Source organism: Eleutherodactylus coqui, chromosome 4, assembly GCF_035609145.1.
Source record: "Eleutherodactylus coqui strain aEleCoq1 chromosome 4, aEleCoq1.hap1, whole genome shotgun sequence".
NCBI classification, from domain to species: domain Eukaryota; kingdom Metazoa; phylum Chordata; class Amphibia; order Anura; family Eleutherodactylidae; genus Eleutherodactylus; species Eleutherodactylus coqui.
Genome location: NC_089840.1, coordinates 87,560,272 through 87,848,629, shown reverse-complemented (window position 1 = coordinate 87,848,629; position 288,358 = coordinate 87,560,272). Strand labels below are relative to the sequence as shown.

The following is a 288,358-nucleotide window of genomic DNA, read 5'->3' as shown; positions in this document are numbered from 1 at the left end:
TGAAACAGGCTGAACTAGATGGACATTGTCTTCATTCAGCCTAACATACCATACAATAAGCGTTACTATATTTGCATACCTAACGCTATGGTGTAATTTCTGCCTCAAGCTTCTCTCAGTGGCTTCTCTGCAACTTTATGAAATATGAGCTCATTGGAGATTACGGCTGGCTTCCTGATCTATCTTGTCTTCTTGAGAGAAATTATAATATGTTTGTGTCCAGGATTTAGGCCGCCTGCAGACGAGCGGAAATCCCGCGTCTCAAAGCCTGCATAGGATTGCGTTAACAAACGCAATCCTATGCAGATGGCCGCGGTTTGGCCGCGAAATGTCGCGCGGCAAACAAACTGAGGCAACGTCACTCACGCAGCCGGCGGCTCCGCTCTGCGCATGCGCCAGCTGCCCGGCAGCCGGCACATGAAAGAGCCGGGGCCGCCGGGCGCGGGTGAGTACGCGCTCATCCCTGCAGGCTCTCGGGTCGGGTCCCGCGGCGAGAATTCTCGCCGCCGGATCCGACCCGCTCGTCTGCAGGTGGCCTTAAGGAGAGTTCGTCTGGACCAAAGAATGTTGGGTTTTCAATAAAGATGAGCGAGCACCCAAATGCTCGGGTCCGCGTTATTCGAGTCGAGCTTTTCATAAAATTCGAGAGCTCTACTCGAGTAACGAACACCATTGACTACAATGGGAGACTCAAGCATTTTTGTATGTGGGACACCGGGTGCCAAGCTTTTTTTTTTTCTTTTCTTGGCAGAGTATGTTCGCTCAACTCTAGTTTTCAACCATTATGAAGTTGATTAATTGAGATAACACACCATGTGTATACTTTCATCAAAAGAATCATCTGTAGACATAGATTTCTGTCTTCCGGCACTTGCAGTGAACAGCGGGTGTAGTTTGGAGACGTGATTGATGAACACTCCTGGCTCATAGATGAGCCAACTGATATTTATTTACTCTTTTATGAGCATGTGGAATAATTCTATTACCTCTGTAGCTCCATTCCTAATCTATTCAACTCCCAACTGTGAAGGTATTACTTGATTCATTTGGATGTTCATTGAGGCTTTGAACTGTTTATGTGATAACTCTTGAGTGTGTTTGCATAAGTCTGAGAAATGCTGAAAAAGCCCAAGGTACGTAACACAGATGGGAACACTGTGATATATCTAAACTGAAGTGTGTGCTGACCCATGATAAGTAGCTAAGTTTCACGTCAAGAGTAATCAACTGGGTTTTATTAAATGTAATTGATGAAATAGCAGGTGACAGAAGTTGTAACCACCTCTGTGATATATACAAAGACAACCATTTACACCATGTTTCACACATTAGTATGGTAGGATACTGATTTGGTTTTTCGGCTGTGTAACAGATTCGGGTTAGTAATCAGCAATGCAAGCAGCTTTCATAGTAGAATCAGTCAATGAATTTCACTTTTCAGAAGTCATCAGCTTAGTTACTGCAAAAACTATGCACAAAAATGTATCTGTTATGTCTAAAGTGCTGATATGTGTTGGCCTTTTTCAGCAATTTGATATTTTTGGATGTACACTGCTATTTTAAAGTGTAAATATAGGATTAAGTAAAGAAACTTTTACAATGATATGATGGTTTGTAAATCCATCTGGATTGACTCACTATAGCTGCATTCACAATTCTGCTAGCTTCTAAGTAAGGGCGGCTTCAGAAAACTAAATGCAGAAATATGCTCCCCTCACTGTGACGTATTTGTGCATGAACGAGTCATTTTCGCATGCCTATTGGCATACAAACCACCCCCACCATGATTTAAAATACTATTTGGCCTAATGAGGTCCAAATGTGTTCTTTTCCCCATGGTTTTGCACAGAGTATTGCTCATTTGTGCTGGTATTGAGTGCATATTTGCACACATCCCATAGATTTCTATGGGGTACTGGTGCGCAACTACTCATGAAAATAGAACAGATCCAATTTTTTTTACGCGCAGGGAATGCACGGGCAAAAAGCGTTCATGGGAACGAACAAACCCATTTAAATCAATAGGTTCTATTCTCTTTTTTGCGTGTGTATATTTTACGCATGCCAAAACATGTGCAAATGCGGTCCTCAGAAGAAGCCCTTAATATCTCCCACTTTTTGTATGTTAGTACAATGACAGAGCTGACATACTGTAGGAAAATTAACTCTCAGAATACGGTTTATCAGAGAGTATCATTTTTTAGGAGCTCAGTAAAGCTGTTAGGCTAGTTTTACACGGACGAGCGTGATGTCGGGCCGTGAAACTCAGCTCTTTATCGCACTCGTCAACGTGCAATTTACCTGTAGATACAAGATGTTTTTCTTTGGAAACGCCTCCCATCACTTTAGGTTAAGTAACAATTGCCAAGTGTTTGCCATTGTTTTCAATGAGAAACCTCGCATCACACTCATGTGCACATTGCACGCTGCGTAATTTGTTTTCCGGCCTCTTTGGAAACAATGGGTGAGGCGTTCCAAGGGAATGCCGAAAGATAGGACATGCTGCGATTTGTTTCCAGTACCGTGATGCGATTCGGGGAAAAAATTGCAGATTGCTAAGGCAGCAGAATGCAGTCCTATGCTCTCACTCACAACCTGAAGGTTGCGATTTCAATCCCCGCGTGGTTCAGGTAGCCGACTCAAGTTTGACTCAGCCTTCCATCCTTGCGAGGTCGGTAAAATGAGTACCCAGCTTGGTGGGAGGTAATAAATAAAAAAATTACTTGAAAATTGGCGCTATACAAATAATAAGTTAACCCCTCACCCCTACTAGTGATAATACAATAGTATTTCATTCCACTGTAGGCAGAAAATTTTTTTTATTTTTTGGTACAGTGAGCAGTTTTTCTTGTCTGACTACTAAATGTCAGCTACTATTTTAGCAATTTAATGTAAGCACATTTTCAAATAACTTGCCTTATTCTTACTATATTAATCCTGAATTATACCACCAGCCCATAGTGTTTTTACATCCTAGCAAAGTGGGCTTTAATCCCCGAGGACATAAAAATGTGTCCTGCATGGATTAAAGCCACGTGAGCTATGGACGTGATAGCTTCATGCTGTTGGTGCCCGCAGGTAACTGACAGCATGGAGCTGTCATCCAGGACTGCGGGCAGTCCACCCAGCAATGTGATCGGCGCTATCCAGCAGATAGCGATGATCGCATTAAAATGCAAAAAAGTTTTTAAAAAGTTAAAAAGATTCAGCTGCCCTAATGGATAGGATCCATAGGGCAGCTGAGAATACTCACCCCCATCCTCCGGGCTGTCCCTCGCTGATCTGGTCCTTCAGAACCAGATCACCAGCCTTCTGCGCATGCGCGCCAGACGGATGATGTCACGGTTATGCGCAGAGGGCTGGGAGCCCTGGCAAATTTTAAATCTTCTGGCTCCCAACTCCTGAAGGTAGTTGGGAACCTGGAAATGTCAATGGGGACCGCGGTGACCGTTCACCAGGCCCGTGATCGCTGCTATCCAATGAATAGCGGCGATCACGAAAAAGTTTAAAAAGTTAAAAAAAAAGTTCAAGTTTCACTTCCCTTCATGGATCAGATCCATGGGGAAGGTGAGAATACTCACCCTCGGTCCCATCGATGTCCCGGTCTTCCGGGACCTGCAGCCCCTTTCTGCGCATGAGCGCCCGATGTCATTCATCGGGCACATGCACAGAGCGGCTCGTGCCCCGGGAAATTCAAAATCCCTCTGCTTCTGGCTACTATGTAGCAACACACAGAGAATAGATCCCATTGATTTTAAGGGATTCATTCACATCTCTATATTTTGCGCTGGCATTGCATTCACATAAAAAAACACAGCATTTGCACACTAAAGGTCCCCCTATAAGTCATTGCCCACAATACACAAGGAGATGTGTGATATGCTACCTAAGGCGGCCTGCACATGACCGTAATCCGGGGCTGGCGTCCGTCGCTGGAATCCCAGCAAATAGCTTCCATTTACATGATATGCAAAGGCACATTTTCCTGCCCACGAGCAGAAAATCGCAGCATTTTCTATTTTAGTGTGGGCTGAGCAAGGATGGCTTCCATAGAAGTCAATGGAAGCAGTCTGTCCCGAGGCTCTTCTGCAATGACCATTGCAGAAGGGTTAAGGGATTTGCGTCATGCCTAGCGACAACACGGGAGGACCTGTACTGCGCATGTCCAACGGCTCGCCGTCCGAAACATTCACGGGATAGAAGGCCGTCTGCACTGACAGCTACATGGGGTCACTGGCCAGGCACAGGGATAAATCGGGGACAATACCCCTCTAAGCTCAACAAGCTTAACCTAGATAGTAGCATTGGCTTCAGGATAATCTTGAGACGACTTAATTGCTTGTACATCTAGTCTCAACAGGCTGTGGTTCTTGTGGGGGACAGCACCCCTCAAGATTGCAAAGACAGAAATGTATCGGGGACAATACCCCTCTAAGCTCAACTATCTATAGTTCTTGTGGGGGACAGTACCCCTCTAAGCTTCACTAGTCTAAGAGATGAATAAGGAACAAGGCATGGCCGTCAGCCCTGATGGTGGAGTGGCGGCCCCACAAGAACTATAGCTAGTTGAGCTTAGAGGAGTATTGTCCCTGATCTATCTAGCGTCCTAAAGAGTTGGAGGTCCAACTTAAATGTATCTAACCTTTTTCGTATGTAAACCTACAATTCTTACTTTGACCACATCCTGGCGGGATTCTTCCCTAAGGTGTGATCCATAACCAGATATCTATCTAGGATCTTTCATCAAGCTATTTTCCTCAGTTATTGCTTGTTTAAAGCAGTACTGAAATCCATTGACTAGTCTAGATGGGTCTTCGATTGAGAGGATAAGCCATTGAGATATCCACTATTTTAGCGGTCGGGCAAAATGGGACTAGGGGTACTTATTGGTTTATCCCAGAATAACCTATCAAGAGTAGATATTCGTACATTAGTGACTGACTGCCGTGATGTCCAGTATCATGAGTTATGACCACACGGTTTTACACCCACATATTTAGTAAACTGGATGGGCAAGCGGGTATCCTAGTTATCGAGTTTGCCTTGTACTCACAACAACAGGCATATCCTATTAGAATTTATTGGGCTCCTGAGTGAAATACATGTGGATACAATTGTTGTGTTTCATCTGTCTGAGTGTTTTAATTGTTTGTGGCCCAGAATTTTTAAATAATATTTAATAAAAACTGATTTTAGGGCACTTTACTATTACTACTGGGGCCCACTGTGGGATGTCACTATTACTACTGGGGCCTGCTGTGGGATGTCACTATTACTACTGGGGCCCGCTGTGGGATGACACTATTACTACTGGGGCCACTGTAGGATGTCACTATTACTACTGGGGCCCGCTGTGGGATGTCACTATTACTACTGGGGCCCGCTGTGGGATGTCACTATTACTACTGGGGCCCGCTGTGGGATGTCACTATTACTACTGGGGCCCACTGTGGGATGTCACTATTACTACTGTGGCCCGCTGTGGGATGTCACTATTACTACTGTGGCCCGCTGTGGGATGTCACTAATACTACTGGGGCCCACTGTGGGATGTCACTATTACTGCTGGGGGTCGCTGTGGGATGTCACTATTACTATTGGGGCCGCTGTGGGATGTCACTATTACTACTGGGGCCCGCTGTGGGATGTCACTATTACTACTGGGGCCCGCTGTGGGATGTCACTATTACTACTGGGGCCCGCTGTGGGATGTCACTATTACTGCTGGGGGTCGCTGTGGGATGTCACTATTACTATTGGGGCCTGCTGTGGGATGTCACTATTACTACTGGGGCCCACTGTGGGATGTCACTATTACTGCTGGGGGTCGCTGTGGGATGTCACTATTACTATTGGGGCCTGCTGTGGGATGTCACTATTACTACTGGGGCCCGCTGTGGGATGTCACTATTACTACTGGGGCCCGCTGTGGGATGTCACTATTACTACTGCTGTACTATTGTGTCTCGGATTTTCATTGGAATCAGTGATGGAGGCTCCGGATGGAACTTCAGACGCTGATGGGAGTTATGACATCACAAGAGTGTGTGAGATACTAGAAATTTAGATAGCAAAAGGTTTATTACAAAAGGAAACATTTAAAAGTCATGGACACCCATGCAGGGGCAATTATTTCACTTACATTAATGTACTTTCAGCCAATAGTCATTTTTGCAATAGGGCTTAACACCTTAGGCCCAATGTCCATGGGCGGATTTGATTCGTGTGGCACCCACGCGGATGATCCGCAGTTCAAGACGCCCATGGGGAAGCATGGGAGTCCGCATCTCAATTAACAGATGTGGATTTGTTCTCCGGATTCGGCATGCAGAAAACAAATCACAGCACGCTCCATTGTAGCGCGGATTCCATGCGGATGGCTTCCTTTAAAGTCAACAGAAGCCGTCCAATCTGTGGCCCGCCTGCAGTTGACACTGCGGACAGGCCGTGGATTACGTGGTAAGAGCAGGACCATCCACAGTACAGAAAAAGAAAGAAGATGTGAGGTACATGCAGACACCGCTGCTGGCAGGGTTAGAATCCTCTGCCGCCTCCTGCATGCGACATCCGACTCGCCCGTGGACATGAGGCCTTAAGGACACAACCTTTTTTGGCCATAGGGACGCAAAGAGTTTTTAATTTTCTGTCGACATGGCCGTATAAGGGCTTGTCTTTTGCGCGTCAAACTGCAGGTTAATAAGGGAGATGGAATAAATCCTCCACAGTGCCACCTATTTAAAGGCAGCATTCCTTCAAGCCAAAGTCAGACTTTTTATACAAGCATTGTTACAATGGCCCGGAATTAAAAAAGCAAAGCCAGACTCCATGTACACACAGCTGTTTCAGGGTTTTTGCCCTTCATCAGTGTACAGTAGGAGTCTGGCTTTGCTAGTGAGAGGCCTGGGACGGGGATCAGAAACGCTATCTTCTCTCCTTAGGGAGAGCAACTATAAACTAAGTGAGGAGACTCAAATGGCCACGCATGCTTCTCTGGGTAATATGCAAATAAGGAAGATGGAATCAGGTTGTAATGGTACCATTGTTGGGTACATATAATGTATAGTAAACTTTTATACATTTTTTTTTGGACAGCAGGAAGAAAAAACCTCAAGTCTGATTTTTTTTCTTTACTGTATTAATTATACAGTATAAATGACATAATACATTTGTCTCTACATGCCGGTATGATAAAGATACCACATTTTTTATTGTTTTCTTCCACTTTTGCACAATAAAACCTCTTTTTTTAAATTATTATTTTTTTTACATCATTGCATTCAAAGTACCATAACCTTCTTATTTTTCTATGGACAGAGCTTTGTGAGGGCTTACATTTTGAGGTGAATACAGATTTAATTGTGGTTTTTAGGAGGTAAAATGAACAAAATAAGCATAGTGCTTCAGTTTTTTTCTAATGAATTTTGCTGTGCAGGATAAATAGTGTATTCAATTTATTGAACAGGTCTTTACTGATACAAAGATACCAAATATGTGGGTATATTATAATTACCATATTTTTCGCTTTATAAGACGCAGCTGATGATAAGACGCACCTAGGTTTTAGAGGAGGAAAATAGGAAAAAAATATTTGGAACTCCCCCAGACCAGGCAGTTAGTCAGGTAATACATGAGGAATAAAGAGCAGTAGTACCAACTCAGAATGAAGTATATAAAACTTGTCAACCTGCCATTCAGAATCCAGGAAAGCTGAGTGTAAATGTAATGGTGATCTTATTACTTATGACTCAGCTTTCCAGGAGCCCTGAATGTCATGTTTGACTAGTTACAGCAATGCATGTTGTATACATGCTTGCATAACTCTGCAGTTGGCATTCAGGATTCTGAAAGAGCTGAGTGACCATGTAATGATGATTCCATTAGTTGTCACTCAACTTTCCAGGATCCTGCATGGCATTTCTCATTATGGCTATGTATGGTGTATAAATGTGTGCGTAACTAGGCACAAATATATACACCATACATGCAGCTCTCTCCCACCACTGCTATGTAGCCAACAGATAAGTGTTGTCCATTTGCTCAAATGTCATGGTGTCCAGCAGCAGCAATGACCTCGGCTACAGGCTACAGGTCCTCTGATCTCTGCTTTATGTCCTTCCCAACCTCACCAGAGAGCTCAGGAAAATACCAGTCTAAGGGGTGCAACCATGGACCGAAATGGCATGATCCCCCTACAGCTGACTGATGAGGGGGAGCAGAAGTTCCCTCTCATTAATCAGCTGTTTCTACCAGCATCGGGCGCTGCTACAGATCGTACCTGCAATGTTTATTAGACTGTCAGCTCCATAGCAGGAGCCGTCTGCCCGTACAACAGCTCCCTGCTCTTTCCCCGCCCCCTGCAATCAGCTGTTGTCGGCCACTCTGCTCTCCTGCTGCCTGCTGTTTCCCCGCCCCCAGCAATCAGCTGTTGTCGGCCGCTCTGCTCTCCTGCTGCCTGCTGTTTCCCTGCCCCCAGCAATGAGCTGTTGTCGGCTGCTCTGCTCTCCTGCTGTTTCCCCAGCAATCAGCTGTTGTCGGCTGCTCTGCTCTCCTGCTGTTTCCCCTGCCCCCAGCAATCAGCTGTTGTCGGCCGCTCTGCTCTCCTGCTGCCTGCTGTTTCCCCGCCCCCAGCAATGAGCTGTTGTCGGCTGCTCTGCTCTCCTGCTGTTACCCCGCCCCCAGCAATCAGCTGTTGTTGGCCTCTCTGCTCTCCTGCTGCCTGCTGTTTCCCTGTCCCCAGCAATCAGCTGTTGTCGGCCTCTCTGCTCACCTGTTTGTATACCAAGGGCTGGCAGCTCAGTGAGAAGGATTTACGATCTGTTTCAGCTGCCGGTCAGGTCAGATCTCAGCATGTTCGCTCTATAGGACGCACTGACTTTTTCCACCCACTGTGGAAGGAAAAAAAGTACGTCTTATAGAGCGAAAAATACGGTATGTATTATAATACATTGCAGTACTTTTGTAGTGCACTGCAGTATCGCTCACAATAGCAATCATAAGCCACAGCAAGGACAGATACGGTTGGCTGGTATTCGTTTGCCATGGCAACCCATCAGCCCTTCACATGCCGCAATGTACATTGATCGTGGCATATAAAAGGTTAATTGTCACTTAACCAGGATGTAAGAATATGTCGGGCGGTGTTAAGGGGTTAATTAAAAATTATGCACAGTTGCCTTCTGCAGCTTCTACTTATCAGTGTATATACACATTTCCTATGTCTCAATAGGAAATCTGCTAGTGAGGCTGGACTGATGGCTTAGGGTGCTCTTACAAGGGAAGATAGTCGCCCGAGCAATTGCACAAAATAGCAATTATAGGCGACGGTCATCCCATATAAACATGGGACTGGACAGGATGAGTGACACAGAGTTTTTCAGCTGTCAGCATGGCTTGGCTTTTAGCTCACCTAAAAACCAAGTGACTATCGGTCCATGTGAACAGGCAGTTGTTCATCTATGAAGGACTTCCTGTTTATTCGGAGTGAAGGTAGGTGGCCGGAAGAGATCTCTGAATGACTGTCTCTCCTCGTGAAAGCATAGGAGCGAATCATTGGGATGGCTGCGTGTCCGAAAGTCATCTTGCTTAGAAATACCCTTAGTTTCTCTCTGTTCTCTCTTCCCTTCCCGTTCTTATCAGCTGAGTTATGACTGCAACAAAGTTTTAAAAGTGCAGAAGAGAAGAGATAAGGGCTGAAAACGAATGGCCCTTTTACACGGGACGATTATTGTCCAGAATCATTCAGATCACTGCGCTCCTGAGGAATCTGATTGATATCGTTCTGTATAAATTCATGCAGCGACTGAACCAGAGTTGGTCAGTTGTTCAGTTTCTGCATGCAGAAAACTGAACAACGTGCGGTTCACTGTAAACCACAGTCCTTCACATCTGCTTACAGTGAATGGAGGCAGGTGAGGAAAGAACGCTCCCTGGCTGCATATATCTATTTTAAACCCCAGTTCGGCACGAACAACCAATCAGGTTGAATCAGGGAACCCAAACAACCAATGAGGTTGAATCACACAAGCCAAACAACCAATGACATTGCTGGAATTGTAAATCAGAACCAAAGAGGTTGCTGGAATTGCTGCATACTGGCAAACTGGGGTTTAATATAGATATATGCTCACTGGCCCACTTTGCCTCCATGCCGGCAGCGTTCTAAGCGATATCAGCCATACTCCTATGTACCAGCACAGCAGCGAGCATCACTGGGACAAGTGTTAGGCATAGTCTGCCCGTCCACTCCTCTCGTGTAAAAAGACCACTAGCCATTAGTTCAACCTCACTGACGGATTTCTTACTGAGTGAAATCGTGCGAAATTCTAAATAAAAACCCGAGTACTGAAAACATGATTATCAGTCCACAGTACATGCATTGAAGGGAAGAAAAAAATCTTTCTTCCCAGAGGGGGTCATAGTTTTGAAAGTCCTATCTGAAGGTTCTCTTCATGCCTAATGTACTGTAACAGTTTGAATAATGACATTTGAATCTTGCAGTTTTTGTCACCTGCGCAGATGTATGCCTTAATGGTGTCAGGCTCCTAGAATTCTGATTTGTAAAACTCAATAGCCAACTTGACTGAAACAGAGTTCCCCCTCAGACCTGCAGCGTTCCCCCTCAGACCTGCAGCGCTCCCCCGTCAGACCTGCAGCGCTCCCCCGTCAGACCTGCAGCGCTCCCCCGTCAGACCTGCAGCGCTCCCCCGTCAGACCTGCAGCGCTCCCCCGTCAGACCTGCAGCGCTCCCCCGTCAGACCTGCAGCGCTCCCCCGTCAGACCTGCAGCGCTCCCCCGTCAGACCTGCAGCGCTCCCCCGTCAGACCTGCAGCGCTCCCCCGTCAGACCTGCAGCGCTCCCCCGTCAGACCTGCAGCGCTCCCCCTCAGACCTGCAGCGTTCCCCCTCAGACCTGCAGCGCTCCCCCTCAGACCTGCAGCGTTCCCCCTCAGACCTGCAGCGTTCCCCCTCAGACCTGCAGCGTTCCCCCTCAGACCTGCGTATTGTTAATGAAATGGGCCTTTACAAGAAGGGCTGTCCTTGTCATCAACCCTCCAGAATGAAAAGCTGGACTTAAAGAAGTTATTAGATCTTGAATATGTTACTAAATTTTCACAAATATACACATACAGCATTAGCTTAGCATTTAACATGTCGGACTAGAAAGCTGTAAATCAAATTAACATGACGGTATGGTGTGGCTTATCATAACATATCATTTTAACTCCGATATTCTGGGCCCCCGGAAGTTTATAGTGAGCACCGGGTGTACAGTGAGGGAGGCACAAAGACTGCGGAGGTGAAAAGGGGTGTGGTATCCTGTGAACTGACCTGTGGAAGCACAGCTAATTTTGAGTCAAAATCCACACTGGTGGTGCATATTTTGACTCTGTGTCTTTGGTGGAAATGCTGGAAATTTTGCAGCAGAATTTTCCGCTGTGGAATATCCGCAGCATTTGCACTGCGTTTAAACATACTCTAAGGCTGGGGCCACATGAGGCTGATGTGCTACAAATGTCTGCTGTAGCAGATCAGCAGCAGAAGGTCAGCTTCAAAACCTGTATCCTTTTCCTGCAAGTTTTATTGTGCATTTTTGTGAGCAATTCACCCCTCATTAAGAAGATATGAATTCAACAACAGAAATGGCAATAAAATTGACCTTCTGTGGAATTAAATTTTCCACTGCATGTCGAGTTCCGCAGCAGCTTTTTGCGGATTTCTTCTCCAGTTTCCAAATTAGTTCATAAAAATCTCATCCACATTGTTGTTCTTGCAAAAGCTATGGAATTTCCGTACAGAGCGTCTGCAAGGAACTTCTGCAGTAAAGCCGCGCTGTGTGGACCAAGCCTAAAAGAGTTTTCCAAATAGCGCCCGACTAGGATAGATAAGGGGTGGAGCGCAAGCATTGGTTCAACCCCTATGTAGTGTCCAGCGCTCATAATTGCAGGCGCAGCTCACATTGCAGTAAAATTACTTTAACAACAAGTATGCACCCCGTTTGGACATGCACACACAGTGTTAAAAAAGATTCCGGTGCACCTCCAACCCCTTTCGCCGGCCTATCCCTCTCCAGAATTGATTGATGTACTTGTCACACCAACATCACCTATTAACTAGGTTAAAAAATTGCACATTTTCTGATGGTCCAGAAAGTTTGACAGTCCAGTCAGCCAGTGTCACAACCTACTTTATTAAATAAAACTCACTAACATAAATACAGTTCGCCCATGAGATTCTATCGCACATCAAAGCCTCCCTTCCTTCTGATGGAAAGGGGAACTCAACACTCGACCTCTGGAGGGGAGTGGAATTGAAGGAGTGGAGACCAACGCGCATCAGCATCACAAGGGAGCCCATTCTAATGGAGACAATGTCCTCCGCCCGATCCCAAAACATTGAGGGGCCGCTCAAAGGAAAGGGACAGTCGAACCGCAGCTACCGACGGTCGTCTCCATCCTGTATTTAGTTTAACTCCTCATCCTAACTTTCATGCCTACCCTACTTATACTAATAAAAAGAAAAACCTAGGACACCGCATTATCCAACTTACAAGAATATCTACCTAACAGTTTTTGGGGTGTAGTTTGCTAACTTAAACTTATTAAGAAAATACAATTCACCTGTGAGATGCTAAAGCACAGAGTCCACTCCTGTTCAGGAACATCGCTATAGCTCTAGGGATTTAAAGGGGTTGTCCCGCGGCAGCAAGTGGGTCTATACACTTCTGTATGGCCATATTAATGCACTTTGTAATGTACATTGTGCATTAATTATGAGCCATACAGAAGTTATAAAAAGTTTTATACTTACCTGCTCCGTTGCTGGCGTCCTCGTTCCCATGGAGCCGACTAATTTTTCGCCCTCCGATGGCCAAATTAGCCGCGCTTGCGCAGTCTGGGTCTTCTTCTTTTCTGAATGGGGCTCCGTGTAGCTCCGCCCCGTCACGTGCCGATTCCAGCCAATCAGGAGGCTGGAATCGGCAATGGACCGCACAGAAGCCCTGCGGTCCATGGAGACAGAGGATCCCGGCGGCCATCTTCAGCAGGTGATTATGAAGACGCCGGACCGCCGGGATTCAGGTAAGCGCTGTGCGGGTTGTTTTTTTAACCCCTGCATCGGGGTTGTCTCGCGCCGAACGGGGGGGGGGGGGGGGTTTAAAAAAAAAAAAAAAACCCGTTTCGGCGCGGGACAACCCCTTTAAGGAGTAGAGTCAAAACTGCCTCAACATCTCAAGGGCCCCCGTTTTGAGGGAGACAAGCCTGTCAATTTTCTAGACCACCAAAAAGAGAAAAAATAATTTAACAACAAGTATGCAGTCCGTCAGGACATGCACACATGGTGTTAAAAACACAAACGGCGCACCTTCAACCCCTTTCGCCGGCCTATCCATCTCCAGAATTGATTGATGTACTTGTCACACCAACATCACCTATTAACTAGGTTAAAAAATTGCAAATTTTCTGATGGTCCAGAAAGGTTGACAGTCCAGTCTGCCAGTGTCACAACCTACTTTACTAAATAAAACTCACTAACATAAATACAGTTCGCCCATGAGATTCTATCGCACATCAAAGCTTCCCTTCCTTCTGATGGAAAGGGGAACTCAACACTCGACCTCCGGAAAGGAGTTGAACTCGACCTCTGGAGGGGAGTGGAATTGAAGGAGTGGAGACCAACGCGCATCAGCATCACAAGGGAGCCCATTCTAATGGAGACAATGTCCTCCGCCCGATCCCAAAACATTGAGGGGCCGCTCAAAGGAAAGGGACAGTCGAACCGCAGCTACCGACGGTCGTCTCCATCCTGTATTTAGTTTAACTCCTCATCCTAACTTTCATGCCTACCCTACTTATACTAATAAAAAGAAAAACCTAGGACACCGCATTATCCAACTTACAAGAATATCTACCTAACAGTTTTTGGGGTATAGTTTGCTAACTTAAACTTATTAAGAAAATACAATTCACCTGTGAGATGCTAAAGCACAGAGTCCACTCCTGTTCAGGAACATCGCTATGGCTCTAGGGATTTAAGGAGTAGAGTCAAAACTGCCTCAACATCTCAAGGGCCCCCGTTTTGAGGGAGACAAGCCTGTCAATTTTCTAGACCACCAAAAAGAGAAAAATTAATTTAACAACAAGTATGCAGTCCGTCAGGACATGCACACATGGTGTTAAAAACACAAACGGCGCACCTCCAACCCCTTTCGCCGGCCTATCCATCTCCAGAATTGATTGATGTACTTGTCACACCAACATCACCTAATAACTAGGTTAAAAATTGCAAATTTTCTGATGGTCCAGAAAGGTTGACAGTCCAGTCTGCCAGTGTCACAACCTACTTTACTAAATAAAACTCACTAACATAAATACAGTTCGCCCATGAGATTCTATCGCACATCAAAGCCTCCCTTCCTTCTGATGGAAAGGGGAACTCAACACTCGACCTCTGGAAAGGAGTTGAACTCGACCTCTGGAGGGGAGTGGAATTGAAGGAGTGGAGACCAACGCGCATCAGCATCACAAGGGAGTCCATTCTAATGGAGACAATGTCCTCCGCCCGATCCCAAAACATTGAGGGGCCGCTCAAAGGAAAGGGACAGTCGAACCGCAGCTACCGACGGTCGTCTCCATCCTGTATTTAGTTTAACTCCTCATCCTAACTTTCATGCCTACCCTACTTATACTAATAAAAAGAAAAACCTAGGACACCGCATTATCCAACTTACAAGAATATCTACCTAACAGTTTTTGGGGTATAGTTTGCTAACTTAAACTTATTAAGAAAATACAATTCACCTGTGAGATGCTAAAGCACAGAGTCCACTCCTGTTCAGGAACATCGCTATGGCTCTAGGGATTTAAGGAGTAGAGTCAAAACTGCCTCAACATCTCAAGGGCCCCCGTTTTGAGGGAGACAAGCCTGTCAATTTTCTAGACCACCAAAAAGAGAAAAATTAATTCAACAACAAGTATGCAGTCCGTCAGGACATGCACACATGGTGTTAAAAACACAAACGGCGCACCTCCAACCCCTTTCGCCGGCCTATCCATCTCCAGAATTGATTGATGTACTTGTCACACCAACATCACCTATTAACTAGGTTAAAAAATTGCAAATTTTCTGATGGTCCAGAAAGGTTGACAGTCCAGTCTGCCAGTGTCACAACCTACTTTACTAAATAAAACTCACTAACATAAATACAGTTCGCCCATGAGATTCTATCGCACATCAAAGCCTCCCTTCCTTCTGATGGAAAGGGGAACTCAACACTCGACCTCTGGAAAGGAGTTGAACTCGACCTCTGGAGGGGAGTGGAATTGAAGGAGTGGAGACCAACGCGCATCAGCATCACAAGGGAGCCCATTCTAATGGAGACAATGTCCTCCGCCCGATCCCAAAACATTGAGGGGCCGCTCAAAGGAAAGGGACAGTCGAACCGCAGCTACCGACGGTCGTCTCCATCCTGTATTTAGTTTAACTCCTCATCCTAACTTTCATGCCTACCCTACTTATACCAATAAAAAGAAAAACCTAGGACACCGCATTATCCAACTTACAAGAATATCTACCTAACAGTTTTTGGGGTATAGTTTGCTAACTTAAACTTATTAAGAAAATACAATTCACCTGTGAGATGCTAAAGCACAGAGTCCACTCCTGTTCAGGAACATCGCTATGGCTCTAGGGATTTAAAGGGGTTGTCCCGCGGCAGCAAGTGGGTCTATACACTTCTGTATGGCCATATTAATGCACTTTGTAATGTACATTGTGCATTAATTATAAGCCATACAGAAGTTATAAAAAGTTTTATACTTACCTGCTCCGTTGCTGGCGTCCTCGTTCCCATGGAGCCGATTAATTTTCGCCCTCCGATGGCCAAATTAGCCGAGCTTGCGCAGTCCGGGTCTTCTTCTTTTCTGAATGGGGCTCCGTGTAGCTCCGCCCCGTCACGTGCCGATTCCAGCCAATCAGGAGGCTGGAATCGGCAATGGACCGCACAGAAGCCCTGCGGTCCATGGAGACAGAGGATCCCGGCGGCCATCTTCAGCAGGTGATTATGAAGACGCCGGACCGCCGGGATTCAGGTAAGCGTTGTGCGGGTTGTTTTTTTAACCCCTGCATCGGGGTTGTCTCGCGCCGAACGGGGGGGGGGGGGGGTTAAAAAAAAAAAAACCCGTTTCGGCGCGGGACAACCCCTTTAAGGAGTAGAGTCAAAACTGCCTCAACATCTCAAGGGCCCCCGTTTTGAGGGAGACAAGCCTGTCAATTTTCTAGACCACCAAAAAGAGAAAAAATAATTTAACAACAAGTATGCAGTCCGTCAGGACATGCACACATGGTGTTAAAAACACAAACGGCGCACCTCCAACCCCTTTCGCCGGCCTATCCATCTCCAGAATTGATTGATGTACTTGTCACACCAACATCACCTATTAACTAGGTTAAAAAATTGCAAATTTTCTGATGGTCCAGAAAGGTTGACAGTCCAGTCTGCCAGTGTCACAACCTACTTTACTAAATAAAACTCACTAACACAAATACAGTTCGCCCATGAGATTCTATCGCACATCAAAGCCTCCCTTCCTTCTGATGGAAAGGGGAACTCAACACTCGACCTCTGGAAAGGAGTTGAACTCGACCTCTGGAGGGGAGTGGAATTGAAGGAGTGGAGACCAACGCGCATCAGCATCACAAGGGAGCCCATTCTAATGGAGACAATGTCCTCCGCCCGATCCCAAAACATTGAGGGGCCGCTCAAAGGAAAGGGACAGTCGAACCGCAGCTACCGACGGTCGTCTCCATCCTGTATTTAGTTTAACTCCTCATCCTAACTTTCATGCCTACCCTACTTATACTAATAAAAAGAAAAACCTAGGACACCGCATTATCCAACTTACAAGAATATCTACCTAACAGTTTTTGGGGTATAGTTTGCTAACTTAAACTTATTAAGAAAATACAATTCACCTGTGAGATGCTAAAGCACAGAGTCCACTCCTGTTCTGGAACATCGCTATGGCTCTAGGGATTTAAGGAGTAGAGTCAAAACTGCCTCAACATCTCAAGGGCCCCCGTTTTGAGGGAGACAAGCCTGTCAATTTTCTAGACCACCAAAAAGAGAAAAATTAATTTAACAACAAGTATGCAGTCCGTCAGGACATGCACACATGGTGTTAAAAACACAAACGGCGCACCTCCAACCCCTTTCGCCGGCCTATCCATCTCCAGAATTGATTGATGTACTTGTCACACCAACATCACCTATTAACTAGGTTAAAAAATTGCAAATTTTCTGATGGTCCAGAAAGGTTGACAGTCCAGTCTGCCAGTGTCACAACCTACTTTACTAAATAAAACTCACTAACATAAATACAGTTCGCCCATGAGATTCTATCGCACATCAAAGCCTCCCTTCCTTCTGATGGAAAGGGGAACTCAACACTCGACCTCTGGAAAGGCGTTGAACTCGACCTCTGGAGGGGAGTGGAATTGAAGGAGTGGAGACCAACGCGCATCAGCATCACAAGGGAGCCCATTCTAATGGAGACAATGTCCTCCGCCCGATCCCAAAACATTGAGGGGCCGCTCAAAGGAAAGGGACAGTCGAACTGCAGCTACCGACGGTCGTCTCCATCCTGTATTTAGTTTAACTCATCATCCTAACTTTCATACCTACCCTACTTATACTAATAAAAAGAAAAACCTAGGACACCGCATTATCCAACTTACAAGAATATCTACCTAACAGTTTTTGGGGTATAGTTTGCTAACTTAAACTTATTAAGAAAATACAATTCACCTGTAAGATGCTAAAGCACAGAGTCCACTCCTGTTCAGGAACATCGCTATGGCTCTAGGGATTTAAGGAGTAGAGTCAAAAGTGCCTCAACATCTCAAGGGCCCCCATTTTGAGGGAGACAAGCCTGTCAATTTTCTAGACCACCAAAAAGAGAAAAATTAATTTAACAACAAGTATGCAGTCCGTCAGGACATGCACACATGGTGTTAAAAACACAAACGGCGCACCTCCAACCCCTTTCGCCGGCCTATCCATCTCCAGAATTGATTGATGTACTTGTCACACCAACATCACCTATTAACTAGGTTAAAAAATTGCAAATTTTCTGATGGTCCAGAAAGGTTGACAGTCCAGTCTGCCAGTGTCACAACCTACTTTACTAAATAAAACTCACTAACATAAATACAGTTCGCCCATGAGATTCTATCGCACATCAAAGCCTCCCTTCCTTCTGATGGAAAGGGGAACTCAACACTCGACCTCTGGAAAGGAGTTGAACTCGACCTCTGGAGGGGAGTGGAATTGAAGGAGTGGAGACCAACGTGCATCAGCATCACAAGGGAGCCCATTCTAATGGAGACAATGTCCTCCGCCCGATCCCAAAACATTGAGGGGCCGCTCAAAGGAAAGGGACAGTCGAACCGCAGCTACCGACGGTCTTCTCCATCCTGTATTTAGTTTAACTCCTCATTCTAACTTTCATGCCTACCCTACTTATACTAATAAAAAGAAAAACCTAGGACACCGCATTATCCAACTTACAAGAATATCTACCTAACAGTTTTTGGGGTATAGTTTGCTAACTTAAACTTATTAAGAAAATACAATTCACCTGTGAGATGCTAAAGCACAGAGTCCACTCCTGTTCAGGAACATCGCTATGGCTCTAGGGATTTAAGGAGTAGAGTCAAAACTGCCTCAACATCTCAAGGGCCCCCATTTTGAGGGAGACAAGCCTGTCAATTTTCTAGACCACCAAAAAGAGAAAAATTAATTTAACAACAAGTATGCAGTCCGTCAGGACATGCACACATGGTGTTAAAAACACAAACGGCGCACCTCCAACCCCTTTCGCCGGCCTATCCATCTCCAGAATTGATTGATGTACTTGTCACACCAACATCACCTATTAACTAGGTTAAAAAATTGCAAATTTTCTGATGGTCCAGAAAGGTTGACAGTCCAGTCTGCCAGTGTCACAACCTACTTTACTAAATAAAACTCACTAACATAAATACAGTTCGCCCATGAGATTCTATCGCACATCAAAGCCTCCCTTCCTTCTGATGGAAAGGGGAACTCAACACTCGACCTCTGGAAAGGAGTTGAACTCGACCTCTGGAGGGGAGTGGAATTGAAGGAGTGGAGACCAACGCGCATCAGCATCACAAGGGAGCCCATTCTAATGGAGACAATGTCCTCCGCCCGATCCCAAAACATTGAGGGGCCGCTCAAAGGAAAGGGACAGTCGAACCGCAGCTACCGACGGTCGTCTCCATCCTGTATTTAGTTTAACTCCTCATCCTAACTTTCATGCCTACCCTACTTATACTAATAAAAAGAAAAACCTAGGACACCGCATTATCCAACTTACAAGAATATCTACCTAACAGTTTTTGGGGTATAGTTTGCTAACTTAAACTTATTAAGAAAATACAATTCACCTGTGAGATGCTAAAGCACAGAGTCCACTCCTGTTCAGGAACATCGCTATGGCTCTAGGGATTTAAGGAGTAGAGTCAAAAGGGCCTCAACATCTCAAGGGCCCCCGTTTTGAGGGAGACAAGCCTGTCAATTTTCTAGACCACCAAAAAGAGAAAAATTAATTTAACAACAAGTATGCAGTCCGTCAGGACATGCACACATGGTGTTAAAAACACAAACGGCGCACCTCCAACCCCTTTCGCCGGCCTATCCATCTCCAGAATTGATTGATGTACTTGTCACACCAACATCACCTATTAACTAGGTTAAAAAATTGCAAATTTTCTGATGGTCCAGAAAGGTTGACAGTCCAGTCTGCCAGTGTCACAACCTACTTTACTAAATAAAACTCACTAACATAAATACAGTTCGCCCATGAGATTCTATCGCACATCAAAGCCTCCCTTCCTTCTGATGGAAAGGGGAACTCAACACTCGACCTCTGGAAAGGAGTTGAACTCGACCTCTGGAGGGGAGTGGAATTGAAGGAGTGGAGACCAACGCGCATCAGCATCACAAGGGAGCCCATTCTAATGGAGACAATGTCCTCCGCCCGATCCCAAAACATTGAGGGGCCGCTCAAAGAAAGGGACAGTCGAACCGCAGCTACCGACGGTCGTCTCCATCCTGTATTTAGTTTAACTCCTCATCCTAACTTTCATGCCTACCCTACTTATACTAATAAAAAGAAAAACCTAGGACACCGCATTATCCAACTTACAAGAATATCTACCTAACAGTTTTTGGGGTATAGTTTGCTAACTTAAACTTATTAAGAAAATACAATTCACCTGTGAGATGCTAAAGCACAGAGTCCACTCCTGTTCAGGAACATCGCTATGGCTCTAGGGATTTAAGGAGTAGAGTCAAAAGTGCCTCAACATCTCAAGGGCCCCCGTTTTGAGGGAGACAAGCCTGTCAATTTTCTAGACCACCAAAAAGAGAAAAATTAATTTAACAACAAGTATGCAGTCCGTCAGGACATGCACACATGGTGTTAAAAACACAAACGGCGCACCTCCAACCCCTTTCGCCGGCCTATCCATCTCCAGAATTGATTGATGTACTTGTCACACCAACATCACCTATTAACTAGGTTAAAAAATTGCAAATTTTCTGATGGTCCAGAAAGGTTGACAGTCCAGTCTGCCAGTGTCACAACCTACTTTACTAAATAAAACTCACTAACATAAATACAGTTCGCCCATGAGATTCTATCGCACATCAAAGCCTCCCTTCCTTCTGATGGAAAGGGGAACTCAACACTCGACCTCTGGAAAGGAGTTGAACTCGACCTCTGGAGGGGAGTGGAATTGAAGGAGTGGAGACCAACGTGCATCAGCATCACAAGGGAGCCCATTCTAATGGAGACAATGTCCTCCGCCCGATCCCAAAACATTGAGGGGCCGCTCAAAGGAAGGGGACAGTCGAACCGCAGCTACCGACGGTCTTCTCCATCCTGTATTTAGTTTAACTCCTCATCCTAACTTTCATGCCTACCCTACTTATACTAATAAAAAGAAAAACCTAGGACACCGCATTATCCAACTTACAAGAATATCTACCTAACAGTTTTTGGGGTATAGTTTGCTAACTTAAACTTATTAAGAAAATACAATTCACCTGTGAGATGCTAAAGCACAGAGTCCACTCCTGTTCAGGAACATCGCTATGGCTCTAGGGATTTAAGGAGTAGAGTCAAAAGTGCCTCAACATCTCAAGGGCCCCCGTTTTGAGGGAGACAAGCCTGTCAATTTTCTAGACCACCAAAAAGAGAAAAATTAATTTAACAACAAGTATGCAGTCCGTCAGGACATGCACACATGGTGTTAAAAACACAAACGGCGCACCTCCAACCCCTTTCGCCGGCCTATCCATCTCCAGAATTGATTGATGTACTTGTCACACCAACATCACCTATTAACTAGGTTAAAAAATTGCAAATTTTCTGATGGTCCAGAAAGGTTGACAGTCCAGTCTGCCAGTGTCACAACCTACTTTACTAAATAAAACTCACTAACATAAATACAGTTCGCCCATGAGATTCTATCGCACATCAAAGCCTCCCTTCCTTCTGATGGAAAGGGGAACTCAACACTCGACCTCTGGAAAGGAGTTGAACTCGACCTCTGGAGGGGAGTGGAATTGAAGGAGTGGAGACCAACGCACATCAGCATCACAAGGGAGCCCATTCTAATGGAGACAATGTCCTCCGCCCGATCCCAAAACATTGAGGGTCCGCTCAAAGGAAAGGGACAGTCGAACCGCAGCTACCGACGGTCGTCTCCATCCTGTATTTAGTTTAACTCCTCATCCTAACTTTCATGCCTACCCTACTTATACTAATAAAAAGAAAAACCTAGGATACCGCATTATCCAACTTACAAGAATATCTACCTAACAGTTTTTGGGGTATAGTTTGCTAACTTAAACTTATTAAGAAAATACAATTCACCTGTGAGATGCTAAAGCACAGAGTCCACTCCTGTTCAGGAACATCGCTATGGCTCTAGGGATTTAAGGAGTAGAGTCAAAACTGCCTCAACATCTCAAGGGCCCCCGTTTTGAGGGAGACAAGCCTGTCAATTTTCTAGACCACCAAAAAGAGAAAAAATAATTTAACAACAAGTATGCAGTCCGTCAGGACATGCACACATGGTGTTAAAAACACAAACGGCGCACCTCCAACCCCTTTCGCCGGCCTATCTATCTCCAGAATTGATTGATGTACTTGTCACACCAACATCACCTATTAACTAGGTTAAAAAATTGCAAATTTTCTGATGGTCCAGAAAGGTTGACAGTCCTGTCTGCCAGTGTCACAACCTACTTTACTAAATAAAACTCACTAACATAAATACAGTTCGCCCATGAGATTCTATCGCACATCAAAGCCTCCCTTCCTTCTGATGGAAAGGGGAACTCAACACTCGACCTCTGGAAAGGAGTTGAACTCGACCTCTGGAGGGGAGTGGAATTGAAGGAGTGGAGACCAACGCGCATCAGCATCACAAGGGAGCCCATTCTAATGGAGACAATGTCCTCCGCCCGATCCCAAAACATTGAGGGGCCGTTCAAAGGAAAGGGACAGTCGAACCGCAGCTACTGACGGTCGTCTCCATCCTGTATTTAGTTTAACTCCTCATCCTAACTTTCATGCCTACCCTACTTATACTAATAAAAAGAAAAACCTAGGACACCGCATTATCCAACTTACAAGAATATCTACCTAACAGTTTTTGGGGTATAGTTTGCTAACTTAAACTTATTAAGAAAATACAATTCACCTGTGAGATGCTAAAGCACAGAGTCCACTCCTGTTCAGGAACATCGCTATGGCTCTAGGGATTTAAGGAGTAGAGTCAAAAGTGCCTCAACATCTCAAGGGCCCCCGTTTTGAGGGAGACAAGCCTGTCAATTTTCTAGACCACCAAAAAGAGAAAAATTAATTTAACAACAAGTATGCAGTCCGTCAGGACATGCACACATGGTGTTAAAAACACAAACGGCGCACCTCCAACCCCTTTCGCCGGCCTATCCATCTCCAGAATTGATTGATGTACTTGTCACACCAACATCACCTATTAACTAGGTTAAAAAATGGCAAATTTTCTGATGGTCCACAAAGGTTGACAGTCCAGTCTGCCAGTGTCACAACCTACTTTACTAAATAAAACTCACTAACATAAATACAGTTCGCCCATGAGATTCTATCGCACATCAAAGCCTCCCTTCCTTCTGATGGAAAGGGGAACTCAACACTCGACCTCTGGAAAGGAGTTGAACTCGACCTCTGGAGGGGAGTGGAATTGAAGGAGTGGAGACCAACGCGCATCAGCATCACAAGGGAGCCCATTCTAATGGAGACAATGTCCTCCGCCCGATCCCAAAACATTGAGGGGCCGCTCAAAGGAAAGGGACAGTCGAACCGCAGCTACCGATGGTCGTCTCCATCCTGTATTTAGTTTAACTCCTCATCCTAACTTTCATGCCTACCCTACTTATACTAATAAAAAGAAAAACCTAGGACACCGCATTATCCAACTTACAAGAATATCTACCTAACAGTTTTTGGGGTATAGTTTGCTAACTTAAACTTATTAAGAAAATACAATTCACCTGTGAGATGCTAAAGCACAGAGTCCACTCCTGTTCAGGAACATCGCTATGGCTCTAGGGATTTAAGGAGTAGAGTCAAAAGTGCCTCAACATCTCAAGGGCCCCCGTTTTGAGGGAGACAAGCCTGTCAATTTTCTAGACCACCAAAAAGAGAAAAATTAATTTAACAACAAGTATGCAGTCCGTCAGGACATGCACACATGGTGTTAAAAACACAAACGGCGCACCTCCAACCCCTTTCGCCGGCCTATCCATCTCCAGAATTGATTGATGTACTTGTCACACCAACATCACCTATTAACTAGGTTAAAAAATTGCAAATTTTCTGATGGTCCAGAAAGGTTGACAGTCCAGTCTGCCAGTGTCACAACCTACTTTACTAAATAAAACTCACTAACATAAATACAGTTCGCCCATGAGATTCTATCGCACATCAAAGCCTCCCTTCCTTCTGATGGAAAGGGGAACTCAACACTCGACCTCTGGAAAGGAGTTGAACTCGACCTCTGGAGGGGAGTGGAATTGAAGGAGTGGAGACCAACGCGCATCAGCATCACAAGGGAGCCCATTCTAATGGAGACAATGTCCTCCGCCCGATCCCAAAACATTGAGGGGCCGTTCAAAGGAAAGGGACAGTCGAACCGCAGCTACCGACGGTCGTCTCCATCCTGTATTTAGTTTAACTCCTCATCCTAACTTTCATGCCTACCCTACTTATACTAATAAAAAGAAAAACCTAGGACACCGCATTATCCAACTTACAAGAATATCTACCTAACAGTTTTTGGGGTATAGTTTGCTAACTTAAACTTATTAAGAAAATACAATTCACCTGTGAGATGCTAAAGCACAGAGTCCACTCCTGTTCAGGAACATCGCTATGGCTCTAGGGATTTAAGGAGTAGAGTCAAAAGTGCCTCAACATCTCAAGGGCCCCCGTTTTGAGGGAGACAAGCCTGTCAATTTTCTAGACCACCAAAAAGAGAAAAATTAATTTAACAACAAGTATGCAGTCCGTCAGGACATGCACACATGGTGTTAAAAACACAAACGGCGCACCTCCAACCCCTTTCGCCGGCCTATCCATCTCCAGAATTGATTGATGTACTTGTCACACCAACATCACCTATTAACTAGGTTAAAAAATGGCAAATTTTCTGATGGTCCAGAAAGGTTGACAGTCCAGTCTGCCAGTGTCACAACCTACTTTACTAAATAAAACTCACTAACATAAATACAGTTCGCCCATGAGATTCTATCGCACATCAAAGCCTCCCTTCCTTCTGATGGAAAGGGGAACTCAACACTCGACCTCTGGAAAGGAGTTGAACTCGACCTCTGGAGGGGAGTGGAATTGAAGGAGTGGAGACCAACGCGCATCAGCATCACAAGGGAGCCCATTCTAATGGAGACAATGTCCTCCGCCCGATCCCAAAACATTGAGGGGCCGCTCAAAGGAAAGGGACAGTCGAACCGCAGCTACCGACGGTCGTCTCCATCCTGTATTTAGTTTAACTCCTCATCCTAACTTTCATGCCTACCCTACTTATACTAATAAAAAGAAAAACCTAGGACACCGCATTATCCAACTTACAAGAATATCTACCTAACAGTTTTTGGGGTATAGTTTGCTAACTTAAACTTATTAAGAAAATACAATTCACCTGTGAGATGCTAAAGCACAGAGTCCACTCCTGTTCAGGAACATCGCTATGGCTCTAGGGATTTAAGGAGTAGAGTCAAAAGTGCCTCAACATCTCAAGGGCCCCTGTTTTGAGGGAGACAAGCCTGTCAATTTTCTAGACCACCAAAAAGAGAAAAATTAATTTAACAACAAGTATGCAGTCCGTCAGGACATGCACACATGGTGTTAAAAACACAAACGGCGCACCTCCAACCCCTTTTGCCGGCCTATCCATCTCCAGAATTGATTGATGTACTTGTCACACCAACATCACCTATTAACTAGGTTAAAAAATTGCAAATTTTCTGATGGTCCAGAAAGGTTGACAGTCCAGTCTGCCAGTGTCACAACCTACTTTACTAAATAAAACTCACTAACATAAATACAGTTCGCCCATGAGATTCTATCGCACATCAAAGCCTCCCTTCCTTCTGATGGAAAGGGGAACTCAACACTCGACCTCTGGAAAGGAGTTGAACTCGACCTCTGGAGGGGAGTGGAATTGAAGGAGTGGAGACCAACGCGCATCAGCATCACAAGGGAGCCCATTCTAATGGAGACAATGTCCTCCGCCCGATCCCAAAACATTGAGGGGCCGCTCAAAGGAAAGGGACAGTTGAACCGCAGCTACCGACGGTCGTCTCCATCCTGTATTTAGTTTAACTCCTCATCCTAACTTTCATGCCTACCCTACTTATACTAATAAAAAGAAAAACCTAGGACACCGCATTATCCAACTTACAAGAATATCTACCTAACAGTTTTTGGGGTATAGTTTGCTAACTTAAACTTATTAAGAAAATACAATTCACCTGTGAGATGCTAAAGCACAGAGTCCACTCCTGTTCAGGAACATCGCTATGGCTCTAGGGATTTAAGGAGTAGAGTCAAAACTGCCTCAACATCTCAAGGGCCCCCGTTTTGAGGGAGACAAGCCTGTCAATTTTCTAGACCACCAAAAAGAGAAAAATTAATTTAACAACAAGTATGCAGTCCGTCAGGACATGCACACATGGTGTTAAAAACACAAACGGCGCACCTCCAACCCCTTTCGCCGGCCTATCCATCTCCAGAATTGATTGATGTACTTGTCACACCAACATCACCTATTAACTAGGTTAAAAAATTGCTAATTTTCTGATGGTCCAGAAAGGTTGACAGTCCAGTCTGCCAGTGTCACAACCTACTTTACTAAATAAAACTCACTAACACAAATACAGTTCGCCCATGAGATTCTATCGCACATCAAAGCCTCCCTTCCTTCTGATGGAAAGGGGAACTCAACACTCGACCTCTGGAAAGGCGTTGAACTCAACCTCTGGAGGGGAGTGGAATTGAAGGAGTGGAGACCAACGCGCATCAGCATCACAAGGGAGCCCATTCTAATGGAGACAATGTCCTCCGCCCGATCCCAAAACATTGAGGGGCCGCTCAAAGGAAAGGGACAGTCGAACCGCAGCTACCGACGGTCGTCTCCATCCTGTATTTAGTTTAACTCCTCATCCTAACTTTCATGCCTACCCTACTTATACTAATAAAAAGAAAAACCTAGGACACCGCATTATCCAACTTACAAGAATATCTACCTAACAGTTTTTGGGGTATAGTTTGCTAACTTAAACTTATTAAGAAAATACAATTCACCTGTGAGATGCTAAAGCACAGAGTCCACTCCTGTTCAGGAACATCGCTATGGCTCTAGGGATTTAAGGAGTAGAGTCAAAACTGCCTCAACATCTCAAGGGCCCCCATTTTGAGGGAGACAAGCCTGTCAATTTTCTAGACCACCAAAAAGAGAAAAATTAATTTAACAACAAGTATGCAGTCCGTCAGGACATGCACACATGGTGTTAAAAACACAAACGGCGCACCTCCAACCCCTTTCGCCGGCCTATCCATCTCCAGAATTGATTGATGTACTTGTCACACCAACATCACCTATTAACTAGGTTAAAAAATTGCTAATTTTCTGATGGTCCAGAAAGGTTGACAGTCCAGTCTGCCAGTGTCACAACCTACTTTACTAAATAAAACTCACTAACACAAATACAGTTCGCCCATGAGATTCTATCGCACATCAAAGCCTCCCTTCCTTCTGATGGAAAGGGGAACTCAACACTCGACCTCTGGAAAGGAGTTGAACTCGACCTCTGGAGGGGAGTGGAATTGAAGGAGTGGAGACCAACGCGCATCAGCATCACAAGGGAGCCCATTCTAATGGAGACAATGTCCTCCGCCCGATCCCAAAACATTGAGGGGCCGCTCAAAGGAAAGGGACAGTCGAACCGCAGCTACCGACGGTCGTCTCCATCCTGTATTTAGTTTAACTCCTCATCCTAACTTTCATGCCTACCCTACTTATACTAATAAAAAGAAAAACCTAGGACACCGCATTATCCAACTTACAAGAATATCTACCTAACAGTTTTTGGGGTATAGTTTGCTAACTTAAACTTTTTAAGAAAATACAATTCACCTGTGAGATGCTAAAGCACAGAGTCCACTCCTGTTCAGGAACATCGCTATGGCTCTAGGGATTTAAGGAGTAGAGTCAAAACTGCCTCAACATCTCAAGGGCCCCCGTTTTGAGGGAGACAAGTCTGTCAATTTTCTAGACCACCAAAAAGAGAAAAATTAATTTAACAACAAGTATGCAGTCCGTCAGGACATGCACACATGGTGTTAAAAACACAAACGGCGCACCTCCAACCCCTTTCGCCGGCCTATCCATCTCCAGAATTGATTGATGTACTTGTCACACCAACATCACCTATTAACTAGGTTAAAAAATTGCAAATTTTCTGATGGTCCAGAAAGGTTGACAGTCCAGTCTGCCAGTGTCACAACCTACTTTACTAAATAAAACTCACTAACACAAATACAGTTCGCCCATGAGATTCTATCGCACATCAAAGCCTCCCTTCCTTCTGATGGAAAGGGGAACTCAACACTCGACCTCTGGAAAGGAGTTGAACTCGACCTCTGGAGGGGAGTGGAATTGAAGGAGTGGAGACCAACGCGCATCAGCATCACAAGGGAGCCCATTCTAATGGAGACAATGTCCTCCGCCCGATCCCAAAACATTGAGGGGCCGCTCAAAGGAAAGGGACAGTCGAACCGCAGCTACCGACGGTCGTCTCCATCCTGTATTTAGTTTAACTCATCAGTCTAACTTTCATACCTACCCTACTTATACTAATAAAAAGAAAAACCTAGGACACCCCATTATCCAACTTACAAGAATATCTACCTAACAGTTTTTGGGGTATAGTTTGCTAACTTAAACTTATTAAGAAAATACAATTCACCTGTGAGATGCTAAAGCACAGAGTCCACTCCTGTTCAGGAACATCGCTATGGCTCTAGGGATTTAAGGAGTAGAGTCAAAACTGCCTCAACATCTCAAGGGCCCCCATTTTGAGGGAGACAAGCCTGTCAATTTTCTAGACCACCAAAAAGAGAAAAATTAATTTAACAACAAGTATGCAGTCCGTCAGGACATGCACACATGGTGTTAAAAACACAAACGGCGCACCTCCAACCCCTTTCGCCGGCCTATCCATCTCCAGAATTGATTGATGTACTTGTCACACCAACATCACCTATTAACTAGGTTAAAAAATTGCAAATTTTCTGATGGTCCAGAAAGGTTGACAGTCCAGTCTGCCAGTGTCACAACCTACTTTACTAAATAAAACTCACTAACATAAATACAGTTCGCCCATGAGATTCTATCGCACATCAAAGCCTCCCTTCCTTCTGATGGAAAGGGGAACTCAACACTCGACCTCTGGAAAGGAGTTGAACTCGACCTCTGGAGGGGAGTGGAATTGAAGGAGTGGAGACCAACGCGCATCAGCATCACAAGGGAGCCCATTCTAATGGAGACAATGTCCTCCGCCCGATCCCAAAACATTGAGGGGCCGCTCAAAGGAAAGGGACAGTCGAACCGCAGCTACCGACGGTCGTCTCCATCCTGTATTTAGTTTAACTCCTCATCCTAACTTTCATGCCTACCCTACTTATACTAATAAAAAGAAAAACCTAGGACACCGCATTATCCAACTTACAAGAATATCTACCTAACAGTTTTTGGGGTATAGTTTGCTAACTTAAACTTATTAAGAAAATACAATTCACCTGTGAGATGCTAAAGCACAGAGTCCACTCCTGTTCAGGAACATCGCTATGGCTCTAGGGATTTAAGGAGTAGAGTCAAAACTGCCTCAACATCTCAAGGGCCCCCGTTTTGAGGGAGACAAGCCTGTCAATTTTCTAGACCACCAAAAAGAGAAAAATTAATTTAACAACAAGTATGCAGTCCGTCAGGACATGCACACATGGTGTTAAAAACACAAACGGCGCACCTCCAACCCCTTTCGCCGGCCTATCCATCTCCAGAATTGATTGATGTACTTGTCACACCAACATCACCTATTAACTAGGTTAAAAAATTGCAAATTTTCTGATGGTCCAGAAAGGTTGACAGTCCAGTCTGCCAGTGTCACAACCTACTTTACTAAATAAAACTCACTAACACAAATACAGTTCGCCCATGAGATTCTATCGCACATCAAAGCCTCCCTTCCTTCTGATGGAAAGGGGAACTCAACACTCGACCTCTGGAAAGGAGTTGAACTCGACCTCTGGAGGGGAGTGGAATTGAAGGAGTGGAGACCAACGCGCATCAGCATCACAAGGGAGCCCATTCTAATGGAGACAATGTCCTCCGCCCGATCCCAAAACATTGAGGGGCCGCTCAAAGGAAAGGGACAGTCGAACCGCAGCTACCGACGGTCGTCTCCATCCTGTATTTAGTTTAACTCATCAGTCTAACTTTCATACCTACCCTACTTATACTAATAAAAAGAAAAACCTAGGACACCGCATTATCCAACTTACAAGAATATCTACCTAACAGTTTTTGGGGTATAGTTTGCTAACTTAAACTTTTTAAGAAAATACAATTCACCTGTGAGATGCTAAAGCACAGAGTCCACTCCTGTTCAGGAACATCGCTATGGCTCTAGGGATTTAAGGAGTAGAGTCAAAACTGCCTCAACATCTCAAGGGCCCCCGTTTTGAGGGAGACAAGCCTGTCAATTTTCTAGACCACCAAAAAGAGAAAAATTAATTTAACAACAAGTATGCAGTCTGTCAGGACATGCACACATGGTGTTAAAAACACAAACGGCGCACCTCCAACCCCTTTCGCCGGCCTATCCATCTCCAGAATTGATTGATGTACTTGTCACACCAACATCACCTATTAACTAGGTTAAAAAATTGCAAATTTTCTGATGGTCCAGAAAGGTTGACAGTCCAGTCTGCCAGTGTCACAACCTACTTTACTAAATAAAACTCACTAACATAAATACAGTTCGCCCATGAGATTCTATCGCACATCAAAGCCTCCCTTCCTTCTGATGGAAAGGGGAACTCAACACTCGACCTCTGGAAAGGAGTTGAACTCGACCTCTGGAGGGGAGTGGAATTGAAGGAGTGGAGACCAACGCGCATCAGCATCACAAGGGAGCCCATTCTAATGGAGACAATGTCCTCCGCCCGATCCCAAAACATTGAGGGGCCGCTCAAAGGAAAGGGACAGTCGAACCGCAGCTACCGACGGTCGTCTCCATCCTGTATTTAGTTTAACTCCTCATCCTAACTTTCATGCCTACCCTACTTATACTAATAAAAAGAAAAACTTAGGACACCGCATTATCCAACTTACAAGAATATCTACCTAACAGTTTTTGGGGTATAGTTTGCTAACTTAAACTTATTAAGAAAATACAATTCACCTGTGAGATGCTAAAGCACAGAGTCCACTCCTGTTCAGGAACATCGCTATGGCTCTAGGGATTTAAGGAGTAGAGTCAAAACTGCCTCAACATCTCAAGGGCCCCCATTTTGAGGGAGACAAGCCTGTCAATTTTCTAGACCACCAGAAAGAGAAAAATTAATTTAACAACAAGTATGCAGTCTGTCAGGACATGCACACATGGTGTTAAAAACACAAACGGCGCACCTCCAACCCCTTTCGCCGGCCTATCCATCTCCAGAATTGATTGATGTACTTGTCACACCAACATCACCTATTAACTAGGTTAAAAAATTGCAAATTTTCTGATGGTCCAGAAAGGTTGACAGTCCAGTCTGCCAGTGTCACAACCTACTTTACTAAATAAAACTCACTAACACAAATACAGTTCGCCCATGAGATTCTATCGCACATCAAAGCCTCCCTTCCTTCTGATGGAAAGGGGAACTCAACACTCGACCTCTGGAAAGGAGTTGAACTCGACCTCTGGAGGGGAGTGGAATTGAAGGAGTGGAGACCAACGCGCATCAGCATCACAAGGGAGCCCATTCTAATGGAGACAATGTCCTCCGCCCGATCCCAAAACATTGAGGGGCCGCTCAAAGGAAAGGGACAGTCGAACCGCAGCTACCGACGGTCGTCTCCATCCTGTATTTAGTTTAACTCATCAGTCTAACTTTCATACCTACCCTACTTATACTAATAAAAAGAAAAACCTAGGACACCGCATTATCCAACTTACAAGAATATCTACCTAACAGTTTTTGGGGTATAGTTTGCTAACTTAAACTTATTAAGAAAATACAATTCACCTGTGAGATGCTAAAGCACAGAGTCCACTCCTGTTCAGGAACATCGCTATGGCTCTAGGGATTTAAGGAGTAGAGTCAAAACTGCCTCAACATCTCAAGGGCCCCCGTTTTGAGGGAGACAAGCCTGTCAATTTTCTAGACCACCAAAAAGAGAAAAATTAATTTAACAACAAGTATGCAGTCCGTCAGGACATGCACACATGGTGTTAAAAACACAAACGGCGCACCTCCAACCCCTTTCGCCGGCCTATCCATCTCCAGAATTGATTGATGTACTTGTCACACCAACATCACCTATTAACTAGGTTAAAAAATTGCAAATTTTCTGATGGTCCAGAAAGGTTGACAGTCCAGTCTGCCAGTGTCACAACCTACTTTACTAAATAAAACTCACTAACACAAATACAGTTCGCCCATGAGATTCTATCGCACATCAAAGCCTCCCTTCCTTCTGATGGAAAGGGGAACTCAACACTCGACCTCTGGAAAGGCGTTGAACTCGACCTCTGGAGGGGAGTGGAATTGAAGGAGTGGAGACCAACGTGCATCAGCATCACAAGGGAGCCCATTCTAATGGAGACAATGTCCTCCGCCCGATCCCAAAACATTGAGGGGCCGCTCAAAGGAAAGGGACAGTCGAACCGCAGCTACCGACGGTCTTCTCCATCCTGTATTTAGTTTAACTCCTCATTCTAACTTTCATGCCTACCCTACTTATACTAATAAAAAGAAAAACCTAGGACACCGCATTATCCAACTTACAAGAATATCTACCTAACAGTTTTTGGGGTATAGTTTGCTAACTTAAACTTATTAAGAAAATACAATTCACCTGTGAGATGCTAAAGCACAGAGTCCACTCCTGTTCAGGAACATCGCTATGGCTCTAGGGATTTAAGGAGTAGAGTCAAAACTGCCTCAACATCTCAAGGGCCCCCATTTTGAGGGAGACAAGCCTGTCAATTTTCTAGACCACCAAAAAGAGAAAAATTAATTTAACAACAAGCATGCAGTCCGTCAGGACATGCACACATGGTGTTAAAAACACAAACGGCGCACCTCCAACCCCTTTCGCCGGCCTATCCATCTCCAGAATTGATTGATGTACTTGTCACACCAACATCACCTATTAACTAGGTTAAAAAATTGCAAATTTTCTGATGGTCCAGAAAGGTTGACAGTCCAGTCTGCCAGTGTCACAACCTACTTTACTAAATAAAACTCACTAACATAAATACAGTTCGCCCATGAGATTCTATCGCACATCAAAGCCTCCCTTCCTTCTGATGGAAAGGGGAACTCAACACTCGACCTCTGGAAAGGAGTTGAACTCGACCTCTGGAGGGGAGTGGAATTGAAGGAGTGGAGACCAACGCGCATCAGCATCACAAGGGAGCCCATTCTAATGGAGACAATGTCCTTCGCCCGATCCCAAAACATTGAGGGGCCGCTCAAAGGAAAGGGACAGTCGAACTGCAGCTACCGACGGTCGTCTCCATCCTGTATTTAGTTTAACTCCTCATCCTAACTTTCATGCCTACCCTACTTATACTAATAAAAAGAAAAACCTAGGACACCGCATTATCCAACTTACAAGAATATCTACCTAACAGTTTTTGGGGTATAGTTTGCTAACTTAAACTTATTAAGAAAATACAATTCACCTGTGAGATGCTAAAGCACAGAGTCCACTCCTGTTCAGGAACATCGCTATGGCTCTAGGGATTTAAGGAGTAGAGTCAAAACTGCCTCAACATCTCAAGGGCCCCCGTTTTGAGGGAGACAAGCCTGTCAATTTTCTAGACCACCAAAAAGAGAAAAATTAATTTAACAACAAGTATGCAGTCCGTCAGGACATGCACACATGGTGTTAAAAACACAAACGGCGCACCTCCAACCCCTTTCGCCGGCCTATCCATCTCCAGAATTGATTGATGTACTTGTCACACCAACATCACCTATTAACTAGGTTAAAAAATTGCAAATTTTCTGATGGTCCAGAAAGGTTGACAGTCCAGTCTGCCAGTGTCACAACCTACTTTACTAAATAAAACTCACTAACATAAATACAGTTCGCCCATGAGATTCTATCGCACATCAAAGCCTCCCTTCCTTCTGATGGAAAGGGGAACTCAACACTCGACCTCTGGAAAGGAGTTGAACTCGACCTCTGGAGGGGAGTGGAATTGAAGGAGTGGAGACCAACGCGCATCAGCATCACAAGGGAGCCCATTCTAATGGAGACAATGTCCTCCGCCCGATCCCAAAACATTGAGGGGCCGCTCAAAGGAAAGGGACAGTCGAACCGCAGCTACCGACGGTCTTCTCCATCCTGTATTTAGTTTAACTCCTCATTCTAACTTTCATGCCTACCCTACTTATACTAATAAAAAGAAAAACCTAGGACACCGCATTATCCAACTTACAAGAATATCTACCTAACAGTTTTTGGGGTATAGTTTGCTAACTTAAACTTATTAAGAAAATACAATTCACCTGTGAGATGCTAAAGCACAGAGTCCGCTCCTGTTCTGGAACATCGCTATGGCTCTAGGGATTTAAGGAGTAGAGTCAAAAGTGCCTCAACATCTCAAGGGCCCCCGTTTTGAGGGAGACAAGCCTGTCAATTTTCTAGACCACCAAAAAGAGAAAAATTAATTTAACAACAAGTATGCAGTCCGTCAGGACATGCACACATGGTGTTAATAACACAAACGGCGCACCTCCAACCCCTTTCGCCGGCCTATCCATCTCCAGAATTGATTGATGTACTTGTCACACCAACATCACCTATTAACTAGGTTAAAAAATTACAAATTTTCTGATGGTCCAGAAAGGTTGACAGTCCAGTCTGCCAGTGTCACAACCTACTTTACTAAATAAAACTCACTACCATAAATACAGTTCGCCCATGAGATTCTATCGCACATCAAAGCCTCCCTTCCTTCTGATGGAAAAGGGGAACTCAACACTCGACCTCTGGAAAGGAGTTGAACTCGACCTCTGGAGGGGAGTGGAATTGAAGGAGTGGAGACCAACGCGCATCAGCATCACAAGGGAGCCCATTCTAATGGAGACAATGTCCTCCGCCCGATCCCAAAACATTGAGGGGCCGCTCAAAGGAAAGGGACAGTCGAACCGCAGCTACCGACGGTCGTCTCCATCCTGTATTTAGTTTAACTCCTCATCCTAACTTTCATGCCTACCCTACTTATACTAATAAAAAGAAAAACCTAGGACACCGCATTATCCAACTTACAAGAATATCTACCTAACAGTTTTTGGGGTATAGTTTGCTAACTTAAACTTATTAAGAAAATACAATTCACCTGTGAGATGCTAAAGCACAGAGTCCACTCCTGTTCAGGAACATCGCTATGGCTCTAGGGATTTAAGGAGTAGAGTCAAAACTGCCTCAACATCTCAAGGGCCCCCGTTTTGAGGGAGACAAGCCTGTCAATTTTCTAGACCACCAAAAAGAGAAAAATTAATTTAACAACAAGTATGCAGTCCGTCAGGACATGCACACATGGTGTTAAAAACACAAACGGCGCACCTCCAACCCCTTTCGCCGGCCTATCCATCTCCAGAATTGATTGATGTACTTGTCACACCAACATCACCTATTAACTAGGTTAAAAAATTGCAAATTTTCTGATGGTCCAGAAAGGTTGACAGTCCAGTCTGCCAGTGTCACAACCTACTTTACTAAATAAAACTCACTAACACAAATACAGTTCGCCCATGAGATTCTATCGCACATCAAAGCCTCCCTTCCTTCTGATGGAAAGGGGAACTCAACACTCGACCTCTGGAAAGGAGTTGAACTCGACCTCTGGAGGGGAGTGGAATTGAAGGAGTGGAGACCAACGCGCATCAGCATCACAAGGGAGCCCATTCTAATGGAGACAATGTCCTCCGCCCGATCCCAAAACATTGAGGGGCCGCTCAAAGGAAAGGGACAGTCGAACCGCAGCTACCGACGGTCTTCTCCATCCTGTATTTAGTTTAACTCCTCATTCTAACTTTCATGCCTACCCTACTTATACTAATAAAAAGAAAAACCTAGGACACCGCATTATCCAACTTACAAGAATATCTACCTAACAGTTTTTGGGGTATAGTTTGCTAACTTAAACTTATTAAGAAAATACAATTCACCTGTGAGATGCTAAAGCACAGAGTCCACTCCTGTTCAGGAACATCGCTATGGCTCTAGGGATTTAAGGAGTAGAGTCAAAAGTGCCTCAACATCTCAAGGGCCCCCGTTTTGAGGGAGACAAGCCTGTCAATTTTCTAGACCACCAAAAAGAGAAAAATTAATTTAACAACAAGTATGCAGTCCGTCAGGACATGCACACATGGTGTTAAAAACACAAACGGCGCACCTCCAACCCCTTTCGCCGGCCTATCCATCTCCAGAATTGATTGATGTACTTGTCACACCAACATCACCTATTAACTAGGTTAAAAAATGGCAAATTTTCTGATGGTCCAGAAAGGTTGACAGTCCAGTCTGCCAGTGTCACAACCTACTTTACTAAATAAAACTCACTAACATAAATACAGTTCGCCCATGAGATTCTATCGCACATCAAAGCCTCCCTTCCTTCTGATGGAAAGGGGAACTCAACACTCGACCTCTGGAAAGGAGTTGAACTCGACCTCTGGAGGGGAGTGGAATTGAAGGAGTGGAGACCAACGCGCATCAGCATCACAAGGGAGCCCATTCTAATGGAGACAATGTCCTCCGCCCGATCCCAAAACATTGAGGGGCCGCTCAAAGGAAAGGGACAGTCGAACCGCAGCTACCGACGGTCGTCTCCATCCTGTATTTAGTTTAACTCCTCATCCTAACTTTCATGCCTACCCTACTTATACTAATAAAAAGAAAAACCTAGGACACCGCATTATCCAACTTACAAGAATATCTACCTAACAGTTTTTGGGGTATAGTTTGCTAACTTAAACTTATTAAGAAAATACAATTCACCTGTGAGATGCTAAAGCACAGAGTCCACTCCTGTTCAGGAACATCGCTATGGCTCTAGGGATTTAAGGAGTAGAGTCAAAAGTGCCTCAACATCTCAAGGGCCCCTGTTTTGAGGGAGACAAGCCTGTCAATTTTCTAGACCACCAAAAAGAGAAAAATTAATTTAACAACAAGTATGCAGTCCGTCAGGACATGCACACATGGTGTTAAAAACACAAACGGCGCACCTCCAACCCCTTTTGCCGGCCTATCCATCTCCAGAATTGATTGATGTACTTGTCACACCAACATCACCTATTAACTAGGTTAAAAAATTGCAAATTTTCTGATGGTCCAGAAAGGTTGACAGTCCAGTCTGCCAGTGTCACAACCTACTTTACTAAATAAAACTCACTAACATAAATACAGTTCGCCCATGAGATTCTATCGCACATCAAAGCCTCCCTTCCTTCTGATGGAAAGGGGAACTCAACACTCGACCTCTGGAAAGGAGTTGAACTCGACCTCTGGAGGGGAGTGGAATTGAAGGAGTGGAGACCAACGCGCATCAGCATCACAAGGGAGCCCATTCTAATGGAGACAATGTCCTCCGCCCGATCCCAAAACATTGAGGGGCCGCTCAAAGGAAAGGGACAGTTGAACCGCAGCTACCGACGGTCGTCTCCATCCTGTATTTAGTTTAACTCCTCATCCTAACTTTCATGCCTACCCTACTTATACTAATAAAAAGAAAAACCTAGGACACCGCATTATCCAACTTACAAGAATATCTACCTAACAGTTTTTGGGGTATAGTTTGCTAACTTAAACTTATTAAGAAAATACAATTCACCTGTGAGATGCTAAAGCACAGAGTCCACTCCTGTTCAGGAACATCGCTATGGCTCTAGGGATTTAAGGAGTAGAGTCAAAACTGCCTCAACATCTCAAGGGCCCCCGTTTTGAGGGAGACAAGCCTGTCAATTTTCTAGACCACCAAAAAGAGAAAAATTAATTTAACAACAAGTATGCAGTCCGTCAGGACATGCACACATGGTGTTAAAAACACAAACGGCGCACCTCCAACCCCTTTCGCCGGCCTATCCATCTCCAGAATTGATTGATGTACTTGTCACACCAACATCACCTATTAACTAGGTTAAAAAATTGCTAATTTTCTGATGGTCCAGAAAGGTTGACAGTCCAGTCTGCCAGTGTCACAACCTACTTTACTAAATAAAACTCACTAACACAAATACAGTTCGCCCATGAGATTCTATCGCACATCAAAGCCTCCCTTCCTTCTGATGGAAAGGGGAACTCAACACTCGACCTCTGGAAAGGCGTTGAACTCAACCTCTGGAGGGGAGTGGAATTGAAGGAGTGGAGACCAACGCGCATCAGCATCACAAGGGAGCCCATTCTAATGGAGACAATGTCCTCCGCCCGATCCCAAAACATTGAGGGGCCGCTCAAAGGAAAGGGACAGTCGAACCGCAGCTACCGACGGTCGTCTCCATCCTGTATTTAGTTTAACTCCTCATCCTAACTTTCATGCCTACCCTACTTATACTAATAAAAAGAAAAACCTAGGACACCGCATTATCCAACTTACAAGAATATCTACCTAACAGTTTTTGGGGTATAGTTTGCTAACTTAAACTTATTAAGAAAATACAATTCACCTGTGAGATGCTAAAGCACAGAGTCCACTCCTGTTCAGGAACATCGCTATGGCTCTAGGGATTTAAGGAGTAGAGTCAAAACTGCCTCAACATCTCAAGGGCCCCCATTTTGAGGGAGACAAGCCTGTCAATTTTCTAGACCACCAAAAAGAGAAAAATTAATTTAACAACAAGTATGCAGTCCGTCAGGACATGCACACATGGTGTTAAAAACACAAACGGCGCACCTCCAACCCCTTTCGCCGGCCTATCCATCTCCAGAATTGATTGATGTACTTGTCACACCAACATCACCTATTAACTAGGTTAAAAAATTGCTAATTTTCTGATGGTCCAGAAAGGTTGACAGTCCAGTCTGCCAGTGTCACAACCTACTTTACTAAATAAAACTCACTAACACAAATACAGTTCGCCCATGAGATTCTATCGCACATCAAAGCCTCCCTTCCTTCTGATGGAAAGGGGAACTCAACACTCGACCTCTGGAAAGGAGTTGAACTCGACCTCTGGAGGGGAGTGGAATTGAAGGAGTGGAGACCAACGCGCATCAGCATCACAAGGGAGCCCATTCTAATGGAGACAATGTCCTCCGCCCGATCCCAAAACATTGAGGGGCCGCTCAAAGGAAAGGGACAGTCGAACCGCAGCTACCGACGGTCGTCTCCATCCTGTATTTAGTTTAACTCCTCATCCTAACTTTCATGCCTACCCTACTTATACTAATAAAAAGAAAAACCTAGGACACCGCATTATCCAACTTACAAGAATATCTACCTAACAGTTTTTGGGGTATAGTTTGCTAACTTAAACTTTTTAAGAAAATACAATTCACCTGTGAGATGCTAAAGCACAGAGTCCACTCCTGTTCAGGAACATCGCTATGGCTCTAGGGATTTAAGGAGTAGAGTCAAAACTGCCTCAACATCTCAAGGGCCCCCGTTTTGAGGGAGACAAGTCTGTCAATTTTCTAGACCACCAAAAAGAGAAAAATTAATTTAACAACAAGTATGCAGTCCGTCAGGACATGCACACATGGTGTTAAAAACACAAACGGCGCACCTCCAACCCCTTTCGCCGGCCTATCCATCTCCAGAATTGATTGATGTACTTGTCACACCAACATCACCTATTAACTAGGTTAAAAAATTGCAAATTTTCTGATGGTCCAGAAAGGTTGACAGTCCAGTCTGCCAGTGTCACAACCTACTTTACTAAATAAAACTCACTAACACAAATACAGTTCGCCCATGAGATTCTATCGCACATCAAAGCCTCCCTTCCTTCTGATGGAAAGGGGAACTCAACACTCGACCTCTGGAAAGGAGTTGAACTCGACCTCTGGAGGGGAGTGGAATTGAAGGAGTGGAGACCAACGCGCATCAGCATCACAAGGGAGCCCATTCTAATGGAGACAATGTCCTCCGCCCGATCCCAAAACATTGAGGGGCCGCTCAAAGGAAAGGGACAGTCGAACCGCAGCTACCGACGGTCGTCTCCATCCTGTATTTAGTTTAACTCATCAGTCTAACTTTCATACCTACCCTACTTATACTAATAAAAAGAAAAACCTAGGACACCCCATTATCCAACTTACAAGAATATCTACCTAACAGTTTTTGGGGTATAGTTTGCTAACTTAAACTTATTAAGAAAATACAATTCACCTGTGAGATGCTAAAGCACAGAGTCCACTCCTGTTCAGGAACATCGCTATGGCTCTAGGGATTTAAGGAGTAGAGTCAAAACTGCCTCAACATCTCAAGGGCCCCCATTTTGAGGGAGACAAGCCTGTCAATTTTCTAGACCACCAAAAAGAGAAAAATTAATTTAACAACAAGTATGCAGTCCGTCAGGACATGCACACATGGTGTTAAAAACACAAACGGCGCACCTCCAACCCCTTTCGCCGGCCTATCCATCTCCAGAATTGATTGATGTACTTGTCACACCAACATCACCTATTAACTAGGTTAAAAAATTGCAAATTTTCTGATGGTCCAGAAAGGTTGACAGTCCAGTCTGCCAGTGTCACAACCTACTTTACTAAATAAAACTCACTAACATAAATACAGTTCGCCCATGAGATTCTATCGCACATCAAAGCCTCCCTTCCTTCTGATGGAAAGGGGAACTCAACACTCGACCTCTGGAAAGGAGTTGAACTCGACCTCTGGAGGGGAGTGGAATTGAAGGAGTGGAGACCAACGCGCATCAGCATCACAAGGGAGCCCATTCTAATGGAGACAATGTCCTCCGCCCGATCCCAAAACATTGAGGGGCCGCTCAAAGGAAAGGGACAGTCGAACCGCAGCTACCGACGGTCGTCTCCATCCTGTATTTAGTTTAACTCCTCATCCTAACTTTCATGCCTACCCTACTTATACTAATAAAAAGAAAAACCTAGGACACCGCATTATCCAACTTACAAGAATATCTACCTAACAGTTTTTGGGGTATAGTTTGCTAACTTAAACTTATTAAGAAAATACAATTCACCTGTGAGATGCTAAAGCACAGAGTCCACTCCTGTTCAGGAACATCGCTATGGCTCTAGGGATTTAAGGAGTAGAGTCAAAACTGCCTCAACATCTCAAGGGCCCCCGTTTTGAGGGAGACAAGCCTGTCAATTTTCTAGACCACCAAAAAGAGAAAAATTAATTTAACAACAAGTATGCAGTCCGTCAGGACATGCACACATGGTGTTAAAAACACAAACGGCGCACCTCCAACCCCTTTCGCCGGCCTATCCATCTCCAGAATTGATTGATGTACTTGTCACACCAACATCACCTATTAACTAGGTTAAAAAATTGCAAATTTTCTGATGGTCCAGAAAGGTTGACAGTCCAGTCTGCCAGTGTCACAACCTACTTTACTAAATAAAACTCACTAACACAAATACAGTTCGCCCATGAGATTCTATCGCACATCAAAGCCTCCCTTCCTTCTGATGGAAAGGGGAACTCAACACTCGACCTCTGGAAAGGAGTTGAACTCGACCTCTGGAGGGGAGTGGAATTGAAGGAGTGGAGACCAACGCGCATCAGCATCACAAGGGAGCCCATTCTAATGGAGACAATGTCCTCCGCCCGATCCCAAAACATTGAGGGGCCGCTCAAAGGAAAGGGACAGTCGAACCGCAGCTACCGACGGTCGTCTCCATCCTGTATTTAGTTTAACTCATCAGTCTAACTTTCATACCTACCCTACTTATACTAATAAAAAGAAAAACCTAGGACACCGCATTATCCAACTTACAAGAATATCTACCTAACAGTTTTTGGGGTATAGTTTGCTAACTTAAACTTTTTAAGAAAATACAATTCACCTGTGAGATGCTAAAGCACAGAGTCCACTCCTGTTCAGGAACATCGCTATGGCTCTAGGGATTTAAGGAGTAGAGTCAAAACTGCCTCAACATCTCAAGGGCCCCCGTTTTGAGGGAGACAAGCCTGTCAATTTTCTAGACCACCAAAAAGAGAAAAATTAATTTAACAACAAGTATGCAGTCTGTCAGGACATGCACACATGGTGTTAAAAACACAAACGGCGCACCTCCAACCCCTTTCGCCGGCCTATCCATCTCCAGAATTGATTGATGTACTTGTCACACCAACATCACCTATTAACTAGGTTAAAAAATTGCAAATTTTCTGATGGTCCAGAAAGGTTGACAGTCCAGTCTGCCAGTGTCACAACCTACTTTACTAAATAAAACTCACTAACATAAATACAGTTCGCCCATGAGATTCTATCGCACATCAAAGCCTCCCTTCCTTCTGATGGAAAGGGGAACTCAACACTCGACCTCTGGAAAGGAGTTGAACTCGACCTCTGGAGGGGAGTGGAATTGAAGGAGTGGAGACCAACGCGCATCAGCATCACAAGGGAGCCCATTCTAATGGAGACAATGTCCTCCGCCCGATCCCAAAACATTGAGGGGCCGCTCAAAGGAAAGGGACAGTCGAACCGCAGCTACCGACGGTCGTCTCCATCCTGTATTTAGTTTAACTCCTCATCCTAACTTTCATGCCTACCCTACTTATACTAATAAAAAGAAAAACTTAGGACACCGCATTATCCAACTTACAAGAATATCTACCTAACAGTTTTTGGGGTATAGTTTGCTAACTTAAACTTATTAAGAAAATACAATTCACCTGTGAGATGCTAAAGCACAGAGTCCACTCCTGTTCAGGAACATCGCTATGGCTCTAGGGATTTAAGGAGTAGAGTCAAAACTGCCTCAACATCTCAAGGGCCCCCATTTTGAGGGAGACAAGCCTGTCAATTTTCTAGACCACCAGAAAGAGAAAAATTAATTTAACAACAAGTATGCAGTCTGTCAGGACATGCACACATGGTGTTAAAAACACAAACGGCGCACCTCCAACCCCTTTCGCCGGCCTATCCATCTCCAGAATTGATTGATGTACTTGTCACACCAACATCACCTATTAACTAGGTTAAAAAATTGCAAATTTTCTGATGGTCCAGAAAGGTTGACAGTCCAGTCTGCCAGTGTCACAACCTACTTTACTAAATAAAACTCACTAACACAAATACAGTTCGCCCATGAGATTCTATCGCACATCAAAGCCTCCCTTCCTTCTGATGGAAAGGGGAACTCAACACTCGACCTCTGGAAAGGAGTTGAACTCGACCTCTGGAGGGGAGTGGAATTGAAGGAGTGGAGACCAACGCGCATCAGCATCACAAGGGAGCCCATTCTAATGGAGACAATGTCCTCCGCCCGATCCCAAAACATTGAGGGGCCGCTCAAAGGAAAGGGACAGTCGAACCGCAGCTACCGACGGTCGTCTCCATCCTGTATTTAGTTTAACTCATCAGTCTAACTTTCATACCTACCCTACTTATACTAATAAAAAGAAAAACCTAGGACACCGCATTATCCAACTTACAAGAATATCTACCTAACAGTTTTTGGGGTATAGTTTGCTAACTTAAACTTATTAAGAAAATACAATTCACCTGTGAGATGCTAAAGCACAGAGTCCACTCCTGTTCAGGAACATCGCTATGGCTCTAGGGATTTAAGGAGTAGAGTCAAAACTGCCTCAACATCTCAAGGGCCCCCGTTTTGAGGGAGACAAGCCTGTCAATTTTCTAGACCACCAAAAAGAGAAAAATTAATTTAACAACAAGTATGCAGTCCGTCAGGACATGCACACATGGTGTTAAAAACACAAACGGCGCACCTCCAACCCCTTTCGCCGGCCTATCCATCTCCAGAATTGATTGATGTACTTGTCACACCAACATCACCTATTAACTAGGTTAAAAAATTGCAAATTTTCTGATGGTCCAGAAAGGTTGACAGTCCAGTCTGCCAGTGTCACAACCTACTTTACTAAATAAAACTCACTAACACAAATACAGTTCGCCCATGAGATTCTATCGCACATCAAAGCCTCCCTTCCTTCTGATGGAAAGGGGAACTCAACACTCGACCTCTGGAAAGGCGTTGAACTCGACCTCTGGAGGGGAGTGGAATTGAAGGAGTGGAGACCAACGTGCATCAGCATCACAAGGGAGCCCATTCTAATGGAGACAATGTCCTCCGCCCGATCCCAAAACATTGAGGGGCCGCTCAAAGGAAAGGGACAGTCGAACCGCAGCTACCGACGGTCTTCTCCATCCTGTATTTAGTTTAACTCCTCATTCTAACTTTCATGCCTACCCTACTTATACTAATAAAAAGAAAAACCTAGGACACCGCATTATCCAACTTACAAGAATATCTACCTAACAGTTTTTGGGGTATAGTTTGCTAACTTAAACTTATTAAGAAAATACAATTCACCTGTGAGATGCTAAAGCACAGAGTCCACTCCTGTTCAGGAACATCGCTATGGCTCTAGGGATTTAAGGAGTAGAGTCAAAACTGCCTCAACATCTCAAGGGCCCCCATTTTGAGGGAGACAAGCCTGTCAATTTTCTAGACCACCAAAAAGAGAAAAATTAATTTAACAACAAGCATGCAGTCCGTCAGGACATGCACACATGGTGTTAAAAACACAAACGGCGCACCTCCAACCCCTTTCGCCGGCCTATCCATCTCCAGAATTGATTGATGTACTTGTCACACCAACATCACCTATTAACTAGGTTAAAAAATTGCAAATTTTCTGATGGTCCAGAAAGGTTGACAGTCCAGTCTGCCAGTGTCACAACCTACTTTACTAAATAAAACTCACTAACATAAATACAGTTCGCCCATGAGATTCTATCGCACATCAAAGCCTCCCTTCCTTCTGATGGAAAGGGGAACTCAACACTCGACCTCTGGAAAGGAGTTGAACTCGACCTCTGGAGGGGAGTGGAATTGAAGGAGTGGAGACCAACGCGCATCAGCATCACAAGGGAGCCCATTCTAATGGAGACAATGTCCTTCGCCCGATCCCAAAACATTGAGGGGCCGCTCAAAGGAAAGGGACAGTCGAACTGCAGCTACCGACGGTCGTCTCCATCCTGTATTTAGTTTAACTCCTCATCCTAACTTTCATGCCTACCCTACTTATACTAATAAAAAGAAAAACCTAGGACACCGCATTATCCAACTTACAAGAATATCTACCTAACAGTTTTTGGGGTATAGTTTGCTAACTTAAACTTATTAAGAAAATACAATTCACCTGTGAGATGCTAAAGCACAGAGTCCACTCCTGTTCAGGAACATCGCTATGGCTCTAGGGATTTAAGGAGTAGAGTCAAAACTGCCTCAACATCTCAAGGGCCCCCGTTTTGAGGGAGACAAGCCTGTCAATTTTCTAGACCACCAAAAAGAGAAAAATTAATTTAACAACAAGTATGCAGTCCGTCAGGACATGCACACATGGTGTTAAAAACACAAACGGCGCACCTCCAACCCCTTTCGCCGGCCTATCCATCTCCAGAATTGATTGATGTACTTGTCACACCAACATCACCTATTAACTAGGTTAAAAAATTGCAAATTTTCTGATGGTCCAGAAAGGTTGACAGTCCAGTCTGCCAGTGTCACAACCTACTTTACTAAATAAAACTCACTAACATAAATACAGTTCGCCCATGAGATTCTATCGCACATCAAAGCCTCCCTTCCTTCTGATGGAAAGGGGAACTCAACACTCGACCTCTGGAAAGGAGTTGAACTCGACCTCTGGAGGGGAGTGGAATTGAAGGAGTGGAGACCAACGCGCATCAGCATCACAAGGGAGCCCATTCTAATGGAGACAATGTCCTCCGCCCGATCCCAAAACATTGAGGGGCCGCTCAAAGGAAAGGGACAGTCGAACCGCAGCTACCGACGGTCTTCTCCATCCTGTATTTAGTTTAACTCCTCATTCTAACTTTCATGCCTACCCTACTTATACTAATAAAAAGAAAAACCTAGGACACCGCATTATCCAACTTACAAGAATATCTACCTAACAGTTTTTGGGGTATAGTTTGCTAACTTAAACTTATTAAGAAAATACAATTCACCTGTGAGATGCTAAAGCACAGAGTCCGCTCCTGTTCTGGAACATCGCTATGGCTCTAGGGATTTAAGGAGTAGAGTCAAAAGTGCCTCAACATCTCAAGGGCCCCCGTTTTGAGGGAGACAAGCCTGTCAATTTTCTAGACCACCAAAAAGAGAAAAATTAATTTAACAACAAGTATGCAGTCCGTCAGGACATGCACACATGGTGTTAATAACACAAACGGCGCACCTCCAACCCCTTTCGCCGGCCTATCCATCTCCAGAATTGATTGATGTACTTGTCACACCAACATCACCTATTAACTAGGTTAAAAAATTACAAATTTTCTGATGGTCCAGAAAGGTTGACAGTCCAGTCTGCCAGTGTCACAACCTACTTTACTAAATAAAACTCACTACCATAAATACAGTTCGCCCATGAGATTCTATCGCACATCAAAGCCTCCCTTCCTTCTGATGGAAAAGGGGAACTCAACACTCGACCTCTGGAAAGGAGTTGAACTCGACCTCTGGAGGGGAGTGGAATTGAAGGAGTGGAGACCAACGCGCATCAGCATCACAAGGGAGCCCATTCTAATGGAGACAATGTCCTCCGCCCGATCCCAAAACATTGAGGGGCCGCTCAAAGGAAAGGGACAGTCGAACCGCAGCTACCGACGGTCGTCTCCATCCTGTATTTAGTTTAACTCCTCATCCTAACTTTCATGCCTACCCTACTTATACTAATAAAAAGAAAAACCTAGGACACCGCATTATCCAACTTACAAGAATATCTACCTAACAGTTTTTGGGGTATAGTTTGCTAACTTAAACTTATTAAGAAAATACAATTCACCTGTGAGATGCTAAAGCACAGAGTCCACTCCTGTTCAGGAACATCGCTATGGCTCTAGGGATTTAAGGAGTAGAGTCAAAACTGCCTCAACATCTCAAGGGCCCCCGTTTTGAGGGAGACAAGCCTGTCAATTTTCTAGACCACCAAAAAGAGAAAAATTAATTTAACAACAAGTATGCAGTCCGTCAGGACATGCACACATGGTGTTAAAAACACAAACGGCGCACCTCCAACCCCTTTCGCCGGCCTATCCATCTCCAGAATTGATTGATGTACTTGTCACACCAACATCACCTATTAACTAGGTTAAAAAATTGCAAATTTTCTGATGGTCCAGAAAGGTTGACAGTCCAGTCTGCCAGTGTCACAACCTACTTTACTAAATAAAACTCACTAACACAAATACAGTTCGCCCATGAGATTCTATCGCACATCAAAGCCTCCCTTCCTTCTGATGGAAAGGGGAACTCAACACTCGACCTCTGGAAAGGAGTTGAACTCGACCTCTGGAGGGGAGTGGAATTGAAGGAGTGGAGACCAACGCGCATCAGCATCACAAGGGAGCCCATTCTAATGGAGACAATGTCCTCCGCCCGATCCCAAAACATTGAGGGGCCGCTCAAAGGAAAGGGACAGTCGAACCGCAGCTACCGACGGTCTTCTCCATCCTGTATTTAGTTTAACTCCTCATTCTAACTTTCATGCCTACCCTACTTATACTAATAAAAAGAAAAACCTAGGACACCGCATTATCCAACTTACAAGAATATCTACCTAACAGTTTTTGGGGTATAGTTTGCTAACTTAAACTTATTAAGAAAATACAATTCACCTGTGAGATGCTAAAGCACAGAGTCCACTCCTGTTCAGGAACATCGCTATGGCTCTAGGGATTTAAGGAGTAGAGTCAAAACTGCCTCAACATCTCAAGGGCCCCCGTTTTGAGGGAGACAAGCCTGTCAATTTTCTAGACCACCAAAAAGAGAAAAATTAATTTAACAAGTATGCAGTCTGTCAGGACATGCACACATGGTGTTAAAAACACAAACGGCGCACCTCCAACCCCTTTCGCCGGCCTATCCATCTCCAGAATTGATTGATGTACTTGTCACACCAACATCACCTATTAACTAGGTTAAAAAATTGCAAATTTTCTGATGGTCCAGAAAGGTTGACAGTCCAGTCTGCCAGTGTCACAACCTACTTTACTAAATAAAACTCACTAACATAAATAGAGTTCGCCCATGAGATTCTATCGCACATCAAAGCCTCCCTTCCTTCTGATGGAAAGGGGAACTCAACACTCGACCTCTGGAAAGGCGTTGAACTCGACCTCTGGAGGGGAGTGGAATTGAAGGAGTGGAGACCAACGCGCATCAGCATCACAAGGGAGCCCATTCTAATGGAGACAATGTCCTCCGCCCGATCCCAAAACATTGAGGGGCCGCTCAAAGGAAAGGGACAGTCGAACCGCAGCTACCGACGGTCGTCTCCATCCTGTATTTAGTTTAACTCCTCATCCTAACTTTCATGCCTACCCTACTTATACTAATAAAAAGAAAAACCTAGGACACCGCATTATCCAACTTACAAGAATATCTACCTAACTGTTTTTGGGGTATAGTTTGCTAACTTAAACATTTGAAGAAAATACAATTCACCTGTGAGATGCTAAAGCACAGAGTCCACTCCTGTTCAGGAACATCGCTATGGCTCTAGGGATTTAAGGAGTAGAGTCAAAACTGCCTCAACATCTCAAGGGCCCCCATTTTGAGGGAGACAAGCCTGTCAATTTTCTAGACCACCAGAAAGAGAAAAATTAATTTAACAACAAGTATGCAGTCTGTCAGGACATGCACACATGGTGTTAAAAACACAAACGGCGCACCTCCAACCCCTTTCGCCGGCCTATCCATCTCCAGAATTGATTGATGTACTTGTCACACCAACATCACCTATTAACTAGGTTAAAAAATTGCAAATTTTCTGATGGTCCAGAAAGGTTGACAGTCCAGTCTGCCAGTGTCACAACCTACTTTACTAAATAAAACTCACTACCATAAATACAGTTCGCCCATGAGATTCTATCGCACATCAAAGCCTCCCTTCCTTCTGATGGAAAGGGGAACTCAACACTCGACCTCTGGAAAGGAGTTGAACTCGACCTCTGGAGGGGAGTGGAATTGAAGGAGTGGAGACCAACGCGCATCAGCATCACAAGGGAGCCCATTCTAATGGAGACAATGTCCTCCGCCCGATCCCAAAACATTGAGGGGCCGCTCAAAGGAAAGGGACAGTCGAACCGCAGCTACCGACGGTCGTCTCCATCCTGTATTTAGTTTAACTCCTCATCCTAACTTTCATGCCTACCCTACTTATACTAATAAAAAGAAAAACCTAGGACACCGCATTATCCAACTTACAAGAATATCTACCTAACAGTTTTTGGGGTATAGTTTGCTAACTTAAACTTATTAAGAAAATACAATTCACCTGTGAGATGCTAAAGCACAGAGTCCACTCCTGTTCAGGAACATCGCTATGGCTCTAGGGATTTAAGGAGTAGAGTCAAAAGTGCCTCAACATCTCAAGGGCCCCCGTTTTGAGGGAGACAAGCCTGTCAATTTTCTAGACCACCAAAAAGAGAAAAATTAATTTAACAACAAGTATGCAGTCCGTCAGGACATGCACACATGGTGTTAAAAACACAAACGGCGCACCTCCAACCCCTTTCGCCGGCCTATCCATCTCCAGAATTGATTGATGTACTTGTCACACCAACATCACCTATTAACTAGGTTAAAAAATTGCAAATTTTCTGATGGTCCAGAAAGGTTGACAGTCCAGTCTGCCAGTGTCACAACCTACTTTACTAAATAAAACTCACTAACACAAATACAGTTCGCCCATGAGATTCTATCGCACATCAAAGCCTCCCTTCCTTCTGATGGAAAGGGGAACTCAACACTCGACCTCTGGAAAGGAGTTGAACTCGACCTCTGGAGGGGAGTGGAATTGAAGGAGTGGAGACCAACGCGCATCAGCATCACAAGGGAGCCCATTCTAATGGAGACAATGTCCTCCGCCCGATCCCAAAACATTGAGGGGCCGCTCAAAGGAAAGGGACAGTCGAACCGCAGCTACCGACGGTCGTCTCCATCCTGTATTTAGTTTAACTCCTCATCCTAACTTTCATGCCTACCCTACTTATACTAATAAAAAGAAAAACCTAGGACACCGCATTATCCAACTTACAAGAATATCTACCTAACAGTTTTTGGGGTATAGTTTGCTAACTTAAACTTATTAAGAAAATACAATTCACCTGTGAGATGCTAAAGCACAGAGTCCACTCCTGTTCAGGAACATCGCTATGGCTCTAGGGATTTAAGGAGTAGAGTCAAAAGTGCCTCAACATCTCAAGGGCCCCCGTTTTGAGGGAGACAAGCCTGTCAATTTTCTAGACCACTAAAAAGAGAAAAATTAATTTAACAACAAGTATGCAGTCCGTCAGGACATGCACACATGGTGTTAAAAACACAAACGGCGCACCTCCAACCCCTTTCGCCGGCCTATCCATCTCCAGAATTGATTGATGTACTTGTCACACCAACATCACCTATTAACTAGGTTAAAAAATTGCAAATTTTCTGATGGTCCAGAAAGGTTGACAGTCCAGTCTGCCAGTGTCACAACCTACTTTACTAAATAAAACTCACTAACACAAATACAGTTCGCCCATGAGATTCTATCGCACATCAAAGCCTCCCTTCCTTCTGATGGAAAGGGGAACTCAACACTCGACCTCTGGAAAGGAGTTGAACTCGACCTCTGGAGGGGAGTGGAATTGAAGGAGTGGAGACCAACGCGCATCAGCATCACAAGGGAGCCCATTCTAATGGAGACAATGTCCTCCGCCCGATCCCAAAACATTGAGGGGCCGCTCAAAGGAAAGGGACAGTCGAACCGCAGCTACCGACGGTCGTCTCCATCCTGTATTTAGTTTAACTCATCAGTCTAACTTTCATACCTACCCTACTTATACTAATAAAAAGAAAAACCTAGGACACCGCATTATCCAACTTACAAGAATATCTACCTAACAGTTTTTGGGGTATAGTTTGCTAACTTAAACTTATTAAGAAAATACAATTCACCTGTGAGATGCTAAAGCACAGAGTCCACTCCTGTTCAGGAACATCGCTATGGCTCTAGGGATTTAAGGAGTAGAGTCAAAACTGCCTCAACATCTCAAGGGCCCCCGTTTTGAGGGAGACAAGCCTGTCAATTTTCTAGACCACCAAAAAGAGAAAAATTAATTTAACAACAAGTATGCAGTCCGTCAGGACATGCACACATGGTGTTAAAAACACAAACGGCGCACCTCCAACCCCTTTCGCCGGCCTATCCATCTCCAGAATTGATTGATGTACTTGTCACACCAACATCACCTATTAACTAGGTTAAAAAATTGCAAATTTTCTGATGGTCCAGAAAGGTTGACAGTCCAGTCTGCCAGTGTCACAACCTACTTTACTAAATAAAACTCACTAACACAAATACAGTTCGCCCATGAGATTCTATCGCACATCAAAGCCTCCCTTCCTTCTGATGGAAAGGGGAACTCAACACTCGACCTCTGGAAAGGAGTTGAACTCGACCTCTGGAGGGGAGTGGAATTGAAGGAGTGGAGACCAACGCGCATCAGCATCACAAGGGAGCCCATTCTAATGGAGACAATGTCCTCCGCCCGATCCCAAAACATTGAGGGGCCGCTCAAAGGAAAGGGACAGTCGAACCGCAGCTACCGACGGTCGTCTCCATCCTGTATTTAGTTTAACTCCTCATCCTAACTTTCATGCCTACCCTACTTATACTAATAAAAAGAAAAACCTAGGACACCGCATTATCCAACTTACAAGAATATCTACCTAACAGTTTTTGGGGTATAGTTTGCTAACTTAAACTTATTAAGAAAATACAATTCACCTGTGAGATGCTAAAGCACAGAGTCCACTCCTGTTCAGGAACATCGCTATGGCTCTAGGGATTTAAGGAGTAGAGTCAAAAGTGCCTCAACATCTCAAGGGCCCCCGTTTTGAGGGAGACAAGCCTGTCAATTTTCTAGACCACCAAAAAGAGAAAAATTAATTTAACAACAAGTATGCAGTCCGTCAGGACATGCACACATGGTGTTAAAAACACAAACGGCGCACCTCCAACCCCTTTCGCCGGCCTATCCATCTCCAGAATTGATTGATGTACTTGTCACACCAACATCACCTATTAACTAGGTTAAAAAATTGCAAATTTTCTGATGGTCCAGAAAGGTTGACAGTCCAGTCTGCCAGTGTCACAACCTACTTTACTAAATAAAACTCACTAACACAAATACAGTTCGCCCATGAGATTCTATCGCACATCAAAGCCTCCCTTCCTTCTGATGGAAAGGGGAACTCAACACTCGACCTCTGGAAAGGAGTTGAACTCGACCTCTGGAGGGGAGTGGAATTGAAGGAGTGGAGACCAACGCGCATCAGCATCACAAGGGAGCCCATTCTAATGGAGACAATGTCCTCCGCCCGATCCCAAAACATTGAGGGGCCGCTCAAAGGAAAGGGACAGTCGAACCGCAGCTACCGACGGTCGTCTCCATCCTGTATTTAGTTTAACTCATCAGTCTAACTTTCATACCTACCCTACTTATACTAATAAAAAGAAAAACCTAGGACACCGCATTATCCAACTTACAAGAATATCTACCTAACAGTTTTTGGGGTATAGTTTGCTAACTTAAACTTTTTAAGAAAATACAATTCACCTGTGAGATGCTAAAGCACAGAGTCCACTCCTGTTCAGGAACATCGCTATGGCTCTAGGGATTTAAGGAGTAGAGTCAAAACTGCCTCCACATCTCAAGGGCCCCCGTTTTGAGGGAGACAAGCCTGTCAATTTTCTAGACCACCAAAAAGAGAAAAATTAATTTAACAACAAGTATGCAGTCTGTCAGGACATGCACACATGGTGTTAAAAACACAAACGGCGCACCTCCAACCCCTTTCGCCGGCCTATCCATCTCCAGAATTGATTGATGTACTTGTCACACCAACATCACCTATTAACTAGGTTAAAAAATTGCAAATTTTCTGATGGTCCAGAAAGGTTGACAGTCCAGTCTGCCAGTGTCACAACCTACTTTACTAAATAAAACTCACTAACATAAATACAGTTCGCCCATGAGATTCTATCGCACATCAAAGCCTCCCTTCCTTCTGATGGAAAGGGGAACTCAACACTCGACCTCTGGAAAGGAGTTGAACTCGACCTCTGGAGGGGAGTGGAATTGAAGGAGTGGAGACCAACGCGCATCAGCATCACAAGGGAGCCCATTCTAATGGAGACAATGTCCTCCGCCCGATCCCAAAACATTGAGGGGCCGCTCAAAGGAAAGGGACAGTCGAACCGCAGCTACCGACGGTCGTCTCCATCCTGTATTTAGTTTAACTCCTCATCCTAACTTTCATGCCTACCCTACTTATACTAATAAAAAGAAAAACTTAGGACACCGCATTATCCAACTTACAAGAATATCTACCTAACAGTTTTTGGGGTATAGTTTGCTAACTTAAACTTATTAAGAAAATACAATTCACCTGTGAGATGCTAAAGCACAGAGTCCACTCCTGTTCAGGAACATCGCTATGGCTCTAGGGATTTAAGGAGTAGAGTCAAAACTGCCTCAACATCTCAAGGGCCCCCATTTTGAGGGAGACAAGCCTGTCAATTTTCTAGACCACCAAAAAGAGAAAAATTAATTTAACAACAAGTATGCAGTCCGTCAGGACATGCACACATGGTGTTAAAAACACAAACGGCGCACCTCCAACCCCTTTCGCCGGCCTATCCATCTCCAGAATTGATTGATGTACTTGTCACACCAACATCACCTATTAACTAGGTTAAAAAATTGCAAATTTTCTGATGGTCCAGAAAGGTTGACAGTCCAGTCTGCCAGTGTCACAACCTACTTTACTAAATAAAACTCACTAACACAAATACAGTTCGCCCATGAGATTCTATCGCACATCAAAGCCTCCCTTCCTTCTGATGGAAAGGGGAACTCAACACTCGACCTCTGGAAAGGCGTTGAACTCGACCTCTGGAGGGGAGTGGAATTGAAGGAGTGGAGACCAACGTGCATCAGCATCACAAGGGAGCCCATTCTAATGGAGACAATGTCCTCCGCCCGATCCCAAAACATTGAGGGGCCGCTCAAAGGAAAGGGACAGTCGAACCGCAGCTACCGACGGTCTTCTCCATCCTGTATTTAGTTTAACTCCTCATTCTAACTTTCATGCCTACCCTACTTATACTAATAAAAAGAAAAACCTAGGACACCGCATTATCCAACTTACAAGAATATCTACCTAACAGTTTTTGGGGTATAGTTTGCTAACTTAAACTTATTAAGAAAATACAATTCACCTGTGAGATGCTAAAGCACAGAGTCCACTCCTGTTCAGGAACATCGCTATGGCTCTAGGGATTTAAGGAGTAGAGTCAAAACTGCCTCAACATCTCAAGGGCCCCCATTTTGAGGGAGACAAGCCTGTCAATTTTCTAGACCACCAAAAAGAGAAAAATTAATTTAACAACAAGTATGCAGTCCGTCAGGACATGCACACATGGTGTTAAAAACACAAACGGCGCACCTCCAACCCCTTTCGCCGGCCTATCCATCTCCAGAATTGATTGATGTACTTGTCACACCAACATCACCTATTAACTAGGTTAAAAAATTGCAAATTTTCTGATGGTCCAGAAAGGTTGACAGTCCAGTCTGCCAGTGTCACAACCTACTTTACTAAATAAAACTCACTAACATAAATACAGTTCGCCCATGAGATTCTATCGCACATCAAAGCCTCCCTTCCTTCTGATGGAAAGGGGAACTCAACACTCGACCTCTGGAAAGGAGTTGAACTCGACCTCTGGAGGGGAGTGGAATTGAAGGAGTGGAGACCAACGCGCATCAGCATCACAAGGGAGCCCATTCTAATGGAGACAATGCCCTCCGCCCGATCCCAAAACATTGAGGGGCCGCTCAAAGGAAAGGGACAGTCGAACCGCAGCTACCGACGGTCGTCTCCATCCTGTATTTAGTTTAACTCCTCATCCTAACTTTCATGCCTACCCTACTTATACTAATAAAAAGAAAAACCTAGGACACCGCATTATCCAACTTACAAGAATATCTACCTAACAGTTTTTGGGGTATAGTTTGCTAACTTAAACTTATTAAGAAAATACAATTCACCTGTGAGATGCTAAAGCACAGAGTCCACTCCTGTTCAGGAACATCGCTATGGCTCTAGGGATTTAAGGAGTAGAGTCAAAACTGCCTCAACATCTCAAGGGCCCCCGTTTTGAGGGAGACAAGCCTGTCAATTTTCTAGACCACCAAAAAGAGAAAAATTAATTTAACAACAAGTATGCAGTCCGTCAGGACATGCACACATGGTGTTAAAAACACAAACGGCGCACCTCCAACCCCTTTCGCCGGCCTATCCATCTCCAGAATTGATTGATGTACTTGTCACACCAACATCACCTATTAACTAGGTTAAAAAATTGCAAATTTTCTGATGGTCCAGAAAGGTTGACAGTCCAGTCTGCCAGTGTCACAACCTACTTTACTAAATAAAACTCACTAACATAAATACAGTTCGCCCATGAGATTCTATCGCACATCAAAGCCTCCCTTCCTTCTGATGGAAAGGGGAACTCAACACTCGACCTCTGGAAAGGAGTTGAACTCGACCTCTGGAGGGGAGTGGAATTGAAGGAGTGGAGACCAACGCGCATCAGCATCACAAGGGAGCCCATTCTAATGGAGACAATGTCCTCCGCCCGATCCCAAAACATTGAGGGGCCGCTCAAAGGAAAGGGACAGTCGAACCGCAGCTACCGACGGTCGTCTCCATCCTGTATTTAGTTTAACTCCTCATCCTAACTTTCATGCCTACCCTACTTATACTAATAAAAAGAAAAACCTAGGACACCGCATTATCCAACTTACAAGAATATCTACCTAACTGTTTTTGGGGTATAGTTTGCTAACTTAAACATTTGAAGAAAATACAATTCACCTGTGAGATGCTAAAGCACAGAGTCCACTCCTGTTCAGGAACATCGCTATGGCTCTAGGGATTTAAGGAGTAGAGTCAAAACTGCCTCAACATCTCAAGGGCCCCCATTTTGAGGGAGACAAGCCTGTCAATTTTCTAGACCACCAGAAAGAGAAAAATTAATTTAACAACAAGTATGCAGTCTGTCAGGACATGCACACATGGTGTTAAAAACACAAACGGCGCACCTCCAACCCCTTTCGCCGGCCTATCCATCTCCAGAATTGATTGATGTACTTGTCACACCAACATCACCTATTAACTAGGTTAAAAAATTGCAAATTTTCTGATGGTCCAGAAAGGTTGACAGTCCAGTCTGCCAGTGTCACAACCTACTTTACTAAATAAAACTCACTAACATAAATACAGTTCGCCCATGAGATTCTATCGCACATCAAAGCCTCCCTTCCTTCTGATGGAAAGGGGAACTCAACACTCGACCTCTGGAAAGGAGTTGAACTCGACCTCTGGAGGGGAGTGGAATTGAAGGAGTGGAGACCAACGCGCATCAGCATCACAAGGGAGCCCATTCTAATGGAGACAATGTCCTCCGCCCGATCCCAAAACATTGAGGGACCGCTCAAAGGAAAGGGACAGTCGAACCGCAGCTACCGACGGTCGTCTCCATCCTGTATTTAGTTTAACTCCTCATCCTAACTTTCATGCCTACCCTACTTATACTAATAAAAAGAAAAACCTAGGACACCGCATTATCCAACTTACAAGAATATCTACCTAACAGTTTTTGGGGTATAGTTTGCTAACTTAAACTTTTTAAGAAAATACAATTCACCTGTGAGATGCTAAAGCACAGAGTCCACTCCTGTTCAGGAACATCGCTATGGCTCTAGGGATTTAAGGAGTAGAGTCAAAACTGCCTCAACATCTCAAGGGCCCCCGTTTTGAGGGAGACAAGCCTGTCAATTTTCTAGACCACCAAAAAGAGAAAAATTAATTTAACAACAAGTATGCAGTCCGTCAGGACATGCACACATGGTGTTAAAAACACAAACGGCGCACCTCCAACCCCTTTCGCCGGCCTATCCATCTCCAGAATTGATTGATGTACTTGTCACACCAACATCACCTATTAACTAGGTTAAAAAATTGCAAATTTTCTGATGGTCCAGAAAGGTTGACAGTCCAGTCTGCCAGTGTCACAACCTACTTTACTAAATAAAACTCACTAACATAAATACAGTTCGCCCATGAGATTCTATCGCACATCAAAGCCTCCCTTCCTTCTGATGGAAAGGGGAACTCAACACTCGACCTCTGGAAAGGAGTTGAACTCGACCTCTGGAGGGGAGTGGAATTGAAGGAGTGGAGACCAACGCGCATCAGCATCACAAGGGAGCCCATTCTAATGGAGACAATGTCCTCCGCCCGATCCCAAAACATTGAGGGGCCGCTAAAAGGAAAGGGACAGTCAAACCTCAGCTACCGACGGTCGTCTCCATCCTGTATTTAGTTTAACTCCTCATCCTAACTTTCATGCCTACCCTACTTATACTAATAAAAAGAAAAACCTAGGACACCGCATTATCCAACTTACAAGAATATCTACCTAACAGTTTTTGGGGTATAGTTTGCTAACTTAAACTTATTAAGAAAATACAATTCACCTGTGAGATGCTAAAGCACAGAGTCCACTCCTGTTCAGGAACATCGCTATGGCTCTAGGGATTTAAGGAGTAGAGTCAAAACTGCCTCAACATCTCAAGGGCCCCCGTTTTGAGGGAGACAAGCCTGTCAATTTTCTAGACCACCAAAAAGAGAAAAATTAATTTAACAACAAGTATGCAGTCCGTCAGGACATGCACACATGGTGTTAAAAACACAAACGGCGCACCTCCAACCCCTTTCGCCGGCCTATCCATCTCCAGAATTGATTGATGTACTTGTCACACCAACATCACCTATTAACTAGGTTAAAAAATTGCAAATTTTCTGATGGTCCAGAAAGGTTGACAGTCCAGTCTGCCAGTGTCACAACCTACTTTACTAAATAAAACTCACTAACATAAATACAGTTCGCCCATGAGATTCTATCGCACATCAAAGCCTCCCTTCCTTCTGATGGAAAGGGGAACTCAACACTCGACCTCTGGAAAGGAGTTGAACTCGACCTCTGGAGGGGAGTGGAATTGAAGGAGTGGAGACCAACGCGCATCAGCATCACAAGGGAGCCCATTCTAATGGAGACAATGTCCTCCGCCCGATCCCAAAACATTGAGGGGCCGCTCAAAGGAAAGGGACAGTCGAACCGCAGCTACCGACGGTCGTCTCCATCCTGTATTTAGTTTAACTCATCATCCTAACTTTCATGCCTACCCTACTTATACTAATAAAAAGAAAAACCTAGGACACCGCATTATCCAACTTACAAGAATATCTACCTAACAGTTTTTGGGGTATAGTTTGCTAACTTAAACTTATTAAGAAAATACAATTCACCTGTGAGATGCTAAAGCACAGAGTCCGCTCCTGTTCTGGAACATCGCTATGGCTCTAGGGATTTAAGGAGTAGAGTCAAAAGTGCCTCAACATCTCAAGGGCCCCCGTTCTGAGGGAGACAAGCCTGTCAATTTTCTAGACCACCAAAAAGAGAAAAATTAATTCAACAACAAGTATGCAGTCCGTCAGGACATGCACACATGGTGTTAAAAACACAAACGGCGCACCTCCAACCCCTTTCGCCGGCCTATCCATCTCCAGAATTGATTGATGTACTTGTCACACCAACATCACCTATTAACTAGGTTAAAAAATTGCAAATTTTCTGATGGTCCAGAAAGGTTGACAGTCCAGTCTGCCAGTGTCACAACCTACTTTACTAAATAAAACTCACTAACATAAATACAGTTCGCCCATGAGATTCTATCGCACATCAAAGCCTCCCTTCCTTCTGATGGAAAGGGGAACTCAACACTCGACCTCTGGAAAGGAGTTGAACTCGACCTCTGGAGGGGAGTGGAATTGAAGGAGTGGAGACCAACGCGCATCAGCATCACAAGGGAGCCCATTCTAATGGAGACAATGTCCTCCGCCCGATCCCAAAACATTGAGGGGCCGCTCAAAGGAAAGGGACAGTCGAACCGCAGCTACCGACGGTCGTCTCCATCCTGTATTTAGTTTAACTCCTCATCCTAACTTTCATGCCTACCCTACTTATACTAATAAAAAGAAAAACCTAGGACACCGCATTATCCAACTTACAAGAATATCTACCTAACAGTTTTTGGGGTATAGTTTGCTAACTTAAACTTTTTAAGAAAATACAATTCACCTGTGAGATGCTAAAGCACAGAGTCCACTCCTGTTCAGGAACATCGCTATGGCTCTAGGGATTTAAGGAGTAGAGTCAAAACTGCCTCAACATCTCAAGGGCCCCCGTTTTGAGGGAGACAAGCCTGTCAATTTTCTAGACCACCAAAAAGAGAAAAATTAATTTAACAAGTATGCAGTCTGTCAGGACATGCACACATGGTGTTAAAAACACAAACGGCGCACCTCCAACCCCTTTCGCCGGCCTATCCATCTCCAGAATTGATTGATGTACTTGTCACACCAACATCACCTATTAACTAGGTTAAAAAATTGCAAATTTTCTGATGGTCCAGAAAGGTTGACAGTCCAGTCTGCCAGTGTCACAACCTACTTTACTAAATAAAACTCACTAACATAAATACAGTTCGCCCATGAGATTCTATCGCACATCAAAGCCTCCCTTCCTTCTGATGGAAAGGGGAACTCAACACTCGACCTCTGGAAAGGAGTTGAACTCGACCTCTGGAGGGGAGTGGAATTGAAGGAGTGGAGACCAACGCGCATCAGCATCACAAGGGAGCCCATTCTAATGGAGACAATGTCCTCCGCCCGATCCCAAAACATTGAGGGACCGCTCAAAGGAAAGGGACAGTCGAACCGCAGCTACCGACGGTCGTCTCCATCCTGTATTTAGTTTAACTCCTCATCCTAACTTTCATGCCTACCCTACTTATACTAATAAAAAGAAAAACCTAGGACACCGCATTATCCAACTTACAAGAATATCTACCTAACAGTTTTTGGGGTATAGTTTGCTAACTTAAACTTTTTAAGAAAATACAATTCACCTGTGAGATGCTAAAGCACAGAGTCCACTCCTGTTCAGGAACATCGCTATGGCTCTAGGGATTTAAGGAGTAGAGTCAAAACTGCCTCAACATCTCAAGGGCCCCCGTTTTGAGGGAGACAAGCCTGTCAATCTTCTAGACCACCAAAAAGAGAAAAATTAATTTAACAAGTATGCAGTCTGTCAGGACATGCACACATGGTGTTAAAAACACAAACGGCGCACCTCCAACCCCTTTCGCCGGCCTATCCATCTCCAGAATTGATTGATGTACTTGTCACACCAACATCACCTATTAACTAGGTTAAAAAATTGCAAATTTTCTGATGGTCCAGAAAGGTTGACAGTCCAGTCTGCCAGTGTCACAACCTACTTTACTAAATAAAACTCACTAACATAAATACAGTTCGCCCATGAGATTCTATCGCACATCAAAGCCTCCCTTCCTTCTGATGGAAAGGGGAACTCAACACTCGACCTCTGGAAAGGAGTTGAACTCGACCTCTGGAGGGGAGTGGAATTGAAGGAGTGGAGACCAACGCGCATCAGCATCACAAGGGAGCCCATTCTAATGGAGACAATGTCCTCCGCCCGATCCCAAAACATTGAGGGACCGCTCAAAGGAAAGGGACAGTCGAACCGCAGCTACCGACGGTCGTCTCCATCCTGTATTTAGTTTAACTCCTCATCCTAACTTTCATGCCTACCCTACTTATACTAATAAAAAGAAAAACCTAGGACACCGCATTATCCAACTTACAAGAATATCTACCTAACAGTTTTTGGGGTATAGTTTGCTAACTTAAACTTTTTAAGAAAATACAATTCACCTGTGAGATGCTAAAGCACAGAGTCCACTCCTGTTCAGGAACATCGCTATGGCTCTAGGGATTTAAGGAGTAGAGTCAAAACTGCCTCAACATCTCAAGGGCCCCCGTTTTGAGGGAGACAAGCCTGTCAATCTTCTAGACCACCAAAAAGAGAAAAATTAATTTAACAAGTATGCAGTCTGTCAGGACATGCACACATGGTGTTAAAAACACAAACGGCGCACCTCCAACCCCTTTCGCCGGCCTATCCATCTCCAGAATTGATTGATGTACTTGTCACACCAACATCACCTATTAACTAGGTTAAAAAATTGCAAATTTTCTGATGGTCCAGAAAGGTTGACAGTCCAGTCTGCCAGTGTCACAACCTACTTTACTAAATAAAACTCACTAACATAAATACAGTTCGCCCATGAGATTCTATCGCACATCAAAGCCTCCCTTCCTTCTGATGGAAAGGGGAACTCAACACTCGACCTCTGGAAAGGAGTTGAACTCGACCTCTGGAGGGGAGTGGAATTGAAGGAGTGGAGACCAACGCGCATCAGCATCACAAGGGAGCCCATTCTAATGGAGACAATGTCCTCCGCCCGATCCCAAAACATTGAGGGACCGCTCAAAGGAAAGGGACAGTCGAACCGCAGCTACCGACGGTCGTCTCCATCCTGTATTTAGTTTAACTCCTCATCCTAACTTTCATGCCTACCCTACTTATACTAATAAAAAGAAAAACCTAGGACACCGCATTATCCAACTTACAAGAATATCTACCTAACAGTTTTTGGGGTATAGTTTGCTAACTTAAACTTTTTAAGAAAATACAATTCACCTGTGAGATGCTAAAGCACAGAGTCCACTCCTGTTCAGGAACATCGCTATGGCTCTAGGGATTTAAGGAGTAGAGTCAAAAGTGCCTCAACATCTCAAGGGCCCCCGTTTTGAGGGAGACAAGCCTGTCAATTTTCTAGACCACCAAAAAGAGAAAAATTAATTTAACAACAAGTATGCAGTCCGTCAGGACATGCACACATGGTGTTAAAAACACAAACGGCGCACCTCCAACCCCTTTCGCCGGCCTATCCATCTCCAGAATTGATTGATGTACTTGTCACACCAACATCACCTATTAACTAGGTTAAAAAATTGCAAATTTTCTGATGGTCCAGAAAGGTTGACAGTCCAGTCTGCCAGTGTCACAACCTACTTTACTAAATAAAACTCACTAACATAAATACAGTTCGCCCATGAGATTCTATCGCACATCAAAGCCTCCCTTCCTTCTGATGGAAAGGGGAACTCAACACTCGACCTCTGGAAAGGAGTTGAACTCGACCTCTGGAGGGGAGTGGAATTGAAGGAGTGGAGACCAACGCGCATCAGCATCACAAGGGAGCCCATTCTAATGGAGACAATGTCCTCCGCCCGATCCCAAAACATTGAGGGGCCGCTCAAAGGAAAGGGACAGTCGAACCGCAGCTACCGACGGTCGTCTCCATCCTGTATTTAGTTTAACTCCTCATCCTAACTTTCATGCCTACCCTACTTATACTAATAAAAAGAAAAACCTAGGACACCGCATTATCCAACTTACAAGAATATCTACCTAACAGTTTTTGGGGTATAGTTTGCTAACTTAAACATTTGAAGAAAATACAATTCACCTGTGAGATGCTAAAGCACAGAGTCCACTCCTGTTCAGGAACATCGCTATGGCTCTAGGGATTTAAGGAGTAGAGTCAAAACTGCCTCAACATCTCAAGGGCCCCCGTTTTGAGGGAGACAAGCCTGTCAATTTTCTAGACCACCAAAAAGAGAAAAATTAATTTAACAAGTATGCAGTCTGTCAGGACATGCACACATGGTGTTAAAAACACAAACGGCGTACCTCCAACCCCTTTCGCCGGCCTATCCATCTCCAGAATTGATTGATGTACTTGTCACACCAACATCACCTATTAACTAGGTTAAAAAATTGCAAATTTTCTGATGGTCCAGAAAGGTTGACAGTCCAGTCTGCCAGTGTCACAACCTACTTTACTAAATAAAACTCACTAACATAAATACAGTTCGCCCATGAGATTCTATCGCACATCAAAGCCTCCCTTCCTTCTGATGGAAAGGGGAACTCAACACTCGACCTCTGGAAAGGAGTTGAACTCGACCTCTGGAGGGGAGTGGAATTGAAGGAGTGGAGACCAACGCGCATCAGCATCACAAGGGAGCCCATTCTAATGGAGACAATGTCCTCCGCCCGATCCCAAAACATTGAGGGGCCGCTCAAAGGAAAGGGACAGTCGAACCGCAGCTACCGACGGTCGTCTCCATCCTGTATTTAGTTTAACTCCTCATCCTAACTTTCATGCCTACCCTACTTATACTAATAAAAAGAAAAACCTAGGACACCGCATTATCCAACTTACAAGAATATCTACCTAACAGTTTTTGGGGTATAGTTTGCTAACTTAAACTTATTAAGAAAATACAATTCACCTGTGAGATGCTAAAGCACAGAGTCCACTCCTGTTCAGGAACATCGCTATGGCTCTAGGGATTTAAGGAGTAGAGTCAAAACTGCCTCAACATCTCAAGGGCCCCCGTTTTGAGGGAGACAAGCCTGTCAATTTTCTAGACCACCAAAAAGAGAAAAATTAATTTAACAACAAGTATGCAGTCCGTCAGGACATGCACACATGGTGTTAAAAACACAAACGGCGCACCTCCAACCCCTTTCGCCGGCCTATCCATCTCCAGAATTGATTGATGTACTTGTCACACCAACATCACCTATCAACTACGTTAAAAAATTGCAAATTTTCTGATGGTCCAGAAAGGTTGACAGTCCAGTCTGCCAGTGTCACAACCTACTTTACTAAATAAAACTCACTAACATAAATACAGTTCGCCCATGAGATTCTATCGCACATCAAAGCCTCCCTTCCTTCTGATGGAAAGGGGAACTCAACACTCGACCTCTGGAAAGGAGTTGAACTCGACCTCTGGAGGGGAGTGGAATTGAAGGAGTGGAGACCAACGCGCATCAGCATCACAAGGGAGCCCATTCTAATGGAGACAATGTCCTCCGCCCGATCCCAAAACATTGAGGGGCCGCTCAAAGGAAAGGGACAGTCGAACCGCAGCTACCGACGGTCGTCTCCATCCTGTATTTAGTTTAACTCCTCATCCTAACTTTCATGCCTACCCTACTTATACTAATAAAAAGAAAAACCTAGGACACCGCATTATCCAACTTACAAGAATATCTACCTAACAGTTTTTGGGGTATAGTTTGCTAACTTAAACTTATTAAGAAAATACAATTCACCTGTGAGATGCTAAAGCACAGAGTCCACTCCTGTTCAGGAACATCGCTATGGCTCTAGGGATTTAAGGAGTAGAGTCAAAACTGCCTCAACATCTCAAGAGCCCCCGTTTTGAGGGAGACAAGCCTGTCAATTTTCTAGACCACCAAAAAGAGAAAAATTAATTTAACAACAAGTATGCAGTCTGTCAGGACATGCACACATGGTGTTAAAAACACAAACGGCGCACCTCCAACCCCTTTCGCCGGCCTATCCATCTCCAGAATTGATTGATGTACTTGTCACACCAACATCACCTATTAACTAGGTTAAAAAATTGCAAATTTTCTGATGGTCCAGAAAGGTTGACAGTCCAGTCTGCCAGTGTCACAACCTACTTTACTAAATAAAACTCACTAACATAAATACAGTTCGCCCATGAGATTCTATCGCACATCAAAGCCTCCCTTCCTTCTGATGGAAAGGGGAACTCAACACTCGACCTCCGGAAAGGAGTTGAACTCGACCTCTGGAGGGGAGTGGAATTGAAGGAGTGGAGACCAACGCGCATCAGCATCACAAGGGAGCCCATTCTAATGGAGACAATGTCCTCCGCCCGATCCCAAAACATTGAGGGGCCGCTCAAAGGAAAGGGACAGTCGAACCGCAGCTACCGACGGTCGTCTCCATCCTGTATTTAGTTTAACTCCTCATCCTAACTTTCATGCCTACCCTACTTATACTAATAAAAAGAAAAACCTAGGACACCGCATTATCCAACTTACAAGAATATCTACCTAACAGTTTTTGGGGTATAGTTTGCTAACTTAAACTTATTAAGAAAATACAATTCACCTGTGAGATGCTAAAGCACAGAGTCCACTCCTGTTCAGGAACATCGCTATGGCTCTAGGGATTTAAGGAGTAGAGTCAAAACTGCCTCAACATCTCAAGGGCCCCCGTTTTGAGGGAGACAAGCCTGTCAATTTTCTAGACCACCAGAAAGAGAAAAATTAATTTAACAACAAGTATGCAGTCCGTCAGGACATGCACACATGGTGTTAAAAACACAAACGGCGCACCTCCAACCCCTTTCGCCGGCCTATCCATCTCCAGAATTGATTGATGTACTTGTCACACCAACATCACCTATCAACTACGTTAAAAAATTGCAAATTTTCTGATGGTCCAGAAAGGTTGACAGTCCAGTCTGCCAGTGTCACAACCTACTTTACTAAATAAAACTCACTAACATAAATACAGTTCGCCCATGAGATTCTATCGCACATCAAAGCCTCCCTTCCTTCTGATGGAAAGGGGAACTCAACACTCGACCTCTGGAAAGGAGTTGAACTCGACCTCTGGAGGGGAGTGGAATTGAAGGAGTGGAGACCAACGCGCATCAGCATCACAAGGGAGCCCATTCTAATGGAGACAATGTCCTCCGCCCGATCCCAAAACATTGAGGGGCCGCTCAAAGGAAAAGGACAGTCGAACCGCAGCTACCGACGGTCGTCTCCATCCTGTATTTAGTTTAACTCCTCATCCTAACTTTCATGCCTACCCTACTTATACTAATAAAAAGAAAAACCTAGGACACCGCATTATCCAACTTACAAGAATATCTACCTAACAGTTTTTGGGGTATAGTTTGCTAACTTAAACTTATTAAGAAAATACAATTCACCTGTGAGATGCTAAAGCACAGAGTCCACTCCTGTTCAGGAACATCGCTATGGCTCTAGGGATTTAAGGAGTAGAGTCAAAACTGCCTCAACATCTCAAGAGCCCCCGTTTTGAGGGAGACAAGCCTGTCAATTTTCTAGACCACCAAAAAGAGAAAAATTAATTTAACAACAAGTATGCAGTCTGTCAGGACATGCACACATGGTGTTAAAAACACAAACGGCGCACCTCCAACCCCTTTCGCCGGCCTATCCATCTCCAGAATTGATTGATGTACTTGTCACACCAACATCACCTATTAACTAGGTTAAAAAATTGCAAATTTTCTGATGGTCCAGAAAGGTTGACAGTCCAGTCTGCCAGTGTCACAACCTACTTTACTAAATAAAACTCACTAACATAAATACAGTTCGCCCATGAGATTCTATCGCACATCAAAGCCTCCCTTCCTTCTGATGGAAAGGGGAACTCAACACTCGACCTCCGGAAAGGAGTTGAACTCGACCTCTGGAGGGGAGTGGAATTGAAGGAGTGGAGACCAACGCGCATCAGCATCACAAGGGAGCCCATTCTAATGGAGACAATGTCCTCCGCCCGATCCCAAAACATTGAGGGGCCGCTCAAAGGAAAGGGACAGTCGAACCGCAGCTACCGACGGTCGTCTCCATCCTGTATTTAGTTTAACTCCTCATCCTAACTTTCATGCCTACCCTACTTATACTAATAAAAAGAAAAACCTAGGACACCGCATTATCCAACTTACAAGAATATCTACCTAACAGTTTTTGGGGTATAGTTTGCTAACTTAAACTTATTAAGAAAATACAATTCACCTGTGAGATGCTAAAGCACAGAGTCCACTCCTGTTCAGGAACATCGCTATGGCTCTAGGGATTTAAGGAGTAGAGTCAAAACTGCCTCAACATCTCAAGGGCCCCCGTTTTGAGGGAGACAAGCCTGTCAATTTTCTAGACCACCAAAAAGAGAAAAATTAATTTAACAAGTATGCAGTCTGTCAGGACATGCACACATGGTGTTAAAAACACAAACGGCGCACCTCCAACCCCTTTCGCCGGCCTATCCATCTCCAGAATTGATTGATGTACTTGTCACACCAACATCACCTATTAACTAGGTTAAAAAATTGCAAATTTTCTGATGGTCCAGAAAGGTTGACAGTCCAGTCTGCCAGTGTCACAACCTACTTTACTAAATAAAACTCACTAACATAAATACAGTTCGCCCATGAGATTCTATCGCACATCAAAGCCTCCCTTCCTTCTGATGGAAAGGGGAACTCAACACTCGACCTCCGGAAAGGAGTTGAACTCGACCTCTGGAGGGGAGTGGAATTGAAGGAGTGGAGACCAACGCGCATCAGCATCACAAGGGAGCCCATTCTAATGGAGACAATGTCCTCCGCCCGATCCCAAAACATTGAGGGGCCGCTCAAAGGAAAGGGACAGTCGAACCGCAGCTACCGACGGTCGTCTCCATCCTGTATTTAGTTTAACTCCTCATCCTAACTTTCATGCCTACCCTACTTATACTAATAAAAAGAAAAACCTAGGACACCGCATTATCCAACTTACAAGAATATCTACCTAACAGTTTTTGGGGTATAGTTTGCTAACTTAAACTTATTAAGAAAATACAATTCACCTGTGAGATGCTAAAGCACAGAGTCCACTCCTGTTCAGGAACATCGCTATGGCTCTAGGGATTTAAGGAGTAGAGTCAAAACTGCCTCAACATCTCAAGGGCCCCCGTTTTGAGGGAGACAAGCCTGTCAATTTTCTAGACCACCAAAAAGAGAAAAATTAATTTAACAAGTATGCAGTCTGTCAGGACATGCACACATGGTGTTAAAAACACAAACGGCGCACCTCCAACCCCTTTCGCCGGCCTATCCATCTCCAGAATTGATTGATGTACTTGTCACACCAACATCACCTATTAACTAGGTTAAAAAATTGCAAATTTTCTGATGGTCCAGAAAGGTTGACAGTCCAGTCTGCCAGTGTCACAACCTACTTTACTAAATAAAACTCACTAACATAAATACAGTTCGCCCATGAGATTCTATCGCACATCAAAGCCTCCCTTCCTTCTGATGGAAAGGGGAACTCAACACTCGACCTCTGGAAAGGCGTTGAACTCGACCTCTGGAGGGGAGTGGAATTGAAGGAGTGGAGACCAACGCGCATCAGCATCACAAGGGAGCCCATTCTAATGGAGACAATGTCCTCCGCCCGATCCCAAAACATTGAGGGGCCGCTCAAAGGAAAGGGACAGTCGAACCGCAGCTACCGACGGTCGTCTCCATCCTGTATTTAGTTTAACTCCTCATCCTAACTTTCATGCCTACCCTACTTATACTAATAAAAAGAAAAACCTAGGACACCGCATTATCCAACTTACAAGAATATCTACCTAACAGTTTTTGGGGTATAGTTTGCTAACTTAAACTTATTAAGAAAATACAATTCACCTGTGAGATGCTAAAGCACAGAGTCCACTCCTGTTCAGGAACATCGCTATGGCTCTAGGGATTTAAGGAGTAGAGTCAAAACTGCCTCAACATCTCAAGGGCCCCCGTTTTGAGGGAGACAAGCCTGTCAATTTTCTAGACCACCAAAAAGAGAAAAATTAATTTAACAAGTATGCAGTCTGTCAGGACATGCACACATGGTGTTAAAAACACAAACGGCGCACCTCCAACCCCTTTCGCCGGCCTATCCATCTCCAGAATTGATTGATGTACTTGTCACACCAACATCACCTATTAACTAGGTTAAAAAATTGCAAATTTTCTGATGGTCCAGAAAGGTTGACAGTCCAGTCTGCCAGTGTCACAACCTACTTTACTAAATAAAACTCACTAACATAAATACAGTTCGCCCATGAGATTCTATCGCACATCAAAGCCTCCCTTCCTTCTGATGGAAAGGGGAACTCAACACTCGACCTCTGGAAAGGCGTTGAACTCGACCTCTGGAGGGGAGTGGAATTGAAGGAGTGGAGACCAACGCGCATCAGCATCACAAGGGAGCCCATTCTAATGGAGACAATGTCCTCCGCCCGATCCCAAAACATTGAGGGGCCGCTCAAAGGAAAGGGACAGTCGAACCGCAGCTACCGACGGTCGTCTCCATCCTGTATTTAGTTTAACTCCTCATCCTAACTTTCATGCCTACCCTACTTATACTAATAAAAAGAAAAACCTAGGACACCGCATTATCCAACTTACAAGAATATCTACCTAACAGTTTTTGGGGTATAGTTTGCTAACTTAAACATTTGAAGAAAATACAATTCACCTGTGAGATGCTAAAGCACAGAGTCCACTCCTGTTCAGGAACATCGCTATGGCTCTAGGGATTTAAGGAGTAGAGTCAAAACTGCCTCAACATCTCAAGGGCCCCCATTTTGAGGGAGACAAGCCTGTCAATTTTCTAGACCACCAGAAAGAGAAAAATTAATTTAACAACAAGTATGCAGTCCGTCAGGACATGCACACATGGTGTTAAAAACACAAACGGCGCACCTCCAACCCCTTTCGCCGGCCTATCCATCTCCAGAATTGATTGATGTACTTGTCACACCAACATCACCTATTAACTAGGTTAAAAAATTGCAAATTTTCTGATGGTCCAGAAAGGTTGACAGTCCAGTCTGCCAGTGTCACAACCTACTTTACTAAATAAAACTCACTAACATAAATACAGTTCGCCCATGAGATTCTATCGCACATCAAAGCCTCCCTTCCTTCTGATGGAAAGGGGAACTCAACACTCGACCTCTGGAAAGGAGTTGAACTCGACCTCTGGAGGGGAGTGGAATTGAAGGAGTGGAGACCAACGCGCATCAGCATCACAAGGGAGCCCATTCTAATGGAGACAATGTCCTCCGCCCGATCCCAAAACATTGAGGGGCCGCTCAAAGGAAAGGGACAGTCGAACCGCAGCTACCGACGGTCGTCTCCATCCTGTATTTAGTTTAACTCCTCATCCTAACTTTCATGCCTACCCTACTTATACTAATAAAAAGAAAAACCTAGGACACCGCATTATCCAACTTACAAGAATATCTACCTAACAGTTTTTGGGGTATAGTTTGCTAACTTAAACTTATTAAGAAAATACAATTCACCTGTGAGATGCTAAAGCACAGAGTCCACTCCTGTTCAGGAACATCGCTATGGCTCTAGGGATTTAAGGAGTAGAGTCAAAACTGCCTCAACATCTCAAGGGCCCCCGTTTTGAGGGAGACAAGCCTGTCAATTTTCTAGACCACCAAAAAGAGAAAAATTAATTTAACAACAAGTATGCAGTCCGTCAGGACATGCACACATGGTGTTAAAAACACAAACGGCGCACCTCCAACCCCTTTCGCCGGCCTATCCATCTCCAGAATTGATTGATGTACTTGTCACACCAACATCACCTATTAACTAGGTTAAAAAATTGCAAATTTTCTGATGGTCCAGAAAGGTTGACAGTCCAGTCTGCCAGTGTCACAACCTACTTTACTAAATAAAACTCACTAACATAAATACAGTTCGCCCATGAGATTCTATCGCACATCAAAGCCTCCCTTCCTTCTGATGGAAAGGGGAACTCAACACTCGACCTCCGGAAAGGAGTTGAACTCGACCTCTGGAGGGGAGTGGAATTGAAGGAGTGGAGACCAACGCGCATCAGCATCACAAGGGAGCCCATTCTAATGGAGACAATGTCCTCCGCCCGATCCCAAAACATTGAGGGGCCGCTCAAAGGAAAGGGACAGTCGAACCGCAGCTACCGACGGTCGTCTCCATCCTGTATTTAGTTTAACTCCTCATCCTAACTTTCATGCCTACCCTACTTATACTAATAAAAAGAAAAACCTAGGACACCGCATTATCCAACTTACAAGAATATCTACCTAACAGTTTTTGGGGTATAGTTTGCTAACTTAAACTTATTAAGAAAATACAATTCACCTGTGAGATGCTAAAGCACAGAGTCCACTCCTGTTCAGGAACATCGCTATGGCTCTAGGGATTTAAGGAGTAGAGTCAAAACTGCCTCAACATCTCAAGGGCCCCCGTTTTGAGGGAGACAAGCCTGTCAATTTTCTAGACCACCAAAAAGAGAAAAATTAATTTAACAAGTATGCAGTCTGTCAGGACATGCACACATGGTGTTAAAAACACAAACGGCGCACCTCCAACCCCTTTCGCCGGCCTATCCATCTCCAGAATTGATTGATGTACTTGTCACACCAACATCACCTATCAACTACGTTAAAAAATTGCAAATTTTCTGATGGTCCAGAAAGGTTGACAGTCCAGTCTGCCAGTTTCACAACCTACTTTACTAAATAAAACTCACTAACATAAATACAGTTCGCCCATGAGATTCTATCGCACATCAAAGCCTCCCTTCCTTCTGATGGAAAGGGGAACTCAACACTCGACCTCTGGAAAGGAGTTGAACTCGACCTCTGGAGGGGAGTGGAATTGAAGGAGTGGAGACCAACGCGCATCAGCATCACAAGGGAGCCCATTCTAATGGAGACAATGTCCTCCGCCCGATCCCAAAACATTGAGGGGCCGCTCAAAGGAAAGGGACAGTCGAACCGCAGCTACCGACGGTCGTCTCCATCCTGTATTTAGTTTAACTCCTCATCCTAACTTTCATGCCTACCCTACTTATACTAATAAAAAGAAAAACCTAGGACACCGCATTATCCAACTTACAAGAATATCTACCTAACAGTTTTTGGGGTATAGTTTGCTAACTTAAACTTATTAAGAAAATACAATTCACCTGTGAGATGCTAAAGCACAGAGTCCACTCCTGTTCAGGAACATCGCTATGGCTCTAGGGATTTAAGGAGTAGAGTCAAAACTGCCTCAACATCTCAAGGGCCCCCGTTTTGAGGGAGACAAGCCTGTCAATTTTCTAGACCACCAAAAAGAGAAAAATTAATTTAACAACAAGTATGCAGTCCGTCAGGACATGCACACATGGTGTTAAAAACACAAACGGCGCACCTCCAACCCCTTTCGCCGGCCTATCCATCTCCAGAATTGATTGATGTACTTGTCACACCAACATCACCTATTAACTAGGTTAAAAAATTGCAAATTTTCTGATGGTCCAGAAAGGTTGACAGTCCAGTCTGCCAGTGTCACAACCTACTTTACTAAATAAAACTCACTAACATAAATACAGTTCGCCCATGAGATTCTATCGCACATCAAAGCCTCCCTTCCTTCTGATGGAAAGGGGAACTCAACACTCGACCTCCGGAAAGGAGTTGAACTCGACCTCTGGAGGGGAGTGGAATTGAAGGAGTGGAGACCAACGCGCATCAGCATCACAAGGGAGCCCATTCTAATGGAGACAATGTCCTCCGCCCGATCCCAAAACATTGAGGGGCCGCTCAAAGGAAAGGGACAGTCGAACCGCAGCTACCGACGGTCGTCTCCATCCTGTATTTAGTTTAACTCCTCATCCTAACTTTCATGCCTACCCTACTTATACTAATAAAAAGAAAAACCTAGGACACCGCATTATTCAACTTACAAGAATATCTACCTAACAGTTTTTGGGGTATAGTTTGCTAACTTAAACATTTTAAGAAAATACAATTCACCTGTGAGATGCTAAAGCACAGAGTCCACTCCTCTTCAGGAACATCGCTATGGCTCTAGGGATTTAAGGAGTAGAGTCAAAACTGCCTCAACATCTCAAGGGCCCCCGTTTTGAGGGAGACAAGCCTGTCAATTTTCTAGACCACCAAAAAGAGAAAAATTAATTTAACAAGTATGCAGTCTGTCAGGACATGCACACATGGTGTTAAAAACACAAACGGCGCACCTCCAACCCCTTTCGCCGGCCTATCCATCTCCAGAATTGATTGATGTACTTGTCACACCAACATCACCTATTAACTAGGTTAAAAAATTGCTAATTTTCTGATGGTCCAGAAAGGTTGACAGTCCAGTCTGCCAGTGTCACAACCTACTTTACTAAATAAAACTCACTAACATAAATACAGTTCGCCCATGAGATTCTATCGCACATCAAAGCCTCCCTTCCTTCTGATGGAAAGGGGAACTCAACACTCGACCTCTGGAAAGGAGTTGAACTCGACCTCTGGAGGGGAGTGGAATTGAAGGAGTGGAGACCAACGCGCATCAGCATCACAAGGGAGCCCATTCTAATGGAGACAATGTCCTCCGCCCGATCCCAAAACATTGAGGGGCCGCTCAAAGGAAAGGGACAGTCGAACCGCAGCTACCGACGGTCGTCTCCATCCTGTATTTAGTTTAACTCCTCATCCTAACTTTCATGCCTACCCTACTTATACTAATAAAAAGAAAAACCTAGGACACCGCATTATCCAACTTACAAGAATATCTACCTAACAGTTTTTGGGGTATAGTTTGCTAACTTAAACTTATTAAGAAAATACAATTCACCTGTGAGATGCTAAAGCACAGAGTCCACTCCTGTTCAGGAACATCGCTATGGCTCTAGGGATTTAAGGAGTAGAGTCAAAACTGCCTCAACATCTCAAGGGCCCCCATTTTGAGGGAGACAAGCCTGTCAATTTTCTAGACCACCAAAAAGAGAAAAATTAATTTAACAACAAGTATGCAGTCCGTCAGGACATGCACACATGGTGTTAAAAACACAAACGGCGCACCTCCAACCCCTTTCGCCGGCCTATCCATCTCCAGAATTGATTGATGTACTTGTCACACCAACATCACCTATTAACTAGGTTAAAAAATTGCTAATTTTCTGATGGTCCAGAAAGGTTGACAGTCCAGTCTGCCAGTGTCACAACCTACTTTACTAAATAAAACTCACTAACATAAATACAGTTCGCCCATGAGATTCTATCGCACATCAAAGCCTCCCTTCCTTCTGATGGAAAGGGGAACTCAACACTCGACCTCTGGAAAGGAGTTGAACTCGACCTCTGGAGGGGAGTGGAATTGAAGGAGTGGAGACCAACGCGCATCAGCATCACAAGGGAGCCCATTCTAATGGAGACAATGTCCTCCGCCCGATCCCAAAACATTGAGGGGCCGCTCAAAGGAAAGGGACAGTCGAACCGCAGCTACCGACGGTCGTCTCCATCCTGTATTTAGTTTAACTCCTCATCCTAACTTTCATGCCTACCCTACTTATACTAATAAAAAGAAAAACCTAGGACACCGCATTATCCAACTTACAAGAATATCTACCTAACAGTTTTTGGGGTATAGTTTGCTAACTTAAACATTTTAAGAAAATACAATTCACCTGTGAGATGCTAAAGCACAGAGTCCACTCCTGTTCAGGAACATCGCTATGGCTCTAGGGATTTAAGGAGTAGAGTCAAAACTGCCTCAACATCTCAAGGGCCCCCATTTTGAGGGAGACAAGCCTGTCAATTTTCTAGACCACCAAAAAGAGAAAAATTAATTTAACAACAAGTATGCAGTCCGTCAGGACATGCACACATGGTGTTAAAAACACAAACGGCGCACCTCCAACCCCTTTCGCCGGCCTATCCATCTCCAGAATTGATTGATGTACTTGTCACACCAACATCACCTATTAACTAGGTTAAAAAATTGCTAATTTTCTGATGGTCCAGGAAGTTTGACAGTCCACTATACAACGGTCATCACTTGGTTTGCTCACCTAAAACTCACTAAAATAAATACAGATCGCCGCTGAGATTCTATCGCATTCAGAACGTTGACGCGCAGGACTTTGTATTCCAATGCTTTATAGCCTTGGCAAGCATTGTTCTGTAGAAGTATATCAGAAGTGTGAGTAACTTACAATCTCCTTTGCAAGTATAAACAGGCGAAGCAAAGGAAATCCAGAAATAAATAAATATATATGGGGGAATTTATTAAAGTAAAAAAGGTGTTAAAAAGTTACATAATTTGGCACAGGACTTTTTTTGTGAAAAAAATGTGTAACTTTTAGTTTTATGCCGCACACATGGCACTGCTTAAGAAGGGAAGCAGAATTTGGTAACCATCTGTGGCCTTGAGAGATTTACTATACATAAATAGTACCAGAAATACACTGCAGTTCATATTTGCGCAGATTTCGTTTTTTGACACATGGATGGCCTGATATGTGCTAAATGTATTAAGAGACGCAGTCATGGGAATGTTATTAAATCTGGTGCATCAATGTAGATCAGGGTTTCCCAACTCCTGTCGTCAGGGACCCTTAACAGGTCATGTTTTCAGGATTTCCTCCATGTTGCACAGGTGATATATTTATATTCTTCGCCTCAGACATTACCACAAGTGTTCTCTCTGGTTAGTATTGCATTATGATGCCATAATTCCTTTGTGACATCATAATTCCAATGCATTGTTACAAAGCTAGTGTAGTATGTGGGTGGGCTAAAAAGGGGAGGAGCTTATAAGCTAAATGGAGAAAATATGATAATGTCACTTTGCTGGGAAAGGCCAGCATTGGCACTCGACAAAGCTGGGTTGACACCGGGGATAATTCCACATGGAGATGAACATTATAATGGACTATCCTGATCTTGCCCAGTAGAAGTGCCATTAAGGAATTAACAAGTCACCAGAAGTCATCCAGTAAAAATGAAAACACAGGACATGTAGGACAATTCTCTCTATATACAGCCCCATTATACAGTGATACATAAATAGACTATGCATATGCTGCATTGAAGGACATTACATGCATGTGTGTATTCAATTTGGGTCTGGTTCACCAAGCTGAAGAGTTCCTAAAAAAATGATACTTAATAGGGTTTTCCAGGAAGAATATTACTGATGACCTATCCATAGGAAGCATGAAATCAACACAAGCTGTCTAAGTTGAGGGTCTGCCTACCTGAAATGGGATCTTCTCATTCCAGCTGTAGGTTCTCCTCTAGTAAATCGTCTGTTGGGTGATCTCCTTGTAGCCATTGAGTGATCTCCTTCCAGTTGTTGGGCGATCTCCTTCCAGCTGTTGGGATGATTCTCCTTCCAGTTGTTGGGTCATCTTCCTTTAACTCAGCTGCTCTGTGATGTTCTCCTGGCTCCTCCTCTGCTGTTTGGACTGCTGTCCACTGTGTCACGGAATATATTGGTTAGTATTGCATTATATCATAATTCCTTTGTGACATCATCATTTCAATGCATTGCTATGAAGCTAGTGTAGTATGTGGGCGGGCTGAAAAAGGGGAGGAGCTTATAGGCTTGGAGCTGCTTACTGAAGAAAATCTGATAATGTCACTTTGCTGGGGAAGGCTCGCTTAGCCCTTGACAAAGCTGGGTTGATACTGGGGTTAATTCACATGGTGATGATTGTAGATATACAGCAGTCTCATCTTATGCAGTGTATTCAAGTAAGAAAGTACCTGGCATTAAAGAGACCTACTGACAGTTTATCTAGCTGATCCTCATTACACCCCTCAAGACCTCAAAGTACAGCAAAATGTGGAGGCTCTAATAAAACTCTGCACTGAGTGTCTATTGTAGGTATTTCTAGGTGTAGCCTAACACATACTAGAGGAGATATACTAAGTAAAATGTCCAAGAGTACACAAGGTGGCAAGTTTAGGATGCATCTGAAACACTTTTTAATTATATCTTGAGGGTTTGAAATGTACTAAAGGAATGGGGATTGTAAGATGCAAGACTGTTCTCACAAAATATTTATGTAGCTATATAAGATATGACTTGAAAAAGAGAACAAAACTGATCTAGTACGGTAAGCACATTATATCGAATATCCCTATGTGCAAAATTTTGATACACTTTAAACCATTTCTTTGGCACGATTGATAAATCACTCCTTTTGTTTCCATTGGGACATCATAATGGACTATCCTGAACTTGCCCGGTAGAATCATCATTAAGGAATTAACAAATAACCAGAAGTCATCCAGTGAGGATAAAGACACAGGACATGTAGGACAATTCTCTATATATGCAGTCCTATTATACAGCGATACATAAATAGACTATGCATATGCTACACTGAAGGACATTACATGCATGTGTATATCCAATTCGGGTCTAGCTCACCAAGCTGAAGAGTTCCTGAAAAAAAATATGCTTAAAGACGTTTTCCAGGGAGAATATTACTTAGAATAGGTCATCAATAGTTGATTGGCCGGGGTCCGTCGCTCGGGACCCCAACTGATCAGCTGAGTGGCCGCATGCTGATAGTGCCGCAAATACACAGAGGTCAGACGGGAAGCATCGGAAGTCTTAACGGATCAAAGAACTATTGATGATCTATCCACATGATAGGTCATCAATAGTTGATCAGCAGGGTTTCATTGCTCAGGACTCCAATCGACCCGCTGATTGTAAGCCTACTGACAACACTGCAAATACACAGGGGTCAAAGGAGTAGCCACTGCTCCAACCTCTGTGTAGTGGCCAGTGCTTGTAATTGCAAGCGCAGATTTAATTGAAAACAATGAGAACCGTGCCTGCAGTTACCAGCGCCAGCCATTATACAGGGGACAGAGCAGCAGCGATGGGCCCCAACCGATCAACTATTGATGATCTACAACGAGGATAGGTCATCAATAATATTTTCCATGGAATGCTCCTTAAAGGCCAGGAATAAAGAGAACCTATTTAGTAGTATTACTAGTAAGACAAGAATAGATGCAGCATACCGTATATTCTTATGACGAAGACAGCAAGAGTGGCGAATGGCTGAACATACAGGATAAGGCCTTATTCACACAACCGTCCAAAAATCGTGAAAAAAATAACCATCATCTGAAGCGTTGGATTTCAATGTATTCATCCAGAGGCCGCATAAAAAATGCAAAAAATAGCACATCGGCAACTGTTTTCGGTCGCCGATTTTATAAGCAGTGTCAAAAGACAGGTCTTGACCTATCTTTTGCTGAGAAACACTGGAAGATCCCATAGACTTCTATGGCAGCTGAAACACAAGGGAGGGGTAGGGAGTTTAACTGCTTCCAACAGTCGGAAATGAAGACAGCTGGCTCTATGTTAGTATTAGAAGTCATTCCAAAGATTTTTTTTGCCGATATGCTGCAAAGAGGCCTAAAAGAGAGATCAGAACAAGAATGACTGATTGTATATAGAAACAGATATATGAGATATGATGAAATATTAGAAGATGGAGTAAAAAAGACTTCGGCTTTAAGAAAGATTGACTTTTAAGTACTGCACAGCCAAGCACATGACGGGGGAGATCGCTAGTACTCACTAGTGTTACTTAGTAAGAGCTTAAACAGATCGGTGCATGCGCTAATACACTATAGAGTGCAGTAGTGCATTAACCGAGGGGAAAGGCGGGGGGGTTGACTATTCAAACTCCGTGCTATTGCCCATGTGGTTAAACCCTCAAGCAGATGGACTTACAGTGTAGCATGACAGCATACTGTGATGGTTAAGGGTCCGGCACACTGGCGAGAGCGATATCAGGCCCGATATCGCTCCCGCAATCTTTCTGAAAACCCCTAAATGCAAGGCGTTTTCACATGGAAATAGCCTCACATCACTGTGGGGTTCCTCTCATCCCTGCCGCAGCTGTCACAGCCACAGTAGGGGATCATGCTCTTTTCCCATTGTCTTTAATGGTGCTGACGCTGCTGCCGTCGGCCCCATTGGAACCAATGGGGGATATCGATTTTTTTTCTGCAGCATGGCAGTAATAAAAACATCCCAAATTAGAATGAAACCATTGAAATTCATTGGTTTAATAGTTATGCGTTTTTGTACTACCGTGTATACGCTACTGAAAAAAGAACGTGATAACTGTATCTTATGGGTCAGTGTGATTGCTAATATAGTTTTTTTCCTTTATTACCTATAAAAAAAATATCTTTGGAAAAAAACAAAATTTATTTTCTGCCGCCATCTTCTGATTTTCGCCGCCAATTTTTCCGTCGACATAGTTGTGCGAGGGCTCATTTTTTTGGGGATGTCCTGTAATTTCTATTGTTATCATTTTGGAGTACATTCGACTAAGTGATACTGAATAGGGATTGTTTTTTTATTTAGATTTTTTTAATTAAAATGGGTTTGTTTTAAAACTTTTTAATTATCTTTTACTATAAATAATTAAAAAAACTTTTTAAAATTGATTTTTAACTTTTTTTTTTTTTTTTAAGTCTCCACAGGGGACATGTACTTACAGCAGTTTGATCGATCCCATAGTATGATGTAATACCATAGCATTACATTATACTGCAAACTGACAGCCAATCAAGGCAACTGAAAGGCACCATGCGATAAGATCACGGAGGCCGTTTAGGTCCCCATAACTCTGATCGGAGCATTTATATGCCACTGTCAGAACTGAAGGCTGTATTTAAGGGCTTATTCACACGAGCGTATATCGGCCGGCCCGTAAAAACAGCTGGCCGATATACGGTACCATGTGATGCACGTGGCGGCGTATCCACTGTCGAGCGGGGTAAGACAACTTAGCTATTTTCCCCTTCCCTCCCCCTCGCCGTCTCTCTGCGATGGCAGGAGGCGGGACGGGGCAGGAGCTAGTGTGCTGAACTCCCGCCCCTCTCCGCTGTTTGCAATGGGAGTGGGGGGATGGGGCGGGGCTTAGCTCTGCCCCTGTCCCACCCCTCCCACTTCAAACAATGGCAAGAGGCGGAGAGGAGAAGAAAATGGGGACGCAGTTTAGAAGTCATGCTGCTAAACTCCCTCCCACCTCCATTCTCCTGCAGCTGTCATTACCTTCCATAGGAATCAATGCAGCTGCCACCGACGTAAATACGCTGATGTAAACCAATGCATCAGAGGGGCAGCATATATCGACTAGGGGGTGAAAACCCCGCCAATATACGCCCATGTGAATAAGGCCTAAAGGTTAATAGCTCTGATCAGCGGTAGTGCTGATTGTAGCTATTGCAGTTGGGTGTGAGCTGTAAGAAACAACCAGCACTCACACTGTATGGAGCGGGATCGAACCCCTGATTCCTCCTCCATGCGAACCCTGAACTTCCATTATGTGACTATACGTCCCGGAGCAATAGAAAGCTGCATCAAAATCTGCAAAAGAAAACTGAATCTGAAATCCAAATCGCTTGTCTGAAAAGACCCATTCATTCTAATGAGTCCAAGTTGTGTTCACGTTTGCTTAGTTACAAAGTCAGACAGAATTTGCATGAAAGCATCGCCCGTGTATAGGAGGCCATAGTGTGTCTTCACACCTGATATCAGATCAGACAGGAGATTGTAAGTACAAGGACACTTTATTGTGTTCTAGGAAATATTAGATTTCCGTGTAGGTAGATCATGTGATAAATGTATTATATGTAATGCTCATTAAGTACCGAGACATCTTAAGGGCTTATTCAGATGGGCATACATCGGTCGGGTTTTAACGCCCGGTCGATATACACTGCCCCTCTCTCCAAGGGGATGAAGTGGGACAGGAGTTAGTGCACTGAGCTTCCACCCTTCTCTGCCCCTCACGACTGTTTGCAATGGGATGGGCGCAGCCAAGTTCTGTCACCGTTGCGCCATCTCCCACTGCAAACAATGGCGAGGGGCGGAGAGAGAGCGGGAGCTCAGTGCACAAGCTCGTTCTGTCCTCCCCTTGCAGAGAGGGACAGCATATACCGTTTGGGTGTGAAAACCCAACCGATATACGCCCGTCTGAATAAGCCTTAAAGGGGTTGTCCCGCGCCGAAACGTTTTTTTTTTTTTCAATAGCCCCCCCGTTTGGCGCGAGACAAACCCGATGCAGGGGTTAAAAAAGAAAACCAGATAGTGCCTACCTGAATCCCCGCACTCCGGTGACTTCTTTCTTACCTGGTGAAGATGGCCGCCGGGATCTTCTCCCTCGGTGGACCGCAGGTCTTCTGTGCGGTCCATTGCCAATTCCAGCCTCCTGATTGGCTGGAATCGGCACGTGACGGGGCGGAGCTACAAGGAGCCGCTCTCCGGCACGAGCGGCCCCATTCAGAAAAGAAGAAGACCAGACTGCGCAAGCGCGTCTAATCCGGCGATTAGACGCTGAAAATTGGACGGCACCATGGAGACGAGGACACTAGCAACGGAACAGGTAAGTGGATAACTTCTGTTTGGCTCATAATTAATGCACAATGTACATTACAAAGTGCATTAATATGGCCATACAGAAGTGCATACCCCCACTTTGTTTCGCGGGACAACCCCTTTAAACTTGACAAGCACGCTCAGCCATGTACATATGTGAGTCCTCGGAGGTGCCAGTGCTAGGGGCTTCCTTGTGGGCTTTTACTGCACAGTAAAAGCTTGTTAGTACCAGTTTACCACCCACAGCTGCCATGGATCCCTGCCAGATACTACAACATATTTTTCCATTTTTCTTTTGCTTCTCGGAGGGTAAAACAAGCAACAACATATATTAATGTAACAACCAAAAAGGAAAAAAATAAAAACCTCAGCGCTGACCAAAGGCTTAGTTTTCTCTATGCGTCTTGGATGTTGGAAACGAGTCAAGTGCGGATTCCTGTGCTGGAGACATAAATCGTCACATTTCTTAGTATAACAAGAAAGGGAAAGGTTTAGGTTAAACTGTAATTCTTAACCCCTTAGTGACCAGCCCATAGTGTTTTTACAACCTAGCAAAGTGGGCTTTAATCCCTGAGGACACAAAAACATGTCCTGCAGGGATTAAAGCCACGTGAGCTATGGACGTGATAGCTCCATGCTGTTGGTGCCCGCAGGTAACTGACAGCATGAAGCTGTCATCCAGGACTGCGGGCAGTCCACCCCGGCAATGTGATCGGCGCTATCCAGCGGATAGCGATGATTGCATTAAAATGTTAAAAACTTTTTAAAAACTTAAAAAGATTCAGCTGCCCTTATGGATAGGATCCATAGGGCAGCTGAGAATACTCACCCCCATCCTCCGTGCTGTCCCTCGCTGATCTGGTCCTTCAGAACCAGATCACCAGCCTTCTGCGCATGCGCGCCAGACGGATGATGTCACGGTTATGCGCAGAAGGATGGGAGCCCTGGCAAATTTTAACTCTTCTGGCTCCCAACTCCTGAAGGTAGTCGGGAACCTGGAGATGTCAACGGGGACCGCGGTGACCGTTCCCCAGGCCCGTGATCGTTGCTATCTAATGAATAGCGGCAATCACGAAAAAGTTTAAAAAGTTTTTTAAAAAGTTCAAGTTTCACCTCCCTTCATGGATCGGATCTATGGGGAAGGTGAGAATACTCACCCCAGGTCCGCTCGATGTCCCGGTCTTCCGGGACCTGCAGTTCCCTTCTGCGCATGAGTGCCCAATGTCATTCATCGGGCACATGCACAGAGCGGTTCGCACCCTGGGAAATTCAAAATCCTTCTGCTCCTGGCTACTATGTAGCAACACACAGAGAATAGATCCCATTGATTTTAAGGGATTCATTCACATCTCTATATTTTGCGCTGGCATTGCATTCACATAAAAAAACACAGCATTTGCACACTAAAGGTCCCCCTATAAGTCATTGCCCACAATACACAAGGAGATGCGTGATATGCTAAGTAAGGCGGCCTGCACATGACCGGATTTGCACTGCGTAATCCGGGGCTGGCGTCTGTTGCCGGAATCCCCAGCAAATAGCTGCCATTTACATGATATGCAAAAGCACATTTTCCTGCCCACGAGCGGAAAATCTCAGCATTTTCTATTTTAGTGTGGGCTGAGCACGGATGGCTTCCATAGAAGTCAATGGAAGCCGCCTGTCCCGAGGCTCTTCTGCAATGACCATTGCAGAAGGGTTGAGGGATTTGCGTCATCGCCTAGCGACAACATGGGAGGACCTGTACTGCGCATATCCAACGGCTCGCCATCTGAAACATTCACGGGATAGAAGGCCATCTGCGCTGACAGCTACATGGGGTCACTGGCCAGGCACAGGGATGAATCGGGGACAATACCCCTCTAAGCTCAACAAGCTTAACCTAGATAGTAGCAGTGGCTTCAGGATAATCTTGAGACGACTTGATTGCTTGTACATCTAGTCTCAACAGGCTGTGGTTCTTGTGGGGGACAGTACCCCTCAAGATTGCAAAGACAGAAATGTATCGGGGACAATACCCCTCTAAGCTCAACTATCTATAGTTCTTGTTGGGGACAGTATCCCTCTAAGCTTCACTAGTCAAAGAGCTGAATAAGGAACAAGGCATGGCCGTCAGCCCTGATGGTGGAGTGGCGGCCCCACAAGAACTATAGCTAGTTGAGCTTAGAGGGGTATTGTCCCTGATCTATCTAGCGTCCTAAAGAGTTGGAGGTCCAACTGAAATGTATTGAACCATTTTCGTATGTAAACTTACAATTCTTACTTTGACCACATCCTGGCGGGATTCTTCCCTAAGGTGTGATCCATAACCAGATATCTATCTATACTTTTTCATCAAGCTATTTTTCTCAGTTATTGCTTGTTTAAAGCAGTACTGAAATCCATTGACTAGTCTAGATCGGTCTTCGATTGAGAGGATAAGCCATTGAGATATCCACTATTTTAGCGGTCGGGCAAGATTGGACTGTGGGGTAATTATTGGTTTATCCTAGAATAACCTATCAAGAGTAGATATTCGTACATTAGTGACCGACTGCCGTGGTGTCCAGTATCATAAGTTATGACCACATGGTTTTACACCCACATATTTAGTAAACTGGATGGGCAAGCGGGTATCCTAGTTATCGAGTTTGCCTTGTACTCACAACAACAGGCATATCCTATTAGAATTTATTGGGCTCCTGAGTGAAATACATCTGGATACAATTGTTGTGTTTCATCTGTCTGAGTGTCTTAATAGTTTGTGGCCCAGAATTTTTAAATAATATTTAATAACAACTGATTTAGGGCACTTCACTATTACTACTGGGGCCCGCTGTGGGATGTCACTATTACTACTGGGGCCCACTGTGGGATGTCACTATTACTACTGGGGGCCCACTGTGGGATGCCACTATTACTACTGGGGCCTGCTGTGGGATGTCACTATTACTACTGGGGCCTACTGTGGGATGTCACTATTACTACTGGGCCCACTGTGGGATGTCACTATTACTACTGGGGCCACTGTGGGATGTCTCTATTACTACTGGGGCCCGCTGTGGGATGTCACTATTACTACTGGGGCCCACTGTGGGATGTCACTATTACTACTGGGGCCCACTGTGGGATGTCACTATTACTACTGGGGCCCACTGTGGGATGTCACTATTACTACTGGGGGCCGCTGTGGGATGTCACTATTACTACTGGGGCCTACTGTGGGATGTCACTATTACTACTGGGCCCACTGTGGGATGTCACTATTACTACTGGGCCCACTGTGGGATGTCACTATTACTACTGGGCCCACTGTGGGATGTCACTATTACTACTGGGGCCCGCTGTGGGATGTCACTATTACTACTGGGGCCCACCGTGGGATGTCACTATTACTACTGGGGCCTGCTGTGGGATGTCACTATTACTACTGGGGCCCACTGTGGGATGTCACTATTACTACTGGGCCCACTGTGGGATGTCACTATTACTACTGGGGCCCGCTGTGGGATGTCACTATTACTACTGGGGCCCACTGTGGGATGTCACTATTACTACTGGGGCCTGCTGTGGGATGTCACTATTACTACTGGGGCTCGCTGTGGGATGTCACTATTACTACTGGGGCCACTGTGGGATGTCACTATTACTATTGGGGCCACTGTAGGATGTCACTATTATTACTGGGGCCACTGTGGGATGTCACTATTATTACTGGGGCCACTGTGGGATGTTGCTATTACTACTGGGGCCACTGTGGGATGTCGCTATTACTACTGGGGCCACTGTGGGATGTCACTATTACTACTGGGGCCACGGTGGGATGTCATTATTACTACTGGGGCCACGGTGGGATGACACTATTACTACTGGGGCCACTGTGGGATGACACTATTACTACTGGGGCCACTGTGGGATGACACTATTACTACTGGGGGCCACTGTGGGATGACACTATTACTACTGGGGGCCACTGTGGGATGACACTATTACTACTGGGGGCCACTGTGGGATGACACTATTACTACTGGGGGCCACTGTGGGATGACACTATTACTACTGGGGGCCACTGTGGGATGACACTATTACTACTGGGGGCCACTGTGGGATGACACTATTACTACTGGGGGCCACTGTGGAGTGTCACTATTACTGGTGGGGGCCACTGTGGGGTGTCACTATTACTGCTGGGGGCCACTGTGGGGTGTCACTATTACTGCTGGGGGCCACTGTGGGGTGTCACTTTTACTGCTGGGGGCCACTGTGGGGTGTCACTATTACTGCTGGGGGCCACTGTGGGGTGTCACTATTACCGATGGGGGCCACTGTGGGGTGTCACTATTACCGCTGGGGGCCACTGTGGGGTGTCACTATTATTGCTGGGGGCCACTGTGGAGTTTCACAATTACCACTGGGGGTCACTGTTACCACTGCGGCTGCCATGGGGGACACTATTACCACTGTAGTATGTTTACACGTGGCGAAAATACTGTAGAATATCCTCAGCACAAATTTTTGTGGCAAATTCTGCAGCATTTCCGCATCCAAAAAGCAGTCAAAATCTGCACGCTGTCTATTTTGAAGCGGTCCTGTGCTTTTTGTAACGACGGAGGTAAAAATCATACGCCGTGATAAGCCCCGCCCCTGACATGTTGGTCCTTTGCGATAAATAAGTGGGTTTTAGGTTGCAATTAGGGCACTCTGTCTCTAAAAGGTTCACCATCACTGCCCTACAGATATGCCAGTGTATGGCACCTTTTTGTGGTTTTAAGTGAGACCTTACAAGGGTTAATAGACAAAGTGTGATGTGATATTATGTGGATATACAGCGCATAAGTTGTAACACAAGCGTACCGTATATGATGCTATGAAGTGTTATGGCGCGGTAAGTGTAATGGGGCAGTAAGCCACGGGCTGGAGCAGCAGTACAGATTAGCGTAACACAATATGATTTAAGAAATGTGTAACCTCTGGACTTTCGGATCATCTTTGATGTGTTTTACGTGCCCCATAAGTGAGGACGCTGCTCCTACAGGCCATTTAAGGTCGTGCCTATGGCCAATATGATGTTGTATTTAGCGGTCACACCACAAGTAATAAAATGTAAGATGATGCTGATTAAATAAGAGAAATGCCAAATGCCTTCCTGCTGCCAGGAGGAATTAGAGAGGAACAGCTAGAGATGTATATGTCAGTGAGAGACGCCAAGGGATGAGAAGTACTTTCGCTCTAAGAGTACTATAGCCTTAAGGTCTTAAACAGAGGAGCGCTAATTGCAATACGTTCACCCCCGTCGCAATCTTGCAGGGAAATCGCCCGCCATGATTTAACCCTTTCCAATCCACTGTCTGATGTCTAAAGACATTCTGATTGAAGGCTGCACAGCTTCCATTGTCGGAAGACGTCCGACAGGGTATTCTTACTGTATATTACTGGCCCCTCTGTGGTCGGGGGCCTCTCCAGCATGTCCAATACCGCAGTACTGGCTCTAGCCAGCAGGTGGCACCATTGTATCATGGCAGAAAGAGAAAACCCCCTAGAAAACCCTAAATCTAAAATTGGATTGCAAAGGGTTAAATGACTAATTGACTTAACACAGTGCCGATGATCGAGGTTATGCGCAGCATTTAGTGCAAGATACAGCAGGTCCTATTATTTTGCACCCCTGAAAACAGCGAGGGCCAAAAAAAGAAGTGAGAAGGAAGTCATGTAGTCAGTGGGTTCCACTGTCCGTGTTATGTGCGTGGGATGTTCCTGCACACTAAAAAGAGCAAAAACACTCATCTGTTTAAGCCATAAGGCTAACTTCACACGGGCGAGTACGATATCATAAATCACAGCCCGATATCGTGCTTGCCAACATGCTAGGCGGTTTTATATTAAAACCGCCTCACATCACTTTAATAAATCTCCCCCATTGTTCTTGCTGTGCCCACAATACATTTACAGTGGAACAGGGTAAAACCACCGGGGCACTACAAGTCCCAGCACGGCTACAATAACTAAACAGTGAAAGAAGGTCGAATTGTGGAGGGACTACAAATCCCATCATACCTATAATTAGTGTACAGTGTGGCATGGGGAGAACCAATGAGGCATTACAAATCTTAGCATAACTACAACTAACATACGGTAGAACAGGATAGAATTGCGGACGCACTACAATTCACAGCAGGACTACAATAAATGTACAGCGGAACAGGGGGTAGAACTCTGGAGGTACTAAAAATCCCAGCATGACTACAATTCATTAACAGATAGGGAATAGGGTAGAAGTGTTGAGGCACTACAGGTCCCAGCATGGTCCCACCTATGAGTCTCTTTGGGCAGCACTATCATATCATCCAAGCCAAGCCATACTGGCCCATTCAATCCAGGGGCAAACGTCTTCTAAGTCAATAAGATACATTCAATAAACATGTTTTCATAAGAAGAACAACCAGCTAATAGTGTGTGTAATACTGTAGTATCAGCCAGTCTGCTGCAGCACTAACCTTTTATTAGTTAGTTTTGCACAACTAGGGGAATTTCACAAATTGTTAATTGTTATGCATTGGAATACTTCTGTATTTTTGCCTGTAAGTGTATCCGGCCGGAGGGGAGCAGCTTGGGGTATCACAGTGGCCATTACTATGACTCCCACCCGGCTGCACTCCAGTGACAATGTGGTGGGGGGACTTGGTGATGGGTGCAGGTCTCTGCTCCTGGAGGGAGGTGTAGCGTGGTGCAGGTTCTCCTTAGTGGGAAGGAGCTCCACAACTCAGGGATAAACAGCAAAACTTACTTTTTATTGAAGCTTCAGGCAAACAAGATGTTCCATCCAGTCCATTTCCATCCATCCGGGTCCAGAGTTTGGTGGCTGGAGATGCCGCTCTTCCTACTAAGAGTCCCATGTTGCTTGTCCAGATTTGTCCCCGGGACGCTGGGAAAGACTTTAGCATTGTATCTGGCACCCATCACTAGGGTGAGGCTGCATGTAGCCGTCCCCCAACCAGCTCTCTGCACTTCTGGCCGCACCTGTCCTTCCATCAGCTACATCTGAAGGTTCTAGAACTGAAAAGTTACTTTTGGGTCCTCCCAGCAGCATAAAGCTGAGGGGCTAGACAGGTGCTGAATCACTGGGCTACTCTGCCCCTCTGCCCTAAACTCCTTGCTTCTGCCATCACTAACTCCATTTGTTCAGGCCTTACAAAAGGATATTACAACTATTAACCCATCATAACATGTAAAGACTGAAACATGTATCTATTTCACCCCGTCCTCCCAGAATTGTACCAACACCTAGCAGTATCTGGGTCACTGCATAAGTGTAGTACTGAATGGCCCCATGCATAAGACCGGGTGTAATAGAGACGTGCTGATGGTAACCTTTGTGCATTTTGTTACGCCCCGGTCTTCCATACCTACCGCACCCATTGACAGTATACTGGGGGCTGCACAGCTTCCATGTCTGTCAGTTTCCCACACACGACAGCACAGAATGTTGTACTATTGTGTCTCGGATTTTCATTGGAATCAGTGATGGAGGCTCTGGATGGAACTTCAGACGCTGATGTGAGTTATAACATCACAAGAGTGTGTGAGATGCTAGAAATCTATACAGCAAAAGGTTTATTACAAAAGAAAACATTTAAAAGTCATGGACACCTATGCAGGGGCAATTATTTTCACTTACATTAATGTACTTTCAGCCAATAGTCAATAGGGCTTAACACCTTAGGCCCAATGTCCCTGGGCGGATTTGATTCGCGTGGCACCCACACGGAAGATCCGCAGTTCAAGCCGCCCACAGGGAAGCATGGGAGTCCGCATCTCAATTAACAGCTGTGGATTTGTTCTCCGGATTCGGCATGCAGAAAACAAATCACAGCATGCTCCATTGTAGCGTGGATTCCATGTGGATTCATGCAGCGACTGAACCAGAGTTGGTCAGTTGTTCAGTTTCTGCATGCAGAAAACTGAACAACGTGTGGTTCACTGTAAACCGCAGTCCCTCACATCTGCTTACAGTGAATGGAGGCAGGTGAAGAAAGAACGCTCCCTGGCTGCATATATCTATTTTAAACCCCAGTTCGGCACTAACAGCCAATCAGGTTGAATCAGGGAACCCAAACAACCAATGAGGTTGAATCACACAAGCCAAACAACCAATGACATTGCTGGAATTGTAAATCAGAACCAAAGAGGTTGCTGCAATTGCTGCATACTGGCAAACTGGGGTTTAATATAGATATATGCTCAGTGGCCCACTTTCCCTACATGCCGGCAGCGCTCTGAGCGATATCAGCCATACTCCTATGTACCAGCACAGCAGCAAGCGTCACTGGGACAAGTGTTAGGTATAGTCTGCCCATCCACTCCTCTCGTGTAAAAAGGCCACTAGCCATTAGTTCAACCTCACTGATGGATTTCTTACTGAGTGAAATCATGCAAAATCTATATATATAAAATTGAATGTATGTCTGTCTGCGTGCGTGCGTGCGTGCGTGTCTGCGTGCGTGCGTGTCTGTTTGTCCTTTATGCGCTACTACACCATTCATCCGATCGCCATGAAACTTTGGGAAGTTGTTAAGTACACTCCTGGGAAGAATATAGGCATAGTACAAATATCCTACGATAAATGGCGCGCGAGCGTCGTCGAAAGTTACGCCCCCCCCACGTAGATCGAATAAGTAAGCCACCTGCTATTGTGATGTCATCACTGATGTCATCAACATCGGACGCCCTTGAACATGCCCCAACATGTTCTATAAAGCTGCATTGTGATGTCATTAAGGCTGTATTATGACACGTACAGCTTGGAACCACTAGAGCACGCCAGCCAATTACCATTGGAGTTGGAAGTGGGTAAACAAGTACTAGGATATCTTCCTAAGAAGCCACAGCAGCCGGATAAATTGTATGTTCCACCCAACGGCTATTTTATTCAGCCCGCAAGGGGGAAGCAGCGGCCTACAAAATCTCATTCAGGTAGGTAGGTTCAGTTCTTGGAGGTTGGGGAATGCTTATGGGCAAGGCCTTATGTCTCATCCCAACTCGATTATTCAATTCTAAGCGCAAAAGAATTAGCGTCCAAATTTTATGTACGGAATTTAATTCTCTCACTTCCCAATGTCATAGAAACTTGAAATTTGGCACGAGCATTGATTATGTCATAAATAGGAAAAGTTAATGGGTCCCAACTCGATTATTCAATTCAAAGCGCCAAAGAATTAGCGTTCAAATTTTATGTACGGAATCTAATTCTCTCATTTCCGGATGTCATAGATAGATAGATAGATAGATAGACTGTATGCAATAACCTAGATAGATAGATAGATAGATAGATAGATAGATAGATAGATAGATAGATAGACTGTATGCAATGACACGTACAGCTTGAAACCATAAATACTAGAGCACGCCAGCCATTTACAGTCAGTCTCCATTGGAGTTGGAAGTGGGCAAACATGTACTAGGCTATCTTCCCAAGAAGCCACAGCAGCCGGATAAATTGGATGTTCCACCCAACGGCTATTTTATTCAGCCTGCAAGGGGGAAGCAGCAGCCTACAAAACCTCAGTGGTCGCTGCTGCCGTCATCTAGATATATAAAAACGAATGTATGTATGTATGTCTGTCTTCGCAGCAACGCGCGACGGGTACGCTAGTTCTAAATAAAAACCAGAGTACTGAAAACATGATTATCAGTCCACAGTACATGCACTGAAGGGAAGAAAAAATCTTTCTTCCCAGAGGGGGTCATAGTTTTGAAAGTCCTATCTGAAGGTCCTCTTCATGCCTAATGTACTGTAACAGTTTGAATAATGACTTTTGAATCTTGCAGTTTTTGTCACCTGCGCAGATGTATGCCTTAATGGTGTCAGGCTCCTAGAATTCTGATTTGTAAAACGCAATAGCCAACTTGACTGAAACAGAGTTCCCCCTCAGACCTGCAGCGTTTTCCCTCAGACCTGCAGCGTTCCCCCTCAGACCTGCAGTGCTCCCCCTCAGACCTGCAGCGTTCCCCCTCAGACCTGCAGCGTTCCCCCTCAGACCTACAGTGTTCCCCCTCAGACCTGCAGCGTTCCCCCTCAGACCTGCAGCGTTTCCCCTCAGACCTGCAGCGTTCCCCCTCAGACCTGCGTATTGTTAATGAAATGGGCCTTTACAAGAAGGGCTGTCCTTGTCATCAACCCTCCAGAATGAAAAGCTGGACTTAAAGAAGTTATTAGATCTTGAATATGTTACTAAATTTTCACAAATATACACATACAGCATTAGCTTAGCATTTAACATGTCGGACTAGAAAGCTGTAAATCAAATTAACATGACGGTATGGTGTGGCTTATCATAACATATCATTTTAACTCCGATATTCTGGGCCCCCCGCAGTCTATAGTGAGCACAGCGCTCACTACAGGCCACCGGGTGTACAGTGAGGGAGGCACAAAGACTTCGGAGGTGAAAAGGGGTGTGGTATCCTCTGAACTGAGCTGTGGAAGCACAGCTGATTTTGAGTCAAAATCCACACTGATGGTGCATATTTTGACTCTGTGTCTTTGGTGGAAATGCTGGAAATTTTGCAGCAGAATTTTCCGCTGTGGAATATCCGCAGCATTTGCACTGCGTTTAAACATACTCTAAGGCTGGGGCCACATGAGGCTGATTTGCTACAAATGTCTGCTGTAGCAGATCAGCAGCAGAAGGTCAGCCTCAAAACCTGTATCCTTTTCCTGCAAGTTTTATTGTGCATTTTTGTGAGGAATTCACCCCTCATTAAGAAGATATGAATTCAACAACAGAAATGGCAATAAAAGTGATCTTCTGTGGAATTAAATTCTGCACTGCATGTCGAGTTCCGCAGCGGCTTTTTGCGGATTTCTTCTCCAGCTTCTAAATTAGTTCTTAAAAATCTCATCCACATTGTTGTTCTTGCAAAAGCTATGGAATTTCCGTACAGAGGGTCTGCCAGGAACTTCTGCAGTAAAGCCGCGCTGTGTGGACCAAGCCTAAAAGAGTTTTCCAAATAGCGCCCGACTAGGATACATAAGGGGTGGAGCGCAAGCATTGGTTCAACCCCTATGTAGTGTCCAGCGCTCATAATTGCAGGCGCAGCTCACATTGCAGTAAAATGACTTTAATAACAAGTATGCAGCCCTACTGGACATGCACACACAGTGTTAAAAAAGATTCCGGCGCACCTCCAGCCCCTTTCGCCGGCCTATCCATCTCCAGAATTGATTGATGTACTTGTCACACCAACATCACCTATTAACTAGGTTAAAAAATTGCAAATTTTCTGATGGTCCAGAAAGTTTGACAGTCCAGTCAGCCAGTGTCACAACCTACTTTACTAAATAAAACTCACTAACCTAAATACAGTTCGCCCATGAGATTCTATTGCACATCAAAGCCTCCCTTCCTTCTGATGGAAAGGGGAACTCAACACTCGACCTCTGGAAAGGAGTTGAACTCGACCTCTGGAGGGGAGTGGAATTGAAGGAGTGGAGACCAACGCGCATCAGCGTCACAAGGGAGCCCATTCTAATGGAGACAATGTCCTCCGCCCGTTCCCAAAACATTGAGGGGCCGCTCAAAGGAAAGGGACAGTCGAACCGCAGCTACCGACGGTCGTCTCCATCCTGTATTTAGTTTAACTCCTCATCCTAACTTTAATGGTCTTAAAGACCATTTAGTTTCATAGCTGTATTCACAATTCTGCTAGCATCTGAGTTGGTCTTTATATAAATTGACCAGATGTCCCAATTTAGGCGTGACAGTCTCACTTTGGAACCCCGTGTCCTTCTGTCCCTAGGGTCCCTAAGCTGAGGGTACATATAATAAACTTGCCATTAAACGCTCAGATCCCATGGCGCTTTTCTGTCTAATAGTCATTAAGCTTCCAGGGGATCTTATGCGTTATTGACATATAATTAAAACAACTTAATTGAATAAAAACACAAGACACCGTTTTAATAAAGGTTTCAATTAGGGAGTTTTCCTCCCATAAGCCAATATCATCAATTACCATGTAATAATTCAAACCAATACTTGGTCACCACGACATAAGTAACCATATAACTAATGAGGGCCTCGTCCCTCCAACTCCAGCCCCTTTACCACCATCAACTTTGTAATAATTTAAATGAGGATTTATTCCCACCAACTCAAGTACCCATCCCCACAAGCCATGTCAAATAAGGACATGGCCCCACCACAAACCATGTCACCCAAGGACATTGCCCCAACCATACCTGCGGCCTTCTCAATCGTGGATTGTAAATTTGTATTAAACATATCAAGTCCAATCTCCGAAAGATGCATTAATCATATCTGAACAAACTATCTATGATACTTTCTAACTCGGTGTGCATAAAACTAAATCCTCCACAAAGGGGGAGGAATTTTTGCAAAGCTCTATTCACTAAAATTATGAAGTGACCAGAGAAATCTGGGAATTATTTCAGAAAAACACAGTATTACTGTAGGAAACATAAATTTAATGTCCAATAAATCTTTTTTGACTTTCCATAATAACTCCAGTGTATTGACTTTTCCAGTGTCATTTCCTCTAACATGTACTATTAAGATATCCGGAGAAGGCCATATTTCTTTCTTGTTATTAAGTTCCTTTACTAATTTTAACCAACTAGGCCCACGGCAACCGTCCCAAAAAAACAAAATTTGGACTAATCTATAGCAAGGTTAATTGAGTATACACTTTTACTTGCCGTCTTCCGAGTCCAGAAAACAAAAGAGTGTTCGAAAATCCAAACTATTTTCCTCATTCCACCTAAAAAGAGAATTAAGTCGTCAACCATTTTTGGTCTAACATATACTTTAAAACAAGCAGATGCCCATCGATCCAGTTTTTGTATCTGGCTATCCTTGAAGTCCAATGATGAGGCCTCAGTCGCTGACCCTATACGGAAAGAATGGGACATTGTACAAACATTCTATAAACCTAGGATTTGCATACATCTTTTTAGTATAACTGAAAACGTGAAAGTGCAGAAACATCTTCATGCGCTAAAAAGGAACCTGAATTTTTATTACTTAAGATACATAAGGGAAAGAAGATATAAGACTAACTGGGCAAAATTTAAAACCTTTCAGACTATTAATTTTTATGGTAGAACCCCGACCAATACTATCTTTTTTAGGTGGACACAACCAGATAATCACAAAACCGACACCTAAAATTATGTCTAACCCCTTTTAAAAGGAATTCTACGCACTTAGACTGAGCAACCAATTTGCCGATCCTTAACCCCTTAACGACCAGCCCATAGTGTTTTTACGTCCCCCCGAAGTGGGCTTTATTCTCTGAGGACATAAAAACATGTGTCCTGCAGAGAATAAAGCCCCTCGGGCTGTGGACGTGACAGCTCCATGCTGTCAGTGTCCGCAGGTAGCCGACAGCATGGAGCTGTCATCCCGGGCTGTTCGGACCCACCCCCGGCATTGCGATCGGCGCTATGCAATGGATAGCGCCGATCGCAAAAAAGTAAATAAAACTGCAAAAAAAGTGACATATTCAGCTGCTCTGATGGATCGGATCCACCGGAGCAGCTGAAATTACTCACCGAGGTCCGCCGCACGACTCCCCGCTGTCCCGATGCTCCGGGCGCCGTAGCCGTCCTTCTGCGCATGCGCGCCAGGCGGCATTACGTCAGCCGCATGCGCAGAAGGCCCGGCGGCGCGGGAGACTTAAAATCTCCTGGCTCCCGGCTCCTGTAGGTAGCCGGGAGGCAGGAGATTTCAGCGGGGACCGCGGTGAGCGGTCCCTGGTACCGCGATCGTCGTTATCCAATGGATAACAACGATCGTGGAAAAGTGAAAAAAAGTGTAAAAAAAGAAACGTTTCACCTCCCCTCATGGATCGGATCCATGAGGGGAGGTGAAAATACTCACCTCAGGTCCGCCGATGTCCTCCGGCCGGTGTCGGGACCCCCCGCAGGCTTCTGCGATGTGCTGATGTGGCACACATGCACAGAAGCCGGCGAGCCCGGCAAATTCAAAATCTCCCTGCACCCGGCTGTCACAGATAGCCAAGTGCAGGGAGATATGACTGGGGACCGCTGTATGCGGTTTCCAGTCATATGATCACCGTTATCCATCAGATAACGGTGATCATATAAAGTTAAAAAGTAAAAAAAGAAAAAAAGTGAAAAGTTAAAAAAAGTTAAAAAGTTAAAGTTTCATCTCCCCTTACGGATCGTATCCGTAAGGGGGGATGAAATTACATACCCAAGGTCCCGGATTTGTTCCCTGATGGGATGTTCATCCGCGGCCCTTACCCCAGCTTCTGTGCATGCGCCCGTCAGTATGATGGCGGACGCATGCGCAAAAGTGAAAGATTGCCCAAGAAATTTAAAATCTCCCTGCTGCTGGCTACCAAAGGTAGCCAAGAGCCTGGAGATGTCACGGGGAGCCGCGGTATGCGGTTACTGGTCACGTGATCGCCGTTATCCAATGCATAATGGTGATCACGTAAAAGTTCTTTAAAAAGTGGAAGTTTCATCCCCCCTCACCGATGCGATCGGTGGGCGGAGATGAAACATCTTCTCGGAGGCTTCCGCATTTGAATCCAGATGCGATTATCCTCCATGGACCCTTCCGGCTTCTGCGCATGCGCCCGCAGGCAAAATGCCGGACACATTCGCAGGAGCTGGGGAGCCCAGGAAATTTTAAATCTCCTTGCTCCCAGTGACCAACGGTCGCTGAGTGCTTGGAGCAGTGACCGGAGGCCTCGCTGAGCGGTCCCCGGTCACGTGATAAAGTAGCGAACTAACATTAGGCCGGTCACACATGACCGGAGAGGAATTACGGGTTCTGCATGCGCTTGATCAGCGGTAATCCACGGATCAATCACATGCATTGGATTACATAATTCCCCCCAATTAGCGGGTCGGAATTACGGAATCCACTCGCAGAAACAAAACACGGCATGTTATATTTTACCGCGGATATCCGCGACCTAGAGCCCACTGTGCTCTATGACGGCGGATATACTCGCAGCCCATGTGCAAATACATTGTGTATGAGCTGCGGGTACCCGGGTCATCGCTAAGCGACTGCGCGGGAAATGCAAACAAAAAAAAAAGTACTGCGCCCGACCGCCCGTGTAAGTACGTAGTTATGCGCAGTACATTACGCGGCCGTACGCAGGGTCACAGACGGGCTCACAGATGGGATCCACTGCGGGCCTCCACAAGCGGATTCCACCTACGGCTGCGAGAGCACGGCGTTATTCAGACCGCTACCTGTAATACGTATTTTACAAGAAGCCCCGGGAACGGTCGCCTTCCTGCAGTTCCAGGAGCAGCTTGTTGAGCGCCTTCTCTGTGAGACCGCCGCACCGCAGCAAGATTACAAAGCCTCGCAGAGCGCCACTTTTTACACCCCATCCCCACCGCTGAGGTCACGAAATGCCCCCAAAATACATGAGGAGGGGGGATACCCGGTTTTCTTGCCCCATGTGCCCAACCCAACCAGCCTCCGTAATTACCCCTGTCTTCGGACATAAAACGCAGTTTATATTACCTTTATCTAATATTTAGGGAATGCCAAAAAAAGCGGATGGTGCGGGGGGGATTATTTTTAGGAAGTCTCATTTTTTTCCGTATAAGTGGGCAATGGGGCCTGGAATTTATTCAGTTCTGCCCTGAAATCCAGCGGGCATTCCCTCCATTATGGGCCTAGCCATGTGTCCTGTAAGTAGATTAGGGCCATAAGGGGTATGTTTCTGAACACGGGATAAACGGGGGGATCCATTTTGGGGTGAAAGTCTTCATTCCTATGTACACTATACAAAAAAAAGTTTTTAAATTGACAAAAATCGTAATTTTTTCCTTTTGCTTTGCTTAGATTCATTCAAATATTGTGGGGTCAAAATATGCAGTACACCGCTAGATGAATTTGTTAAGGGGTCTAGTTTTCAAAATGGGGTCATTTGTGGGGGTTCTCTATCATTTTGGCCGCTCAATGGCTCTATAAGTGGGCAATGGGGCCTGGAATTGTACCCTGAAATCCAACGGGTGCTCCTTCCATTATAGGCCTAGCTATGTTTCCTTTAAGTAGATTAGGGCCACAATGGGTATGTTTCTGAACACGGGACAAACGGGGGTATCCATTTTGGGGTGAACGTCTTCATTCCTATGTACACTGTACAAAAAAAACTTGTTTTTAAATTCACACAATTGCCAAAAAAATGAAAATCATAATTTTTTCCTTCTGCTTGGCTTAGATTCATTCAAAAACTGTGAAGTCAAAAAAGTCATCGTACCCCTAGATAAATTCGTTAAGGGGTCTACTTTTCAAAATGGGGTCACTTGTGGGGGTTCTCCATCGTTTTGGTTACTCAAGGGCTCTACAAGTGGGCAATGGGGACTAAATCTCCTTCAAGCAAAATTTCTGTTCCGAAAGCCACCGGTTGCTCCTTTCATTTTGGGCCCCATTGTGCATACAGACGTAATACTAGGGCCACAATGGGTATGTTTCTGAGCACGGGACAAACAGGGGTATCCATTTTGGGGTGCAAGTCTTCATTCATATATGTGCGGTACAAAAAAAACTGCTTTTGAAATGACAGAATTATCGAAAAAATGAAAATCGTAATTTTTTTCCCTCGGCTTGGCTTAGATTCATTCAAAAACTGTGAAGTCAAAAAAGTAATCGTACCCCTAGATAAATTCGATAAGGGGTCTACTTTTCGAAAATGGGGTCACTTGTGGGCGTTCTCCATCGTTTTGGTCACTCAATGGCTCTACAAGTGTGCAAAAGGGCCTAAATCTCCTTCAAGCAAAATTTCTGTTCCGGAGAACACTACAACAACGCCGTGCACTCCGGCCCCTCCTAGCAGCCTTGAAGGAAAAGGGAATCCCGTATCGCTGGGGCTATCCGTTCCAACTTGTGGCCGGTGCGGGCAACGGGACAGCCATCTTCAGATCCCTAGGAGACCTCCCTAATTTTCTCACAGCTCTTAGACTTCCAATGGTCTCGCTTCCGGAATGGCAGAAAACAAGTGCCCTGACACTGAACCCACCCAGAAGCCAATGGCACACAGTGCAACCGGGACGGAGGAGACAAAGTAACAACGGCAGAGTTCCACCACCACGAGACTCCGCCCCCTGAAAACCGGAAGGACTGATGGATGAGTGAGCCTCTTCCTATCCTGGAAACCACTTAAACCACAAAAGAAGACACAATTCGTTGCCACCCCTCCCGTAAGACAAACAGGAAAAACCCGTGGAGACCCCGACCCCAGGACCTCATACCAGAACGCCAAACCCCTGGGAGCCGGCACGCCACAACTACAAGAACGGAACTCTATCCAAGTGAACACTTTACTCTGAACCCGAGATATCGGGCCCTCTCCTCATAGCGGGACTTTAAACTGCTGAGCCTCCCGGTGCACCCAATGGGGACATCAGATCCCCCCCATAGCACCACTTGCTGCTGACGCGCTCATCTATAACCCGTGCGTCTCCGGCTTTCCCCCTCCCCCCCCTTCTCTTTTTTTTTTCTCCTCTTCTCTCTTCTTTCCCTCCTTGTTGTCCTCTCTCCATCTGCTCCCGCCCCCCTTCTGCCTTCCTTTTCCTCTCACTGAATACAGTACCAAGGTTTGGATGCCCACCATACAGTTGTTTACCAATTTCGGTCGCCGTGGGGAGGAGGAGCTGCGCCTAGAGGACTCGACCTGACTCGGCCGCCTCCCCACTAGGGTCCGCAGCAGGTTACTGCCGCAGAGACGTTAGTCGTTGATTAGTCGTTGAATAGTTTTAGATGTATATGCGAATGCATGTTATCCCCATTTCCCCTCCCCCGTTTACCCTCGTGTGTGTCCTCCCGACCCAGAACACCCCCCAGAGAAGAGGATCACCCCAGGAGACTTGCTGGCTGTCACTACCACCCTACCACATGACCCGATGGCCCGTCTGACATTTTGCTCATTTAACGCTAAAGGGCTTAACTGCCCCAACAAGCGCAACCAGGTGCTGTACAGGCTCCACAGGAAAAAGGTCATGGTAGCAATGCTCCAAGAGACGCATTTTCCTCGCAACAGTCCCCCGGACTGCGGCAAAAACAAATTCTACCACGTTTGGTATCATTCCACTCACCCGGAAAGGAAATCCTGTGGAGTCTCTATAGCCTTCCATAAATCACTGGCCCCGGTGATCCTGGCGCAAGAAGTAGATGAGGATGGGAGATACATCTTTCTAAAAATATCCATCTCTAATAAGATACTCACATTGGCTAACATGTACTTTCCTAACCAAGGCCAGGTGGGGTTTGCTTCCAGAGCTCTCCGGGAACTTTCGGACTTCGCGGGTGGGACCCAGATCGTCTTAGGCGGAGACTTTAATATGTGTATGGACCCCCGTCTGGACTCCTCATCGGGACGTTCGACTCTCACGAGGGCGGCCATCCGTAGAGTCCAGCGCAACTCGTATAGCAGGATAGACTATATCTTCATTTCACATGGGTTACTAGACGGGGCACCCCAATGCTCCTTAGACGTATTCCTATGGTCTGACCACTCCCCAATTTTTGCGTCCTTGGGCCCGGGGGAAGAGAGGAGGGGGGCCCCCACATGGCGTCTCAACGACAATTTACTTAAAGACACTGCATGTATGAATGACATTAAAAGAACAATAGAAAACTTTAAACTAGATCACAACTCAGACCCCACGGCCGCGCCGATAAAATGGGAAGTGTTGAAATGCGTCGTAAGAGGCGTATTCATATCACACGGTGCAAGAATTAAAAGAGAACAAGCAGCCTGTCTCACCCAACTAATAGGGGAGCTCAACACAAAAGAAACCTTAAACAAGGCCCAACCGACAGCCATTCTCCAAACCGAGATATCGGACCTCCGGCACAAAATCCTGGACATCTTAGATCAAAAAGCCCTGTGTAGGAGAGATAAACTCAAAGCAGGCTATTATGAATATGGAGATAAAAGTGGGCGATGGCTAGCCAGAACACTGCACCCCAAAACATCCCACCCTCATATCCATGCTATCAACTCCTCAGAGGGTAGGCGAGTACATTCCCCTAGGGAAATAACAGAGGAATTCCGCCTATACTACTCTAAACTCTACAACATCCCCGTAGCTAAGGACACATCGGAGGCCCAACACACAACCGCACTTACGGAATACCTCGACCGCTACACCCCGAGACGCCTCTCCCTAGAAGAGTCCAAAGACCTAGAAAGAGACTTTGAGACAGAGGAACTTACACAGGTCCTAAAGGGAATCAAAAGTGGGAAAAGCCCAGGCCCAGACGGGTTCTCCCCAAGGTTTTTTAAAACCTGCGGAACCCTGTTCTCAGACATACTACTTCAGGCCTTCAACGCGGTAGCTGGGGGGTGCCCGTCCCCCCCCCCCCCCCCAGGCCCTTCGGGCACACATCGTTGTAATACCTAAGCCAGATAAGGACCCCCTGTCGTGCGGCAGCTACCGCCCAATCTCCCTTATCAACTGTGACCTAAAAATCTTTGCCAAAATCATAGCGAACAGACTGAACCCCTCGGTCCCCCGACTTATACACGGGGACCAGGTGGGCTTCGTCCCAGGGAGGGAGGCGAGGGACAACTCCGCCAAGACCCTATCTCTAATTGATCGGGCAAGGAGGAAAAGACACCCACTCTGTCTATTATCGGTCGACGCTGAAAAAGCGTTCGACAGGATAAGCTGGAGATTCATGGAGGCGACCCTCGCAAAGTTGGAAGTGGGGCCCAGGGCGCTCTCCTGGATCATGGACCTATGTCATAACCCCTCGGCACAAGTAAGGGTCAATGGTGGGCTGTCCCCCCCCTTTCGTGATCAAAAATGGTACGCGGCGGGGGTGCCCCCTGTCCCCCACCCTGTACATCCTAGTGATGGAAACCTTAGCCAACGCTATAAGAAACAACCCCTCCATACGGGGCGTGCAGGTGGGGAGGGAAGAACACAAGATCTCACTATTCGCGGATGACCTTCTGGTCTACATTACTGACCCTCGCATTGGCCTCCCCAACATTATACAAGAATTTACGACATTCGGTAAACTTAGCAACTACAAGGTCAATGCCCAAAAGTCTGTCATTCTTAACGTCTCTATTCCGCAACGAGACGTGGAGGACCTGACCTCAGCCTTCCCATTTCTTTGGAAACAGGACTCCTTTAAATACCTGGGGATCCTGATCCCAACTGATCCATCCAGACTGTACGAACTAAACTACAAACCACTCCTGTTGACCCTTAAAAGGGACCTAGAAAGCTGGGTAGGAGCACCATTATCATGGTTCGGCAGAATGGGTGCGATTAAAATGGACATCCTCCCCAGGTTACTGTATGTTTTCCAAACTGCACCATGCAACCCCCCAAAAGACTTCGATAAAGTACGCAGTCAAATACTTCAGTTCATTTGGAAAGGAGGATCCAAGAGACTCAGCTATAAGAGCCTAACTAAACGAAAGGAGAAGGGGGGTGGGGGACTTCTAGACTTTCGCCTATACCACAAAGCGGCAATGGGAACCCTCATACTGGACCTATTCCATCATAGATCAGACAAATGTTGGGTACAAATTGAAAACGAAAACAACACCTGTGAGACGAGGGGAGTGTTTTGGATTCCGGGTAAGGTCAGCCGGGGGAACATAGAGACATCAGCCCTGATGAACACACTCATGGGGGCGTGGTGGGGGGGGTGCAAGATGTTGGTCCCGGGACCCCTGACTCCACTAGTGGGTAACCCACAGCTCGCAGCAACAATATCTTCCCATAACTTGGGGTTCCTGCCACCGGTGACGGAGCCCAGGGTGGGGAACGTGGTGGACTCTGGGGGTATACGAGGACTGGTGGATCTGGGGGGGACACGGGAGCTCCCCCCGGGCTCATGGATGCAATACCTTCAGGTTCGCAGCTACCTGGAGAGAATAAAACCAGAGGGGGGCTGGAGCGAGAGCCTTACCCCTTTCAAGAGATTATGCTGTGCCTCGGAAATACCCAGACATACGGTCTCACTGCTATACGACCAACTACTAAAGAAAAAGCTTGATAATTCACACATAAGATGTCCATAGTCAGCAAACTACAGGAGCTAAACTTTAAAATTCTTTCACGGTGGTATATGACCCTGGAGAGACTACACACCCTCTTTCCAGCGACCCCGAACACCTGTTGGCGCTGCAGGGCGGACGTGGGCTCAATGCTCCACATATGGTGGGGATGTCCCATGGTCATTCCCATATGGCAGGATGTGAAGCGCCTATACGAGAGGGTGAGCAGGGAATCTCTGACCCTGACACCCGAGTTGGCACTATTGTCCATCCCGCCGGAAGGCGCCCCCTCCCTCAAAAAAGGACTATTGAAATTCTTCATCATGGCCACGAGACAATCGATTCCCAGGTTTTGGAAACAAGGAATAGAAATACCTAGAAGCGCCTGGGTGGGGGCGATGGATGAAATAGAACGGATGGAGAGACTGAGGCTCTCGGACGACCCGTCGGGTCATGACAAATTCTATCATACATGGGCAACATGGATAGACATCCGGAACACACCCTTATTCGCTGGTTGGCTACAGTCAGGGAGGTGTGTGTAACTTGACCAAACTATATCTATAGCCAGAAACAATAATCCTGGAGTCCCCAACCGATTCCCCCCCCCCCCTCCTCCGCACCAACCCCCCTCTACCCACTCCCATCTTACCCCCTCCCCCTGTTTGTTTACCGTACAAAATTTCACAGACAAGTGGTGCACTTTTCCAGTTAAGATTTATTAAGTCTTATTGTTAAATTGATCTAATAGCAAACTGAGACATCATAAATGTTTTTCTCTGTCTTGCTTATTTTGTGAAACCAATAAAAATATATTGAACAAAATTTCTGTTCCGAAAGCCACCGGTTGCTCCTTTCATTTTGGGCCCCATTGTGCATGCAGACGTAAGATTAGGGCCACAATGGCTATGTTTCTGAGCACGGGACAAACAGGGGTATCCATTCTGGGGTGCAAATCCTAATTTTCATGTGTACTATAGAAAAAAGTCCTGTCTTTAAAATGACATATTTGCAAAAATATGAAATTTTAGTTTTTCTCTTCTAAATTGCATTGACTCCTGAAAAAAAACTGTGGGGTTAAAATACGCATGACACCCCTCAGTGAATACGTTAAAGGGTGTAGTTCTTAAAATGGGGTCACTTGTGGGGGTATCTATCATTTTGACTCCTATGAGCCTTTCCAATCTTGGTTTGGTGTAGGAAAACAAAGTGTTCCTCAAAATGATGAAAAGTAATGTTAAATTTGTACGTCTCCTAAATGGTTAAAAAAAATGAAAGTTTTCCCAATGTGCGCCAAAAATAAAGTAAACGGATGGAAATATATATCTTAACAAAAATTTCTATATTATGTTTGCACATATTTGAGATATTGCAGTTGGAAATGTGAAAAAAATGACGATTTTTTCAAAATTTTCCCAATTTTGGAGCTTTTAATAAATGAACACAAATTCTATCGGTCTTTTTTTTCCCCCTAGATGAAGTACAACATGTGTCGAAAAAACAATGTCAGAATCGCTTGGATATGCAAAACCGTTCTGGTGTTTTTCCATGCTAAAGTGACACGTGTCAGATTTGCAAAATTTGGCCTGGTCATTAAGGCGCAAACAGGCTTGGTCACTAAGGGGTTAAAGCACCAAAACATGCCATAGCAAGAGCACACCTGAATAGACATGCAGAGTATATAAAATAAACTATCCGCGCTCCACGGGAATAAATGGATTGACATGTGAGTGCCTATTTATATGTGCTAGCTATTTTAAATGTATAGAGCTTGAAAAAGGTAGTTAATCTACCGAAACGCGTTGCTCAAAGAATATTAATAAAGAAGGACATTGGTTCCCTACTTTGAAGCCTCTTTATTCCCGTGGAGCGCGGATAGTTTATTTTATCTACTCTGCATACTCTATCTAAGCCCCGGTTATCCGGTGGAGCTTAATCAAAACGGTCCTGCAGCTCTCCGAATGAGGTCGGATGGAACGAAAGGCTTTACTATAAGCGAACTTGGATTACGGTGTCAGCGAGGTGCCTTGGGAAAGGTATCCTCGCTTGACACCAGGTGAGTTAACACTCATTTTTTCATTATTGTTATAAGTATATAACAATCTTTATATCATCAAGGCACCTCCTTACAATTTGTTTACCTGAATAGACATGTTTAATATGCCATTTTGCAAACTTTTGGTAACACTCACAATAATTTTTGTAGAAACTTGATTGATATACCTGACCTGTTATCTGGCTTACATGCTTTATTCTTTTAACCTTTCATCAATTGTTTGATTTGTAAGATTGAATTAACGGGTTTAATATTATACCATCTCTGAAAAAGTGAAATTCCTGTTAATATTCGCAACGCCTAATTATAAGATTTCCCTTCTTGTAATAAGCCACACAAGAAGGATAAAGGCAGATCAATATCTTCTGAAAGACAGTCAACCCTCAAACTAGTGCAATAAACAGTCCAATATTCCCATTCTACTTTATAACCGTGCCAAGCTTTAGGTGCCACAGATTGAGCCAATAATTTTGAAATCAAGCCCGAATTACCTCCCACAGATGCTCGAGGCACTGCAATTTCCTTAAATCTGCTGGAGCTGCTTGATGAAAATTTAGCATCTAGAAATGTGACAATGCATTAGCAATTGAATTATTATAACCATATACATTCTTGCACGCATCTATATATTATGGTGTAAACACAATAGCACCAAATGTTGAAACAGTCTTATCACTACTTCAGATTTTGGCGACAAGCAATTAACAGCAAACATGACTCCCTTGCCAACCCTGTAAAACCAGATCCGCTTATGTTAGCTACTTACTCCACAGAGATAGGGCCGCTATGATTGGGAATATTGCAAGTAAAACTCTATTCTCTAACCCAGAGCTTACACCATGGTTCTGCTGACCAGCGAACATTCCAGAATGTCCTGTAACCTTGCTCACAAGAAAAATTGGTTAATAATTTCAATTCGGATGCTAAAACAAAATCCTCTTGCCGAGTGAAACTACCATTAAACTCTAGCAAAAACTGCATCCATGTGAGCAGATTATTCTTTTGAATTGGGAACAATCTAGCATGCGCAGTGGGAGAGTTAAGACCTTTTGTGGCTACAAATAGTGTTCCGGAAAAAATTCTACCAATCGGGATCAAATGGGAAGCGAACACTGAGTGGACCAAGTTTCTTCCGTTCTGATGATCAGTCACCGCAGAAGGCCTTCCATCCTCATAGAGGATCTAGAGCTGTGACAGGAGCAGAACCTTTAACTTGGATTTTCTATCTGCTGCTACATCACTGATCTCCAGGGTTCTTATAGAACAGCTCCTTCCCACTATTTTACAGACAGTCAATCAATCCTTGTCACAAGGCCAGCAATTCTGCTCCTCTTGTTCCCTTTATTTCCACGCTGACCAACCCGATAATATTGTCAGGCCAGCAGTTACCGGGGCAGATAATCAGGAATCTACTAAGGATGATCTCATCTGACCCTGAAATGAACTCAAGCACAAAATGAGATACCTAACCCTCATTACTGAGGATATATATATATTATACTTACCATTAAACGCTCAGATCCCATGGGGCTTTTCTGACTAATAGTCATCAAGCTTACATTGGTTACTTAGTAGTGTCCCACTAACTGGTTTTGCCAATCCTAGATGGTTAGAGTCCTTTACATTGCCCAAATTCTTGAGCTGATGTAACAAATGCCGATCGCCAAGCAGGTTGATCAATATTCATATAATTTAGTTTTACACAGGCCGAGTATGGAGATGATCATTAGTTCAATTGTTCGTCCTCACAGACCATCTGTGCATTTCTCCACTCACACAGGGAGATGTACAGATGACCAGTGAGCAATGTTATGCTTGCTGAAAGTCAACGAGCAGCTGACAAATGAGCGTTCACTTGTTTGTTGGCTGATTAATGTATGTCTTAAATGGCCCAATTCTTGGACAAGCCGTGTAAAAGTATTTTACTTGCTTGGCAGGTGAGAATTGCTGTGTGCTCAGCAGTAAACAGTTGGGTCCTCCTGGGGATGTGAGTATATCCATGCCTGCGAACATTATAGATGGCCCCTGGAGGCTTAGCCTTTAGTGGTGGTCTGTGGACAAATATAGTATTGGGGGTCGTGAAGACTTTTTGTTTTCTCTTTTAGCTAATAAGTCACCATGGCCCCCAGTGCTCCAAAATGTAATTATTGTGTAGAGATGTAGGCGAGCCAAGCAAGTTATTCATATTAAGGCTAGGGTTACACAGTGGCATTGTTCAAATGACCAATGATTGCCATGTAACCCTTTCACTTCCACTGTCATTAATGTCAATGGGGTTGTGGCACAACTCACAAGTTCTTGCCACCTGTAGTTTGCAAAAAATTATGGATTTTTTTTTTTGCAATCTGCTGTTTGCAGCAACTTGCAACCTGTGCCGCCATGTGGCCATAGCCTTAATTACACAAAACATTGGTGAGCTCAGTGAATTCAGCTCTGCTCCATCAATGTATTTATCTTCTCTGGAGCTGTAATCACTCTTTTCAGAGCAGATAATGGGCTTTATATTGTCCACAATTTGTGTGTAGCTTCTGCCAGCAGCGTGATGATACATTCTCCAGAATCTCTGCTTTTCTGTGATGACTATCGGGAACCCTTAATTCTGATGGTTGTTGGAGTCAACAATTTTAAGGGGGTTTCTCATCAGAGATCATCATCAACACAACAGAGCTACACAATCCCTGCAGACCAATGTACAGTGATAGCAAACTGATCATCTTCCCATGCAAAACCACCTGCACTCCCAAGAAATGTTCTGTCTTAGTCTGGTTGGTCATATTATACATGTTTATACCTGCTACTCTATGGGGCTCATGTAACACCCTCTCAAAGTGCCCTTTATGGCCATAGAAATCAGAGTTCAGATATTTGGTTGCTATAAACAAGAAGATCACTTATTCTGAGACTGATGAGCTAATATGACGAGGTGGAAGAGTATTGATCCCAGTCCGCTGTCCCTTGCTGATTCTCCTAATACATTCCAATTCCTCTCTCTGTGTATCTTCTTCTATCTACAGTCAGAGGATGAAAACTTCTCCAGAATCTCTACATACCGGTAGCTGTAATGATTTGTTTTAACTCTTTGAAGTGGATGACCCCTCTATGTGTAGTCTCTACAACACGTCATATACTAGCATTGTATTACTTTCCTATTCCAGGCTGAAGAGTTGATGATGGCCGCCCAACTTAAGGCCACTGTCATGCCAATTCACTGTGCAGGTGCTTACAATTTAGTAATTTTTACTACATAAAGAAGCCTTCCCAGAAAGGCCTATAGAAGCATATATCAATAGCCCATCCAGTGCTCCAACTAGGAAAAAACACATGGCGTTCCTCCTTGTCTTTTTTGAAACATCTGTCCTTTTTATAGTGACAGAGGTAAACTCATACATTTTGATAAGTCCCGCCCCTGACCACACCCCTCTGCCTCGCTTTGACCCTGGAAAAATCTGCTCACCATACTTTATACCAAACCCTGATGTAGGAAAACTACAAGATACAATACAACAGGGACATGTTGGTATTATAGGAGCTCAGTTAAGCTGTTAGGGGTGTCTGTACTAAGTCAGCTGACCCGCTTACTACGTAGGCTGCCCCGCCTACTCAAAACATGGCGCTGCTGGGACTGCACTGATAGGAAAGGGCTCGGCAGTGCAGAAATGTAGAATAAAAACTGCCTATATGGGTGTCCTGCATAGCACATATATGTCACACTATTGTGAGCGTATATGCGCTTACCCGGTGTGTGGCCACCCTTACATGGATTTTCTGCTGCAGAAATTTAAGCCTGTGTGGATGTAGACTTATTCTATTTTTTAATAAAGAGATTGTCTCATGAAGGCAACCTCTTTTTATTTAGAAGGGCCCTTTGGTGTACAAATACACAAGAAAATGTTCTATTTTTCTGCATGCGCGAAGTAGATTAGTTATTGTGAACTAATCCATTTACATCAAAGGCTTCTATCCTCTACATATTGCACACAAATATGTTGCACGCCCAAAACTCACACAAATATGTACTTCTGAAGCCGTGCTAACTTTAAGCACAAATTCAGACAATAATCTGAAAACGTGCTATTTTTCAGTAACTTGCTGCTGTTTACCAGCTATCTTCATCCTGAAACTTTCAGATTTTCCTGGTGTGTTTGCTGGAAGCCCATAAAGCCTGTAGATCTTTAGTGGTGACCCGTGGCCTGCTCTGTTTATTTTCCTCGAGTGTTTGAATGGCAGATTTCCAATCAGTTCTTTTGTAGTTTCCTGCGGCGTCACCATAAGTATCCCATAGACATTTCAATGTCTATAATATTTTAACAGTGATTTTCTATTTCCTAGTCAATAAACTTACAGCAGTATCTCTCCCAAACATGGGTGTTTGCAGTATTCATGACCAACGCAGGGTTGTAAATGTCAGGAAACCCAATGATGACATATTCCAGTTTTTCTATATTTATACACGCAGCATGAATGCATTATTCCTTAAGCAAATAACATGATAGAATCAACTTCGTATACCCTGTTTCCCTCAAAATAAGACATACTCTGAAAATAAGACATAGCATGATTTTTCAGAATTTTTGAGCATGCAAAATGATTTTTCAGGCTTTTTGAGGATGCTTGAAATACAAGCCCTACTCCAAAATTAAGCTCTGCTAACAGTTAATAAAAAAAGTCAATTTAAATAGTGTCCAGGCAGCTATACATGTAAAAAAGTTAAAACTTTTGAACAAAAATTAATATAAGACACTGTCTTATTTTCGGGGAAACACGGTAACATGTGACTATAAGGCCACCTTCATAGGGCAGTAAACATCGCAGAATTTCCTCTAGCAGAATTGCTGTGGAAATCCTGCAACATTTACAATACAAGCCACTTTCAAAAGATTTCAGAAATCTCCTTCACACGATGCGGAAATCTTCGACAACGAACCTGCGGTGTTTTTTAAAAATGCTGCGAATTAAAAATTCACAGCATTTTTAAAAAACACCGCAGGGTTGAATTCTACAGTTGAACCAATTTTGGTGCACATTTGACCAATATGGATTTCCTGCAAAATTGCTGCATGTATTCCGTTGTAGAATGCCCACGGTGATTCCGTCCTATGAAGATGAGGCCTAATGCGCACCATGCAACAGCAATAAACTATTTCAGTGCCAACATTCATTATTTACACTTACAAAAAATCTGCACTAACTTGGTGAGGAAATTGACCCGCAGTGCCGAATTTAGATCTGCAGATTTGGTGCAGAAAACTTGTGGATTTCTACCATACACTCCAATGGAGATGTCGAAAACCGCACCCAAATTTGCTTTTCTGTGCAGAAAATATTCAGATAATCTGCAGCAAATTTACAACAGCAGCAGATTTTTTTTACCCATAGAAAGGCTGCAGAATCTCCTTGTGGAAAATCCACAAAAAAATCCACGTAAAATCTGTTTTGCGCACACATAATCTAAGAGTGGCTCTTGGCTGGCTGACTGGCTGCATCCATGCATTTGACATGTAGTATTACGTTTTGGAAGACACTTGCTCTGTGAAGCACCTTAGGTGCCACAGTCGCTATTAACCACAGTCTCTAAGGCTTTCGACTGCTGGATTTGGACATATCTCCAATTCCACAAGGTTCATAGTTTTGAATACTAACTATGCTCCTGCCGCTGATCTTGTGGGTACAGTCTCAGTCCCGATGAGGTCATTGTGATATATATCCATAACACAGCTTATTAAAGCACTTGTCAGTAGATATATATGTTCCAGTATATTAAAGGGTTAATATGACCAAGAGCGCCCCAAGTCTAACTATAAAAAGTGCAACTATTGTGACATCTCTTATTACAGACATGAATGTTATAGGTTACACTGTTTAATTTAATGCAGTCATTCCCCCAAGTTACAGTGGCCTAAGGTTACAATTTTAATAATGGCTTTTCTTGGCCCATGGTAACTTGAAACCACATTTAACATACTATGCTGCCAAGAGGTACAAAACTCTGTTCTCTATGTACTGTACTGCTTTCTATCTATACTGCTTGTACTGCTATTTACTTGTACTACAGTACATTTTGGGTAGACACTGTGGAAGTTTCAGTTATTCATAGAGTTATGGCTTGTGTTACCATACGGTTGTAAAAAAAATGTAAATGAGAATCACGTAGATTTCTGTATTCGTAACCAGTAACGTTTGGTCTGTTATTTAGGTCATAATTATAGACAAATACAAGCTAACTAAACTGATAATACACAAATAATTGGACCATTAATGTCTTTCGTCGATCACGATGAGTAAACATCCACAATCCATGGAGAAAAATAAGTCAACTTGTCTGTAATTGACTATTCCAAAGGCTAATTAGCAAAATGAGATTGCAAGTGAGGGTTTTACAGCTGCTTTGTCCACTAAATAAAGGCACACAAAGCTTGGTTACTGATTTTTTTTTTTATGAAACATTAGTTAGTGTGAACCATACCTCAATGCAAACAACTTTCGTAAGACCCCAATATGTGATATAGAGATATATGAAGCTGGCAAAGGTTGCAAAATATTACTAAAAACCTCAGCTATAAATCAATCCACCATTAGACAAATTATCTACGACTGGAGAAAATTCAAGAGTATTGCTGCTCTCCATAGAAATGACTGTCCTGTTAAAAAAAAAGAGTTTGGGCCTGGCTCCTGGAAAAAAAAACACTGCACAGAAACGCCAAAATCTTATCCCAACTGTGGAGCATGTGCAATGGAGCCTCATGGTTTGGCTGCTTTGCTGCCTTGGGACCTGGACGCCCTGCAATAATTGAAAGAACAATAAATTTAATGGTGTATCAAAACATTTTACAGAAAAACATAATGGCAAAATTCCATGCCCTCGGGCTAAAGAGATGTTGGGTGATGCAACAAAACATTAATCCAAAGCAGACAAGAAAATAAACTATAGAATGGTTGAAAAAGAAGATTTGTGCTTTCGAACAGCCAATTTAGAGTCCTGACCATAAGCCTGATGAGATGCTGTTACAAGCACCTGAAGAACACTGTGCACAAAAGGCATCCCAGAAATATTGAAGAACTGAAACACATTTGCTGTAATGAATAGTTCAAAATTTCTACTGAACATTAACTGCAATTAAGATTTGTAGAAAGGAAATGTTTGGTGGAGGTGATTGCTGCTAAAGGGGATCTATGGATTAATAAGTCCAAGAGTTAACTTACTTTTTCTTCTTGCACTCAGGATGTTTACTCAGTGTGCTCTATAAAAGATATGAATGGTACAAGTTTGTATGTTATTAGTTTGGTTACGTTGTCTGTGTCATGCAAGCATGTTGGTGCTCCATTTACATTCACGTGCAAGCACTCAGGTATTACCATCAGCTCCATTGAAATGAATGGAGCATCAACTGCGCATGTTCAGCCAGCACACCATTCATTCTGATGTCACTGTGGGAGGAAAATTGACCCTGCAGTGATAAGAAGAGGGGGACACAGGGCCCCCATTCAAGACTGGTGGTGAGACCCCCACCGATCAGCAAGTTATCCCCTATCCTGTGAATAAGGGATAACTTTTAATTCTGGTATAACCCCTTTAAGATAACACATAACTGTACATTTACATTCATTAGGTACTTAGCATTTTTCATGTTTTTGTCCTACGTTAAGCATTATCAAAAAGAGCTTTAAGTATTATCAAAAAGAGGTATAACCAGTTCTACTGGTGTCCCTAGAACAGGAACTTAAGGCCATACTGTATCTTTTATGATCAAAGAGAGCTATAGACGGTATGGAAAAACAACCAAAGTTAGGCAGGGGTCACACAGGGCGGATTTGCCGCGGTTCTGCCGCAGCAGATCCGCCCGCGGCAAAACCGCCCGCGGCCGCTAATCTCGGGATTAGCCAGCCATGTGGACGAGGTTTCCCCGAAACCTCGTCCACACGGGACGGCTAATCCGCTGCGGTAAATCTGGTCGAAACCGCGGCTGCGGCCGCCGCAGCCGCGGTTTCAAAAGAAGCAGCATGTCTGGGTTCACACGGGGCGGATTTTTGTCGGAAATCCCGCGGTTTGGCCGCAGCAAAAACCGCAAGATTTCCGCCGGGAGAACCGCCGCGGTTTAAGCCGCGGCGGCTTTGAAGCGGTCCGGCCGCATGCTTTTCCGTTGCGGCCGGCTCTCCCATAGAGGAGAGCGCGGCCGTAACATAAATAAACAAAAAACCGACTGTAAACAGACATGCTGCTTCTTTTGAAACCGCGGCTGCGGCGGATTTACCGCAGCGGATTAGCCGCCCCGTGTGGACGAGGTTTCGGGGAAACCTCGTCCACATGGCTGGCTAATCCCGAGATTAGCGGCCGCGGGCGGTTTTGCCGCGGGCGGATCTGCTGCGGCAAATCCGCCCTGTGTGACCCCTGCCTTACAGTCGGTTTTTGTTTATTTATGTTACGGCCGCGCTCTCCTCTATGGGAGAGCCAGCCGCAACGGAAAAGCATGCGGCTGGACCGCTTCAAAGCCGCCGCGGCTTGAACCGCGGCGGTTCTCCCGGCGGAAATCTCGCGGTTTTTGCTGCGGCCAAACCGCGAGATTTCCGACGAAAATCCGCCCCGTGTGAACCCAGCCTTAGGGTATGTTCAAACATGCAAAATATGCTGCATTCTTTTTTTATAAATTTCCCCCATAGTATTTAAACAAGCAGTGTCTTGGAGAACTGCCCAGGTCTCTCCCTGATAGTTTGTAAGAAGAGACCTGCAAATCAAGATGAGTAGGGTAGGGAAGCCAGGGAAGAGCTGCCCAGTTATATGCCAGACAATTCTTCCAGTTCCTAACTCACTTTAAACTTATTTTATCTAAATAGGGCAGCATATCTTAGTAAAACATAGGGCTTTGTAATGAGGGAACATGTCAGTATTTCAGGCTGCCTGTGTGTCGGGCAGCATGAAAGTACTAACAGGTTCCCTTAAACAACATGGGCTACATACATTTCATAAAGATCTATATAAAAATTCTGACTTCCAAGGAAAGTTTTAAACACAAACTTGGCTTTAAAAAAAAAAATAATTCTAGGAAATTGACGTGAATGTCATTTTGTTATAAGGAAGTGATAGTGCTGTGTTATTTGAGATTGCAGTGAAGTGTAGTAAAAGTCTTGCCTTGAGGAAATAAGATATCCTAAAGCTGTATTTGGCAAAAGTTCACAAATTAACTCTTTCTACCAACTCTGTGCCATTAAGTTGGCTCCTGTTCATCAAAACTTTCCACAGTTGGAACATAAGAAATTTCAGGATTAAACAATCAAAAACAGCAACAATTTATTTTAAAAGGTTTAAGAGTGGAATAGGATCAAGAAATGCACACCAACGGAATGCACAATAAATTGAAGCAATCCGATCGATCTGCTGAAGGCCTCCTGCAGACGGCCGGTTCGATTCCCGCTGCAAAAAATTCTTGCAGTGGGATGAGAGCTGTGCTCCTGCAGTGACTGCTGCGGCTCACCCACTCCGGACGTCTTCTCTCTCTTCTTCCCTCTCTGCTATGTGCCGGCTGCTGACCAGCCGGCACAAGTGCAGAGCGGAGGTGGCGCGTCATTGGGCACGCCCATGTGCATTTTCACGCAGACAAATCACGGCTGTGTTCATAGGATTGCATTATTAAATTCAATCCTATGGCAGTGGGCACGAGCGGAAATTCTGCGGCGAAATATTTAGCTATTTTCTATTTTAAACTTTGCAATGCTGCTCACTTTTATTTAAAGGGGTTTGCCGTGGAAAATACTATTAATGACCTATCCTCAGGATAGGTCATCAATAGTTGATCGTCTGGGGTCCGTCGCTCGGGCCCCCCCGACTGACCAGCTGAGCACGCACATGCTATCAGTGCTGCAAATACACAGAGCGGAAGTCCCCACGACGACCTCCGTGTAGTGGCCGGCACTTATAACTGCAGACTGGAATATAATTGAAATCAGGGAGCCGTGCCTGCTGTTACAAGCACCGGAGGTCGGCACAGAGACTTCCACTGCTTCAGTTCTGATCTATGTGTATTTGCAGCGCTGACAGCATGTGCTCGCTCAGCTAATCGGTCGAAGTCTCGAGCGGCAGACTCCAGCTGATCAACTATTGATGACCTATCCTAAGAATAGGTCATCAATAGTATTCTCCCTGGAAAAGCCCTTTAATAACTTTCTTTTTACCAAGGTTTTCTGAATAAGATAGGAGACATTTTCAATACATCCACACAGAATATATTAGATAATTAGTTATAGTTTAACCAAAACTAAATAGGCCATTATTAATAATGTTCAAACACATAGTAGGACATACCTAGAACCACTTCCAGGTTACTTCTTTTTGAAAAACTTAAACGGAAAAATGCCATCCTCTTCAAACAAAATGGGTTTTTATTGAGGCCACCATTTTAGGAGCGCCTCTGATTTCTGGTTAAATCCCCTTTCTTTACCATCTCACTCTTTACCGAGCCTGCAGATCCCCCATGTCTGACAACATTTGCTTCCTCATCTACAGCTTTGGTTCCTATCTCAGTCCTGCCTTTACATTTTCTCTTTTCCATCCTCACAGATTTTGAATTTAGAGTTTCTATATAATATTTCCCTACACTATGTAAATCATTTCAAGCACCTAATAGTATGTTTTTTGCCTTTTTAAGATCGCAACAAGCTCATTGATCCCTAGATGTTCATAATCCTACATTCCTCAGGTCTGATTTTTTTTTTCTTTATCTTTTCGGGCATCCAAGGGCATTTCCATTTTCTATGCCGACTTTTTTTCTTAGCTTCTCAAAGTAAGTCTCTTCATATGCAACTATAAAAACAGGATTACAAACATCACTTTCACTGGAAGGAATGGAGGACAGCTCTATCTTGGACTAAAATAATTTTCAACATAGAATCGGGCATTGGGAGTCCTTGCAAAAAATATTTTTATGCTGGTATCTATCTCCTGCTGGACTTGCTAAAATGAACAACTCTATAACTGAAGCATGATGGAGAGAATATACTTACTCTCATATTTGATGGTCCTGCCTTGTCATTTGTTCTTTTTGGAATATAATCTTTAATCTTGTTTATACTGTATCACATCATTTTGTGGCCCCGGTTCCAGCACTGGCTCTTTGCTTCCCCTCTACAGATAAACTTCTATCCCATTATTTGGTTCTTATGTCTCACATTTTTCTAGCATCTCGTATGGTAATTGCCAAGAAATGGAAATCTTCAGCTGCACCTTATTTGAACGACGTTATCAATTCCATTAATATTAAATACCATTTGGAGGAACTATATTCTCATAGACATGTTACTAAAACCTCCTCATTCTTTTCTTGGGCGCCTTGGATAGAATATTTGGTTTAAAATTTCCTGTACACACTATCTATATTATCCTATGAACGGTCATCAGTTGAATGTGTCGGGTCCATATGTCATAGGAGATAATTTGGTGTACAGCTTTATTCTGTTTGACCCTGTTTCTTCTTATTTCTCTCACTATCTATGGCACTTAGTGATGGTGGATACTTTATCCCTTATCTTATTATCACTATTCTTAAGGCCCATTTACACTGGACGAGGGTCGTGCAAACGAGTGTCTCCGCACTCCCGTGCTTCGGGAGCTAGCACAGCTGGCTCGCACACGGAGCGGCCAGCAGGGGGGCTGGGGAGGCTGCAGGAGATTTCTCTCCTCTCACTCCCCCGCCCCTCTCCATTGAGATACACAGTGGCCATTTGCTATTGAACGGCGGCTGTTTGTCGACGAGTGTCGAGCATCGTTTGCCCGACACTCTTCCAGTGTAAATGGGCCTTTATTCGGTTTCCATTACTTTTTTGTAAATTCATTGGTTTATCTTATCTTTAATGTACACATACACTTATTGTTCACATATCGTAATATGCTTTCCAGGTCTTTGTTTAAGACCAGAGTTGTTACTTAATTATTTCAAAATAATTTCAATATAGAAGAAAATATTCAAAATGATTTTCCATTATGTTATAAATACATATGAGAAGATCCCATTGGTAAAACCATTGATTTACGTAACATAAGGACAAAAGCCTGTGAATGGAAATCTTAGATATTTCTGTAAGTGAAGTTTGGGTTTGCTTAAGGACCTTTAGACAGGGTAATGATTGCTCAAACAATTGTTCATAGGAAAGTTTGTTTCCGATGATTACTCCCTGTAAAAATGTGCAAGAAGAAAGCTACAAACAATAATTTGCTCATTTATTGTTGATTGCATCTTTGAGGATTACAGGAAAATCATCGTTTGTTGGCAGCACATCCCCTTGTGTAAACAGGAATGTGCTGCCAACAGTAATGGAAAGTGTATGTGTTATGGCGCACCACCGCTGCTTCCTAGTTTACCTGCTGCTGGGGCCACAGTCGGGTGTCACTGTCTTCCACACACTACTCTCTACACTCACTTTTCTGCTAGCTATCTGTTATCTGCCCCTATGGCTCACATGCCCTCTTGCCATCTCTATTAAGGGGCCAGTACACACTCCCTTAACCTGTCCCCTTCCAATCCTGTCTCAACATCTGCTATATTAGGCATCCACACCTCAGGGTGGATGCCTAAGCAATTGGTCTTCTACTTCCATTTTTTGATAAAGTCCCAGTTTGTGTATATTCTGGTTTTGACTCCAGCCTGATCCTTGACTACTATGATTTTTGTGCTCCCTGACCTCGGCTCTGATTTCTGGACTAGGTTTTTGCTTGCTACCTGCTTTGACTTTCTGCTTGTACTTTATTATTGCTTCAGTGCTGTCAGCACTGAACTTTGCTACATCACTGGATAAGCACTTGTTCATACCATCAGATGTTTTGGCCCAGTGCAGCATCAGCGACCACATTATCACGACTATTTGTGTGAGTAATGACCTGGAGACCCTGCAGCAAAGACCGAATCCAACTTGGAGGCGTCAAGGTTGAAGAGTCAGACCGAGGTTCCCCAAGTGCTTTCCTCTTAGTTAGCCCAAAGACAAACTGGTGTATAGCAAGGTGGATCCATATCTGTCTGCCTGGTAGCATAAGAGGGGGGAATGAACAAATGATTGTTCGTATTAAACCCCCATTATAAATGTAGTAAAAAAGCACTGATTAACTTCTTATATCATCTATTGGCACTAGTTACTGGCAATTTATCTGACAATGTAAAAGGATCCTTAGAACGTTGAGCCGGATTTTCAGCAACAGAAAGCTTTGAGCAGCGCCAAAAGGGTTTATGTACTCTATCATGCCTTTACACACTGTAGAGGTTTGAGTGGCTTCAAAAACTGTTTCAACAAACCTAATTAAAACTCACAAAACCTACTTGTGTATGAGTGAATTCGCAGATTTGTTGCAGAAACTTCTGTGAGTGAAAATCAGTTCGGTAAATCTGAAAGAGGCTATTTCAATGGCAAGCACATGGATTTCAGCAAGAAATGGACTAAATGGATTCTGGGTCAGGGCTACTGGTTGTTAACCCCATAAAGGGGTTTTCTGAGTTACTTCTTTTATATAGTTAGGGCTCCCAATGCAGCATCTGACAGGTGATGTCATCGGCTAGCAGGCTTGGTGCGGCTCCTTAACTTGTCATGTGGGCTTCTAACGCAGAAGCTCTGAGGCAGATTTATAGGACGTCACTGATTACCTCCCTGCCGGCTTCTCATTGATTGCAATGTCATGTGTGTAAACAACCCATGTGACTGCGGCTGTCAATATAAACAGATAAACGAAGCGGCAGCCAGTAGCGGCGAGGGAGCAGAGCACAGTGGGGGGTGAGTATATGCGTTTGTTGTTTTAAACACAACTTATACCCCTACTGCCACCAATGATTATAAATGTCAGAAAATCACTTTTTTTCTGTTTATCCCCCTATTTCCCGAAAATTGTAACTTTTTATTTTTCTGTCAACATAGCTGACTGAGGGCTTGATTTTTGCAGGATGAGTTGTATTTTTCATTGGTGCTATTTTATATACCATATAATGTTTAGAAAAATTTTTATGAATACCTAAACTGGAGTAAATTGAAAAAATTCAATTTCGCCATCTTTGCAATGGTATTCTTTTTACGGCATACATACTGGGACAAAAATTACATGAGAACTTTATTCTGTGGGTCAGCGCAACTACAACAATACTAAATTAATTTAGGTTTTTTCGCATGTAATGTCTGTCACGGTATGCATGCCGTAAAAAGAATACCATTGTAAAGATGGCGAAATTGAATTTTTCCAATTTTTCCAATTCACTCCAGTTTGTTGTTTTGTTTAGTTTCAAGATCTTCGGCAACCCTAAATCATTCCAGCTTAGGTATTTGTAAAATATTCTCACTACATTATTATTGGGTACACTAAATATTTCATTGAAAAATACAACTTACAAAAAACAAGCCCTCAGACAGCTATGTTGGTGGAAAAATAAGAGTTATGATTTTTTGAAAGTGGGGAGGAAAAACAAAAATGAAAAAAAGGCCCACATCATTAGGGGTTAAGAATGCTAATCAATGGGAAACGCTAATGATGTTTATTCTGGTTTTCTGAATAATTAGTTCATGTGTCTACTGAGTAACAGCGGCAAATGGCCATTATCCTGTGTGACCTGATGTTGCCATTGAGAGTTCCTTCCGGCTGCTTCCTGTCCCTTGTAGATGATCTATTTCCCTTCCCGCATAGAAACTTCACCCCCTCAAAGCTCCAGTAAGGCAGCAAGTAATGACAATGCTACCTTTAATGGGAAAGAGCATGTGAAGAAGTACATTCTTTTTTACTAATCTCACATGAATGTATAGTATACTGAAGTAGAATTCTGGCCCCACAAAACAAGGTTTGATGAAGATTTGTAACTTTATTTTGTTAGTAATAAGTACTTAAGATAATCTTGTAAATGATGATGTGTGTTCATAAATGTATTTGCCCACTGTCTTGTGTCTTTACAGGTTGTGACAGGTAGAATACAGGTCAGAAAGGGTTAAACAGCCCAGTATTCTAGTTACACACACCACACACAGTCAATCAGTCTGGGAGGAGTAAATTCTATTTAAAGGAAATTTCCCACTACCTAAAATTGCTCCATAACTACTTTGTATTTCCTGCTAACCAAGACATGTGACTGAAGCCAATCACAAGAGATAGAAGGTCACTGCTGTAGCCAGTGATTGGCTACAGCAGTCACATGTTCTGGCAGCAATCAGAAAGTACAAAGTGGTTGTGGAGCAATTTTAAATAATGGGAAAACCCCTTTAAGTTTGGAGACATCTAGAAAGTTTAGTGTAGTGTAGATACGTCAAAGTTATCCTGGTTTAGGATTCAGTTTACTCACTACAACAGCTGGCTTCGACTCCTAGCCAAAGTAAAACGGGTTTTTGGAGGCCCACTATTAAGTTATTATCCTGCCCCTGGATGGGTCCATGTAGGACTTCGGTGAACACAGGACTGATTGGAAACTGATGGATAAAAGGCACCAAGTGAGGGCTACTGACTCCAGGACTGCAATAAAACATTTACAATAATGCAGTAAGGAGCAGCAAGGTGGCATGTGAAGACTTAAAGGGGTTAACTGGGGACATACGTTTTTTTCAACACTTGCTCAGTCTGCTGTAGTAAAATAACAGAAGACATACTCACCTTCCCCACTGGTCTTCACTTCCAGGCGCAAGGAGCCGTCGATGACATTGCTGAAAAAAGTGTCATGTGACCGCTGCAGCCAATCGCGAGCTCCCTTTAGCGAGTGAATAGCTGTAGCATTTACGTCACCTTGTATTGTGTCGTCATCACTTCCCTCCCAGAAGTGAAGATCAGTGGGGAACAAATAATGGAGTAACGGCAGCGGTGGGGAAGCAGGAAAGGTGATTATGTCTTCTGTTATTTTACTACAGCAGGATGGGCAAGTTTTTGAAAATAGTTTGTCCGCAATACCGAAAAAGAAGAAGAAAAACAAGTACGCGTGGATGTGGGCTGGGCACAGGGTTGGATTCCGCTGCGGGCTCCTGTATGCGGAATCCAACCTGGTCGTGTATAGTCGGCCTTAATGTGTTGTCAAAAGAACATAACAGAAGCTGATGGGTATAATTAGTTTATTAGACAGATATGAGATAGATAGATAGATAGATAGATAGATAGATATGAGATAGATAGATAGATAGATAGATAGATAGATAGATAGATAGATAGATAGATAGATATGAGATAGATAGATAGATAGATAGATAGATAGATAGATAGATAGATAGATAGATAGATAGATAAATAGATACATAGATAGATATGAGAGAGATTAAGGAATAAAAAATGTCTGAGTTGAAAAAGTCTGAATCTTTGCAACAACAGCTGCATTTAAATGTTTCGGGTTATTGTTGATTAGTCCAGCACATTGGCTTGGGGGAATGTTAGTTCATTCCTCCATACAAAACACCTTCGACTTTGTTATGTTGGTGAGTTTCCTCCCATGAACTGCTTGCATCCTTCCAGAAAATTTCTAAGATTAAGGTCAGCACTTTGACTAATTCCAAAACTAACTTTTTTCTTATTTAACTATTCTTTCGTGGAACAACTTGTGTGCTTTGGGTCATTAACTTGTTGAATGACCTTCGTTCTCTTCAGATTTAGCTCAGACAGATGTCCTGACATTTTTCTGTAAAATTTGCTGGCATGATTCAGTATTCATTGTTCCATCAATGATGGCAAGCCGTCCTGGCCAAATGCAGCAAAATAGGCTTAAGCCATGTTTCACAGATGGTATGAGGTGTTTATGCTGTAATGCAGTGTTTTTCTCTCTCCAAGCATAATGAAAAAATGATATAAACATAATTCTCATTTAAGCCAAAGAGCTGTATTTTGGTCTCATCTGTCAAAAAACATTGATCCAATAGTCTTCTGGCTTGCCCAGGTGATCTCTAGCAAACTGCAGATGGGCAGCAAGATTCCTTTTGGAGAACATCAGCTTTCTTCTTGCAATCCTGTCATGCACACCATTGTTGTTCAGTGTCTCCTGATGGAGGACTCATGAACATTAGCTAATGTGAGAAAGCCCATTCATCGCTTAGGTTAATTTAGATTTCTTTGTGACCTTTGCGGACTACTATATGCCTTGCTCGTAGCATGAACTTTGTTGGTCGACCACTTCTGGGAAAGATAATAATGGTTTTGAATTTACTCCATTTGTACACAGTCTGTCTGACTACGGATTGGTGCAGACGGATTAGTCCAAACTACGGATTAGTCCAAACTCTAGCATTGGTTTTATAATCTTTTGCAGCCTTATGAACCTCAACAGCTCTTCTTCTGAGGTCTGCCTTTGTTCATGCCATGATATACTTCCACAAACATGTTGTGAAAATCAGACTTTGATGGATTCCAGTTCCTTAAATAAAACAGATCGCCCACTCACTCCTGATTGTCATTCCATTGATTGAAAACACCTGACTCTAATTTCACCTTCAAATTATCAACTAATCATAAAGGTTCACATACTTTTGTCACTCACAGACATTTGATATTGGATCATTTTCCTCAATAAGTAAATTACCAAATATAATATTTTTGACTTATGTGTGAATTGGTTCTCTTTATCTACTTTGAGGACTTGTGTGACAATCTGATGTAGTTTTAGGTCAAACATAAGCAGAAATATGGAAATTTCTGAAGGCTTCACAATCTTTCCAGCACTGCAATAGGTAGATAGATAGATAGACAGAATGCACAAATATGTAAACTTAAAACCTGATTTATTTCTCTGTCTCTGCAGACCCCCCACCCCCCTGTGGTCTATCTCAGCTGCCTGCTGATGTCTCTCCTAGAACAGCAGAGAATAGTGTAGGGAAGCGCTGTCCCATACAGTAGGTCCCATACAGCTGTGAGCAGGAATCTTCCGAATCTGTTGCTCTAAATAGTGCTCCTCAAATATTCCCCTTTTCTAGACAAAGACTGCTGCAGGCTGCCCCCTAATAGCAGACCTCCATCCAGCCGAGGCTAGGAGTCAAGCAATACTGTGCACAGAGTTCCATAGCCCAACAGGAAGCGGAAGCTGTTATAGTGAAAGTGATTTCTGCTAGATGGAGCTTCAGGGGTTCAGTTACTGTGGCAAAGGCTTATGGGCCCTGTCGTGATTGCGACCTCTATAGCTATGCCACCATCTGTGTCTAGATATTACTCTTAAAGGAGATGTCTCGAGGAAGCAGTGAATTTTTTTTTTTGCCCAGTCCCCCTAATTAAACATACATTACTAATTACCCCTGTAAATTACTTTCCTAGCTGGTTTCTACTTACCGTTCCAGCGTTTCAGCAACTTATAAAACTTTTTCCCAAGATGGCCGCCAGCTCTTTTCGCATCGCTTGCTGTAGCCCGACGTGCGCGCTCCCGAGACGCTGCCAGCTGTGTCTCCATGGCAACCAGACGCCCCGCAGCCGCCGACCGGACCCCTGGAGTGAACACGGCCGACCAGTCACCCACCGCCAGGCAGAAGGTAACCAGCGCAGCCCCCCCCAGCGACAGCCCCCCCCCCCCGGCCCAGCGCTAGTTCCCCCAGCGCTGCGACAGCCCCCCCCCATCGCAGCGGCAGCCCCCCCGGCCTAGCGGCAGCCCCCCCGGCCTAGCGACAGCCCCCCCCGGCCCAGCGCTAGTTCCCCCATCACAGCGGCAGCCCCCCCGGCCTAGCGGCAGCCCCCCCGGCCTAGCGACAGCCCCCCCCCCCGGCCCAGCGCTAGTTCCCCCATCACAGCGGCAGCCCCCCCGGCCTAGCGACAGCCCCCCCCCCGGCCCAGCGCTAGTTCCCCCATCACAGCGGCGGCCCCCCCGGCCTAGCGGCAGCCCCCCCGGCCTAGTGGCAGCCCCCCCCCATCGCAGCGGCAGCCCCCCCCCATCGCAGCGACAGCCCCCCCCCATCGCAGTGGCAGCCCCCCCGGCGCAGCGGCAGCCCCCCCCCCGGCCCAGCGCTAGTTCCCCCATCACAGCGGCGGCCCCCCCGGCCTAGCGGCAGCCCCCCCGGCCTAGTGGCAGCCCCCCCCCATCGCAGCGGCAGCCCCCCCCCATCGCAGCGACAGCCCCCCCCCATCGCAGTGGCAGCCCCCCCGGCGCAGCGGCAGCCCCCCCCCCCGGCCCATCACTTACCAGGACAGCTGGACGGCGGGACAGCTGGGCGGCTTCTCCGGACAGCTCGGCAGCTCTGCACCTTCCTCTAACAGAGGAAGGTACAGAATGGCCGCTCCAGCGCGCTCCCGAGCAGTGAGAGCTCGTCTGCGCATGCGCAGAAGAGCTGTAGCGGGGAGCACACTGAAGCGGCTCGTGCTGAATGGAGAAGACCGGACTGCGCAAGCGCGTCTAAAAAAGCAAGCTGCCGGCGAATTTAGACGGAACCATGGAGACGAGGACGCTAGCAACGGAGCAGGTAAGTGGAATAACTTCTGTATGGCTCATATTTAATGCACGATGTATATTACAAAGTGCATTAATATGGCCATATGGAAGTGTATAACCCCACTTTGTTTCGCGAGACCACCCCTTTAAGTATTTGTTATGGCCCTACCTAGTTTTATGTGAATTCCTTATCATAACATCCACCTAATGTGTTCAGTAATGGTGTGATGAAGCTCCTTCTTGTACACTAATTCTTATTGACTGGCCTGGATAATAGCAGGAATCACTTCTACAACTGTGTAGAAGAAGATCTGTGCTGTGGGACTGAACATGTGTGACCATGGCACTGGTGACATTAGTTGGACGATCTGAGGAGAAATCAATAAAACACCCGAAGGAGAAAATCACATAGTCTGGATTCTAAACCCATGTGGATCACTTCTAAAGGTTTCAGATTCTCTCCATTCCTATTATTGCAATACAATTTATGGAGTCATTTAAGAAAAGAATGAAGGCGTAGTCACAGAGCAGACACAAAAAATGCCATTTTTAATTTAATAACTTTTTGACTAAGAGGATAGAAATCTGAATGTAGATATTCTCTGTTTAATCCTGTCACAAACTATAATGCAAAAGCATAAATCATCTATATGCAGGGTTTGTGTGTGGAATCCATTTTTAGTTAAGTAAAAGTTGGAGTAAACGCATATCAACGTTGTGGAGAACATTTCGATGTTCATATATTTGATTTAAAATAGTAATCCAAGACCTCATAATAAGTAAGTAGAACAAAAGAATAATAGTGCAGGTGGATAAGCAAAGCAAAGAACATGAAAACGCATAAGAAGGCTACTAATCTTACTCTGATGAAAGACATATCACTAGTTAATCCCTGAAAATAAGAAGGAGAAAGAGGAGCTGTAGGACATAAAGGTAGTGAGGGAGGAACTTGAAGCTTCTTGACCACAATGCAGAATTTATAACAGGGCTGTCCACCTACCATTTGCCATTTAAAATAGTGGTTTACATGGGAGAGGAGTCTCTGGGAATCCTCTGACATTAGGGCCCGGTTGGAAGTGTTACCTTTTACATCCTCTATGGAAAATATAAAATAAGTTAACTCTAGATAGCTGGAATATACATTGTTTGGGAGTCCTCAATGTACTATATTACTTGAACTTGACTTCTCCAAATAGACAAATTCACTCTAGAAACAATCCTAAAACTTTCCCATTGGGAGTAAGGAGTACAAACAGTGTTAACTATAAGAGAAGCACTTATTGATGGAAGAAATGTAGGAGATTGGAGGCCAAACAGAGGAGAAGATGGCACCAGCCTCTATGCCTCAGGGCATTTATCATCATATTCTAGGTTGCATGTCTCCAGAAAGGCTTTCTTTAATGTAGATTAAACACTTAGGTTATATACGCATCTGTTTGTTCTGCCGATGATTGATCTGTGGAACATTACCAGACTCATATGGAGCAAACCAGACTGCATGAATTACAACAGTGCTTCAGCTCCTTAATTGTTTTACTTACATGTGGACACATTGTAGACTGAAATATTTAAGTGCATTGTTGAAAGTTATGAAATACTTTCTTTTATGCCCCACCTTATCAGTGTGAAAGGTATACAATGACATAAAAGTTCATATAAACAAAGAGGCATATTTTGTTAATGCATGGTTCCTACATTTCAGATTACTTTTCAGAATAAGCTGACGTGTATATGTAATGATGCAGGTGGAGCTGTTGTGAATAACATAACAGTAAGCAGGTAGAGGTCAGAGGGGTGCAGCAAAACAAGACGTTTACACCCTTGTTTACAGTTGATCTCTCGATATGGGGCGCTATTTACTTAAACCTTGCATAATACCGTTACAGTCCCAAACACTATGACATGTGAGGCTAGCACCCACTACACAGATAGCCTTTTACACATGGCTTACAGGATACAGTTTCTGTCTTTAGTATGTGGACTCTCACCAGTCTTCCTTCCTGAGTCTCTGATTCCACCATTTGAGTCGTGTTCATGCTCCACTCCAGCTACCAAATCCCAACATGCTATCCCACCCGCACCTAAGCAGCAGGACCTCTTCTTCAGAGGACCTCTTTACTGATAGATCTTGGAGGTAGTGGTCACCTCTGTCCTTTTTCCTGACAACCAAGTTATCAGCAGGGAGAGAGATTCCCTCTCCTCCCAATCGTTGGTGCTCTCCCTGGATTCAAGACCTTTCAAAGTGGCTGGAACCAGTTGTTCTTCAACAGAGGAGCGGGCAAGCTCCTCTACTACCTTGCACGTACATGAGGAATACCACTATATCTGGCAATTATATGACTTGTATCTTGCATTTTACACCAATTTTTCCCTCTGTTAGCTCCACCTTTAATTGTCCATTTTACCTGAACTCATCTCCATAAGGGGACAAGTGTAATGGTTTCTAAGGCTATGGTTTTTGTATTATGTATGCATGGATTATTTCCCTATGGACTTCATTGTTATAATATTGTCATGTACTTCTTACTATAATAAACTTACTAAAATTAATGTTACATAATTTTTGCTTCTTTGACACTTCCGTACATTATGCTATATAAATTGAATGGAAACCATCCTTTCAGAATTGGAGCTTCCTTGTATGGAAATTAGACACATGACTGCAGAGGGCAAAATCAAACCAAGTGAGCAAATTTCAGTGTGAATTCACATTAGAATGGGATCTGGATGACTTTGAACAAAGTCATAGTGCAAGTCCAGCCGAGGCCAGATTTTCAAGCTATCTGGGTGACTTTGAACAAAGTCATGGTACTAGACCAGCCAGGGCCAGTTTTTGAAAAACCGCTAACTTTGTGGGGTTTTCTTGTGTAGCAGTGTCCAAAGCAAACCAGAAAGGTTGTGATCAAGGGAAAACACCCTGGATCTAACATTCCTGCAGAAGGATTTTCGTTCAAAAAGATTGTATTGTGACATAGGAGTCAATGCATAGATCACAGTAAGGGCGCCCACCCACTGGCGTTTTTTTTTCCCTGCGAAATTCGCAGCATTTTTTTTCTCCTGGGGTCTATGGGACTTGTACAAGTATACGGTAAATTGCGATTTTGCGCGATCGCGATTTTAACATTACAAGTCCCATAGACCCCTGCAGAAAAAAAATGCTGCGAATTTCGCAGGGAAAAAAAAACGCCAGTGGGTGGGCGCCCTTATACACAACTAAACAGTGGGAATTGTAACCCAGGAAAAGTGTAGATATCATACATCTTTTACTATAAAACCTTGTGGGTAGCACAAGAAAGACCCCTCTTGCCATATATTTCGTACTACATCAACAAATAATAATACATAAAATAAAACTATAGAATTTAGGATGGGAGGAAGGAAAACAGGAGGGGGGTAGAACAGGAGGAAAGGTTGGGCCACATGTATTAGAAAAATAAAGCCCTCTCTGATGAGTAAGAATATAAGGGAAAAGTGAAAATAGGACAGGATCACATAGAAAAGAGCAAGGGTAAGGCTGACTCCCACCTGTGTCCGCCACAAGATGAAGGAGCTGGATCCTATGTCGTGGCCAGCCCATTAGACAACCACCTCCCCAATTTGGGGGAAGACCTGAAGTCGAGCCAAGGCTGCCACAACGCATAAAATGGCGAAAGAGATAAATCCTCCTTAGCTCTCATATCCTCATAGCGCAACAAGGTGTTGACTGCCTCCACTCAATGAACTCCGCTTGGGGCTGCGCTGGATATACAAAACCTCAGGATTATCTGCCTGACAGCCTGGATGAAGAACATCCTGAAGAAGGTGGATGAAGACTCTTCTTTATGCTAGCCATAGACCCTGGGAACATGGACAGCATCGCCATCTTGAAGGTGAGAACAACCAGAACGCCACCCATGGTGTTATATAGGGCTGAAACATCCAACCACAAAGCTGCTATCGGAGGGCAATCCCACCAAATATGTGTCATACTGCCCCTGTCTCTCAGACACCTCCAGCACAAGGGGTAGGACTGAGCAAACATTTTAGGTAAACACTCCGGTGTTCTGTACCTACGAGATAAGATCTTAAAATTGAGCTCCTGGAGTCTGGAATATACTGTACCCTTATGTATTAGTATGAAAGCTTTTTGGCATAGCCCCCTTGGAAGGTGACGACCCAACTCCTCCTCCAAAACCCCTATAAATTCCAGAGGCTTGTCCCCCACCTTTTCTGCAGAAGGTCACAATGTCACTGTCCCAAACATCTGGCATCGTAGCATCGAGGATATGAGTGCTGATGCCAGGAGTTCAGAAGGTGACGCTGTGGCCTCTGATCAGACGCAGTGGTCATCTGACTTCCGTCAGCAAAGGAGTTGGTTATCTATGCCTCGGAGACAGGTAAGTATGCTTTATTTTTTTATTTCATCTCATGCCCAGCTATTATAAACTTTTAACGTCAAGGCCACCTGCACACTGCAGAGCCAGATTCCACACAGCGGAATCCGACTGTGCCATCAGCGGTGTCTGCGCATATCTGTCACTTTTCTTCTGTTCTGCAGATGGTCCGCACAGTGAGCTGTTGGACATGAGCAGTACAGATTTTTTTTTTAACTACTGCTTTTCGCGCGTCATCACCTCAGTCCACGCCACCGGTTCTCTGCTAAATTTCAGGTTATATGAATGCTACATGAATACTACAGCCAGTCCCAGATGTACTTACATTAGCATACTGTGGATTTTCTGATGGAAGTTTGTTCCAAGCATCTACTACTCATCAGTAAAATAATATTTTCTGACATTGCTTCTGATCTTCCCCCAGATGTTGTATGCCAGGGTGGAAAATATCAGATTTAATAATTTCCATGCTTTCTAACATTAAGAGAGAAATTTTAGTAATTACTTTCAAAAGCTCTGTTAAGCCGTAGTAGAAAAAAGAGGAATGGACGAAACACAGAGCTGTGAGAAAGGTCTGGGTCCCAGGCGTGCGCCCAGTGCCATGGTTAACTACGGGGTGCTGCCAACTAGGTAAACCCACCAGAGAGTGGGTGGATTGTGCAGAATTGAAATGTACCCAAAGCATGCAAGCAGGGAAGCCAAGGTCTATCCAAAGGATTTCAATGTACCTGTTCTTTGGGTACATTTAAATTCTACAACAAGACACAATAATGTACCCCCAGTGTGGCTGATGGGGGGGCTCGCCCCAAACACGTTTTGTTGTTGGTTTTAATTATCTGAATAAAAGAGAAGTTGGATTCTTCATCACATTATCTCACAACTTGTTTCTGGAATGTTGCGCCGATGAACCAGTGCTTTAGGTTCTCCTGTTAAGATGAGGACTAGGGACTTTAACCCCTTCCCACCACTGGGTGTAACTGTACGTCCTGGCAGCGGGCTACTAAGCGCAACAGGGCGTACACTTACGTCCTAAGGATAGCGCGAGATCATAAGAGATCTTGCGCTATCCGACAGCGGGAGCCGGGCTCCCTCTGCAACAGCGGGAGTGCATTGGAGCAGCGACCCCCAATGTTAACCCTTTCCCTGTCGCAATTTATGTAGAACGCGGCATGAGAAGGGTTCACAGAGGGAGCAAAAATGTAAAAAAAAAGTTAATTAAAAAACCCTTTTTTTGTGCTTTTTCTCATATTAGCATAAAATATATATTTTTTAAATTTAAATCCCACATTTTTGGTATCGTCGTATCCGTAACGACGCATAAAATAAGTTGATCCTGCACGGCACAAAGTGTGAAAAAAAACCCTAAAAATCAGGCAAAATGCTAACTCCATCCATGGGACTTAGAATGCAGTGATTTAGAAAAAAAATTATTTCCAAAAAAAGGGGTTTTATTGTGGAAAAGTGGGAAAACCTAAAAAAAATAAGAATTTTGGTATCGTTTTAATGCAACGAAAATGGCATGAATAAAAACTGCAGTTCGCCACGCAAATAACAAGACCTTATATGGCCGCATCGACGGAAAAATAACAAAGTTATGGCTTTTGAAAAATGGAGATGAAAATCCGCCAAAAATTGTTGCGTCCTTAAGCCCAAAATAGGCCATGCCCTTAAGGGGTGAAGAGGATACTGTGTGTCAGGCAATGTCACTGCCAGTTCAACTGAAGTAGTACGAAGGAATAAATAGCCAATATCATGAAAACAAAAAATGTTATTGACACAAACATAAAAACATATAATACATATATATCATACAAGTAAGGCTGGATTCACACGAACGTATATCGGCTCGGTTTTCACGCCGAGCCGATATACGTCGTCCTCATCTGCAGGGGGGGGGAGGATAGAAGAGCCAGGAGCAGGAACTGAGCTCCCGCCCTCTCTCCACCCCTCCCCGCCCCTCTGCACTATTTTCAATGAAAGGAGGCGGAACGAGGGCAGGGCTAAGTGCTGATAATTAGCCCAGCCCCTGTCCCGCCTCTCCCCATTGCAAATAGTGGAGAGGAGGCAGAGAGGGGGCGGGAGCTCAGTTCCTGCTCCTGGCTCTTCCATCCTCCACCCCCTGCAGATGAGGACGACGTATATCGGCTTGGCGTGAAAACCGAGCCGATATACGTTTGTGTGAATCCAGCCTAAGAGAGACTGAAAGACAGTTGGAAGCAATGCTGACAGCTATGGGACAAAGGTACCAAATTCCCCAATTATATTATATTATTCATCAAGTATGGGTTAACATAAGTAACACTAAATCAATCAAAAAATGATGACGCCTCATCCCCAGCCCCCCACTATATATATACAATGCATGACAGATACTGTATGAGGCAGTGAAGGCAATGTATATTAAAGTAAACCATTGCGGCAAGTTGGGGTACACTTGCCTGCGGACCGCCCACCTTTCTAGCTGGAGTGACAGCCACACGCAAAGAGACAGCTCAGGAGCAGTGCACTTCTTTATCTGGCTCCTGCCAGCCTTTATTTACAAACAATGTAAACAGACTCCATATACACACCCCACCTGGGTGTTGAGGTTAGGGTGGTCAGGTCACCCCTATCAGCCTGGCCTTTGCTAGGCCACCAGCCTGCAGTACGTGAGCTCTGATGCACTGGTCCTCTCTGGCTCTCAGCCAACCTCTCTCTGGCTGTAGCAGGAATGTACTCTTATATCCAACTTCCTGACCACACCTATGGGTGTTTTCCCTTTTCTCAGGCACCAGAATGCCTGTCTGTTGCCCCCATACAGGCCATTCTCTGTAGTGCACCTCTACACCATCCATGGCATAAACCTTCTCCATAGCTATAATATGAGATCCTACTACTCTGTAACTTCACTATCATTGTGACACTGCCACTTTTTAAAAACCGTTTTTACTATAGTTTTTAATTTTCCAACAATAAATATACAGGAGAAAAATGGATAAAATAGAATAGTATGAACTACATTAAGTCCATTGCAAAATCGTTGTGAGCATCCAGAAATTAGCTGGGAGAAGCATCATGGGTGATCTTAACATAAAATGTCTAGCAGAGTAAGGGCTTACTCAGACGAGCGTATGTGTACATACGTTTGCCGGGATGGAACTTACTTTTGCATTAACGAAAACAGGAGATGGCAAGAAGCAGGCTGATAAGTCCGTGCTATCAAATGGATGTTTTGTTTTTTTTGTGATTGAAATGCCAGTTCACATGTTCGCGTGTTTCCCCTTTCCGTGGAATAGAATTACAATTAAATGCCTAATTAGGTCCAGCTGGCTTTTCCCTGAAATGTACGCAGGATAACTCCTTCCCCCTTCCTTTTTTTGAGCTACCATAGAAGCCTATGGCACCTTTCTTTGTAACATGGACATAGATAGAGCAGGACCTATCCTTTCTCGGATGAAGATTTTGAACGAATCTATTGAAATAGAAGGCAACGCATTATACGGGCAAGATTTTCACCTGCGGAAATGCCTCCGCAAATATATTCGTCTGAATCCGTCCTAACAGTACGTAAGTAGGAAAGGACATGCGGGTCATACTCCCAAATAGGCACCACATAAAAGAGGAGACTAAAGTCAGATGCATGTTACAGTATTTTATAATGGCAAACCGTGAGATAAAGATTGCTCCAAATATAATGTACTATACTAAAACCCTCACAGAATTGTTGTTGAATTCTCTTCTGTGAGGATCTTTTCCCACTGCGTTTTTCTATCAATCGTAAGCTCTGTCTTGATTTTCTGTCTTCTATGCAGAAAACTGCATAGGGATGGAAAGAAGGCTGGAACGGGGTGGAACCATAGGTTTCAATAGGTGAGCTGGACACCTCTTGGGTCTCCATGTCACATGGTTTCATCCCTGTCTGTCATTTTAGCTGGACAATAAAGCGCCAAAGACGCTTCTCTGCTGACTATTGGCCAGTTGGTCACAGAATCTGATTCTGGTATACTGACTGCAGAGCATGCTATGGGAAAATCCTTCCCTGTACTGTGGGTTTGGACTTAATAAAGAGTTTGGGTAGTAAAAGCTTCCAGCAGGAGACCTAATGAAAATGCATTTGTTTCAGAAAGATGTTGAAAGGAAATGTTCCATGGGGATATTTGCACAGAAGGGCAAAAAAGTTGCAATTGGTTGTGCAAATGTTGCATGTGCCAAAAGCTGAGGCTTTTTTTTTACTGCAGGAAAGTTGCGCAAAGCCTTTAAACTCCCCACCCCATATTAACTAATAACATGTAAATTGCGGAAATTGCTAAATAAAAAAAGAAGAAATGACATTTAGTAAATATTGTTTCTCCATCAGTTTCCATGTATGTTTGTGATCTATGACTAAGAGCATCTCGGCTAGCTTCTTCATGTAAATACAGTTACTTTCATGAAACAACACATTGTTGCAAGCACGGATTATGTGGATTGGCTAGACTAAAAATCAGATCCAAAATGTTTCTGGAAGAGTGGGAGGTACAATTATGGATGTTGCAACCAAATCCCAGTGTCCTGCTGCCAGTGATTTTTGCCAGTGGTTTAACTGGGAAAAAAACACCTTCATTGATCGCATACTTGAAGATGTCTTTCTTTCCAGCGAGTGTTTGTGTGCCCACAGAAACCGCTTGATCAAATGGCATTGATTATCCTGCTTGCCAAAGTAAAGAACACGACTTCAGAGGATTAAAAAAGAGCAGCCAATATATTCAGAGTTGTGAAAGAGTCTAGAGTGCCTAGACTGGTTTCATGGTCATAGATTAGAAATCTATTAGTATAAAAATCAGAAGTGGGGCAGATAATCTCTCACATATGTAGAACAGATTGGCAGCCATGGCTACTTATGGTTAAATAATGCCCATTGGACATTGACCAATGTGTCAGCCAGCTCTAAATACTGTATTATAGCATGACACATATTCTATGATTATCATATGTATCAAACTGATGTTCTCTACTGAAAGGAATGCAAGGAACTGAGGGGATTACAAATTGTTGTTGCCTTGCAAATCCATAAGGGCTCCTTCAGATGGACGTATTTGCGCATGCAAAATATACGTGCAATAAACAGAGAATAGAACCCATTGATGTCATTAAGGTTTTTGTGTGCGCAAAAGAATTGGATCTGCTCTATTTTCCTGCATAATTGCAGGAAATCAGCAGCGCCGACCCCATTGAGAACATACATCGAAGATCGCGATCCACTGGCACAGCTGTTAAAGGTAGCACTCAGCTATTGAATGACAGCTGAGGGCTGCCTCTGATTGGTCACAGTGCTCAGCCAATCAGACGCAGCCCTTTCAGCAGGCGGTGATTTTAAATCCACGCCTGCTGAAAGCACTTCAGAGCAGTGCAGGGAGAAGACCCGGCTGGATGCGCCTGAGCCCTGGCAGCTGCAGAGAGGTGAGTATATATATTTTATTTTTTAAACATTTTAGGAATGATTTTCAGGGAAGAGCTTATATTTAAAGTCCTTCCCCAAAATTCGCTGCAGGGCTTTCTGGCAGCCCATTGCTTTCAATGGAGCCGGCTGTAGCGCTGGCTCCATTGAATTCAATGGGAGAACATTGCTCTCCTCTGCCTCTGTGACAGCTGTGGCAGAGGATTTCTTCATCTCCACGGGGAGTCCCCTTGTCACTGGACACTGTGACAATGCTGTCACATTGAACAAGCGGGCCATGGTAGAATCTCTGCTGCAACCTGTGAACAGCATGTGACTACCAGCCTGCCTTCTTCAGCTTCCAATCAGCAGGGCTCCAGAGCTAGACAGGGAGCCGCTAGAGTAGGTACATCTTTTTTCTTTCATCTATCCAATGTGCCAGAGATGCGGACATGATGCAACCTAAAGCTCCTGCTCAGTGCAGTTTAGAAATTATTTAAGTGACTTAGGCAAAGCATACAGCCATTAATAAACAGTCAATCTTCACAGCATTCCTGACTTACATAGCAACATAGTATGTTAGGATGAGAAAAGACATATGTCCATCCAGTTCAGTTTATTCCTCCCCCCAAAGTTGATCCAGAGGAAGACAAAAAAACCCACAATAAGATAGAAGCCAATTTTCCTCATTTAACGGGAAAACAAAATTCCTAACTTGAAGTTTTGATTGGATTCCAAGGACCTCTAACCCTCCTGAAATAATTAGTGACTATAACATGGAATATTGTAACACTCAAGAAAGGCGTCCAGGCCTCCTTTAGACTCTTTTATTGAATTTGTCATCACCACACCCTCAGCAGTCAGAGTTCCATAGTCTCACTGCTCTTACAATAAAGAACTCCCTTCTATGTTGGTGTAGAAACCTTCTTTCCTCTAGATGTAGAGAGCGCCCCCTTGTTATAGTCACAGTCCTGTGTATAAATAGATCAGGGTTAGTTTTACACTCCTTGGCAATAAGGATCCTTTTACACATAGCGATTGTCAGACACTCGTCCCTGTAATGCTTACTGGATCGCATTGCTGGATCGATGACAGTGCGGCCAGCAGGGAGGTAGAGGGAGAGTTATCTCCCCAACCCATCTCCATTGACTGTAAGCAGTGTTCAGTGCTGAATGGCTGCGGCTTATACCGAACAATGCATTGTTTGGATTTTAAGCTGCTTAAGGCTGCATGTCCATGGGCGTGATTCCGCTGGCGATAACTTGGCGGCGAATCACGCTGTCTGAAGCTTTCCATAGCGGAGATCTGCCACGGGATATCGCTACACCCGTGGACAGGCAGCCTAAAAGTGAATGACTGGTTTATTCAATACAACCTAAAAGATGCGGGCAACGCCACGGACTTCTGCCATGTACAACGCAGCAGAAATCCGGCCATGGGCATTAGCCCTTAGATGGAGAAATCAAAAAACAAAAAGGCAATGTTATTGAGGGATAAATTCTTAGCTAATTGACTTCCAGCTAACATCTGGTGGTGGACTATGAAACTATAGGAAAAAAACTCCAGACTAAACAGCCATAACAAATACTGTGTGGAAACCCCCCCCCCCCAGCAAGTTCCGCATATTCCCTCATAATGGGATATAGAGGGAGGCCAGCAGTCCTGGGGGATGTAGAATATCTGTGAGGGAGGCCAGCAGTCCTGGGGGATGTGGAATATCTGTGAGGGAGGCCAGCAGTCCGTGGGGATGCAGAATATCTGTAATGGAGACCAGCAGTCTCTGGGGATATAGAAGTCCTGTGAGGGAGACCAGCAGTCCTGGGGGAAGTAGAATATCTGTGAGGGAGACCAGCAGTCCTGGGGGAAGTAGAATATCTGTGAGGGAGGCCAGCAGTCCCTGGGGATGTAGAATACCTGTGTTGGAGATGGAGAACATCTGCAAAGGAGGCCAACAGTCCCTGGGATATAGAATATATGAGAGAGGACAGCAGTCTGCAGCTGAATGTAGAATATCTGTGAGGGATGACAGCAGTCCCTGGGGATATAGAATATCTGTGAGGGTGGCCAGCAGTCCCATTGGATGTAGAATATCTATAATGGAGACCAGCAGTCTCTTGGGATGTAAAATAACTAGGAGTGAGAACAGCAGTCCCTGGGGATGTAGAATACCTGTGTTGGAGATGGAGAACATCTGCAAAGGAGGCTAACAGTCCCTGAGATATAGAATATATGAGAGAGGACAGCAGTCCGCAGCTGAATGTAGAATATCTGTGAGGGATGACAGCAGTCCCTGGGGATATAGAATATCTGTGAGGGTGGCCAGCAGTCCTGGAGGATGTAGAATATCAGTGAGGGAGGCCAGCAGTCCCTGTGATGTAGAATATCAGTAAGGGAGGCCAGCAGTCCCTTGGATGTAGAATATAAGTGAGGGAGGACAGTAGTCCCTGGGATGTAGAATATCAGTGAGGGAGGCCAGCAGTCCTGGGCATGTAAAATATCTGTGAGGGAGGCCAGCATTTCCCGGGGAACGTAGAATATCTGTGAGGGAGGCCAGCAGTCCCTAGGGATGTAGAATATCTGTGAAGGGGATAGCAGTTCCTGGGATGTAGAATTTCTCTGAGAGCGGCCAGAAGTCCTGGGGATGTAGAATATCAATGAGGGAGGCCAGCAGTCCTTGGGATGTAGACTATCTGTGAGGGAGCCCAGCAGTCCCCCAAGAGATGTAGACTATCTGTGAGGGAGGCCAACAGTGCACCAGGGGATGTAGAATATCTGTGAGGGGGGCCAACAGTCCCCTGTGGGATGTAGAATATCTGTGAGGGAGGCCAGCAGTCCCCCGAGAGATGTAGAACATCTGTGAGGGAGCCCAGCAGTCCCACGAGAGATGTAGAATATCTGTGAGGGGGGCAGCAGTTCCTGAGAATGTAGGATATCTGTGAGGGAGGCCAGTAGTCCCTGGGGATGGAGAAGCTCTGTGACTGAAGCCAGCAGACTTTGGTGATGTAGAATATGTGTGAGGGAGGACAGCAGTCTCTGGGGATGTAAAATATCTGTGAGGGAGGCCAGCAGTCCCTGAGGATGTAGAATACCTGTGTTGGGGATGGAGAATATCTGCGAGGGAGGCCAACAGTCCCTGGGATGTAGAATATATGAGAGAGGACAGTGTAGCGGCCCAGAACACCTATTCCTGGCCCCTAAATAAATGTCATACATGTCATGTCCTTTGTGTAGATGCACTGTGCAAAATGTCTTGTTTCCTGTTATGTGTATTGCACAGCTGCAGCAAGTGAGAGGTTAATAATTGCATGAGACTGGGAGATGTCTGCAAATGTATCAATTTATGTCCTGTCGTGCTGTATGCTAGAGACTATAAATATGAGTGTCCGAGAGAGGGAAATGGTATTCTGTTCTTCTGGGTTCCTGAGAGAGAGTGCCAGCCACATGGAGATACCATTTAACCCTCAGGTGGTGAAGAATGGAAGAGGAAGAAAGGTTTCCTGAAGTTCCCGATGCCAGGAGCCATTAGAGAGTAAGGAGAAAGAGAGAGAGCAAGAGGAGTAGAGGAAAGTCAAGACCACCGTGCAGAGGTACTTTTATAACTGAGTGCCTGTGAAGAGTTTGCCCTTCCCCTTCCAGGAGTGGCACCATACAGATAACGAGGACTGTAGAGCCGATATCATCTTGAGTATACTCTTAGAGAAAGTCTCCCCTTCCAGCAGTGGTACAATACAGATAACCAGGACTGTAGGACCGGAATCGTCCTGAGTTCCTCCCTGACCTCCCTTCTTCTGTCTTGCCTGCATTGCTGTGTTCTTAAACTGTAAAGTGTTGAAGTCTTACAAGTAAAGTTTTGCTAGGCACTAACTGTTGCCAGGGACTGAGGTACTTAACCACTAAACCGTGTGTGGACTCTTTATTATCGTATATTGGCCATGTCTCTCCTAGAGGTGTCCAGAAAAGGCCCAGCGATACTAAGGCCGAGGCTGCGAGTGTCCCTCTGGAGAGGAGTCTGGTAAGTGATGTAAAATATTTGTGAGAGAGGACAGCAATCCTGGTGATGTAGAATATGTGTGAGGGAGGCCAGCAGTCCCTCAGATGTAGGATATCTGCGAGGGAGGCCAGAAGTCCCTGGGGATATAGAATATCTATGAGGAAGGCCAGCAGTCTTGGGGGATGTAGAATATCTGTGAGGGAGGCCAGCAGTTCCTGGGGATATAGAATATATGTGAGGGGGACAGCAGTCACTGGGATATAGAATATCTGTGAGGGAGTCAGCAGTCCTGGGGGATGTAGAATATCTGTGAGGGAGTCAGCAGTCCTGGGGGATGTAGAATATCTGTGAGGGGGGCCAGAAGTCTCCCGGGGAATATAGAATATATGTGAGAAAAGACAGCAGTCCTCTGGGGGATGTAGAATATCTGTGAGGGAAGCCAGCAGTCTCTGAGGATATAGATAACCTGTGGGAGAGGCCAGCAATCCCTGGGATGTAGAATATTTGTGAGGGGGACAGCAGATCCTGGGATGTAGAATATCTGTGAGGGGGGCAGCAGTCCCTGTGGATGTAGAATATAAGTGAGGGAGGCCAGCAGTCCTGGGAATCAAGAACATCTGTGAAGGGGGGCAGTTGTCCCTGTGGATGTGGAATATAAGTGAGGGAGGCCAGTAGTCTCTGGGGATGTAGAATATGTGTTGGGATGGAGAATATTCGTGAGAGAGGGCAGCAGTCCCTGGGGGATATAGATGTGTGAGGGAGGGCAGAAGTCCCTGGGGGATATAGATCTGTGAGGGAGGCCAGCGTTCCCCCAGGAGATGTAGAATATGTGAGGGAGGACAGCTGTGCTGGAGGATATAGAATATCTGTGAGGTAGGACAGCAGTCCTGGGGGATATAGAATATCTGTGAGGTAGGACAGCAGTCCTGGGGGATATAGAATACCTGTGAGGAAGGAAAATGTTAGGTGGTGTAAAATATCTCTGAGGAAGGAAAGCAGTCCCTGGGATGTAAGATATCTGTGAGGGAGGCTAGCAGTCCTTGGAGGATATACAATATCTGTGAGGGAGGACAGCAGTCCTGGGGGATGTAGAATATCTGTGAGGGAGGCCAGCAGTCCCTGAGGAATATAGAATATCTGTTAGGAAGGAAAGCTGTCTCTGGGATGTAGAGTATCTGTGAGGGAGGGCAGAAGCCCCTGTAGAATATCCATGAGGGAGGCCAGCAGCCCCAGGGGCTATAGAACTATCTCAGCTCATTAGTGGGACAGCAGGTGACCAGGGGTAGCAGAGTGCCCCCTGCTGTACCAACAGTGTGGTGTCATCCTATGGCAGCTGTGCTAATGCCTGGAGTGGACGAGCAGCAGACACACCCTGCCCTCCTCTCACTGCTGCCCCGTGGAGCTGCACACACTCTGCAGGCACACTCAGCAGGCACACAGTCTTATCAAACTTGGCGGGTCAAGTGCTCACAATCAGTGCAAGCTGAAGAGTGCACACCCCGGTGATGTCACCTCACAGCAGCAGCAGCAGTCACACAGCGCAGCGCTGCCAAGGGAAGTAGTCCGCACTCGTCCGCCGGCTACACAGACACCCGAGGAAACTGCCGTGGACAGAAGGCGGGAGGAATGCTCTGACCTGCGGGGACTTCACACCACCAGGTCGGTACACAGGAGTGCAGTTACTATATAACATATGCTTAGAGGGGCAGATGTAGCAGAGCTGAGTTGGCTTACTTGGGACGGCACTAGTGTATGGACGATGTAGTTGAGGTGTTTTACACTTCTTATTAGACGTCTTCTGGGCTCTTCTGAGGAAAGTGTGACACATGCAGCTCTGCCTATCTGTGCCTGCCAGGGGATTCCAGAAGGATGCAGGTGGGGATGAGGAGAAGGAAAAAGGACTGGCTGGTGGCACAGTTATTGGGGCACAGCTGGGGAGTGCCATGTGTACATAGGGTAAGGATACCTTCATATATGTGGAATAGCCATTAGTGTTAGGAGGGACATAAGAGAACATCAGTGGGGTAGGTAGAAGAACTTTGAGAACAACATTTATAAAACTTGACGCAGGATGTACGGGAGCGAGCAGCGGGACGATAAGACGGAGCGCGCCAAATATGACTAAAGTGTCACCGCTGGGACGTGACGAGGTCCGCTTCACACAGAAAGTCCATTTGGGGGCAGCTTCGTGACATGTATAAGTCCTGCTATATATATTTATTATTAGGGTCCGCCCACAGCGACACTTTCACGTATGCGAGAAACATACATGAAAAAATGTGTGAAACTGCGAATATCCTTAAGCCTATGTTTACGTTTTTACGAATATATTTTGATACAATTTTGATATAAAAAAAGCATAAAAGTTTTTCCTGTTTCAGTGGGATTTATTAATGTTTTCAATTTCAAAGCAGAATGCGACCAGCCGAGCGTGCAGAGAATATGCAATTATAGCGCATCAGATAGCGCATGGTCGGGCATTCATTGGACAATATAGTTGGAGCGTTTAAACATATAATTAAGGGCGTATTTGCACTCGTCTCAGCGCTGTGCTTTGCGGAAGGAATTGCGCTTTTTTTGCACAAGTATGAGCGTATTTTACTGTACTTTCTTCCGCCCGCGCGGATGTTAGTTTGCGGTCGGCAAACAACGCGCCACTAGAATTGGCTAATTAGTTCCAGATGTGTTCTTTCTTCAGTGGAATTACGCATCTCTTTGCGTATTGCGCGCACATTTTGCGGACCTCCTTTTGACTCCTAAGGTGACCTTTGGCGCGCAGAAAAGTAGAGCGTACTGTGCTTTTTGTGCAGCCGAAATGCACACGCAAAATACAGAACCGTGAACCAACTCATTGAATTCAGTGGGTTCTATTCTCTGCATATTGTGTGTGAAGGAGCGATAAGTCCGACTTCACAGGGGCGTAAGCGCATTTATGCACGCATTTGCGCAATGGGCATTGCGATTTGCATGTCTGCGTGCATGTTTTACCATACTTTCTGCATGCACAAGCCATGCACGTTTGTGCGTGCAATCAATGAAATCATGCTTGCGTGTTTTTAGGCGTGCGCAAATGCGTTGATTTTCGCGTGCAAACAATACAGTAAAACATACAAGCATGCACAAAAACACAACACCCATCACGCAAATACATAGAACAAGGGCACGCGTCAAAAATGCACAGCTGTGACCCTACGACGCGACTTTCAGTTGAAAACCTCGCATGACACTCCCGTGCATGTCACACATCGTGTGATATGTTTTATGGCCCCATTGAAAACAGTGGGTGATGCGTTTCGAGGTATGCGCAAAGATAGAACATGCCGCAACTTTTTCTCGCACTGCAATGTGGGAAATAAATGCTGATGTATTTGACTTCAATCAAAAGAATGGGATTCCTATTTGTGCGAGATTCGCATGGATCATAATGCACAAATCTCGCACGATTTTCTTAGCCGCGTGAAGGAGACCTTAAGGCTGGGTTCACACTGGGCGGATTTGCTGAGGGAATTCCGTCTGGAATTTCGCCACGGCAAATCCACTTGCGGCCGCTAATCCCGGGATTAGCCAGCCAAGTGGACGAGATTTCTCAGAAATCTCATCCACACGGGACGGTGAATCCGCCACAGCAAAGCCGCATGGATTTGCCGGCCGCAGCATGTTCATTTTTTTTCTTTTTCCGCTGCAGCTGCGCTCTCCTCTATGGGAGCGCCGGCCGCAGCGGAAGAGTGTGCAGCCAGGCCGCTTCAAAACCTATGGCTAAGTGCCGCGGGTTTTGAAGCAGCGGATTCCAGGCGGAAATCTCGTGGTTTCTCGCTGCGGCCAAACCGCGAGATCTCCGCCCTGAATCCGCCCAGTGTGAACCCAGCCTAAAGGAAAAACAAAAAAAGCGTGAAAACAAAAAAATAGGTACCGGGTACATGTCAGATTTATCAAGGCCAAATGTCTCCTAGATTGGGGACATCGACATTTTTCCAATGTCACAGTATAACCAAATTGGATAAAGCCAGCGCTTTACATCCAAAAATGTGACATTTCATGTGAGCCTATGTTCAAGAGTGCCGAGGATGGGGTATTCTGATCCACACATCTCGCCAAGGAAGATAGAGTCTGGAAGATGGAGTCCGGTATTGCTGGAGTAAAGGGCAACCCCACAATATGTGCACAATTCCTCCACCCATTGACCATGCAGTTGGGGTGCACAGGGGCGAGATGGGCTGCTGTATAATACCAGCACAATGGGATTTTTGTTAACGTCTCCACCTCTGAGCCACACTTAGGCCAGCTGCACATGGGCAGATTTGCATTGCGGAATCCACGGCGGTTGATCACCTCCGGGTTCCACAGCAAATACCGTCTATAGCATGCTATGGAAAAGTGATTCTTCCTGCATACGAGCGGAAACCAATCTGCTCGTGGAGGAAAAATCGCAGCAAGCTCCATTTTTGAGCAGATTCCGCGTGGACGGCTTCCATTGAAGCCAATGGAAGCCGTGCGACCCGCAGCCTTTCTGCAATTAACATTGCAGAAAGGTCACAGATTCCGCGTCATCGCTATGTGATACCGAGGGAAACCAGAAGTTTAAAAAAAAAATCTGTACTGCGCATGTCCGACATTGAGCTGTGTGGACCATCCGCAGTACAGATAAAGAGTAAGAAAGAAAGTACGCGCGGATGCCACTACTGCCGGACCTGATTCCGCTGGGGATTCCGCATTTCGGAATCCGTCTCTGCTGGCTGCAGGCGATCTTACGTACTTTGTGTGTCAGATAAAAGGCTTGTTTCCATTCTTTGTCACTGACTATTAGAGCTAGCTCGCTCTCCCATTCCCTTAATAGATATATTTGTGAAAGTAGTAGGGTATATATAGGTGTGTAGCCTTTAGTGCCTCAGGAAAACACATTTAATATATACGAGTTACCTTGAGGGTGCCTTCACACTTGCGATCGAGATATCATTGCGGTTTTTTTTTTTACGCAAATGTCAGTGGGACTTTCTAATGTTAAAAGGCATTGCACAAAAATCGCAAAAGATAAACTTGTGATTTTTGTGCGCTGCGTCTTTAACATTAGAAAGTGCTATTGACATTTGCGTTAAAAAATATGCAGCGATATCGCAATCGCAAGTGTGAAGGCACCCTGAAGCAGTGAAGATTTGTGAGCATTCAAGAAATGATAGATTTGTAAATATAATAGTCTCCTAAAGTCAGAGGATGTTGGGATACTACTGTGTTTCCCCGAAAAAATGACACTGTCTTATATTAATTTTCATTAGTTTTCATTTCTTTTTTTGCATGTATTGTAGCTAGGGCTTATTTACGGGGGATAGTTTATATTTCAAGAACCCCCCCCCAAAAAAAATCAGGGTTGGGCTTATTATTGGGAAAACATGGTAGTTGTTCTAAATGTCTGAGAGATTCACCTTGCAGTAATTGTGCCAAGGTAGATATATCCCACGTGGACCACCTAGAGATATTCAAGTAAGGAACCACATTATGAAAAGTTCCGTGAATACATGTTCCTGTGGGAGGACATTGGGGCGTTGCATGATCGCAAGAAAAAAAAAAGAAACACAGCAGCACTCCAAAGATTCAGCCACACCGCTGGTGCAAGGCACTATGCAATAGCCCAGTTAGGGTCCCGACTCCCTGGGTCCACCGTTGGTCAGCAATGTAGAAAGGAAGAACCAGGCAGCATTCATTAAAATCCTCTTCTTTATTGAATAACCATGAGGAAGCAAGCAGCCACGTATCGACCCTGTACTCGGGTCTTTATCAAGCTAATGCTCCATTACATCAAACCCACAATAAATAGTATCCTCCTACCAATCACAAAACATAAAGTAGATGACAAGACAAGTAACACCTGTGTGCATGATCGCAAAACATTTTCCATGCCTTTAGATATATATATGTTAATGGAAAAAGATTAGAGATGAGCGAGTATACTCGCTAAGGCACATTACTCGAGCGAGTAGTGCCTTAGCCAGGTATCTCCCCGCTCGTCTCTAAAGATTCGGGGGCCGGCGGAGGTCGGGGAGCGGCGGGGGAGAGCGGGGAGGAACGGAGGGGAGATCTTTCTCTCTCCCCCCCGCTCCCCGCCGCAACTCACCTGTCACCCGCGCCGGCCCCCGAATCTTTAGAGACGAGCGGGGAGATGCTCGGTTAAGGCACTACTCGCTCGAGTAATGTGCCTTAGCGAGTATACTCGCTCATCTCTAAAAAACATATATATATATATATATATATATATATATATATATATATATATATATATATATAGGTAAGTTCCATAAAGGAATTACAAGTAGTGGTTTAGTTGAAACAGGAGAAGCCAGATAACTTCATTTATGGACCCAATGTTTCTGTGTCTCAGACCTCCACCATGGAGCTCGTTGGGAACGTGTAGCCAAGTAATAGTCGTGAATATCCAGGAGGCTCAAACCTCCTACTCATATGTCTTTCGTAAGTATTTTATTATCTAGGTGGAGTTTGTGTTGCACCCAAGCAAAATTGGATAATACTCAGTTCGTGGCTATAAAGAAACATGTTGATAATTCGATGGGAAGAGTCTGAAATAACTGTAACAATTTTGGCTACTCTCCCCAACCACAATGTTTCTAATTTTGATAGTCGCTGAGAATCCTCCTGTAATACTTTTACCATAGGTTCAAAATGATGTTGATAGAGATTCTGATGTGAAGCAGTTATTGTTGTAATCAGATATGTAGTACCCTCACATTGCCAGTTAATGCTTATTCTGTAGGTGGTGTAGTAGATCATTAGAAATATTCATAGGTGGAATCTGGTATTTTTATGTATTCATTTTATAATCTGAGATCTGAGCAAACTCTTTAATGATCTAGGGAGGTTATGGGATATGTTTATGTCAGGATGATATATAACGGTATTACATCTGTGCGGTCTCTCAACTCCCTTTATTAAAGGGTTTTCTGGGCAAGGGTTATAGGGATAATCTAAATATCAGCGGAGACAATGGGCAGCTTTGTCCAGCGCCATTCCTGATGTTACATTCTCCTGACGGGGCCCTATTTGTAAAACGTCTGGCTGAGGGGTTTGAATATAATGCAGATATAGCTTGAAAGAAGAGCTCTCCAAAGACCATTGCTCCCGTAAAGCCATCATGAATACGACCATTTTTGGCATCTAAAGATAGCAGAACTGTAAGGAATTTTCCTAAATTCAATAAAATGTGTGATATTTAAAACCCTTCCAGTATTTTCTGGTGCTTGCTGGCCTTGCACAAATCCCACTTGGCTCTTCTTTAATTAGTGATGCCAATATAGCTGCCAGTCTACAGGCTAAGAGTTTTGCATACATTTTAATATCAATGTTTAATTGTGTTTAATTGTGTAAGTCCGAGTAATTGTCCCTAAAGCTATTCGTTATATCTGTTGGACTCATTAGTTTTCCTATATTATTCTAACCTGTCAGATATGGAATCTGAGATTCTGCCTACGTTGGAAGAGCTCTTCTGTCTGACTGCTTATTTTGTGCTTCAAGGCCTTTAATTTTATCGATTAGCTTTTGTAAAAGTCTAGCCCTTTCTTTTTTCACCTAGTGTCCCAGCCGTATGAACGAGCCCCTCATATACACTTTATGAGCGTTTCATAAAACAGGAGACTTTCCTTTGGGGAATGTATTAAGGGGGAAATATTCCCTTAGGTCTTTTTCAAGGTTGTTTTTGTGTCCTGGGTGAGATAGCAAAAAGTCATTACTTCACCAAAGATATGTTGGCATTACATTATATTGTTCCGCTATGGTCAGTGAGATCGCAGCATGGTCAGACCAAGTAATTGTCTTGATCGTCACTTTATGAGACAGCAATAGTAAAGATCTGTTGGTTATAAACATGCCGATTCACAAATAGCTATTGTGAACATGTGAATAGAAGTAAGGGTCTATCTCGGAGCTATGCAATGCTCACCATTAAGTAGTTCCTCTTTCCACCATTCATCACCCATAGACTGAGTATATCTATACAAGTTGGAGGTTGTGTCCATAATAGTTTCTGAAATTGCATTGAAATCACTGCTAATAAGAAGTTTTACATTGTTTACATTTGGATAGAATGTGTAGACTTTTATGAGTAAAGCTGCCCTGTCGCTTAGTTGGAGAGCAGATTGAGGCTAGTGTATAGACAGTGGTGTTCATAGAGCAGACTATTATGACGATCTGCCTTGTGTGTCTATTGTCTTTTGGATAAGCCGCAATGCAATAGGGGTTTTTATCGTGATTAATACTCCTCTGGACTTAGAGGTGTAATGGAATTATAATATGCAAGGGTAGCTTGGGTATTTTATAGAAAAAGCGTCCTTTGGAACTATATGTGTTACCTGTGCACTAAAAATATCCGGAGATAGCATTTTTACATTTCCCCCACGTTTTTGTGGGCTATTTAGCCCCTTGACATTTAACGAAACTACCTTAATCACCATAATTATTCATATGAGGATAAAGCATAGATACGTAGCGTTTTGTGCATTCAGAGTAGTATAAAGTTGCCATCTTATGAGCGTACGTCTTCTGCCAAATGGGCCCATAGGTGTACCTGGTATACAATAAGAAAAGTAGAGAACTAAAAAATAGAGAGATGTAACATTAACAGCAAACATAGAATCACAGAATCGTAGAGTTGAAAGAGACCTCCAAGGTTATCAGGTCCAACGCGCTGCAATTGTACAGTTGGAAGGCACCTCCAGGGACATTGGATCCAATCCTCTGCAATCGTAGAGTTGGAAGGGACCTCCAGGATTATCAGGTCCAACCTGTTACAATCATAGATTTGAAAGGGATATCTAGGGTCATTGGGTCCAACTCCCTGCAATCGTATAGTTGAAAGGCACCTCCGGGGTCATCAGATCCAACCCCCTGCAATTGTAAACTTGGAAGGGACCTCCAGGATCAACTGGTCCAACCCCCTGCTATCGTATAGTTGGAAGGCACCTCCCGGGTCATCGGGTCCAACCCTCTGCAATCATAGAATTGCCTCCAGGGTCATCCGATCCAACCCCCTGCAATCGTAGTCTTGGAAAGGACCTCCATGCTCATCCAAGGCCCTGCAATCGTTGAGTTTGAAGGCACCTCCAGGGTCATGGGGTCCAACCCCTTGCAATCGTAGAGTTGAAAGCCACCTCCAGGGTCACCAGGTCCAACCTCCTGCTTAATGCAGTACTTCACATCGCAGCAAGTGAGGATAGAAATGTAGCAGTTTTCCGAAGATGTATATCTTGTTTGGGAGTTATAAGTTCTCAGGTGTTTCAAAAGTTGTAATGATCCATAGTAACACACCAGCAGGGCTAGCTTATCAGTTGAACTAGCTTACAAGGTTTCACAGTGCGCCATTTTTCTGTCAGCTGTTGGGGAAGTTGATTAGGGCTGCCTGTCCACGGCCGTTGCGATATCCCACGACGGAGATACGCCGCGGAAGCTGCCACCGGGGAGCAGGAGCCAGCTGACCTGATAGATCTCCGCTCGTGGACAGGGGGCTATTCTTTCCATAGCAACGCTATGGAAAGCATTCACTGCATTCCCCGCGGCGAAAATCGCAATGCAAAAACGCCCGTGGACAGGCAGCCTAGGTAGGTTGGGAGATAAATAAATTCCATTATCGTGAAAGGTTAATCCCATCTTCCAAAGATTTGACAGCAAACTTGGTGTTGTTGTTGGTAACCAGGAGACGTACTAGAAATCCCCACTTGTATGGAATTCTGTTACTTCTCAGTGTCGTAATAGGGAGCAGCTGTGGCTTTTGTGCTAAGGTAGCTGCAGATAGATCTGTGTACAAAGATAATGATTGATATGCTAATTGATTTATTTTCCTTGTGGCCTCCAGCAGTTTCTTTTTTATATGAAAAAAATGGACCCGGACCGGGACATCGCTTGGTATATGGTCTGCCAGAGGTTCGGGGCAAGGAAGTCAATGTGCCCTATCAATTATAAAGTCATGCAATGAACACTTCAGCAGCAGTGCTTTCATAAGGCTTTGTAGATATTGTATCAGTTCAGAGGCGGACATACTTTCTGGAATCCCTCGAAATTTTACGTTGTTACGCTTGACCTATCTTCCAGGTCTGCCATTTTGGCTCTAAGTCGATCTAGTTGCAATTCTAATGCGCAGCAATGTGTGACGCTGCATACTTTGTCATTTTAGTTTCCATGTGGTTGATACTGTATTCTGCCTGGGTAATAGCTGAGTTAGTGGCTTGGATAAGCTGAGCAAAGTTAGATTGCAGAGATATTTGCAAACCTTTCACAATGGATTTCATGCTAGTATCGGTAACATAGACATCAGATACAGGGATATCATCAAAAATGTCTGCCATCGGCAAAGGGGTAGTTTTAGTAGGTGATTGGTCACTCAACTTGGCACTGGGCTGGCCCTCTAGAGAGTCTGTCCTCTGCCTTTGTTTTGCCTGGCTGGCAAAAGGAGAAAAGGCCGCTGCTGCCATATGGCCATGCAGAAGATGATGATGTTGCTGTTGTGGAGATGGCTAGTTTCCGCGGGACTGCTCTCCGAACCGCGGATGCAGTAGCAATCAGAACGGTGTGTCTTGCATGCTTTTTAAAGGATCTGGGCTGGTCCCTTGCTCCGTAAAATCTGTACACTATGGCGAGCGTTCTGCAGACAGAGAGTGATGGTCCATGAGAGTGGTAAGAGGAGGATGATCCATGAGAGTGGTCAGAGGAGGATGGTCCTTGAGAGTTGTCAGAGGAGGATGGTCCATGAGAGTGGTCAGAGGAAGATGATCCATGAGAGTGGTCAGAGGAGGATGGTACTTGAGAGTTGTCAAAGGAGGATGGTCCATGAGAGTGGTCAGCGGAGGATGGTCCATGAGAGTGGTCAGAGGAGGATGATCCATGACAGTGGTCAGAGGAGGATGATCCATGACAGTGGTCAGAGGAGGATGGTACTTGAGAGTTGTCAGAGGAGGATGGTCCATGAGAGTGGTCAGAGGAGGATGGTACTTGAGAGTTGTCTGAGGAGGATGGTCCATGAGAGTGGTCAGAGGAAGATGGTCCATGAGAGTGGTCAGAGGAGGATGGTCCATGAGAGTGGTCAGAGGAGGATTGTTCTTGAGAGTGGTTAGAGGAGGAAGGCCCATGAGAGTGGTCAAAGAAGGAAGGTCCATGAGAGTGGTTAGAGGAGGAAGGTCCATGAGAGTGGTCAGAGGAGGATGGTCCATGAGAGTGGTCAGAGGAGGAAGGTCCATGAGAATGGTCAGGGGAGGATGGTCCATGAGAGTGGTCAGAGGAGGAAGGTCCATGAGAGTGGTCAGAGGAGGAAGGTCCATGAGAGTGGTCCGAGGAGGAAGGTCCATGAGAGTGGTCCGAGGAGGATGGTCCATGAGAGTGGTCCGAGGAGGAAGGTCCATGAGAGTGGTCAAAGAAGGAAGGTCCATGAGAGTGGTCAGAGGAGGAAGGTCCATGAGAGTGGTCAGAGGAGGATGGTCAATGAGAGTGGTCAGAGGAGGATGGTCCATGAGAGTCGTCAGAGGAGGACCATGTGTTTAAGGAGTGGGTCCAAAATACGGAAGAAATGCAAATCTTTCCTTTATACTTTCTCTCCTGGTTTTGACTCACAAAATACTGATGAAAAACACTGTTATGTGAATAAGCCCTCAGAATCGGACAAAACCTGCGGAGGAAAATCACCCGTACAAATATAGCTCAAAGGCCCACTCACACAGCCGTATGGTGGTCTGCGAATATGCAGTGTATTGACAGACTGAAATCTGCTGATTCCATACTAAGACTGGTGTTTCATGTATCACTCTTGTTAAATTGAAGTCTGTTGAAGTTCTGTAAAACGATCCACTTCTTCATAAATCTGCCTGTCTTGGGCTGCTTGAAGCCAGAATAGGGGAGTAGTATTTGTGAGGCGCACCCGGTGTAACACCACAACCTCCTGGTACTAGTAGTGCGCCCCCTGCATGGTGCATGCGGCTCGCATTATCCTCTAGCTTTCACACATTGTATCAGAACGTTTGCTGCGATTTTGGAAGCCTGCGGCTGTAATGTGGGGACAGAACCCAAGATGTTTAGTGTTTGTTTCTCTCATTCTTAGATCTTTACACTAATTATTACATATCAGCCGAGTGATCGCAGACAACAAAAGCTCAGGAAAGTTTCAGTCGTGCTCTTTAATTCTCTCTGAGATCAGGTGATGCATACGATTATTTAGCTTGGAAGCCGTTATTTGGTCAGCGGCTGAACCACACTGGTTTTAGACATAAAGCAAACTCTGCCATTTTGCCAAGTCCACATCACGTGACCTAGAAATGTGGTGCAGCCGCTGCCTTTTAATTCCATCTCCTAGTATGTTTACACGGCTAAATCTTCCACAGAGTTTTCTGCGTAAATTCTGCCTCTAAAGAATACGTCAAAATCTGCATATTTCTGACAATGGGCCGAATCCGCATGCGGAATACCAAAGCGAAAATGAGCATTTCCAGTGACATGTTACTTCTTGACGGGGAAATTCATGAAAACACGATTTTCTGTGTTGGAATTCCACATGTAGATCTTGTCCATTGATAAGGCTCAATCCATGCACGGATCTGCGCCATAAAACAAATCCGAAAGACGCGTTTTTTTAGAGGCGAAATTCATGCCGATACTTCTGTGGTGAATTCCGCCATGTGAATCTAGGTAGGCACAGAGGAAAAGTATCTCCGAAGGACGACACGCTGAAGGTGGCATGGTGCTGCGAGATGTTACGGCCATATTTATTTGTGGACTGCTACAGTTTGGGACCAGATACAGAAAATATTGAATTGTTCAAGAAGTGGGTTTGAAGCACCTTCATTAAATGTGACTCACCTCAACGGTATTTCCATGTACTCCATCCGAAATAGTTCTTCATTAGCATGAGTCACAGCAGGTTTCTGTGGGCTCCACCCGGCGTGCTCCTGCCATGTCCCCTACCTGATGCAACACTTGCATTTTAGTGCACTTTTAACGAAATCCAGAACCGCCTTTTTTTGTTTGACAGTGACCTGCGGAGTTTCCATGGTCCCAACATGCAAGGTCTCAGGCTTTTCTGTGACGGGGCTCTCATGTTCTGCAGGGACTTTTTTTTAGACTTATAGCTCCTTCACACTTGCGTTTTTCTTGCGCGTTTTTTTCACGCAATATCACTGTTTTTTCATGCGATTGTCAATGGGACTTTCTAAGGTTAACCCTTTCTAATCCACTGTCTGAAGTCTGAAGACATTCTAATTGAAGGCTGTACAGCTCTGATGCCAGAAGACGTCCGGCAGGGTATTCTTAGTGTATATTAGTGGGCGCTCTGTTGTCAGGGGCCTCTGTGGCATGTCACATACCGCAGTACTGGCTCTAGCCAACAGATGGTGCCATTGCATAATGGCAGAAAGAGAAAGCCCCCAAGGAAACCCTGAATCGCAAATTGCATTGCAAAGGGTTAAAATTGCACAAAAACGGCAAAGCACCAACTTGCTATGCGTTTTTAACATTAGAAAATCCCATTGACAATCGCATTTAAAAAACGCAGCAACATCGCGTGAAAAAAACACGCAAGAAAAATGCAAGTGGGTGTTAGGCCCCCCTTAATACAGGAATATTTGTGCACGCTAAATTTGCGTGTGCAAAATGCAGAGAACGGAATCCTTTGATTTCAACGGGTTCGTTCACATAAGTATATTTTTCCACACAGCATGTCCTATTTTTCCTGCACATTTGCACACTGAAAATTCCCTTAGAAGTCAATGGGGATTCACAAATGCGCGCATAATACACTAGGAGATGCCTGAAACACTTAATTGCGTAGGGAAGAAAAACACATCTGGAACTCATTAGACTAATTAGCCATTTGAATCGCTGTCTTTGTTTGTTTTGCACAAATGAACATGCCTTGTGAGCTCAAAAAAGTGTAGTAAAATATACCGATACTGTCAGAAAAAAGCATTGTTTAGTCCGCAAATACTCTGCGCTCAGGCGTGCGCAAATACATCTTATTGTTACTAACTGTTCTAGATTTATTCATATAATCCAGTTTATGAAATCATCTATTCCTGCTCTTAGGGCTACTTCACACGAGCGTAAGCGAATGTGCACACTTCAGCACCACATATTTGCACTATGAACTATCGGCACATTTTAATGTACTTTTTGTGCTTGCAGGGCATGGGGTTATTTTGTACATGAGACACTACACTAGCCCACATTTAAATGGCTGTATAGCCTAATGGGGTCCAGATGTGTTCTTTTTCTCGTGGCTTTGCGCTGTTTTTGGTACATTCCCTTGCATATAGGGTATGTATTTCCACGGCCCCCATAGACTTTTATGGGAGCCTTTCATATGCAGATGAGTGCAAAATAGACCATGTTCTGTTTTTTGCAAGAAAAGCTCACAAAAAAGACAGAAAGCTGGATGAACACATTCAAATCAATGAGTTCTATCGTCTGCGTATTATGCACGCAAAAACGCACACAAATACGCCCGTGTGAAGGAGCCTTTGTATTGTGGGCTGAGGTGTTTTCAAGTCATGTGAATGGGAAGATACGGAAGGCTCTGTTCACACTATACGATTGACCCAAGTCATTTCCATACTGCCCCCGTAGGACATGATTGTGCGGACATGTGACAACAGAGCGCCTCTGTCCACACTTTTGGCAGTTTAACTTACGGAAATTCTTTTTATGGAGGTGCTAAAATGGGTGTCAGAAGGATCCAGACATATGGGGAGATGTTGTCACACGCTCACATGGTACAGGCTTGGATCTAGCTCAGGAATCAAAAAGTACAACAAACTTTATTTAATGGAAATTAACCCCAGAACACCCACTGACATGTGCATTGGGGTGGAATCCAGAGTTTCTCTGATCCTTACTGTTAACCCCTGGTGTGCTGGAATTAAAGCTGATCCAGGCATCTAAGCACAGATATAGAGGTTGGAGCCCTTTGATTGCATCCCACTCTTTTTTCACCACAGACTGAGGGTGCATTCCCACGAACGTATATCGGCTCAGTTTTCACGCCGAGCCGATATACGTCGTTCTCATCTGCAGGGGGGGAGGATGGAAGAGCCAGGAGCAGGAACTGAGCTCCCGCCCCCTCTCTGCCTCCTCTCCACTATTTGCAATGGGGAGAGGCGGGACGGGGGCTGGGCTAATTATCAGCACTTAGCCCCACCCTCGTTCCACCTCCTTTCCTTGCAAATAGTGCAGAGGGGCGGGGAGGGGTGGAGAGAGGGCGGGAGCTCAGTTCCTGCTCCTGGCTCTTCCATCCTCCCCCCCTCCTCTGCAGATGAGGACGACGTATATCGGCTCAGCGTGAAAACCGAGCCGATATACGTTCGTGTGAATCCAGCCTTACTTGTATGATATATATGTATTATATGTTTTTATGTTTGTGTCAATAACATTTTTTGTTTTCATGATATTGGCTATTTATTCCTTCGTACTACTTCAGTTGAACTGGCAGTGACATTGCCTGACACACAGTATCCTCTTCACCCTTTTTTTCACCACAGACTGAGGGTGCATTCCCACGAACGTATATCGGCTCAGTTTTCACGCCGAGCCGATATACGTCGTTCTCATCTGCAGGGGGGGGGGGGGGGGGGATGGAAGAGCCAGGAGCAGGAACTGAGCTCCCGCCCCCTCTCTGCCTCCTCTCCACCCCTCTGCACTATTTGCAATGAAAGGAGGCGGGACGGGGTGGGGCTAAGTTCTGAGAATTAGCCCCGCCCCCGTTCCGCCTCTCCCCATTGCAAATAGTGCAGAGGGGCGGAAAGGAGGCAGAGAGGGGCGGGAGCTCAGTTCCTGCTGGGCTTTTCCACCCCCCCCCCCCTGCAGATGAGGACGACGTATATCGGCTCGGCGTGAAAACCGAGCCGATATACATTCGTGGGAATGCACCCAAAGGAAGAGTAGAGGGGTATAATTACCTCACGTGATCTAGACTTTATGCTTCTCTTAATACATCCTAGAATTGTGTTTGCCTTTTTGGCTGCTGCATCACATTGTTGACTCATGTTCACACTACATTTTATTGTGTGCCCAGACTTTCTATCTCAAAATGTTGTCTCTGTTGCCAAAAACAGCATTCAGTTGAAACGTTGCACAGAGCTATAGACTTTAATTAGTAAATCAGCGACCAAAGATGCAACTTTGGTCTCCATTTGACTGGTTTATTTTTCTTTCGGTTATTTTTGCCAGACGGAATAGCATAATTGACTACACTATTCTGTGCAGCAAAAATAACATAAACATATGGAAACGTGGTCAAATGCAAACCAACGTTTGCATCCCTGGTCTCTGTTTAACCAATTAAAGCCTATGGTTCTGTTTGAATGCCGGTATAAGTGACAGAACTCTAAGGTACAAAGACTGGAAGCGCACCGAGGCCGGCTTCACATCTGCGCTGGAATCTCTGGTCGGAGATCCGGCTCAAAATACAAAGACATTACCGTATGGCGGCGGGGATTCCCCTTTCCTGCTTCCTGAACGGAGCAGAAAAACGGAATCCCCAACGCAGATGTGACACCACCATCAGTCTCTTTAATAAATGATGAAAGGTGACCTTGTATTGTCATAGGAAACAACACAAATGTTGCGTGTACAGGGGCTCATGTTAGAGCCTTGCTCTGGGCACAGATGGTCTCTATGATTACTAATTGTTGCAGTTCACACATCCCGCTGTTTATACACAATACACTGTTAAAGACATGTTTTAGTTACTTATGTAGCTAGTTATTCTTGTTAATGTGTATTGATTAGATAAGATTATGTGTTTCTAAAATACACTATTCTCAGGCAGAATTTGTTATATAAACTACGGAGCCGTTTGCCTTGGTTTATTGCCAGCGGCTGGGAGATTCTGGGCTGTGCCACATTGGCTAGTTTTACATATTGGCTGTCTTCTTCCTCACATTGGAATTAAAGTGGATTTTAAGATGATTCAGTGCAGAATAATTGGTAACAGTGATGCTTATTTCCATTCGTGAAGAGGAAGCAAACTTTTTTACAAGAGTTTTTACTTTTTTCTACACTTTCTCTCTACTCAGTATTTATTCATGATGCGACTTGTGATGCACAATAATGAAAATGTTGTCATGTACATACTGTATAGATTGATGGCAGCCTTCAGAATCCTTTTTAGTTGTGGGCCCAAGGCAGTCCGACAATGGAAAAAAGAAACAGCTGAGAGCACTCTCTTTGTTTCTGTGTCTCCCATTCACTGTAATAGAAAGTGTCTGTATGTCCCAATTCTTAAAATCTGTGGAGGTTCGTGCGGTCTGGCACTCACACATTACAATTCATATGTATGCAGTCAATTGCTGAAATATCCTTTGTGGGAAATTATTTTTCACTAGGCACGAACTAGAAGTGTTCCTATTTGTTAATACACCGTGCCACTGTAGCTCTTGACTGTTGACCTCGTACATTGTGTTTGCAAGGCGCAGATTTAAGGTAACTATTGATCCAGCAGATGCAGTCCTCGACTTCAGTACTTGAAAACCAAACTGGAACAGGTAGTATATAAGGAAATACAATTACCTCTATTGCTTAGCTAGTTAATATTAAAAGTGTACAGTATCTGTCATTTCAGATTATTTTTTTTAAATAATCTGTAGTGTTTGTACAGGAGGGTTAACAGTATTACAGAACATTATAGGACTTGTATTCTGCATTTTTCATCAGTTTTTTGCCTCTGCAGGCTCCATCTCTAATTCTCAGTTTTTCCTGAGCTGGTGGGTGTAGACTAGCTGTTATGATGTCTCACATACACTGCACACAGAGTTGTGGAGCTCCAGAGCAGTACTGAGCAGTGTAGATGTGATTTCAGTAGCTGTGAAACAGTAGAACATTATTAGCTGCAGGAACATAGTTTGTCTTGTCTAAGAAGATAGAATTTCGCAATTTTTCAGAGGGAGTGCACAGATCAGGAGGGAAATGGGGTCGGAGGAAAGGAGCCTGGTAGGTGGGGAAAGAAGTATTTTTATCTCATAAGATATAGTGCAAGGTTTCATATATTTACCTGTACTATTGATTTATGCAAAGTTTGTTCATAGCTCCTTGGTCATTCAATCTTTGTTAATTGTTTATTAGTTCTTAGCTAATTATATCATTAATTAAAGTGTTGTGTATAATGTAAATTCCATAAATCGGGCAATGTTATTCAAAGTGTTCCGAATAACGATCCGTTGATTAGAATTTGGAAGGAATATGACTAGTTACATAATGTTACACAATACTGGTGAATCATATGGTCCTTGTTTGGAATGGTCCAGTTTTGTCCTTGCTAGCAGTACATTGCAAGGATTTCCTGATAGCTTCCTAAGACATTCTAAATAGTTCCCCTAAATTAGTAATGTCCCGTGAACTGTACAGAGGATGTGACTGACCCGTCACTTGACGTAGATTGTTCATAGCACCCTGACTTTGTTGTTCCCAGTTTAATAATATATGCCTAAACATTTCACACAAGTTTCCTCAGCTTAATATGTGATAAAACATTATTATCTGGGAGGAAACACTTAAGGGTCAGTAAGCCACAAGCATTTTTGTCATCTGTAAACCTGGCCGTACATGTAAGACTATTTCTCCTGACTCCACCATCAATGCTACATGCATGTTTATTTGAGTGGGAAGAAATGAATAAGCATCTGGTGGACACCTCTGATAAAGGCGTATCCCCTGTGGACATATTGAAATCCAACTAATTCTCTCTTTTCCTTAAAATCTTTCAACTAAGGACAGTTAGGATTCCCTCATACATATGAGATAGTTACCAATTAGGCCTCTTTCCCACAAGCGTGTATCGGCCCGCCATTTTCACAGTTGGCCAATATACGCTGTGATCTGATGCATTAGATTCCAATGCATCAGATCACATAGCCGTATTCATGTGACGTAAAAGCGCCCGGCCGCCCAATATAGCGCTGGGCGTTTTAGCGTCGGGCCCAAAAGATAGTCCTGGAACTAGCTTCTGGGCCGGAATACGTCGGCTGCTGCATGGGCTCCTATAGGAGCTAATGACAGCGGCTGGAGAAGGGAGGTGGGAGGAAGTTTAGCAGCGTGACTGCTAGACTCCCTCCCTCTACTCCCCTCCAGCTGATTCCAATGGTAGGGGCGGAGCTAAACACCGCCCCGTCCCGCCTCTTCCAATTGCTGGCTGCGGACAAGGGGCAGGACAGGGACGGAGCTAAGCTCCCGCCCCTTGTCCGCAGCCAGCAATGGGAGGAGGTGGGACGGGGCTGTGCTTAGCTCCACCCCCCCTCCCATTGCAATCAGCCTGAGGGGAGGAGAGAAGAGGTGAGCTGGTGAGGGGGAGAGAAGGGGAAGGCTCAACAGCATGGCAGCCTCGGCGTATATGCGCCGGGCCCAGGCCATGTGAACGTGCGCACAATCGTTAGAAAGGGAAAAAGGGGTTAGCACTAACCATTGGAAATATATCCCAATAGAAATGTATAGGTGCACGTTAAACCATGGCTGCAACATACAGTAGAAGCAGAAACCAAAAATGGCAACAGCGCGCAAAATAAATTTACTATCAGAGGTATACATACCTATAATCTAACCACATTAAATAATGCAAGGTTCTTAGTATATAATTTGATCAAATTATATACTAAGAACCTTGCATTATTTAATGTGGTGAGATTATAGGTATGTATACCTCTGATAGTAAATTTATTTTGCGTGCTGTTGCCATTTTTGGTTTCTGCTTCTATCGCACAATCGTTTATATTCACGAGCTTTTACACCCCAGATGGTAGCATATATCGGCCGTGAAAACGTGGGAATGAAGCCTTAAGGGGGTATTCCCTCAATTGTATTTTTTCACCTATTCACAGAATAGATCAGAAAAAATTACCAGCAGCACATATAATTAACCATAGTTATGGTAGGCCCTTTAAATGATGCAGCAGCCACCTGGAGTGTTTGTAAATATGAAAAAACGTGGCAACATCCATGGATGTGAAGAATTTACAAAAAGCGCTCCATTCTCCCATAGCATCAACAGAAAAAGGTGACGTTTTGGCCCCCAATTGGGCCTTTCTCAGCCATCACATTGGTTCATCGAGCGCTGCATTGATTGACTAAGCAGCATTTGAGAACTAATCAGAGCCATCGCTTTTTATGAATCCCGTAATCAGGAAGTGGTCTTCTGTGGGCGGCCGAAGTCTGCAAGATGCACTTCATAGCTCTGGAGAGCAGTGCGATGGACCTGGACTGAGCCTGCTAGCTAAATATAATAAAACGTCCCCTGAAAATAAGACCTAGCGCCTATTTGGGGGGGGGAAATAATATAACACAGGGTCTTATTTTCGAAGAAACACGGTAGTGGAGCAGAGAAGGAAGCAAGACTGAGCATGTGCGACCACCTTGGAACAATTACTGAGGAGGACAAGGAATAGAAACAGCAGGTGGCGCTATTCAGATTTTAGTCCTGGAATATCTGGGGAGAGAAATCTTTTGGTTTAATAAGTCCAAATACAAAAAAATTCTTACAAGTAATGGTTTAACTACAAACAATATTTGTTGTGGGAGGATCCCTTTAATGCCATGACGTGTGATGGCCATGCAGATTTTCCTTCCCCTATATCATTTTGCTTTCTGTGGTTGCAAACGTGTTTAATTTTAAACAATATTGCCAGTATTTCACAATTTTGTAAACTTTTGCAAGTCGGCTATCTCTTGCCCATAAATGTAATCTTTTTCAGATTTTCTTCCAAGTGTTCTTTTTCTTCTAAGCTCTTTTGGCTGTAATTTTACTCAGGAAACAGGGGTCATTTGGTCAGCGACTAATTGTTGGCCTGGTTATATAAAACTGCGTGCTTTATTGTGTTTGTCTGCGGTGTGCCAACGGTTCTCCGCTAGCCTGTGTGGACATAGAGCTCTTCTCCCGCAAGGAAATCTGTTCCTCTTTTTCCTGCCCATCCATACACTGAATGTACCGACTGAACTATATGTCAACGCAATTGCGAATGATTTCCCAGGCAGCACGAAAGAACGAGCGAACTCTGACATCGTCTGCTTATAAGAATGCTTTATTGCTGCGTGTAAAAGCAGCTTCTGACTTGTCATCCTGGCTGTCATGTGCGGTAATAATTGTGTCTTCGCTGCCATAATAATGCTCATAAGTGCGGTTTTGTACATTTTAGTAAAACAAAGCGTACAAGAAGTCACTGTGACTCATGCTTTGGACTTGACTGAGACGTTAACGCCAAATTTACTTAATGAATTAATAGATGAAAATTGCCTTCCGTTTATTAAACTGTTTTTCCGAGGAGCGAACTGAACTCCAAAGTAATTACGCTAACCATATAATAAAGAGTTCGCTCGTGTGTCCTGTTCATACAGGCAGATACATCGTTGGCTCAGTCGAATGAGAAGTTTTACATTCGCTGTAGAAGTGAATGAGAACGATTGAACAATTGTTATTTCAACTGAATGATAAGTGAATGAGCCAACGGTGAGTGAGTTAAGACCGAACGATTATCATTCACTATCGCTTGTTTGAACAATTTTTTTGAACGATAACATTCCATGTAAAAGGGCCTTTAAAGAGGCGGTGCAGGAAATGATCAAAATCGCTGTGGTCTGTAGCCTGTAAGAAACCTATCCTAGGATGTAACCAGGACTGATTGATGGCGAATCTAACACCAAACTATCTGTTCCTGTCTGACTCTCAGGAATAAACTGTACATTTAAGGTTCCCATCCTCCTCTAAGTCTCATCAACCCATTCTAGGAAGGGCATGCAATGTATGGGGTCTGGAACATCACACAGGACACGGATGGTGGTTTTTGCACACTGCCTTGTGTCCACGGGCATTGCAAAGTCCCGCAGCGAATCTCTGCTGCGGGAGCTGCTGCCCGGTAGCAGGAGACGGCAGACGAATCTCCGCGGTCAGCCAATTGTGGAGAATCGCGGTAATTTCCAGCATGCTGCGAATTGCCGTCTGCGAGCCGAGAGAATCTCAACGATTCTCTGCTCGGGGACACAGGGCCGGCGCTTTCCATAGCAACGCTATGGAAAGCTTTAGATGGTGTGATTCGGCGGCAATTTACCGCCAGCGAAATCACGCCTTCTGGCAGATTTTGGGGCTATGTGCTCTCTGTGTAATTCTATGGACAGCACTTGGCCCCATTATAGCCTACCAGTAATTATTAGGAAATTATAGTAGCAGTGTTTTTGATGGTGCAATGCACAACACAGCTCTGCTACATGGTACATCCATTATGATCCCCACACATCACACACACAGTAGCTTGATTCCCACACATCACACACACAGCTTGGCTCCTCCCACAGCAGTGACATCACCAAGGTCATTCAGCCCACCGGATCTCTGTGGTGGTGGCAGGTCAGTGTGTTTTGTCAGGACTGCTGAGTTGTGTCTGACATAATAGCGGTTTAGTTATATTCTCATTTTGCTGTTTTTGTCCTCCTCTTTTCAAGAGCCCTAACTGTGTTGTTCTTCTGTCGGTCAGACTCTGTGTTTTATATATGTTGTAGGACCTTCAATGACGTCACCAGGGGGCAGAGTGATGACGCAAAATAAGACGTGCCAGTGCATGTGAACGTGCTGTGTCCATGTATATTGGACAGTACACAGACTGGTGTGCCCTGGTGTGCCCTTAGCCTGAGGGTGGCTTCACACAAGCCTATGCGTAAAGATGCTTGTGTAAGCGCAGCACATTTGCTCCGTGAATGTGGCTGTTTGCGTGCATTTTTGGGCACATATTACTGTGCTTCTTGCGCTCACAGGGCTGGTTCCCTTGGACTGGCATGGGACCTCCCCGCCCGGCCATGATTTCAAAGACTGCTTAGCCTAATGAGTTCCAGATGTGTTTTTTTTTCCTTCATGGAATTGCGTAGCGTATGGTGCGATTATTTAGTAACTTCTATGGGGACCTTTGGTGCGCAAATGCTCATAAAAATAGAGCATGCTTTGTTAATGTTTTTTTTTTGTGCACATTTCATGAGCGCCCAAAAGCGAGTGATGACGATGAACCTACTGAAATCAATGGGTTCTATTCTCTGTGTATTGCGTGCGCAAATACAGTCCTGTGAAGGGGCCCTGATTTGATTTTTTTTTAAAATTCCCATGATGAAGTAATTATAAGGACATGCTTTTTTCATCGCTGTAGATTTACTTTAAAACAGATGATAAAACCATCCTGCCCGCACGGAGATGCATTCTGCATTGGTAATAACAGGGCTACCTCCGACCTTGACTATGCTGCATATCAGTAATTAAGCAGTTAGAAGAGGGCTATAATGAGGCTTATTCTCTGCTGACATTCTGGGTGAACCTGAACAGTTCAGATTCCTTTCTTTAAAGGACAAAGCCGCTGTTATAGACACCCATTGTTCTGGACCAGAGAGGAACAGAAGCCGGTGATGACACCAGTCGTGGGAGTCTTCCAGAGTCTTTATTCGAGCCGCTCCGATAGGCTTGTCTCCTTTATTACTCGTCTACTTCGGGACTCATTTCTGTTGATCTTATTACTCAGTGCTGAATACACCCAGTAGACAAGAACATGAGCTATATGGGGCATTCAAGAAGACCGAGGACATGCACAAAGCATTGTAAGCTCCCACATAGGCTTACGAGGATCAATATTAAATACATAATAATAAATTATTTTTTGTAGGGTTAATTAAACCGTAAAGCCTTCATAAGATCATTTTCACAGCTTGCAGATATCAGTAGTACATGCGATACCTTATAAAGATATTACATGTAGTGTAGGGTCTTGCAGGATAAGCAGGACCCTTGATGTAGGTTTCAAACTTATATATTTTGCCCAAATTGTTAACTAGTACCTTGCTTTTATCATTGTTTTTTGCAGTAAGCAGTCTGGCTTTAGATGTTGGAGGAGCCCAGGGTGACGGTCCAGTGTGGTTCACTTGACTGGGCTGAATTGTATGTGGTGTCTTAGGTTGTAAGCCTGCATGGTGCACCCCTGAATCAGTGGGACTTGACACACTTTGTATGCCCTATTTATATGCACGCAATAAGTCCGTAAGCCAAACTGAAAGTCCAACTTCTCCTTTATTAGTAAAATGCCCAGGAAATAGGATGTATTTCAGGAAACATAGTCCCTTCTCCAGATGGGAAGTGGTATAGCTGCTCTTATACAAGGAGTGGACAAAAATATGGAAACACTTTACGAAATGCATGGGGTTTTGATTAGCACTGTTGATTAGCTGCCCTGTTGACCCCTGATTGGCTGATAACTTTCCCGACAAATTTGTGTTTACGTCACCTCTTGCCCTGCTCTGGGTGGTTTGGGGAGCCAGGTGGTAACAGCAGCTGAGTGGCTCACTCCCCTGACCAGTGGAACCTTCTTGCTCAGGCAGATGTTCATTTCTGCCCAGCAGCATCTGTGTCATATTACCTCCACTTAAAATCGATCTTTATGTGTCTTTATTGAAATATGATTTATAATCCCATCTAACTTAAGGCATGCATTTCATATAGTGTTTCCATATTTTTGTCCACCCCCTGTATATTTTTGTATTAGTCTATCGTTAAGTATGGTGCCCATTACCTGAATAATTGGACGTGTTTATCCATGTGACGGACTGCATGGCACAGTGGCTCTCGTAGTTCCACGGGGCATTTCTCAGATCCCTGCCCATGTCTACTAACTTAATGATGATTGCCATTTATTGTGTAGAGCAGCTATAACAGGACTGTAGCTTGAAATTAGCTTTTCAATCCTAGTGTGTTTTATTGAACGCCTAATATGCCTATGCGAAGAGGTTGGGAACGCTATTCCCAGAATGTTATCTTTCCTTTTCAGCCAGATGTTCTGAATCCTCTCTGTGAAGTATTTCTCCAGTGACTGACACATTAGAAGGTAACCTCCGATGTGTGCTTTATGTTTTTCAGGATGTTGCTCCTTGGTTTCCTGAGTGCAATAATTGGCAAAACAAAGCATTGTCCCGTGAAATTAAAGAAAACTCAGCCGCTATGTATATTGATGTGCATTCTGACCAGCTCACAAATAGGTAAGAAGTGCAAGCTCTGCAGTCGAGACTTTCTGTCCTTTTCATTGTAATAGCCACCTTCCGCTATAAATGTGTGCAGAAATAATGCATCTTACTCAGAATAACAGGAAATATATCAACATAAAGAATTAATGAAGAGTAATAATTAGCAGGACCCTTATAACATCTGGGTGGTTTCTGCTCTTTGTGTAAGGTATATGATTTTGATTTATATGAATAAAATAAAAAAGTCTGTTTCTAGAAAGCACAAATCTTAGTTTTTTTTGGTATACACCCATGCAAAGAATGCTAAAGTGCCGTACTGTGAAGGGGAGTCTGGAGGAGTCTAGGTGCGGCACGGCACTTAATCAATATCCACTTGAACTTTGTCCAGTCCTTCAAATAATCTTTTACCGGAGATTAATTACATTTAGTCCAGGGGAGCAGATATATATATATAATGTATTTGTAGATATGTTTGCACCGCAACTCGCTTTAGAAAAACGTGACTGTGACTAGTTCTTGAACGTAAACAGATATTGCAGACTTTAGCTTCAGCAAGTCATCTTAAGTTGTCACTCAACCTGTCGCCTACCTATTATATACACCTGTCTGTGCTATGCCTGCAGGTAAGCAGGAGGGGACTAATATGTCATATCTGTGGACAATAGAGGATATATTTCAAAATCTGTGACTAACAAAGGAGTGTGGCTACTTATGCGCGTAAAGCTCCGGTTACTGCGGGTGGAGAAATACCATACGGCATAGACAGTATGACTAAACCTACCTTTCTGATCACGCAGTGACTGCACCTCTATGCAGCAACCGCCTTTTAAATGCCTGAACATTAAGGAATGTAGGGTTTCAGGAAACCTTTCCTACGTGTTAACCTACACTAAGAAAAAGTCATGTAGGATGACGGATGCGTTTGACATATTAACTTGTCTACAGCAGAAATGTCAGGATTTAGTTCAGTATAAGCCTAAATTAGGTTCCATAAGCTCCATGTAACCCGTCCCGTATGTTCACTATAATCAGTGTTTTGGTGATATAAATTCATGGCCCAAGCGTGAATTATATAACTTGTGTGTAAACCTCGGCCATTTCTTAAATGCTTTTCCTACCATAAGCATTAATAGCATCTACTGTAGATGAGCTGGTGGGATCTGGTGTCTTGGTCCTTCACTGATACCTTAATGAAGGGGTCATGAAATAAATGAGGCTGTAAACATATATTTAAAAGTCATGTTTTTTTAGTTAATTCACTATAGTTATGTATTGTAGATATCCCATTCACAAATCCAGTGTGAAATGTTTTATATTATACTTTCACACCTACGTTGGGGATTCCACTTTCCTGCTCCGTTTGGGAAACCAGAAAGGGGAATCCCCGCGGCCAAACGGTTCCGTCTCTGGTCGGATCCAATTGACTATAATGGAGTCCGCTCACTTTCCACCCAGCCGCCTAGTGCAGCACTTTGCCTTCCGGCATTTGCGGCCGCATCTGCGACGGAACCTACGGCCGAAGGTTGTGCCGTAGATATGAAGCCACCCTAACACTAGAAAGATACTAGATGACTGCTGTCTAATTTGTGCAGAAAATAAAACAGCATTGTTTACATCGGTCATTAAAAGTGTTTATAAAAATGTGGACTCTTAGTTTCATTTTTTTTTTCTGAATATAGTTATGAAAAACTGAAATTTTCATGTTTAATTAGAATTTGTCATCGCTTGAATAAGCTCCAAGCATCACATTTTTAAAAGGAAATTATAGCATTCAATTACTGCGTGGCTTTTGGATCTAGTTATGGGAAATTAAACTAAATGTGCCGCTCTACAATTTCCATTTTGAGATCTGGGAGCGGGGTACGAATGAATGACTCTTTGACTTAAAGTGTTTGAAGACGTTGTTTGTAGAGTTCTGTAAAAACGAGTTCTCAGTTTACACTTATGGTGTCCACTTATTACATCAGTTCACATAAAACAACGTAATGTAGATCGCAAACTTTTTTGATTACATAAAATGGTAAGATGTTTTAGTCCCATGAGACAAGGCAGATCGTCACCAGAAGTTATGTCTATGTAGCTCAGTGTTCAGGTCTTGCAATGAACAAGTTAGTCAGATGACACAAAACCAGTCCTTAGAACATTGTAAAACTATGAAAAAACATAAAAATTGTTCTAGTTTGAAAACAGATTTAATTTTCTTGAAGACAACCCCTGTCCATATGCCCTATCAAGGCAAATAGGCATAATAGATGGGACTCCCTGCAAAGGAGCGCATAACTTGCTTTATTTTCTGTATTGTGAGTCCTATAAGCCCTGAAGACTTATCGAGGGCATCCATCCAGTGATTACAGCAGATCCCTGGAATCTTTGGTTAATGCTTGGAAGTTGTCAGATCCATCAATCTGACTTGTGGAGATTTTAATGGGCAGCCTGTGATATCACAAGCTTTTTACCCAATCAGCCATAACCTCGAAACATCTGTTTCTGGATGGGTGTCTTTTCCTTATAACAAAAACTCCTATATCCTTGGCTTATATCCTTAGTCATGCCTCAAGGCTTTTTAAATTTTCCGACACTGGCCTATAGTAACACAGTATGATAGGTTAAAAAAAAGACATATTTTCATCTAGTGCAGCTTATTACCCTCCCCAATGTTGATCCAGAAGAAGGCAAAAAAAACCCCAATGAGTTAGAAGCCAATTTTCCTCATTTAAGGGAAGAAAATTCTTTCTGACTTGCCATCCGAATATTCCCTGGATCACTGACCCTTCTAGGCATTATACAATCTCTTTGTTTCCCAGAGGAGGATTGCATGGCCTATATGTATCCTCATGGCATCTTGGTATTCTCCTCAAGGAGAAACAGTACCTATCCAAACCCAGGAGATTCTAGTTACGCTTCTGGCTGACTGCAAGGTTGATTTTGAAGGGAACTTGAGTTTGAAATTTGCAGATGATATGACCACAATGGGAATAATTACAACTGGTGATCATGCTCAGTATCGTTCTGAGATCTCTAGCAGAGATCTTGCAAGATCTAGACTGGTCAGTGACAGCAAATGCAGCGATGGGCAAAGCACATCAGAGATTGTAGGCTTTACGGCTGTTATAACATCAGCTCAGCCATGGTGCTGAATATTTAGTGACCAACTACGGAATTGGTGCTAACATCCAGCATTACAGTATGGTGTGGGTCTTTGTCCAAAGACTATCAGAATAGGTTTATTTTAACCTTATATGACCAACTTTAATACAAGGCATAGCTAGGAGCATGTATTATTTTAATGCATTTTTTGCTAAAAAAAATATAAACATTGTCCATATATTAACCTACATTTTCTTTTTTAGCTCTTGCTACTGAATTTGAATACAAAGCCGTCTTCAGTGCACCATGCTTGGAAGTTATGACTCTAAATACACCCGTCCCCGAGCTGACGAAATATACTGTGTGCACCTACCTAAAACTGGCTTCTTCTGATCCCTGGGCTGCTTTCACATACCAACTCCCTACTTCTCCCATCGATACCTATGAATTAGGTCTTGTTGGTGATAGCAGCAGCTTGAAGATATGGATGTTTGGCACACAGATAAGTGTATTCGAAAAACTGAACCTGGAAACTTGGTATGAAATGTGCATTATATGGAATGGCAATGATAAATCAATGGGATTTTATCTCAATGGTTCTCTAAAAGAACGTCGCAAATTGGAGAACCACAGCAAACTGGCGGGAGGTGGCAACGTGAGACTCGGCTGCTCGCATTTTAAAGAAGTGAATGCCTCTGTGTCAGTCGGGTTGGTTGGTGAGATGTACATGTTTAGGATGTGGAACACGGCCCAAAGTTCCCATTTTCAGAAGTGCAAAGATGGGAATGTTATAAAGTGGAAAAGAGAAAACTGGATCTACAGCCCAGTCGTAATACAGCAAGATCCTTCTTTGCATTGTGGTAAGTCTTGTTGTTACATCTGGTATGGTAACATTGTCATTATAAGTTACTCTGATTTAATGGAAGACAAACCCCCTGGATAATCATTGGTTGGGGCTGCAAAGGAGGCAGATGAAAGGCCCTATTGACCCAATAATGAGACAGGGGGAGTGTCACAGACTACTTTAGGCACTGCAGCTGGACAACAGTCATAGATTACAGCTCCATCATAATGGAAATAAGCTAAAAAGCAGCCAAGGAGCAAAATCTGAGGAAAGCTAAAGCAGGTAATCATCCCCTATAGGTACTGACTTACATATCATTATATTTTCAGCTTCTGATTGGAGGGTAATTCTAATTACAGTGTACCACTGTATCTCCGCAATGATCTAGTACACCTCTCTAGTTTTTGTACTTAGTACTTCAGCCAAGGCAACTCACTGGAGCAAGGAGGGGATATTTCTGCTACTCTTTAAGGAAATTATGAGCATATGTTAATTTCATCAAACCGCTAAAAATGTTTTGTATCAAAACGATGGGAATGCCACATTTGTATAAAAGCGGCACCTTGTTGACAGTTTTCTGTTGAGGTAAATGTAGCGGTTTAGAAAACGTGCTAATAAAAAAATTGGCATCTTGACATGTAATAAATTGGATGCCAGTACTACAGTATGTATTGGGAAGTACAACTACCAAACCAGAAATGTACAGATGTCAAAACATTTTTTACAATTTTTTGCCCCTTAGTCAGACTGTGGTTTTGCTCTAACTTGGCTTTGACAGGCAATTATTCTTGGAAATGAAATGTGGTACAAAAAAAAAAAAAAAAAGGGAGCCACAACCCAAGCTGAAAAATGCTAGACATGAGGAGAATTTGCAGAAATGGCCGATATAATATATAAATTAGTCTTATAAAATACTTTTCTTCATAAAGTTGACTATAAAAGCATCTAGTTCCACAAGTACGCAGAGTAGATGCTTGCTTCTTGGAGCTGTAACTGAGTACCACACAGATCACACATACACACCTACCCATATCTGCAGCAACAAGCTTATATGTACTACCCATCATGAAGACTATGTTGGGTGCTGTATGTATTGATCCAGTCATACTCCTGTACATACAACATCCAATTCAGCAGGCAAAGTTTTTTTCTGTTCTTCTCTCTGTCATTTTTATGGGAGTCCTCTAAAGGCTATGAAACAGAGTCGTAATATGACGTGTGCAGAAGACCTTACCCCACGATTTACAGCCCACATAAGCAAAGAAAAGCAAAGTAAAGGCAACTGTTAGGTTGTGCTGCTGGGACCTGTTGTTCTATGAGGTTCCTGGAGCACACCTTCACAGGTGTGGGATAATTGGGCTCACTGGATGTGGATTTCTCCAGCCAGCCAATCTCCACTGGTCTGCTGCATATAAATACCAGCTCCTCTGGCTACAGGATGCTGGTTTCCTCATTTCTCTTGTGTTTGTATCCATGTATGTTTTATTGGCATGGTGTGAACAGAGACGTGTTTTGTAGGTCTATGCAGGTGACATGGTATATGAACTGCCCTGTTCTGTATTGTTATGCATTCCCTGTTGTGTGGTGTGAACTGTGTCCTCCAGCGTGGGGCCGTCCCTATTAGGGCGATTGCCTCACATGCAGGCAGGACTCCTGGGGTAAGTTTTCTTGTGACAGTAGGGACTCAAGAGACAACGAGGACTCATGAGCTTAAGTGTCTTGTCCAAACTATGAACCAATACCTCATATAGTATCTATTACATCTGTTTATGCGTGCAGGTATGCTGGGTGAGTGTTTTGGTTGTTTGTCAGTTGCTGTTTTATGTCTGTACTCTGTTCTATGTCTAATCCACCCATCCGTTTGTTGGTGGATGCCCAGTTTTTATTTGTTTGTCCTACCCGTCTGTTGGTTGGCGGACGCCCAAGCCTTTCCTGTCCCCTTTGTCCATTGGTAGGCGGACGTTAGGACCTTTTTTGTCTGTCTGTTCCTGCGTGTAGCCACCTGTATAGCAAGCTTACATGTCCATCATGACTACTCCAGTGCTAAATCTCCACATGGTTTTGTTTGCAGCCCAGAACGAATGTAACATAAACATTGCATTGATTACAAGAGAAGTGGTAACCTAACTACAGAAATATGATATGTAATTAATATAGATATAAGTGGAACTAGTAAAGAAGACCCACACAATTACCCCTCCCTACAGTTTAAGACGAGCTTTGTTCATTCTGTGGGAGAAGGATATATGTTGGGCAAATGATGCCCGGCACTCGTCCACGCACATACTTGCTCCCGTACTGTTGCACGGGAGCTAGTAATGCTGGCTTGCTCACAGAGCGGCCAGCATGGGGGCGGGGAGGCTACAGGAGACTTATCTCCTCGCTCTCCCCCACCCCTCCCCATTCATTTAACACAGCGGCTGTTCAGTACTGAACGGCTGTTCTTTCCATTCATCATTCAGGATTTTATGCAGCCTAAGCAATGAAAGATAAGCTGAACGCTGATCGTTCAGTGTAAATAGTATCCGTTCAGTACTGAACGGCCGCTGCGTTAAGTGAATGGAGAGGGGCAGGCTTTAGACAAACAGAGCTCATTCTACGCTAAACAGCTGTAGCCCTGTCTCAGCGCTATCGGCATGCTTCTAGTGTCATTTTAAAACTAAGGCCTTCTGCACACGAATGTGATTTTGGCGATCCGATAGCCGTGCTAAAAATTTGCGACTATTAGAACTTAAAATTGCGTGAGCAAAGAAAAGCAGCAACCAAGTTGTGTCTATTTTTTGCGATTTTACATGGCTTACTGCGGCATCTTGTGGTGAACTGAAGCCGCAGCCCCAAAATCCTTTGGCCACTAGAACAATGTAAATGACTTGAAATGCCTCACTAGAGGCACCTGTCATTGTTTAGCACTGTTCGCCCCTGCTAAACTCCCTCACCTTCCCTTTGCCGGCCAACTCCCATGGGAGTCTATGGAGTCTGCAGCATTTTTCCGTCAAAAGATAGGACAAGTCCTAACTTTTGACATGAGTGAAATGTCGGTGTTACAAAAACGCATGATTTTTTAGGCGTATCAAAAAATCGTCCATCTAATAGAACCCATAGGAAACAATTGGTTCTTTTATATGTAGTTTTTTGCCGCGCCTACTCTGCATTAAAATAACGCTTGTGTGAAAGAGGACTAGTTGTTAACTTTAAATTGCCACCAAAAGCATGTTGTTAGCAATTACAGCTCTGGAGCTACACTGTTTATAGTGGGGTCAGGAATACTGCATTTTCAGCTGTCAATTTCAGTTGGTGTGTGCAGAGAAGAGAGGGAGCAGGAAGGAGCCCACAGCAGGGAATAGCTGTGACTCTCCTGTTATCACTCCCTCTCCAATTGATCAGGGCATATTTGCTCTCTGATTGTCACATGGGTCTTTTTTTTCGCAGAAATGATGAGAATTTTCTCATCTAATCACTCCTCTACACTTTTTTACCTTGCAGATGTGGCAGTCAGTGTTGACTGCGGCATCTAAACGTTTTTACATTTTTTTAAAAATGAACATTTTTTTCCCTTTACACAAGGCTTTAATTTTTGTAAAAAGTAAAAGGAACAAAAAAAAATATACATATAATAAGTATCACAGCATTTATAACAACCCGTACTATAAAACATTACATTATTTATCCAGCATTGTAAATTCCATAAAGAAAAAAATGCCAAAAGAGGTGTTTTCTGTTCAACTCTCTTCCTCAAAACAGAAATGAAGAACAATTAAGTAATTAGACCTCAACCCAATAATAATTATACCTCACAATGATACCAATGAAAACTACATGCTGTTCCACAGAAAACAAGCTCTTGAACAGCTCTGTCAACTGAGAACTAAAACGTCTCTGGTCCAGGAATGTGGTGCCAAAGAAAAAGTATTTTTCTAAGAAAAAAAAAGGGTTTCAATTGGGCACAATTAGTAAAACATAATAAAACCTCTATAAATGTGATGTCATAATCCTAATGAGCCGTAGAAAATACACTGCGAACTCCATAAAAACAAATCCCTAAAACAATGGTGTAATTGCTTTTTTCCATTGCCTCACAGCAAAATAAAAAATAATTATTCATTGCGCTATATGTACCTGAAATTGGTTCCTATGAGAACTAGAACCTGTCCCGCAAAATATAAGGTCTCACTCAGCTACATCGATGAAAAAATAAAGAACAGTTATGACCGCCGGGACACAAAGGGGGAAACAGTTTACTAGATCTTGGGCCTAATGCCCACGGCCGTTTTACGCGGCGGAAATCCGCGGTCTTTCACCACAGCTATTCGGTTTTATTGAACCTAGTAGCTCAGTGTGAAATTACCCGCGGCATGTCCTATTTGCCGCAGGTATACGTGCGGACGGCTTCCATTGTAGTCAATGCAAGCCGCCTGTCACGCTATACTTCTGCTGTAGCACAGCGAAAGTATAGTGTGAATACGTGCCCCGCCCACCGTCATGCGTGCCGGAGTGGCATGCGGGACTTCGCGCAGCGGATCCGGAGAGAAGTATGGGGTCTTTGGGGGGGCGTGCCGTGACGGACTCAGCTGCGGTATTCCGCTTGTGGAGCCCATTACGGCCGTGTGCATAAGGCCTTAAGGTTAAAATTAGTTATGTGTTTGTGTATCATGTTTATTTACATTATACCAAACCTGCCCACAAGGCAACAAACACCCAGAATTATGTCTACCCAGCATAAAACATAAATCCTTTTTGTAAATAGTATAAACTAACAGGCTTATAAGGGGCTTTCACACTTGTGTTGGGGATTCTGCTTCCCTGCCCCATTGGGGGAGCAGGAAAAAGAAATCCCCACTGCTTAACGGTTCCATCCAGAGACAGAACCGAGCAGTGCCAGCCCCGCTTGCTTTCTGTCCAGCTGCCTGACTTTTGGGCGGAACCACATTTTCAGCCACATCTGTGACGGAACCTCCGACTGGATATTCCGATGCAGATATGAAAGCACCCTCTTATGCATATGGACCTCTTCCTCGGAGGAGGCCACATTCTGTGGTGAAATGTCGGGGGTGGGGTGGGGGGCTGTGTTGGATTTTAATCGCAGGGGCTGCTGAGAGTTGTAGTACATATTATCTAGGTGACTCCTGCGCTTTTTGGGTGTAGGTCAGCGGACCCCATTCTGAAACCACAGTGACAATATCATTTAAAGTTCTGCTAATTAAAACCTGAGTCGACTCAGATATCCTCCTTGAATGGCAAAGCAAACATACATGACTAATGAGGGATACAGAGGTGAGGCCGAAATCACACTAACGTATGGGTATTTACGCGCATATTTGCGCTCGAGTTTTGCTGAATGTCCGTTGCGTATTTGCACATTTTTTTTTACTGTACATGCAACAATGCTCTCAACTATTGAAATGGCCAATTAGTTTAACCCTTTCCAATCCACTGTCTGACCTCTGAAGACATTATGATTTAAGGCTATATAGCTCCGATGTTGGAAGACATCCGTCGGGGTTCTCTTACTGTATATTGCCAACCTTTCTGCTGTCGGAGCCTATCCAATGTGTCACCTCATGCAGTACTGGCTTTAGCCAGCAGATAGCGCATTTGTATAATGGCAGAAAAAGAGTAAGCCCCCTAGGAAAACTAGGATACAAATTGGATTGGAAAGGGTTAATGTGCAATTGCACAGGAAAATGGAGCATGCTGTGTATTTTTTGTGCGACCAAAATGCGCACACGATAGATATACGCACGTGAACGAATCCAAGAAAAACAATGGATTCTATTCTCTGTGTATTTTGTGTGCAAATACGCTCGTGTGAATGCATCCTTAAGGATATGCGGTATTTTTGCATTTTGCTAAAGTAACATTATGTGATGTTCTGAATATAGAAACTGCTTCAGTAAAGCTCCTGAAAATATAAATTATTACTGTACATAGTATTACATGGTACTGTTGTACCTTGTCTCCACCACAAGTATGGGTGGAGATTTAGTGATGGGCTGTATCTGCCCAGTGTACGCCCACAAGCTACTGATTGGCTGCCTGGAGCAAGGTCCCAGCAGTGTAGGGACTGAGGTTTGCCTTGGATGGATGCAGGGTTAGGGTTAGTTAAAGTGCTGGGCTTACATTAGCTGTCTACACCTAATAATGTAAGCCTAACACTTAAAGTAACCCTAACCCTGCATCCAAGGTGACCCGTCCCCAGCAGTCTACTATCATCTCGGGCAACAGCTCTGGTCCCAGCTACAGTGGTGGCAGGGGTAACCAGAGCGCACATAGCTGTAGAGGAGTGGCTGGTAGAGGAGTGTGCAACATATTGACAGCGGTCCCGGACGCAGGGGCACCAGTAACGGAGATGACAGTCCGGCAGGGAGAGGATCAGGTACCCCCAGTGACAGCGCTCCCGGCTGCAGCGGCTGCAGGAAGAACGGCAGGCCAGATGGCAGTGTGGCAGGGAGAGGAGCGTGGAGCACATTTACAGCAGCTCCCGCCGGCATCGGGTGACTGGGGAACAGGAGTGGAGGTGCCAGTCTACCGGGGAGAGCAGCAGGGAGCTGAGTGGCAGCGGTCCCTTCTAGTGCAACAGCCAGAGGTATGATTTGGCATCAGGGGGAAACAAGCTGGCACCGCTGTCAGTGTTCCCTGCTGTCGCCACAACACCTCAGCTTTCAGTCTCCTCCCTCCCTACCTCAGTACTAGCCAATCAGAAGCTAGGGGCCTGACGGGGTGTTCACTCCACCAAAGGCTGGTCACCCCCAGCTTCCGGTGTAGACATAATACAACAGTACCGTATTACATTTTGGTAAAAAGTTTCCTAGAAAAAAAAGGCGGATGTTAATAAACATTAAAAGTGTAATGAGTTTCTTTAAAATTCTGTGATGATAAATATCATAAAAAGTATTATAGATAAGTTGTAAAATGAATCAGAAAAGTATTTTGAACCACTTTTTGATGTAAAAAATAATAGGTCAACTTTAATCGTTAAACTCCGACATAAAGTGCAAATTATTTAGTTAAACTGATTGTTTTGGTGACATGAATGTACAGATTACTGAGCAGAACACAGAAGTGAATGGCAATGTGTTGTCCCCCGCAGACCGGGTGTGTAGAACTAGGAACATAAACTCCTGCTGTACTACTTCAGCATATGATTAAATGGAGTGTCTGCTAATGAATCTTGTAACATTTTTCTCCCAGAAGTAGTCTTTCCAATAATTATACTACCAAAAATGCTACATTTTAAATTAAAAAAATCTAAGCAACACATATTTCATATAATGAATACTAAAACTAAGGTTATCCAAACATGCGGCAGACTCAGCGTATTGGCAGAGACGTGAACCAGGCTATGTGTTCCAGAATGTGCAATGAAGCTGCTAGATTTGCATTCAAATCCAAGTCCTGTGCATCACTTGATTAACAATGTACTTCTCTTGGCACAGTTTTGTATCGAAATGTCAAAGCAATCTAATATAGACCATTCAAGGTACCAGAATCTCCAAAAATAACATCAATTTTTTTATATCATCTTAAAAATTGCAAAATATACAAAATTTTGGCAATGCAAGGCGTATTGCAAGCAAAAATTGAAGCAAACGTGTTTGGGGTACGGGTGGCACATGAGAGCTATTATGGATCATATGATAGCTGTTGGACAGCTACTTCCTGTCATACTAATTGAAGGGAGAAGTACAAATTACAGTTTACAACAGAAATACAGCGGCCCTTTATCATATGATAAGCCTTCTAACAGAAAAGACATAACCACAGCTTAGCCTGGCAGGAGCATCAGCCTGTCTCTCCTGCGCGCGCCTCCTTCTCTGACCACCAACTACTCTCTTCTTCTCCATCTCTCTCTCACACAACTCCTCCCCCAAATCCTGAACTACCAATCACATCGCACCAATAGGATAGGGAGGCAAACAGGCTTACAAATGATGGCGGGACCCTAACTCGGGGTCACTACACTAGTATCTACCAGCGTATGTTATTATCATATTGGTGCCGATTTACTAGAGCTACCGGGCCAGTATTTTGCTGCAGATTACACCTGACAACCGTCTTGTAAGTTTGTACCGCATGTATGATGATGTGTTTTACACACTTTCTGACATATTTTTCGCCATGTCTGAAATGGGGATGTGGCTTCACGGAACGGGGGTGTAGCATTGCAGAAAGGGGGTACAGCTTCTAGTAAAGGAGCAATGTCTAAATACGACATTGGGTGCCAAAACCCTGGCGCAAAGTCTGACGTAAACTGAGCCAAATGATATAAAGTTAAAGTAGACAGTCTAGAGAGCCACTGTAACAAAAAATGTGGTTCATTTTAAGATTGTCCCTAGTTTGCACCGTCTAATAATTAGAGAGTATTAGTATCTTGTTCTTCTTGATTCCGTAAATCCTTATAGCGGCCTAGATGGTTAAATGGATGAAAGGCAGTAATCTCTTATACTCAACAGGCTTTGTCTGACTCTTGAAAGCCAATGGATTAATTTCAAAGGCAGATTCTAAATATATTTGGGAGACAGCTATTCAGTAGCAGCCAACACTGGCAAAAACCTGAAGGAGTCATTTGTTATTTTTCCTAATTATGTGTTTCTGTAAAAGGGATGTCAGATATGTTCCTGTATAGAGAAATATTCAATGTAGTTTTCCTTATCTGCTATCATGCAATCAGAATGTTATACCTGGGGTAAAAAAGAACTTAAATTCTCTGGACCATTATATGACATGCATGATCAGCTTGTGTAAACAGGCAGTCATTCATCTATGGATGACTGCCTGTTCACAGTGAAGGGAGGCGTACGGGCTGGAACGATCCCCAGTCCGCTCCGCCTCCATTCACTCAGCGTTAGATTGCTCCTGTGTAAAAGCACAGGGGAGATTATTGCTGGGACAATGGTTGGGCAAATCTGAATCCAACGGTCCTCCCGTGTAGAAGGGCCCTTAGCCTTGCTAAATTGAACAAGGCTTATGTATGCGGCTGATCTAAAACTCAATTACAGGCTGCTACTATGCTGAATATGCTGAGTCAGGCAAGTGATCACCAATAATATATTTCATGTTCATGCCAGACCTGCAACTGATTTCCTCAAGCTTTGGACGGGACAGCATGCTTGTCTGCTTGTAACACAGTAGCAGAGGGCATGATTAGGCCCGTTTCACGCTGGTTGGAACTTGCGTTACCAAAAACATAAAATAGTGTGAGGTATTAGTGTATCTTGACGCCACCAGGAAGAACCGGTGGAGTCAATATTGACAGGGGGGTGACGCCCCCTGTACCTGATTGGCTGCAGAGCTCAATGGGCTGCAAGGCCAGGCAGCTCCCCAAACTCATGCTGCCTTCACCTGCACTTCTTCCCGAGTAGCGTGCCGTGATTTCTGACAGGGATGGAGGGTTAGGGTGAGGGGAAAGTGTAATAGTTAGGCTTACTTGTAAAATATTAGGCTGACTGTTACACTTACCTCTCACCCTAACCCTCCATCCCTGCTACAAATTGGCAAATGCTGCTTTCCCCATGCTTCACCGCTGAGCCCCGTCCCCCCGTAAATTGTGCTCCTGCTGCCGCACCCCCTGTGGCTGAAGCAGGTGGAAGCGCAGTGAGTTGTTGTTTCCCTGCTACTGTCCCCTGTTCTGGCTCACCCTGCATCGGCAGTCTTCCCACTACCGCTGCGGCCGCGGGCAAAGCAGCCGGGAGCGGTGTCCATCGCGTCGCTGCTGTTATCCCTGGGACCCACTCCTGGTGCATGCCGCTGTTTCCTCCCACTTCCGCTCCCCCTGCTGCAGAAGCAGGTGGGAGTGCTGTCAGTGTTATTTCGCCGCTGAAGTCCGCCGCAGTAGCCCTTCTTTTCGGCTCTCCCCTGCGGTCAAAGCAGGCGGGAGCGCTGTCACTCACGTACCCGGGTACAATCTCCTCGGCTCACCCACGCTATTACTGCTGTCCCAGGCTGCTACCTCCTTCCAGGACCTTTGGTTCTTGGCCCAATCGGGAGCTGGGGGTGTGCCAGGGGTGTTCCTCCTGTCAAATCCCTAGCTTCCGGTGGCATCAAAATACACTAATACTATAAGGCCTCTTTCATATGGGCGACAAAGTCACGCGATTTTGTAGTATTGCTACGATGCTACAAATCGCATGTATGAGAAGCCCATGGTTTCCTATGGGTTCCTTCACACATGAGATGTTTTGTAGCATGCTACAAAATGACACACAAACCTTGCAGGTCCGGCAATATGCCCGCGACACGCTAGGTTTTGTAGCCAATGTTTCTGTATGGAGCCTTCCTGTCTGTTGCATCGCATCGCACGAAAACGCGGTTTGCATATGATGCGATGCAACTTTGACAGTAGCAGATGATACAAAGTCGCGTGATTTTGTAGCATCACATGCGACTTTGTAGTGCTACAAAATCGCGGTATTGCTGCGAGAAAATCGCAGCGATATCGTACTGTGCAGCGATGCGATATCGCTGCGATTTTCTCGCAGCGATGCGGTGTTGCCCATGTGAAGGAGGCCTAATGTGAGGTGGCTAAGTGGAGTATCCGGTACAGTTCTTGTTGTGAAGTAAAGTACCCAGACCGGACAGAGTGTCACATAGGTAGCTGTAAACTTAAAAAAAACTTTATATGTAAAGTCTGAGGAATCACAGATACATAATAGTTACAGTTACTGAGAGGCACAGAAACGTAAGGGTGCCTTCACATGAGAAGTAAATGCTGTGGAATGTTCACAGTGGAATCTGTTGCTGGTAATGCGCAGCATTCACAGGATACGTCATGTGGATGAGATATAAAATATTAAATTCCATGCAGAATCTACAGCGTATTTGTAATGTGAGGTTATCCTGTGGACTTTTATAGTGGATTTTAACTCTTGAAATACACTCTTTGTCAATAAAAATTAAGCTCCTAGAAGTTGTTTTGCTGCTGCAACCCGGCATGCAGTTACATCTCAGGAAGATATGTAAATGATTAGAGTTGTAGTGATAAGATGAACGGTCTTGTCACCGGAGACCCTAAAAGTCTTCCATCCTTGACTTTTATAAAGGCTCTCGGAGGCTCCTTGTGTGTAGTGACCTCTTCTTCCGCTTGTGTGGAGCTGGTTGACCACTAGACATCTCTACGACGCAATCAGAGATTTCACCCAGTTAACAGTGTGAGAGGGGCGCGTTATTGGAATGTGAGAAGATGTTTAGTTGTATTAGTGAATTGTCTGCCACCTGGGCCGTTCTGACCAGACTGTTAGGAGAGGTTGGGACCAGTTTATGCATGAGAGCATGGATACAAGGCGACCGGGCTCAGGACACCCTCGACAGACCACCAGAGAGGATTGTCTGATTGTCTGACAACCACAAGTAACTCCAGCTGTTTCGTTGTTCTGTCCACCCGCTGGTCCCAAGTTTTGTTCAGATTCACTCTGCAGGGAAACTCCTTTCTCCACCTGCAGAGTCTCATGATGCAGGGAGTCTCGCTCAAACACTACTTTCCAGCACTCTAGAGTCTAAGGCCTCATGTCCACGGGGAAAATCAGGCCCGCCGCGGATTCTCCATGCAGAATCCCGCAGCGGGTCCCTCCTTTCCCACGGACATGAGGCTTAAAAGAAGAATTACTTACCTGTCCGGACGCTGCGGATCTTCCCTCCGTCACGGCCAGATCTTCTTCCTTCGGCCCGGCGCATGTGCTCAGCAAGCAGGCAGCGTGCCGCACGCATGTGCCGGGCACTCTATTTTTTTTAAACTCCTGCTCTCCCGTGCCGGAGAGCAGAAATTCAGGTGCAGGTGTGCCATGGATCCGGACGGCTTCCATAGGCTTCATTTGAAGCCTGCGGGAGACCTGCACTAAAATGGAGCATGATGCGGGTGTTTTCCCGCACATGCAATCCGCACCTCAAGGGAAAATGACATCCGCAGGTATTTAACTACCTGCGGGTGTCCAATGCATCCCTATGGGGCATGAATCACGCAGCAGGAGAAACGCTGCAGATTTTAAATTTTATTTTAGCCGTGGACATGAGGCCTAAGGCCTAAGGCCTCATGTCAACTAGAAAAATACAATCAGCGCAGATTTCTGCAAGATTCCGCACGGATTTGCTTTTTTAAATAGTTTTTTTTTTCATGCGGATATCTGCACCTATTGAAAGCAGTGTGATAGCAATGTGGCCGATCTGCGCGGAATCCGCACTACAATGGAGCATGCTGCGGGTTTTTTTTCCGCACGTGAAAAACGCAAATCAATTAAAATGCCATTTGCAGGTGGGTGCAAAATTCAATTCAACTAATTTAAAAAACAAAAAAAATGATATAAATTGTATGACCACGAATGCAAGAAGTCTGATTGGTAAAGTGGGCGAGCTTGAAGCGAGAATGACCGATGAAAACTATGATATAGTCGGAATTACGGAAACATGGCTTGATGATAAGTGCGATTGGGCGGTGAATTTGCAGGGGTACAAATCTCTTCAGAAGAGACCGAAGGAACCAGAAAGGGGGAGGGGTATGTCTGTACGTCAAAACGAACTTGAATCCGAGGCTACGGGAGGATATAGGGGTAGGAGACGAACAGGTGGAATCTCTGTGGGTAGAAATACAGGGAGGAAAAAATAACAAAATCCTGATAGGGGTTTTCTATCGACCACCAAAAGCAACAGAAGAAACTGAAAACCTACTACTTAGGCAGATAGAAGAGGTGTCAAAGCGAAACGAAGTAATTATCATGGGGGACTTTAATTACCCAGATATAACATGGGAGAAGGAAACCTGCAAATCTCACAGGGGTGACAAATTCTTGAGAGTAATTAAAGACAATTACCTGAACCAACTTGTCCAGGAACCAACAAGAGGGAGGACCATTCTGGACCTAGTACTAATCAACAAACCGGAACGTATAAAGGGGGTGCAGGTTGAGGGACACTTGGGGAACAGTGACCACAATATAATCAATTTCCAGCTGTCAATCAATAGGAAGCCTTATCAGGGAGTGGCAAAGAAACTAAACTTTAGTAAAGCAAAATTTGATGAGCTTAGAACTACTATCGGTAACATTAATTGGGACAACATCCTCAAAAATATCAGTACGGAGGACAAATGGGAAAAGTTCAAAAGGATCCTAATCACCTCATGTGAGCAGTTCATTCCATTTAAAAATAAAAGAAACTCAGCTAAAAGGAAACCAATGTGGCTCGACAAGACGGCAAGAGGGGCAATAAACGAAAAAAAGAAAGCGTTCAAACTACTAAAGCAACAAGGCAGCGAAGAAGCGCTAAAATCATACAGGGAAAAAAACGAAATATGCAAAGATACGATCAAAACTGCCAAGGAGGAAGCAGAAAGACGGATCGCAAAAGAGAGCAAAAACAACCCGAAGCTATTTTTCAACTACATTAACAGCAAAAGGATTTGCAGGGAGAGCGCTGGCCCTTTAAAAAACAATGCAGGAGAAATCATTGATGATGGCGAAGGGAAAGCAAATCTACTAAACAGTTTTTTCTCAAGTGTATTCACAAAAGAAAAGGAAATGCCACACGAGATGCAGGGGAATAAAAAGAACCCCTCACAAAATATCTCATACCTAACGCAGGAGGAGGTGCGGAAGCGTCTAAAGAAAACTAAAATTGATAAATCGCCGGGCCCAGATGGATTACACCCAAGGATATTAAGGGAACTAAGTGACGAGATAGCTAGGCCGCTATACCTAATATTTCTAGACACTATCAAGACCGGTGTAGTACCATTGGATTGGCGCATTGCTAACGTGGTTCCAATTTACAAAAAAGGGAGCAAAAGTGAGCCTGGTAACTACAGGCCAGTAAGTCTCACTTCAGTAACGGGAAAAATTTTCGAGGGGATTCTGAGAGATGCCATCGATGAGTACCTCAAGGAGATTAAGGGAATAACTCCTCACCAGCATGGATTCATGAAGGGTCGCTCATGTCAGACAAATCTGATCAGTTTCTACGATGAAGTAAGCTCTAAGCTGGACCAGGGAGAATCTATTGATCTTGTATATCTGGACTTCTCTAAAGCCTTTGACACCGTGCCACATAATAGGCTAATATACAAAATGAGGCAGCTCGGACTGGGCGAAAACGTGTGTAAGTGGGTAAAAAATTGGCTCAATGATAGAAAGCAGAGGGTGGTAATAAATGGTGCGTACTCTGATTGGACCACAGTCGCTAGCGGGGTGCCACAGGGTTCAGTATTAGGCCCCACTCTGTTCAACATATTTATCAATGACCTGATAGAGGGGCTGCACAGCAAAATATCAATATTTGCAGATGACACAAAATTATACAATATAATTAATGCAACGGAGGACAATGTGCGGCTACAAACGGACCTGGACAAGCTGGGGGCTTGGGCAGAAAAATGGCAAATGAAGTTCAATGTTGAAAAATGTAAGACTATGCACATGGGCAGGAGAAACGGATGTCACCAATATTCACTTAATGGGGTACCACTGGGGAAAAGTGATATGGAAAAGGATCTGGGGGTATTAGTGGATAATAGACTGAACTGGAGTAACCAATGCCAGTCAGCTGCTGCAAAGGCAAATACAGTCTTGGGGTGCATTAAAAGAGGTATAGGGGCGAAGGACGAGAACATTATCCTTCCATTATATAAGGCACTTGTCAGGCCTCACATGGAATACTGCGTACAATTCTGGACACCGGTGCTCAGAAAAGATGTCACAGTGCTTGAAGGGGTTCAAAGAAGGGCAACTAAACTAATACATGGAATGACGGGACTGGAATACCCCGAGAGGTTATCAATATTGGGACTATTTACTCTAGAAAAAAGAAGGTTAAGAGGCGACCAAATAGCTATGTATAAGTACATGAGGGGACAACACACCCAGGACCACGACGGTAACAAGAGGACATCCGCTACGATTAGAGGAAAGTAGGTTTCATCACCAACATAGAAGGGGATTCTTTACAGTAAGAGCAGTTAGACTGTGGAACTCTCTACCGGAGGAAGTGGTGATGGCAAAATCCATAGAGGAGTTTAAAAGGGGACTTGATGTCTTTCTGGAGAAGAAGGATATTACAGGATATAATTATTAGGTCAAGTGTCAGTCCTGGTATATAGGCAGGTAGGAACTATTAGGGGTTGATCCAGGGAACAGTCTGATTGCCATTAGGGAGTTGGAAAGGAATTTTTCCCCCAAAAGGGCTAATTGGCTTGTGGCCTTGGGGTTTTTTGCCTTCCTCTGGATCAACACAGTAGGATAGACAGGCTGGACTAGATGGACATTGTCTTCATTCAGCCTTACATACTATGTTACTATGTTACTATGACTGCAGTCATGCGTGGAAAAAAAGATGTTTTAGCAGCCATTAAACCGTGGGTTCCCTGTGTCCATTAGGCAGACCAGGGAACAATGGCTGCTAAAGCATAAAAACATTATTCATGTCAGAACCCCTTTAACAAAGTCCAAAAAAAAGTATCTCTATTACTGCTAAACGATTATACAGGATTAGATCAGCTTAGACCGCGGGTCCCGGGTAACTTTGAATTTTTAGTGACTTCTATTAGTCCAACTTGTTAGTTCCTCAAGTCTTCTAATTTCATTTACTTTAGCCACCCATTGGATATATGTAGGCGCTTCTGGTTGGTTCTACATGGTAGGAATTAAAGATTTTGCAGCTGAGATCAAGTGGGTTATTAGGATTCGTAGGGCGTCCCATACTCCTCCTAGGAGAAACTCATAGGAGCCTTTTCTGTATATTTTAGGTGATAGATACCAGAGATCTTTCAATAAGTTAGGTCCATATGTAGATTTGATAAGTGAACCTATAATTTGATTTTTAGAAGGTTTTATTAGTTCCAACCATCTATTGAGTTGGCTTGTCATATTGAAACATGTCTGGTAAATTTATTCCGCCATTCTCCCTCCTCTGAGCCAATAGACGATAAGCTATTCGGGGTCTCTTATGTTTCCAAATGAATCTCGAGAAGAGTGATTTAATATTGCTGAAGCATGAGTAGGGTAAGTATAACGGAAGCATTTGTAGTTTATGGAGTATTTTTGGGACAACGTATGTTTGTAGAAGGTTTTTACGTCCAAACCAAGAAATGACTGGAAAGTTGTATGTATTTAATAGGGAAGCAATTTCCTAAAGGAGTGACATTTTATCATATAGATTGTCTTGGTTTCTCGGCTATTTGCCACAACAGAGATGTCCCTCTCTTCACTCGCAGAGACTACGATAAGCACGCCAACTGCTACTCTTCTTATAAGCGACATATCACTGTGCCCAACAGCATGGCACCATACCCTACACCTTGTGTACATAAAGGCTGGGTTCACACTGGACGGATTTCCAGCGGAATTCTCGCAGATTGGCCGCATCGTATATCTGCGAGAATACCGCTGGAAAACCGCAGCTGCGTGTTTTGGATCGGCTTCGCCGCCCGCATCTCCCGATAGAGAGAAGAGAAGTCGCCATGGAAAAAAAAAGAATTGACATGCTACGTCTTTAATTTCTGCTCCGCATGGCCGTTTCCGCACAGTTTTGCTGAAACGGATTGGCCGCAGCATGTGGACGAGATTTTTGCAAAATCTCGTCCACTTTGCTGGCTAATCCCGGGATTAGGAGCCGCGGGCGGACAATCTGCACGGAAATTCCGCAGCAAATCCGTCCCGTGTGAACCCAGCCTAAGGGCTCTTCCATAGCAGGAAGTCGTGTAGGTTGCCCTCAAGAACATGGTATTAGGGCGGTCAACCTGGTGCCATGTAATCAGACTCATGGAAAAAACACCATAATAACAATATATCACATTACACAGTAACATATACTGCAGATAATAACACATTTAATATAATGCTATATATCATGGTAAATGTGAAGGTAAAGTTTGATATAAACCATTTTCACAGTAAATATGGATATTCTAACCAGTCTTCATGCTTCTCCCATATTTTAATATCCAAAAGTGTTCTTTTATCTAATAGTTAAAGTATTCTGAAACTGCAATAAAGATATGATCTAATGTCCACCTAGGGATTCGCTAGGCAGCTGTCGGATATTATCGGGGATAGTCAGGTTACAGAGGAGATCTAGGCAAAGAATGACATACTTTAATTTGACAAATACATAATATTCCCCGGTGTAGTTCTCCACATTTTTAACTCTGAATATGCCAGTTGTGTTATGAATGTTGGCTGAAAGGTCCAGCCTCACTCCTGCCCTAAAGACATTTATTATCTGTTCACAGAAAGTCTGATCGCTGGTGTCCAACCTCTGGGACCCCCAGCAATCCTGAGAACTGTACCCCAGAATGACCCTGAGAATGGAACTGTGGTATTCTTATCCAACCACCTCCCCAGTCACTTCTTTGGACAGATGGAGATCAATGCTCTTGAAGATCACTGTTCCTACCATAGAAGCGAATGGAGTGGTTTTCAAGCACGCGCACCACCACTCCGTTCACAGGGGCATTTGGGGGAAAACGGAGCAGAATAGGGCGAATTGTGATTTTTTTTTTTCCCCCCTTCCCACAGACCATCAGTCTCTTTGAAAAAATCGCTTGCGTAGATAGTCTATTTGGCTATTATAGGTCCATGCACCAACTTGGTCTAGTTTGTTGTAGGCTCGGACTGCACATGTCCCGAAGAATGGCTACGTGAATGAGTGAGTTGGAAGGCTTGTTCCTTGGTACATGATGGTAACAAAGCATAGATGTGTCATCGGATTGTGGCATTCAATGGCATCATTCATGAGGGAGAAGTAGCCACTTTCTCTTTCCACCAGGGTGTAAGAGATGTTGGACCCGCTGACAGCTTGGGACTTAGTTGCATGAAGAGAAAAGTCCTGGTATTTTTAGCAAAAATTCAAAAAACATCCCCAACGACTGAATGCAATGACAGCGGTCATTAATGACCGAGGCTAGGTTTACATCTGCATTAGGGATTTCATTTTCCTACTCCAATACAAGAGCAAGAAAACAAAATATCCTGTCCGAATGGTCTCTGTCATCCAGTCTGGTATTTTACCGGACATTTTTTGCACGCAGGACCTTTTCATCCAGAATGTTATGCCAGATCTGCGCCAAAGCCTTTAAATGGATCCTATGGCTCAGGTGTGAACAGAGCCTTACAGGGTTTTTTCTGGGTTAAGCTCAGCTTCTTTTCAGCAACCCCATAGAGTTAAATAGAGTGGCAACACTCATGTTCATCCACCTCTCCATTCAATCTCTTCCTTAGGGCTGCATCACACAAGTGTATTTGCGCGTGCAATCCATAGAGAATAGAAGCCATTTAACCCATTCAATGGGTTTGTTCTCATTTCTTGTTTTTTAATGCACATTAAAAAAAATATAGGACACACTCTAATTTGCTGCACATTCTCTCAAAGCACAGGTCTTCATAGAGGTCTACGGGAGGAGGGCAAATGTGCGCTCAATGCAAATGCACAATACACTGCAGAATTCTGTGAAAAAGACAACACATCTGAGCCTCATTAGGCTAAATAGCAATTTAACTCGGGGGGGGGGGGGGGGGGGTTCGCCTGCCGTGTGAAAATGTAAATGCCCTCCATGCGCAAAAGGTACATTACAATGCACTGATGTGCATGCAAATCAGCTTCGTTGTGGTGTGCGCGTTTTTGCATGCGCTCTTGTGTAGGAGCCCCAACGAGGGTTGTAGTGAATAGAAAAAGAGGACACGGGACTCTCATTCTCATCATTGGTGGGTTCCCAGTGTAGAACTTCAGTGAACAGACATTTATCACATGTCCTGTGAATAGGTAATAAATGTTAATTCTGAGAATATTCCCTTAATTTGGGTGTGAAGAATTGGCCAATTTAGTGGTTTCTTGACATCCATTTTACAGACAATAACACGTATGTGCAGAGTGGACCCGGCGGGTCTTGACTGACATTTCTGTGTGGACCTCTGCGAGACCCGCACAGAAATAGAACATGACGCGATTTGTTTTCCGCGTGTATTTTCGCACAGACAAATCGCGGACGTCTGCATAGGATTGCGTTTTGCAATGCAATCCTATGCAGGCGGGCACAGGCGGAAATTCTACAGGAAATCACACCGCGGAATTTCCGCCTGTGTGCAGGGGGCCTAAAAGAGTCACATACAACTTTACTGATACATACACATCAATTCATAAACAGATAAATGGAAGAGCCAACACATGCGGACGCAAACAGGACGGGCGAGCCTCCAATATAGCCAAATCAGTCATAATGAAGTGTGAGCGCTTAGTACTGAATGTTGTCATATAGCTCATGAGATAAATAAGTACACCAAACATAGTGCAGGAATAACACCTCATCATTTTGTGTTACTATGCTGGTGCTTAGTGCAGATTATCAGCAGGAACTCGGTGAACAAAAAGTACAGACCGGCTACAATAATAAATACATAAATAAATGATAGAATAAAAGTGTAGGTGGATAGAGGACAAAAGGGTGCGTTACGTGACTGTTTGTCTTATATCCACGTACACTTGTAGTTTATTCATTATTTATGTAGCCTGTCTATAATGTTTGTTCATTGAGTTCCTGCTGATAAGTTGCACTGAGTGGAGAAACGTTTAACACAATGGATGCGTGTGCAATTGATATTATTAGGGCTATTTCACACAAGTGTCCTTTTGACGCAATGTAGGCATGCCAAAAAAGTGTGGCTATTAAAACCAATGATTACCTATGGAACTTGTTGATGGAGGAATTTTAGCTGCACCCAAAAAGCCCTCTGCCAAAAAAAAGGACCTCAGTGACTGAAATTCAGCAGCTCCAAATCCCTGTTGTGCGAGAAGATAGGAGCTGGCCTATTTTATGACAGCCAGTGTAATTCCTTCTGCAAGGTAATCCTTCTCTCCCCATTACAGGGAATTCCCCCACAGTGTAGGGAGAGAGAGTGGGTCTAGAGGGGTTCACCAAGGGAATCCCCTGATAGCGGAGGAGAGATAGGGGGCAGGACACACCTCTAGCCCCACCCTCTCTTCCTACTATGGGGAATTCTCTCTGGGAGTCCCCTGTAGCCCCACCCTCTCTCTCTGCTATGGGGGATTCCCTTGGGAAGTCCCCTCTAGCCCCGCCCTCTCTCTCTCTCTCTCTCTGCTATGGAGGATTCCCTTGGGGAGTCCCCTCTAGCCCTACGGGTATCAGCAGGAGCTAACAGCAGAATGTTTAAAACTTGATGTTCAGGACTTCGGGGGCTGCTGCCATTTCTTTCTCTCTCTTTCCCCCGAACTCCTGAAGAGCAGCGCTGTAAATGGGTGATATTAGTGCTAATTAAGCTCGGCACAAAAATCATCTATTAACGCTTTTTTGTGTGCCGTTAGACGCTTTTTTTTGATGCGCTGATTTTGGGCATGCATAGGTCCCTCGTGTGAAAGAGCCCTGAAGGTTTTATTTCTGCTCTATGCTTGGAGAAGTCATTTATCTCATGAGCTATATGACAACATTCAGTACTAAGCGCCGGCACTTCATTCTGACTGATTTATCCATGTTGGGGGTCACCCGTCCTGTTCATGTGTCTGTTAGCCCTTCTGATTCTGTTTCTATGGATTCATTTATTGATGTATCAATAATGTTGCATATGACTCTTTTTCTGTTGTTCATGTATTTTGTCCACCACTTTTCTGATTTAGTTGGTGTTTTATTATTGTCAGGTGCAAAAACACTAAATTATAGTAACAGTAGCATAAACTATGGAAATATTTGTTTTCCTGTGTTCTATGTATTTATGAAAAAAATGGTGATCCAATTAAGACAATTAAGAAATAACCATGAATATAAGACTTAGTGACCTTTCTCACGGGATGTAATAGGCCACATGACGCAGCGCAAGCCTTGCGAATTCCGCACCAGAATCCGCAGGCTACCTCAGGAATTCCACAGCTGCGGATTTGGCTGTGTCCTGCGGCGTAACTCCATCCCGTGTGAAAGGTCCCTTAGGGCTTCTTTACATGAACCTGTTTACGTGCACTAAACATGTTTGTTCTTTCTGCTTTTTGCACTGCAAAGGCTCCCATAGAAGTCTATGGGAGTTGCGCAAATATGCAAGGGGAAGTGTGAAACACGGGGAAAAGAACACATTTTGACCTTATTAGCCTTTTAATCCACAGAAAGCATTTGTCGCGTGCATGTGTGAACTGGCCATGCATGCTCAAAAAGTACAGAACTATGCACAGACACGCCCAAATCTGCCTCACCAACCTCGTTCATGTGCAAGTACGTTGCGCTGTGGCAAGTGTTTCTGCGCATACAGTTGTCTAATTAAACCCAAGTCACTCACACGAGCGTTTTTTTTGCATATTTTGCGTAGGTGAAACACGCAGCACTAAACCTCCATGCATTTCAATGGGGCCTCGCACACTAGCGTTTATACGCCGCATATTTCAGCACGCAACACTGCGTAAAAATTGCAGCGTTTTTGCATACAGTCGTGTGAGAACGGCCTGATACTGAGGCTGGGAAATGTGTATATTTGCCTAATTTCACGGCTTACGCAATTCCATTCTCATTTCTGTGCTTTGTGAAGCGCAGTTAATATTAACGCCATAACATTTGTAGAAGAATTTGCGCGCTTCATTTAGTTTAAGGAATTTTTTTAACCGCTAAAAAGAAAAAAACCTAAAGGTGATGAAATGCTTTACTGTACTTTATAATACGGGCTCTAATATGAAACCTCTGGAATCTGCTGGATTATATGTTTCCTTTCGCTGTCCGGATTCCAGAAACGCTTCAGCGAGACGGGGAAGGCAGAACGAGACGGGCAACATCACAGAGGCAGAGCTGGAAACTTATGGTTTTCACTAGAGGCCTGAGTGACTCACTTGGAAATGGAGAGAAGTATCCGATTTCTTGGCGGTCGGTTTTGCTTCATGTTCTCAGTTATGCAAGAATATTCTGTTTGCATCTTGTAGGATTATATAATTTAGTTAATTAAGACGCTAATCAAAACCATTCTTATCATTGGCATGTCTGGTAGTAATAGGATACGAATGCAGCGTTGGTTGTTGGACTTCTAGCAACACTTTCAAGGGGTTAACAGTTCTTGAAGTATCGTTGTGTACTGTGCTTTGCTTCTTCCGTAGTTGCTAATAAGTGTTATGACAGTTGACCGAAGATATTACACAGGCTACTTTTAACCTCTTAGTGACAAAGCCCGTGTACGCCTTAATGACCAGGCCAAATTTTGGAAATCTGGCATGTGTGACTTTAACGGAGAATAACTCTGTAAAGGTTTTACGCTTCCAAGTAATCCAAGTAGCGGAATTTGTTCACAATTTACACTGCGGAAAAGCCGCATAAAATTCCACATTACACCACTGGTGCGGAATTTTACGGAGCTTTTCACAGATCCACGTAATTCCCTGGGCAAGATAGAACATGCATCGCTGTTAAAGCTCTTGTGTCAGCAGCCCCATTGAGATGAATGGGGGCGCTGTACAGCGTTTAGTGCTGCGCTGAAAAGGCAACGCTAAACGCTGTACAAATACGCCTGTGTGAGGGATTACCAAATTCTGTGGATGTTGACGCAGAGTTTGGGCAGACTCACGGCAAACTCCACAGCACAAAATATGCCACAGATTTTGGTGCAGATCTGCACTAAAATTCACTGTACCCCTCTACATGTGAATGTAGAAGAGAAATGTGAATGTACCGCTCTAAATTTAATTCTAGATAAATTGTTGCAAAATGAACCCTACACTACATTAACATGGATTGAGATTTTAAAGTAAATGAATTCTTCTGTACTATGTACAACATTACAGAACTGATAATGTTTATTCTCAACTGCAACCTAATATGGGGAATAAGGAATGGTTGTGTTAAAGGGCAATTTTGGCATCATCTAATGAAAATGTAGGACAGATGAATGAAAAAATTATTTCACAAGTCAAAGGAGTATCTGATGGTGGATAATGTTATGGACACTGAACAACAATGTTGCAAGTGAAAAGTCCCGCAGCACACCTTTATAATGCAAGTCATATGCAGAGGTTCCAGCAAAGGGAAATGCAAAGCCACCTGTGGGACCACGGATCTCCAGTCCCAAACTAATCCAGCAGTCAGCAATAAAGTAGCAGCATCAATGGTGTAGTAAAATAGAAAAAAGATTTATTGCTCCATAAAAATGGCGAGTCTTTATGAAGCCTGATAAAGACTCACCTAGTCGAAACGTCGCCATTAGGGATGAGCGAGTATACTCGCTAAGGCACTACTCGCTTGAGTAATGTGCCTTAGCCGAGTATCTCCCTGCTCGTCCCTAAAGATTTGGGGGCCGCTGCAGCTGACAGGTGAGTTGCGGCGGGGAGCGGGGCAGAGCGGGCGGGAGAGAGAGAGAGAGAGATCTCCCCTCCGTTCCTCCCTGCTCTCCCCCACAGCTCCCTCCTCGCGGCGGCACCCGAATCTTTCAGGGCGAGCGGGGAGATACTCAGCTAAGGCACATTGGTCGAGCGAGTAGTGCCTTAGCGAGTAGACTCGCTCATCCCTAGTCGCCATTTTTATGGAGCAATAAAAAAATTTTTTTCTATTTTACTACACCATTGATGCTGCTACTTCATTGCTGACTGCTGGACACTGAACAAGTCACCTCATACCCAGTAGAGTTCCTTAACTCCTTGGAATTGTCAGGAGTGCCTTCCCATAAACTGAGGTTAAAAGTTAGTGTTCTGGTCCTATTAATGCGTAATCTTGATGCGGCAAAACTGTGCAACAGCACAAATTACACACCTGGGGCGAAATATTGTAAGAGCCATTATTATGACTGGAATAGCAAAAGGAGAAAGTGTATTAATTCCACGCATTCCGATAATACTGATGGATTTGCCTTTTCAATTCAAAAGGCTGCAATTCCCTTTCAAAATAGCATTCACAATGACAATCAATACGGCTCAAGGGCAAACACTTAAGGTAGCAGGTGTACATGCAGAAAAAAAACAGTTTTTCTCACAGGCAACTGTATGTGGCGGCTCACATGTATACAGCCCACAAAACCTTGATATCCTAGCAAAGATGACAAGACCTAAAACATAGAACTGCGCTGACATAGCAGATTGCAGTTACAGTCCTTTCACTATTTCAACTTTTTGCGTTATAATTTACTGCAAAACTAAGATTAGATTAAAAAAATACAAATTCCACGCGGACGAGGTCGTGGGTAACAAGCTAGTATTTTATAAAAAACTTGTTTTCGGCAGATGTATTGAATTTCTAAATAAAAACATGAGACAGATTCTGGTGATGAGTCTATTAAGGATTGTATGTCGGTATAGGGTAATGTATAAAGAGGACCATCAATGAGTGAGGACAGCAGGGCTAGCTGCGTGGCTTTGACCGGTCTGATAGGACTGCAAGACCAGAAGATGCAGATAGCTTTTTGGAAAGTAAATGTGGCCCTCTAGAGGCAAAGTTGTTTTCTGCTTGTTTAGTTCATATATAATAACTGACTGTCTCTTCTTTGCAGCAAAAGAAAAATCAGAAGATCCGACTTCTGGTAAGTTGTCCATGTGAGATAGATGATCATTATGAGCATGAGCAGTATTTTATAACTTACAACTACTTCAGCAATTGTTACTGTATACTTTAGGAAGTCACCTCTATGCACCGGAATAGTAAGATGGATACAATGTGAGCGATCCTTCAGAGTACAAGACCCAGCCCTTTGTAGCACTCAGAAAAGTCATTTCTACGGTCAAAAACTGCAAAATGATTGCATTAGTAGCCAGTATGAGAACTAAATGTGAGCATAATATTACCCTGATATGTATCTGTGCTATACGCTGAATTGCCAGTGAAATTTAAGCGTATGGGCTCGCTCCTCTGCTGGCATTTTATAATGATACTTTAGTGATTTATTTGCAATGAATCTATTGAAGTGTCTGTTACTACTAACCCTTCGAATGGAAATGCTTGGAACTAATCCTTAAAGTAATTCTCAAAAGATGAATGCTAAGGGGCTGCGATGTGGCATTATAATGCAGCATTGAAAATCACTTTAAGGGCTCTTTCACATGGACATCAAAACTGCGCAGAAGTTAGCTACGAAAAAAATGGTGGCTAACACGTGAGAAAATTGAGTGAATGGATGATTTGCCGCTATCAAGTCCCGAGCTTAAATAGCGGTGAAATTGCCCATTCACATGATTGGGAGCTGTGTGTTGCTTTAAAAAAGCACTGCTGGGGAAAAAAAGGCTTCCCTTCATTTCAGCGGTGCTGGAAGGATATCCCAGCTGTGGGGAGCGAGAGGTTCTCCTGCAGGGAGAAGAAGGAAATCCCCAGCAGTGCGATGCCAGGGCTTCCATGCAGGGAAGAAGGAAATCCACAGCAGCACGATGCTGGGATTCCCCTGCAGGGGAGAATAAAGGATTCCCCAGTTGCTGGGGTTTTCCTTATTCTCCCCTGCAGGGGAACCCGAGCATGGCGCTGCTGGAGATTTCCCTTTTCTCCCCTGCAGGGGGACCTGTCTCTCCCGACAGTGGGGAAATCCCTGCAGCCCTGCAGAGATGAAGGGAGTCCCTAGCGATGAAAGGGGGTTCCCCGGGGACTCCTTTCATCTTGCTCTCTCTCTCCACGCTGCGGGGATATCCCTCCAGCTCTGCTGAGATGAAAAGAAACACAGTGGAGAAGGGGGCTACCCGGGGCTTTCCTTCATCTGTCTCTCTCTCCCCGCTGCGAGGAAATTCCTTATTGTCCCTTTGGTGGCCGCCTTGCATACTCTCCCATAGGAGTCTACGGAGGCTTCTGTGCTTTGTGCAACAAAAGATAAAAAGTCACTGTGACAATAGGCTCTTAGAGCAAATATAACCTTATCACTGGAAAAGGCCTAGGACTAAAAAATAACTTTTATTAATGTAAGGATAAAAAACACTCTTCCTCGATTCTGAGGTAGTTTAGACTCAACAGACAAACATACACAGACAAAACACACATTCATCCATTTAAGAGGATGACACGGAGTTAGCGGATAATAATAAGTAATCCCCTAGTGGGGGAAAAACAGATGTATCCAATAACTGCCCTTAATTAAATAGAGATTAGAGTATCGTTTAATCAATACCTGGGCAGTGAGTACTTTATCCACTTATATGATGTGAATATTGGGTCACTATGGCATATAATGATTAGGCCAAGTGGACCAGGCGCGCTAGGATTCGTACTACAACGCTAGCTCCCAATTGAACAATGATGTCTGTCAAAAAGGCATAGCTAAGAAGGCCGTGTGCATAAGGCCTAGCTATGCGTGACGTATCAACACATTGGTTACTCTAAAAAAAGGGGTATTGCGACAGTGATTAGGCTTGTCACAATTGTCTCATAAGGATCTTAAAAGCCGGAGCTGTAGGTTGATTTAGACAGCCGCGACCAAGATAATAATTATACAGACTTGCTTAAAAAAATATCATTTGAGACTGTCAACGCGTTTCTACAGTGTGAGCAATATAGCCACTGTTTCATCAGGACAGGATGTGTATGCTTTTGTAATGTTGATAGAATGAGGCGATGGAACAATAGGAGTACTGCTTTCTTTGATATATAGAAACAGCAGCGTGCTCCTGCAAACCCTCAATCCCTCGTGTGGGAAGGTGCCTAAAGTACTGATAATAGTTGTAAGATGAAGCCTAAACTGATGGCTTCATCAACGATAAACACACTAGCAGTCTTATTTCTTACGATAAGCCCAAATGGGCAGCACCTCCACCTGACAGGTCGCAATACCCATTTTTCGAGTACTTCACTACTCGGGTGAAAAGATTCGGGGGTTGTCGGGGGGTGGGGCGTGGCGTGGTGGAGCGGGGGGTAGCAGCGCGGAACAGGTGGGAGCTCTCTCTCTCTCTCCCTCTCCCCCCCACTCCCCTCTGCAACCCCCCGCTCACCCACAGCGCCCCCGAATCTTTTCACCCGAGTAGTGAAGTACTCGAAAATCGCAGTGCTCGATTGCGAAATCGGCCTTACCGAGTACGTTCGCTCATCTCTAGTCTTAATGTTTCCATAGGAATCCATTTTTCTGCACATATAAGTTAGCTGTATGAATTCCTCCATGTGAAAGAACCCTTGGGCTGTATTCACACAGGCGAGCAAGAAAAATTGCACTTGTCAATGTGCGTTTTTCACGTTAATGCAAGGCTTTTTTCATTCAAATGCTCGTTGCATCGTTTCTGTGGAATTGCGATCCTCAGGCACGTGTTTCATGCACAGTAGAAGCAGGGATCTGTTCTTGATTGTTCCCAAAAGATTTTTTTTTTATTCAAAGTATTTTTATTATTTAAAGCGATCCTCCGATTGTGGACAAACAAAGATGGCCGCACCAGCTTCCCTGACTAATCCATTACACCTGCATTGATTAACCAGTGCTGTCCACATGAGCCTTGCTGGCAGTCAGAGCAGCATGTAGTGTCTAAGGGGCCTTTCACATGAGCAGCATACTCCTCCTGGAATGCAGCGGAACTTGCTGCTGTGGAATTCCGCATCAAAATCTGAAAAGCTGACTGCAGATTTTGATGCGATAATGCAGGCTAATTTAGGCCCCTTTCATTATGCACCAAAATCCTCACAGTGCCGTGCGGGTTTTGGGGCGGAATTCATCGCGGTTTGCTGTGCAACGTGCAGCCTAATTTGTCCCGTGTGGAAGGTGCCGTACACTGATCTATGTATACCTGCGTGTATTGTAACAGCAATTTATACTGCTATCACATGCCACCTTCAAGGAATGATAAATACCACCATCAGATGTAGATATGTGCAGGCACAGGATGTAAGAGTATATGATATATGACCATCCTCAGCCGCCACATCTTCTTTCTGAAAGAAAAAACGTCATTAGTGTTTAGTTTCGGATCACAGGAGCCCAAAACTCCTCTCAAGGAGTTTCGGAGTGCTGTGTACTTATCTTTTTCATTTTGCATGGATTGCGGACAGAATACAGAAGCATATATTACAAGCAGTTTCTGATCAAGTAATATAGGGGGTGGATAAAAATATGGAAACACCTTACAAAATGCCTGGGATTTTAATCATTAGCACTGGGCTTCCCTTTTAACTTCTGCTTGGCTGAGAGCTTTCCTAAGAAATTTGTGTTTACTTCACCTCTTGCCCTGCTCTGGGTGGTTTTGGGAGCCAGCTGGTAACAGCAGCTGAGTGGCTCAAACCCCTGACCAATGGGATCTTGTTGCTCAAACACATGTTAACTTCTGCCCGGCAGCAACTGTGTCATATTACCTCCATTTATAATCCATCTCTACATGTCTTATTGAAATGTGATTTATATTCCCATGCATTTCGTATGGTGTTTCCATATTTTTGTCCACCCCCGATATCCGAGGGCTGCTAAGTACTCTAAGCTGTCCTAGTGAAAAGCTATACATAACAGGTTCTAATAACAGCTTCCCATCACAGTCATTTTTGGCAGCAACTTTTCCATTTTTCCATCCTGGTTTCCAAGAACCATACACTTTTTATTTCCCGATTTGAGGGCTTGGTTTTTGTGGGACAAGTAGTATTTTTAATGGCACAAGTAAAAAGGAAAACATTGTGGAGTGGAATGGAAAAAAACGTTGGGTCATTTTTGGCAATTGTTTTCATGGTTTCACTTTTACAGCATTCATTGTGAGGTAGAAATGACATGTTAACGCCACTTGGTGGGCCGATGTGATTACGGTGATACGATATATAGTTATTGTTAGGTTTTACTGCTTTTCCAAGACGAGAAAACTTTTCTGTAAAAAAATAAAAGTAAAAATTTGCTGTCACCCTATTTTTAAAACCAATAAGTTTTTATTATTCTGTCAGTGGAGTTGTGTGAAGGACTCATGCGGTGTAGTTTTTTTGTATTTTTTGCATAATAGATTTATTTCAGGGTATCTAAGACTTTTTGATCACTTTTATTCAATATTTTAGGAGGCAAGGTAACCAAAACCAGCAGTTTGGGCAAGTTTTGTTCATTTTATTGGGGTATTTTGCATCCGGACCTTTATGGATGCGGAGAAACCAGTTGTGTTCATTTTAACATGATCAATGGGAAAGGGTTCTTTAACTCTTAATGTTTTCTTTTTTTAAAATTTTTGAAAATGTTATTCTTTATTTTCTTCGGTCCCACTAGAGGACTTGAACATATGAACACTTGTATAATGCACAGTAATACTTCTGTATTGCAGTATATTATGCTGTCAGCATTATTCTGTCACACTCTCCCTCTGTACTGAGACGGCATCCTTGAGGGCCCTTTTTAGACTGGCTGCCATTGCAACCCTTTGGTGCCTCTGATTGCCTTATGGCTGAGGGGCTGATTGTTTAAGCACTTAGATGATGCAGTCTCTTTATCGCAGCATCTAAGGGATTAAATGTCCAGAATTTGAGTTTTCTCCGATCCCAGCCACTGGAGGTGATTGTGCGATGTATAACACAGCCAGCAGCCGCATATGAAGTGGGCTCAGCATCCGAGCTTACTCTATACACTGCCCTGTGACATGTGACATACATGTTAGAAAGGGGGCTAAAGGAGTTGTGTCAAGACAGAAAGTTATCCCCCATTCGCAAGATAGGGAATAACTTTCTGATTGATGAGGTCAACTGGTGGGACCCTCTCCGATCCTGAGAAAGGTCAATGCATAAATGGTGCGGCGGTCACATATGTGTCATGTTGCTCCATTTATTCTACTGGGAGCCTCCGCCGTGATAGCGTTTTATGTTGGCACAACCCCTTTAATGGATAATCATGTACTTTTTGATCATATTTACCAAATTAGGAGTCTGCCTGTCTATAAGCGCTCTGTTGATTAGGGCTGCCTTCACTCTTGCGATAACATCACACAATTGTTGCACGATGCAAGAGTGAGTGGAAACTCAGAATTATGAAACCAATGATTTTCAATGGTTTCCTTCACATTTGCAATGTTTTTACTCATGTGATGCTGTGAGGGGGAAAAAAATTGCGGCATGTCCTATCTTTCTGCGTTTTTTTTATCTCCCATGTTTCCATATGGAGGCTTCTTTTTATCGCATTGCATGAACTTGTGAATTTCTTGTGATGCGTTGACATTAGAAGGTCCTATTAACATTCGCGCAAAAAAATCACAGCAAAATTACGTGGAAAAGAAACACACAAGAAGCCTCGGGTTTGTCTCCATGAAGGGATCTGCAGACGCACGTTAGCTTAGGATCAGCTCTGATGAGCTTCTTATGTAGATTTATGAATATTAGATGACCAATACCAAGCCTTTACTAATAACCTGCATGTCTATAATAACAAAAGTGTCATAGCTGGTCTAAAGCGTAATACACTAGCAGAACATGTATTAGGCAGGCTTCCATTTATTCACGACATGATCATCTCCTGCCTTCAACCTTATTAATATCTTCAGAGTTTCAAAACATCCTCTCATAAAAACCTTTGAATTGGCTTCTGAAGGGAGCTTTGGGACCCAGCCAGGTAGTAAGGAGCAATATTAACACTACTATGTCCACTGTTATCATGATTCTAAGGCACAGAATTACTCTTCTCCTATTTTCCCTTATTTATTACCATCCATTTTTTTTATAGTTTCTCCCCTTGCCCTCTTTCTCTATTGCCTTCTTTGTTGTTTATACTTATCTATTTCTCTCAGGGGCGTACCTAAAGGCTTAGGGGCCCGGGTGCAAAAGTTCAGCTCGGGGCCGTCCCTTGGGGCAGAGCCTCGCACAGAAACGTCACTCACCCAGCTGCCGGCTCCGGTGTGCGCATGCGCTGGCTGCCCGGAAGCCGGCACATGAAAGAGCCGGGGCCGCCGGGCGCGGGTGAGTACGCGCTCGTCTCTGCAGGCGCTCGGGTCGGGTCTTGCGGCGAGAATTCTCGCTGCCGGATCCGACCCGCTCGTCTGCAGGCGGCCTTAGGGTTGTTTATGTTTTTGTTGTACTTTAGAACCACAATTAAGAAAAACACATAAAAAACCTGCATGCAATATTTAAAGACCGCGTATGTTATTAAGGAGCTGCATACACAATTAATAACCGCATGTGGTTTTGATATATTTTTTAATTGTGTTCAAAGGGTGAAATTATATACAGTAAATCCTGGGAGATGTGTAACTTATACGATAGATAGATAGATAGATAGATAGATAGATAGATAGATAGATGATAGATATATAGATAACAGATAGATAGATAATGATAAATAGATAATAGATAGATATGAGATAGAATACAGATAGGCAGAGGGGCCACCTGAGCGCAGGGGCCGGGTCGCCACCCCGACCCCTGATACTACGCCTATGATTTCTCTTCTCTTAAAGGGGTTGTCTCATGAAAGCATGTGGGGTTATGCACTTCTGTATGGCCATATTAATGCACTTTGTAATATACATCGTGCATTAATTATGAGCCATACAGAAGTTATTCACTTACCTGTTCCGTTGCTGGCGTCCTCGTCTCCATGGATCCGCTTGCGCTGTGCGGTCTTCTGCCTTCTGAATGGGGCCGCTCGTGCCGGAGAGCTGCTCCTTGTAGCTCCGCCCCGTCACGTGTGCCGATTCCAGCCAATCAGGAGGCTGGAATCGGCAATGGACCTCACAGTGAAGATCCCGGCGGCCATCTTACTAAGGTAAGTAAGAAGAAGGAAGAAGTCGCCGCAGCGCGGGGATTCGGGTACGTACTACCCGTTTTTTTTTTTTTAACACATGCATCGGGTTTGTCTCGCGCCGAACGGGGGGCCTATTGAATAAAAAAAAAACCCGTTTCGGCGTGAGACAACCCCTTTAAGACCATTCCTCAGAGGCTCACTTCTTTGGTGTGAACAGATGTACTTGCAATATTTCCCCTGTTAACAGGTTTCACAGTTTCCAGCATTTGTTACCAACCTAATAATTTAATAAGTTGGGAACAATAAGAGTCCCAGGTATACTCAGGTTCATTGCTTGTTTGAAGTGTTATATGTTTGATGCATATACTTGTTATTAGGTCCTATGTGACCGTTGATGGATATTTTGTACCATACTTGTGCATAGAATTAACCTAATCAAAACTGATCAAACATAAATAGTAATCAACTGATCATACCTCTGCAAAGCATCTGTTCTCTAATAGTACGTTGGAATGGAGAAATCAGTGCAATCATGCAGAAAAGTCTCCGCTTACATAAGTACATTGATTGAATACATAATACCTACCTCTGCTTACAACCTGAACATTTATGTAATACCTCAGTTCCACATGAAACTCGTAGGAAGCCGACAAATGAGGATTTGTTTAGTAGAGTTGTCACACTGGAGGGCTACCGTTGTACGGTAGTAGCATTCTTAGGGTGGCTTTAGACGAGACAACTATCATCTGAATAGTCACTAAAGCGTACAGACGACGGCTGTTTTTGTGCTTTTACACAGAGCGATTGTTGTTCACTTGTTTAATTTTACAATCATTGAACTAATTCTTGGGAGTATGTACACGGGCCAGAACATGCTTCATCGACTAGTTAGGCATGACGTTCCTTGGCAGACGTGTATTTGAAATTTCGACCTTTCCCCAATACATGCTCATTGATTGCTGAGTCTACTGAACACATAAATACTTGCTAGCAATCTTCAAGTGAACACCCGCTGCTGCATCTCTCATTGGCTCGCGGGCTTGACTGAACATTTGGTACTACAACCTCTCACTCTTCTTAACTGCAAGGACTTCGTTTTTTTGTTTGATCCTTGGCTCATCTGTATTCTGTCGAAGGCCAAAGCAGTGAGAGACCACAGCAGCCAGTGTATCTTTGAAGACCAAAACCAGCCAGAGAACATAGCAGTGAGTGTTCCTCAAAGACCAGCAGGGACTGTTCAGGTGAGGATCACTCAATTTCATGTGTTTTCTAAAACCAATGAGCTTTAGGTAGAACGGTAAAATGTGCCAAAAAAGGCGGGAGACAATCAGTGTACACGCCGAACAAGCGCCTACCTCCCTGCAAAGTTGTTGACTAGTCATTGAAAGACCTTTTTACACTGGACGATAACCAGCGACTATTTTTAGGTGAGCTGAAATGAAGCAACTAGTGAAGTGATTAGTGAATATGTTTTCGATTGCCACCTGGTTGTTCTAGTAACAACTGTTGCTTAGATTCGCCCCACCAAGTGACTATTTGGAAGCTAGTTGTCCCATGTAAAGCCATCCTTATCTTGGCTAACTCTGCAGAGGTAATGAGTCAAACATGGATTTTTAACCCTACAGAGATGATATCTTAAAGGGGTTATCCAGGAAGCATCTGCTGGGATACACTGGGGTTGGAGTAGAAGCACGGCTCTGACCCCTATGTAGTGGCTGGCACTCGTAATTGCAGGCGCAGCTCTCATTGAAATCGATGGAAGCAGGTGCGGCACCCATTGACTTCAATGACCATTACGCTTGCAATTACGAGTGTTGGCTGCTACACAGCGGTAAGAGTAGTACCTCTGCTCCAACCCCAGTGTATTCCCACGGCTGCTTTCTGGATAACCCCTTAATGGAAAGAAATGAACACAACTGGGGGCCAATAGCTCTCAGGTGTGCAGACCTTGACAAACAATCGCCCTTATCTCAGCTTTCTGAATCCTTGTGGATTTAGTGGGACATAGTAGAAATTCTGTGTAAATACACTTCAATTTAACTGTTCACGTCCAGAGGAGAGTTATACTTTATATTTGTTATGATTTTTGGATTATGCAAGAATCTTTGTGTCAGTTTCCATAGACTATTGTTTGTGAGCACTTTCCTGTACCATGTTGGTTTCTGAGTATATTATGTAACTACATTCAGGTGTGTGTCCCTGTGAGTGTGATATCGGCTGTATAACTGTATTGGTTACCTTCATATACATAATCATTACAACATATTACATGTGGGTGACATTGTGTAACACCGATACAAATGAATGCACTCTAAACACGCCACGTGCTTCTGCTTCTTATTTGGACATTTCTTTAGAAGTTCCTCTTGCTGCTACCCATGCGTTACAACAAGCAGGAAGATGTAGCAATGTGTATACTGTTGAAGCAAAGCCTATTATACACAAGCATGAAAGTGCCGTGGAAGTTTTTGATTGTTAAGTACTCAAGTTTCCGTTCTCACTTGTTGTTTGGTACACTGTGTACTAGAATAACTAATTTCCCAGCTTAGCATGTTCTTCATTTCTTTTTTCCCCAAAAGAAAACAGCGTGATGCCCTCGCTCTGCTCAAATAATGCTACGCAACCATTGTATCAATTTGTAAAACGTAAAACAGTAAAAAGCGCTGCGGAATAAGTTGGCGCTATACAAATAAAGATTATTATTACATAGAATCACATTCTACATCTAAACCAGCGTTGGTCACTAATATTAGAGGTGCACCATGCAGATAGTTTTGAAGTTGTATAGCCCCTGAATCACACTTAGCGCCAATGTCCACGGGCAGATCCATTTCCGCATGCAGAAGCTGGCTGCGGAATCTGACCCTGCCCGCGGCCGAGGACATTGTGGGTCTTCTGCTTACCCATCCGGGTCTTCATTTTCTTCATTGTGGATATGTGCGGAAGTGCTGGCCAGCACGCCGCCGCACATGTGCAGTGGAGTTTTTTTTTTTTAACTCCTGCTTTCCCATGGAGTCCACAGAAGGGTTGTGGATCGGATGACTTCCATTGGCCGCAATGGAAGCCATCCGTGCGGGAACCGCACGGAAATGGAGCATGCTGCAATTTATTTTCTGTAACAAAATGTCCACAAAACAAATCCACATGCTTTAATTCAGCTGCGGGTGTCATGTTTCTCTATGGGCGGCTTAAACTGCATAATGTCAGCGCAGGTGCCCGCGCAAATTCTGCAGTTCAAGTCCACCAATGGACATTGGGCCTTACATTGTTATATCACTTGTGCTATTTACTGAAACTGTGTCATGTACGAGGTATTTTTCTGATGATTATTAGAGATGAGCGAACGTACTCGGATAAGCACTACTTGTCCGAGTAATTGGCTTTATCCGAGTACCGCTGTACTCGTGCTGAAAGATTCGGGACGCTCCGCTGCTGACAGGTGAGTCGCAGCGGGGAGCGGGGCAGAGCGGGCGGGAGAGAAGGAGAGAAAGATCTCCCCTCCGTTCCTCCCCGCTCTCCCCTGCAGCTCCCCGCTCCGCAGCGCGTCCCGAATCTTTCAGCACGAGTACAGCGGTACTCGGATAAGGCACATTACTCGGACGAGTAGTGCTTATCCGAGTACGTTCGCTCATCTCTAATGATTATCTTTTACTTTGTGGGGTTTTTGCCTTCCTCTGGATCACTATTGCAGAATAATAGGCTGAACTGGATGGACATATGTCTTTTTTTTAGCCTTGCGATCTATGCTACTATGTATGTTGCATTTGATTGCAGTATTAGCACTACTTGGAAAAGTCATACTGTTGTATGAAGATAAGGGGGCCGAACCAGCCACACCACTGTATTGCAACTTTTTAAATTAACTTTTACAATGGGACACACAAACTACCACGGCAAGTGGACCCATTGCCAGAGATTGTGTATAGCTCTGACCTTAATAAGCTTATTAATTTATTTAAAGAAAAATAAATAATTATTGCAGAATTCTCATTTCTGATTTTGTGTGCAACCTGTTAATTAATCAAATTAATGGAGAGATACACGCACACCATACAGTGCACCAATAAATCGCCCGTATTTCATTTATGCTATTTCCATTTCTGTGGGTATAAAAAAATTACAGGCTAGTCCATGCTTCCTTTATGTCAGGACAACCAGGGATCAATACATATAACTCTTGGGTTCTATCGTTCAGATCTAAAGTTAAACCATCACCTTGGAAATGCTGTGCATTCTACGGCTAGTGTGTTACCAGACACGAGAAGCTGAGCAGATTGATATGTAGCTTTGCAGGAAAATATTCAGTATGGCTTGTATTTTATTCACTTAAATCCCTGCTCTTTCTGCCTTTAGGGGTCCAGTGGGCGGTCCTAACAGGGATTGACAGCCTCCTGCATATCATTGTGCATTTAAAGGTAGCCAATCACTGATAGGACCGCCTACTGGACTCCTAAAGACAGAAAGAACAGAGATTTAAATAAAAAAATTACAAGTTATTCTGAATCTTTTTCCACAAAACGAAATCCCAATATGGCAGCGTGCGGCTCAAACTGCAAGTTCAATGTGACCGATTCCCCGTTTATGCAAAATGAATAAATAATCTGCAGGAAATATACACTCATTATCTAATCTAAAAGTCAAATCTAATAATTTCTTTTTCATTCTTCTGCAAAACAGGTCAGATCAGCAATAACATTCACATGTTTCACAAAAGATCTCTTGGAGGTAAAAAGAAAGATGTATTGCTTGCTTGTAGAGATGAGCGAACGTGTCCGTTACGGACACATCCGCACCCGGACACCGGCTTTGCCGAACACTGCAGTGTTCGCGCGTAAAGGTCCGGGTGCCGCCGGGGGGCGGGGAGATGCGCGGCGGCGCGGGCGGCAGTAGCGGGGAACAGGGGGGAGCCCTCTCTCTCTCCCTCTCCCCCCCACTCCCCGCCGCACCCCCCCCGCGCTGCCACGGCGGCCCCCGAACTTTTTCGCCCGAACACTGAAGTGTTCGCAAAGTTCGGTGTTCGGGCGAAAAAGGGGCGGGGCCGAACGTGTTCGCTCATCTCTACTTGCTTGTGTTATACTAATGCCAATTTTTTTTTACCTGTGGCAAATCCACCACATTTTACAGTATAAGGGCTCTTTCACACAAGCGTATATTGGCCGCCGTTTTCACGGCCGGCTGATATACACTACAATCTGATGCACTGGATTCCAATGCATCAGATCACATGGCTGTATTCCTGCGACGTAACAATGACCAGCTGGCCAATATAGCACTGGGCACTTTTACATCGGGACCAAAAGATGGTCCTGGAACTATCTTTCAGACCGGAATACATCGGCCGCTGCATAGGCTTCTATGGGAGGCAATGATAGCGGCCAGAGAAGGGAGCTCGTAGCTCCGCCCCTCCCATTGCAATCAGCCAGAGGGTAGGAGAGAGGAGGTGAGTCGGCGAGAGGGAGGGAAGGGGCAATGGCATGGCAGCCTCGGCGTATATGCGCTGGGGCCAATGCCGTTTGAACGGGCGCACAAACGTTAGATTTGTGCACCCGTTCGCGAGTTTTTACTTCTCACATCGTAGCGTATATCGGCCAGCCGTGAAAACGGCGGCTGATATACGCTTGTGTGAAAGAGCCCTGAGGCTTCATTCACACGAGGGTATATCGGCCGCGCTTTCATGGCCTGGCTGATATACGCTGACCATCTGATGCAATGGTTTACAATGCACCAATTCAGATGGGCGTATTCTTGCGGTGTAAAAGAGCCCAGCTGGCCAAGATAGTGCATACGGTGCACATTTAGGCCCCGGCGCTTTTACACCAGGAAAGATAGTTTAGGAACTATCTTCCGTCCGGAATATGGCGGCGGCTCCCATAGACTCCTAGTGGTTTAGGGGAGGTTAGGGGAGTGTCCGCTAAACTCCCACCACCTTCCCTCCTCCTCTTCACCCCTTGCTGTCTGTTTGCAATGGGAAGAGGTGGGATGGGGTGGCAGCTAGTTGCTAAGCAACTAGGCTCCCATTGCCAACAGCCGACAAAGGGCGGAGAGGGGGCAGGAGCTTAGCACACTAGCTTCCTCCCCCTCCCCTTGCTAAGAGATGGCAAGGGGGCGAAAAGGGGAAGGCAGTTCAGCAGAGTTAAACTGTCCCCCCCCCCGCCGCAAAGGTATCCCGTGCCCGGCGTATACTCGCTGCACCTGGGCCACCTGAACGGACGCACAAATGGGAGATTTGTGCGCTCGTTCATGCAATTTTTGGTCGCGCTCTGGCCGTTACACGACCGACTGAAAATCTCCTATGCCCGTGTGTAAGAGACCTAAGCCAGGTGGATGAGATTTTATGAAAACTCTTTCACTTTGTGCAGAGAAGTTCTATGGCAAAAACTGACCTGTGTGCAGATTGTAAACTCACAGCAAGTTCATGTCTGCTGTGGATTTGTTATGGATTTCACCTATTGATTAATACCTAATGCAGCACGTCCCAGTTGTGGAGGATTTTGCTCCGGATTATTTGCAGATTCACAGCAAAAGCTGCCGGTGGAGACATTTCTAGAATAAATAAAAAAACATGAACTCGCCTTGTCCTTGTGGCCTTCTTGTCCCTGCCTGCATCCCTGACGGTTTCTGCGTCCTGGCCTCCAGTGATGCCATGTCGTATGGATACACGACTGCTGCAGGCAATAACAAGCATCAAATCTGTCTCTTTTGAACTTACCCTTATCATTGTTAAAGGGGTTTCTTGGACTTAAAAAAAAATCTCCAGGCTCAGAACTGTGCAAAGGGAAAAAAACAGAAATACTCATGACATGTGATGTCCGGCCTCCTTCTGTCAGTTCTGAGCAGCAAGCATCGGAGATCCAGTGCTGGACAGGGAACCCCTGGAGCAAGGGGGTATGTCTGTCTGTTTGCTTTATTTCACACAAATCTGAGCCTGGGAATTTTTGTCCATAAAAACCCCTTTAAGTATTCAACTTCAATAGAAAGGGCGTATGACTGCTATTGTACTATTCAGGAGTATATATACTATTAATCTTATGGAACTAGGATCTGGCTTTATAGTACGCTCTACCTGATATGATAGTTCACCTCTAAATTCCATCCTTCCTCCTTTGACTTCACTACATATGGCAAAACAGTCGTATATTGAAGGACTTGGATATAAATGGCTACAATAAGGACCAGGATGTCTGCGGTGTACTTCACTTCCTCTGATGCTCCTTCTGTGATCAATGTCACTGCAATGTATGGACTGTAAATTCACAGTCTGATATCTTTTTTATGATTCTCATTAGTATTGGTTATGTTTCTAGAATGGTTATTTAAAGGGGTTGTCAAGAATGTAATTTTTTGACCATGAGCATGTTATAAGCAATGTGATAAAATAACTGTATTGCTTTTTAATAAAAAAAATTCTATCCCTTTTATTCTATTACTCTCTAATCCTTGTTAATCCCTGCCATATGTAATGGTTATATCCATGACTCAGCCTGTCCATGCTCCCTATTACCGATTCTCCCAATACTGTAGATTCGCTGCTTTATTTTTACAGTGCCATATCTGTTGCTAGGAGTCCTCAGGCCATGTGCAATCCGTGGAATTACAGACAGCCCACGGCCCAAGATACGCTCCCGGGCCCCGAGCCTAGATTCTGAGGGATGATTGCATAAAAATGTTGAAACTTGAATTAGGCGAAAATATTGAATAAATGTCTTGCACATGTGTACCTTATAAAAAGACGGATAAATGCCACACTTTGGAGGTTTTATGCTTGGTCAACGCTGTTAATGGAAGTGTGTTGTGTGCCTCAAGGCTCAAAATACTGCACAATTTTCTAGAAAACAGGTATAGGCTGAGTTTTCTTGAAGAATCCTTTTTATGAAGGTTAAAAGTTATACAGTAGAATTGTAACATTTGTATACAAGGTTGTTTCGCTGTGACAGTTTTAGGCTGTTCACTTGTAGCAGATTTTGACACGGATCATCACCAAAATCAGCAGTAGATTTTCCCTTGAGTTTGATGTGGATCCATGTCAGAATCCGCATGTTAGGCCATGTTCACACTGTGGAAGTAACATCAGACTTTTCTGGGCAGATTCAATTTTCAGAATTCTCTGCTGAAATCCACGGCTGATCACTTACTTACCGTGAATTTAGCCCTCTTCGATGGAACAAAGCCGAGTATAGATTCCCAAAAACAGGTTCTGCGTCCAGAAGTGACATGTCATATGGACTACGGTGCCGATTTACATTAGAATGTATTGATCCGTTTTTTGGGTTGCACCTCAGATTTGATGTTGAATCCAAGCAGAATTGGCATCAAATCCATGACAAAATCTGTTATGTGAACAAAGATACTGCACATGCTCTGATCTCTAGTGATATGGGGCTATTTCCATATTGATACAATAGATGCATTAGGCAATCATGTGACTGCATTATTGCTGTTCCTGTAGTTAAGGAGTTAGTCGATGTGGGGGGTCTTCAACGGAGACCAGTGCTGATGTTGCCTGAGTCCACATTCAAAGGAAAGATATAGCGAGTACTCGGAGGAGAACCATAAGAAGCCACTACACACACAGCCTAGTGAATCAAATGAATTCTGCTTTATTAGGAGAAGCACACAGCTTATATAGGCCGTCGCCCGCACAGGGTGTGACTTTGAAGAATTACTTAATCAGGTCATTCGTTTGAGAAACAGAATATTAGCACATTCCATTCTTGCAAAAACAACTTATCTTGAAAAAGCACATCTGCTGCATTCGGGCGCATCCGGCCACAAACTGTCAGTAAGAAACTTATCTACTTAGTTCCCTTTCTGGCGCAAGGTCCGGACTAAAATAAGGAACTTCTAAGTTCCTCTTCTGATGTTTGTTACTTAGAAAAAGGATTAACCCTTAAAGGGGTTGTCCCGAGGCAGCAAGTGGGTCTATACACTTCTGCATGGCCATAATAATGCACTTTGTAATGTACATTGTGCATTAATTATGAGCCATACAGAAGTTATAAAAAGTTTTATACTTACCTGCTCCGTTGCTAGCGTCCTCGTCTCCATGGAGCCGACTAATTTTTGGCCTCCGATGGCCAAATTAGCCGCGCTTGCGCAGTCCGGGTCTTCTGCAGTCTTCTATGGAGCCGCTCGTGCCAGAGAGCGGCTCCGTGTAGCTCCGCCCTGTCACGTGCCGATTCCAGCCAATCAGGAGGCTGGAATCGGCAGTGGACCGCACAGAAGAGCTGCGGTCCACGAAGGTAGAAGATCCCGGCGGCCATCTTCAGCAGGTGAGTATGAAGACGCCGGACCGCCGGGATTCAGGTAAGCGCTGTGCGGGTGGTTTTTTTAACCCCTGCATCGGGGTTGTCTCGCGCCGAACGGGGGGGGGGGGTTAAAAAAAAACAAACCCCGTTTCGGCGCGGGACATCTCCTTTAACATCGATATGCGCTAGTCTTTATAAAATTGGTATAAGGTTTTCCCTATTCAGAAATAATTGATATAATGTTATTAGGGGATTGGTTTTATTTGCATTTCGATCTATAATGTGGTCTGGTATACGTGATCCCTGCACATGCGCCAATGAGGTGATGATCTAGTAGATTGGGAGCTTTGTGGAAGTTCGCGCACGTGCGGTAGATTAGATGTATCAGGTGACATAGAGGAGCGGTCATGTGTGCAATATGGCGGACCGGAAGTGACACAGATATGTCCGGCGGTGGTTGCCGGCGGCTTCCGCCTACTCACTATCGTAATGGTTTGCTTAAGCACGCGCTTGCGCAGTGAGTGCTATACGGAGCTGGCGCATGCGCAGTTGAATATTATGGACGCTAAAGATTATAAAGTGTTTATTATGCTCTTGGTGTACCCATGACGGATTTAAGCTGCAGCTGAGATGGATCAGTGGCCCACCAATTTGGATGCCCTTCACCTGGGAGTAATGTGCATGTTAATGTTTTTAACTGTGATTGGTGGGGGCTTATATGTGTTTTGTATATAAATGGGATATATGCATTGCTTGTCATTGGCTTGAAAAAGACTGACTGCGTTCAACCGAAACGTCGCTGTTTTTGTATGCAAGGCCGTGGCAATAAAAAAAGAACTTCATGAGAAGACTACGCTGCCTGTGGAATTTTGTACCCCGGATGCTGCTTTATTATTGATCGATATGTGAGCATAACTTTACATGCAGATTATGATATGGTCTTCACTCACTTGTATGAAGAGATAAAATACGATGAACTTAAATTTGAAGTCCGCAGCATATTTTTTCTAAACCGTGTGATGACGTTTGTTAATAGTTCATACGCAGGCGTTGAACTGTAAGGCTAGTTGTACACGGGCGATCGCGATATCACCGCGAGAGAATCGCAATTTTGCTCATGAGATGTCTGAGCGTCATTGCATGCGCAGTACAGATTACGCCACGCCGTCGCTAGGAGATGACTCAGATTCCGCTGATCGGATGGCTTCCATAGACTTCATGCCGTCCATGCAGAATCTACGCATGATATAGAGCATGCAGCGATTTTCCTTCCGTGAGCAGAAAAACACAATAGATTTCCGCTCGTGTGCAGGGCAAAGCGATTTTCTATGGCATGTCTATGGGCAGTATTTGCTGTGGAATCCATAGGCGGATGCCCACTCTGGATTCCGCAATGCAAATCCCCCGTGTGCATTGCGTCTTAGACTACACCTCCACCACAACTACAGGAACCTTTATTTAATAGTTTTGTATGTTTGTTGCAATGTTCTGTGTCCTGTATGTAATGGGTATGTAGCCATACACACTGTAGTATGTGTGGTAACTACTGCTTCTATATGGGGTTATAGGTGTATTTGTAGAATGCCATATTTTTATTGGATTCCTATGGCAAACGTCAGCACAGGTTTAGATTACGGCAGTAACAATATTAATTACACAATTGTTGATTGGCCGCTCTGATCAATCAGACACAATGATAAACAGAAATATTCCTGATGGCATTGGGCTTCCCAATGAGCGTCCTACTGGATCTTCAGTATCACTACAAGATGCATATTGCCATACCTGTTCCCCTTCAGCTGTTGGGGTAGTGCAGAAGAAACCTGCCAGCAGATACCAATATAAAGTCCCTACTCTGGCAATATACCAGGGAACTGCTCTTGATGCCTTACCAAACACACAAGCAAGTTACTATTCCAAATAATGAAAACAAGAAAAGTTGCCATCCTAGCGGTATGAGTCTGAGCGACTAACAACAGAGGCGGTTTGTGAGAGGCTCTCAGTATTGTCATTGTGATACTAACAGAAAAGTGCCCGCTTGATCATCTTGGCTCTCATAAAGGTTTGATAGCAGATTAATTAGCTGTAAATGATAAACTACAAAGATAATTGCAGAATTATGAATTTTATGTTGAAATTATTGCTCAACGCCTCAAGCTAACATCGCTGTTTATATTTTTGTTTTGCTTTCTGCAGCACAAGTTGATCTTCAAGGCGTCCTTCCTGTTTTTCCTACAACAAAGAGTTCCACAACAGGTATGTAAGTTGTACAAGACACACAAAGCTATTAAAGCTTAGGGGGTAATTCCCATCATAGTCAATTATAGCATATCCAAAGGATATACTGCCCTCAGGCAAAATTCATTGCACGAGCCTAGGACCTTGTCGCCGGTGTCCCCTGCAGTAAGAACCCCAGCCCCCTCCGTCCCCCCGCCGCCGCTGGCACGACCTTGCCCCCCGGCTCACCTAATGTCCCCTGCAATCTAAAGCCAGCCCTCCCACCACCGCCGCCGCCTCAGCAACTAAGGTAGAAGGATGGGGGGGGGGGGGGGAGAAAGGGCAGAGAGCAGGAGCCGATGGCAGAAAGGGGAGAGAGCAGGAGCTGAGGATAATCCATAGCACCGGGGTTACTCACAGGCTGGCGGAGACAATTCTCTGCGGCCCATCTGAAGACACAGCGACGGAGCAGAAAGTGCAGCGAATCAGCCACTGGGGGCGTGACCTGGCTGTCAAGTTCCCTAAGACTTGGCTACACCTACCACATCCGGTAGCGTCCAGGTACAACAGTACCGATGCAGTGATGCCAAAAATATTTATTTCTGTCTTGATTTTTTAATTATAAAAAAGTATTTTTTTAAATCTTTTAATACCTTTTATATTTCTAATAATTAATAAAACGTTTTTAAACTCATTTCTACAATTTTTTTTAAGTCTAATTGTATTTGAACTTGCGATCATTTGACTGCTCCTACAGTACAATATAATACCTTAGTTTTACATTATACCACGATCTGACAGGCTTTCTATCAGACCATGCCACAGACATGGCTTGATATACAATTAGCCCCCATTTACTGTATTAATCAATTTATGGCAGTTTTTGATGTAAACTGAGTTTTAAAAAAGTTGCAAATAATGCTGCATACCATTCTTGTGCAAAAATTTGCATCTTTCACCAGCAGTCACCAGTTTTGAAAAGTAACAAGAAAAGTAGCCATAGTTTACTGGGAATGAGTGCAGTGTATAACCTTGGGACACATTTGTTAATGCGTAAGCCACAAAACGGCAGCTGGTAGTGCAAAGGTATGTAATGGAAACATAATCTATGCCTAAAAAGGCTTGGCGTGGCTCAGTGGTTAGTACTTGTTGACTTGAAGCACTGGGGATCTGAAATCAAACCATACCAAGGGACTAAATAAGAGTGTTTTTCCACATGGCAAATTTCTCCGTGGCAAAATCCGCATGCCTGACATCAAGATTTTGCTGCATATTTGCTGTAAAATTGTTGCAGATTTGCAAACAAGGAAATGGTTTTTGCCGTTGCACAATTTTCCACCATTTGTGACAGCAGTCTTATCGTATTTGTGTGGCTTTCCTCCCACAGTCTAGAAACATCCAGTCCTGATTGGCTTACCATGAAGTGGTCCTAGTGTGTGTGGCATAGATTGTAATGTACATCTATTAATGTAAAATTGTATATAAGTAGAAACTCGCAGGATGTTTCAGGAAAGTAATTAGGATGAAATTATTTCAGATTTTTCTCTTAACTCTACAGGGGAGTTTAAGAAATCCACTAGTTCAGCAAAGGTGGATACTGCAGGTATGAGGAGAATGCTATTTTATGTTTGCATTTGTTGAAATAGGCTTCAGTCTTTAAAAGTATTTGTAATATGTTTTCATATAATTGTTTTTTACAGTGACTAATACATTGACTAGTGGCTCTAATACATTCTCAGCAGTAGAAACCACAAATATAACTAATGGTAAGTGGCACCGTACAATAATAATAATAATCTTTATTTGTATAGCGCCATCATATTCCGCAGCACTTACATAGACGGGGGATACAGAAAGACAAAAGTACAAACATTACAGAACCACGGTTACATAGTAATGAATTGATGGAAACAATAGGGATGCGGGTCCTGCTCCAATGAGCTTACATACTACAAGTAATGGGGTGATACAGATGGTAAAGGGGCTGGAGATGTGCATGGTATGGGGAGGTGGAGAGTGAGGGGTGATATACACATAGACAATGGTCAGACATTTAGCCGTGTGACGGCAGAAACAGTATGACTGCAGGAGTGGTTTATGATGGCTAGCAGGGATTGCAGTCAGTAGGTCAGGGAGCATGTTATCAGGCGGAGTACAGAGGGGTTTGTTTAGGGAATTTGGTATGCCTCCCTGAAGAGGTGTGTTTTTAGAACACGCCTGAAGTTCTGCGAGTCCTGGATTGCTCGGGTAGCCTTTGGTAGTGCGTTCCAGAGGACCGGTGCTGCTCTGGAGAAGTCTTGGAGGCGGGAATGAGAAGTTCGAATTAAAGGGGCGCTCAGTCTGGTTTCGTTAGCAGAGCGGAGAGCCCAGGCTGGTTGATGGATTGAGATGAGGGAGGCGATATAGGGGGGCGCTGCACTGTGGAGGGCTTTGTGGATGAAGGTGGCGAGTTTAAATTGAATTCTGTATTTAACGGGCAGCCAGTGCAGTGACTGGCACAGGGCAGAGGCATCCGAGTAGCGGCTGGACAGGAAGATAAGCCTGGCTGCCGCATTCAGGATGGATTGGAGGGGGTAGAGTCTAGTGCAGGGGAGGCCGATCAGCAACGAGTTGCAATAATCGAGCCGTGAGTGGATGAGGGCAACAGTAAGCGTTTTTAGCGTGTCCACAGTGAGAAAAGAGCGGATTCTTGAGATGTTCTTGAGGTGCAGCTGACAGGTTCGGGCCAGAGATTGGATGTAGGGGGTAAAAGAGAGATCAGAGTCAAATATGACCCCAAGGCAGCGGGCATGTTGTCTAGGAGTTATGGTGGCGCCACACACTGAGATGGAGATGTCAGGAGGAGGTCGGTTAGTGGAGGGTGGAAATACCAGCAGGTCAGTTTTAGAGAGGTTTAGTTTTAGGTAGAGAGAGGACATGGTGTTAGAGACAGCGGACAGACAGTTAGTGATATTTTGGAGTAAAGGTGCAGAGATGTCACGTGAGGAGGTGTATAGCTGGGTGTCATCAGCATACAGGTGGTATTGGAGGCCAAATCTCCTGATGGTTTGTCCAATAGGGGCTGTGTAGATAGAGAAAAGAAGGGGTCCGAGGACAGAGCCCTGGGGGACCCCAACAGCAAGGGGAAGAGGAGGGGAGGTAGAGCCAGCAAAGGAGACGCTGAAAGAGCGGTCAGATAGGTAGGAAAAGAACCAGGAGAGGGCAGTGTCCTTTAGGCCGTACAATGAACGTAGACAGTCATAAAGGTGAATAGGAAATTTTCACTGAAATGCAAATAAATAGGATGCAAAATGCATGAGGAAAACTCCAGTCATACGGGGACAGTCAGCACACTTGTTCTCGAGGTCCCAGCGGTCAGACTCCATCAATCAGATACTTATCACCTATCTTACGTAAAGTTGATAAGTTGTGTTGTTGGGGGAACCCTTTTAAATAAAGGCACGCAAAGCCTGGTTACTGACAAATCTATTCTTTACAAGAAAGATTGATTAGTATGAATCATGCCTCTTTGCAAACAACTTTCAGATGACCTCAGAAGCCATGTTACATAGAGACTGCCACGGGTGTTGCGATATCCTGCAGCGGATCTCCGCCACGGGAGCAGGAGCCGGCAGATGGATCTCCGCGGTAGGCTCACCGGAGAGAAACGCGGCAATTCGCAGCATGCTCCGATTTGCCACCCGCGAGCGGAGAATAGCTATGATTCTCCGCTCGTGGACAGGGGGCTGCACTTTCCATAGCAACTCTATGGAAAGTGTTTACTGCGTTCTCCGCGGCCAGATTATCGCCAGCGGGGAACGCAATGTAAAAACACTTGTGGACAAGCAGCCTTAAAGGGATTGTCCCGCGCCGAAACGGGTTTTTTTTTTCCAACCCCCCCCCTTCCCGTTCGGCGCGAGACAACCCCGATGCAGGGGTTAAAAAAGAACACCGGAGAGTGCTTACCTGAATCCCCGCGCTCCGGTGACTTCTTACTTACCTGCTGAAGATGGCCGCCGGGATCTTCACCCTCGGTGGACCGCAGGGCTTCTGTGCGGTCCATTGCCGATTCCAGCCTCCTGATTGGCTGGAATCGGCACGTGACGGGGCGGAGCTACATGGAGCCGACATCCAGCACGAGCGGCTCCATTGAGGAAAGAAGAAGACCCGGACTGCGCAAGCGCGTCTAATTTGGCCATTAGACGCCGAAAATTAGACGGCCTCCATGGAAACGAGGACGCCAGCAATGGAGCAGGTAAGTGAAAAACTTCTTATAACTTCTGTATGGCTCATAATTAATGCACAATGTACATTATAAAGTGCATTAATATGGCCATACAGAAGTGTATAGACCCACTTGCTGCCGCGGGACAACCCCTTTAAGCTGGAAAGACTACGAAAGCATTGCTGACCTGGGTGTACATCAATCCATAATTAAACAAATTATGTACACACTGAGAAAATTCGGGACTGTTGTTATTCTCACTAGGAGTGGGCGTTCGGTTAAGATCACTCCCAGAGCACAAGGGGCAATTCTGAAAGAAATGAGAAAGAACCCAAGGCTAACAGCAAAAGACCCACAGAAGACTCTAAAAACTGCAAAAGCCTTTCATCATATGTCCACTAGTAGAAAAAAACTGAAGAATGGTGTTCATGGAAAAATACCGCAAAAAAAGCAGCTGCTATCCAAAACAACCTTGCATCCCATCTCAGGTTTGCCCACAACCAGTTGGATGCTCCCCAGTGCTTCTGGGAACATGTTCTGTGGACAGATGAAACAAAACACAATGAAACATAAATCTTCAACCTTCTATGTGGAGGGAAAAGAACATTGCACACCAACACCAAAACTTCATCCAGAATGTGAGGCAGGATGGAGGGCGGGAGAATCATGGTTTGGTGCTGCTTTGTTGCCTTGGGACCCTTAACACCTTGTGATCTTTGATGGACAATGACATTTGCAGGAGAATGTAAGGGCAGTAGTCTACGACCTCGAGCTGAAGAGATGTTGGGTGATGCAACAAGGCAGTGACCCAAAGCACACAAGCAAATCAACTAAAGAATGGTTGAAAAGAGTTGTGTTTTTTTGGAATGTTTAGGTTATAGTCTTGTCTTTAAGTCTATTGAGATGCCGTGGCGAGACCTGAAGAGGGCTGTGCTCATGAGGCTATACAGAAGTATTAATGAGCTGAAACACATTTGCAGGGAGAAATTGTCAAAAGTTCCTCCTGAACATTGTGCAAACCTTATTACCAGCTACAGGAAACATTTGGTGAAGGCGATTGCCACTATAGGAGGATCTACAGATTATTAAATTCAAGGGTTCACTTACTTTGTTTCCCTGTACTGTGGATGCTGATATGGCATTCTCTGCTCATGCCGTATTAACCCTTTCCAAATCACTGTCTGACATCTTAAAACATTATGATTTAAGGCTGTACAGCTCTGATGTTCGAAGACGTTCGTCGGGGTTCTCTTACTATATATTGCCACCCTCTCAGCTGTCTGAGCCTATCCAATGTGTCACCTCATACAGTACTGGCTTTAGCTAGCATATAGCGCCGTTGTATAATGGCAGAAAAAGAGTAAGCCTCCTAGGAAAACCAGGATACAAATTGGATTGGAAAGGGTTAAGGCATATGAGCTCATAGAGTGGGGATCCCCCTGTGTGTCTCAAAATGGAAAGCTGATCAGTAAGGGCTGATCCTGATGAGCCCTCTGCTGTTATTAGAGGGCAGCCATTCAGGTGAATGGCCAATCTGTAATACTACATTTGCAGCTGGAGGGGAAATGTCAGGCTGGCTGTGACAAAATCAGCTGTTTGTCAGGGGTGCCAAGTGTGGGATGTTGGCTAATCAGATGATTGCTCCATGTTACGTATTCTTATAAGGACTGTGCATCTTGTCACATCCCCTTTAATATGATGAATATAAGACATGAATGGTACAACTGTTTGTATGTTAGGGATTTCATTAAATCGTGTTTGTCCATAATTGTCACTTAGATAACAATCAAACCACATTTTATTATCATAATCACTGCAGGAATCCAAGTAATTCCAAAGGATTCACTTTCTTTTTTCTTGCAACTGCAACTTTTGATAATATTGACAAGTTATGTCTATATTTTACTCAATGTCTTTAATCTTCGTTTTAGAATATCAGCAGCAAGTTCAATCCTAGTTTATTAATGACAAATCTATTGTTTTACTGTTACAGTCACTGGATTTACTATTGCCACATCTGAAAGCAAAACACTGTGGAGTTCATCCTTAAACATGAATGTCAGCAATGGTGAGCAAATTTCTGCCAACAGTTTTTGCTTCAATGGTAAAAACTTAGTAATACTATATACTTACTTAAGAAGAAATTATGATTTAACATTATTATTATTATTATTAATAAAAGCCATATAGAATAACTACAATCTGGACTTAAAGGGGTTGTTTAAAAAAAAAAAGCACATGTTTCCCAAGCCACAAAAACACAGTCATATACTCACCTCTCACAGTGCCCTGCATCTACTTTACTGTAGCTTGGTCCTCCATGCCCAGTCTTTCTTTACAAGCTGCAGTCATCCTGTGTATGGGACATCACAGGCTGCTGCAGCCAATCACAGACCTCATTGCTGGAGCACTGGGCTCTGTCATTGGCTGCAGCAGCCTGTGATGTTCTGTACACAAGCTGCTGCAGCCTGTAAACATTATGTCACGGGAGACCCATAGCTGCTAGCGCAGGAGATGCAGAGAGCCAGGAGGGTTTATATCTGTTTGCTCTTATGCAGTTTGGGGAACATGGTTTAAAAAAAAAAGAACATCTCAGCAGCCCCTTTAGTTAAGCGGTGACTTAGTCCCTCATTATTATTTTTGGAGGTTTCAAACACTGCTTGTTATTTAGGGCAGTTTGACATCACAACAGTTGAACACGTAAGTGCAGAATTATACGAACATTAGGATATACTGTAACATTTTCAAAGCAAGATACATAGAAAATTTCACACAGGATCGATAACTTATTAATCTGTTTTTAGTTAAACATTAATAATGCACGTGGTAAAAATGCTGTTAAATGAGAATCACAGCAGCTCCCCTACACCTTCCTTCTTAAAAACTCCTGTGACGATGCATCCAGAACTTCCCATCCAGATTGCCTAAAAGGCATACCTCAAGAGTGCCTGGAACCAGCATGCCCAGAAGCTCTAAAAGGCATTCCTCAAGAGTACCTTGAACCAGCATGCCCAGAAGCTCTAAAAGGCATTCCTCAAGAGCACCTTGAACCAGCATGCCCAGAAGCTCTAAAAGGCATTCCTCAAGAGTACCTTGAACCAGCATGCCCAGAAGCTCTGAGAGTAGCCCTATCGCTTCTTCCCAAAATGTTGCTACCCCAGAGCAGCACCACATTAGACGTGCAACATGTGCCCTTTGTACCAGGCATCTGTGGGAACCTGAATGTGGCAGCCTTCCTATATGGAACAATCGAGTTGGCGTGAGGAGGCATTGATAGATGAAAATATACAGTTGCACTATTTTGTTATTGGCTGCTGGAGATACATGCAAATGCAATTCCATCACTTCCTGTATATATTCTTCGGGAAGGTGTGGGGAAATGTGTCTCCACCTATCGGCAGCATCTGGGAGGCATTAAAGCCAGTTGAGCATTGGGAGATGTGTGTATAATACAGAAATAAGACCTCTAGAACCCCTGACTTTTTATCATACCTATTAATGGGTACGAGGAAAGCGATATGCTAGCAACCCCAAATTTACTACACAGTGCAGGCCTTAGCTGGAAAAATTTATAAAAAGCAGTTCTAGGGATATTGTGTGAGGTCCTCCAATCAGGAGGCTGGAATCGTCACATGTGACGGGGGCGGAGCTACACGATGACGCGTACAAGGGGGCGGGGCCAAAACACCGCTGCTACCGAGCCGAGCCGAAGGTAGAAGACCCATCTGCGCAAGCGCGTCTAAAAAAGCAAGACGACACCGAAATTAGACGGAGCCATGGAGACGGGGACGCCAGCAACGGAGCAGGTAAGTGAATAACTTCTGTATGGCTCATATTTAATGCACGATGTATATTACAAAGTGCATTAATATGGCCATACAGAAGTACTTAACCCCACTTGCTTTCGCGAGACGACCCCTTTAAGGCATAGAAACATAAAACATTGATGACAACTAACCTCAGATTATGGCCCCTGTTCTAGTGTTTAGCTTCCTGATAAAAAACACGTAAATCGTATGTATAACCAAACCATCCACACCTTTTGTAGAACATATGTAAAGGTTTCCACCATGTTCCTGTTTATAATTTAATGTTTTGATCATTTTCAGGAAATGATACCTTCTCAAACAGTAGTAGGTTTTCAACTTCCTCAGTTACAACAAAGATAAATAATGGTGAGTAATTTAAAATCCCAAATTCTATTTCTGCATAGTATCTATTATGTGACTAGCTGCTAAACAAATAAGGAACAAGTCCATGTCAATGTAATTAAAGCCATTTTATCACCTGACAGTACTGTTTATGAGAGCAACATCTGCATGCCATTAGGGTTAAGGGACTCATAGAGCTTCTGCTTCCAAAGTTCACTTTTGCGGTTTGAGCTGTGCTGCACTTTCTCATCACCTAAGAACGGGGTTTGCAGATGCCTTATGCTATTTTATTTCCGGCATGGCTGAGAGTTGTGATGTAGGGGGAGACTTTTTCCCTTGCTAATTTTTGGGATGTTGACCTGCCGGATGGATGAACATGAACAAGATTTATATAATAGTGATATAAGTAGTCTTTTTTATTGGTGGGTTACTGGTGGAGTATTTAATTGCTTGAAATGAAGTTATTTTTCTGGATAGGTAGATAGTTTCTGGTTGCTGCTTCGTAGTTTATAGTTATCTTACTGTGATTTGGGGTTTTCTGTTGACCATTATGACTACAGCCAGATGATTAGATTATGGGCTATGTGTTTCTGGTTAGATGTGGATTTATTTTTTTATGTTTTTTTTTGTTCTGTCTTTTCCTCCGCCATGTCTGTCATGCAATGCAAACTGCCTCTCAAATTATATGGATAGGTGTGTGACATAACAATGAATATCATTTACCATGGCTCAAGAGATTAATATAATGGCGTGGATTGTTCAGGGTATGGGGGATAAAACTAAAAGATGTGATGTTTATTCATCTATTCAGCAAGTTCAATCAGGTGTTGTCTGTTTATTAGAAACTCATTTAACAAAAAATACTGTTCATTTGCTCCACCATTCTTTATGGGCACCTTCTTTTCATTCTATGTACTACTCGCATGGCGTGCTGATACATAAAAACTTCCCTTTCAGATGTGAGTTATCCTTTACAGATTCAAAGGGGAGATTTATTTGCCTTAGATGTACTATTGCTCAGAAGAATTATTTTTTAGTTGCAGTATATATCCCCCCTCCATATTTCAGTGAATGTATTAAGAAGGTGATGGAATTTATGGTTATGTCTCCTGTTGTTCCCACATTGATGGTGGGCGATTTTAATAATTGCTTGGATCCCGATTTAATAAAGGCCCAATAGTGGCTTCTCTTTCCCTAACTGCTTTTGCATATTTATTAATGGAAATAGGTTTATGTGATCTGTGGAGGCTGAGAAATCCAGAAGTTCGACAATACTCATGCTATTCTAATTTGCATAATACCTTTTCTAGAATAAATATCCCGATAGGTACTCCATCTATGCTTTCTCATGTTCGTAGAGTGGAATATCTGCCTCAAACTGTCTGATTTGGTTTGGATAGAATTTGGAAGTTAAATCCTTTTTGGTTAAATTTGCTTGATGACAATGCTAAGCGGAAAAGGCTTCATGAGAATTCTTTCAGAGTAATATTGGTTCTTCTGCAATGTCCATAGTGTGGGATGCTATGAAGACATTACAACGGGGGCATTATATACAGAATACAAGTCTAAATCTCGGCCTTTCAGCGATGAGCTCTAGAAGCAGAGCAAGAGTATATACAATCATTCTCCCACTAAGAGAGCATTACAGCTTGGGTTTTTGAAAGCATGACACAAACATCATGCCAGAATAGGAAGGCAAAGCTGAACAATTTTTTCTAATGAGAATACTAGGTGAAATCTTGTATTACCTAGGGCCCTATTAGACAAGATGACCTGTTATGTGAGAGCTTTCAGCAGTCGTCCTAGCAGTGATTACTCCTACGTTTTTACACAGGAATGATCATCGCTCAGTGAATGAAGGCTTAGCGGGCCTGATATCGATCTGGCCCATCCGCTTCTATTCACAGTAAACAGGCAGTCATTGATAGATGAATGACTATTGACTGCCTGTTTACATGGGCCAATCTTTGTTCAATTTGTATGCATAAACTGAATGATGAACGATAGGAGAACAAATTATAGTGAAACAATGCATTCAGCAGCAAGATGTTTATTTCCAGAATGCTCTGTTCTCCAGATATTGCTTCCTCTCCCCTCTGGTTGTTTACTGCTCTTTGCCAGGAAAACAGACCACCTCTTCTATGGAAAGAAATAGCAGAGCACAATGGTAGCTGGTGGCCGGGACGAAAACTAATGTGCATGCGCTTTTGACATCCCGGCCATCAGATATAGATGAAAGAAGTGCACAAGCTCCGTCCTCTTCTCCTATTTCTATTTTTTTTAATGGACTCCTGAGAATAGAATAATGCAGATCTGTGTGCTATTCCACGCAGTAAAAAATGGAAACCATCTGAATGAAAGCCAAATTGGCCTCTGTCGGGTGATTGGGGGCCTGTGGTTCCTTTTACTATATATACCGTGTTCTTTCCTGGCACATAGGTGTGAGTGTCCTTTGTAAAGAATACACTGTTGTTATTTTACAATTGTCATAACTTTTCTTTACTTTTCTTTTACTTTTGCTTTTTGCAGGGAGTAGCAGTTGGAGTAATGGTGTAACTTCTCATCGTAAATATATAACCTCTGCGTTCAGCCAAATAACAAATGGTAAGCACATTCCACTCTGGAGAATAGGAGTGGTGCCCCCGGAGTCTGTACATCTGCACTGAGACACTTTGAGGGGCTTATTACATTTATGAAATCACAATCAGAGGACTAGTATTCTCATAGATGTGTCTGATGTATGCCAGAACTGCATTATTAAATAGCAGCCTGGTGAGAGTAATGGCCTTTCAGGCGTTTGGAGGCACTAAGAATCGTATGGTGCTCGACACTGCTGTGTGCAGTTGCATACAGCACAATACACTATGTCATCTCTTGATCACATGCAGGAATACACTGTGAGCCAGATGAACATTAACCGGTTAAGCGTCAGATGGAAAAACTGTAATAGGTACATAGGAATTTCACACCAAAGAGAACAGCAGTGTGCTCATCATTCACTTCCAAACAATGCTTTTCCTGAGGACAAGCCAAGGCCGCAGTAGTCTCATGCCTTCCTTCTTGTTGTGGAATGATGTAGAGACAAACACTTACTGAACAGAAGCAGGAAATACAAGATTTTAGCCCCTGGAGAGCTAGAATTAGATTTCAATTAAGGAAAAAAATATATCTATATTTTGCACATATTATCCATAGTAAAGTGAGCATTTACTGCAAAGGTTTTAAAATGATGACTTTATTACCTTAATTGCACTGTATTAAAGGGGTTCTCCGGAACTTTACTATTAACGACCTATCTTCAATATAGTAATAGATGGTAGCACTCCTAATAGTGTCCAGGATATGGTTCTGTATCCACGAGTCCCACCGCCACAGACTCAACAATATCCCAGGAACACAGAGATGGACAGGACACAATGGAATTTGTTTTATCAATTTACTATTGCTTTTCTTGTACCTGTACAAGTTTGATCTAATGTATTGATACATTTCTACTGTACAACAGCCCAAAACGTTTCACTATCTGGAGATGTTTGATAAACAGTATGAGCAATATATAAAAGAATTCCAGTGTGGGATGTCCATCTTCGTGTTTCTGGGCTATCCTCAGGAGAGGTCATCAGTAGTTAGTCTTCGGGGGGGTCCACCAATCAGCTAATATCGGGACAGCTGTTGGTGCGGGACGCAGTTCTGTTGATGTTGCAGCGGTTCAGGTTGGTAATAGCAGCCACAGCTCCCATTGAATGCAATACCAACCCAGGCTGCTTCAAAACGGATGGAGCTCCGTTCCGCACTGTCAGCTGGCCTGATATCAGCTAATTGCCGAAGGTCCAAAGCAGTGAACTCCCACCGATCAACTACTGATTACATATCGTGAGGATAAGTCAGCAATAGTGTAGTCCCAGAAAACCCCTTTTAAAGGGGTTTACCAGAATTGTAAGTTATCCCCCATCCACAGAATAGAGGATAACTTGCTGATCAGTGGGGGGCTCATTGCTGAGACCCAACTGATCTCGAGAGCAGGGTTTTCGTTTCTCCCATCCTCCTCATTCTGGACTTACTGCATCACCGCAGTGAGGAGGCGACTGAATGGAATGCTGGTCATGCAATCACGCTGGTGCTCAATTAATTTTCAATGCGACTGTCGGAGATGGCTGAGCAGCAAGTGCTCAGGTATTTCTGTCAGCCCCATTGAAATGAATGGAGTGCCAACTACCCATACTTGGCCAGCACTTCATTCATTCTGACTAGAGATGAGCGAGCCTACTCGGTAAGGCAGTTACTCGAGCGAGCATCGCTCTTCTCAAGTAACTGCTTAGTGACCGAAGCAGGCTCGGGTGGGCTGCGGGGGGCGAGGGGGAGCGGAGCGAGAGGAAGAGTGAGAGAGATCTCTCTCTCTCTCTTCCCCCCGCCACCCCTCGCAGCCCACCCGATCCTGCTCGGATCACTAGGCAGTTACTCAAGAAGAGCGATGCTCGCTCGAGTAACTGTCTTACTGATTAGGCTCGCTCATCTCTAATTTTGACGTCACTGTGGGGGCATAAACCATCTCACAGTGATAGACAAGGGGGGCATGGAACCCCTATTCTCAAGATCGGCGGGGGTGTCAGAGGGAAAAACCCCATTGATCAGCAAGTGATTCTCTATCTTGTGGATAGGGGATAACTTGCGAATCTGGAACAACCCATTTAACTATAAAGAATATAATTAGTCTTTCTTTGCTTTATAATGCAGGTTTTCAGGAGTACAGGCATGGGCATAGCACAATCTATCTGTGGCACCACATTTTACATTATCTTTTGACCATATCATGTGGCCTAAAGATGGTTAGTGTATTCTTCAGTGGTTAGGGCATAAATATTGTCCTCAGTTTAAAGTGTGCTTACAGTACCATTATACATTGTTTTAAGAAGGGAACATTATGAATAATTTTGAACATATTGTCAATATATAATTAATCAGTATTTGGTGTGCCATCGATTTATTATAGAGCAAGGATCCTCCTTTTCCTCACATACTTAGTAAATTCTTGGTAGATTTCCACCAGTACACTACCATAGACAACTTTAACTCCTTAAGGACCAAGCGCAGTAAATATTCGGCGCTTGGTCCTGGGCTTTAATCCCAGCTGATGGCAGAAGTACGGAGTAGGATTAAAGCTTCTGCTCCTGCAATCAAGCAGGAGCAGGTTGGGTCCTCGGCTGTCAGAGGACCTGGAGGAGAAGGAAAAAGCATTTTTAAGCCATTTCTGTTTTCTCCTTTCCAGGCTACGTAGTGTTCAATGACTGAAAGCAGAAGTGTTAGTTCCGCTGTGCGACCCACCGATCACGTGGCTGCCGGGTGCCCTCTGTCACAGCAGAGCTGCAGGGTCCTATCAGACCCAGATCAGCTCTGTTATTGACTACTGTTACACTGGGGCTCCTTTGGAGGCTGCTCCTATGGATGCCCTAGCTACAGTGGAAAAATGTGAAATTTAAGAAAAAAAGAAATTCTGTATACAGCGCTACAGAAAATGTTGTTGTTATATAAGTAACAGAAAGTACTAAAAACCTTTGCTGGCCTAAATTGCTGCCTTAGTATTAGACTTGGCCACCAAGATTTTGGTAAGTAAGGGTAGGGAGAATGAAGAATTGGTGCTGAGTAGTAACACAACTTTGAATCCAATTAAGGTTTTTTTTTTTGAGATTTTAAAAAAATAAAAAAGGAAAGGAAGCAGATAAAGATGGAAAAAGTCATACTCACCTGTCCAGTTGTCTCCCCTGTTCATAGCCATCAATCTGATTTTGGAAGTGATTGTAGTGGTCACATAATGTACATGTGACCACCTCCCAATCACAGGCCTCAGCGGTCTCTTGCTGTTCATGCATAGACGTCCACTGAAGCCAGTGATTGGTGAGCAGTCACAGCATGTGACCGCTGCAGTTTCTTCCAAGATCAGGTCTGTGGGGACTGGAACAGCAGCGCTGGATGGGGAAGGCCATTGGACAGGTGAGCATGGCTTGGCTTTTTTCTTTACATTCCACTTTTTTTCTGCTCTCCGCACGTGTTTTTGAAGTTTGGAAAACCCATTAAATTTAGAAACAAAATGCTTGCCGACATTTTATCCGCCTTTTTTTTTTTTATTTTTTATCTGTTTATAATGGAAGGTATACTTTCTGAAGCCTATCACAAGTCTGGAGTTATGTCACGTCTACCATCTAATCAATATACGCACAGACTTTGTTTTGCATGTTTTATTTGCCTGTTTTGTGTTGTTATATTCTTTATGTACTCTTAAATATAATTGTATAATTTGTGTTTCTTTTAGGTTTACCCATTGAAACATTTTCCTCGCCATCCAGTACTGTGTCATCAAATGTGACAGCAGGTGTGGAGATAGTTTTATTGTATCCCATAAATTCACTGCTCCATAAATATCTGTTTTGCTGTATCATAATAACTCAAACTACCTTAAAACATATATCTTATGAATATAACAGGATTAGTTATTGTCACAGATAAGAAAATTTAGTGTATCAGGGTTTTTTAACCTGTTTTGATTATGTTGAAAAAAAAGTGCAACTGAAAAACAGCCAAGTGATCCTAGAAGGATCTGTACATAAATCAGTAGCCATGTTTCATGACATTACTGTGAATGTGACTTTCCAATAGTTGTATGACTTGGTTTGTATGTGTCCTATTACAGGAAGTATGAACTGCGCCTCCAATGACACCAGTGCATTTAAGAATAGTAAGTTTAATTATATATGTATATTACTGACATTAAACAGGACCGGTCAGCTGGAACATACTGTCCGAACTGCAGGCATCATGTTATAGAACTGGAGGAACATAGAGGTCCAGTCAGCGGTCTTATCAGTGATTGACAGCTATCTGTGAATGACTGTGCATAGAAAATTAGCTGTCAACCACAGAGTAGGACCGCCCACTGGACACCTAAGCTTAGAATAATCAGGGGTTTAGATGACTAAAGTTGTACTGAATGTTTCCCCATAAAACTATATATTAATCTGCTCAGCTCCTCCGGCTCCATAAGAGTCAAAATGGACTGAATTTGCACCGTGACGGATTTATTTTAGCTATGTAATCAGAAAATCCATGTGTCCCAATACAAAATGAAAATCAGAACATATGACATCATTGATTACGCATCAACACATGGTTTAGTAAATTACTAGTGACTAACGTCTAAACAAACGTTTATGCCAGAGGCATACACAGAAATTATATTAAACCCTGAATGAGCCCAACCCCCAATAAAAATTTCTGACAAATGTACTAGGCTTTATTGAGACTCAGTCATTTAATTATATGGTATCATTTCTTTCTGCCTGCGGCCACCACTAGTGGGAGCTCTTTACCTATGGATTTATACAGCTGCTATTGGAATGTTCATAAATGCCTTCCTAGTGTTGGCTGCAGGAAACCTATGACTGAGTGTCAGTAGCAGACAAATTACTTCAACTAGTAGTTGCTTGGTCCGTCTCTATGGAGACCGCTGGTTTGAGCAGTCATTACACAGTTGGACACATTAATAGGGTTCCCTGGAATGGTAACAGGACAGTGCCTTAGAGCTTTGATGTTTACAATATTATGGTGTACTCTAAGAACTACACTGTGTGGCTTATTCATCACCCGCTTGATACACTCTTGAAGTAGATTTCTCATTAGTCACTTGATTTTCCTTCGATGCAGAGGAAAATAATTCCAATAGTGACTTCACCCATAAATTACGGAGAAATTATACTATTATTGCACAATATTTATGTTCCACTGCAGCCTTGTCTTAAAATAGAGTGTGATTTGAGTTTTTTGTTCCAATGAGTCACAAAGAGGAGGAAAAAAGCACCACCCATAAATTAATAAAGCCGTATTTGGTAGAGATAAATGATATATTTCCTAATTGTGTCTATGGCAGTACCCACTGTATTGTGGTTTTGCAGCATCAGCATTCCTAGCAATGAGAACTAGGGTATGTTCACCCATCATCAGAGATCTGAGGCTGACGTTTGTCTACTTTGGCGGATGAGCTTGCGGATCCACATGACCAGTAGCCTTATTGTCATTCACTGGGACTAATCCGCTGCTTTTCCGTGTGGATTCTGCATAAATGATGACGCTGCTGCAGACTTTAAAAACTGTCAAGTGGTCATTATTCCACTATGACCTTTCCCAAGGCATATGGATTGTATGTGGAATGTCAGTAGATTTAATGAAAATTTAGCTGGGAAGCCACAACTAAATTCTCAGCAAATCCTAAAGGTCCAAATTTACATTGTAGATTTCTTGGTCTTCTTGGCTGTATTTTGTTTGCGAATACCAATCAGATACCACTAATTGAATATTTTTACTGCAGCGACTATACTCTATGCGGTGTTGGTGAATAAGAAATTCACATATGGCAAGTTACATGACACTTTAAAGGGATGGTCCAGTTTTAAACTATTGATTACGTATTTCCACGATAAGTCATCAATAGTTGATGGGTGGGGGTCCATAACTCAGGACTCCCACTGATCAGCTTTTTACTTGGCCGCTGTCACTTTGCATGGAGTCAGAGGCAGATGGTACACTTTGCAGCAGCCCTGGTTGGTACTGTAGATGGTGTTCCCATTGAATGAAGGTAAAAATATATAAAAAATATAAGCCAGTTACCAGTTTTCTATAAAAACTGTTCTATAAGCAATTATTTAATTGAAGTAAAGACTCACAAAATCATATTTTTCTGTGTGTGATAGTGATATGGTACTTACCTGCACCTCTGTCACTCCAGCTTCCCCGTACGTGAACCCAACATTATGGCTCCAATCATGAGCTCTATGTTTAGTGCCAAGGTTGCCGTCAGATCAGGAAAACCATTCTCAAAGGACAGAAATGTACAATGTTACTTCAGAAAGCTCCTGGATAAGTTACAATAACTAATCCTCAATATGTTACATTTTCACTTACAGGGCAGTTGGATATTTGTAATATGACTTGCGGTAACGACTCAGGTACTTTCTTTATATTATTATCAACTTAACAGACATTTTTCCACTATCATCAAATGACTTGATGTTTCATGATATCAATACAAAAAAGTCAGTGTGCAAAATTTAAATTTGTTGTCCCATGTGAATAGAAAATAGGAAGTAATACTTTTAATTTAAATAACTTAGATGTGTATAATTCTTCTAAGTAAACCATGCTTTTAGCTAGCCATATAGTTTGGTTTATGTGAGGTGAGGAATGCTGTTTGGCATCAATTGAGTTTATCTGGTTTACATACTTTTTTGCTATGTTCCGCATTAGGGCACATTAAATTTGCGGCTAGGGACCCTAAGGGCTTTTACCCACTGGTGATAGACTTTCCTGCGATGTAAGAGGGAGTTAAAATGCATGATTATGAAACCAATGATTTTCAATGGTTTCATTCTCATTTGCGATGTCTTCACTCAAGGCTTGCAGCGCTAAAAAAATTTGCGCTATTGCAAATTGTTTTCAATGCCTGCCCCATTGAAAACATAGGGAGTACATCACGCTTCTCTGACGCAGCTGTGACAGCTATGGCAGAGGTCCATAATGCTATCCCATTGATCTCAATGGGACCGGTGCTTCTGCCGCCCCATTGAAAGCAATGGGATGAAGGCATCCCTTGCACCGGTGATTTTTGGGGGGGAGCTTGAAATATAAGCCCTACCCTGAAAATCAGCCTTAGCTGTAGAAAAATAATAATAATAACTCCCCTAGAAGAGCTGTCCGGCTTTTCTCTCCATCCCTGTCAGTCTTCATCTGTCTTCTGGTGGCCAAGGATTGAAAAATCCACGCCTCCAAAAAGCGCTGCCCCTGATTGGCTGAGCGTTGTGACCATTAAGAGGTGGCTCTCAGCCAATCAGAGGCAGCGCTTTCTGGAGGCAAGGACTTTTCGATCCCCGGCCACCAGAAGACAGATGAAGACTGACAGGGATGGAAAGAAGAGCTGGTCAGCTCTTATAGGGGAGTTAATTTTTTTAATTCATTTTTTTTTTACAGCTAGGGATGAATTTCAGGCCAGGGCTTATATTTCAAGGCATTGCACACGATTTACACCAATTTTTTGTACTGGTAAAGAAGATATTCTAGTGCTTCCAATGCCTTCTCAAGATATTAATTTGCACTTCATAAAATGTTTCAGTGCTGTGATATCTTTTTAGTTTCTTTTTTTTCTAGTCTACTGATCTATTTAAGGTAATCATTAGTATGTTTTTATTTCCTACAGTTTATGAGTTCAAGCTGAAAAATGTAAGTGTGGTTGTTTTTCCATTCACAGTTTTAATAATTGTTTCTAAAGTGGGTTTCACAGAAATGTATTACAGCGGCATTTCTGCATCCATAATTCAAGTGTCCAGGCCCAACCGTGGATATACTAACCTAAACTATAGATTCCTATGATGCTCTGAGTTTCAAGAGACTTAAAGGGGTTGTCCCGAGGCAGCAAGTGGGTCTGTACACTTCTGCATGGCCATAATAATGCACTTTGTAATGTACATTGTGCATTAATTATGAGCCATGCAGAAGTTATAAAAAGTTTTATACTTACCTGTTCCGTTGCTGGCGTCCTCGTCTCCATGGTGCCGACTAATTTTCGCCCTCCGATGGCCAAATTAGCCGCGCTTGCGCAGTCCGGGTCTTCTGCAGTCTTCTATGGGGCTCCGTGTAGCTCCGTGTAGCTCCGCCCCGTCACGTGCCGATTCCAGCCAATCAGGAGGCTGGAATCGGCAGTGGACCGCACAGAAGAGCTGCGGTCCACGGAGGAAGAGGCCATCTTCAGCGGTGAGTAGAGAAGTCACCGGAGCGCGGGGATTCAGGTAAGCGCTCCGGTGAGCTTTCTTTACCTCCCTGCATCGGGGTTGTCTCGCGCCGAACGGGGGGGGGGTTGAAAAAAAAAAAAACCCGTTTCGGCGCGGGACAACCCCTTTAAGGCGCATTTACACCAGCCGATGATCGCTGAAAATCGCTAAAAGGCGACCGTTTTAGCGATAATCGTTGCGTCTAAATGCGTGGCCATCATGCACTTTTCGTGCACTGCTAGCTGACCGTTAAATTCAGTCCAACCTAAAAATGGTCATTCAGCCTTATCAGCAGTTCTCCACGGGGAGTGCTGATAGCATTGTTTCCCCCAGGAGAACAAAGGATCTAAATGCAGATAAGAGCCCTCAGGCTATTAACTGCATTCAGCTAAGGGTGCATTCACACGAGCGTAGGCGTATTTACATTCGCACGTGCGCAGCGTATAATCGCCGGAAAGAACGTTTTTCGGCGATCATGACCAGAGCTAGAAAGCGTATTATCGTTTGTTCCTACTTTGCAAACTATCTTTTCGGCCATCGAATATGCGTTGGCGCGTATTTCGGTCGCGTATGTTCCGTTTTTTCCGAGTTGCCGTTTTTACGCGCCGTAAAATCGCCCGTGCGAACGAATACATTCGAAACCAATGCCTCAGATGGTCACGTATATACGATTGGGCGCAAAAACGTGCCGTTTATGCGCTCGTGTGAACGCACCCTAAGGCTTCACTTGCACACTTAATTGCTATTAAGTAGCTAAGTGGCTACTTAATAGTTTTTGCAAAATGATCACTTAAAGCTGTCACTCAAACTGTACTGTCGTTTGAGCGATCATTGGCCCGTGTAAATGGGCCTTTACAGTCAGGTTGGGACATAGAAATGCACCTGCAATACGTTTCTGTGAAATTTGCCTGAAGCCGGTCATTTTAATCACACGGTCATATTAATCAAACTTTCATATTACATTTCTGCACGCACAATGCACAGAAATTAGGAGTCGTTAGTCTCAATGGGTTCGTTTACAAGCCTGTATTTTGTGTCCGCAATTGTGTCGCGCAAATAAAGTCAGGATGCTTCATTTTCCCGTGCATTTGCGTAGGAAAAGAACACATCTGGCACTAGTTAAAGAATTTGCCCATTTCAGTGGCAGGGAGCGTCGTTTTGTTTGTACGCACAATTGCGTATCACTTGTGCCGTGAAAAGCACAGTAAAAAATTCAGTTGCACACACAAATATACAACTTTTATTCCACAAAAATGCAGCACAAAAGCATATGCAAATACACTTGTATGAATCCGGCCTAAAAGGGGTATTTTGGACATTGGACATTTTTTCAAGCTTTCACGCTTCCATTGAGCGGGTGAAAATTGATCCCCACCAGCCCTGAGAACAGGGGTCCCATTTTCCTTGTCCTCCTCGCTGCAGCCTCCTCAGCACGGAGAAGATTGAATAGAGAAGCGTTCGGGCATCCACACTGATGCTCCATTCATTTTTAGTGGGGCTGAGTACAAAGCGCTCGGATATTTCTATCAGCCCCATTGAAATAAATTGCGCGGCGGACGCACATACACAGCCAGCTGTCCATCCAGCTGGGAGCATGGGAGAAGCCACATGGAAGTGAGGAGGAATAAGGAATTGGGATCCCCATTCTTGGGATTGGTGGGGGTCCCAAACAAATAGATCCCACCCATCTATCCATTGTCACCCATCCAGTGGATAGGTCAAAACTTGAATAAATGTCCAGTCTCTGCAATACCCCTTAATGAGCTCTGAAAAATGATTTGCAAATGTGTGGATGTAAGAATTTGTCAGTATGATATGTTCTTGTATCAATAGCAAAGAAAATTCACAATCAGCCACATTCTTTTATCGTAAACCCATAAACCTAAAATATCTGTTTACCAAACTTCACATTACTGATTTAACCCCTTGAGTGGCAGGTTTCCTACCACCCTGTCGTGCCCACCAGGGCAGGTTTTTTTAAATGGTCTAATCATTGAATTTCAACTAGTTTTGCAGTTGCGTCTCAAGAGCCATAACTTTTTCATTTTTCCATTGACATGGCCATATGAGGGCTTGTTTTTTGCGGGACAAGTTGTGATTTTTTAAACAGGGGGGAGGAAAAAAAGAAATGGGGAAAAAAGAAAAAAAGGGGCCATGTCATTAAGGGGTTAAATAATGTATTAACTTCCTTCTCTGGGTCATTACGACGCACATGGATACCACGTGTGATTGTATTTTTGATTTTTTACAAAGTAAAGGGAGACAAGTGTTTTTTTTATTTTTTTAATAATTTTTTTACTTTTTTTAAAAAAAATTTTAAAAATTTTTTTTAGTTTTTTTTGTCCCTTTAGGGGACTTCCACAGGGACCCATCAGGACCCCTGATCACATTCCAGGGGTCCGATGGTGACAGCCCTTTACATGCTGCAGTGACAACCCTTTACATGCTGCAGTCACATAGACTGCAGCATGTAAAGGGTTAACACAGCAGAGATCAGAGGTTTTCTCTGATCTCTGCTGTAATGGCTAGTACCCAGCTGTCCTCTGACAGCTAACAACCAGCTCTCCCTGCCACAGAGACCATCGGCTTGCTTCTGACAAGCCGATGGTCTCTATGGCAACCTGTAAACAAAGCAGGACATTGCCGACATGTCGGCAATATCTTCTGCTGGTTTTTCAAAGCCCTTGCTTTGTTCTCTGTGGGTCTGTGCAGGCAGAGCACACTGTCACAGCTTGTGGCATTGTGCTCTGCAGCTCCCATAGTGATACATAGCCCGGAAATCTTCCGGGCTATGTCACTATGAGCAGTGGAGCTCGTCACGGAACTTTTCCGGGCGTGCCACTCAAGGGGTTAATGAAAAGTGAATTTTCATTAAATTCTTCAGCTGATGACACATTAGACTAGATATTATTTGTAAAGCGTGGCTAGGAACCTACAAGGGATTGTTCACATCATCTATACACCAGTGATCAAAGAAGCATGGTGGTGATATAAATGTATACGCAAAAAAATTATAATCAGCATACATGTGTCTTACAGAACTGCACAGTGGCAGAGAGTACACTGAAGAGGTACGTATTATCTCTAACTAGTTATTGTGTAGCGTTTATGGTCTGTTCACACTGGCATCATTACTGCAGTGTATTACAGAGCTACTGTAATAATAATAATAATAAACTTTATTTGTATAGTGCCAACATATTCCGCAGCGCTTACGTAGACAGGGGGAATACAGAAAGACAAAATACAAAAATTACAGAACCACAGTTACATAGTGATCAGTTGATGGAAACAATAGGGGTGCGGGTCCTGCTCCAACGAGCTTACATGCTACAAGTAATGGGGTGATACAGAAGGTAAAGGGGCTGGAGATGTGCACTGTATGGCGAGGTGGAGAGTGAGGGGTGATATACACATAGACAATGGTCAGACATTTAGCCGTGTGACGGCAGAAACGGTGTGACTGCAGGAGCGGTTTATGATGGCTAGCAGGGATTGCAGTCAGTAGGTCAGGGAGCATGTTATCAGGCGGAGTATAGAGGGGTTTGTTTAGGGAATGCGGTATGCCTCCGTGAAGAGATGCGTTTTTAGAGCATGCCTGAAGTTCTGCGAGTCCTGGATTGCTCGGGTAGCCTTTGGTAGTGCGTTCCAGAGGACCGGTGCTGCTCTGGAGAAGTCTTGGAGGCGGGAATGAGAAGTTCGAATTAAAGGGGCGCTCAGTCTGGTTTCATTAGCAGAGCGGAGAGCCCGGGCTGGTTGATGGATTGAGATGAAGGGGGCGATATAGGGGGGCGCTGCGCTGTGGAGGGCTTTGTGGATGAAGGTAGCGAGTTTAAATTGAATTCTGTATTTAATGGGCAGCCAGTGCAGTGACTGGCACAGGGCAGAGGCGTCCGAGTAGCGGCTGGACCGGAAGATGAGCCTGGCTGCCGCATTCAGGATGGATTGGAGGGGTTAGAGTCTGGTGCAGGGGAGGCCGATCAACAGCGAATTGAAATAATCGAGCCGTGAGTGGATGAGGGCAACAGTAAACATTTTTAGCGTGTCCACAGTGAGAAAAGAGCAAATTCTTGCAATGTTCTTGAGGTGCAGCTGATATGTTCGGGCCAGAGATTGGATGTAGGGGGTAAAAGAGAGATCAGAGTCAAGTATGACCCCAAGACAGCGGGCGTGATGTCTGGGAGTTATGGCTGTGCCACACACTAAGGCCGCCTGCACACGAGCGGAAATCCCGCCGCGGGATTTCCGCCGCTGAAAGTTTGCATAGGAGTGCATTAAAATACGCACTCCTATGCAGACGGCCGCGGTTTGGCCGCGCGAAATCTCGCGCGGCAAACAAACCGCGGCATGTCCTAATTTTCTGCGGGGCACGCACTCACCCGGCCGCCGGCTCCGGTCTGCGCATGCGCCGGCTGCGCGGCAGCCGGCACTTGAAAGAGCCGGGGCCGCCAGGCGCGGGTGAGTACGCGCTCGTCCCTGCAGGCGCTCGGGTCGGATCGCGCAGCGAGAATTCTCGCTGCCGGATCCGACCCGCTCGTCTGCAGGCGGCCTAAGATGGAGATGTCAGGATGAGGTCGGTTATGGGAGGGTGGAAATACCAGTAAGTCAGTTTTAGAGAGGTTTAGTTTTAGGTAGAGAGAGGACATAGTGTTAGAGACAGCGGACAGACAGTCAGTGATGTTTTGGAGGAAAGGTGCAGAGATGTCATGGGCAGAGGTGTATAGCTGGATGTCATCAGCATACAGGTGGTATTGGAGGCCAAATCTCCTGATGGTTTGTCCAATAGGGGCTGTGTAGATAGAGAAGAGAAGGGGGCCGAGGACCGAGCCCTGGGGGACCCCAACAGCAAGAGGAAGAGGAGGGGAGGTAGAGCCAGCAAAGGAGACACTGAATGACAGCTATAGCCTGATCTATTTTCAAATCAATTTCTAAAAGGGGGTCATGCCAGGCTCACATGAATTGTGCAGTACGTGCGCGATGTACGTGCTTATAATTCATGGTACATTGCGGCAATTCAAATACATTGATTTTCACTGTTACACTCACCCTAGCAATTATTTATTGCATATAATACGAAAGTAAAAAAGAACACAGTATTTTACCATGTAATGAGCCCAAGTGTTCTATATGGGTGCGCACAAAATGCTGTACATGTGCAATTACATCATACTGCGCATGTGCGGCATTTATACGTTTAATAAAAAAATGAAGCCAGGAAGCCTGTGCATGACAGCGTGCATGAGATACACTGTCAAAGTGTGATTGTTCTCAGCAAGAGCAGCCAAGTAATCTTGTAGATATGATACCTATTAATGGTACATGATGTTATAGCGAGCTTCTGAACCTACGCAGGGCTCTTCCTCAGGCTTACGCGGTGATACATGGTAAAATGCTACATTATATACGCAGCTTTTTACCACATGCTCGTATGAGCCCGGCCTTAGTCAGAGTTCTGATATTTAAAAATATCAGTAATAGCATTGCAGGCTGCGCTATTCTTACCATCGCAAATATCTGAAACCTTGACTCATTGACAAAAAGGCCCATGTAAATAGAGTTATACTGACAATACAGTAATGATACGTGGCAATCAGACAGAACATTATAGAGTCAGTCGTGTGATCTCATTATGACCATCTGACATTTCCTTTACTGTATACTTATGGTCTTTATTTAGAGGAATAGAGAAGGTAATGATAATTACAGTGCCCTGCCAGCAGGCAGAGATGGTACTGGCTCTAGCTGTTCATGTGATGCTGTACTGATGTATCACAGGATTGCTAGCACAACATTGAAGAGGCGAAAGCAGGGAGAAATATAAAAATCAAGATGGTGACTGATAAGCATCAGACAGGAGGCTGCACTGCATGGAAGTGAGTGCAATATACATAAGAGACAGGGGCATAACTATAGGGGATGCAGAAGATGCAGTTGAACCCGGGCCCACGAGCCTAAGGGGCCCCTAAGGCCTCTCTTCACCGTATAGGAAGCCCAGACTATGAATAAAGCATTATAATTGGGGCCCTGTTACAGATTTAGCATTGGGGCCCAGAAGCTATAAGTTTCGCCCCTGGTAGAAGACATCCAGAGTGTGACAGGCGATTAGATGAGGGGCGCAGCGATAGAAAAATGTGCTTTTGCTGGAGTGGCCTTTTATAACCACTGACATGGGATATATTAGACAGCAAGTAAACAGTAAGTTTAGGCAAGTGGATTTACTTTTATAGCTGATCGGTGTCCTTTCAGTACTATAACATGGTAGTCTGGCCTATGAGCATGCGATGTGTTTTACCATTGCAGGCCTTTCTTAAGACCACTAGATGTTGATAGGATATAAAAAAGGTTTAAACACACAAGTTTAATCGAAATCTATGCTGAGGGATTGAGTACAGCAATGTGTAAGGGCTTGTTCACACAGTTATGTACTGGAATTTGAGTTCTCCCAAAGCTTAGCCTCAGTGATATAAATAAATCCTAATGGTCCTTTAACCCGTTTCTGCAGCCTGATGAAAGAGTATATCACAGGCCTACTATTAGGTGATTGCATGGGCACTGCCAATATAGCCATGCAGCAACACAGAGCCGCACTCCTGCCGTAGCTGCCAACCCTCTTAGTGCTGCAGTCAAGGCCAATTGTGGCAAGGGAGCGGCTCCTGGTAGCTGTGATTGCCAACATGTTCTGAATGGATATTAACCATTCAAAGACTATATACACATAACGTATTTATTTGCTTTTTTTCCTACCAGATATCTTCAGATCTATAACTACACTAAATTCATGTAAGTATATTAACATGACTAGATTGACCCGATGTTCAGAACGCGAACATAAAAGGATTAGAAAAATGGGTTTTTTTGTGTTTTTTAGCTTATTTTTCTGTCTCTGCCTGTGTCTGTCTTTCTCTGACTCTGTCTCTCTTTCTCTGCCTCTCGCTTCTCTGTTTCTGTGCTTGTATCTCTGGCTGTGTCTGCCTCCGTGTGTCTCGTTTTGTCTACATGTCTCTTTCTCTTTGTCTGCATCTGTCTTTTCTCTGCCTGTCATTTCTGTTTGCTCTCTTTTTGTCCTCTGTCTCTGACTGTGATTGGTGGCCCAGAGGGGGCTTGTCAACCGATGATGGCCAGGGGCCGCCACGCCTCCTTCCATGCTTTTGTCCCGGGAGCTGCCTCTGTTCTGAGGAGCCGCAATTGAGCAGTACTGGATGAATAGGATTTATAAGTATGGCTTAATCACTTCATAAATGCCGCTTCCATGACACAATGGCTCTTATTGGTTATTCCAGCTCTGCATTGAAAAGATGAACCAATCACAGCCATCGCATGCTCCCCTTCAGCCAGCTCGCTCCCGTGTAGCACCGCCCGCTGTCCTTTAGCACCGCCCCGCTGTCCTTTAGCACCGCCCCGCTGTCCTTTAGCACCGCCCCGCTGTCCTTCAGCACTGTGCTGCTCTCATTCAGTGCCACTGCTGTCCTTCAGCACTGCCCTGCTGTCCTTCAGTGCCACCCCACTGTCTTTCAGCACTGACCCACTGTCCTTCAGCACTGCCCTGCTCTCCTTCAGCGCTGCCCACTGTTCTTCAGCACTGAACGCTGCTCTTCAGTCCCGTCAGCATCGGCCGCCGCTATTCAGTACAGTCCGCTCCCGTTCAGTACCGCCCGCTGCCCTTTAATATCGCCTTCTCCCCTTCAGCACCATATGCTCACTCATCTCTACTAGTAAGCATTCTTTGCTCATTATCATTCAGTAGTATTTACCAGCTTTTTATTAAATTAAAAATTGAAGACTATAATGGATTCTAAGAGATTGTCTTCTCGCTGCCACTACTGGAATTCAGATGAATAGTCGGAACATTGGGCATTAATAACATTCAGTATAGTTTAATTAAATTAAAATACAATTGGAAGCCTCTCTTCTCCCGTCCCCAGAAGGTTCTATTTCTTGGATTTTTTAATTTTTGTCTTCTATTGTTCAATCTTTACTCAGGTTTTGCACAAGTAATATGCTTTACCAATATCGCATAGGTGACCATGTTGTTGCTCACACCAATTGTGTATATTACGCGCTCAAAAAAAATTTCAGCAGGTTCTATGGAGCGCATACATGCCAAGATTATACATAGCGATGGGCAGCCTGTATACAATGTCACCATGTACTGGCTGTGTGCCACGCGGGTATATCTCGCAGCCCACAACAGCAGGATATTTTCGTGTGAGCCCGGCCTTATGATCATATGCACAGAGAAATGTTTACTTTTTGTTCATATAATGATTTGTTTAACAATTTCTTTGACTGTCTGAATGTGACCTACGAGCTATTGAAATACTTCTTTATGTTTTTGTAAATATAATGTTAAAGATAGAATTTTAAAGAGGAAGCTACTGTACCTGGCAGCTGCCTGTAGTAAGCCAAAGGGTGGTTCAATTCAGAAATGTGGAAAAGAAAAAGAGCAAAATTAAAGAAAAGCATAGCACGCTTTCCCGAAAATAAGACCTACCCCGAAAATAAGCCCTAGTCTAAATTTCAGGGAGTCTTGAAATATAATCCCTACCCTGAAAATAAGCCGTAGTTACACTAAATAATTAAAAATAAAAAAACGCATTACCTAGCAAGCTCGGTCTGCTTCCCTTCGGCTGCTCTCTAGAGGTTCGATGCGGTTCCTGCAGTCTTCAGCCGCTCATACAACATCACTTCCTGGCTACTGGATTTATAAATACCACCTCAGGAAGTGATGGCTGTGATTGTTTCTTCGACCGCTGCTCAGCCAATCAATGCAGCGCTGGATGAACCAATGTGATTGCTGTGATTGGCCTTGGCTCAGCCAATTCATAAATTCCGCCTCTACAACACAATGGCTGTTGATTGGTTCATCCAGCGCTGCATTGATTGGCTGAGCAGCGGTCGAAAAAGGAATCACAGCCATCATTTCCTGGAGCCGAGATTTATGACTTCCATAACCAGGAAGTGATGTTGTATGAGCGGCCAAGAACTGCAAGAAGCGTGTCAGAGCTGTGGAGAGTAACCTACCAAGCCTGCTTGGTAAATATAATAAGACCTACAGCCTCTTGGGCAAAAATTAATATAAGACAAGGTCTTATTTTAGGGGAAACATGGGGCTTCATTTTGAAATAGGCAAATTAACTGTTAAACTACAGTTTAGAAAGACAATGAGGCAGATATGCTAATGCCATTAAGCAGTGCATACTTAGTCTTTAAATGTGCCAGAGTTACCTTTATGTGTGTGTATATATACACTCATTGTCAAAAAAAATCAAGCATCCAGAAGGAGTTGTCGGAATCAAATGAAACTTTCTATGTGTGATTGTAACGTTGATATAAGTAAGTGATTACAACATCAGAGCAAAAGGAGAATTTATTGTGGAGAACTGACCCCTTGAAGGGAGGCTCTAGTACCCTGTTGTACCGCCTCTAGCTTGGATACAGGATGTGATATGGGAGGGCATGGAGGCTCTAGTACCCTGTTGTACCGCCTCTAACTTGGATACAAGATGTGATACAGGTGGGCATGGAGGCTCTAGTACCCTGTTGTACCGCCTCTAACTTGGATACAAGATGTGATACAGTTAGGCATGGAGGCTCTAGTACCCTGTTGTACCGCATCTAGATTAGATACAAGATGTGATACAGATGGACATATAGGCTCTAGTACGCTGTTGGGCCTTCTCTAGTTTGGATACAAGATGTGATATGGGTGGGCATGTAGGCTCTAATACCCTTTTGTACCGCCTCTACCTTGGATACAAGATGTGATACAGGTGGGCATGGAGGCTCTTGTACCCTGTTGGGCCTCCTCTAGCTTGGAAGAAGATGTGATACGGGCGAGCATGGAGGCTCTAGTACCCTGTTGTACCGCTTCTAGCTTGGATACAAGATGTGATACGGGCGAGCATAGAGGCTCTAGTACCCTGTTGTACCGCTTCTAGCTTGGATACAAGATGTGATATGGGCAGGCATGGAGGCTCTAGTACCCTGTTGTACTGCCTCTAGCTTGGATACAAGATGTCATATAGGCAGGCATGGAGGCTCTAGTACCCTGTTGTACTGCCTCTAGCTTGCATACAGTAGGTGTCTGTCACCAGAGAACAGCTAGCAAAAGAGACTTGCAAAGTCTTTAAGCTTCAAGAAGAAGAAAAATGGCAGAAAAGCCCAGAAGATGTGCAAGGTATAGTAAAGGGAAAGAGTAGCTGGTGCTATAGATCAAGTGAAGGGAGACAGCTTAAAAATAAGCCCTTTAATATAGCTCGACCAGTTAGGTTAATAGGGCTGAGAATTCCCTAAAATAGAATCTTTGACCCTGGGGGATTGAGTATTGTGATAAGAACTGCAGCCTTTATCAGAAGTGGGGAAGGGGGTTTATGTGGGAATGCAGTCCCAGAAGTGGCTTTTGAATAAGTTTTGTGAGGAAATCTCCTGCACAGAAGGTTTTTTTCCTAATTAATCAGCAAACACCTGGGTAGGTGAGGCTACAGTACAGAAAAGCTCATGAGTTTCTGAGATCAGAGTCCATTTGGGGACACTCTACCCCTGTGAGAGTCCTGAGAGGTCTATTGTAGAGCAAGCCATGGTCCACTGCTGAATGCTTGATGATGGATGAGAGAGCCAAGAACCTGACAGGTGTGGTTGGCCCCTTGGTTGACACCCTCGATTAGTATGATGTGATGGACTATCACACTATATGTTAGGGCACTAGACCTGTAGGGTTAACAGGATTAAGTCTATGTTATGTAGCGGCCAGACGGCCAGGGACTTGTATGTATTCCTGTACATCGTGACCAGTAACAACACTGTGAAGATTGTGTTACTATTGCTGTTGATCTACCACAATAAAGGACGGATTTACTAAGTTTGTACTTAACTTCTGGCCTGGACGTGGTTTAATTGTGTGCGACCACGCAGGGGTGGAGGAAAGATGGCGATCCGATGAGCTAACAACCTCCAAGTTGTCACACATATAATATGTATGTACGTAGATCCACTCAAAACTCCTACATCAACACTTTTCTCTAGAAGGAAAGTGCAGAATACACAGCCTGGAGGGGGCAAGCTACATCATAGTAGCAACCTGAAAGCAATACCATGTTTTTCTTACAGAAGTACAATGTCAGGAACAGGAAACCAGCCCTCCAACCTCTCTTGCAATTATTTTTGGTTTATGGTTTCAATAATCATCTGATAATATAGAGTATCCACACACTAGGCCTGCAGTAGCATAAATTATGAACTAGTGGAATTCATTTAATCCACCATCTAATAATCCAGAAAATCTACATTATTCTGTATATATTCATTGTTTAATCTAGGTCCTAATTTTCTTTCTTTGGTTCTTTTCTTATAGTATGAAGACCTGCAGGGTCTTGGTATTTAGAACTAATGATACTGCCATTGACATTTGTGACATATTGATTAGAAATGCTGTGTTCGTTAAACAGTATATACAAGAGTTGAATAGAATAGGTAAGTAGACCGTTCCATACTTGTCATTTGGTTTATGAAATAGGATTTGTCCACCTTTTCTTATTTCCGTTTTGCTGGAAGATAGTATCCATTCAGTAAAGCATCTTCTTTGGTGGCAACATGGGCGTAACTATAGAGGATGCAGGGGATGCGGTTGCACCCGGGGCCAGGAGCCTTAGGGGGCCCATAAGGCCTCTCTTCTCCATATAGGGAACCCAGTACTATGAGTAAAGCATTATAGTTCAGGGCCCTGTTCCAAGTTTTGCCATGGGGCCCAGAAGCTTCAAGTTACGCCTCTGGGTGGCAACATAGTATTGATATGTACCGTAGATACAAAAACATGCAGTTTGTGTCATGACAGACCAAATGAGTAACAGAGATAAGATTGTGTGACAAGATTGTTTACAGAGAACAGTGAATGATATGACACATTAAAGGGGTTGTCCCGCGCCGAAACGTTTTTTTTTTTTTTCAATAGCCCCCCCGTTCGGCGCGAGACAAACCCGATGCAGGGGTTAAACAAGAAAACCGCACAGTGCTTACCTGAGTCCCCGCACTCCGGTGACTTCTTACTTACCTGGTGAAGATGGCCGCCGGGATCTTCTCCCTTGGTGGACCGCAGGTCTTCTGTGCGGTCCATTGCCGATTCCAGCCTCCTGATTGGCTGGAATCAGCACGTGACGGGGCGGAGCTACAAGGAGCCGCTCTCCGGCACGAGCGGCCCCATTCAGAAAAGAAGAAGACCGGACTGCGCAAGCGCGTCTAATCGGGCGATTAGACGCTGAAAATTAGACGGCACCATGGAGACGAGGACGCTAGCAACGGAACAGGTAAGTGAATAACTTCTGATAACTTCTGTATGGCTCATAATTAATGCACAATGTACATTACAAAGTGCATTAATATGGCCATACAGAAGTGTATAGACCCACTTGCTTTCGCGGGACAACCCCTTTAATGAATGAATAAATGAAGTTAGTTATATACAGCATTGACTATTTCTGTGTAATTCATGCACTAAACTGCCCCGTCAGTTACTTTTTTACGCCTTTTACCAGCATGCAAATCTACTATTCACTGTCAGTTCTATTGCATATATATTAGATTTGCGTAAGATGGCTAATGTACAGTATTCTTGTGTTTGATGTAGATTACTACTGCTGTTGCCAAGAAGAGTGTTCATTCCCCAACTGGTAAGTCCTGTTCACTTTCAATAATTTCCTTTCATTTGTTGAAAACCATATGTACAACCACATAACAAGACTTTTCTTGATGTCAAGTCACAACAACCACAAAGAAGAGGGAAATTAATCACACCATGTCTCTGCTCTTTTGTGTGTGTGTGTGTGTGTATGTATATATATATAAAATAATCTGTATTTGTATAGTACCAACTTATTCCGCAGTGCTTTAAGGCATAGATAAATGCAAAATAATACAACAATTACAATGTGAGGTACATTGGGTTTGACACAAATGGGTTGGGGGTGGTACAGGAGGTGCAGGGGGCGGGGGGGGGGGGAGCAAGGCATGGGGAACACAGGCAAAAGGGAATTTCATGTGCAGCTAAATTATTAGAAGGCAAACGGGGTGTGGCACCATAGGGAGGGGCAGGGGACTAGGTCAGGAGATTTGGTATGCTTCCCTGAAGAGGTGCGTTTGAAATTTCCCAATGCACGTCTGAAAGTTCGTGCATCGGGAATTGTCCGGATGCCTTGGAGTAGAGCGTTCCAGAGGATGGGTGCTGCTCTGGTGAAGTCCTGTAGGCGAGCATGTGTGTGTATATATATATATATATAATTTTCTTTTTCCTGGCTAACACAGAACCACACTACTTTTGCTCTCCTCCTTTTCAAAGTGTAAGCTTCTCCTTCCTTTTGCAGCATTCTCAGTACCCCTGTGTGTTCCTCTGCCGGCAGAAGTGGAAGTGGAAGGAGCGTTACCGTAGGATTCCAGTCCACAGGTTTCAATAACAGTGACTTGATGATTGGCACAAGTTTCGTCAATGGATCTGGTAGGACTGTTTACAGTGGACCTTCTACAACTTTTACCAAAGGATCCAGTACAAGCTTTAATAATGGTCACATTACATCCCTTAATCCTCTATCTAATACAACTGTAGATGCTGGACTAAGAACAACTATTAATGGTAAATCTGATACAACAGTTGAAAGTGACATTACATTAACAGTAAACAGCAAATCTAAAACAACACTTAACAGTGAAAGTACACTGACTGATAATGGAGCTAATGCAACAGATAACCATGGAACTACAGTGTCCTTTAGTAATGGGTCCAATACAGCAGGTGACCAAGGAACAATGGTGACTATCAATAGGGAACGTAATGGAAAAGGTAACAATGAATCTCATACAACAGTTAACAGTGGACATATGACAACTGTTGACAGTGGGACTCATACAATAGTTAGCAAAGGGCCTGTGACAACTTTAAATGATGGATTAAACACAACAGTTAACAGTGGATCTACAGGGACTACGAATAGTAAATCTAGTTCAACAGTTAACAGTGGATCTATGGCAACTCTAAATAATGAATTTAATACAACTGCTAACAGTGGATCTACAATGACTACTAATAGTGGATCTAGTTCAACAGTTAACAGTGAATCTATAACAACTATAAACAATGGATTCAATACAATGGCTAACAGTGGATCTACAAGGATTACTAATAGTGGATCTAGTTCAATAGTTAACAGTGGATCTATGACAACTATAAATGATACACTTGATACAACAGCTAACAGTGGATCTACAAGGATTACTAATAGTGGATCTACTTCAACAGTTAACAGTGGATCTATGACAACTATAAATAATGGATTGAATACAGCAGGTAATAATGAACCTACAAGAACTAGTGCGAACAAAACCACTGTTGATACAGGTGTTATGTCAACCTTTTACAGTGAATCTGAAACAGCTTCTGAATACAACCAAAGTGTAACCAGTACAAGTGGTTCCAGCAGTTCAGATAACACTGCAATACCAACAGGCTTTACAGGTAAACCTTAAAATGCACCTGTCATTTTAGATGTGTTTTAGGAATAAGCCGCCGTGTGTGTACAAGAGGGATAACACTATTTCTGAATGTTATATGACCTGTATTCTGCATATTTCTTCAGTTTTCCCCTTTGCAGGCTCCATTGCTAATTATCATTCTTAGAGCTTTTAGGTAGCGACTAGCTTCTAGGATATTTCGCATACACTGTGCATGTAGAAAAGAGGAGATTCTGCTCCCTTTCCTTTATATACAGAGATGTAGCAGCACCATAGAAAACATTCTAGAGAAGAGGTGAGCAGTGTAGATGTGAGTCCAGTAGTTGAGTACACTAAAACACTTACTATTAGTTGCAGCCACATCTTTCTTGCTCTTCCTTCCCCTCTTCATAGACTTCTTTGGGCAGCATGTAATCTGATCTCTCAGTGCACTATTAGCTCATCTTGTCTCCCAGATGGATGAATTTTGAGTGGTAAAATCTTTTTGGAAAAGAGGAGAAGGATGTAATGTAGCCTGTTTCGCAAAAGGTGTTTCAGTTAAAGAGATGAGATTTAAGTGCGGGTTTCACAAGTGCTTTTTTCATGAAATAAAAGCATACTCTGTGAGTTTCATCTAAATTAAGTAAAGCGAATTCAAGTGGGATTTTAAATGTTTTTCCAAGAAATGTGCCTAAATTGTAATTTGCCTAAGAATGTTGTATTTGATTCCAGATTGGCTGGATTGGGGGGAAAGCTATACCAGACTGTCACACTGCCCCCATGCTGGAAAATGTTTTACAGTCTATGTTGCTTAATAATTGGGCTATTCTGTACCATCGAATACATTCTTATATTTGAGCTCTTGTATCTTTATTGAGATAAAAAATGAGTAGGATTTGTTTTACTATGTCCTGCTTTTGTTGATATCTGTCCAATTTCTGTTCCCATTTCTTTATGCAAAGTGGCTAAGATTGGTCTAATTAAGTTTTGTTTATAATTAGAGATAAGCGAGCACGCTTGGATAAGTCAGTTACTCGAGCGAGAATCGCTGTTCTCGAGTAACTGCATTCTTGTCCGAGCATGCTCAGGGGGGGGGGGCAGCAGGGGGTGCCCGCCCCCCCGAGCACGCTCAGACAAGAATGCAGTTACTCGAGAACAGCGAGGCTCGCTCGAGTAACTGACTTATCCGAGCGTGCTCGCTCATTTCTATTTATAATGTTTTACTGTATTACTTATATATTATTATTAGAGATGAGCGAACCTACTCGGCCACGCCCCTTTTTCGCCCGAGCGCCGCGATTTTCGAGTACTTCTGTACTCGGGCGAAAAGATTCGGGGGGCGCCGTGGGTGAGCGGGGGGTTGCAGCGAGGAGTGGGGGGAGAGAGAGAGGGCTCCCCCCTGTTCCCCGCTGCTACCCCCCGCTCCGCCACACCTCCCGGCGCCCCCCGAATCTTTTCACCCGAGTACGGAAGTACTCGAAAATCGCGGTGCTCGATCGAGTAATTACTCGAAACGAGTATGTTCGCTCATCTCTAATTATTATCTGTTTGGGTTACATGGATTTCAGATAATTCAGAAGTCTTTTTCAGAAACTGTGTTGATTGGAGAACCTGTGAATAACTTTGTTTTTCTTCAATCAATGTTTCTACTATAGAAATCTTACATAAATCGTTGCCTCCTTTTAGTTTGTGTCAGTTATCTGAATGGATTTGCCATCAGTGAGAGAAAGGGGTCTGTTTTACTAATCTTAGAAGTGTAGTTGTATTCTTTACCTAGTCTGTCTCATATTCTCCAAGAGATGAGCAGATATGATACAGTGTAATCCAGAATAATGTAATGGGCAGCAGCGGCGGCCCCATTGGAAGCGGTGGGCACAGAGCTTCGTTCACGCATTGTTTGCACATCCGTGCAGCACTGCTTTTTGTGCAGCTTGGATGCGTGTAAAACAATGTACATGTGAACGAGGCCTTAATCAAGGAAATATACATAATCCTGAAACCTTTTGATTTTCAGCTCAATTTGGTAACTGTTTTCTTGAGTTCGATTAAAAAATATTTGATCATATACGGTATATGAAGATTTATATAAAGTAATAGTATTTTTTATTATTATACATTTACCGTAAAGGTGATGATAGCTCTGCCAGGGCTAATAATTCGTTTAAACCATTTGGAGCTACCGAATTGAGGCGGTGAATCCATTGTGATTCTTTCTGTAAGAGTTTGCGATCTAAATGGCCCCTGCGTGCTGTGGGTCTTAGGGCTTCAATACCTTTGAATGTTACCGTGTGGGGGTCATTCCCATGCACGTCACGTATATGGTTAGCCAAACTGGTACTCTCACCGCGGCAGATCTTACCAATGTGTGACAGGATCCTTCTTCTCAATTGTTGGGTCATCTTTCCATCATCATAGTATTAATTGTCCATTTGCATCTGAGCAAATATCCATCCTATCAGTAATATAGCCTGTAGTGTGGCAATCAAAGTGGGCTATAAAGCTGAACTGCTAGGAAAATCAATTGCTCTATATCGTAATTTGAGCACCCTCTTGCGATTTTGTAAACACCCAGCTTTACTTTCCTAAGTGGATAATATCAAAACATGATACTCTGATCCTGATGAATCGGCTAAATAACTAGGAGCCGAGGAAACGCGTCGATCGTTTCAACAAATAGCAGGCGCATTAATCGCAATAATCATCAATTACTGCGCCCTAGAAATGCAATATTTTCCCAAAGATCCACGTTTTTTTGTGAATAACTATAAGTGTATCAGTTTCAATAAATTACAATAAACTGCCCTAAAGGAGTGGAATAATCACACGAGATCCACGGTCTAATCCTTTATACAGTCAAGGCCGTATCTGGGCCAACTGTTTATTTTGTGACCTTTGGATCTCTAGGTAACAGACCATTTTCAGGGTGATCCCTATCATATGCGCATACCTCCACATAAGCAATAACAAGTATCAAAATAACTGTCATTTATTGCGAATACAGTACTGATAACGGAGGTATTATTAAATTTTTTGTTGTCATATATGTTTGTCTATTTTAAATAGGATAAATAAAAGTTATTTTTTAACCCCTTAACGACGGCCCCATCGGGAAACTACGTCCTCAGAAAGTGGGCCTTAATCCTAGAGGACGTAGTTTTATGCATCCTCTTTGGATTGATGCCCACTGGCCTGAGGACGTGACAGCTCCATGCTGTCGGTGCCCGCAGGTAGCCGACAGCATGGAGCTGTCATCCCAGGATGCGGGCAGTCCCCCCCGGCATTGCGATCGGCGCTATAAAATGAATAGCGCCGATCGCAAAAAAGTAAATAAAACAGTGTAAAAAAGTAGTAATTCAGCTGCTATGATGGATCGGATCCATCACGGCAGCTGAAAATACTCACACGGCTTGTCGGCGGTGTCCCCCGGAGATCTGGTCCTCCCGGACCCGCCGGCGGCCTTCTGCGCATGCGCGCCTGACGATGACATCACGCGCACGCGCAGAAGCTCGGGTGTCCCCGGCAAATTTAAAATCTCCTGGCTCCCGGCTCCTGAAGGTAGCCGGGAACCAGGAGGTGTTACCGGGGACCACTGTGAGCGGTCCCCGGGCTCGCGATCACCGCTATCCATTGCGATAGCGGTGATCGCGAAAAAGTTTAAAAAGTAAAACAAAAGTAAAGTTTCACCTCCCCTCATGGATCGGATCCATGAGGGGAGGTGAAGATACTCACCCCCGGTCCTCTGCGATGTCCCGATGTCCCGGGACCCGAAATCCCCGTCTGCGCATGCGCGCCCGATGATTGACATCGGGCGCGTGCACAGAGGGGCTCGAGCCCCGGGAAATTCAAAATTGCTCTGCTCCTGGCTGCCATGTGTAGCCAAGAGCAGAGGGATGTCACCAGGGACATGATCACTGTCATCCAATGGATGACAGTGATCATGTAAAGTAAAAAAAAAAGTGCAAAAAGTAAAAAAAAAAAAAAAAAAAAAATTTTAAAAAGTAAAAAAAAAGTTTTAAAAAGTTAAAAAAAGCTTGCGTTTCATCTCCCCCCACGGATCATATCCGTGAGGGAGGATGAAATGACGTACCTAAGGCCTGCGGATTTATCCGCGGACCTCAACCCAGCTTCTGCGCACGCGCCCGTCACCAATGTGGCAGGCGCATGCGCAAAAGCCGTGGTTTTTTGAAATCTCCCTGCTCCTGGCTACAAAACTTAGCCGAGAGCCTGGAGATTTCACGGAGGGCCGCGGTGAGCGGTTCCTGATCACGTGTTCGCCGTTATCTAAAGAATAATGGCGATCACGTAAAAGTTAAAAAAAGGTGAAGCTTCATCTCCCCTCACTGATGCGATCGGTGAGAGGAGATAAAACTTTTTACCGGAGGCCTCCATATTTGCACCCCGACGCAATCTTCTTCCGTGAACTTTCCCGTATTCTGCGCATGCGACCGCTGGCAAAACACCGCACACATGCGCAGGAGTCGGGGAGCCCAGAAAACTTAATATCTCCTTGCTCTCGGCAACCAACGGTCGCCGAGAGCCTGGAGCAGTGACGGGTGGCCTCGTTGAGCGGTCCCCGGTCACGTGAAAAAATGGTAGCGATCTACCTTTGGCCGGTCTCACATGACCGGATAGGAATTACGGATTCCGCATGCGTTTGATTAGCGGTAATACGCAGATCAATCGCATTGGATTACACAATTCCGCTCACATTAGCGGGTTGGAATTGCGTAATCCACTCGCAGAAAAGAGAACGCAGCAGGTTCTATTTTACCGTGGCTATCCGCAGCATGGGGCCCATTGTGCTCCATGGTCATGGATATACCCGCAGCCCATACGCAACTACGTTGTATACGGGCTGCGGGTACCCGCGTCATCGCTAAGCGACGGTGCGGGAAATACAAACAACAACAAAAAAAGTGTACTGCGCATGACCGCCCGTGTAAGTACGCAGTTATGCGCAGTACATTACGCGGCCGTACGCAGGGTCACAGCCGGGCTCACAGCCGGGATCCACCTACGGCTGCGTAAGTCCGGCGTTATTCAGACCGCTACCTGTAATACGCAATTTACAAGAAGCCCCGGGAACGCTCGCCGTCCTGCAGTTCCAGGAGCACCTTGTTGAGCGCCTTCTGTGTGAGACCGCCGCACCTCATCAAGCTTACGGAGACTCACAGAGCGCCACTTTTTACACCCCATCCCCGCCACTGAGGTCAAAAAATGACTCCCAAAAAGCATGAGAGGAGGGGGATACCCGGTTTTATTGCCCCATGTGCCCATCCCAACCAGCCTCCATAATTACCCGTCTTTGGAAATACTACACAGTTCACATTATTACTTTTATCTAAGATTTGGGGAACGCCGAAAAGGGCGTGGAGGGGGGGGGGGGGGGATTTTAGGGAGTCAATTTTTATTCCGTACAAATGAGCAATGGGGCCTGGAATTTATTCAGTTATGCCCTGCAATCCAACTGGTGTTCCCTCCATTACAGGCCTTGCCATGTTTCCTGTAAGTAGATTAGGGCCACAATGGGTATGTTTTTGAACACGGGAAAAACGGGGGTATCCATTTGGGGGTGAACGTCTTCATTCCTATGTAAACTGTACAAAAAAAAAAGTTTTTAAATTGACAAAATTGCCAAAAAAATGAAAATTGTAATTTTTTTCTTCTGCTTTGCTGAAATTTATTCAAATACTGTGTGGTCAAAATACGCAGTACACCCCTAGATGAATTCGTTAAGGGGTCTAGTTTTTAAAATGGGGATATTTGTGGGGGTCTTTATAGTTTTGGACGCTCCATGACTCTATAAGTGGGCAATGGGGCCTGGAATTTATTCCGTTGTACCCTAAAATCCAACGGGTGCTCCTTCCATTATAGGCCTAGCCATGCGTCCTTTAAGTAGATTAGGGCCACAAGGGGTATGGTTCTGAACACAGGACAAACAGGGGTATCAATTTTGGGGTGAAAGTCTTCATCCCTATGTGTGCTGTACAAAAAAAACAGTTTTTAAATTGATACAACTGCCAAAAAAATGAAAATTGTAATTTTTTTCCTACTGCTTTGCTTAGATTTATTCAAAAATTGTAGGGTAAAAATACACAGTAAACCCCTAGATAATTCGTTAGGGGGTCTAGTTTTCAAAATGGGATTATTTGTGGGGGTTCTCTGTCGTTTTGGCCGCTCACGGGCTCTACAAGTGTGCAATGGGGTCTAAATCACCTTCATGCTAAATTTCTGTTCTGAAAGCCACCGACTACTCCTTTCATTTTGGGCCCCGTTGTGCATCCAGACAAAAGATTAGGGCCACAATGGGTATGTCTCTGAACACGGGACAAACAGGGGTATCCACTTTGGGGTGCAAGTCTTCATTCATGTGTGTGCTGTACCAAAAAAGGAGTTTTTAAAACAACAGAATTGCCAAAAAAACGAAAATCACAATTTTTTCCTTTTGCTTTGCTTCAATTCATTCAAAAACTGTGGGCTCAAAATGGGCAGTACACCCCTAGATAAATTCATTAAGGGGTCTAGTTTTCAAAATGGGGTCACTTGTGGGGGTTCTCTTTGATTTTGGCCACTCAAGAGCTCTACAAAAGTGCTATGGGCCTAAAACTCCTTCAAGGAAAATCTATGTTCTTAAAGCCACCGACTACTCCTTTCGTTTTGGGCCCCATTGTGCATCCAGACATAAGATTAGGGCCACAATGGGTATGTCTCTGAACACGGGAGAAACAGGGGTATCCATTTTGGGATGAAAGGCTTCATTTATGCGTGAGCTGTACAAAAAAAGCTGTTTTTAAAATGACAGAATTGACAAAAAAATGAAAATCACAATTTTTTCCTTTTGCTTGGCTTGAATTCATTCAAAAACTGTGGGCTCAAAATGGGCAGTACACCCCTAGATAAATTCGTTAAGGGGTCTAGTTTTCAAAATGGGGTCACTTGTGGGGGTTCTCTTTGGTTTTGGCCACTCAAGAGCTCTACAAAAGTGCTATGGGGCCTAAAACGCCTTCAAGCAAAATTTATGTTCTGAAAGACACCGACTACTCCTTTCATTTTGGCTCCCGTTATGCATCCAGACATAAGATTAGGGCCACAATGGGTATGTTTCTGAACACGGGAGAAACGGGGGTATCCATTTTGGTGTGTAAATCCTCATTTTCATGGGCTCTATAGGAAAAAAATATGTCTTTAAAATGACATATTTGCAAAAATATGAAATTTTATTTTTTGTCCCCTAAATTGAACTAATTCCTGAAAAGAACTGGTGGGGTCAAAATACTCATGACACCCCTCAGTGAATACACTAAGGGGTGTAGTTTTTAAAATGGGGTCATTTGTGGGTGTATCTATTATTCTGACACTTATGAGCCTCTGCAAACTTGGCTTGGTGCAGGAAAACAAAGTGCTCCTCAAAATGCTGAAAAGTAATGTTAAATTTGTACGTCCTCTAAATGGTTAAAAAAAAACACAAAAGTTTTTCAAGTGTGCATTCAGAATAAAGTAAACAGATGGAAATACATATCTTATCAAAAATTTGTACAGTATGTTTGGACATATTTGAGATATTACGGTTGAAAATGTGAAAAAATGACAATTTTTTCAAAATTTTTCCAATATTGGTACTTTTAATAAATATACATAAATTATATCTGTCTCTTTTTACAATCTAAATGAAGTACAACATGTGGCGAAAAAACAATGTCAGAATCACTGGGATATGTAAAGCCTTTACGGAGTTATGCTACGTTGAACGACGCATGTCAGATTTCCAAAATTTGGCTCCGTCACTAAGGCGCAGACAGGCTTCGTCACTAAGGGGTTAATTGTAAAACAATTATATTTTCTAGTGGGTCCTTTCCAGTGAATTAATTTACATTAAACGAGAACCCTACTGTCTCAGTGAATAAACGATAGTAGATTGCTACCAGATTTTACTGTATTAGCAGGATGTGGTAATTTAGTTTGGGAGGAAGTAAAACACGTGGGCTGGGGGCGCAACACTTCTTGCCGATAAATGATCAAACAAGAAAAATACCCAATTCTTCTTTATTATGAATTAAAAACTTCCAACACGTTTCGGAGACGCAGTCCCTTCTTCAGAAACTGCTGTGAAATATTAATAAAGGAACAACCGGATAATTCCCTTGTTGATCATTTATCGACTAGAAGTGTTGCACCCCCAGCCCACGTGTGTTACTTCCTCTAAAACTTATCCTGAGGGTTTGTCACCAATAGTTTTGATCCTGGAAAACTCCTTTAATTGCATCCACCACTTTACTGTACTTTTTAACAGATAGCGATGAGTAAATCTGTGGGTGTTTGGTCTGCCTTGCAGAGACTTAATTAAACGTGTAAGACAATGGGGACTTAAATAGGGATATACAAATCCATAATTTGTCCTCTATTGCTTTATATGGGGCAACTCCACCTCCACAGAACATTTGGCCATCAGGAATTCATATATACATTCCTCTCAATTTTTGTTTCTCTCCAAAGTAATGTAGAACTTTGTCTTATGTGTAACATTTCTGGGTAACAGAATTTGTAGTGTGATGTTTCTGCCTCAACTAATTGCTTCTTTACATTTTTTCTTTTTTTTTTCAAAGATGGCTTGTATAACTTGACAGACATCTTCGATTCCAATCATCTCAATGCATCCATTGTAAATTACCTGGTGTCCAAAATGGAAGACCTGTTATCTGGAGAAGTAAATCCCGAGGATGCAAGGAGATTGCTTGATGTCTTAAATAAATTTTTAAATGTTTCTCCAACTCTTCTCGGACCGTTCTCAAATAGGTAAGTCAGTCTGTTTCCATCAGAGGCGACTCCTGCGAGTCCCCGTGACACAAGTACTTGTACATCTCTATATCATTAGGAGTGCTTGAGATGTAGTTCCTATTAGTTTCCAGCACATGCAGAAGTTTGGCCAGACATCTCGGGGCCATTTCACACCTCATTTATTGTTTAGATACGGTAGCCAAATCTAAACCGTGACATACTTATGGATTTCTATGGGCCAGGCCTACGCAAAAAAATGACTTTTCGGCAAACATTTTACAAGTAAGCATGTAGATACTATTTTCTGCTTTCTTATTGGTATAACATAATGTTACACTACTCCGTGCTGCAAAAAACATGGCAGCGACTTTCCAGAGGCCCTCCGGCATGCTTGGAGTTGTAGTCACAGGCTTTAGAGGTCTGAACTTTAGTGTAGGATTTATTTTTCTTAAGGCGGGGCTTACACGACCATGATTCACTTTGTGCCACATGCAAGGCGCCAATGTCATTGCGTACTTGCTGCGTTCTGCCAATCGCCATGCACTTTTTGGGCAAGTATGCACACTTAATACACGCCAAGATAGAACATGCCATGATTTTTATTGCGCTTGTATTTTGCGCAATATGTGTGAGTGGCAACCTAAAAGCCTATGGCAGACTGGTACAGCCTATTACGTGCACAAAACCCGCACGCAGAATATGCCCTTACCACACGCTCGTGTGAGCCCGGCCTAAATGTATGCTCTACATTTGTATCCTTAGCACATACTAATCTGTTTCTGTAAATATTATACATGGATTTCAGTCCAAGATAATTAGGAAAATGGGCTATTTGTTGGTTACTAAGTATTTTATTTTCTGTTTGTAGGTTAATTAAAATAGTGGATAAAATTGGCTTACAGCTGACCTTCCCTGGAAAATGCATTTCTCTCACCTCTCAATCCTTGGCACTGGCTGTGGTTAAAGTCAATGACAGCTCTTTCACAGGAACGTCATTCGGTGTTGAATCCTCATCTGCCTTAAATGTAAGATCAGGAATCTTGTCCCTCCAAAAAAAGTTGCAAGGCTCTACAATGTGAGGCAGCATAGCTGGAGCTCTCAGTGCACAAGGGACTATCAGCGGGGACGGCACTAGCAATGTAGCTACCCATGTAGTGTCATATTTGTGAGAATGCTCATTAAAATAAAGCGCAAGATTATGTATATAGGGAACGTGGTAAAGGGTTTCATGGTAAGGTATTGCATGGTAAGGTATTGCATGGTAAGGTATTGCATGGTAAGGTATTGCATGGTAAGATATTGCCAAGGTAGTGTGAGGTTCTGCAGGAGTGGTTAGCTTTTATTGATCACCTGGAACTAAGGGGAATATGTGTAGTTGACTGAAAATATCTCAGTCAAGTTGTGCTTAAGGGTCCTCGTTTGAAAGAGCGAATGATGTCACCACTAACGCATTCGCTCTCATTTGACCTGTTTAGACAGGCGAATGCATGGTAGGCTCATTCTGTGTAAGTGAATGAAGGGCACTGAATGAGTGCTGTCTAAACCGAACGATAAGCGAACAAGTGAACGATGACTTTTATGCCTGCAGAAAACTAATGAGAAGCGAACAATTACACTGAGCACTCAGGGCTTCAGAGGCGAGAATATCTCTCTATTAGCCTTAGGAGATTGCACAACTGGTGTCTGAATTTGCAGTTACAGTATAATGTGTTGTGTTTGCAATTGATTTGCATATATTTGCATATACCGTTTTACAATTTCTAATATATGTATATTTTTATATGTTTTACATGGGCTTATATATGAGAACAGTATATTGGTATGGAAGCTCCTTCATCTTCCTGCCTTGTCAGTCGACTGACGGGCTGTTGTATATATAACTGACTCGGTTGGTAAACCAATTCCATGCAGTAGATGAGGTTCTTGCTAATAGTTCCAGGGGCTTTAGACAAGCTTGTAACGTACACATGAGGTAATTTGTAGACCCTATAAATATCTCATACTGTCTATATGCCTATATTAAAGCAGTTGTGCCAAGATGGTATCTCCCGTATTTATGCCCCTTTGTGCGTGTGAATGTTGGAGAGCGGGGTTCCCTGCTCAGAACTCCCCCGTTATGCCCAAGAATGCAGAGCCATTCAGTGAGAGTGGCTCCGATCCTGGCGCAATTTCTGCTATCATGTTATTACAGGATGGTCATTTATGTGAAGGGCTGTCCTGTAATACTAACGTTTCCCTACAGTGGTCGCTGCTGGGAAACGTTAGTATTACAGGACAGCCGTTCACATCAAAATATCATCATGGCCACGGCTTGCCTTGGCAAGATCAGCTGTCTGCCGGGGGTGCCAAAAGGAGAACTTGGGGTGATTAGCTGATTGCCCTGAGCTCTGCTTTCTCAAAGAGTTTGTGGATCTTGGCATAACTTCTTTCAATCATATTTGTGTTTATTGTACTTTTTTAAATGTGTGTGTCAGTGTAAATTGTTTTTATTTAACAGGTATCTTTGGGTTCTCAAGCGTCAGCAAACAGTGATGGGTCCATTCTTCTTCCTGCGTCATTAATCACTGACTTGTCTCCTGAGGACAAAAAGTACGCTTCCAGGGTGCAGTTTAACTATTATGCACAGACTTCATTTTTCCAGGTAAAAATGTCAGATTTAGGACTTCTTAGCGCGGTAGGATGTTCATGTAAAAATAACCGCGGACTGTGAAACTTCTACTGCTGTTCCAACAGATGGATCTTAATTAAATAATAAACACAGAAAACAAGCCAGATAACAATAAAGATAACGAATAAGATAATTTCACATGAGCGCATTATAGCTGCAAATCCCAGCTTGACTGTAAATAGGACCCAAACTAACAGGGTCACAGGTCTTTATGATGCTATCAGCTGTAGTAATCAGGCCCGCCAGCCAGGGTTTGCAGCTATTATACAGACTCAGACATGTATTAGTAGTATGCTTGTGTGAATTTGACCTTAGAGGGGTTTTCCTACTACTTAAAATTGCTTCACAGCCACTTCACACTTCCTGGTTGCTGCTGACCAGGACATGTGACTGCTGCAGCCAATCACTGGATCTAGAAGGTCACAGCAGCAACCAGGAAGTACAGAGTGGCTACGAAGCAATTTTAAGTAGTAACATAGTATGTAAGCCTGAATGAAGACAATGTCCATCTAGTCCAGCCTGTCTATCCTCCTTTGTTGATCCAGAGGAAGGCAAAAAAAACCAAGGCCAGAAGCCAATTAGCCCTTTTGGGGAAACAATTCCTTCCCGACTCCCTAATGGCAATCAGACTATTCCCTGGATCAACCCCTAATAGTTCCTACCTGCCTGTATACTCGGATTGACAATTAACCTAATATTTATATCCTATAATGTCCTTCTTCTCCAGAAAGACATCAAGTCCCCTTTTAAACTCCTCTATGGATTTTGCCATCACCACTTCCTCAGGCAGAGAGTTCCCACAGTTAGTGGGAAAACTCCTTTAAAGAGTCACTGTACTTTCATAAAACATTTGAGATTTTATAGAAACGTAAAAGGATTTGATCGTGGAGGTTCGGGTGCTGGGATCCTCACTGGTCACCGAAATGAAGAGGCCGCAGCATTCACCTTAGCGCTGCTCCCCTTCAACTGTGTTTTTTACTCTTCGGCTGTTCTCAGCAGATGAAGAACGGGTCATAGAAGTCTATGCTAATTGTGAAGCCTGGTAGATGCATCACGTTGGGAGGGGAGCCGCAACTGAGCAATTAGCATTGTACCCTGCATGCAGACGAGGCCCCACATCACAGCAGCCGCAACACCAAGAACCCTCACATTACGGCGGCTGGCTATGGGGAATTGCTCATTGCAACAGAGGGCAGCATGCTTCATGGCCTTGGTGTGAGATGGGCAAAGGAATGTTTTGGGGGATCTGTGAGGCTGTAGGCAGAGAAATGCCCATGCTGGATACTGGGGTAAATGGGCAGGGCTGGGGGACATTCAGAAAGTTTGGAAAAAGAGTATTTCATTACTTAAAGTGTTTCAAGTTGTTGTTATGCCAGTGGCCACAGAATATTAAAGCAATTAACTGTAACATCAAGTAGTTATATCAGTATATGTTTTAATACTTTTCTTTTTCTGCATATTTATCAGGACCCGTTCCTCCAAGCAAACCAACAGTTGGTGAGCAAAGTGATATCGTCAAGTGTTGCAAACCTTTCAATAACTAACCTAAAGGAAAATGTTACTGTGACACTAAAGACTTCAGCAAACAATATCTCAGTAAGTATTTATCTACATAGCAAGGCTATAACATGGGTTATAAACCAATCAGCAATGAAATTAAAACCACCCACCTAATATTTGTGGCCGTGCAGCCCCATAAACAGCAAGCTGCGATTTATCACATCCTGACACTTTTCTATCACAAGCAGAATGCACTTTTTCATCAACTATTGTTATATTATATGAGGCACAATACATGTGTGGGATCGGACCAAATGGGCTACTTTCTCTGTGCACATCATTGAGTGCCCATAGCTCTATTGCCAGTTTATGGACTGCTCTTTATTGGACCTCTTTTGATGGGTGCTAACCACCGTATACTAGAACACCCAACATGTCTTGCCTTTTGGGAGATGTTTTGACCTAATTATCTAGGCATCACAATCTAGCCATTGGAAAAGTTGCTCAGATTCTTACGCTTGCACATTTTTGCTTCTTTCGACACAAAAGCTTCAAGAACTGCCTGTACACTTGATGCTCGGTATATCCCACCCCTTGAAAAGTGCCATTATCAGGAGATAATCAGTGTTACTCATTTCACCTGTCTGTGGTTTCAGTGTTATGGCTGAACAGTGTATGTGCCAGTAACACAGCATATTAGGCCCAAAAAAGACACATGTCCATCCATAGTAAGGCAAAAAAAACTATTAAGATAGAAGCAATTTTGCCCCATTTAAGAGAAAAAATTTCCTTCCCAACTCCAAGTTTGGCAATCGAATTAATCCCCAGATCACCGACCCTTCTGAAGTTATTAATGATTATAACCTATAATATTGTATCACTCAAGTAAGGCGTCCAGACCCCTCTTGAACTCTCTATCAAATTCACCATCACCACATCCTCAGGCAAAAAAGTTCCATAGTCTCACTGCTCTTACAGTAAAGAACCCCCATCTAAGTTGGTGTAAAAACCTTCTTTCCTCTAGAGGATGCCCCCTTGTTACAGTCACAGTCCAGGGTATAATAAATGATAGGAGAGATCTCTGTATTGTCCCCTGATATATTAGGTTGCCCCTCAGATGGCTTTTTTCTAAACTAAATAACCCCAATTTCCATAATCTCTCTGGGTATTGTAGGCCGCCCATTCCATTTATTACTTTAGTTGCCTGTCTTTGTACCCGCTTAAGTTCTGATATGTCCTTCTTGAGTACCGCTGCCCAAAACTGTCCACAATATTCCATGGGTGGTCTGACCAGTGAATTGTAAAGAGGAAGAACAATGTTCCTGATATGCGCCCCTAGACCTCTTTTGATGCCCCCATGATCCTATTCGCCTTGGCAGCAGCTTGTGTGGACTTATATTCAAAATTCAAGAGCTCTAACAGCAGATTAATCACCGGCACATCCAATATGCGTCTCCTATGAAATACATTATGTATAGAGATGAGAGAGTGTACTTGTTAAGGCAAATTACTCGAGCGAGTATCGCCATTTTCGAGAACATGCCTTCTTGCCCAAAAAGATTCGGGGGGCGGCGAGGGGTAACGAGGGGGATCTCTCTCTCTCTCCCGCCCACCACCCACCCACCCACCCCGCTCCCCCCTGCTCACTCAACCCCGCCAGCCCACGAATCTTTTCAGACGAGCAGGCATGTACTCAAAAATGGCGATACTCACTTGAGTAATTTCCCTTAACGAGTACGCTTGCTCATCTCTAATCATGTACTAGAGATGAATAAAGGAAATCTTGGACAGGGAAGTATCCACCTTGGAGCTAATCCTGCCCAGCCTGACCTGATGGATGCCAGAGCATTCCTGCATTATTACAAGGCAGTGTCATAGAAGGGAAGATGGGCTGGATTCACCCCGAGGTCACAAGGTCTTATTAAAGTAACTATTTATTTCAGACCATCAAAAGGAAATAAACATATTCTTTATTAAGATAAAATGTTGATCTCCGTTTGTGTTTCCGCAGGATCAGGTGGAGTGTGTATTTTGGGACTTTGATAAAAACAGTAAGTATATTACACAGAAACATTTGTGAATCTCACATTACTGTACACCATGGAATAACTTGTTGGGTTGATCGATAACAGACCAAGACGATCTTTTACAACTGTACTGTATATAATATTAAAAAAATATAGTCAAGAAATTTGATAGGTGGCGCTCACTTATTCGGATGTCCAAAAGACGTCATATAAGGCTCGTGGCGAAGAGATGGATGTATGCTTCTTATAGTCTGGCAGATGGTATTTGTGCCCAAATTTATGCAGGCCACTGGTGCACTGCAGAGCGGCTTGAAGAAGCTCCGATCATGCGTATGATGGAGTAAATGCAAATGAAATGAAAAAGAGAAAAAAACCTCAGCGCTCAGAATATGGGTACAATAATGATTAAAGTTGGTAGAAAAAAGAAGAAAAAGAAAGGAAATGGACTTACTTCACGGAGGCGTCTTTTGTATAGACGCCCCCAGTCCCAGCAAACGTAACTAATTCCCGTCGGCAGCAGGATTGATGGTTCCAATATTTATTAAGAAGTAGACGCGTTTCGGCCTTACACAGATTAGGCCTTCATCAAGTACTTATATAATATGCAAAGCATACAGTATTTATATAGTAGTCTTAGGGTAATTACCTCTCTATGGAATGAATAGACGTGGCTTCCGGGTCCCGGCTAGTCACGTGGGAGCGGCAAGTACCTCCGTGATGACATCACAGAGTTGCAGTGTGTGATGGGATAGAGTCACGTGGGGGCGTTACGTCGCGTAATGACGCGGCAGGCTCCCAGTATCACGTGGGGACGGCAGTGGCTACGTGTTGACGTTGTAGAGTTGCATTGCCAGATGGAGTAGGTCACATGGGAACGGCACGTCGCGTGATGACGCGGCGGGATCCCAGTGACGCGAAGGGTTTCCAGTGTGTCATGTGATGGAATCACATGACTTAGTGACGTGTGTTTGTATATTGGAAGGCGGGACCATAAGCCTCAAAGCAATAGTACAACGGTGACGTGACATGTCGCTTTGAAGCCAATATTCTTATCTATTTGAGGTGTAATCACGTGAAGGATAATATAGTAATGTACAATGGGGTCCGCCTTAAGAACAGACTGGCAGCAGTAAAGTGGCAATATCTCATAGGATCATGCTGCATAACAATGTAACCATTGCATAATAAAAGGTATAGTTATTATATATACCAAATATTATTGATTATTAGATGGTAAATGTGCTTCTACAAACTTATATGCCTACTCCAATATAATAGTTAATTAAAAGAGGGGAGGGGAGGGAAGGGGAGGGGGGAGGGAGAAAAGCATAAAAGGTTAGATTAATTTATTTATTAAAGTTTTTAAAATATGTTGATGGATTTAATTTAAAATATGTATGACATATAGTATATGGGTGAGTAGATAAATAAATATTTAAATTCTAGTCCTCTTAAAAAGTCAAAATATAAAATATTAAATCAAATTTTCTCTAATGTTTAATTGAGACCATAAGGAGTCAAAGTGTTAAAATGAAATATATGGAACATTTCTTTGGTTTTAAGTTTGGAAAAATCGCCGACGGGGATCTGTTCAATAGGTGTTATTTTTAAAAGAGATTGATTGGAGTTGTGGTGGGAAAAGAAGTGTTTAGATACACTGTGTTTTAGGTAGCTGTTTTTAATGTTAAACCTATGTTGATTAGCTCGACATCGTAGGGGATTTATAGTGCGTCCTATATATCTCAATGGACAAGGACATTCAATAAGATAGATAACATAGTTGGACCCACAATTTAAGTGTTGTTTTATTTGGAAAGGGGGGGTACCGTTTAAAGATTCCACCTCTTTCCTCTTGTGGCAAATTATTGGACAGCACTTACAATTTTGTTTGCCACACTTATATGTTCCAAGAGATATTAAAGAATGTGTTTGTTTGGTTGTCCTTGTTTTGGAACTAAGTTGGTTAGGGCGAGAAGGGGCTATGATATTTCCCATTGTCCGGCCCTTTCTAAAAAGTGTTTGGGGTTGTGGAGATATCTCTGTCAATAACAAGGGATCCAACTTTAAAATGTGCCATTGTGCTTGATAATTTCCCTTACTTCCTTATGATAGGAGTTAAAACGGGTTATAAAGTTACAATCAAATTTGCGGAATGGAAGTTGATCCTTATTTTGGCATGTTTCAGGATTGGGGGGATGGATATCCCTTCCCCCTAATTTAGCCTTGTTTAGAGAATTAGAAATAAGTGTCTCCGGATATTTTTTGTCCCTGAACCTCTGCGATAGAATGTTTGACTGTATATCGTATTCTTTGATAGAGGAACAATTACGCCTAATGCGTCTGAATTGGCCAAACGGGACACTTACTTTCCACTGCTTGGCGTGGTTGCTCCGGAAATCCAAGAAGCTATTGGCGTCTACTGTTTTAAAATGGGTTTTTGTTTGAATAGTACCTGCTTCAATGAATATGTCAAGGTCTCAAAACGTAATTTGAGTACGACTAAAGGAACCTGTGAATTCAAGGTTCCAAGAGTTGAACTGTAACTCTTGGAACCTTGAATTCACAGGTTCCTTTAGTCGTACTCAAATTACGTTTTTAGACCTTGACATATTCATTGAAGCAGGTCACGTCACCGTTGTACTATTGCTTTGAGGCTTATGGTCCCGCCTCCCAATATACAAACACACGTCACTAAGTCATGTGATTCCATCACATAACACACTGGAAACCCTTCGCGTCACTGGGATCCCGCCGTGTCATCACGCGACGTGCTGTTCCCACGTGACCTACTCCATCTGGCAATGCAACTCTACAACGTCAACACGTAGGCACTGCCGTCCCCACGTGATACTGGGAGCCCGCCGTGTCATTACGCGACGTAACGCCCCCACGTGACTCTATCCCATCACACACTGCAACTCTGTGATGTCATCACGGAGATACTTGCCGCTCCCACGTGACTAGCCGGGACCCGGAAGCCACGTCTATTCATTCCATAGAGAGGTAATTACCCTAAGACTACTATATAAATACTGTATGCTTTGCATATTATATAAGTACTTGATGAAGGCCTAATCTGTGTAAGGCCGAAACGCGTCTACTTCTTAATAAATATTGGAACCATCAATCTTGCTGCCGACGGGAATTTGTTACGTTTGCCGGGACTGGGGGCGTCTATACAAAAGACGCCTCCGTGAAGTAAGTCCATTTCCTTTCTTTTTCTTCTTTTTTCTACCATCTTTAATCATTATTGTACCCATATTCTGAGCGCTGAGGTTTTTTTCTCTTTTTCATTTCATTAAAAAAATATAGTAATGGACCTTCTCCTATTCCCGCCCTCTACTAACCGACCTCATCCTGACATCTCCATCTCTGTATGTGGCATCACCATAACTCCCAGACAGCAGCAAATGAAAAGAAAGCCCGCGGCATCATATAGATGCGGTGAAAGATTTCAAACCTTTATTCCTCCATTAAAAGATGGTTGCCATACAGATGGTTGCTACGTTTCGACCTTTCAGTCAGGTCTTTTTCAAGCATCCCAGACAGCATGCCCGCTGCCTCAGGGTCGTATTTGATGCCGATCTCTCCTTTACCCCCTATATACAATCTCTCACCTGAACATGTCAGCTGCACCTCAAGAACATCGCAAGAATCCGCTCTTTTCTCACCATAGACACGCTAAAAACGTTTACTGTTGCCCTTATCCACTCCCGACTCGATTATTGCAATTCGCTGTTGATCAGCCTCCCCGCACCAGACTCTCCCCTCTCCAATCCATCCTGAATGCGGCAGCCAGGCTCATCTTCCTGTCCAGCCGCTACTCGGACGCCTCTGCCCTGTGCCAGTCACTGCACTGGCTGCCCATCTAATACAGAAAACAATTTAAACTTACTACCCTCATCCACAAAGCCCTCCACAGCACCACCCTGTCCTACATTGCCTACCTCATCTCAATCCACCAGCCAGCCCGGGCTCTCCGCTCTGCTAATAAAATCAGACTAAGTGCCCCTTTAATTCGAATCTCTCATTCCCGCCTCCAAGACTTCTCGACAGCAGTATCAGTCCTCTGGAAGGCGCTACCAAAAGCTAACCGGGCAATCACTGACACACTAAATTTCAGGCATGCTCTAAAAACGCACCTCTTCAGGGAGGCATACCATATCCCCTACACCGAACCCCACTCTGCCTGATGTAAGCTCGTTGGAGCGGGACCTTCACCCCTACTGTTTACATCAGTTAATTACTTTATGTAACCGTGGTCTTGTTTTTATTTCCCCTGTCTTGTAAGCGCTGCAAAACATGTTGGCGCTATATAACTAAAGATTCTTATTATTACTTTCACCAACTGGATATTCTTACATATGACATCATTATTATGAAATGTATCAGTAACATCATAGTTACCATGAAAAGTTACCTTTTTGCTATTAGTTAAAGGGAATGTCCAGCCTCTTAAAATATATAAACAAAAACGCTCACAATGTTTTATTAATGCAAAATATAATAAAAGAAATAATACCTTTCAGACGGCTGAGAAACGTGTGCGAGATTTGGGTGTTGCAAGACGCACAAACCTTGCATGAATATGAACCCCATTCTTTTGAATGGAGTCATATACAAGAGCATGTCCTATCTTTTTGTGTTCCTCGGAACTCATCACCCATTCTTTTTAATGGGACAGTAAAACACATCGCACAAGTGTGATGCGAGATTTCCCTTTGAAAACAATGGGCAACGCTTGCCTTATCTCTGACGTGGCTGAAAGCCGCGCTGGACGATCGCTCCTTTACTGAAGTGATGGGAGGTGTTTTTGCAATATAAAGCCTCGAATCACCATGAAAACGCATGTTGGCGAGCGCAGTATCTGAACGCTCGCCCGTGTGTAGGTAGCCTCAGTTCTTCTCCAGTCCGATCCTGACATTTCCTGGGTCCCCTGCTGTTCTGTGTACTTATGGTCCCTGTCACCCACGTACATGGGATTTCTCCAGCCAGTTACTGGCTACAGCGGGTCACTAATGTGACCATTGATTAGCATCAGCAGCACTCATGTATCTGTGTCAACAGGGAGCAAGAAGAACAGAGACTGTTAGGGAACCCGGGAAAGATCAGAATGGAAGCAGTGAAGGATTTATAAGGTGAGTTTTAGGGCTTAAACAGATGGGCGTGATTTTGGCCCGTTATACGGCAGTGATGAACATAGCCGAATAACGGAATGAGACAAAACCATTGATTTTAATGGCTTTGTTTTCACTAGCGGGATTCTTGCTCGTTAATACTACGTGTGAGGAAGATAGGGCGGGGCCTATCTTCCCACTTTTTTTTCAAACTCACACGGAATAGCATGGAATTTGAAAGGTAGAAAAAAAAAGATTTTTCCCTCGTTCATGTACAACTACACTCCGTAGCAGCGAGCATAGTTGCATATACATCCGCGTGAAGTTGCCAGGCCTCCCTCACACAGGCGTTTGGCGAGAAAGTAGAAATGGCCAGTTCAATGTGCAAAAAAATCTTATTCCTTTATTTGAAGTTTTCACATAAAAGCTTGAGACAAAAGATTAAAATGTGTAGCGTTATGCCATGGCCACTAACACGTTTCCACCGACTTGCGGTCTTTCTTAAAGTTCTTATGTGACTACTTCAAATAAAGCAATAAGATTTTTTTGCACGCTGAACTGGCTATATCTACTTTAGGCTGGGGTCACACTGGGCGGATTTCCGTTGGAAATCCCGCGGTTTGGCCGCAGCAAAAACCGCGAGATTCCCGCCAGCAGAACCGCGGCCGCGGTGGAAATAAACAATAAATAGACATGCTGCATCTTCTGAAGCCGCGGCTGCGGCCGCTGCAGCCGCGGTTTCAGCCTGACTTACCGCAGCGGATTGGCCGTCCACATGGCTGGCTAATCCCGAGATTAGCGGCCGTGGGCGGAATTGCCGTGGCAAATCCGCCCTGTGTGAACCCAGCCTTACTGTCTTCAACTTGTAGCAGTTTTGAGTTGTGTTTTACTCTCATTAGTAGCCTCTGCCCCCCACTGTACACAACATGATATGAAATAATTACCTAGCGCATCACCTTGGCTATTACTGAGGACCGGAAGTAGATCTACATGTCAGTTTAAATAATAACTCCTCTTTGCTTGACAGATGGAAGCGGCGGCTGGTCAGCGGATGGCTGCTTAGTTGCTAAGAGAACACAAAGTGAAGCAGTCTGTAAATGTAATCATCTAACCAGCTTTGCAATATTGATGGTAAGGAAATGATGCTATCTGCGGATATAACACCCTCATTTAATGTCATCATCTGATTACATTACAGTGAATCTGTCACTAATGGTCCTTTGACTCGACATGAGCTGTTGGGCAAATGATGCCCGATACTCATCCTAGTGGTGCTCGCTCTTGTATCACTGGCATCGCTTACAGTACTGCTGAAATGGTGGCGGAGCGGGCCTGCATTCACTGTAAGTAGACAGTCGTTCAGAAGTGGCATGTCTGCATGTGCAAACTGAACGACTGAACAATTCTTGCCCAGTTGTTTAGTCGCTGCATGCGTTTACACCAGACAATTATCATTCAGAATCGTTCAGATACCCGCGTGCCCGCAGGATTCTGAACGATCATCGTCCTGCGTAAAAGGGCCATAAGGCTGCATTAGTGCAGGTGATTTTCACGCGTGATGTCTGTGCTTTGTAGGTTGTACAGAAATCACATTTGAAAAGAACCCATTATTTTCGATGAGGTAATTTACATAAGTAATTCTCTCGCAGCACCAGTACGAGATAGAAAAATCCCAATGTCCACGGGTGGATTTGATTTGCGCAATTCGAGCATGGGCGCCCGCGTCTCAATTAACATATGGAGACCTCGATTTCTTTCATGTTTGCGATACACCTGCTTTGGTATAACTTCTGAACCAGGTTCTGACTACAACATTTAGCAGGTGGTCTTGTACCTGGATACTTGTCAGCAAAGGTCTCTTGCGTCTCCTTAATTGGTCTGCTTTTCACATACCCTTCCACAATAACTATTTACTGTTGCAGGAAGAGCAGCAGGGGGCAGATTTATGAAAGCTGTCTAAAGGAAAATCTGTCTTTGTTGTTCATCGCAGCCAATCACAGCGCAGCTTTCATTTCTTGTATTGTTGAGGTCAAATGAAAGGGCTGCGACCTCCTTCAAGGAATGTGGTGCCATGATCAGTGGTGGGCTACTTTTCTGTGGCCCGCCCTGTATTATTAAGATACAGACATGGGCTAAATATATTGCTCATATTAATGTTTTTTGGGTTTTTTTTCGTTTCTATTGTCTTTTAGAATGTATCACCGAATGAGCCAATAAATCCTGAAGATCTGCTGGTTTTGACCTTTATCACATATATTGGATGTGGACTGTCTGCAATATTCCTCTCTGTGACTCTCATTACCTACATAGCATTTGAGTATGTAACAATGTACCTGTCTATTATTACATAACCTGACTGTGTCTTGCGGTCTCCATGCCTTCTCCAAGCATACGTGGTAGATTTTCTATCCCATAGAACTACATAATTGGAGCAGTCCTATGATTGTTGCGGTTTAATCATAACCAGTTCATAGTGCTTGTGAAAGGGAAGACATCAACAAGGCTTGTGCATTAAATACGTGATCTATAAATATAATATAAAGAGAATCTGCACTTCTATACTAGGATGTTACATTATATGCAATTCTATCTTCAACATCTGTCACTCCAGCAAAATATGTAATAAGTGAGAGTAACTGCAAGGAAATCAAATAACCTGATCACCGGCGTCTTTTAAAGCACACAAGCTATCAACTTATCAAATCATCCCTTAAGTCTTTTTGACAGTATACAGGTGATATCAGTGGCACATACCTTCTGTTGAAGGTGTCAATTTCTGTTACCTAAATCTGTTCTATCTGAATAACCGTATGGCCCCACTCATGACTTTATCCCTTTATGTTAAATCGGTTGTCCACCTTGGAAAATCCCATTCTACACTCACTCTCAATAAAAAATCAAGCCTCTAAAAGAAGTTATTGTTTTGCTGCAAATCTCATCATGCAGTTCCATCTCAGGCAGATATATAAACGATTAGTATTGTGGTGATTACATGAACGGTCTTGTCACCTGAGGCCCTAAAATGGTTCCACCCTCAACCTATAAAAAGGCTCTCAGAGGCTCCTTGTATGTAGTGACCTTTTCTTCTGCTTGTGTAGAGCTTGTTGACCAATAGACGTCTCTACGACACAATCAGAGAGATTTCGCTCAGTTAAGAGTTTTAGATAGGGAGTATTATTAGAATGTGTGAAGCTGGATGATCATATCGACAAATTGTCTGCTACCAGGGCTTATCTGACAAGGCGGTTAGGAGGTGTTGGCACCAGTGGATGTGTGAGGGCACACACACTGGGCTATCGGGCTTAGGACACCCTCGATGGTCTACCAGTAGAGATGATCGTCTGATTATCTGATAACAACGAGCAGTTCCAACAATTTTGTTGTCTGTTATCCAGAGATAGGCAGCACTATCGTTACAGGCCCCTGTGTCAGAACCATTTCCAGGCACTTAGTTCAGGGACATTTGGTCTCAGGGCGCCCATTATGCGTACTGACTTTGACACATACACACTGTCGCCTCTGTTTGTCGAAACTGGACTGCTATGGAGTGGAATCGGGGTGTCTTCAGCCACAAATCCAGGTTTAGTTTGGGCACTGATAATGGCCATGTTTAGGTCTGGAAACCTAGAGGTGAGCACCTCAATCCTGCCATTGCTGTGAAGTGGCACACTGCCACCACTGCTGGTGTGATGGTATGAGTGGCCATTACATACAACAGCTGGTCACCCCTAGTAGTGGTGTAAGGGACAATGACTCCATGCCCGCCCGTATCACATCTTGTATCCAAACTAGAGGCGGTACACTGGGGTACTAGAGCCTCCACGCCCGCCCGTATCACATCTTGTATCCAAGCTAGATGCGGTACAACAGGGTACTAGAGCCTCCATGCCCGCCCGTATCACATCTTGTATCCAAGCTAGATGCGGTACAACAAGGTACTAGAGCCTCCATGCCTGCCTGTATCACATCTTGTATCCAAGCTAGAGGCGGTACAACAGGGTACTAGAGCCTCCATTCAAGTGTCCAGTTTTCCACAATAAATTCTCCTTTTGCTCTGATATTGTAATCACTTACTTATATCAACATTACAATCACAGAGAAAGTTTGATTCCATTCCAACAACTTCTTGATTTTTTTTTACAATGAGTGTATTGGAACAGTCCCCTGAAAATAACCTGACTGCTGTGTCCCACTACTGGGATCTGCAGCAATTGACTATAATCTACAGGAAAACCAATAAACTATAGATTAACCACACCTTCACCGCAGTGTACTACATAGCACCTATTCAAATCAATGGCCTGAAATGTTCTTGCTTGCCAGTTCTTCTGGGGAGATGCTCTTTGTTTTTTACGATGACCCTCATAGGTGATTAGCATTATTATTTGTAAAACCTTATTTGCTTTAGTAATTAGAATGATAAATAGTAAAATATGCTGAATGGTAAAAGTAATTTGCTCACTTTTTATCTGTTTTTAGGAAAATCCGTAGGGATTACCCATCTAAAATCCTAATTCAGCTTTGTGCTGCCCTGGTTTGCCTGAACCTCACGTTCCTTCTGAATCCGTGGATTGCGCTGTATAATGACATCCCTGGACTCTGTATCTCCGTTGCTGCATTTCTGCATTATTTTGTTTTGGTATCTATTACCTGGATGGGCCTTGAAGCTTTCCACATGTATCTGTCTCTTGTGAAGGTCTTTAATACTTATGTGAGAAAATACATCTTAAAGTTCTGCATTATTGGATGGGGTATGTATTATTTAGCATGCTTTTGTAGTTATGGATGCTAAACCTGGCGCTACTGTACTGTAGACATGATCTATTTGTATTACGTGACTGTGGTAGTCCAAAGGAATACGCCGAGTTACATGCCAATCATTGTATTCCTCTGGACCACAGCAATAGCGCGATAGAAAGAAATGGAAAATCTTACTACGGAAGTCTGTAGTGATTCTATAGGAGAGTACCTCCTTACACACAGACACTATTGGAGCAAGCCACAATATTCATTCTATAGGATTCATATGGAATCCTCCATATTCATCTGTGGTATAGTAGAGGCCTCATGCTCCTCTGTGGAAGCCCAATTAAAGCCTTGCTATGGCTGTGTATGAGCCCTAAAGAGTATTGTAAAACTGATTATAGTCTGTTAGATAGCTGTAAAGGTTGGGGAGTGTAAAGCAGATCTGTCTATGCAGGTCTGCTTTATCTGAATGCATTGCTTAAAAGGACCAGAGACCATAATTATAGTGACAAATCAACTTTAAAATCTCTACTATGTGCCTTGTTGTACTTTTGGATCTTTTCCTTAAAGGGGTTGTCTCCCTTCTAGCTGCTTTGCTACAGGAAGTATACAGCTCTGTACATTGCACAGTGGCCTGCGTTGGTACTGCAGGCTTCACTTCAATACAATACAGTACCAACCTGAGACATTGCACAATCTACGGAGCTGTTTGTTTCCTGCTGCACAACAGCTAGAAGCAGGACAAGCCCTTTAAAAGAAGCATTCTGCATATCTACCGTAGTTTTTCATTTTTGTAGCATTTGAGAGGGGAGCAAACTACTTTTCTTCTAACATTTACAATTTCTCTTACTTTTGTCTCCTCACAGGAGCTCCTGCTGTGGTCGTGGCAATTATACTTGCAATTAAGAAAGACTCGTATTTTCTCAAAAAAAGTGGAATATATCCAAATGGATCAGTAGATTATTTGTAAGTTGAGATAAACATGACTTAATTTGGTTAATGGTGGGCGGGGGGTGGGGGGTGGCAGTGAGCTGCTCTACTGCCTCACCGCAAAAACTGCATGCATTGATGTTTTTTACAGTTTTATAAAGAATGCAGTTCTATGGACATTTTTCTTGAAACAAAGTCTATAGCCACAATAGTAGTAAAGTTGTACTTGCAACTTTCATTGCATTTGCAGAAACTATGGTAGGGGCCACAAATACCTCAAATGCTTTCAAAAAACACCAAAAAGTGCGTGATTAAGAACTTTGTGTGAATGATACTTCAATGAAATCTATTCACTACATTTTAACATCTGGCGGGTAAATTACTGTAGTGCCGAAAATGACTGCCACATGTGAAGGTGTCCTCATAGAAAAGGATCATTTATAAATAAGCCAATTCCTGCAGTATCAAATGTGCAAATAAAAAGAGCAGGCAAAAATGTCTAAACTGGATGATAGATGATGAAATGGTAGGCAATTGTTACAACAGGGGCGTAAGTATAGGGGATGCGGTTGCACCCAGGCCCAGGAGCCTTAGGGGGCCCATAAGTCCCATCTTCTCCATACAGTAAGCCCAGTACTATGAATAAAGCAATATAGTTGGGGGCCCTGTTACAGGTTTTGCATTGGGGCCCAGGATCCTCAGGTTACGCCTCTGTGTTACAATATACATTGGCCAGCAGTCATATTGTGCGTTGCTTTGCACTGATAAACCTCTGGACCCGGTGACTGTAACTTGCGGTTTGTATTTTGATCTGTAAATGTGCTTCTTTGTTCAGAAGTCTCTTATTTCTGTGTACTTAGTGATTCACTCTCCCATTTTTCCTCCTTTCCAGCTGCTGGGTGGATGACATTGTATTCTGGATCACAGTAGTTGGATACTTCGGTGTAATATTCCTGCTGAACGTCAGCATGTTTGTTGTGGTCCTTATACAGCTGTGTCGCATCAAGAAGCAGAAACAGCTGGGCTATCAGAGGAAGACCACCTTCCAAGACATGCGCAGTGTGGCTGGAATCACTTTTCTACTGGGCATCACATGGGGCTTGGGCTTCTTCTCATTCGGTCCTGGAAGAACAGCCATCATGTACCTGTTTACTATCTTCAACAGCTTACAAGGTTGGCCCCGACGCGTTTTCGAATGTCTGACATGGTGAAATTATCCAGTATTTTCACCTATAGAATGTTTGTTTTTTGGTTACCTCTGTAACCCCCCTAAACAATAGGGTTACACAGCAGTCCTATTACCTTTTGGATTTCTATTGAGGGATCATAGACTAAGCGCTGCTGCTTTTTGTCATTTGAATGCCTCCGTAGCCCCAAGAAGTATGTATTGTTGCTGCCGTCATGAAAGGGAGTGTGGTTATGTATGCAGTAGAGGCACTATTTTTTTTGTCTCTACTGTCTCTTTGTACAGTGATACATATAATGAAATATGTGATTGTTCCCAGCAAGAGAAACCACGTAATCTTGTAGTTATGATACCTTTTAATGGCTAACAAAAATACATGATGTAATAATAGCGAGCTTGCGAACCAACGCAGGGTTCTTCTTCAGGCTTATGGATTGGATCTGAAGAGGCATGGATATTTATACACACTTATAACATACATACTTATGACAAGGCACAGATATGGATGGGATTGGTTCACACTTAAAAGGAATTCTGCAACAGCAAACAAACTTTTTTTGTCTAGGCACTGATAGCGGAGTGAAAGTTTTATGGTCCCTAAATTACTGTTGGGGGGGGGAGGTCAGCAGGCTAGAAATGCTTCAAGAGGTACACTGACATTTTTAACTAAACACTGATAGGGAGTGAAAGTTTATGGTCCCTGAATTACTGTTGGGGTGGGGGGTGGGGTCGGGCAGGCTAGACTTACAAGAGGTACGCAAACATTTTTAGCTAAACACTGATAAGGGAGTGAAAGTTTATGGTCCCTGAATTACTGTTGATGGGGGTCTTATCAGTGCAATAAATGTCTCACACTTCCCATTCACGCATAAATCCTGGAAAATAATTTAACCCAGTATTCAGCGTGTCAAAGGTTGTTATCAATTTATATTCCCAAATTCTTCTGTGGTTTTGTGACTTGAAACCACCCTTCAATATCAAAACTCTCATATCCCCTATGTTATGTCCATGGTTAGAGAAGTGCTCAGCCACAGGCAATTCTCTTTTTCTGTGTTTAATCGTGTGGCGATGAGATCGCATCCTTGCTTTCAATTTCTGTCCTGTTTCTCCAACATAAAGACCCCCAACAGGGCATTTACTGCACATGATCAGGTACACAACATTGGACAAGGAACATGTGAATGTCCCTGGGATCTTATAGTCCTGCTGTGTGTTGGGGATCCGTATCCTGTCCGCAGTCAGTATATGTGAGCAGGTCTTACAGATTCTTACATTACAGGGATAAGTTCCTTTTTGTGTGTCAGAGGGTAATGCACTCCTGATTATAAAGTTCCTCAAGTTAGGAGGTTGCCTGTAACACAGAAGCGGAGGGTCCAGGAATATGGTTTTCAGACGGTCATCCTTGTGTAGGGTATGGTGGAATTTTCTTGCAGTTTTACTTAGTATCTCTAGCTGTGAATTGTAGGTCACTACTAGAGGCACACGATTGTTTCTTTCCTTCTCCTTGTATTGAAGTAGTTGATTCCTGGGTATCCTGGTGGCTCTGGTAATTTGGTCATCAATTGAGGTGGGATGGTAGCCCTGATTTATAAATGTCCTTTTAAGATGGTACAAATGTTCCTCTCTGTCTGTTGGGTTGGAGCAGATCCGGTTATACCTGATGGCCTGGCTGTAAACAATGGCCTTTTTGATGTGTTTAGAGTGAAAGCTGTTCCATCTGAGGTATGTGGGTCGATCAATAGATCTTCGGTACAGGGATGTCTGTATTGAGTTGTTTAAAATCTTTATGTTGGTGTCCAAAAAGTTGATTTCTATATGCGAGTAGCTTCATGTCAGGTTTATGGTGGGGTGGAATGCATTGAATCTTTCATGGAATTTTATTAGTTCTTGTTTGGTGTGGGTCCAGATGATCATGATGTCATCAATGTAGCGGAAGTAGGCCAATGGTTTGCTGGGGCAGGAGGCCAGAAAGTCACTCTCCAGTTTTGCCATAAAAAGGTTGGCATATTGCGGTGCCATTTTACTGCCCATGGCAGTCCCCGTGAGTTGCAGGAATATCTCTTTGCCAAAGGAGAAATAATTGTGTGTGAGAATGAATCTTGTGAGTTGTAGCACTGCATCAGAGGCGACCCCATTGGCCTCAAGGTGCACCTGGCAGGCAGTCAGTCCATCCTCGTGTAGAATGTTGGAATACAAGGATTCCACATCCATAGTGGCCAGAATGGCGCCATTGGGGGGGGGGGGGACCTACGGTTGACAGGTTGTTCAGTAGGTCTGTGGTGTCTTGCAAGTAGCTGGTTGTGTTTCTCACCAGTGGTTTGAGGATGCCTTCCACCCATCCTGAGATTCCTTCAGTGAGGGTACCCACACCTAAGATAATCGGCCTTCCTGGGTTGCCAGCTTTGTGTAGTTTTGGAAGCATGTAGAATGTTCCAACCTTGGGGTTCTCCGGTATCAAGCCAAGAAGTTTTGTGGAGCCCACAGACAGGCTTCTCATGACCCTTCTCAATTCCCTGACATATTTCTGAGTCAGGTCTTGATTCAGTTTGGTGTAGTATCTGGTGTCCGTCAGCTGTCTGTTTGCTTCTTTCTTGTAGTCCGATGTATTCATGAGGACTATAGCACCACCCTTATCTGCAGGCTTAATGGTGATTTCCTTGTTGCTCTTAAGTGCACGAATGGCCCTTCTTTCCTGCATATTGATATTAAATGTTTCACTTCCATGCTTGTCCAGTATAGTGGATTGCACCGCATGTCTAAAGGAGTCTATGTATTTGTCCAAAGTGGGATTCCGACCAGGAGGGGGCGTCCAATCAGACTTCTTTTTGACCCCAAGTTTCTCCTGTGTTTGTGTGCTTGAAAGTCCTGTGTCCTCTTTATCATGAAAGAATTCTTTCAGTCTAAGTCTTCTGAAATATTCCTCCATGTCACTACAAAGTTCTGTTTTGTCAAGCATTTTAGTGGGACAGAATAAAAGTCCCCTGGAGAGGACACTGAGCTCCACCTTACTGGGGTTGTGAGATGACAGATTGATAACACAGCTGACTTTACCTTTGTCCGTGTCCCGTTGGGGGTTCTGTTCCCTCCTGCCAGACTCGGGGTGCTCCTGATCCGTGTTTGGGTACAGGCCTGCTTTGAGTCGAAGTCTCTGGAGTTTCTTTTCCTTGTTCTGAATAAGGCAGCATCGTAGTGTTGTATAAAAGTGTTGCATTTCCAGGTACACGTCCTCTGTAAGTGTATTTCTTAAAGTTTGTATGTCCACAAGGGCCTTATTCTTATTGCTGTAGAAGACATGGATAATGTGATTCCACAGTCTCTCAGAAGTCCTGTAGCAAAGACGTTCTGCATAACGAGTGTTGTAAGTGTGTAGAGTTGGGTTCTTTAAGCAGAGTCCTTTGGGAATTAGATGTTCCTTCTTGCATCTGGTTAGAAAAAAAATGTCGCTGTCCAGTTGTGCCAACTTCTTCAGAAGATGTTTCAGTTCCATTATAATGAAAGGTGATTAGGTTATATATTAACCCTTTCCAATCCAGTGTCGGATTTCGCCAGAAATTGAGATTTCCTCTGAAATTGAGATTTCCCTGCATAGCTCCCATGTTGGGTGAGGTGCAACACATGTTTCTAACACTATGCAGAAGGGAGCTCTAATATCAGAGCTCTCTTCTGCATATGTGTATTACACTATGCAGAAGAGAGATCCAATGTTAACAGAGATTTGTTCACAGCAGACTGATAAAATAATCCCATTGTTTACTGCAGAAATCACAGTGGTATTCCAAATCTATATAGTCATAGAAATGCCCTTCACAGATATAGATTAAAATTAAAATTAATAACTTTTATTCACAACTGGTTAAAATTAGGGCCACATAAATCATATAACAAACACAAACAAACGTGGACTGACAACACGGATCGTACTATGTGACTCAGTGACCGGATGGAATGAGGGTCTCAATTCCCCTCGAGTATCCAGTCGGGTTAACCCCTATTGACAAAATTAGGGGACTGGGTCACTGGTTTGTAGCGGTACGTCACAATAAGAAGGATGGTCAGAAGGTATCAGGTTTCCAGTCTAGGATAATAATTCATAGCTGGAGACCCATCGACCATTTCTATCGCTACTTTCAATAAGGATCATATGGTTAATCAGAGGTGTGTGTTACACCATACTAGATAGACAGTCACTCAGGGTTTGTGTATTTCAACGTTGACGATAGGGGAATTGTTCCACACAGTGGGTAATCACTCAGATATTAGTGTAAGTGTTCCAACGTTAATGGCCGAGTAGTCACTCAGTAATCACTCAAACATTCTGAAGTCTTTTAATGTTTGGGAGTGAGGTAATTACTCCGCAGGTAGGTGACTACTCGAGTGTCTTTCAACGTTCCAGCTCTTTTTAAGGTATTGACTCAGAGTTGTATATTCGGTTCACACAGTGAGTGACTGCTCAAGTATTAGTGTACGTATTTCGAATAGTCACTCAGTGATCGCTCAAACATTCATAAGTCTTAAGGAGCGGGATAATCACTCCAAAGGTAAGCGATCACTTCAGTGGCTCTTCGTAGTTCAATTCCTTTAGGAATAGGATATTAGCTCTTTTTCAGAATAAGATATTGGCTCTTTCAATTCTTTTAGGGATAGGATATTGGCTCAACGCGTTTCTCCGTCCCTGTCTGGGGCGGTTCTTCAGGAGCAGGGCCATTTTTAGGGCGATCCTGAAGAAGTGATTGTCTATCTAGTATGGTGTAAGACACACCTCTGATTAACCATATGATCCTTATTGAAAGTAGCGATAGAAATGGTCGATGGGTCTCCAGCTATGAATTATTATCCTAGACTGGAAACCTGATACCTTCTGACCATCCTTCTTATTGTGACGTACCGCTACAAACCAGTGACCCAGTCCCCTAATTTTGTCAATAGGGGTTAACCCGACTGGATACTCGAGGGGAATTGAGACCCTCATTCCATCTGGTCACTGAGTCACATAGTACGATCCATGTTGTCAGTCCACGTTTGTTTGTGTTTGTTATATGATTTATGTGGCCCTAATTTTAACCAGTTGTGAATAAAAGTTATTAATTTTAATTTTAATCTATATCTGTGAAGGGCATTTCTATGACTATATAGATTTGGAATACCACTGTGATTTCTGCAGTAAACAATGGGATTATTTTATCAGTCTGCTGTGAATAAATCTCTGTTAACATTGGATCTCTCTTCTGCATAGTGTAATACACATATGCAGAAGAGAGCTCTGATATTAGAGCTCCCTTCTGCATAGTGTTAGAAACATGTGTTGCACCTCACCCAACATGGGAGCTATGCAGGGAAATCTCAATTTCAGGGGAAATTGTGAAGGGCATTGTTTACTGCAGCACCCTTTTGTTGTCTGTTCCTGCTAATTAAACTATAGAGTAAATATCCAGGATTGTTCTATCTGCTACAAATGAGAAAAGACAACATTTATTTTTACATGACACCGTTGAAAAAAACACATCTCATCAAGTTCATCCTGGGAAGGAAGACAAGGATGTAATTGAAAGGAAGGGGGAGGGATAAATCTTAGAACTTAGTCTCTCTTAACTTATCATGTCAAAGGCAAAAATCCATAAAGCATAAGCCGATTAAAAAAAAAACATCCGTCCTGGACCAAAGTGATGATCAGATAGGATGAACATTCAAACAAAGATTCCATACGTTATATAAGCATTGATGTTAGGTTAAGAAATGGTGTAAACCTTCATTGATTTTGATTGATAGGTTATTCAAGATAATATTGCATCTACCTAAAACTAACCTTCACTTCAGTACCCCGTGGCCATTTTGGTGTTTGATTCTCTGTCAAACTAAATAGTAATGGCAGCGCCGTGGCTCAGGAAGTTTGTATGCCTTCCCTTTACTTGCTTCTTTGGTACTTCAGCTTTCTCTCTCAAATGCAACTAAAAACATACGGAATGGCTTTATTGTCAGTGATTACAATAAATGTACAGCACTGCCTGTTGGTGCTATATGAGCAAAGAGAAAATAAAGAGAATTAAATAACATGTTTCTTTTTCAGGTTTCTTCATATTTTTCTTCTACTGTGTAGTAAAGGAGAATGCCCGCAAACAGTGGAGGCGCTATCTTTGTTGTGGAAAACTAAGGCTGGCTGAAAACTCTGGTAATAAACTGAATTTGACCATTGCTCATACATATACCGCTACTGTGATGTCAGATTATATCTGTTACCGTGTAACACCTATCCGTTCTTATAACTCCTGGACACTGCCGATGGAAGACATGAGCTTGCTGTGAGATTGGGCATTCTTTTTTAAAACTCTTTTCATTGAAACATAAGCATATGAATAACTTGACAGCATTCTTTTACATAGTGTTACGTCAATAACTTTCACACTTACAATTATCAAGTATAGTTGAACATAAGTATTTCCTGAAGAGCAAAACTTGAGACGAGATTTATGCTCACATACGAATACACAATGTACCTCCTAGTATTCAAGATAATCAAATCCTGAATCTGGGAAGTTCTCATCTGATTGTGTGAACTTTGGAATACATGTTGTGTTGGAACCGTGTTCAGAGAGTTACACCATACACCCCAAACTTTTCATAGAACTTTCTCACAGGGAAGCAAATGATTCACCAGGTTACGCCACTGGGTGATCGACGGTGGGCGTCTGTCCAGCCACCTCCATGCTATTGACTTCCATGCAAGAAACAGCACTTTGCACAGAAAAATGCATACAGGGTCCCTGTAATCCTTTATAAGGCCTCATACACATGGCAGAGTCTCAGTATTACACTGTATGATACTCGGTATGTCTTGGTTCAATAGAGCTATGCTTCTAGGGGAGATTAGCTGCTGGTGTGGCTTTCGATTCGACCATAACACAGTATTTTTTAAGTCCCGCTCATGCAGAATCTGTAAGAAAAAAAACCTGTTTGTTTCTGTATAAAATCAGAGGCCCAGAGAGGTACGGTAGGCCCCCCGTGGGTATGACCGCACAATACATAAATCCTGTGGATGTAGAATTGTGTGCAGAAAACATCAGTGCAGAATTCACCTGCGATGCAAATATTAATTCCAGAGCATGTAAGTTGTCTGCTATGGATTTTCACAGTGGATTTCAGCCCATTCAATGAGTGAGGTGAATTCCACTGTAAGGCGGAATACACACGGCTGGGTTGGATTCTGCATGTGCGATTCCACAGCTGAATCCGACTCTGTGCCGGCCAGTGATCCCCACGTACCAGTCTGGATATTTTCTCCTATGTTCTACGGATGTGCCAGCCGAAGCACATGCGCAATGCAGAGAATACCGCGTTGGCGATGGCGCGGATCTGCGACAATTTCGAAATTGACATTTCGGAATCACAGTGGGTTGGACGGCTTCCATTGACTGCAATGGAAGCCGTCCATGTGATTTCAGCCTGTCCATGCGAGTCCTGCACAAAAATAGAGCATGCTGCGATTCTTCCTCCGCGAGCGGAAATCACAAGTGGTTTCCACTCGTGTGCATGGAAGAATCATTTTACATTGCATGCTATGGACAGACATTGCTGTGGAATCCGGGGCCAGATGTCCGCCGCGGATTCTGCAGCAAAAATCCGCCCGTGTGCATTGGGCCTTAATCTGCCGCAAGATCACCAAATAACTCCTCATGTAACATGTGGATTTTGCCACAGACACATTGTGGATATAGCCACGGAATCACAGAAATGTCATCCCTTCTATACGTACTAATAGGGTGAGCGAAAGGTACAGCATAGACTGTGACTACATGGCAACGATGCTAGACTCCAGTTAAAGGGGTTGTGTCCACAGCTAAGATATGCTGCTATGGGGGGTTGACTACTGTGATCCCAAGGACAAAAGAAACGTTCGTGAAACAGCCCTGAAAGTCCTGGCCAGGAATGAGAGTTGGCATAACGTGAGCCATCGAGGTCTTGGTTAGGTAATGCCTCTTGGAGTTGTTTATTGAGATCAGCGAACTCATCTGAAAACAGTGAACCCTCTGCTCTGTCCTTACTCTTTTGAGGGGGTGTTGGGTGTTTTTGTTGTGCATTTATTTTTTACTTATAACTCAGCTATAGTGTTTTTTGCATTTAGATTGGAGTAAAACAGCTACCAACAAACTAAGGAAGCAGACTTCAAAGCAAGGTGTATCCAGTAGTTCCAGCAACTCTATACAGTCGTCCAGTAATACGAATTCTACAACATTACTAGTCTCCAATGAGCACTCGCTGCACCTCAATGGAAATGGTGAGCTTTATTTGCTTTTTTTCTGGGCTTAGCAATGTTTATGAACTAAAAATGTTGGCGGCTCGTGTGACCCAAAGTTTTTTCAGGGCATGCGACCCCAACCATACTTACTTCATCCTATTGACTTTTTAGATTTTGAAGTAGACTTACAGGGGTTGTCACATTGTAAAACTTCATGCCAATCAGAAGGGTCACACTGGTGGGAAATCAAGGGTCACACTGCTCATTAAGTGCTGCAACCCCCTGGAGCAAATCTTCAGGTAAAGCCTGTGGTTGTGTTGCAGTTTTTACATGTGGTTTTCAAGACCATAGAAGAACCATGCGACACATCGATATGCTGCAGCTGTGAAGTAGAGACTCGGCAAACTCTTCCTACAAACCTCCTTCACGTTTATGTTAAAACCAAATCCTGCATTTTTCCACTGCAAATAATGTAATAGCAAAACTGCTTTAAAAAACAAACTGAGAGCCTGTTCACATCAGCGACGCGATTTCCGTTTGGAACCTTTTTGGCAGATTTACATTAAAATACAGGGAAAAATACCGGAAATAATAGGGTCTGTTCAGCACCGTTCGGTTCCATTATAAGATGGATCTATTTGGCCAGTGGGTGCCATTTTCCTCTTTTCATAATGGTCCCTTAGAGCTAACGCATCGCCTAGTGTTGATGTGAGCCAACCCTAATGCCTCATGTCCACCGGCGGGTCGGATTCCGTGCAGGAAATCCCGCATGGAGAATCCTGCACAGAATCCGCCCCTGCCCGTACCCGGTGAGCCCCATGTACACGTGTCTTGCAGGCTGCGGTGTTGCGTGGACCTTGCTACTTCCAGGTTCGCTCTACTGTGCTTGGTCCTCACGGGTTGTCGGCGGACATGCGCAGTACGGGTTTATTTTCTTAAATCTCCTGCTTTCCTGCGGGATCCGCAGCCCGTCCACCGTGTCAGCTGTGGACGGGTCACAGATTGGACGGCTTCCATTGACTTCAATGGAAGCCGTCCGTGCGGGAACAGCACTGAAGTGGAGCATGCTGCGATTTGTTTTCCAGACCAAAAGGTCCTCAAAACAAATCTGCATGCTTTAATTCTAGTACGGATGCCCATGCTTCCCAATGGGCGGCTTGAACTGCAGACTGTCCGTGTCGTACAGAAGCTGACAATTTGTACTACTTGCGATTTTTTTATTCTTGTTTTTTCAAGTATTACATTTACTGTTAATTTACTAATGCTGCAAATCATATATATATATATATATATATATATTTTTTTTTTTAGGTAATGCCTTTAAGGAGAGAAATGGTGCCTCCTTCAAACTGCAAAATGGTGAGATGCCACTTCAACAAATTGCAGGAAGACCATCCACCAAGAACGGTGATGTACCACAGAATTCTTTGAGAAGGACTTCCAATAAGGGAAGCGTGCATTTCATTGATCAGATCTAGTTGGATCTTATGCTCATTTGGCATGAAGCCTTGACTGGGAATCCTGCACTACAGATGTGAGAATACTAGCGGCTTGTATATTTCAAAATCCACTGAACGTAGCTGCCTTGGACTATCAAGCACGGCTGAAACTAGAACACATGATAGAGAAGATGCAGTTCCTCTATAAAACGTATAATGGTCTTAGCTAAGTGACAAGAACGGAGAGGTGTATGATTGAATGGACAGTGACACAGGAAAGTGTTTTATGCCTGGTTTGGTGCATTATCCACTCCTTACTGTATTTTTATATATTTAATTTATATATTGTTAAATATTAGTGTACGTATGAAGACTTGGCCTGTGAGATGTATGCATAGTTTAAGCTTACAACGTGTAACTTTTTAGTCGTGTGTAGTCATCTCCTCTTATATTACCTTTCTACAGCAAACTGGAACCCTTTTTTTGTCCTGTAACACAACCCTGCCGCAGATACTGAATTTTGTATTTTCTTGAGATTCTTCTTAGACGATGTCAATACGGACATCATTAAAGGGGCCATTGATTTTGAGTTCGGCCTCCAAACATATTGGTACGATGAAAAATGTTATATTGCATAAGTCATGTCTCTAACTAAATAAGTTGTTTGTAGACAATATAAAGCCTTTTTTGCATATTTGCACATATTAATGAAGTTTGGCCTACCACATGTGTACATGTAAGCTCTGCTTAGATAACACAGCAATGACACCTATGTAAAGTGCTTTGCACATACTAGGAAAAGATGCCTTCTATAACTATATAGATCCAGGTATCACCTGGTTAAGGCCCATTTACACTAAGCAATGATCGCTCAAACAACAGTTTGAGTGACAGTTTTGAGCGATCATTTTACATAAACTATTAAATAGCTACTCAGCTACTTAATAGCTTATTAGCGTGCAAATGAAGCCTTTAGCTGAATGCAGTTAATACCAGGAGGGCTCTTAGCTGCATTCAGCTCCTTTGTTCTCCAATGGGAAACAATGCTATCAGCACTACCCACAGAGAACTGCGGATAAGACCGCACGCCGATTTTTAGGTTGACCTGAATTAAATGATCCGCTAGCAGTGCACGAAAAGTGCACAATGGCCGCGCATTTAGACACAACGATTATCGCTCAAACGATCTATTTTTAGCGATTTTTGAGCGATCATCGCTCCATGTAAATGGGCCTTTAGTCTGTTACAGACACATTTAAAGCTATACTTTATCTGAGCCTAATAAAGGTACGCAACAGATGGATACTGGAAGTTACATTGGGGATCAAAGGACACTTTCCAGAATATTTTATTTATATATTATGTCTTTTTTACAGTGTTTTTCATACCTGTTTATTTTTTAAGAATAAGACAGAAAAGGTCTGTTTTGTAAGTTACAATTTTATCAAACATACTTTTTGTTTTAGGCAACTCATAGAACTCATGAATCGTTTAGTATACATTTTGTTAGGGTCTTGTACATGAATATGCATGTTGTGTTTGGCGCTAATCCTTTTAATGATGTATACTGCCACATTGATAAGACAGCTGGAGTTTCAAAAAAAATAGCAAACTGTACATATATCTATCAGTATGATTTTTTTTTTTTAATTATCAAAATGGAATATGTTTTTCTATTGCTGCTGAATAAATTATCATTTAACTTAACTGTCTGGATTAATATTCCATTAACCCCTTTAGTGGCACGCCCAGAAAATTTCTGGGGCTTGCTGCACTGACCATGCAGATAAACCCCGGAAGATTTCCGTGGACAGCTCTAGTGCTGAAATGTGCAGAGCACTGAGCTGTCATCTGAAATCTTTCAGGATTTTTACTGTATACTCAGCGCAGCAAGCCCCAGAGATTTCCCTGCCATAATATGGTAATAATAAACCTGCCACTGAAGGGGTTAACAAGTACCAATATAGCAGAGCTGGGTTGTCATTTAAAGGCTGTAGAAATCTTTGTGCATGAATAATCAATACACACATATCTTACTAAAGTTCCTGCAGAAAAATAAATGATGCACTCATCTGTTTTTTGTATTGAGTTTAACTTCTCATGGATTTGGAAAACCTCATTGTCACAGATGGGAGAGGGGGGCTTCCAAGGATCCCGCCTCTATCACAGATTTGTCACAGATCAACTATTCCGAGCGCCTTGCCGCTATGACCATGTGTCACGGCCGAGCCTCGATCGATCACTCTAGCGGGATTGCAAGCTTGGAGTCATTAGAATACAGGCTGATTTGTACCCAGCTTTCCCCGGCATCTGCATGTATGTGAAACGAAAGCTGAAATTACCATCTGATCCCTTCTAACGCACTCCAGCGCTCTACAATGCCACGCACATACACGCTGCCACCACCAGCTTGTGTGTCACCGGTAAGCTGGAACCCGGATTATGAATTACAAACACAGTCTTCGGAGTTAGTGATAACTACACCCACTCAATACTACACAGCTATATTGCCATCCACACTCAGAGTAGCTGCTGGTTCTGTTTCCCCCACTGCTGATAAGAGCAGCAAATTGATCCAGAATCTTAAATGGGGAAGATTGGCATCTACCCCATTTTTTCCCCAAATTGATTGTGTGTGGGTTAAGGGGGGGGGGTTGATAACAGCCTTAACTGGATGGACATATGCCTTTTTTCGGCCTTACATACTATGTTACAATATGTACATAGCCTTTAACTGCCTTGTGAATCATGAGACCAGATTGAGCATTTCAACATGATCATTGAGACTTGATCCTGGAGGGACACCTACTGGGGAAAGAGGTGTAATTCAGAAGTGTCTTCAGATGTTAGCTGCATTATTATATGTGACACCACGGTATAGTGCCTTTGTGTTCTACATTTCATGTATCCTTTCCTAAATATATTTAAACAGTTGCTTTAATTGCTTTTTAGTTGTCAGACTACAATTTTTCCCTATGAAGGTTCAGCCATCTTGCTTGGATATCACTATTGATAGACAATTAAAGACATGAAAGGCGCTGATAGTTCAGTAAACATAAATGAAATATTTTTATTCTGAATGTCACTCCTGTTATTTCTCTGGACAAAGAACAGACTACAAATTATTTTACTTTCCAATCATTGTTTTTATTAATATAAGGCCTCCTTCCCACGAATGGATTTCCGCCGCGTAATTCGCGGCGAAAATCCGCTGCGTTGCCCGCAGCTATTAGGTTCTGTTGAACCTAATAGCTCAGGGCTCACGGTGCGGAATTCCACCACCCTCACCCACAAGCATGCTCTATTTGCCACGGGTGTACGCGTGGACGGCTTCCATTGCAGTCAATGGAAGCCGTCCATTCACGCTATCTTCACGCTATCTTCTGTAGCACAGCGGAAGATAGCGTGAAAACCCTCCCCCGCCTACCGTCATGTGATGCGGTGGGCGTGTCATGTGACGTGGCCGGCGTGTCACGACGCGTCGGCGGTGGTCGGGGAAGCGTCATGCGGGAGCGAGGACGTCAGATCCGCAGGTAAGTATTGGGTCTCCGGGGGGGGGGGGGGGGGCGTGTGAAGCCGGCCTAACAGGTTTAGTCATAACAGTAAGAAAATGTTGCAACAGCCACAACAGAAATGGTAAATTCCAACGAAGCTCTGAATTGCTTAGGTAAAGGGTAATACAGTAAATTACAGCATTACATTCTTTGGCCTTGCGCTGCTCTACGGGGGGAGGCTGCATCTGGACATACATTTCCCTTGCAGAATCTCTGGCATCTTCCCATTTGCATATTTTCTGAGAGAGCATGGATGGCCTTATAAGTCTCCCCACACCTCCTCTCCCTAAGGAGAAACAATACCCTTCCTGACCCACATCTATATGCCTCTCACTAGCCAAGCCAGAAACCTACTACACACTGATGAAGAGCAAACACCCCAAAACAGCTGTCTGTGCATGGTTATATTCTCCTGCTGGAGGAAGCTCTAGCTTTGGCTCAGTCATTCCCAGTTATTGTTACAATGCTTATTAAAAGGTTTGACATTGACTTGCAGGAATGCTGCCTTTCAATAGGTGGCGTTGTAGAAGCGTTTCTCCATCTTCTCCCTTAAAGCACTTGACATTCCTACAGCGAAGTACTTTGGTCTGGATCACTGAGTAGATTCCGATGTGGTAGATTTCTCTATGATGTCTGTATGCATTTATAGGTCACATCTAGAGATGAGCGAGCATACTCGCTAAGGGGAAATACATAGTGAGTACCTGCCTGCTCGTGAGAAAAGATTCGGGTGGCGGCGGGGGTGAGTGGTGTGTTGCGGGAGGGAGCCGTGGGGGGGAGGGGGAGGGGAAGAGAGTTCCCCGCCGGCAGCCAAATCTTTTCTCACAAGTGGGCAGGTACTCGCTAAGGACAATACTCGCTTGAGTATTTGCCCTTAGCGCTCATCTCTAGTCACAACCCTTGAAAGCCAACTGACCTCAGCTGTCTAAAAATGCATAATAATGCAACTGGCTGCAGAATGAGACTTCTCCCACTCTACTGTCTCCTATGGGAGACCAGAATTACTGCTAAGTGCCCTGTACATAGATGTAAATAGAAGAGGTCAGGAAGAAATTAACACCTCAATGATTTCTAAAAGCAAGGGCATAGCTGTAGGTGGTACCGAGATAGAAGACACACCTGGGCTCTGGTACCTGAGAGGTACCTGCCACATAACAAAAAAAACAAGACGAGGTATATTCAAGTTCCTAAAAGCTACTTACCCGAGAAAGCTAAAAGTATTATCACTTCTGAGCATAATCTCCCTCTTGACGTACACTTTTTCACAACGTTGATGCCAAGATTGCATGGCTGCAGGGAGTACTTTTCTAGGAGTCTATATTGCCAATGTGAAAATAACTGTTGGAAGAACGGCACAACTGGAAAACGTGCTACCACAGAGCATCTTTCATCCACATCTCATCCATTGCAACAACTGACAGAATGTCGATACCATTCAAGCTGTCATCATGTCAAGATCTCCTGACACATTGCCATGCGTGTAGTTTGGTGATCGTCAGTCAATATTTGTGGCACCCACCTACAGAAATGCCGACTTTGCAGGCAGTTTCTTCCATAGTCAATTGACTGTCCTCTATAACCACTTGCTTCACTTGTACAATGATGTTGTTGGATTGGCTGCTGCCTGGCCAAGACTCCTTTGGTTTGTTCTCAATACGTTTAGCCTGAATTGTCGCACTCATGAATGCATAATACCTCCCCCACATGTCTCAATTGACGAATGCCGATGGGTGTCCTTCCACACAACTGAAGTAAACGGATGATAAACTGCTGTTTTTGGAACGTGAACATCGCCATTTTAAGTATTGAAATCGCTTCTCACTCCAGACGCTGTTACGTGGGTTTTGCACACCGGATGATGCAGCCTTCTGTCTCATTCATCCACAAAGAATGCCTGCATCTCCTAAAATATGTCCCATGTTTCTATCTGCTCCTATTCCTGAGGAGACCTTAGAACTTGAATGCCCCTCATTATTCTGTAGATGGCTCACAGTAGTTGGGGGCCCTGTTACTGCACTGGGGTCCAGAGCTTCAAATTACACTGCTGCCTACAAAATTGTTTCATGTAGAAAATCCTGCGGACTAACAATCAGTGGAGACATTTGTCTTCTATTATTAATTTCTAGGTTTATTGTTTCTTTAAACAGGACTTTACATAAAGGCAAGCCCTTCCAACTTTCCTGTATTTTCACTCCTCTCTGTACATACTGTAGCCTTACAAGCTAACAGCCCAGTCATAACTGTCGTCTAGCCATGTTTCAGTTATTCCCAACTATGTCATATTTTTCCTCAGACATGATTAACTTCAGTTCATCAATTCTTTTAGATATTTTAGCGGAACATCCAGCCATATCCAGTTAGTCCCTGGGGACAGCTCCTCCCCAAGATCCTTCTTCCATCGCCTCATGCGTGACATTTTAGACTGGGAGAAGCTGGAATTTAGAGATATTGCATCTCGTATTACTTTAGCAGAGAGTTACCAGCAGTGTTGTTGCCTCCAAATTGCTGAACTTCTGCTTCAAAATTTCTCAGGTAATGTCCAATGTTATGTAACTTAAAGATCTCAACCCAGAATAAAGAATGAACTAAATGGTAGTAGTCCTCAAACTGGATTATCAAGCTGTCAACAAAGTCGACTCTTCTCACAATGCTCTAATTGTTTGACCAGGCATAATCTCTGCTGCACTCTCTCTCTAAGCTAAAAAGGTTGTTAGAGGAGTTGTCTGCTTTAAACAACCCATTTTTGTTTGAAGGGTTGCCCCAAGATAGGCTGGTCACGGGATGGCCTGGTGCTGAGACCTTTTATGATCTGCAGAGAAATGCAACACTATTGCAGTGGACATAAACATTACATTGAAAGCAATGTGCCATTTGTGTAATACATGCACACGCTCGGTCCCTCAGGGTGAATGACAATCTTTGAAAATGCTCTCAAATTGGTGAAGGTCACAAATCAAGGACTCCTCTTTATTAACTCAGAATGCTGTAATGTTTTTTTCAAGGGCACCCTGGTGAATTTTTTTTTTCGTCATGTAACTAGTTACCTGGAATATATGATGGCTAGTATTACATTGGTTGATTATTCCTTTCGATCTGAAATTTCCTGGCGTCTTTCTCTTCAGGTGGGTCATGTGATCTCATTCTGCCTAGCTGGGGTTTATTTGGTTTTTCAGTCAGCATAACTCCTGTTGATGATTAGATGCTCCTGCAGAGCTGATACTGGGGGGAGGGGAACTGGGCACAGGGCCCCCTTCTCCAATGGGCCCTCTGCTTCACGCTGCTGTTTAGCTGTCCATCACTGGAAGTGAGTGGGCAGGCAGCTAAAGTGCTCTGACACAATGTTAGCTGGGGGCTCAAGGAATGTTGCTGTAAATTTCCCTTCTGTAGCTGCAAATAAAATAAATACAGTGTTGACAAAGAAATTTGGAGCATTCCTTCCTGCACATGTGTATCAATATTTCTAGGATGCCTTCCATGCACAGCCTTCTTCAGCCCCCTTTTATCACAGCATCTCTTCTCTAGTAAATGTTCTTAGCAGCTAATTTATGACGACAACAAAGATAAACTTTATTGTAGTCATAAAATAACTGATCAGGAAAGGAGAGAGAAAAGCTGAAAACAGACTCTAAAGGCCTTTTTACACAGAAAGATAATCTTTCAAATGGACTGAAAGATTTAGCGATCTATTTGCATAAAGTGTTAATGGCCATTAACACTTTATCATCTTCATTTGTAAAAGGACCTCCAGGAGTTGTTTGCAGAGTCCAGCATGTGTTTTAACACACTCCCAGCTGTGCAAACATGCCATGGGGAGAACAGCCTTCAGTCTTTTGAAAGATGAGCAAAATACATTCAAATGGAATATATTTGCTCAGTCTTCCAGAGGTCTGAAGGATGGATTTAATTTGAACTTAAGTCCATTGCTCAAATGCAAAGAGCACAATGCCTGCATTTACATGTAATGACTATTGCTCATTTTCGTCCGTTTGGACAAATTTTGAGCGATAATCGTTGACTGCAAAAGGGCCTTTAGACTGGGTTCACACAGAGCGGAGTTGCCGTGGGATTTACAGTAGCAGCTTGCGGATGAGATTTTGAAAATTTCATCCACAAGCTGCGGAAATAATCAGCACAAAGTCCATATGAAAATTGACTTGTGGCGCTGAAATAACATCCACATCATGTCAATTTTATTGCCGTCTTCGCTGCGGAATTCACCCCCTCTTACTGAGGAGAGCAGCACCTCAAGTGAGATACTTATTAACGCTACATTCAAAATTGTACACGTTCTATTGAAAAAGGCTGTGTAAATAATTGTGGTTACATTTTTGACATTGTAATAAAGTTTTACAAGGATGTGGTTGATTAAATAAATAAATAAAGCGTGTATTGTAGCTAGTCATAGGTCACAGAAAAGGGAGCCAAAAATGCTCCAATTGTAGCTATATCTAGAAGGTGCAATTAACCCCTTGGCATCACAGTCATCTTTAGATTTGTTTTTTGCCTCCCAAGAGCCATACCTTTTTTATTTTTCTGACAGCTCTATGGGGTCTTATCTGTTGTATTTTCTTTAAGACTGGCTGCACACGACCGGGTCGGATTCCGGAAGCCCGCAGCAGAATCTGACCCTGTGCCCAGCCGGCGTCCATGCGTACCTCTCATTTCGGCCACCCCTTCTGCATTGCAGATGGTCCGCATGGCTTGCCGTCTGACATGCACAGTATAGATTTTTATTTATTTATTTTTTTAAACCCTGGCTTTTTGTGGAAGGGACGTGGGTCGAACGGCTTCCATTGACTTCAATGGAAGCCGTCAGAGCAGAATTAGCATAAACATAGAGCATGTTGCAATTTTCACTTCACGAGTGAAAAAAAAAAAATATCGCAATTGCTTTCCACTCATGTGCAGGGAAAAAAAAGCACTTTTCCATAGCATGCTACGGAAGGTATTTGCTGCGGAATCAAGAGGCGGACGCCCACTCCGGATTCCGTGATGCAAATCCAGTCATGTACAGCCGGCTTAATTGTACCAATTAATACACCACATAATGTATTGAAAAACGTTTTTAAAATTTGTAACAATCCAATTGCAGCATGCTTTTTTAGAGCGTTCATGGTGCAGTAAATGACTTAACTTTATTCTGCATTCTCCATTATCTCCACGTTTCTGTTCCTATGATGGAACAAAGTAGCATAAAAAAACTCAACAAAAAAGTAAGCAGATGTTATAGGACTCTGACAAGCATAAATCGATCTTGGCTGGCTTGGATTAATCGTCCCCTGACCTCAAACACCCCCCCCCCTACCTTTTTTTTAACTCCTCGTTTGCTCTGGCTTTACTAGCTGTTCGCCGCTACTCTTTCCCCTTCTCTTCTCAGGTTACTGTTATGCCTTATTTTTAGGGTCATCTCCCCGGCATT

General features: G+C 43.9%; 1 protein-coding gene and 1 non-coding gene across 2 annotated transcripts; both read left to right on the top strand.

Annotated features, from left to right (window-relative positions):
* The first annotated feature begins 106,691 nt into the window (after positions 1–106,691).
* On the top strand, positions 106,692–106,771 carry LOC136626832 (small nucleolar RNA MBII-202). Its single transcript, XR_010792682.1, has one exon. It is a non-coding gene; the product is annotated as a small nucleolar RNA MBII-202 (small nucleolar RNA).
* Positions 106,772–138,655: 31,884 nt separating this feature from the next.
* ADGRG2 (adhesion G protein-coupled receptor G2) lies at positions 138,656–281,092 on the top strand. Its single transcript, XM_066599835.1, has 32 exons — positions 138,656–138,888; positions 162,122–162,240; positions 165,576–166,172; positions 190,582–190,611; positions 209,112–209,171; positions 210,691–210,735; positions 210,833–210,898; positions 215,330–215,404; positions 217,446–217,511; positions 220,017–220,091; positions 223,795–223,854; positions 224,173–224,217; positions 226,439–226,480; positions 227,725–227,747; positions 231,335–231,366; positions 235,043–235,075; positions 239,646–239,764; positions 240,915–240,957; positions 241,648–242,792; positions 251,371–251,560; positions 252,411–252,567; positions 254,040–254,183; positions 255,678–255,806; positions 257,722–257,761; positions 263,882–263,985; positions 265,047–265,171; positions 267,334–267,605; positions 268,467–268,566; positions 269,423–269,703; positions 275,781–275,882; positions 277,833–277,985; positions 279,258–281,092. The coding sequence occupies exons 2-32, from the start codon at positions 162,123–162,125 to the stop codon at positions 279,422–279,424; spliced, it is 4,638 nt and encodes a 1,545-aa protein (XP_066455932.1). The 5' UTR covers positions 138,656–138,888; position 162,122; the 3' UTR covers positions 279,425–281,092.
* The last annotated feature ends 7,266 nt before the right edge of the window (positions 281,093–288,358 follow it).

Excerpts from the sequence above, each read along its gene's own strand:
- ADGRG2 (XM_066599835.1), top strand. The coding sequence starts at position 162,123 with ATGTTGCTCCTTGGTTTCCTGAGTGCAATAATTGGCAAAACAAAGCAT. Across the intron at positions 257,762-263,881 it reads TTGGGACTTTGATAAAAACA|ATGGAAGCGGCGGCTGGTCA; the intron begins GTAAGTATATTA and ends TTTGCTTGACAG. Across the intron at positions 277,986-279,257 it reads GCTGCACCTCAATGGAAATG|GTAATGCCTTTAAGGAGAGA; the intron begins GTGAGCTTTATT and ends TTTTTTTTTTAG.